The sequence below is a fragment of the Chaetodon auriga genome, chromosome 5, assembly GCF_051107435.1.
Source record: "Chaetodon auriga isolate fChaAug3 chromosome 5, fChaAug3.hap1, whole genome shotgun sequence".
In the NCBI taxonomy this organism is placed as follows: Eukaryota; Metazoa; Chordata; class Actinopteri; order Chaetodontiformes; family Chaetodontidae; genus Chaetodon; species Chaetodon auriga.
In genome coordinates this window covers 3,567,074-3,790,668 of record NC_135078.1, presented here as the reverse complement: position 1 = coordinate 3,790,668, position 223,595 = coordinate 3,567,074, and the positions used below count along the sequence as shown (strand labels likewise).

General features: G+C 40.4%; 5 protein-coding genes across 9 annotated transcripts; 2 read left to right on the top strand and 3 right to left on the bottom strand.

Annotated features, from left to right (window-relative positions):
- The first annotated feature begins 10,809 nt into the window (after positions 1-10,809).
- npdc1b (neural proliferation, differentiation and control, 1b) lies at positions 10,810-38,835 on the top strand. Its single transcript, XM_076730807.1, has 9 exons — positions 10,810-11,181; positions 23,868-24,035; positions 28,504-28,593; positions 28,682-28,876; positions 30,644-30,710; positions 31,854-31,935; positions 32,397-32,476; positions 32,604-32,703; positions 34,001-38,835. The coding sequence occupies exons 1-9, from the start codon at positions 11,112-11,114 to the stop codon at positions 34,070-34,072; spliced, it is 924 nt and encodes a 307-aa protein (XP_076586922.1). The 5' UTR covers positions 10,810-11,111; the 3' UTR covers positions 34,073-38,835.
- Positions 38,836-41,328: 2,493 nt separating this feature from the next.
- On the bottom strand, positions 41,329-43,896 carry LOC143320829 (alpha-(1,3)-fucosyltransferase 7). Of its 2 annotated transcripts, none has more exons than XM_076730806.1 (2): positions 43,797-43,896; positions 41,329-42,746 (listed from the first exon to the last, which is right to left on the bottom strand). In XM_076730806.1, the coding sequence occupies exon 2, from the start codon at positions 42,706-42,708 to the stop codon at positions 41,647-41,649; it is 1,062 nt and encodes a 353-aa protein (XP_076586921.1). In that variant the 5' UTR covers positions 42,709-42,746; positions 43,797-43,896; the 3' UTR covers positions 41,329-41,646. The 2 variants fall into 2 exon arrangements, with proteins under 2 accessions (XP_076586921.1, XP_076586920.1); XM_076730805.1 differs by having other exon boundaries at positions 41,329-42,800; positions 43,797-43,816.
- Positions 43,897-49,103: 5,207 nt separating this feature from the next.
- Positions 49,104-86,088, bottom strand: niban2b (niban apoptosis regulator 2b). Its single transcript, XM_076729888.1, has 14 exons — positions 85,867-86,088; positions 74,713-74,843; positions 72,689-72,817; positions 72,490-72,595; positions 71,112-71,279; positions 61,612-61,727; positions 59,460-59,564; positions 58,784-58,946; positions 57,423-57,610; positions 57,111-57,266; positions 53,892-54,005; positions 52,453-52,560; positions 52,024-52,135; positions 49,104-50,845 (listed from the first exon to the last, which is right to left on the bottom strand). The coding sequence occupies exons 1-14, from the start codon at positions 85,919-85,921 to the stop codon at positions 49,947-49,949; spliced, it is 2,550 nt and encodes an 849-aa protein (XP_076586003.1). The 5' UTR covers positions 85,922-86,088; the 3' UTR covers positions 49,104-49,946.
- Positions 86,089-88,267: 2,179 nt separating this feature from the next.
- On the top strand, positions 88,268-115,489 carry stxbp1b (syntaxin binding protein 1b). 3 transcript variants are annotated; one of them, XM_076731231.1, is made up of 20 exons: positions 88,268-88,364; positions 95,200-95,249; positions 95,396-95,477; positions 99,341-99,417; positions 99,727-99,805; positions 100,709-100,812; positions 101,650-101,798; positions 102,035-102,119; positions 102,966-103,096; positions 103,409-103,516; positions 103,735-103,795; positions 104,523-104,588; positions 104,837-104,917; positions 105,528-105,666; positions 105,951-106,060; positions 107,020-107,121; positions 109,394-109,479; positions 109,677-109,831; positions 110,596-110,716; positions 114,466-115,489. In XM_076731231.1, exons 1-19 carry the CDS (start codon positions 88,328-88,330, stop codon positions 110,700-110,702), a joined length of 1,809 nt encoding a protein of 602 aa, XP_076587346.1. In that variant the 5' UTR covers positions 88,268-88,327; the 3' UTR covers positions 110,703-110,716; positions 114,466-115,489. The 3 variants fall into 3 exon arrangements, with proteins under 3 accessions (XP_076587346.1, XP_076587347.1, XP_076587348.1); XM_076731232.1 differs by having other exon boundaries at positions 110,596-110,728; XM_076731233.1 differs by lacking the exon at positions 110,596-110,716.
- A 9,851-nt stretch (positions 115,490-125,340) lies between these two features.
- whrnb (whirlin b) lies at positions 125,341-216,775 on the bottom strand. 2 transcript variants are annotated; one of them, XM_076730969.1, is made up of 12 exons: positions 215,521-216,775; positions 182,422-182,598; positions 175,667-175,792; positions 161,046-161,320; positions 159,244-159,280; positions 145,071-145,256; positions 143,013-143,204; positions 139,338-139,412; positions 136,406-137,099; positions 135,153-135,328; positions 130,820-130,948; positions 125,341-126,710 (listed from the first exon to the last, which is right to left on the bottom strand). In XM_076730969.1, the coding sequence occupies exons 1-12, from the start codon at positions 216,229-216,231 to the stop codon at positions 126,534-126,536; spliced, it is 2,955 nt and encodes a 984-aa protein (XP_076587084.1). In that variant the 5' UTR covers positions 216,232-216,775; the 3' UTR covers positions 125,341-126,533. The 2 variants fall into 2 exon arrangements, with proteins under 2 accessions (XP_076587084.1, XP_076587085.1); XM_076730970.1 differs by lacking the exon at positions 139,338-139,412 and having other exon boundaries at positions 126,397-126,710.
- Positions 216,776-223,595: the final 6,820 nt, after the last annotated feature.

The window sequence follows — 223,595 nt, the reverse complement described above, 5'->3', positions numbered from 1 at the left end:
CTGACTGTGGGAAGAGTTTTGAAAAGGTATTGGGAAATACCTGAAGGCAACTGCAAGAAGCTGTTAAGCCACAACAGAACAGTTAAGCCTAAACAGAAGAATATACTATATACATATTTCATACACATACTCTGAACTCAGTTCTTTGTTGCAGCTTTGAGATGTAATTATCACTCATTACTATGTGGCCAAAAGCATGTGGGAAGGCATGTCTTTACACAACGTGTTGCCAAATTAATGCTAGTCAACTTGTGTTTGGCCCTCTCCTGTTATCACATGACAAGGCCTCTGTGCACAAGCCAACTCCATAAAGAAGTGGAAGAGCTTAACTGACCTGCAAGAGCCATGATGTCAACCCCAGCCTACACCTGCAGAATGAACTAGAACTCTGAGCCAGACTTTATCACCCAACATCAGTGTTGGACTTCACTAATGCTCCTGTACCTGAATGGAAGCAAATCCCTGCAGCCAGGTTCCAACATGTGGTGGACAGACTGAAACCAGAAGAGTAAGTAGGGTTTTAAGGACAGAAACTAAATATATAAATAGATAAATAATTGAAGGGTTGTGTAGTCTGATAATCTAAAAATGTTTGGCGTAATGGAGGAGAGCAGCCTGAAGTAAGTTAAATTTAAGTTGGATAGTCATTTTGCTGGTAGTGTAGAATTGAGAACCAGTAAGGTAACCAGCTCACAAGCCACTGATGTGCAATATCAGCTATCATAAGATAAGATAAGATAAGATAAGATAAGATAAGATGAGATAAGATAAGACTTTATGGATCCCACACTAGGGAAATTCAGTTATTATAGCCAGCAAGTATTACGAAAAGCAAACACAGTGGCACAAAAGGGTCAAGATAAATAAAGTGCACAGGAAACAGAATAGAAAAACAACTATGTATGTGTACATTATGTACAAATTATCCCACTGCCATAAAAAGTACTATTACCAATATTCTTATGTGAAACTACTAACGTTGAATCACACTTGAGAAATACTTGGTCTATGTATATTCACAATATATACAGTTTATAAAAATACTGTTGCCAGCATGAATAATAAATAGTGTTATTGCACTGTCGAGAGAAATATGCAACTTAGAAATTGCACCAGATGAGATGGATATTTGAACATGTATTAGCATTGAAACAGTAGTGCAAAACGAAAGTGGGTTTATGATGTAGAATTGTGAAAGACAAAGACAGCTACATTGCATGATGCTGGAGTGAAACAGTCTGACAGCTGTTGATGAAGGACCTGCAGTAGCGTTCTTTCTTGCACACTGGATGCAGCAGTAAAGGGCAAACCAGGTCTGTGGATTTATTAGTGCTGTCAAAATTAATGTGTTCATTTTTAAATTAATTTGAAATACTTAACGTACTAAAAGATTAACACAATTAATGCATTACTGTCTTTCAGAGGCTGCAGCAGGCTGAGTTTTGAAGCTGGAGCATATGAAACTAAATGACCTGAGGCACCCATTAGTAACCATGCCGTGCTAGCTTGTCAGGAAGGGGCCTAAATTTTGGCAAGGGAAAATCTGAATATTTCCTTGCTCTCTTTATCATATTTCCATGGACTATGGTGGGTTGTTGAAAATGAATTGGTATTTTGAACATGGAACACATTTATCGTTTTTAATTAGAGCTGCACTGGGCGGTGCCATCTTGATTTGGGCAAAAGCAGTAGATTGAAGTTCTACCACCAATCAGGGCAGAGTCCATCCCCTGACTTTGGATGGAAGTTGACAAATTTACTTATTTCACTGCAGCAAGTTACACTAAGGATAAAAAAAAAAACAGTATAAGTAAGCAAATACAATTATTAATAAATAAATAAATGTATGTAGAAATGACTGAATAAATTTAATTTTACATTTAAATATCTAATGTATGGAATTTAATTTATGATTCATTTATGGTGACAATTAAGAATGAAATTACAAAAGTAGTTATTTAGTCTAGTATTTAAGCATTTTGTTATGTAACTATATCTTTATTTAGCTTTGAATTATATCATTATTTTTTAAGAGAGAGAGAGAGAGAAAGAGAGAGAGAGAGAGAGTGGAGAGTAGAGAGCAGCACATAAATGATCGTGGTTTGGAAAAAAACATGATCAACAAAGGGTGCATTTTACTCAAGACTGCTGGAGCTTGGCTCTGCTTGATCCTGCTCTGTCTGCTGTACTCGTCAGCAACTCATTTAGTCTAAACTCTGTGCTGTTCTTGTGGTCTTTGTTAACATTTTCTGATTGTAGACTGTTACTGTGGCGTCAGGAGACACCACTGCAGTTCCAGCCTTTTCTTTTTCTTTTTTTTTCTAAATTTCAACCAGTGGTAGTAATAACTTGTACCATGTCAGATAACTATCAGCTAGTCTATTCTTTTATTCTTGGAATATAGCCTACATTTTACATTTTGCTTTAAGTGTATGCAATGTGTCTCTGGCCTACATTGAGTCAATTAAATGTCATGAGAATTAGTATTACTATTCATGATTTAGGTATAAGGCTCATGTCATGGGAACACCTCAATAATACGTTTAAAACTGCTATCATATTGTCATATAATCTGCTGTTTCCTGGATTCCACTGGAGCCAATCCCAGCTGACACTGGTGAGAGGCAGGATACACCCTGGACAGGTCAGTAGAAGTAACCATGTGTTCAGTGTCTGTCACATGTGGACAGGAGGAGCCCTGCAACCCATAATGTGACTCACTCTCCTGATCCAAGGCCAGCTGAGTGTGGCAGACAGGCACAGCTAACACTAGGCAGTTAGCAAGTCAAGTCACTTGGCCTTCATCAGCTGTCAAAATTTTTGTTTTTAAGGACTTTTCTTCAAAGAGCTAAAGTAGAGTCATGTCTTTCTTGTAATGTCTCATTACTTTTTTCAGACTAAACTCTTTAACACATTTCCACCACTCAGTTTATTTGACTGATGTTTCCTTTAATAGACCCAATGAAACTCCACAGAAACACATTTTCAAATCTGATTTTGGGGTTTGTACCCAGCCAATTATAATTAACTGGTTTTAATTAATGATGGATCTGCTATTTCTGTGTAGCATATTTGTTGTGAATATAAATTTTAGAATAAAAGCTTCATATTTTGGGGATGCCTTTTTAACATCTGGCCAGGGACAACAGGTTAGCCATCAATGCAATCTGTTTTTTCTGTTGATCAATGAGGATTGTCCCTGTCAAATTAAGCAAATGAATTAAATAAAGAAAGAAAGAAAGAAAGAAAGAAAGAAAGAAAGAAAGAAAGAACATTTTCCTGCGGAAAAAACAAAAAAAAAACAAAAAACAACAACCTCCCTTAGTTGTTACTCTCTCTCTTGACCACTGCCTGGACATAAATATGCTTATCAAATGATTCTGTCCTAACAAGTAAGTCAATACTTTATTGAGCTTTGTCTCAATTCTTTATAACGTTTGTTGCATAGGCATTTAGTATGCAAACTCTTACAACAGAAATGTTTTGGCAAAACAGAATTATGATCTATCACAGAACATTGATGTAACTTTATCTTCCTCCAGTGTGAGTGTGTATCACTGCCCATGGTTAGGCTGGAGTGCAGATTGGCAATGCCGGCTGGGAGCTTTACTGCCTGGACCCCAGGATGAGTCTGTTGTTTATCGAATCCAGTTTTGAAGAAATCGTGCCCACTTACATGTGATGAAAGCCTCAACAGCTTCATTCCCATGGAAACTATACTCATGTGGATCACTCCTCCTCTGGAGCTGTAACGGGAAACATTTGAGTTCTAGCATAGAGATTCTATTATGTGTAGCTCTGCTTGTGTCTGTTCTTCTTTCAGTTGGTCTGTAAAGCAAACAACCTGTGGTAGTGCTCATACAGCAGATTATGAGCTGTAGTTTCCAGTAAACGTACAGACCTCTTGGGCCATCGCTTTCCCTCCTGCCTGGCATGCTGAGAGCCGGTCCAGAGCCTGTCTTTAGCTGCAATAGCTGAAGAGGTTGGTGTGTTTACCAAGGATAGTACAGCTCACAATCCATTGAATCAGCACCAGCACTGACCATGGCTTCATCTCAACTTTGGTTGGAAAAATGAATGACATGCCAGGGATCCAGAGGTCGCTCTGCCAGATGGACAGATGACCAGTGACAAGACTGTTGGAGGAGGGGACAATTCTCTCAACATATTCTTCATTTAATGGCCCTTCTGTGTGAAGTTTGCATGTTCTTCCCGTGCATGCGTGGGTTCTCTCCGGGCACTCCAGCTTCCTCCCAGAGACCAAAAACGTGCTCATTAGGTTGATTGGTGACTCTAAATTGTCCTTAGGTGTGAGTATGAGTGTGAATGGTTGTCTGTCTCTATATGTTGTCCTGCAATCGACTGGCGACCGGTTCAGGGTGTACCCCGCCTCTCGCCTATTGACAGCTGGGATAGGCTCCAGCCCCCCCGCAAGCCCAAAAGGGATAGTCAGGTATAGAAAATGAATGAATGAATGTTCTTCATTTAGTTTGGAGCTGGAAACATGTCTCTTGAGATGTGCACTGGACTCAGTGCCAGCTGTCCTACCTTGCTATACCATTGCCAAAGAGATCATTGGCCTATAGTGTTGGACAGCATTGGCAAACAGCTGGGTAAATTGCACTTGTACGTGTGTTGCACAATAGCGTAATTGAGTGTTTTAGGATTCTGAAACAGTGCACATGTTCTGTGTATCATGTCTGACTCAGTTTACCTTCATGCAGCTAGAGGGCACCAAAGCATTATCCATAGAAACTGTGGAGGTGTGCAGGATCTTATTTTTGGTGTTCACAGAAAAAATAAGATGTTAAGATGTTTACATCCAGCAGTGGTGGATGGTGCAGAGGCCAGAACCACCCCTGCTGAGGACGAGGAGCCTGCTCTGGAGGAGGACACCATGCCTATCAGAGAAAGAGCATCTGCTGTCATTACTCCTCCACCTGCTCCTCTGTGCTCCAGTGCTGGACCTCCTGCCCACACTGCCATCCACAATGGCTTGAACAGTTGTCTGTATAAAGCAGATGAACAACCAGCACACAGCCCAGAGACAGACTCTGCTGTGGTTTCTGCTGATGTGATCCCCAATGCTGAACCTCCTGCCATTACTGCTGCTAGCAGGTCTCAACAATCAATCAGGTTGGACCAGTGCAGCAGACATTAGCGGACATGTACAAATAGGAAGTGTAAGTTGCATTTATTGTATGTTACAGTACAGTAAAGGCTCGGTCTTCCTTAAAACGGACCTTGTAATTCATGTCATTGTCAGAGAGATATCAAAAGTCTGATTTCAAAACATTTATGCTACACATACACAAACAGCCAGATGTGAAATAACAGCCAAAACAACAGTGGAGTTTTCAAACAGATACCAATATTGATATTTGAGAGTATGTACAACAATGATAGATTGGCTGATATATATAGAATTATTTTTACATACATACAGAACTTCAAAAAAAAGGACACAATTCATTTTTTAGAGAATTGTGACCATGTCTACTGAGAATGACATTTTTGATTGCAAAAACACTCTCTGGAGGACAAACTATGTAACAGTTTTGTCTGTTACTACGTCCAGAGTCACTACATCCAGTCATTCAGTACACTGTTGATACTGTACAGCAGGCAACAGGATCCACTATCAAATAAAAAGAAATGATGAAATGAAAATGTATCTGTGGTGTCACTGTTAGAGGCAGTGGCAAATGTCCTTCACACTCATGGTCATTACGGCTTCAGCAGAAAAATCCATTTTAACATTCATCAATGATGCAGCCTGTGAAGGAATAGAAAGCTGTCTTCGTCCTCGCTGTCAGAACTTTTCAAACTCAATGCTGTTCCCTCTCACACCAGGTACCAGTTTTCACACCAGCACGCTGCTCACTCCATAAAGATGTGCTGTCATGTCTGGATGAAGGCATACAGAACATTAATGAAAGAGTCTAATGTGAAGAATGGCGACTGCCATCCCTTTAACAAACAAAGGAAGCCACTGATTCCATGCTTGGAATGGGCATTTCTTGATCTCAGTGAAATGACAAGTCAGAACATGGTTAGCTTAGCTTAGCATAAAGTCTGGAAGGAGGAGGAAACAGCTCACCTGATACCAACTGGGTGCAGTGACTGTGTGCGGCTTGTCATCACAGTGAGAATGTAAGATTTGGTACCATCACATTGGTACATAAGGAACCAGCTGCACAGATTTGCTGGGTGGATAGATACATGGTTGTTCACCAAGAACTAATCCCAGCACGTAACTCCCTCCCAGACCCGGAATAGTTGTATCAACATTAGACAAACTAGAAATGACATGTTTATCAGACAGTTCCCCCCTCTTCCAGTTTGTATGCTAAGGTAGGCTAACAAAGTTACATGACTTCTGCTCTGTACTTAACAGACAAGGTATCAACCCTCTCATCTTGCTCTCAGAAAGCAAATGAATAAGCCTCTTTTCCAAAATGTTGAACTGTTCCTTTAAATGCAGAAGTAGAATAACAGGGGAGGCAGCAGTAGTAGATGTCCTTGAAAATGTCTCAAGTATTTCAGAATATTTTATTCTTGATGATTAAAGTTACACAGGGTCGTATTTCTGAGTCAAAATTAAAGTATTCTACCAGCCAGATTCTAGTCATTTTGGTTCACGATAAGCTTTCGGTACAAATCCCCGTACCAATGTGTCACTTGGGAGAATACATCCATGACAGTTTATGATCAGCAGCTGAATTTAATGGGAGTGAAGTTTTTGAATTCATGCTCAAAAGCTCATTTATATATTCACTTATTTCCTCCAACTAACTTTGAGGTACTCCTGAGCCGTCCTGATGTGCTGCTCAAACATGGCCATGGACCCTTTGGAGTTTGAACACAAAGACAGAGGCTGAAAGACCACAGACAGGTCAGTGATTAAGACATTGTTCCAGAACAGGTTTCAAAAAGCCACATTTAAGACAACGTCAAGAACTGGATGACAGTAATAATGTAAAAAGCTATTGGTAGAAAAAACAAAAAACAAAAGTGCAGTTCTGTGTCTGTGTCTGTTGTATATGTGTATGCATCTCTGCATGCATCTTGCTACTCCCCTGTGGGGAAATACCACTCAGTATTGTGTTGGGGAGGATGCACTCCAGCTGTGATCATGCTCTACAGCAGACCAAAACAAAGTGCTCTACTGACCCATTTATCATTTCATTGCAAGTTACAAAAAATAAATAACTGAAAAACAAAATCTTAATAATAGACAGTCAAAAAACTATTAATATTATTATTAACAATAGTAAAGCACACAAATACAAACATTTTCTACTTATCTGTAACTAAGGTAGGTCATGGGAATGGAGTGGTCTTAACTGATGGTAGTCAAAGACACACATATGCACATCTGTCATTGTCACTGGAAAAGAGCTCCTGCAGCACTGTAATGCCCCTTAGTGGTACAATGTGGTCAGTGCAACATCACTCAAAACTTTGACTGTGTGTGTGTGTGTGTGTGTGTGTGTGTGTGTGTGTGTGTGTTTGTGTGTGTGTGTGTGTGTGTGTGTGTGTGTGTGTGTCTGCTGCCTGCAGACAGCAAGAAGGATTCATGAAAACACTTTCTCTGCATGCAACATACAGTGACTTCCCAACCCACCACACTAAGTACTGTTCTTGAAGGTGACAGAAACAATCATGCATCAGCATAGGCTGCATAGCTGCAGTTACCTGTGCTTGTGGCTGAAGAGTGGTGAGGGAGCTTGAGTGATTTGTCACAGCCTGTGAAGTACTGGAAAATCCAAATACACCAACCAGCATTTTTAAAAAGAGCTCATTATAGTATGAAAGGAAACTGTATCAAAATGTACTGGCATTAACAAACCATTACCACCTTAAAGGAATGGTTCAACATTTGGAGAAACATGGTTAGTGAGAGATGAGAGTATTAGTTAAACTCTCATGTCGGTGTGTACAGACCTGAGCAAGTACGTCCAGCAGCAACTACAGTATATGAACATGAAGGAAGCTGAACTTCCAAATATGCTTCATCGACTGGTTAATTACAGAAGAGACTACGCCCAAAACCTGATGTAATTTTAATGGTTTGTTGATGCCAATCTTCATGAATGTATTTGGATTTTCCAGTACTTCACAGGCTGTGATGAAGTCAAAGTTTTGAGTGATGTTGCACTGACCACATTGTACCACTAAGGGGCATTACAGTGCAACCTACCAGTGTTTGTATCTGTGCAGGTGTGTGTGCTTTCTGCTGCAGGAGCTCTTTTCCAGTGACAATGACAGATGTGCATATGTGTGACCACCAGCAGTTTAGACCACTGCATTCCCACGACCGACCTGAAACTGCATCCGCAGTTACAGAAAAGTAGAAATATGTTTGTATTTGTGTGCTTTACTATTGTTAATAGTAATTGTACAGTTTTTTTTTGACTGTCTTTTATTGAGATTTATTTATTTATTTTTTGTAACTTGCAATAAAATGATAAATGGGTCAGTAGAGCACTTTGTTTTGGTCTGCTTTAAAGCATGATCACAGCTGGAGTGCATCCTCCCCAGTATGGTACTGTGAGTCGTATGTCACTGCAGTGGAGTAACAAGATGCATGCAGAGACACATACACATATACAATAGTATTTATGCAGACACATGCATGGCATGCATACAACATAACTAAGTGAAAGAAATACAAATATGAATTAATTGTAGTTTTGCCCTTTTTTCTACCAATAGCTTTTTACATTATTACTGTCATCCAGTTCTTGACGTTATCTTAAATGTGGCTTTTTGAAACCTGTTCTGGAACAATGTCTTAATCACTGAGCTGTCTGTGGTCTTTCAGCCTCTGTCTTTGTGTTCAAACTCCAAAGGGTCCATGGCCGTGTTTGAGCAGCACATCAGGACGGCTCAGGAGTACCTCAAAGTTAGTTGGAGGAAATAAGTGAATATATAAATGAGCTTTTGAGCATGAATTGAAAAACTTCACTCCCATTAAATTCAGCTGCTGATCATAAACTGTCATGGATGTATTCTCCCAAGTGACACATTGTTTATGTTTTGATCAGTTCCTCATTTTAAAGTTAATTAAAACATAGTGATCACACAGTAATTATCCTCACTGTAGTACTACAGAAGAAGATGGCTCTATTTCATCATGTTTCTGTTTGTCATTTATGATACGTGAGATGCAGTTACAATCTGGACTAGTAAATTTCATAATCAGGTTTCTCTTGGATAGCTCTTTGTGACACCAGAGAAGATGAATAAACACATGTCAGGTTCGGTAAATGCTGCTTATTGTGCTGTCAGTCAGAATAACTGGAATCTGGCTGGTAGAATAATTTACCTTTAATTAGAAATATGACCCTGTGCAGCTTTAATGGTGATTAAATCATCATTAAAAGATACTGAAATACACTTTTTGCTTTTGCTGGTCAGTTCCGTGCCACATATCCCATAATGCCTTGAAAGTGAATGGGGTGAACTTTGCGTCAGGTCATGCTTCATTCACTGGGTCTGTAACATGATATCAGAATGAAATTGACCTGAATCCTTTGCAAAGTTTGATGTGACTGAACTTTGACATGCAAAATTGTGAGACTCTCCAATGTCCAGCCAGTCTGAGACAAGGGATGGGTTTGAGCTTTCACTGAGCAAATACTGCTCCTTTACTTTCTCATTTTAAAAATGTACAGCAAAATAATGCAAACAGCAGAAAAGAGGGGATGCTGATGGTCTGTAGTGAGTACAAAGACAGTGACAGAGCTTAATCACAGTAAAATGTTGGATAAAATGCTATATAACTGATGTGAGTTGTGATGTCGTGAGTTTCATAATCCATCCATCCATGCATCCATTTTCTGCTCCTTATCTGCAGCCTTGTTATGGTGGCAGCAGGCTAAGCAAGGTAGTCCTGAGGTGTTCCTAAACCAGATGAGATACATAATCTCTTCAGCATGTTTTGGGTTTTCCACCAGTTGGATAAACTAAGAAAATCTCCAAACGAAGGCACTCAGGAGGCATCCTGATTAGAAGCCTGAAACACCTCAACTGGTTCTTTTTGACGCAAAGGAGCAGCTCTACTCTGAGCACCCTCCAGATGTCTGAGCTCCTTACACTATCTTTAAGGGTGAGCATAGCCCTTGTAGGGTCTCCCAAGGCAAACTTGTTTCAGGGGAGAGGTCAGATTAAGAGCAATGAATCAGCAGAGAAAGAGCTTCAGTACCTTACCTGCAACAAGGGCCCAGGGCCCCCTTGTGGAGCAAGACCAGGATGGAAGCTCAAGGATGAGTGCCTGAAATCAAGCCTTGATCTGGGGCCCAGTTGGGCACAGTCTGAAAGAACAACACTGGGTCACTGCAGTGTGGGTGCATCCACAGGGATAAGCACTGGGTTCCGGTTCGTTGTCAGCTGGATGGCAGGCAAAGGTTGGGACCTAAGTGTGCTGACCTCTGGCATCGCGGACTGGTTCTAGGAAGTTTACAACCCTACCCACATTACTTTCTGCCTCAGCCCCACCTTATTAAAGACATAAAATATTTCAATGTCTGAATTGTTATGTGTTACTGTCAAACCCTGTGATTGCCACAGATATATCCTAAACCCAACGCAAAACTAGCATCACAGAACTGACTGTATGGAGGAAGACACTCAGGGCCTGGTTTATGTCTATCTTTGCTTTTTACTACGCAGTGGTGTTGTTTTAAACGTGGGTGTCTGTGATCATAAGCAGCACCTGAAGGCACCACGCAGGGAGCGCAGCGTGTTGACGTCACAGACTTACGCGCCTGTGCTACAGCTCAGCAGAGGAGAGCATAATCATCCAGTCATCGGTGTGCATCCATGTTGCAAGTCCGCGGTGGAGAACAGACACCCTGCGGCAAAGACACAGGAGGCTCCGGATGATCGCTCCCGCTGCCTGCATCGTCTCCTAAACTCTTTTGGTTTCCTGACTGTTGTCGTTATTTATTTCGTTTGTCTGAGTCCTCTCCTCCCTGAGCACCGGGGGATGGGGGAATGAGCAGCACCGACTCCCCTCCGCCGCTGCCGCCTCCTCCTCTTCCTCCTCCTGCGCCTCCTTCAGTCGGTCTCCGTGTCCCCTGTCAGTCGTCGGAGCTGTGGCCAGGATGCGGGCCCCGCTGCTCGGCCAGGCTGCGGTGTTTGCGGCCCTGCTGGCGCTGAGCACCTGCTTGACAGGTAAGGAGCCGCAGCCACCTGCTGTCATTCATACTCAGGCTGCTGCTGTAAAGCTGTAAAGGACCATCGTGCATCACCCCTTACCCTAACATGCATGGTGCCCACTCCTCAGATGATGATGATGATGTCTCTGTGTCCAGTGAGGAGTCTACAGTGACCTTAGGCACTCATTCAGCTTCTGTGATGTGGCTCTATTCTGTATATTTCACTATTCCCTGAGGGGCCTTCAGAGTTCATGGCACTAATAATTGACCTAGACTAATTTATTGATGTTTATTATTTCTCATTTCTTCTTTGGTTGGAGTCTTCAGTGTATTTCAGTGGTTAGTCTGTTAATGGCACTCAGCACAGTCAGTGTGTGATGACCTTATCATGCCTGGTTGTGTTTTTGGATCTGCTTTGTTATGTGTACTATAATTGTGTGATATTTATGTAGAAAGTTGTTTTGTAGCCATGTTTGTAATGGCTGTATCCCAAATTGTTACACACAATAGAGCTGAAATGATTAAGTAGTTAATGTAGTCCTCAATCAACAGAAAGTTATGACAAAACCAGTGATTTTAATCACCATCATTCATTTCATCTGAGATGAATTGAAACTGAAGTTGAAATTGAGTCTATTCTGTTTTTTGTGATCCTCACACTGCTTGTTTTACTTGTTAGTTTTCTACTGATTGCTTAATCAGTGAATCATTCTAATGCTGACTGAACTGATATGAAAGCAATCATGACTTATATTAGTCATGTATGCCACATGTAAATGTACATTATAAGACATAGACAGCTAACTGTGACTATGTGAGGATGAGTTGAATTAAGCTGATTCGATTTTTTGAATAAGTTGCTTTTAGACACGTTTTCAGGCTGAAGCTGTAGCGCCTGCGTGTCAGTGTAGTCATGACCAGTAGGCACAGATTGGTGCCACGGTGGCTCCAGGCTTTCCCATGCAGTGACGTGCGCCTGGGAGACCACGCAGTGCAAATGATATTAGGCTGTGAGGTGGGAAATGGATGATTCAGTGACAGAGAAATGGATGGAACACAATGTTTTCAGGGCGTGTCAGTGGATGTGCTGGTGTCATAGCCTGAGTTATCATAGCAGAGTTGGCTGTGGTCTGCTTGTTCTCAGAAACACATTCCCGCTGTCAGAGCTGAAGAGCTCTCCCTCATTGGCCTGGACAACCATTTAACATCACACAGTTTATTCTGAGGTGTACACAAACCGCACCGTTATTTTATTTGGCATGAGAACAGCTGTAGGACCATCACATCATGATGCAAACACTCACACTTCTTGTGTCACTAGCATCATGTCACGCTACTGTACGTCTCTACCACTGAAATACGGATCATTACATTCTTTAGCACAGGGTGACACATCCTGGTTATTACTTTGACAGGCAGGAGGCCACAATGCAATTCCTGCACAGAGTCTGCTGGAAGAAAAGGAGAAGAAGTTTGCATAGACCTTGATATGTGAGCAATCAGTCACCCCCAACGGAAATCAGACAGTACATTTCATGTGTACCCCGTCCAGAGTCCATTTTGCTTGTCCAACACTGTGGTTACGCAGTTTTTTCTAAGTTACCAACTCCAACTAGCGAAAGCCAGGTCCAAGGACATTATGTCCCAGTCCACATGAATTTACACATGATAATAATAAACTCCAGGACTTATTTACATTTCTTTTCTTTATTAATTAAAATTAGTAATCAGAATGAACAGTATATGAAATGTGGCTTAAGCTCCAGAAAAAAAAATATTTTTTGTCAAACTGCTGTTTCCAAAATCAGATTAAATCAATAATTTCCCAAATTAGGATCAATAAAGAAGCAGTCTAAGATCTTCAAGCTGAGTTACAATCTTTTAATCAAGTCTATTAATTAACCGTTTTCTCAAGTCATGATTTAAAGGATACTTTGAAACAAACGACAGTTCAAATTCTATGAAGTATGAAAGTAACATTTTCCATTCTTGAGAGGAAAGTAAGTTGTTGCGTGACGAAATAATGAAATAAACCAATGAAAAAGATCAGTCTTTTCTGTAAAAGTTGAACTTAAATGTAAGCGTTATTTATTTAGAACTGCTGTCATACAGATTCTTGGATAAATTGTGGTTTAATTTGCAGAAAATGAGTTCATCTAAATAATCCACAGCAGCTTTCAGTGTATCTGTGATCAAAAACAAACAGCCACGACTCCCGGATGATGACTGATATTCGATAAAACCAGCTTGACCTCAGATTCCCCATCACTGTGACTCATTTCTGCTCTCTGAGCTGGACATTAACACCTGCGAGTGTGTCACGGTGAGCCGTCCCACAGTGCCACAGTGCAGCTCATGAATGTGTTTTTAATAGTTTTCACACAGCAGTGGATCTCTATGCCAACCCCCTCCATAGGGATGGTGCTTTGATTGGGCAGGTATACGACATCAGCGCATGTTGGCTGAATATATTCACAATGAGTGGTTCCAAAAATAACCTGGCTGCTTGGTCTCTAATGAGGTACCCACAGTCAACTGGTGGCTCATGAGGGACTTGGGTCCATATGTAAAAGCTACACTGACCAGCAAGCACAGTCTCCAAGATGAGTCTGGAGCGTTAGTCAGGCTTTTTTAAAATCAGCTCATTGGGTTTGCGAGGTGGAGGTCTGGGCCTCTGGCTTGGCCGTGGTCCCTGATGAGCTGAAATCATGCTTCCACTCGGCTATTAAACCCCATATAACCTGATTAGGGCCCGTGTTGTGTAAAGGAGGCCACTGCTGCTGTTGACTCAGTCTCCTGGACAGTCTGTACTGCTGCTCTGCATGGGCTCAAAAAGATAAGAACGCTCTGCTTATCAAAAGGCCTTTCACAGGATGGCTTGTGTCTGAGAAACAAAAAGAATTGAATAACCATGTTTTGAAGTGAAAACTTTAACATTTACAGGTTATGTGTTGACAAGCCTGACAGCGTGTTCAGCGCCTCGGTTGTGTTAGTGTGAACTTGCTGGAGATTTGGCAGAATCAGCTGTCAAAGCAGCAGTAAGCTTTTAGACTAACACTCAGATTTACATTTGGAAAAGGTCCTCAGCTCTTTATTCACCGCACTGCCAACGTAGCTCAGTGGTAATGTCCACTTGTCTGTCTGTCACGAGCAGGTTTGCATTTGTGTTTTTGAATGAAATGTCTTGGCGTTACAGGTACTACAGGCATCAGAGGCAATTTTAATTTAGAGATAGATACATTTCAGTGGATTGTCTGTGTGAGTTAAGGGCTTTTAACGGAGTAAAACCCCTGAAAACTTACCAAATATTATGAAAGCTGTCACTGAATTTTCACCTTCATTGACAAACTAGGGTGCTTTGCTCATTGGCCTTTATGCTTTGGTACATTAAAAATACATCATATATTACAACACATTTATTTATACATTATTTATCATAAATCCCACTCTGTAATTATCATCATCATCATCATCATCATCATCATCATCATTATTATTGGTAATACATATGGAATTTTAGTGTAAAAAGATAAGCGATTCAGTTTCATAGCGTGTGATGGCGAGCATGTGACCTCACATGGCAGTTTGATATTTAGGCTCTTTGCTGATTGTAGGTTTTGTGCAGTGGAGGACAGATGGTTTATGTCTCTCTCTGTCTGACTTCTGAGCTGCAGCTGCTCTGAGCTTCACACACTGTGCAGTATGTGAAGCTCAGAGCAGCATTATCAGCACACCTCTACCGAGCAGTGTGACTCTCACTCTCACTTTGCACATCTCACCTATTAGCAGTGATCCTCTGTTGCCCCGTGAGGTCACCCATAAACCGCCTGTGACTGACAGTAAGCCTCACACAGCTCTGCACTCAGACATGGCTGTGTGTCAAGCTGTCTGTCCATCTGTCCATCTGGCAGGGACAACACAGGAGCCATGACCTCAATGGCCAGGGGAGCACACTGAGGTCCTCATTGAAGGCTAATGTGGCAGCATCGAATATGCTTTTAATCACATGTTTACACGAGGGACTTATTATGGATCCCGCTGCTTTTCTTTGGAAGAAACGTGCGTTTGACTGGTTCCCTTTGTTGGTGAACTGATAATCGTGAAAAATGTGAAAAAATGTTAAGTTTCCCATTTAAAACACAGTCACCTTGTAGCTGAAGCGTTCCTTGTTTTTAGCCATGCTAGCAGCATGGCTGTAGAGACGGCAGCGTGGATCTGTCAGTCTGTTGGTCTGCCACTTTGGTTCACTTGATGGACTGCCATTAAAGTTTGTACAGACATTCATAGTCCTCAGAGAATGAATCTTACTTTTGCTCTGGTGTTTTCAGGCATCAGTTCAATCAAATATGACTCACTGTACATCTGCACAGTTCATTTAGTTGTCTCATTATTTTCTCTTGTGAGCCCTCTGAGCAGTCATTGGTGCTTTCTCATGTCTATGCAGAGATCCAAGTTTGGTTCATCTCTGCAGAACTGACTGTACAAATGATGCACAGGGCCTCTCAGGGCCCAGTCATCCTGTCGTTTTGTTTCATTTTTGTTGCTTTTTTAACTCAACATGTTAGCCGTGGCTCAGGTAGCAGAACAGGACGTCCATTATTCATAGAGCTGGAGTTGGTGTTTATGCTGGTGTTTATGTGTCCTTGAGCACAAGGACGCTGCACATCAGATTGCTCCTGATGAGCAGGCAAGTGCCCTGCTTGCAAGTGTGTCTGGTACAATCAATGCAGTTCCATTCTCCATTTAGCAGCAACTTTCTATATCATGTTTTATTATTTTTTTTATAGGAAAAATGTATCCAGATAAAAGTACAGTTATTTAGAATATATTTAGACATTCCAATTATTATAGGATCATTGTTTTTTGAGAAAAACTTTGCCCATTAGTGGCTCAGGACAGAATATGGCAGACTGTCATATCCACTGGAAAGGGATTTTGCTTTCAGGATGGATTAGCCAGATGTTAATACTGTTTTTTTTTCTTTTTTTTTTCTCACCAATAGAGCACTGAAATGACATTCACACAGTTCATTCCTTGTCAGTCTATCTCATTTATTTGAGTTATGTTTTCCTGCATTTCTTACTGTGATGCCGTATTAACAAATGCCAACATAAAAGCTGAATATCATAAATTGCTTAGATTGCTTAAATTAGCTTTAAAAACAACGAGTGATGAGCTGAAACAATGTCCATAATGTTTCTGTGTGTGCATGACTAATGTTAAAAAGTTAATGGCTGCATTATATAGAACTTTAATCCGTCAGTTGTATTTTGGGGTTCACAGTCTTGACCTCTGGTACACTTGGACAGGAGGAATGGGGAGTCAAACCATCAACACTGCGATCAATGGACGAGCCACTCTGCCCTCTGAGTGTTAGGTGTAGGGTTGGACCGTGCGACAGTATGAATGTGTAGAGATTTGGAGTTATCCCTTTGTGCAGTGGTGCCCAATGTTTTTACACTTCACATCTACTTTTATGTTTTTCAGCATCAAAGGATCAAGATTAAATCCCAGTCTCTGTCCCATGAGGAGCTGCATAAAGCTGCAACGTGTTTTCATTTTCAGAGAAGAGAGTGATGACTATAATGGGATCTTTGGCGTAGGGAGCAGCGCGCTAGTTTCTCATAATCAGGGATGTTGTAGCTGATTGCAATCCTCAGGCACACGGATGGGGGTCGTCTGTCATGGTGAGGTGAACTTGGCACCGAATGTGATTGATCTGCAACCAAACAGATCTTTTTTTGTCTAATTGTGTTTATTGATGAAATATATGATGGGGATGCCAGTGACTTCCTCCCTGGCTCGATCTGCTCTGTGCATCTTGATGCGGCTTCCATGAAGTGTGGAGAGGCGTTTTTGGGATGCTTCTGTAATGTGATGCAGCACTTCTTCTAGTAGAGTCACAAGCATTGTCTGGAATGGTTGTGATCAGCTCCAGTGCTCACACTGCATCCAGAATGCGACGCAGCTGTGCCTGGTGGAATGTGCAGGTTAGGGTTTCTGGATCTGTGAAGAGCAAGACAACAGCTGCACCATTGGTATTTTGTTTACAAGGAATTGAGAGTGGACATGTTAAATGAACATTTTCAAACATTCTTTTATGTCACATTGTTGTAATGAAGCTGATGTGTAACTGTGCAATATCTTAATTACTCAAAATAGAAGCTGACGCCTGGTTGCCAGCCTGGCAGCCACTTTTAAAAGTTAGTGTTGAGCCCTGATTGCATAAACCATGATAGAAGCCATGTCCCCTTGCCCACCCCTGTTTAGGTTTGCATATGCTGTTTTAGGAGTTGTACAGTTTGGGTTGAAGCTTAAACTGTGATTTTAAAATAATTCTTTCCTGGGAGTAAACCACTCTTTCTCTATGTTTCCCATTAGTTTTTACCGTGAATGAAATTTCAATTTTCAAGAGAGAGCTGCAGCTTATTAACCATACAAATATGTTTATTTGATTTTCTTATTATACTCTTTCATATTCATTATATCATGTATGTAAATTGTAAATTGTGTGAAATTATGCCGTGCATGGCAGTTGCAGTGTGCTATAAAGTAATCATATGCATTGCAGCTGCACTCTGCAGCCTCTGTATGAGTGTCAGCAGTGTCGGGCTGTGAGAACATACCCAGCATCAAAGCTTCCCCACTGTCTGACATTTCCATCTCAGCGAAGCAGCCTCTGCATTCAGAAACTGCCGAATTTCACTTCACCTCAGCCCAGCAGACAAATGGACGAACGTTTGGATTATACTTTTACATTCAGATGGCTGAGACTCCACCCAGATCAGGACAGGTTTGAAATTATTGTAATGCCTAAAACACTTAATAAGTTCAGTAGACAATAATGATGATTCATAAAAATACACTTCATCACAACATCCACTGACATCCAGGACCCTGTTATTTAAAAGAAAAAGACAGAGTGACTTAGATACAATCCTGTAATGGTCATTGATCAAAGTGTTCTAACTAATGCTACAATAAGGTTTCTATCTCTGCATCTGAATTTACTCGTAGCCATCTATTTTAAGACCACTTCCTTTCAGCCACGGATGGATGGAGCTGCTTAATTTCACAGGATGTGAATCAGAAATAGAACACAGTATTACTTGAATTTCTGGGGTAATAATTGTGTATGGACTCATCCACACTTAGTGCAAGTCAGAGGTGTCTCACCTTAAGGTGATACTGACCCGTCTGGCACCAACAGTCTTTATCTTGCAGGTTAGAAATTTGTCTTCATGTTGAAAGGCATTGGAAAAAATATCTTCTGATGGTCAAACATACACAAACAGCAAGCCAGGAAAAATGAAAAGTTTTTCTGTTTAGAATTCCAAATAAATAAATAAATAAATAAAATTCTGATCCAGCCTTTTTTAGTTACAGTGACTACATTTTTCCAAAGTTTGAGGTCCTCATGTGTCAGACCTAGAAAGCAACAGAAAAACTTCCATGAAAATGGCAAAAAGTGTGGATGGCATTGATGCAGCTGTGCATGTTGTTGTTAAAGCTGCAGTAGGTAACTTGTATAAAAGTAATTTTTGTCATATTTGCTAAAACTGTCCCTATGCCCAGACAGCAGTACATGAAACATGTAATCTGTGAAAAAAAACGGCTCCATTGGTCCCACCTACTGCTCCTACTGCCATTTGCAAGAATCCACCGTGCCCGACACAAAACAACCAATCAGAACCAGAGGAGCGTCTGAGGGAGTGTCTGACATCTGTCAATCACTACTCACACACGCTGAGAACCGCCCCCTCCCTCCACTCATGCTGCCGGCTGCCACTCAGTCAAACAGCTCTGTGAGCGTTATCAGGAGGCTAGTGAGAGCTACGGTGGAGCAACAGCCACCCGCAAAGGAGAAACTGCCCATACCACCGCAACAACAACAACAACAACAACAACAACAACAACAACATATACGGCTAAGACAACAAATATCCAGAAAGCTAATATGGTGATTGTTACAGTAACACTCCGCAGTGCGTACAGTATGCTAGCCACTGTGGCTGGGCAGAGTTAGCTTGTTTCCGATGCTAAGGCTAACGTTACTGGTTGTCACGGCAGCCGCGCAGGCGCCGCAGGGAGGAGGGGCTTGGAGGCAGGGCATGAGTGCAGCGGAGAGGGAGGGGGAGTGACGTGGAACTTGTGTTGGTTCAAATTTTCTGCTCTCTTCTCCATCTTACCTACTGCAGCTTTACGTTTACATACAGAAATAGCAGCTCTTACATTTGTGTATTTCTTCACTCAGTGTGAAAAACGTTGCTCCATACAAACTCTATGGCAGCTTCTGTGCTGACTAAAATTGATGCCGGCTGGACAAATATTCAGTGCTGATTGGTTGGTATATTTTTGTGCTTGTCACAATGAGTGACGTCATGTTTGGTATTTGTTAAATTCTTAACATGAACATATTGATTAGTGCAGCTTTAGAATCAAGAAAGAAAGCTTTTAACAAATTGTTTCATGTGAAGATGTGTTCAAATCCAGGTTTCTACTTATGTATCATTCCAATATTCAGATGTAATGTAATACTGGGTGTTTCTAAACACCGTTCCCGCCTGCAGTGCTGCCCATCTGAGCTGGCAGGAGTCAAATACAGGAGAGTCAGACATGGAATATATGCAACAGTAGTGGCCTTAAAAAGCCTGCATCTGCCAAACCCTATTCACAACCTCTGAGGACGTGACATTCAGTACAGCCTTGAGATGAAGGGAAAGAGAAAAGAGAGCATGAACATATTTCCTTTTCTCTGACCAAACACAGGACATGGGGTTGCTAGGATACTGTGACTTTAGAAGAAAGTGCATTTGACACTGTGGGAATGACACTGGTGCTCAGAGACTCTGCCGATAGTATGAAACGCCTAACATAACACATGCTCTGATGCACTTAACAGCCGTTTTCAGATTGTCTTAATGAAGCTGCTCTGCAGTCGGTTTTATCTGACTGTGGATTTGTTCAGAGCAGCGCAGTTTCCACAGTCACTGTTCAGTTTGTGCAACAGGTACACACAGAACTGACTTTTGATTATTCATGTTGGCTTATTGACATTTAAACAGTACAGGATTTTCTATTGTGTATGCTCTATGTGGCATTAAACAGTAAAAAAGGTCTAGATTTTTTGGATTATTATCAAGTTATTGTTTAGATTCTAGCATCTCCACACCCTGTTTTCACCCCCACCATATTAGTTTTCTCATGATGGAGTGTCTTGCAAATGCTACTTGTGCATTTCACTATCTTGGATGTCACTTGTGCTTACATGTCTGCAGTAGATGGATACAGAGTGTTCTTTCATTATGCTCACTGAGGTGTTATCTTAAGCCTTTAGACAGCTATATGTTTCAGCTTTTTTGTCTTTGAATTTGGTTCTGGAAATGAACTGACTGCATGCAGCAACTTCATCTTAGGCACACAGTATCAATGTGGTCTATACTGTGGCTGAGAGAAACAGAGGAGCATATTATCCCAGTGCATTCTACTCTCCATCATCCAGCTGTAAAGCTTTGCATAGATTAGCCACTGCTGTTGTAGTCTCCGCGGGCAGGCCATTGTATGTGTGAATGAGGTGTACATTTGATAGCTGCTTCAGCCGTGGCATTAGTCATAGTGCAGCAACATATGCTGTTGCAAAGTAGTAAGTAATAAAAAGTATTAAATATTTCAGAAAGGCTCATTTCATTGAGCAAAAGCATATGTGTCACATCTTAAAAAATGTCTGTAAATAGCTGTGAATGTTGGGAACTGTTGCGCTCTGCAAATGAGATGCTGTTTTGGAAGCGTGTTATGCTGCGCAGAAGTGATAAAGTCTCAATAATTCCATAGAAATTTTCACCTAATCTGCTCTCAGTTTAGAGTTTAGAATTCCAGTTTCATTGACACTCAGTCCCTGCCTTTTTTCTGCTTGACACACCAGACTGAGACAAACCGTCCATCCTTGACTTGTGCATCTGTGCGGTGACTCACTGCCTGATGATGTCACATTCCTCAGTTGCCATGGCAGTTGTCATGGCAACCGCTGGCTAGGTTCCTGTAGTGGAGACAAGAGCGATTCTGACGAAGAAGCTAAAGGGGTTAATATTGATAGCTGGGTCTAATTATTTTCCATGTGGCATAGGGAAGGCTTCCAGAGGCTCTGCAGGATGAAGAGGCCAGCTTTATTCTTATCTGCTGCACACTGGGGTTGGGCTTAGATGTCTTGAGGTAATGAAGAAAACGCTGTGAGAAGTAAATGCATGCACTGTCACACCAAAACAACAAGTGCAATAGATACTCCCTGTGGGGAAGCATATGCAGCAGTGTGATTCTCAGTGAGTGTATTGTAGGGGTGTAGCGGATGATAAACCCAACTAACGCCATTTTATTCACCTGTTTTTCACTGCTTTCATAAGTATACATCAAAGTATTGAAGTTATATAAAAAGGATGAGAATGTTATGGTGTATGATGCATGTTTCTAGTTGTTTGCTCTCTGATGATTTCTGATTTAAAGTATAATTACCACTGCATTTCATGATGACAATGATCTTTATTGTATAGCGCCATATAAAAGTAAAAATTAAACATTTAAACAAAAAAAAACAGTCTAACCAAACAGTTTAAAATTTAAAACGCCGAGTGGTTAAAAAAAAACTTCAGTAAGTATTTAAGTATAATTCCAAAATTACAATAGTTAATAGCAAGATTTGACTTCAGATTTCAGTTTACTTAAATATGCTTATCTGCTTTTTTCAGAGAGTTAGACGAGATGTTATTGAATAATGTCTGTATGTATGCTAACGTGACATTAACCCACAGTCTTGCATGCAAAACAACACAGCATTCACAGTTAAATAGATGGCTAGTTTGGTCAACTGGAACATTTCCCTACTAAGGGCCTCGAGCAGAAAACCTCGAGCAGAACCAGGCTGTGGGTAGGCGGACATCTGCCTCAACCAGTTGGGTTTAGAGAGAGACAGAGAGAGATGCACAGCAACAACACTAATAGCAATAATAGAATGTTGACTAATAATAATCATAATAATAATAGGATGAATAGTAATAACAGTGGCGGTGAGCATTAAGCAGAAACGTGGCAGGAGGCGCAACTATCATCCACAATCCAGGCACAGCCACAATCCAAGGACGGTGAGAAGGTACAAGGACTCCAGGGGAGATGCCAAGTTAGTGACATGCATTAAAGAATGTGTACAGATGGAGGGGGGGAGGAGGAGAGAGGAGCTCAGTGTATCATGGGAAGTGCCCTGATAGTCTAAGCCTATAACAGCATAAACAGGGGCTGGTCCAAGGCAAGCCTGAGCCAGCCCTCACTGTGAGATTTATCAATAAGGAAAATTTTAAGCCTACTCTTAAACATAGAGATGGGATCTGCTCCCCATACTGAAACTGAACGATGGTTCCACAGGAGAGGAGCTTGATAGAAGTTGCATGTTGGGTATTCATGAAGAGGCCATCCATAGTTTCAGTATGTAATGCCTCTCCATCCTTCTCTGTCTTATTGCTGATAGTTTTTATCCTGTAACGCTCAATGACCTGACTCAACAGTTGGAGTAAAGAAGGCATTCAACTCAATATGAAAGTGCTAAACCACATACTTCATGCACTGCTGCCTTGAGCCTTGAGTGTCCCTTTCTTTACCGTTTTCTCTCCTGTATCCTTCCTGGTGGTTGTCTTAGTCCTGCATTCACCCTCCACAACATCTTTGCCCACAAATACACTGCCTGGCCTCCACCCGTAACAAAACAAAATCACAGCAGCAGCCCAGATGAGGTCAGGCTGCCAACTCTCATCTGTCCTCAAGTTACAGGGACATTTTCAAAGCTGACATTTTCCTTGTGACATGTTGTAATAAAGCTTGGCTGTCGTCTCTGACCTTCAAATACACCATTTTTGTTGAGATTTGAGTAGACTGCTTTGACTTTTGTGTCACTCCGGAGTAAGATTTCTAGGTTTGTGGTGAAATGAATGCTGTGGTTTTTGATACAGCTGTGACGTGCTTAGTTAAAGATACTGCAGCTGTAATTGTTGATCAAGATATGACACAAACACCCACTCTGCTTTATAAAAATGAAACATAAAAATGCAGTCTGTGACTTTTCTGCATCAACATTATTTACATCAAGTAAGTACATTAATTGCTGAGCCCTTATCCACAAAGATCAATAGTTGACACTGAAAGCTAAATTAGAAATTGGATGCCTGATGATTGATGAAAACAAAATGTAAAAAATGTGACCATGTTCTTTACACATTGCCGCAGTATACAGGAAATTTACTATCAAAATGAATGTAATTCACAGGAAGATGACACACAGTCGGTGTGTGTTTGTGTTGAATTGAATTCAATAGTTGTACTTCTGCTTATGTTAATTGTTACACTTTTATTGTCTGACAACATAAGATAGTGGTAGTAATTAGTAGTAATAAGCTTTGGACTTTGTGCCAAGCAGAGCTAGCTGGATGTTTCCTATGGTGGTAGTGATCTTATTATCTAACTCTCTGTAAGAAAGATAAATAGTGCATTCCCAAATGTCAATTAGGGAGAAAAAAACAACAGAAAATGTTTTGTGAAATTACAAAACCAAGATCACAAAATTCTGAATTGTTTGCTTGACAATGACAAAATATGAAAGTAAAACATGTGAGCAGTTTCATTTCAGGACAGCATGAACAGTGCTTCTGTGTTGTGCCTCCACAGGATCTCATCTGTGCCCTCGGAGTTTAGACTGTGCCCGGGCCGGACGACACTTCTGCCAGCCAGGCAGCTCACACTGTGGCCCTTGCCTGCACCCTCTGGTGGAGAACTCCCATGGCCGCTGTGTGGTCAAGAGGAGGCATGCTCCTCACTCTGCTCAGTCCAATAAAGGTTGGTGGAGCCCTGCATTGTTTGTTATAATCCAAATTACAAAACAACATAGAAAATGTCATCTGCCTCTTTTTAGATTTTGTGTTTAGAGCACAGCTGAGATAACCCTGAAGGCTATTTTCTCTGATTTACAGAGATGAACAGTAGACCCCCATGAATGTGTTCTCAGAATCAGAATCAGCTTTGCTGACCAACTGTGTTCACATATTGAAGTGGACTGTGATTGTGCCAGCTAGACTGTAACTGATCGTGTTCCTGGCCCTCAAAGGGTGACTTCAGAGACTCCCAGTGGGTAAAATGCCAGCGTACAGCTTCCATTCTACATGGTCAGCATTGTGTCATAGATAATGTTCAACGCTAATGATCCTCTTTGCTTTCGCGTCCTGCTCTGCCACTGGAGTTGAGAAGTGATAATGAGCAAGTGAGTGTGGGAGGTATCAGGGGCAGAGCTGCTTTGTCCAAAACATGGACATTTTCTGGAAAATTCAGCAACAATACCCCAAAATGAACAGTTGCAGACTACAGCAACTGGCTGCTGGTACCTGCACATGACTGCAGCTCATCTAGAATACAGCCTGACCGGCCTTCAACATACACAAGTTCTCATATGAGCGTATGGCTCAGGTCCATCGTACATTCAGGTCATGGTCAATGTATTCATTCCAGCCCATGTACTATACTGCTCTACTGCCACCCTTTGCTGCCCTGATTCCACAATGGTGAAAGCGCTCCCCATGAACACCAGGACAGCAGAAACGTTACATCTTCTGTGTTTCATTGGGGCTAAATATTGACCCTCAATACTTTTTTTGTATAGACTGAGATGTTTGTGTAGTACATCAAATGTCTTGTCAGAATCATTGTAGTTCACTGATTATTTGATCACATAGTGCCAAATTTCAACACTGATTTTGCCTGTTTTAGTAGGTTTTTGCCACTGCTTTGGCTTTGGCTGCTTTTGTGACATTAAAAAAAGGTTTTATGGAACACAAGTATGGTAACCAAAAAGTGTTGTTTTGGTTGCAGATATTAAGGTATAGCACAGATGCGACTAATGTAAATCTGATTAGGTAGTTAGTTTATTGTATTTTATTTTACTTGCCACATAGAGGCAGTGGAGCTGCTGTTGCTGGGAACAGGTTTATGAGAGTGCAGTGAGACTGAAAAGTGAAACCAAAATAATGTGCTAGAAGAGCCAAGAGGGACTGCTGAGTTGGGGATAATTCTCTGTGGGTTTTTCACCACAAGAGGCCTGTTTTGCATTACACAGTTTCAATTGATCCATTTTTAATCTTAAAAATGTTAAGATTAACAAACCTCTTTCAGAGAGGCTACATCATCATAAAAAAATATTTCATAAGATAGTGGTTATTAAAATGCATGGGATATACTTGCTATGAAGAATGTATAGAATGTGTCTTTTTGAAGTGTTTTTCCATTAAGTGCTGTCATATTTTTGCAACTACATTTGTTTGTTATCAAAAGTGTGATAAAAGAAGTGCATCTTTAGCCTACATTCAGCCAATTACATGTCATTCAACAAAAAACAATAATAATTATATTATTGATAATACTTTAGGTATGGCTCAGGTTTTGGCAACAGCTCAATAAGTTTCAAAAAGGGGGAAAGAACTGGTGGTGCATGCATCTGTCTGACGCTGTGGGTCTGACTGCTGCATTTGGAACTGTGGGGCCTCTCAGCTCTGCAGATTGATGATATTGAGAAAACTGCAATCAGCAAAACCGAAGGCCAAGCAGTCGTCCCATTCTGAACAGGCACGTTTTGAATGGGCACTGCACTAGTCTGACTATAACTGAAGAAGACTCGGTCTGTCCTCTGCATTTCTCAGCCACTGTTCATCCAATCGACTGGCCTGTGGATGCGAAGCAGTGCAGTGTTGAGCGTGAAGCAGTTTGGGTTAGTGGTTCTTGAGAAAGCTGTAAGCAGGCCAGATGGTCAGCCTGTTCCAAACAGGCACGGCTTTGAACACGCACTGCTCAAGTTCAGAAAGGCCACTGCCAAGCAGGATTTACCTGTCAGTCTCACTGACTGACTGACCGAATGACTTCTGTCCTGACTGCCCTGCTGCCAGCCGGATAACCCACTGCAGTAAAGAAGGTCACAGTGACTGTGTTCAGAGCCTGATGAGCCACAGTCATCTTCTCTTTGTTACTAGTCCACTCTCCCACCTCTCTCTGGATTCTTCTTCCTGTGTCCTCTCTTTGCTCCTCTCAGAGGGTTACTGCTCTGCTATGAAATGTTTCTAAAAGAACAGGAAAACTAATTGGATATTTTCCATACATGAAAGACTTCGGTCAACATGCAAAAAGCCAGTAACAAGTGTACAGATTATGTTGTTTAGATACAGTCGTTAGCCATATGCTTTACACTGTGTGTTGATATTGCCTGCCAGTGTCATATTGAAAATTTAAGTCAAATGAACTGCTTTAATTCCATAACTTGAATTTAATAGGCAGTTATAAACTGTTTATTAGCCTCACACTGTACCAGTATGTGGGTAAGCCAAACCTGGCCTTGAATTAAAGGAGAAGTCTGTAGATAATCTTTATTTTTCTTATTGGCTCAAACCAGAGATGTTGAAAATCTCAGAGACATGCCTGCATGGCTGCATACCGTAGTTATAATGGAGAAACTGTTTTTTTTAATTTGGGTCAGCTGACCCTGTAAAATCCACTGACCATAGTGATAGTCTGTGAGGCAGCACACACACAGTATCCTCACTTTGTTTCTCTTCTCATCTCTCTCCTCCTTGTTGCCGTAGTGATGCTTTTCATTCATGATTCTGAGGAGCACCCACCCTAACCTCCCACATTCTCTTTCTCCATGTTGCCATCAACCCACGCTTTGAGCAGCTGGGCTTGACAATAGAGCACCAAGCCACCCACCCACACACACACACACACACACACACACACACACACACACACACACACACACACACACACACACACAGTGCACGACATCTACGCATTTGCTCACTAACACCAAATAGTACTATGTATGTATGTATATGTGTGTGTATATATATATATATATATATATATGTGTGTGTGTGTGTGTGTGTGTGTGTGTGTATATATGTGTGTATATATGTGTGTGTGTGTTAAGGTGTGTTAACGTGTGTGTGTATATATGAGTATATATATATAAAACACATAGATGAAAAATATTTGACACATTTACAACCTCTGCTAACAAACACATATTCATGCGCCTGCACTACACACACACACACACACACACACACACATAGAATTCATCCACATGTGCTGCATGCATACATACACACTCCCTGCTGTTGTTTTTTACGAGACACACACCTCGCCCACCCACACATGCACACACAGCGTCGCTCTCAGCTCTCACGCCTGTGTGACTTCCTCCCACGCATCAGTGTTATGAACTGCCAGGCAGTGTGATGTTGCTCTGCAGTGCAGCACACGATCACAGGAGGTGGAATGGGCCTGAACGCTCAGTAAACTCATTAAAACAATCAAGACTGCAGTTATTTGTTATGCCACATGAGGGCGGTGTTAGCATTTTTTTCTTTTAATCCACTGCCGCATCCGTCAGTCATATCTGAATGGGCAGGACATATAATTTCCAGTAGCAGCAGACGCAAAGAGAAGAAAGGGCATTCTGAATGTCACATCTTATGTATTTAAGAATATATTTTTCAAGTCTTGGTTGGCCCTAGCATTGACTGGACTCAGACAAAAGACCTGCCTTGGACTTAATACTGTGTGATTTGAGTTCCAGAAGATTTTACTTGACTTTCAGCAAAAACTGTCTAGTCTCAAGGTTTGGGAAGGTAAAGTAAGAGGAATAAAGAAACACGATAGACATTTTCAAGCAAGTCATGTTTGAGTTGTGTGTCCAGTGCTCTGATTTATAATCTGCATTAACACTAAGTATCCCGTAGTGACGGTAACACAGACTGCAACAACTGTGCTGGTCCCAGGTTGTAGCTAGCTGCTACACCCTGTTGACTTCCACCTAAAGCTAAAAGTCAAAGTTCAGATCTTCAGATCTCCGTAACTGGCTGGATGATGTGAAAATGTATGATTTTGATGTATACAAGGGAATAACATGGTTTTACCTCAATGCTCAAGGACTAGATTTTGACCATGATGGGTGTTTGAAGGACTGCTAACGGGGTTCTAGCAGTTCTATTGCTAAATGTTACAATTAGTGTGAGTTTGTGTGTCGGCTGTGTGTGTGTGTGTGTGTGTGTGTGTGTGTGTGTGTGTGTGTGTGGCGGTTTACAATGTGCAAAATGGTGCATAAACATTCTGTTGAGATAGCAATGACAATTTTTATTTTCCATGTAGAAATAGAAACTGATAAACAGCTGGTGTGCCTTACTTTTCTGTTATGGGTTGACCGCTTGCATGATTTAGTGTTTTGTTAAAGGCAGTGACTGGTTCTGGTTTTGTGTCCCTCCAGGTAAGGTGAGCACTTACCCTGAACTGGATGAGGAGATTGATTTCCTGTCTGCCATCATCAGTGAACAGAGAACTGAGTCCAGGCTACCAGGTACTGGATAGGCCACTGATTTACCCATATATGTATTCATCACCACATCGCTGCTCACATAATGACTCGTTTAATTCCTTTATCTCAGCTCCACCCTTCCAGGACGCCTCTAAACCGAAATCTAAGCAGCTCAGTGTGCCCTCATCTACCACAGGGCAGCCCGCGAGCCAGAGCATCCAGTTCACCAGCATGGCTTCACCCACCACCACCACAAACCACACCCCTGCAATGCTCAGCGATCCCATCATCCTCCCCTACCCCTCGAATGACCACATCTTCATCAGTAAGTCCTTTAGCTATGACTTAGTTTCTTGTTTCTTTCCTCTCTCTACTTGTACTTCTTGAGCTTGAAGAAGAAACTGACCTGAGTGCTGTTGTGAGGTGGATTTGGTTTGATGGACCATATTCACAGGTAGCACATTTATTCAAAAACACAAAAAGCGGTGCTCAGGAAGTTTCCATTGTGATTTGGTGTTGTCAAGTTGGACTAAAACAGGTTCATTTCAGTTCAGTTAACATCATTATTGTCCCATAAGAGGACAATGAGGCATTAAAACACGTGTACTATAGACACAATACAGAATATAATAAGAGATTTATGTGATAAAAGCTAAGACAAGCTGTAACAGTAAGAAAAGGGCTAAAATGAAGTAAAAGGCTAAGATGATGGACCGGATCTGAAACAGACCCTGCAGAGACTCCAATAAAGCGTGATGGTGAACAAGCAGCTGCCATTGATCTCCTATTCAGCATTGTTTAAATGCTATAACGACAAAGTTACAGAAATAAATAGAGTTACAGATAGATTAGACCCTCAATGTGATTTGTCAGCTAAATATCTCAGAGCAAAGCAGCTCATGGGTGATTTTTGACACTGGTGCCCAGTTGATTCCTTTTTCACACATTTAAATTCCACATAATACATTTGACCGTTAATGTTGGTGTCTTATTTACACTGAATTTCAGCAAAGGCCTCTGCGTCAGTATCCCTTAAAGTCTGGATGTTTTAAATATTGTGCTGCACGAACTGGCCTCAAGATGAATGTAAGAATACAAAAAGTGACCAGTTGTTGTGACTAGGGAGCCAGTGGTGCAACAAAATTGTGTCATGTATAGCGCAAATCATGTGTCTAAGTACATGGGGAAGAATTCAAGGCAACGTCAGGGAGGGAGGATTTCCTATGATTTCAAAATGAGGTACTTCCAGAAATGTATTGCTGTTTTGTCAGGAAACATTAGCAAAAAGTTTCTGATGCAAGCATGCTTTTCTTTACTGCATCTATGACATGGGGAAAAAGCAGTCAGCCGCTCGGACTGGTTTGAGTTTGCTTTTCAGCATAATGTTTACCATTTTTTCATTCAGTAACATCATCCAAACAGTGACATGTGCAGGCTGGATTTAAGCCGTGATAGTTGTCTGGTAAGGTTTTTGTTTCATCCCATAAAATCAGTTCCTTAAGACATTGGCGCATACATGACCTGCAGCATTTTTTCCAACTGGGAGTAGAGATGGCAAAGATTAGTGGGGAATACCAGAATCTCATTTTCCAGTAAACAACCCGCAGAAGCAGCCAGGAGGATTCAACTTAAACTGCCCTCATTTTCAATCATGGCAATAAAGATGAGGGAAAAAACATCTTTTGAACAGCACCCATCTTGACGTGAGCATGCGTTCAACGATGTTCAGACTGCAAAACATTTGGATCAGTGTAGTAAATGACCTCCTTTGTCCTAAGAAATGTTCTGAAATCTCGGGACTGACCGCAAATTTAATATGGGCGAGCAAAGAACAAAACTAGTTCATTACTGCCAATTAGTTCTGTCTCAGTCTATGACATCAATGCTGTTTTCACTGCAGGCACTGAAAGGCCATACCAACACCCTGACACTCAGCAGCTGTTAGTTTCAGCAGCTGGTCTCTTCTGTGAGCTCTGCACTCTGCTTCAAACACATTTCCAGAGCTTTCAGTCAGGGATCATGTCTTCCTCTGACACCTACAGACCTGCACTGCGCTCTCTCCCTCTAACTGTCTGTATGTATTTATTCTCAGTCATGAGCAGCGTCTTCGTTGTAGCCGGTTCGCTGGCTTTGATCGTAGCAGGAGCCTGTTGGGTCAGGTAAGATATTTATTCCTCCCTTTCTGAACTCCTGTGTGATATGAGACTTGACTTCAAATGTCATCTCTGTCCCTTTCAGGTTTTAACGATATGACCTGTAGAATTGCTCTATTTCATGTTGAATATGGATTGAAACTAAGAATAACTTCAATTTAGGAATGCAACCAACAGTATTTTCATTGCTGATTAATCTGTTGGTTATTTTATCAATTGAAGCGATTATTTGGTGTATAAAATGTCAGAAAAATGCCTTTTGTAAACATCAGAGGCCAAAGAGACATCTTGAAGTTTTTCGTTTTGCCCAATCAGCAGTCTAAAACTCAAAAATATTCACTTTCTATCACAGAAGACAAAGAAAACAGGTAAATATTCATATTTGAGTTGAAGAATTATCTGGTTCCCGAGGTTGGAACCGGGTTATTCTTCGAATTTCTGCTTAAATTAATATCTTGTCAATCAACTAATTAATGAAGCCACCAATTGTTTCAGCTCTACTTAAGTCATAAAAATACTGATACTTATTGATGTCCACTAACAAAAACCTATGTTGTTAAATATAGTCGTATTAGGGATTTTGTGTAGAGGGTGTGCAAGCTACAAGTTTCTATCGGGTTCATTCTATTCACGTTTTCCTTCTTGAGTATGCTGGAGTCAATTTGGGAAGCTTTGGCCCCCTGATTGGACAGTTTGCCGAATTAAACATGTCTGCACAAAAAACTTCAAGCAAATTCACACTTTCAGTTACATGCGTGCAGTGTTTTCACATGCATGCGAAAGATGTTCTACCACTGCAGCCTGAGCAATTATTTGTGAACAACTAATGACTCTTATTTGCTCCCATAAAAAATAAGAACATGTTCTCAGCGTGGATGTAAGTCAGGTGAATACATGTCCCAAACCTTAATGGACAGAAAGATTTTGTAAATCATAAAAGAGAAGTTGATGTTTAAATGACCTGTTTTCTTCCTGACATGTCTTGGAAGAAAATGATTGATTTTCAATTTTGAGAATGATGTTGAGAGTTTCTAGTGTGCACCATTTTAAGAGGTCCTAATTGTCCATCTGCCGGTGGTAAATTCACAAAAACACAGCAATGCTTGTTCAGAATCCGAATCAAGTACTGTACCGTGGCTTTTTCAACAGACTGCAGAAAGGTGTACGTCTGACTCAGAAGATGGACTACCCTGTGTATGGACTGATGAGAGCCCAAACCTTTGACAGCTTGGTGAGTAGAACATGTCTATATTGTTACACTACAAGGACTTCACACACAAACACACACGCACACACACACACACAGCAGAGAGACAGTGGACAGGGTGAAGCATGTGCTTCGGCTGCATTTACACAAAATCCAGCAATGTGACACCTTGCCGCAGGGTTGTGTGGAGGTGTAGGTGTGTTTATTTGTGTTTTAGAAGGTAACCGCCATAAAACAATCAGAGAATACAGTTCAGTTTTATTTCCTTGATTCACTGCTTTCTTGGGTTAATGTTAGAACACTGTTCTCCAGCAGTTTCTTTCTGGGTAGCACCCCCCCAAAAAATAAACACACCTGTCCTTTCAGCTTGAACATGTGCAGTTCAGACACATGCTGTGAGGAGAATGTCAGCTTAACAGTGTGACTAGATCTGGATGAATCCCAATGACTTTCTCATGTCCCCTCTGCCCCTCGCTTTTCTCCAGCCTGGGGACAAGAAGCTGGCCCACAGTGCCCAAATGTACCACTACCAGCACCAGAAGCAGCAGATGCTCTCCCTGGAGAAGTGAGTCACCCTTCAAACCCAGACGCGCTCATCTTTCCTGGGCATGCGTGTGTCTCCTGCCCCTTGTCTCTATCCTATCCTCTAAATATTTTATGACTGTGTGTGTCTTTGTGTGTGACCTCTGCAGACACAGGGATGACCCAAAAGTTCCAGACTCAGGAGCGTCGACAGATGAGGAGAATGAGGACGGAGATTTCACAGTGTATGAGTGTCCTGGATTGGCACCTGTGAGTAAAGCCTGCATTATTATCTTAAAATAAAAGTTTTGCATTACTGTGTATATCATCAGGTCAGTATAATCACCCACGATGCTCAATCAGTGTCAGTAGGAAGCCCTTAAACAGATACAGCTTAATACAGCTGTAGAGGAACAGAGATGTCATTTGCGTTATTAGTTACATGTATGGACTGGGTATCTTTTGAAAGGTGCTTTATATATATATGTATTTCCCCATTCCACTACTGGATGGGGAAACCAACAACATAATTCATAAAACAACATATACATCACAAAATGTACGGCTTCCAAGTCAGCTGACAGACAGCTGGTATCAGTCCATCCTTACCCTCGCTGACAGAGCAGTCCAGCGGAGTAACGTTAAAATGCACACACAGTGTTTGAGTCATTGTGAGGACGGCCCCCTCGCGTTTCCCTCAAGAATGAAGTGATGAAGACTTTTGTGTTCGTTCTTGCAGCGAACACCAGAGCAGTTCTCATGCTTTGCTCTTAGTTTTGTGGTGGCCCTCAAAGCAGTCTGAAGTAAGATTTCCATCACATTTCCATGAAAAATAAAGTTAATCCGCTGGGGCATCCGCAGATGGTGACAGTAAATGAGGACTTTGTTGGGTCTTGCAGCCGACACTGGAGGTATCGGCTGCTTTGCTCATAACGTTTCCTTCCACGTCTTCATATTGCAACAGCAGAGAGTGAGGAGGGTGGGGCGGTCACTGAGGCAGAGGATGGTCACTGAGCTGTAGGCGGTGCTGTGTTCAGGAGCAGTGTTTTCTGTGGGAGATAATGACTCCCTTTTGTGTGGACTTTGGGCTTTGAGTAATTTTGCAGACATTTTCCATGCACAAAAAAAACTATATAAAACACCAAAGGAGAGGAGAAAACCCGAAGAGCATACCATGGCCTCTTGAACACTCTGACAGCCAGCCCACAGGCCACCCTGCCCGTCTACGTACACAACTGCTATGTTTGTTCCTCACTTGACCAATTAGGATCTCATGTCCACTGCCTACAATGAAGGAAGGAAGTGCCTCCTGCGTGTCTTTCGTGTAAAGTTCAAGCTAATTGCAGTCAGCAGACTGGTGCTTTGTATAGCCAATGAATATGTAGTTATATATGTAGCCACTTCAGTGGGTACTTTACAGTCAAATCAAATAGAGAAATTAGACAGGGTTTTTGGCAAATTGTTCAGCAATGGTAAGAATGGAAGATATTTACACAAACATTTCATTTGCGCTAATGAACGATGTTACTCACGGTCTGTTCCTGTCTGTTTTCTCTTGTCTGTTTAGACAGGGGAAATGGAGGTGAAGAACCCACTCTTTGACGACTCCACCCTTTACTTTCAGAGGTTCCACAAGTAAACCTGGACATTGAGAAGTTTCACACTCTCAAGTAGTTGAATTTGCATACATACACATACTCCACATACACTCCTGTGCTCAGTCCAGCATTTTAATTGACTGGATGAAGAGTGTAAGGTACATGGAGGAGGAAGAGGATGGGGAGTGAGGCGTTCATGGACATTTAAAGGACAGGGCTGTTTTCTTGTTTGAAGCAGGACTGAATCTGGGACCAAATTCTCCCATTCTGCAGCCATCTGTTCTTTTTTATATCATCACTCTTTCTTCCTGTTTTTGCTCACAAATTACAGTCAGCCAATATCCAAGAACTCAAAATGACCTCTGTCAGGTGGTGCAGATGCATATTGAAGATAATATTGTCTACTAAAAGAGCAGATTCCTGTACAAGGACAGCTCCGATGCCACTGAGGTACCACAAGTATTTCTATCAGTTCATTGATCGATTTTCATGAATATCCATGTTTATTAATCAGTAAATAGTCCTTAATTCATTGAGTTCTCACTGCAGGGTTTTTTTTTCATTTAAGTACTTTTTTAAAAAAATGGGATTTTAATTTTTCCTGAACATGCCTCCGTACAGCACCGTGATCTCTATCAGTATGTGTTATGTAGCCATTGTGTTCTCAGTCTAGTTCCTCTATGCATGAATTGATTATGCTGTGTTATGAAAGTCAATATGCATTCACAGTCCTTACAAGTTTCTTGTGCAAACTTGCTACTGATATATACACACAGTATACACACACACACACACACACACACACACACACACACACACACACACAGTGGTATGCAAATGTTTGGGCACCCTGGTCAAAAATTTCTATTTCTGTGAATAGTAAAAATGGTAGAAAGTGGACTGATCACCAAAGTTAAAGATGACATTTTTTTTAAATGTGAAAGAAATGTGTCATCTTAACTTTATTTTATCTCTCATTTTTTATAGTTTCAAAACAACAAATAAGGAAAAGGTCCGAAGCAAACGTTTGGGCACACTGCATGGTCAGCTTTTAGTACCACCTCTTTTGGGAAGTATCACAGCTTGCAGACATTTTTGTAGTCAGCTGACAGTCTTTTGATTCTTGTTTGCAGCATTTTTGCTATCCCCAGATTTTTGATGATGTTTCGGTCAGGGGACTGTGAGGACCACTGCAAACTCTTCAGCTTGTGCCTCTTGAGGTAGTCCATTGTGGATTTTGGATTTTGATGTGTTGAGGATCATTATCTTTATCTTGTTGTAGAAGCCATCCTGTTTTCATCATCAGCGTTTTTTTACAGACGGTGTGATGTTTGCTTCCACTCTTCCCTCTTCCAGTGACATGTTCTCCATACCACTGGCTGCAACACAAACCCAAGGCATGCCATGCTTGAGTTGGAGAGTTGTTCTTTTCATGACATTTTGCACCTTGCTTCCTGCAAACATAGGTTTGCTCATTGAGCCCCAAAAGTTCTATTTTAACTCCATCAGTCCACAGGACTTGTTTCCAGAATGAATCAGGCATTGCAAACATCTGATTTTTCTTCTGATGACTCTTCATGAAGGTCATATTTGTGCAGGTGTACAAGAGCACACCACCACGCCGGAGTCTGCTAAAGCGCCATGAAGCTCTTTTGCTGTCAAACATGGGAGAGGTTTTCTTAGTTAATTACAAACTGAGGGAACACCTACACATCACTATCCTTTTTAGCCTTCTCTGCTTGGTGGGGATGAATTATTTTAATTGTCAGGGTGCTGGGCAGCTGCGTAGAGGAGCCCATGGCTGCTGACTATTGGAACAAGGTTTAAGGAGTCAGAGGGTAAAGTTTTGAAATTTGCATCACCTGGCCGTCCCCAATGATGACAGTGAACAGTCCACAACTTGTTCACTTTGCCCTTAATAGCAAGCTGATTCAGGTCTGAGACCTTCAGAGCAACTGAGAGCTAAATTGGCCCAAACTTTTGCGTTGCGCTCCTTTCCTTTCTGTGTGTTTGTGTGTGTGTGTACATACATATCTATATCTATATCTATATCTATATTCATATAGATATCTATATGAATATACATGAATGATTTCAAAGGAATTTGAAACTACTTAGAACTCTGAAACAGAGCGAGTCCATCCTGTATATATGGTATCTGACTGCCATGGCTTGGCACCATGGTTTTGTGATCTGTAAATAGCTGCTAACCTGTACAGGAAAGAGATCTTACCTCTCACTCAGTTGGTGTGTAAAAATGCTCCGCTAGATTCCTGAGTGCAGTGTCTAATATTGAACTGTTATCTGTCTCCTTATCTTTGACTATACAGCATTTGCAGGGTTCCTACACATGTGGAAAGGATTATTGTGCATCATAATTTTTAATTGAAGTGTCATCGCGTTATAGATTAAAGGGAAAGCTGAGAGTATCTGCATATTAAAACAGAACTCCCAAACTTTCTTTAGATGGGAATAGGCAATATTTCAATCCTACCAAGTCTTCAACAGACAAAACTTACCAAATTTGCAAGGTCTATTTCAGTATAAGTAGAGGTGGGCATCATGACTTAAAATTTATTGAAACTTTTTTATTTTTATTTTTTGTGGTTGTATTAGATCACAGAATTACAAACATAAAAGGGATACTCCACTCAAAACATATTACTACCTCGTTTCACTCTGTTTGCAGTGTCAGGGAACACGGATGTGTTTATTGGCACCAAACAGGAATGGAAACGAGGTATCAGCCTACATGTGTTTTGGGAGGTGTAGCTTGCCCCATAATAAAGGTTAGTTAGTAAATTTAACGTCATTCATTCATACAGAGTTTGACAAGGGTTAGGATGAGGCATCTCAACACCATTTATAGTATATTACATAAGCAGAACAGTCAGTGTACCGCAGTGAATGTCTATCAAGTATATTGATATACAGCAGCAACACACATACTGACTCAGCACACTGCAGAGGAGGCTTTCCTGAAACAACAAAACTGTCTGAGCTTGCGTTACAGAATGAAGTGCGGAGATAATGTTATCTCTGGCTATGTGAGACTACACATAAAGCAATGTGGAAAAAACAGCTTCCCACACCCAGCCCTTCTAATCTGGTTATTTAATTGGCTTCATATGATGATTGGCTTTGTGTTGGCCCTTAAAGCAGTCCAATGCAAAAATCATTAGCGCGCACATGTAGCCTCAGAGTTTTCCAGTTGTTGTGGAGACATTTCCATCAAGTTCCACTGCGTCTCCACTTCGTCAGATGATGGGAGTAGATGAAGACATTGTCAAAAAACAAATCAGTGTCACAGAATTCACAAAAAAAATGTATACACAAGGTAAGATAACTCTTTATTAATCCCACAGTGGTGCAGTGATTCAGCAGCAAAGGGGACTGTGCAATAGTTAGAAGCATCAGTAAAAATGCAATTGAAAATACCCCGCTGGCTAGAAAAAAAATAGGTAAATGGAAGGAAAATTCCCCCAGAATGGGACATACAATTACAGGAGGTACTGCTACATTTCTGAGTAAAGTCTGGGACCTTTAAATGTCGAATCTGCCAATTTCAAAATTATATTTCCTTGAAAAACACAGATTTGTTTATACTAAGCAGATATGGCAACCCTGAGCAGAAACCAAAGCAGTGCAACTGAGTCATACATTTACTAGTTTCAAATGTAGAAGTCCAATTTAGAATTTCATTTTCAATTCTGTTTTCAAACAAAAAAGTTGAAGTCAGATTTTTACATTTTAAATTTGTCGTACATAAACCACAGATAAGTCCTTTAATTAAAATATTCATAGTGTACAGCTATGAGGAATGCACCAATCCATGTTTGTCTTTCCTGATACCAATTCTTTGGTCTGCAATGACTGAGTGAACGCAGACAATATTAGAAACATTGAATTTTTATAATCATGGTATCTGCCCATGCCCATATAGTGGATTGGACTGGTGTATCCCGAATGGATATTCTCTGCTTTTTCCTTTACTGAAGCTGCTATCCTCACCCAGCATAATAACTGCTTAGGACTGGATGTGCATAACTCCCTTTCTGTATTTTGTACAGTCATAATTCCCCACTGCATAGATCATAGATTACACTACATGCCTAGGATGGTTCTTCAGTTCCAGTGACAGATGTTTGGCAGGAAAACAGTGCAGGAACCCTTGATGTAACTGTGGCCTCTCGCTGTCCTCTCTCAGGAAAGCCGCTCTCTGTGGCTCCTCTCCTCAGCCTGCTGCCACTATCTCAGCCTCTCAGCCCTCCCACAGTGGAGGAGCAAGTTAATACTGTACTTGACCTGCACACATACACATACATGAGTGTCAATATGTAAAAAGATATATCTACAGCGAGATACCAGGGAGTGTTAACACTGGAGATCTTTTACTGTGTCGTAAAGACTGTTTTATTCAAAATCTACTGAGCTTGTGGAACAAAATGAAGGACAGTGTGTTGGTTGGAGGGATGAGGGATTACCAGAAAGATAAAATTCTCATGTTGTTTGCCTTTTTTAAACGCTACATAGCTCTGCTTTCCCTTCATCAGTGCTGAGAGCTAAACAAAAACCGAGCAGGTTGTCTTGTTTTCGTCATTCTCTCTCTGATGATGAATTGGTCTTGTGAATCTAGAGCAACTACCTAGGCTAGCTAGCTTTGATACAGACTGTTTTGAGACTACATATAATTCTATTGAGTTCTATACACAAGGAAAACTTCTTTCCCACCATGTTTAGCATGCATGTGGATATACCACAGCTGAAATGAAGGAAATAAATATTTATATAATCTGAAGTGAAACATGGTGTGTTGTGGAGTCTCTTTTTTCAGAAAATAACCACTAATCGTGTTGTTCAGAGGTCAATGGGGAACAATTCTGTCATGTTTTAAAGGCTTCATTCACCCAAAGACACATCACACTGTTGACAGGGACTATTTGGTAGAAAGAAGTTCCAAATTGGCAGCATGTTTAATAGAGAAACCCCTACTTTGACCAGCCCCTTCAGAGTGATATCTGTCAGCAGTGGAGGAAGTACTCCGATCCTTAAAGTCAATACCACAGTGGAAAAAGACTGTTACAAGTTAAAATCTTGCAGTCAAAATTATACTTAAAGCTGCAGTAGGTAAGACCGAGAAGAGAGCACTCACTCTCCCTCCCTCTCCGGGAGGGAGGGGGCGGTTCACAGCGTGTGTGAGTAGTGATTGACAGATGTCAGACACTCCCTCAGACGCTCCTCTGCTTCTGATTGGTTGTTTTGAGTCAGGCGCAGTAGATTCTTGTAATTCACAGTAGGAGCAGTAGGTGGGACCAATGCAGCTGGGTTTTTTTTTCACAGATTACATGTTTCATGTACTGCTGTCTGGGCATAGGAGCAGTTTTAGCAAATATGACAAAAAATTACTTTTATACAAATTACCTACTATAGCTTTAAGCATAGCAGAGCAAACTACCAGAATCAAACACACTCATGCTGAATGTCCCCTTTCACTGTTGTGTACTGTTACATAAATATTATTGAAATGTTATACTGGGCACTGGACATACCTCTATGTAAAGTGAAATCACTGAACAGAGGGTCAAATTACATGGTGTCAATACTGACAGAACAAGTCATAAAGACTCATAAAACTCTAAAAAAAAAAAAAGTCACCATATTGGCAGGAAAGTGGGAGTATTGCAGGACAAATGACTGCTGGCAGCCGGTCTCTGTGCCTGTTGTATTAATACAGAGTGAACATGGTGAATAGCTGTTGTTGGTTGGGTTGTCAGAACAATGAGGGACAAGTTAAGGGGAGAACATTTGAGCACACTCTTGAGATTCTGAAAGTTGACATATATGAATTACTGCCATAAAACGGGCTAGAAGCAAACAGAAGAAAACTGAAGGGACCCCACAAGCAACAGATTCATTTCAGGTAACGTCACAGAATACAGTGCTGACTATCATTAATGTTTCATTTATTTAACAGGCTTTTATTGAGGTTTTTGGTCATTTTATTATTCACTTATTTAAATAACACATTATTATTATTGTTATTATTATTATTATTATTATTATTATTATTAGGCCCTGACCAGCATTAGACCCAAATGATCTTCACAATGAATTGTACAGTCTTGTTTTTCAGAGCAGCATAATAAGCTTTTTTATGTATTTTATTGTAAAAGTAAAAAAACAAAAAACAAAAAAACAAAAAAGTAGGAATTTGGCCTCCAGATATCTGGGGAACTGGAGGAAGCCATTGCTCCAGATAAGGCAGAGCAGAGTGTATGGCTGTCAGTGTGATGTGTCACACCCAGTGCAGAGACAAAATGACAAAGCTAACTCTCATCTTGCTCGTCAACGGTCAAAGACACTCCTGAGACCCCTGGAGAGCTTTTTCTCTTCCAATATTTTTCCTAGAACTTCTCTCATTGATATCAGAAGGCCTGAGGGAGACATTTGGGTGGCACAGTAAGAGAAAAGCAGTAAAAATGCTTTTGATGTTATACTAGCCTCTGAATGCTGCGTGGAACAATATGAATAATATGAACAATATGAGTCAGAATTTAGTCAGGAAGAACTCGCATGCCATCACATTGACTCATGAGAGCAATGATGCAATAAGAAATCAGATAACAGCAGAAATTGCAGAAGCTCAGAAGCACATAAAGATGGTTCTCAGTAAGCCAGAGCAGCAAGGAAGTGAATACTCCATATTGACTTCAGACATAAAGACTGAGGCCATGAACATTTTTTTAAAGTCCAGTCTGGAGGATGGAGGGCGAACTGGCTGATGTGAAGGAACACTCTTGCAGGTCATGATAACTTGACAAGGTTTGATTAGTCAACGCAGGAAACCAGGTCAAGAACAGGAGTGAGGACTTGTGTATTGTTGTTAATTTAGTGAGTCAATAAAGAAAAAGCTCTAACCTTGCCAATGCTTATGTGAAACACAGCCACACACTCAAAGACTCACTTATTTGAACCAGCAGGGGTAGTCACTCAAGAGACTGTATTCATTGTCATGGCATACACTATACAATATATGTTTGTCATTTATCTGGTTTTACTTTTTACTGCATAATTTGATTACTGTCTCTCTGCAAAAATGTTCATAAAAACAACTGAAAGCATGTAGTTCCAGTTGTTTAAACCTAACCAAATGTTAACCATCAAATTGGAGGAGATGATCTAAGAAGTACTTTAAAACACACTGGGGCCCTGAGACAAAAGCAACCATCAAACAAGGAAAACAAAATGCCTTTTTATTAAATATTTTTTTCTTTTTTCAAGAGCAGACATTTCAGGAGAAGAATAAGGAAATACCCCTCCTTTTTTTCCATTGTCATGAAGAGAATCTCTCCTCTGTGGTTACAAGAAATGGAACATGCTTATTTATGGTTTTGCAAGCTTCTACTTCCACTTTTTCAGAAAACACACAACCAGCACAACCAACCACTTGAGATTTGTTTCTGTGGTGTGTAGTTCCTCACGGTTTACCATGAGTGTATGGCTGACTGAGGTAAGTGTACTACAACATAGAATTGTCACTGTATGGTATTCAGTTTGCATGTGGTAACCCAGCAGCAACACCTCACTGACCTGAAAGCACATAGAGATAAAAATCTTAGCTGTCAACCCAGCTCTTCAGGTCATGATAGACTCTGTGTGCTGGCAAACCGGGATACTGAACACAGATCTGACACAGCCTTTCTCTCCAGTCAGTGTAGATTTTTATTCTGTGAGTTCGGTGCCACTGGAAATACTTTTCATAGGCCTGCCTGTGTGCAGCCACATGCTTCAGATAGGCAGCCAGATCTGCTGTGCTCTTGAAATCAGCCACATGGATAAAGGAACCAGGGGGAGCCAGGGCCTCGTAGGTGGCCCTGCTTGGGCCGAGAACCACGGGCACAGCTCCTGCTTGAAAAGCGTTCCTCCAGAGCTTCTCACTGATATAGTCCTTTGCCTCAGAGTTCTCAAAAGACAGGTAAAAATTACAGTTTGCAATAGTGGGCAACAGCTTCTTCCCTGACAGGGGTCTCTTGTTCCACTTGCCATACACCTCAATGGGAATATACTTCTTGAGACTTTGGTAAACATGAGCCCGAGCCTGGTGAGGCCAGTATTTGCTGACTGCCCAGCTGACAAGGCAGGAGCGGTTTGGAACAGCCTGGAAGTCTCTCCCATCACCTCCTAACATGGTCATTCCATAAGGGATGTATATGTCAGCATCACGTCTGTAGCTCATCGTCCAGTTGAAGAGACCATTGAGCTGTGTAAGGTTTGCATTTTTGGCAGGGGGCTCCAGAGACAGCCACACCCAGTGCTGGGAGGCTGGCCGATCCTGGTGCAGGGGCAGCGAGGACAGACCTCTGCTTAGCTCCTGATGGTGGAAGACAACCACATCTGCAGTGGAGAAAGCAGATTTGTTATCAGTGAGGAAACAGCGGCTGACGTTGTACATCTCAAAGCATTTGTCTCCAGAGAGCTTGTAGGAGCGACCAAACGGCCAGTGCCACAGCAGGATGCTGATGTTTCTCTGAAAAACATCTGGATGATATTTCTGTTGATAAAACTTCTGGCCCAAGAAGCTGTGATAAAGCAAGGATAAGAGGGAGGTGAGGAGGAGGAGGAGGAGGAAGAAGAGGAAGGCTTGAGATCCAGATGTTGTCATGCTTGCCAGGTGCATTCCAGGTCAAAAGGGCACAGATCACTGGTATGGAACTCCTTAAGAGGAAGGAAGGGTAGATCAGAGATATGTTGTTTTCATCAGTGCAGGAACTGCAGAAGACAAGGTGTTAAAACAAAAACATCTTTTACTGCCGAACTCATCTGTCTTATTCTTCTCCAGACAACTGTTAGACAACATTCATCAGCTAGCTAATTTTATTATGGGTTAATTACAAGTGTTTTTATGTCTTTATATCTTTTATTGCAACTATTTGATGTCTGTGACATCTAATGTGTCACAGACATCAATAAATAAATATATAAATAAATAAATAGTAAAACACTTTAAGAAAAGTACAGTAATCACTGTGTACTTGTTGTGATATGGCCAATTTTTTGGAAAGTTCTAGAGAAATAACAGTCAATAAATGGAATATTTGTTTTTACAAAGGGAAAAAACTCAGGGAGAACATATGGTGAAATCTACACAGTGTCTTCCTCTCAGTGTTCAGAGTTTTCAGTAAGAAAAGTAAGTTCTGCCTCTGCTGGAGGTTTTCTCTGTTTAGGATTTTATCATTGCTTTTGCACTGCTCAAAAAATACATGCTAATTCTTTGGACTTCTTTGTATAAACTTTACTTCCTTAACCCCCCACACCACAACTTGAACGTTATGGGAATCATCAAATACTTCAACCAGTTGGCAGATCAGATTTTTTTTCTGACAATAGTAAAGCACAAATATATCAGTACGCTTTTGTACAAAGTCACTTTCTGATAAGCATATTCTAGTATTATTCTATATTATGTTTTTGTGTGGGTTGATGTTGAGGCAGTGTAACTGACAGAGAGAGGTTTTCTACAGATGTTTCACTCTGATGCTGGCTACACCACAAACTCAACATTATTTTAAGAACAGAACATTTTAGGAGAAAAAAATATTCAGAATAAAAACTCTCAATAAAAGACCTGATTTTTACACAGTTTCCATCACCCTGGGGACACATACAGCAGTCTGTACTCTATGAATCAGCAGTAAACACTGACACCAGCTTGGCAGGTGGATTTAAATGAAATAAAATGAGGTTGGCAGAGATGTTGGCACTTACCTGAGTGACGTGAGATCAGAATGTCTGCTGCCCGTAGAGCTTTATCCTACTCAACACATCCTAAATTATAAAGGAAATCCTGCCCCCTCAAATTTTTGACTATCTCTTGCTTGACACTTCACACACACACACACACACACACACACACACACACACACGCACACACACCCAGCCTCTCAGGGCAGGGTGTGACGGTTGATTTACAGCCTCAATCAGTGGCCAGCAGGAAGAAATAAGCGGCAACAAAAACTGCAATTCAAAAATAGTTCAATAATTTCACAGCAAGAAGTTTTTAAGGCTATTTTCATGCAAATTGACTAATGAATTAATATCAACAAGATTCACTTAACCGTCTTGGTTGGTATTTGAGGGTTTGGGCGTGTTTACGCTGGGTTAGTGTTACAGTTAGAGGTAGTAAAATCCTCGCCTGTGACCACAGTCACCAACCACTGTGCAACTCTGCGTCACACTCATTTATTTACTTGTTAAACTGCTCATGCATATGCTGTTTGCAGAATTAGCACAATGGTGGGTGGCAGTAAAAAACTTTGTTGCTGATTTTAGATTTGTAAACCACAAGCTGGTCTTCCTGTTCCTGTTCTTGCAGCTCTAGAGGAAATGGGCACAGGGTAACACAGCTCCTGTTGGCACATCATAACTGTCTCAACAAGCTGCCTCACCCTTGGCCTCCCAGTTCACATTTGGTTTTTAATGCAGAAACTGATGCAAACCTGCTCCGACTCCATGATTTACCCACTGCACTGCTTTAACTCACACTTTTTCTTTCTTTCTTTCTTTCTTTCTTTCTTTCTTTCTTTCTTTCTCTGTTTTATTTATTTATGTATTTTTTGTTAGGTGACACTCCCACAGTAAAATGTGCCAGAAGTTGGATTCATGTTAGGCCCTGCAATGGGCAGGCTGTGCCATCATAAATCTACTCAGGCCCATGCAACACCATAAATTTCACCTAATGTTCTTTATCTGCTTTTCACCATACTTTCATCCATGCAAATATAACCAGCGTGATCCGACCACATTCTGTCTGCTCAGGCTCAGCAGCAGTGTCTGTCCGAACTGGCTGATGGCTGTCTCATGTGGACGCCATGACCCACTCTTGTCCAAACGCAACACCATACTATCACTGAACACAAGTGCTCTGAGCTGTGACCTTTATTTTTTGTGTCACACTGTCGAAACTGGTATTTTCCTGGGGCGCACTGAGCGTACTTCCTCGCCTGTACCCATTTGTCATCTTGGTTACTTTGCTATGCGCCCCAGTGGGAGGAAAGGCGCGGTAGAGGATGTGGCATTGCCAGCGCGGCGCAGTCAAGAACGCTCAGAGCAGGTCGACATCTCAGCGCACTTGTGTTCCATAATATTTTGGTAACTTATTTTGGTGAAGGCACACCTATTTAAAACTTTTTAAAAACACTCAAACGCCTTTCAGTTGCCTGTCTTTTCTTTCCTCTCATTCTCTTTACAGCCATGTGAGGGCAGCTGGTACTGCATGTGTTCCATCTGCAGTCTCTAACTGGAGCGACGTTGCTCAACGTCAAACCACAGCAACGCACGGCGGATCCGCTGGTTACATGTTTGCTCAACCAGCATCGGACTGTTGCAAAATAACACAGACATGTCCGCGCTTCCGAGAACATCAAACATGTCGTTTTGATGAATTATTCTGCAATTGTTGTTCATCGAGGCAGACGGACGCATTGAAAAGTGATGACACAGTCATCTGACAAATCGTAGCGTTAGATGAAAACTTCTCTGCCCACTAATAACTCCACCCGGGAACGGCTTCAGCAGTTGGTGTCTCCAGACACAACAGCGGGTATATGAGGCACTGACTGCGCGCGTCACCTCCTTTTTAATGAGTGTCGCCTGGAGCTCCGCAATTTGGATGACAATTCAGGTAGACGCGTTGTTGTGATGAGGAACATGGTGTCACAGAGATTCTTTGGGGCAAAAGTAATACCGGAGTTCCTAGAAACTAAAGTGTCATTTTAAAAATGCCAGGATCGTTACCAGGATCGCAATATGAAAATTAAACAGGCAAATATTTATATATATTATATTTATATGTATTATATATTATAAGTGAAACGGTCAAATGTAACTGAATTAAACTTGCTAAATAAACAAAAGGCAATGTATTATCTTTATATTTATTGAACTGCAGATGGATGTTGCACAATCATTAACAAATTGTACAACAGATTAACAATTTCTACAACGAGAACAACTGCAACTGTCCCGATTTCCCATCAATAAAGTACTCTGACTCTGATTGTATGGACATAAAATAATAATAATAAAATAATAAAACCACAACCACTGAGAGACAGCCATTAAACATTTCACACCTGTAAATTTGTAAAGAAAAATTACTAAAAATAGAAAAATAAACTTTATGGTTATCAATTAACTCTTTCCTTAATTATGCAAATGTATGAATATATTGACATTGAAACACACATTGAAACACATTGAAACACTTCATAAACATGTAACCAACACATGTAACCAACACTTCATATGTCTCTTGCTCGTCCACATCCTCTCGCAACACTCTCACAGTGATTAGTTTGTGGGAAAAAAAAAAAACCCTGCAATGCGTTATCACCCCTGCTGCGAAGGGTATCAGGGGTGATAATGGTGGTAAGGGATTTCACTGATGATGGTGTTCAGTGATTTTTCACAAACAAATAGCTGTGAAAGTTGTGAGTGGATGAGCAGGACACATGAGAATTGGTTTGATGTCAATATATTTTTGTTTTGTTTACTCTTTACAGCTTTATAGACTGGAAATGTTCAACGGCTATCACTCTGTATAATGTCAGTCATTTAACATTTCTAAGTTGAAAAAGTTATTGAAGCTTGAAATGGATCATGTTGCACTTCTACGACGGTCCCTAACTACGCCCGCACTGACAGTTGCGTAGGACAGGTGGTCCGTTCTTTACGCTGCCGTCTGCATCGTTACCTTTAGTGATTTGGAATTGATCAAAACTGTGAAACGTCTGTCAAAATAAACTCTCCAACAGGTAACAGCCAAAGAATATCAAATATTACACTAACTTCGGTCATTCTCCTGACCGGATGTTTTCGGCCTGATCCTCTTGTCTCAAAGTGACCCAGGCGAGCCTTAAATACACCTAAAGCGCGCTTGGCACGCTCCCGACGTATGAGCACCATAAGGAAGTCTTGGAATGATCGATGAGAAGGCCTCAGGCCCACAAATGTCAGAGAGAGTATGCTTAGCATTATTACTTTACTGAGGGAATGAAGTTGGTGCCCTCCCAACTAAAGAGTCAGAGATTAATCAAAGTCAGTGGATTTATCCTCTGGAGAGCATGAAGGTCAGTACTAACTGTCACTGCAATCCATGAAGGAGCTGTTGTGGATCAAAGTGGTGGATGGACAGACCAACACTGCCATCTACAGAGCCACAGCACTAGCATGACTAAAAATCTAGACTCAAATTGTGAAACATTCTGGACGACTCTGTCATAAACATAGGAATGGGGCCTCGGTTGTCAGTTGATACATTTAGTTTTTTTTGTAGAATGGATACACTTTTGCTGCATATGAAGGGAAAATTTAACTCGGTTGTGGGGAAATAGTCTATAGCACTAATCAGAATTATTACATGAACCACTTTAAGTATTTGTCCAGTGATATCATGTCATTAGTGTAATAATACTAAGAAAGCATTTCTCTCATGTCACGTGGCTCTGACAGGCAGGGACACATCTCAACAGTCCCTTGCATTCCTTTCACAGCACTGGGGAAGTAAGTCCCATCTTGGAAATAGTTCTGGTGACCTTGCCTGATGCAGGAGTGACATGAGGAGTTTTGAAGTGTGTTTCCATAATGTTCAGGCTACAAACTAAATGAGAGTAAACAGACCCACAATGTACAAATAAATAAGTTCTTCTTTTTAATAATACATACTTTTAAATATATAGTAATATTAGGACATATGTACATTCATAAAAACTAAAATCTGGAATTAAATCTGTTTAATTTTAAGATATCTTTGTGCTGACTGAGCTCTGGCATCTTTCTGCAGACTTGACACATTACCAAGCAACAGCTGTCCTGGGTTGCCATCCAGTGGCAGAATGACCACTTCACACTCCCTGACGAAGGCTCCCAGCCGAAACGCGTTGGAGCACTTTTAACCTCTTCAGCCATGTAATTTAATAAAGGCTTTTTAATACTTTTTCTAAAATCAAGATGAGTGCCTTGGTATTTTTTCCTTTTGTTTCCCAACTTTTTAATTCAGTTACATGTCATATTAAAGCTAGATATTTAATATCTAACTTTAATCTAATGCGTTGTCCCCACCTCTTCCTGTCCACATAGCAAAGTGTCCCTGGGCAAGACACTGATCCCCAAATTACTCCTGATGGTCAGGCCAGCACCCCGCGCGGTGGGTCGCTGCTATTGCTGTGCTTTGGATAAAAGTGTTATATGAATGTGGTCTTTTACCATTCATAAACTAAGCCAATTTAATAGAAATATTTTTTTTCTCTTAAGTCTTTTCAATAATCTCACCAGAAAATCCTATTTTAATTAAGATTCACACACTGCATAAAAAAAAAATTTAAAAAAAATGGAAGAATAAAGAAGTTTTTTTTACTACAAGAATGCTCGGGTCTGAAATGGCACAAAAACGTGACCATATTTTCACAGATTTTTTCGTTTTCTTATTTGGCACAGAACTGCTCAGGTTGTGTTTACAGGTAAAAGCTCCCAGTTGTTTACTTAAAACTTCTACAACATGCAGAATAAATCTGTACACAGAGACACACTGATAATCATTACTTAAAAAAATCATATTTATATGCGCTTCTGTTAGCATTCTTCCAAAACATAATTTAGGATCAGTATAGTTACCTATGAAGACACATTACTGACATGTTTAAAAGAAAAATATCAGTGAAAACACATGATGATTGATACTCAGTTTACTGTTTCAGACAGCAAGAGATATGTTTATTAAATTTACCAGAATGGAATCATGGTAGACATTTGGACATGTGTAAGTAACTTTGCTATTTCCATTCCATTTAGGTACCACTTCAGCCCAAACCACTGAACCAGCATACACACCACACCATAACCTCTGCACTGGTACAGCTACATGGAATGCAGCCATTATAGTTAACAATATCAGATGATATACCAACAATCCCTCGTTCAGTAACTACAAAGACCACGACCAAGACAAACTGATAATAATTAATCAATAATGATTTATTATCAATTACAGTCATTTGTATCACACAAGAGTAAAATAAATCTAAAAGTACACAGCTCAAAAAAGAGAATGAAAATAATAAATAAAATAGGTGTGGAGAGATCAGCTGAAGCACCGATCAAGTGATATAAAATTATGTAAAATGACAGTTTGGTATTTCACTGGTCCATACAAGTATTTATACACAATATACACAAACGTTCTTTATGAAAGGATGAACTCATAAAATAGTGTTATTCCCAGCAAGAAAAAGAAATCGTCAAGTCTTGAGACATCAGTGTGTACAATTAAAGAATTCTAATGTTTGAGACAGGAAAAAAAAAAATAAAAAATCACCTTAGAGACTTAAGAGTATTTTCTGTTGGCCAATTTGGTCCAATAATAAACAAGTGAGTTTCCAATAGCACAAACTGCATTTACACCAACAAAACGTCATAAATAAATCCAATTGCAGAAGTTTATTGACGGCCACACAGTAGTTAAAGAAGAGAGATTTGAGAGCTAAATCAACTGACATGCATTTCACCAAAGGCACCTCAACTTGTCACATGTTTATAACACACCACCTTCATACCAGGTGAAAAGAAAACAAGGCGTGGAACTGTGTGCACATGTCTGTCAGATGTAAAGTTGTGAAAATAATATAGAAAAAACAATGTTTAAAAAATGCCGACAGCACCTGAGCCCTGCTCAGAGAAGATGGTCTGCTGAATGATTCTGAGGCCTGAAACTGGAGTGGAAGCTGCTGAAAAGTGATGTGGGTAAAACAGCAGCACGAAGGCTCTTTTAATCTTTGTCAAAAAAACAACAACAAAACAAAGACAAAACAAACAAACAAAAGGCAGGATTGAGTTTAGGTCAAACAGATGGAAATCATTTCATCACTGCTCACTGCTCTCAGAGTCACTGGTTTTGGTCTCTGCTTCTGGTGCTGCAGCAACGCTCTCCTCCCTCACCTCAGGGTGCTCCTCTGTGGGCTGTGGGGTCACTGTGCTGGAGGCCTCCTCCTGCTCTGCCTCCGCCCCTTCACTGATGGGAGACTGGAAGCCGCTGTCATCATGTGGAGGTGGGGGGAAGTCAGGTGTGGCCTCTGGGGGGCTCTCTGGAGCCACGTCTGTAGCTGCAGATGGGATTTCCTCAGAAGAAGGTGGTGGTGGCAGCACCTCCTCTGACACCTCCTGGTTGCAGAGTGGTTGTTTTTCCATCGTCGGCTGGCTGTCCTCTTCCCTACCCTTCTCCTCTGAGTCTGGAGCACTTTGTGTAGCAGTTTCCACCTTCAAAGGGACCTCCTCTTTACCCTGCTCCTCTGCTTTGGCTTCCTCCTCCTTTGAGACAGAACCATTTGACAGGTCTCGAGGGTTCTCTAATGCTTTGGGACTTGCAGATCCATTCTGCTCCGGAGAAGCTTTACCATCTGGGTTTTCATGCCCATCCCTGTCCTCCTCCTCATCCTCTTCCTCTCCATTCTCCTCTGGGATGTCGTTGACGCTGGGTACCTCTAGACATGACTCACCGGGCAGGACTGGTGAGCCTTCCACCTGAATCATGGACACGACTTGCTTCATCCTCCTCCTCTTATAGGACTCCCCACCTTGACCTTCAGCGTCACCCTCAGCATCCTCCCCTGTACCATCCGCCTCCTCCTGGGCTCCTCCGTACTCCCCGGCCCAGTCGATGGAGGGGTTTTCTCCCAGTAGGTGCAGGCTGGGGTCGCTGTTGCTCAGGACAATGCTGTCCCTGTACAGGTTGTGCCTCCTCTGGACTGCTGCCTCCTTCACAGCTGCAGACAGACAGTAGAGGTTAGAATGCGCTTTGACACAATGAGCAATCAAGAAAACTAATTAATCAGATCTCAGTCTCAGTCATAAAGGTTTGAACTTTTGCTTATAAACTCAGTAACTACTGCAGCGATATAACAACTGCATATTATTGGAAATTCTTATTCAGGAATACTCCTTTGAGATGTACCATCTTGTTTTCAGGGGGATCCAATTCCATATAAAGACAATTAGACAAAATATTTAACAAATACTGAAATGACAGCAAGGTAATTAAACAATATCAAATGTGACAACAACGACATAAAAGAATAAATATCAAATATTAAGTAAATAAGGAAATGATACTCCAAGCAGAGCATGAAATTGGATTATTCATTCATAAGTTCTGATTCCAAACAATTTGGGACGCTGTGTAAAAAATAAACAAAATGTGATCATTTTTTTGATGTATAATCAATCCAAAATTGCACAAAGACAATATATTTAATTCTTTACCTCATCAACTTCATTGATTTTGCCAATATATGCTTTCACAAAGAGGTTCACCACTTTGTGAAACACATGATTGTATAAAGGATAGTACTGTGTGGGCTCAGGAGCACTCAGTAAAACTGAAATGCATACATTTAATAATAAAATAATAAACTGCAGCCAGTGTTGCTGTCTTCTGGTGATGGGAGAGGCCAAATTAAGTGTTTCATTCATAGTAAAAGAAAAAACCTCCATTACAATCTACATTGAGAGAAGGAAGATTTGTTTTGGATGCATCCTGATATACAACATCAGCAAATATCCAATATTGGTAAAACGAGTTATAACACAAGCTTCTTTCTAATAGTAAATAACAAACTGATAAACAGTAATACCACGATTTATTTTCATTAAAATAAATATGCCATTTAAATGAGCCATTTCCTGGTTCTTTGTTGAACACTGAAAAAAAGACAATCATACTACCTGTGTAACTATTGTGTGCAGTATTTATGAGTACTCCTTCCATTTACACTGTAGTTAACACCAAATGACCTAGTTCAATTTAGGAGGTACACTCCAGCCAATCTGCAAACAATCCTTTTCATACAGTGAGATTCTCCATTTGGCAGAGACGCATCCTTATCTATAATGAACAACGCCTGTATAGAAACAGAGAGGATGAATAACAGTGTAGAACACTGACCCATCATGATGTCCTTCATGACAGAGTTCAGCACCACCTCCTCAAAGATGTTCCCCACCAGGATGAAACGAGAAAAGTCCTCAAAGATGAGCTCCTGGAAGCGTGGCAGCTCCTGATGTTCATGAAACAACAGTCAAAACCTTTCAACATCTCAATTCAACATCTCTTTACTCCTTTCTAAACATCCGCATTTCAGGATGTGACTTGTCTCACTCATGGAGTGAGTCATGGTTTAGTGACGGTGAAAGTTCCCAAAAGTACTGTGACAGTATTGTATGTAGACAAGTACATAAAATACTTAAACATAATTGCCAACCCATTTTGTGGATTTACCTCATGACTTGCAAAGGTTGGGACACACAAATGAATGGATATACAGTATTCCCATCAATGTGGCAGGTGTTTGGTGAAGAACGCTCTGAGACTCACCGAGGCACAGGAAGGGCTGAGCTGCTTCAGCATGTAGGGGATGAAGATCTGGAGGAGAGCCTCGCGAAAGAAGCGCTTCCTCACTGTGCTGCTGTCATAGTCAAATTTCTGAAAACAAGAAACAATGAAAAAAGAAAAATCAAGAAAAAGCATTTCAAGACTTGTGATAGTGAGGATGGGGTCTCTCATTCCCACTCTGCACCCCGGACAGTGTGAGCACTGTGTCATGCTTTATGGCACAACGTTACACTCCACCATCTACTGTAAGTCACTGACTTTGACTTTGTTTTCTGGAGAAAACATTTGCTGGTTTTCCCTCTCATGTCCTCCGGCTGCTCTGACTCACTTCTCCTGATGGACAGATCGCTCTACTTGTTGCTAAAGTAACTGCTAACTGATATTAACTGTAGCTGTGCAGCTAGCGGACTCAGTCCAGATCAGAGTGGGAGCTCACAGCACATGGAGTGTTGTTGTTCACACCGCTTGCATGGCAGCTTTGGACCACCAGGAGAAGGTTTCCAGACGTCCCAAATTACAAGCAGGTGTCCTGAATCCCAAATCGTGTCCTGTTTGTCTGAAAAATTAGACTAAAGCTGAGTTTTGATTAATTTGCCCTAATAAAACCTCAAACACTGATTGTTGTGAAATGTTATTTTGGTGCTGCTCTTCTGTTCTGGCTCTCCATCATTTACAGCAGTGATTGCCAAGCATTTTTTTTTTATTATTAAAAGTCTGTTGCCTAATGAATTAAGGCTGTTGTAGTTTTTTCTTAATAGTGTACAATGCAGACAGCCACAGACATGGAGTGATCCGACATACGCAACAGGCAGACAGATGTGATAGGCTGATGAAACAAAATAAAAAAAGAATTTTATATAAATGATAGACCCCAGTCCATCACTGGCTCCACCTCAACCAACTACAGCAGTAAAATGCTACATGTGCATTCATGCATCAGAATGAACAATCTACTAATCAGAGCTAAAATAGTGAGTCAATCAATCAATCAATTAGGTGATCACCAGAAAAACAGGCAACTGGGCAACTATTTTAATAATCTATTAATTGCTTAAGTTCCTTAGCAATCCAAAATATCAAACATTTGTTAGTTCCAGCTCCTCAGCTGTGACAATTTTCTGCTTTTCCATTTCGTATGTGACAATAAACTGCAGGACTTTTAATTGGACATTTTTGAGGGAACAACATAGTGGAAAAAAAATACACAGAATTGAGACATTCAAATAAAATTGCAGAGGATAAATATAGAGCACTGTACAGCAAATAAGAAGTGATTTCATTTTAATTTCAATTGTATTGTCAAATGAAATCTTCCTGCTCCCTTCCCACGTGTTTTTGGGGTTTAGAGTGATGATCTACGAGTCTGCTGTGTGTGTGTGTGTGTGTGTGTGTGTGTGCTTGTGTGTGTGTGAGGGTCTTACCTTAATGACTCTGTCCTGGCAGCGCTGGATGGTCTTACAGAGCTCCTCTGTACCCTGAGACTCCAGACTCTGGTGAAGGATCTGCTCAAACGTATACACTGCATTGTCCATTTGCTGTGGACATACAGAAGGATGCAAACGTGTTATTGAGACAGTGTTAAAATACATCAGTAAGTTTTATCATATATAAGTAATATTATAGTTCGTAGCTCAAACTGTGTAACCTAACTGGTTATTAACTGACTGGTGTTTGTGAGAATGTCTGGTGAAATATTCATGCATTCAAAGTTTAAAATATAATAATAGACTGCCCCAGTCCGGCTGTCTCTGTCCCACGATGTGCAACCTGTACTCAAACTTCTGCTTCATTCACTGTTCTCCTGAGCTACAGAATCACCACTGGGGGGCGCTCATGTTCCTACAGTCCTACTGTGTTTGCAGCTGTTGGCAAAAACTGAACTGTGTCCAACCCCTCCACAAACTCTGAGCAAAAGGAAGCTACAGCGTCACCGTCCCATGTTTCGAGAATCAAATGACTTGGAGACGAATGAAATTATCTCACATCACTGGAAATTCTTCTTCTGTTCCAAGATACACCAGCATACAGTACTTCAAACACATAGATTCTGAAAAAACGCCCTCATTAGAGTTGGACTCAAAGAAGTTCAAAGATCGTTAGACCACACAGTGAGTAGGAGGCATGTCTGTTAGAGCAGGAGACTGTGAACATGTTCTTTTTGAGTTCACACAAGGACTGTAAATGTGTTCAAATCCACCAAACTTCTGCAGCATCACCACGTTTGATAATAACAGAAACAAAACTCAAATATTGACTTCATTATCTCTAGGATTTGATCCACGCATTGGTCAACCACAGTCATCTGCTGCTGAATCACCAAGTTCTCTGTAAGATCCTGATTCCACGAAACCAGAAATCCAGAACATAACATGCTTCTTGTGGTGAGAATTCTTCAATAGTGGAACCTTTTGGTACTAACTTAAAGAGGGCAATTAAATTACCTCTGGTACTGTAATCATATTAGATCATGCATGTCTGAATAATCTAGCTGTAAAGATACAATTTCTGACAGAATTTGAAAGTAGCATCTGTTCAGCACAATTACAACACTGTTTCATGTCAGAATAACACGGCCATGAGTACGTTAAAGTGTACAACGTAGAACTTAAGCACAGGCTTTACAGCTTGAATATATGTACTGCAGTTTTTAATCACTACTTGAACTCTGAAGGACCTTGAGTTAAAGTGTAGCCACCCCCACCCTCACTGGCCCCCGAACCCCACTGAGGAGGTCATGATAAGTGATTTCTCCATGGGGGGGTCTGAATGAAAGAATGCCTGCCTCTTGGATCTCTTCCCTGAGACTGAGTTCTTGTGCAAGTCTGGACACATGGGAGATTAATGCAATTATTTCAAGGCCCTGGGCTTTACAGAAGAAGAATCACTGGGGGGTTGGTTTGCATGTCTTTTGATTCTTGTGGACTGTCTTATTCTTCACTGTCTCAACATCCCGATTTTACTTGTATCTGCACAAGAAACAAAATAATACTACAAAAAAATGTATGAAAAAAAAAGGCTTTTCTCAGGCCAAGACAGTAAAACCTTTTTTAAAGGGTTGGTTCAACTAAATCACCAAAAAAAAAAAACAAAAAACACTTCAGTGGTATCTGTCCATGTAGACCGTGGTTGCATTTGTCTGCACTGACCCCAACACAATGGTGGTCAAAGGAATTTAGTTTGTAGTATCTCAGCATTGAAACACAAAAACAACAAAACATCAACACTTTCCAGAAACAGTGTTATTAGTTATAATCCACTGAACACGAAAAGGGACTATTTCTTTGGCAGAACAGTTCCACTGAAAACTGTTGAGTGACAAATAAACTTGACTAAACAAGAGAAGAAAAACACTATGAATAGTCATGTTTGGCAGTGAATAATGACTGTACGCGTACAAATCAGCAAGTGTTTAGACCAGCCACAACAGACAAGAACACTCTGATTCTGAAGAACTGCAGTCAAAACAGTGGTGACACACACCCCAAGACTGCCCGGAGGGCAGCCTCTGGCATTGGTTCACATCTCAGATTGTTGCAAAATGAAACTCAATTCCTGTTTTGTCTTATTGGAATGGCTTAGAGGAGCTTAACAGACATTTACTCTGCACCACATTCACACAGTCAGACAGGTGGCTTCTGAGCAGTTGGGTTAACTGGCTTGCTCAAAGGCCCCGCAGCAGAAGCAGATACATGCAGATATTAAATGGGAATATCTTGGTGAAATCTGCGAGGTGAAAGTGTATAACAGATCAGAGTATAACAGGATAACTCCAGTTTTACCAAAACTTGGCCCTGTCCCCTGTTGTGACTGTTTGTTTAGCTCTCTGTCCTCACACAGCACATATGATAAGGGGGACAGATTTACTTTTGAAGTTCTTAGTAAAGCCAACAACAGCAGGTAAGTAGGCTGTGAATTTGGCCTCCAGCTGACCTTTAATGTTTCTAGCAGTGTCATATGAAATAGAGAAACCTGCATGTACATTTCATTGCTACATACATGATATTATGGTAATTCTGTAATGACAGGTCCCGGTTAAAAGGTCAACCGCCTCACCAGTTTACAACCCATGAATACATAGATGTCTGTTTTACTGTTTGTGTTTTCATGTGTTTCATTCTTCCATGAGAAAATAATTTCAGGATGTGAGATGTGAGTTTGTGAGACAAACAGCTGACTGTGTAATTTCAGGTAAACTTACTAAACTAATACAGAGCAGGACAGAACCACTTAAGTCACACCCTGCACTCTGATATGATGGTGACTAGCCTCCAGGATTCTCTGGGTGATTAAACACGACAGAGTTTACTCTTACTACTGTCCCATGCACCGTTGTAGCATGTGTAGAAACCTGACGCTTTAGGATTTCTGTGCTGTTACTATTGCTCAGGTATTATTAGACTATCGCTGTTCAGAGAAGGAGTTCAGCCAATCTCAGCTATTAACTTGGTGAGAACATGTTATCATAACTGATTGAAATGATGGACAAAAGTATGTAAATAAAATAATAATAAATGTTTTAATACTAGAAACTGTAAATGTAGACATACACAGTTTCCACTTTATAACCCTTTACTGTAAACTAGACTAAACCCAGTCATAGAAGCAAAGTGAGGTAGGGAGTTGCAGTGTTAGCGCCTCACCTCTCTCATGAGAATCTGGGCCCTCTGGACGAACACTGAGGGGCTGGAGACATCAAACCTCTGCTGCAGACCCTCCAGACTCAGCTGCTCCACCTTCTCATAACAGATCTGCATCTTCACTGGATGAAAGGCCAGCATGGAGATCTTTTCCATGTGCTGAGGAGAGGGGGCAGAGATGGTGGGTGGGTGGGTTATTCGTACAAAGTATATTTTGTTTATTCTACTTCTGTTTCACAAACCATTCTGGACTATTGAATGGTTTTGATTTCATAATTACAGCTTATCCGTAGCCTCCTCCTGTAACCTCCTCACCTGTGCCACGGCCTCCTTGGTGCCCTCATTCAGGGTGTTCTTGCTCATGTCAACCAGCTCTCTGAAGAACACGTCACGGACCTCAGAGAAGCCGCGACTGGTCGGCTCCATCAGGGCGTCCAGGATGGAACTGATGTAGGGCTGGATGCTCACCTTCAGCAGCTTCTCGGCCTTGTGGAGAACCACCTCTGTGGGGAGGAACACAAGAAAGGGGAGATGTAGATAAACATGTAAGGTCATCGTTTCAGGCAATTCTCTGTCATTGTTGAGTCACTTTGAAAATGCTGGTACTTAAGGCAAGACAACTGAGGAAGACTTCCAAATGAAATGTTGAATACATAAGCAGTAAAATGGCATATAAAATGCACCGCAGCCACATTACATATGTGGTAATTTAGCTCTTGACTGGAGAACACTATGATTTCAAGTATGGACCATAATATTACAAAATATAAATCGTATAGGTCAGATTATACATCAGATATTATTATACAATTTGAAAATAGCACTTTTAGTTTATGTGTTGCAGTGCTGTATTTGGTGGCAAATCCCTCTCTTGGCTTTGATGTAACTTAAATGGTATTTCCTTTATCTTCTCATTCTGCTGCTACTGTTTACTAGTCTCATGGAATCCTTCCACACTGTCATTGCAACACAGAAGCAGCCGAAATTTCCCTCCATGCATAAACAGTGTGAAGAATGCTGATTGGCTGACTTGTCTCCACAATGATGGGAAGCTGTCAGACTACTAGTAAACACTTGCACAAATGTAGAAAATGTAGGCTCAATGGCTCACAGGCAATTGTAAGAGAAGTCTGTGTGCAAATGTTCCTCCACTGAGTGTTTACCAGTAGATGAGCCTTCTGCAGCACAGGCATTATTTGCTAGAATTTGCAGTGGTATCCCAAAATGATAGGAGATAACTAATTGATGCAGTATGTTCTCAGAAGATATTTTTTACAAGAACATAGCGGAACAGGAAAATATCAGTATGCAGCAGTATGCACAGTTCTTCATGAAAGGCTTATCAAAATGTAAGCCACTCTATGGAGTCTGAAGAGTGCCACTGGAATCTTTTTTTAAATTTCTAACTGTATTTAATAATATGATCCATTTAAAGATGCAAGTGTAAATTGGCTAATTCATTTAAGCAATGAACTCAATGTAAAACTCAATTAATAAAATGTCCTTGTTGTGACATTAAATTCTGAACTAATGTGTTATCACTATGATGGCACCCTCCATGTGCTTCCTCAGACCATCATAGAATGGTTAAAAAAAAATGATAAAAGAGGGACTGAAGAAAAGGGTCGGCAAATGACAGTATTTCTGTAGATAATCATGGCCGCTCTCTTGCTAACCTTTGATCTTGTTGGTGACGTGCTCCTTGGAGGTGATGATCTGGTCCATGTCTGTTCGTATGGAGGCTTCTAGAGACGAGCGGGCCGACTCACACTTCTGCAACACCGCCTCATACTGGGCCTGGCACTGGCCCTGCACCAGGCTGTACACTGCATCACTAATCTACACACACAGGAAACACACGTTTGAAGGTAGAACCTCCTGTTCTTCTCAGCTGCTCAGGTTAAATGAACCACACTTAGACCTCTGCACGACTTGGACTTTATGTTTTCAGAGGGACATTATATCCATCATCCCTGCTGTCTCTGCAGGCCACAACGTGGCAGAAAGAACAACTGGTACCACCACTGGTGGGCAAAATTCAATATTAGGCATCAGCATATCGGTGATGTTCTCTTATATCAGTGATGACCCAGTTATTTGATTAAAAGCATACAGCTGAACACACATGTATGCATGACTGTTTTTCACTATTATGAATAGTATTACTTTCTGTCCAGTGACCTAAATCTCCCATGAAGACTAAAAATACATTGGTAATTTAATCTAACAGGATTCATAATTTCATATTTTTTGGCATCAACATGAGTAACAATTTGAAATATAAAGCATCAGCTGCTGAGGGTTTGAATTAAAAATACACATTAATGGAATGTGTGTGGAGTGGTTTCTCACCAGCATCCAGTTCCTCTGCCTCTCCTGTAGTTTGCCTTTGAGACGGGGGGAGATAAGCTCCCTCAGCACAGGGAGGAGGCCCTCCATCACAAGGTTAGAGATGATCTACAAGGATAACAAGACACACAACACAATCGTCTCACTCAGCACACATGGACAATCAACTACATATAACCAGACTGGATTTTTCCAGTCAGTAGCTGGAGCACCATGGCTCATAGATGAGTTTATCTCTGACCTCTTTCTAAGCTTCAGTCTAATGCTACTTCTCCCAAAAAATAATGAATTCAAATGCAGCAGAACCAGACACATCTGTTATATTCCATGCATTCCTCTTCCTCGTCAAAACCTGGCACGTAGTCACCCACAATGCAACTCATCTGCCAAGAGTTTGGTCTGGGGATTCATGTGTGTTATGCTAATAGCAGCTAATATAACCTTGAGGTTCTAGCCTGCAGCAGAAATGAGGAGTGGGCTTCAGAAGTCTGGCAGGCTCAGTTCTTACCAGCTCCACACCCCATTTTTTTCATTTCAAACTTGTTGTCTTCAGTCTCAACTGACATGGACTCAAACGGAATCACTGAGGCAGTTTAGCAGACTCTGCACGCCTCCCTCTGGAGCCATAAAAAGTTTCATACAACTTTTTTTCACAAATGCAGTAGTACTCCACAACACCTGGAGACAGACTTTGAGGTGTTACATTGGCACAGTTCCCCCATAAAGTTTTTATGTGTACGTTTTGGTTATGGTGGTGGAGTGCCCTGTAAAACTATTGCGCAATATGACAACCTACACAGGTTTTGCTAAATATGTTTTTGTGAAGTACTATATAAATAAAGGTATATATGCATATTTCATGTGCAGCATGCAGAAAGCCCCTTTTAATTAATGAAAATCTAGAATTTTTAACTTGTACTCCTGCTGATTCTTTCAAAAACTACATAAACAGAGGTAATATGCATTGGCCAATTACAAGACTGTCCTTTGGCAGCTCTAAAAGAAAAGTGGAGACAGCACTTGATTTTACCTCAGAGACTTTTGGGAAAGAGTAGCATCACTTCAAGTTGAAAGTGTGGGCTTTCTTTCTAACAGCTAACTGCTGCCTTCTGACATGTACAGACCTCTATATGGTCAGACGGACATTGACCACAGTGGATCCAATCCCATGCTTCATCTAAACTTGATACTAGCGCTGAAAGCACTGGATTGGATATCAGAAAAAATAAATAGCCTGAACTTCAACTCTCTCCTAAAAGAAACAGTTTTGTGTAAGTTATTGTGCTGGATGAGCCACTTCCCATGGTTGAAAACATGATATGTACTAGGGGTGGGGTAGGTGGTTAAAATAAATACCTCAATACCACCATATGCATAGTCATATAATACAGGGATACTGGAAACTTAGAACCCAATTCTAAAACAATTTGTAATGTGAATGTGTTGACCACAGATTTCATTAAGTAACAACACTATCCTATGGCTGAACTGTATCACAGCCTTATGGACTCAGAAAAATATTTCAATATGTTCACATATTGACTATATTACAATTTCAATGTATTGCCTGACTGTGGCGTAACCACATGTATCCACATCTGGCCAATTGATGATTTTCTGATTATGTGCTCATAAAAACATTCATTACATCACATGCTGACTCATAAAAAGAAGCTATTTGACCACAGTGAATGACTGGAAAACACTCAAAAGTCACTTGACTAACCGTGGGAAAGGAATTTTAGGGTGGGAAATTCATACCAGCCAGTAGCCACTAAATACTTAGGTGTTTGACCTTTAAACTATTGACTATTTAAAGAGATGACCTTTAAGTGCATTAAATGAATGAAAAGGTCTTAAGTGAAAACATTTAGCAGACAGTAAATAGTCTCTTCATGTTTGAATGCACACAAAAAAATCAGGCTACTGAGAGTAATCAGGTTAAGGCAGGAATTTGGAGAATGTGTTTACGTGTGCTGATATAACCTGATTAATGCCCAGGTTCACATGAAGCAGGTCAGGAGGCAGATTTCTGCTTTACCTTCTACAATATTTTAGCAATGATACATTAAATGATGTAATTCCAGCATGAGAAGAAAAGGCAGAGCTCAAGAGACAAGAGGACAGTGATAGACGTTAGTACTGCCATGCTCACCTGTGATGGTACACCACACATCATCTCCCAGGTGCCATAGTGCCCTTGAGCTTGGCGGTAGAGTCGTACTGCATCAGTAAAGGCTGGTGTTTGGACTTTATTCTCCTCTGACAAACCTAGGATGGGAAGATTTGTTAGCAGGTAGCATTTAAACACACTATTGATCTGGCAGAAAAAAAGCATGGAAGTAGCCAAAAAAGTGAAAATGAATAAGCAGCCATTAAATAAAGTGAATAAGAAATAATGCTGTGATGTCAACAGTCAACTGTGATATTACGATGGAAAAACAAACTCCTAGTAAAAAAAAGGAAGAGGAACGTAGAGATGCAAGCTAGAGCCAGAATAATACAGTGTTGCAGGCAAATGCCAGAGCCAATATTTCTGCATTTTTTTCTGATTTAGACAAAAGTCTTGAAACAAAAACAATGTTGAATTGTGGATTACAGTCAATTCACAATGTGTGCTTAAACTTAAATTTCCTTAAACTTGCATTAATGGATTTTTTTTGGCCACTTGGGGGCAGGGGATAAAGCTGTAAACACTGACAGAACATTGACATTAGCTCTAATTGGATCTCCACCAACTCTAGACACATATCTGTCTCTTCACCAGCAGTTGTGAACTGTGTCTGTCTGTTGTTTGGTGCTGGGCAGGTGTATAGTGGGATCATCAGAGCTCTTTCACTGAAAAGAGCAACCTGCAGTTACCTGAAATGATGTTGATGAGAGCACTGAGAGTGAACCTAAACAGTAAACCTGAAGGCCGTAAAACCAAAACAAATGTGTTGAAGAAGGCAAAAAAAGCTTAGTAAAGCTGAGTAGAACGGCAGAGTTGATCATTCTCTGTAGGTCTGTCATTACAAGGACTCCTTCAACATTACATTCAGTCATTTTTTTTTTAAATTATTAGCAGGTGGGCTACATTTTCTCAGATGGTAGTGTTCATGAGATTAGTTACCTCCCCTTTAATGTCTCACCTTTTTCCACAACTGTCACACTGTCATTCATATTTCAACATAACTTGATGATTAATTGTGTTGCATTGTTCCCATAGTCTACATTCTTTGTGTCCTAGTGTCTGTCACTGAAGCAACATGCCTACAACTAAGCAGATTTTGAATATTTTCTTTTTAGCTTCAATACCTGCTATTCACAGCTTGAATACAAAGAGCATATTCATCTTTATTTAGAGAGAGAGACAGTGTGTGTGCATGTGCTGTTTTAGCTTGACTGGCAGTAGTCAATACTAGAGTCAAATGGTCTGTGTCAAAGATGGAGCCTCTCGAAAAAGTGTAACTTTTCAACATTCCTCAAGTTGTCTGGCATCTGAAGGAAATGAAAATCTGCTCAAAACCAGAAGAGCCTGATAACACAGGGTGCTGAAATGCTGTTCAGCCTTATTGGACAGTGCGTGAGAACTCTCAGCTACGACAATACTGTGCCGGGGGAGGGCAGTGACAGGACCTGAGTTTCTTGCAGTAGCAGGGACAGGAAGATGGGGTTATTATTTTGACCTAGCCTCTGCTTATGAAGGAATTTCAAGATAAACTAAAAATTGGGATTTCTGTCTTCTTCCATCTTAACGACCAACAAAAGACATCAGTCACATCTTCTAGATTAGCTGATGCTTCTTTCAAGAGTGACTCAGGCTTATGTCAAACTACTGTTCAATGCAGCTCATACCAAATGACTGGCCTTAACAAAATCATAGTGATATCTGAATATATGGATTGGAGGAAAAAATGGATTTCTGACAGACCTAAATGTCATGTTACCTTCTACTTCCTAGACAAAACCAGTAAATTTAAATGAGAGAAGACCTTCGCTTTTGATGAGCTGGAGCCTGTGAATGATTGAAATTGTAGCTTGATGAATGATCAAAATGATTAAAGGATTATCAAAATTTGTTAATAGGTTGAGTCACATCGCTCTTTTGCTGTGCTGCGAACTGCAGATGGAGAGCCAGAAGTGATTTTCAGCACAGGAAGCACTAAAACATATGCTCAAAATGCCTAAGTTTTGCGTCGTTTACGGTTGCTCAGATTAATCAAGCCAAGAAACCACAGGGAGCTTTTATTGAGTTCCAAATGTTGTTGTTCATAAGATTGAAAAATGCAAGAGATTGACAAAAAATGCTGGAAAAAAACGGCTTGTTAACTGCCTGCGGTCAGGAGGATCCGAGTTAGCTAATGGTGGAAATAATGTAATAATAATAATATAGTAATAAATAATGTTAGTGATTGTCTATGGCGATACATTTAAAGCAATAGCTACAAGCAACATGACAAACACTTGTTAAATCAGTCTTAACGGTTTCACATAAGACAGGTACCCTATCTTGTTTCGCGACGATCCATGTCTTTGTGGCGTTTCACTGTACCTTTGCAAGCGGTTAACCTAGCAAACAACCGTAACGTAAACAATGTTCAGCGTCATGGTGCTGAAAGATTGCTGATTGGTTAATGCACAAGATGAAAAAACCTACGCACCCTAGCAAAAACAAAACGACAGTCATCCAGTAGCACTTTGGTACCAAGGTCCAAGACCTCCATGCTTTTGTCTGTTTTCATTTGTTTTCTAAAGTAGAATGACATCTGAACGAGCAGGTTGTTCTTATATCTGCGGCCTCAATAACAGCAAATCTTTCAGTTCAGCCGCTCCTCTTCATAATATAAGGGTCACATCCAACATGTGTTCTGATTTTATGTTTGTAGCTTTCTCTCATAATTTCATCTAAACTAGCCCTGCGAGAACTTTCCATCATCTCCATTGCAGTATTCACCTCTGGCCCTCTGTCTGAATTTGACATCATGTGACTTCAAATATCGTAATGCTTAACTGTGGCTAATTTTCGCCACAGTTAAGCTAGACCTGCACTACACCATTATAACCTGACAGAACTCTCTGTGTGAAGAAGAATGGCTTGTTGACCCTGGGTGAGGCCAGTGCACCAACACCTTAACTTTTTAACAGAGCTACTAAAAAGTCAGTGCAGGTCTCTGTGTGGCACACAGAGCAACATATGGAGTCATTCAGCCACTCAAACGGCATGCAGCTGGTCTGTGTCATGGCTCAGGCATGTTAACTATTGCTGCCATTTCCTCTTTCAGGTTCCTCACAGCCCCAGTTATTACAACTCACACAGGTTTCCAATCAATTATTTGCAATGCTGTTAGATCACAGAGTGATCATGTTTATAAGACATGAAGAGAAACACACCGAAATAAACAGAAAGAGAAACAGTCAGAGCTAGACAGACTATAGGAGTTAAAAGAAATTAAATACTAATAAAAAGAAGACCTGGACACAGTGAACTTTAAACAATGTCCTTTTGTTAAGCCACAAACCTCTCGCTGCCTCCGGCACTGCCATCAAATCTCTCAATTAACAAGATATACATGTCACTGTGTTACACTGAGTGGTACATCAGACGAAGTGCATTGCTGACTCATAGCCATAGCTGTGTAACAGTTTGTGTAAACTGCACACTGATTCATGGCATGAACATGACAAAGTCTTGTTACAAACTGTCAGAGTACTAAGCTGCTCTGGAGAGCAACTGTGATGGCTCTAAAATTCAATGCATAAGTTTCAGTGAACAGGGGGAAAAACAAGCAGAGGCCTGGGGAGTTGTATGTCACTGCGCCATTAAGACTCAAATCCAATTTCCCTGACATTAACAATATTGCCACAGTTTCAGTTTGGGCACTCAACATTAGGCTCACCAATTCAGTATCCGACCAAATGTGAAATGTGGCCACAATCTCCCTTTCTTTCCCCAAATTACGGCGTTGAATAATGACCAGAAAAGTGTTTCTGCAGAACTTTATGATGTCACACTGAAGTTAACCTGTGAGCTTTTGGATCTAAAATGTCATCACATGATCATTTTATCCTATTAGACATTTGTATGATTTTTTTTTTTTTTAGAATTAGTGAAAGTGAAAGTGAATTCTTGAGTTATGGCCAAAAACATGTTCAGAGGTCACAGTGGCCTTTGACCACCAAAATCTAATCACTTCATAATTGAGTCATAAGTGGACATTTGTTTCTCATGTAATGAAATTCCCTCAAGGTGTTCTTAAGATATTGCGTTCTTGAAAATGGGACAACAGACAAACAGATGGATGGACAACCTGGAAACGTAATGCCTCCAGCCATGGTTGTCTGTGCCAAACAAACAAACAAAAAAGAGGCTGGCTGTCTAGGGATTACTGCTATTGGTCAGGTTCTTTTGTTTCAGCACATATAAGAACCACTTTCTTGCTGTCTGAAGAAAGATGATGACAGTCGCGTGCCAATAACAGGTCTCTTGATATATACCAAAGTCTCCCCTGTGGGTGCAGCAGTGCATTTGACAGCTCTGGGAAAGTTATGCTGGAGATCATCTGCTGCTTCTTTTCAGGTTCTAAAACAAAGTTCTTGTGCAACATATTTGTAGCAAGCGGCTCATCTGTCATCAGTCTTTATTTGACAAATGTGTTTGAAGGTGGATTGTATTAGGGACAGGCCTTTATTTCTAACTCCCTCTCTTAAAAGTACATTTGGTCAAATTTCATTATCAACTCTGTTAACTGTTAAATGTTTGTTGCTGCATTTTGCTGTTAACACTTCCTAGCCCCACTTAAAAACCCTCTAGCATTTCAGTGGACAGAGTCCCATCATTTCTTAACAAGGCTTTTATTGTGAAAAATCTGTACAATTGGTAAGATTCCATCATGGTACTTCACAACTACTGCCATCTTGTGGATCTTTTACATTACTACTACAGTTCTGCTGAGACATTAACACACATACACCTGCAGTGACTGAAATCGGACAATAACACTTATGATGACAAATCCAGAACAACAAATTGTTGAAAATAACAATTACATTCCTAAATTTATTGAATGAAAGCAATGGAAATGCACATTATGCATAGTTGGCATACACATACACCAGGCACCAGGAGTTTGTCCAAACTTGTTTTTTATCCTGCTCTATGTTTGGGACGGACCTTTATTTGTTCATGGCTATGTGAACCCCAGATTTTATGTGACTTGAAAAAGACCTTTACAGGTCCGGTGTGTAGGATTTTGTGGAATACAGGGGTGAGGGTTGCACATTGCAACCAAGTGAATATCTGCTCTACTCTCTCTTTCCAAGCGTGTAGGAGAACTGGTGAACCAGTGTTAGATTTGTCTCTTCTGGGCTAAACTAGAACATGGCAGTAGAACATGCCAACAAGGCAACAAAAACAACTCTACTTATTTCCAGATGATTACACACTAATGAAAAGATACTTCTGAACATTGTATTCCTTTTCTGTTGACACAGATTGCTTTAACTTTTTCACGCTTACACAATTATTAGTTGGCAACTAATCGTCAGCTAACATTTCATGATTGTGACAGCCTTGTGGTCAGAAGGTACCACATTAAAAGGAGACAACTATTCTACTACAGCTAGTGACAAGTTCACTGCTGAGTCACACCCCAGTTGGTGAGTGAGGAAGAAACCCTGTGAAATCTTTCATTTTACATGGCTTATGCTGGCTTTAGTAGAAGATAACTGTCAAGTCCTGCATGTGTTTTTTGTCACTTAACACCAGCCTTATATTGCTTTACAATGTAAGGCACACAAGTTCTGAAGAAGACTGTCCACCATGCATATTTTCAACCCTGTTAGCTGTAACCACTTTTATGAAAACCTGAGTGACTTTAATGCCCAGATCATGTGAAATGGCTACACAGGACTGTGATTTGTAGTGTGACTGTTCTCTATCGAGGATTCTATATTGTATACAGGTGCCTTGAATGTTGGATCTGTAAACTTCCTGAATCACAGTCTCTTATTTTAGGAAACAGAACAGAATGCCACTTATGCAGCTCAACTGGCTTTGTCTGTATGTACCTCACATAAACACCTTGCTTTGCTGCAAAGCTGTACCTGGTATTAAACACGCCGTGTTAATTTATTCACACATACCACACACAGTCCCAAACACCTATTTGTCCAGTTCTGTTTCCACCCTACAATCACTACAAACTGTGTGTCTGAGAATGTAAGTGCAGGTCTGGTGGATAAACTATAGCACCTGTCAGTTAATGAAGCCTCTGCTACAGTAAACAGCAGAGGTGAAGTTAGAACAAAGCTCCTGTTATAAGTGACAGGTTCCTCCTGGGTCCTACCTCTTGCACTGTGCTCAATTTGAGCTGAGCGCCATGGCAACCTGGTAAATATGTCGTGGCGTGACGCCATGATGCTACTCTTATTTCCAGTTTCAGTCCTGTGCCAGTTTTACATTTACCTCTGATTGTGACACCTACAGATACAGGTAAGAACTCAAAGGCTAGATGAAACATGCCAAAACCAAATTTAGAAAATATCTTTCTCTACTTTGCAGCAGTTAGGTCACTTGTAAACCAACTAAATCATTATATCAGACATTGAACTTCATTTTCAGATTTTGAGTTAGTAGCTAGCCAGCATTAGCCTGCTGCAGACATACAGCAAACCACAGTGGAAGAGGAGAAATGAGGATCCTAAAGGTCGCTCTGTTTGCTTGCTTCCTTCAGTGTTGACTACACCTTTAGAACCACTTCATCTTTCAGCAGCCTGTCAAATACCAACAAGGCTATGTCTGATATCTTGCTCATCACTTACTATGCTTTCATTGAGTCTAACTGACTGCTGGACAGGAGTTTTACAATGTGGATGTTGGTGGTGGGATGATCTAAAATGATGGCACTGTGTTTCCACCCAGCATTACTTAACTGTGCTCCTTTCACTTTTATATCCTCACTTTAGTCATACTGTGATGTTAAATTATTTTTCTGAGAATTCACATCAACTCTAAGCTAATGTCTAAGCTAATGCTTGCTTTTAACCAATGTGTAGCCTAGAAGCTGCATTATGAATGTCTTTGTTCACTGCTTTTGTATTTTGTGTGCAGCTCAAGTATTAAAATATTCAGTATATTAACAAGGTAGTTTGCAAAGAATTAATCAACTCTGGTTGACACTGGAATATCTTCAATGAAAATGTCAGACTTTCGACAACATAGCATACCCCCAACCACCAACCACCTTGGGTGGTGCCATGGTGGTGACTGTTAACTATATTTTCATTGCTGAGATCACTGCAGAAAAACCAGCACTGGTGACAAACTCCATTAGCTTCAATTTAAAACTTTTCGCTGTTGTTGAGTTTTGTTTGGAGGCTGCTGCTGGCTTTACTTCACGATCAATTATGCTGCCACCACTGCTTATGGACTTCATTGCAACCAATGTGCCAAAGGAATGCAGGATGCATGGGGTAGCCATCCAGCACATGTGAATGCATGTAGTAGTTAAAAGCAATTATAAAAGGGCTGTGGAAACCAGCTATGACCTCTGATGGAGACAGTTATGTACAATGGGCTCCAACTCAGTTGAAGGATGACTGCAGAGGGTGTTCTCACTTTCTAACCATATTTGGGCAACACACTCAGCTCATCAGTTCTGATGCAAGATATTGAGTGCAAACAAAAGTGCATCCAAAATATTGCTTTCAGGAATGTATCCCAAAATACATGGCTGTTGGAGAGGGCCTGGATAAAATACTGGAATTGAGATGCTCCACAGAAAAAAGCAAACAATCCACATTTAAATAGGGTAGGTATGAAAAGTGGAAAGTTAAAAAAAAAAAAAAAATACAAGACAACCGATCATCTAACAACCACACACAAGCTGGGTTGGGTATATGGTCATGTGGCTAATCATTGTCCTGGACTGGCAGAGAGGAGTGTCTGTCCAATAGGGAACATGTGGAACACAGGAGAAGGGGGTGATACTTAAATTTGTACAGAAGAGGCCTTAACTCAGAATATGCGTATTTGATGTGGCAGAGTTTAAAAATACTTTCATACATACAGGAAGAGTAAGAAGAGCAACAAGCATCATGAAAAATACATCATAAAAGCCACAACAAAACCACATCAATGAGAGATATTTAAGAACCATGATAAAAACTCATGACGGTCCTCATTCATGCCCCCTCAAAATAAACTGAAATGCTTCTCTCTTTTTCCTGTGAAAACTGATAATACCACCTCTTTGGCTGGATTTAATCACTTCTATAAAAAAAATAGATGAAAACTGCAATGAAACAATGATGTTGCTTTTCATTCAAATGTCTTGTAACAGGACTGGCAATCATTCCTCTTACTGGAGCTCCTTTGTGCACTGACAGGCTCTTTAAGGGAATGTCATGCTTCACCTATATGTACATGTGTCACCACATGGACACTAAATCATATAGGCAATATTTTTGTTTAACACACAGTAAAGTCCTTAACGTTAATGTTGTTTCCATTGGTAGGGTGGTTAAAAGACTTATGGTTTTTGGTCCACACTCAAAGTTGCCTTGAAGAGGTTTAGTTATTAGCTTACTGTTCTGAACTTCAGAATGCTGACATGCTCAACCCTGTTCCTTATGTTTCGTCCTCCTTTAAAAGTTACCATAGGAAGATATTTAAAGGTTTCTTGAAGGGATGGGTCATTTTGAAGAAATTTGAAGTTTTAAAATGATGTCCGTGTTCTTAGTTTTAAGGATGAATGTAGTGCAGTAAATAATATGTGGCTTTGGTTTGGAGGATTTTCATTTCAGTGTGAGAGTTTCAGTGGTTTAGCCACTGACACACATTGGTCTAACAATTAAGTTGTTTAATGTGCTGCAAGTGTTGCTTGAGTTTTGACCTCTTTAGAGTTTGTTCTTTCTACATTAACCTTGGAAGTAGGTGAAGTTGTGCCAGAATCCCCTACTCTGAAAAAGCATATAAAAACATCAAGAAATTGCACTGAATAAAAGTGAAACAATCCTGGGGAGTCCAAGGGAATTGTTGCATCAGCAGGTATTTCATCAATTGAGATAAAATTAAAGGTTTCTAGAGGAGCTTGGAAAGGTGGTACTTGCACTTCCATGAAGCACTTTCCAGAGCTCTAACCAACACGAAAAATCTGCTGTGCTAAAAACAGAACAATGAAGGAACTGATGCAGAATGAAAACGTACATTCTCTCACTGCAATCTCCATTTTTCCTCAAAATGTCTCTGCAGCAAATAAGACAAGTGAACAGAGAGCAAATTGCCCAAAATCTTTAAGTCACAGAAGTTCAGTCTCATAGAGGCCACTTGTGGGGAGGCTTTCATCCCTTGAGCTTGCAACCCTGGGCAGCCACAGACTAGATCAAAGAACTCAAGTCCATATTTATCCCATAAACCTGCCCCTGAGCATCAGAGTATCTTTATTTGTTTTAACAAATTACAACATTGTTTACCTTTTCATTTAAGAAAGTGTTACATATCAGTAAAACTTTCTGCTAATTGGGAGCATTAGTATAATGACCAATATAAGAAGATAGACTGCCACTAGTTATGTAAACTCCTGAGATCATGGTGTTTAGTCATTTTGTGTCCATCAGTGCATTTGTAAGCATGTGTGATGCAGGAATTTGTGCTGATCATTAGTTGGCACTCACCATCATTAGTGTGTCTGACACAGTCCTGGAGGACAGCGTGCCACTTCTGCTGTTCTTTCTCTGTCACCACACAGAAGTAGTAGTGACGAGCGTAAGGGTGCCAGAGGATCAGAGGGAACTGGGTAGCACACTTTAGGAAGGGTGAACTTCCCGACTTGGCTTTCACACCTGGAAAAAATTAACACAACCTAAAAATGCTGAGCAATTATTTTGAACTTTCTACATGACTGCTGAAACACAAAGCATATTACAGCTCCTCTAATGAATGCAGAATGTCTTTACATGCATTTGAAGAGGTTAATGTAATGTCTTCAGCATTATTAATGCATGTTGTGCAGTCAAGCATTAATCAAACACATGATTTCAAACAGTCGAGCTCCATTAATTCACAGTATGTCAGGGTACTTCTGTTCTATGGATATAAAATGATGCAAAACACATCTTCAATTTTCAATTTAGATATGTGACCACTGTGACATTTTTAATGAAAATGCTTAAAACATTTAAAACTATTAAAATTAAAACCTCTTTAAACGACACACAATGTTCTGCCAGCAGTAAATGTGCAAACTAGCATAGCAAACCCCATCAGCCACATGATTCTGGCCCTGCATGTCATGGCAGCCCTTCAAGAGTCTCCTTAAGGTTTCCATTTGATGAGGTGCAGCAATAAAAAGGCTTAAGTGATGCCAATAATAATCTGACAAAAAAAAAAATCATACTACAGGCATCCCTTGTCCTATTCTATTTACCTGATTGCGTGCTTTTCCACTGCTTAAGACTTCCACCTAAGCCTAATTGATTTACACAAAGAACACTCAGGTAGTTTAACTCAGCAGCCTGCTTAGTAGCCTCTGGCAGGTTCAAACACAACTTATTTGCTCTCATGTTTAAAGGATTAAACATGACATTCAGATGAGCAGCAGCCTTGCTGTGGGCCCCTCTGCCCTACAAACACTACAGTTCTAGTCCACTTTCCATCAATCATTCCTCCCAATGTTTCGAGTCACCCTAAACTCCCAAACTCAAACTTCTTGAGATCTTCCTTCTAACAAATGAATATTACACAGTATACACACACACACACACACAGATGAATCAGGATTAGACTGGCGATCAGCAGAAAGGCTCCAGATGTGAGAACTTTAACTTAATAATCTCATCATGATTAAACGTAATTATTACAATCGTGGATTTTCAGTGAATTGTAGTGCCCCGTAGTTAATTGATGATATGATCAGAAGCTTTTCCACGAGTACAACAATTATTATTACATTTTTTAAAGAGACCCCTGGCCATGGAAAAGGTGAACCTGCATAAAATTATCAGCAAGAATTTGTTGCAGCTTGAGGTTGCCCCCTCCCACCCTCCTCCTCACCAGGCAGGCTGTTGCTGATCAGATCCAGGTATTGCTCAATAGATGTCAGCACTTTGTACCCAGCACAGTTGATGGTTCCTTTGGGATTGAGGTGTCTGTCATGGGACTGGTAGTGGAGACAGAGAGTTAACATGTTAAACAGCGCCTCAAACCAGCATCATCTGAAATGGATTGTACAGCCAATTTTATTTCTGCTCACCGCTTTGTTGTCATAATAGTTGATGTTGTAGGAGTCTGGAACAAAGAGGAAGCGGTTTCTCCATTTCTTGTTCTCCTCCAGGTACTGAAAGAGTGATCCAGAGAAGATGGATTTGTTCTCCAGAGGAATCTGTGGGTGAAAACACATTTCAAGTTGAACCTTTCACATCACAAAGGCAGTACAATGCACAAGCAGGTTTAAGAGTGTTTTAATTGCTAGAGGAGCAGGGAAAAAGCCAGCCTATGTTTACTTTTAATAAAAACACACATCTAAAATGAGTCCATAAGCGGCTGTGGCTTAATTCCAAGACCCCCAGTTAGCATTGTTTTCCCAAAGAGCCAACTGCATTCCTCACTACACTCTTTAACAAGGCCATTATCAGACTCCAGACACAACTTGTGTGTGTAAGTGTCTGTGTGCTAGGTGTGACTGTAAAAAGCAGACAAAGTTATATACATGCATGACACACTTTAATGCTGAATTCCCAAGACCACAAGATCACATGAGATCATGTGAGCCGAGAAGCTATCTGACCAGGTTTCAAGTAATGCGTTTGCAGCCAAACCACAGTTGTCCAGACAAATCAGCATCTTATGAGGAACTACTGACAGCCACGAGCGTGGTTTATGTGTTATGACAGTGAGGGAAGCAACTTCATTTGAAAACAACAACGGAGGCCCCTAAACACGTTAGCGTAAATGCAGCTATAGCATCAGTTATAACAGAGCTGGAGAGTTTTTCGTCATTGAAAGAAGAGCACTGAACTGTTTTCGCTCTTCTCCCAGCTGGTTTCTACAAGAGTCCTACATCGTCACATGGTTCGTAGGTACTGTAGCATAAATGCTCTATGTGCATGATGCATAACTGCTAACTGATTCATCATTGATTCCATAGTTTTAAGCAGTAAAGAAATAAGTGATTTGATGAAAAGTTAAAAATCTGATGTGATCAAACTGATTTGTCCCACACAGCAAAGGACTATGCTGATGTATAACATGTAGAGAGGCCGCTAATGCATTAGTTCGCTCTTTATATTTTCATGTTTGTGTTCTGGAACTAACGTTTGCTGTTTGTGTACCACTATGGTGAAATTCATTGAGGGACTGTACACAATTCAGCATGAGCAAATGTCTCACAAGGCTATGTTGCATTCAAAGTTCTACTCATTGATGTCTGAAGTCAAAGAGACTTTTGAAAGACTTTCAAGGACTCAAGACCCTCTTTCATGACAAGTGGCCAACAAGGTATTTTGTTCTTATCTGGATTGCCTTTTGTTTCATGCTCACACTCGGTGGCACTTCGTATTTTCATTTGTTTTCATGCTATGTACTGTAAAATCTGCTGATGTATTTTGTACTGTTTATTCCCAAATATAGTTGTCATGGTGTGACTAATGTGGTGATGCATCAGAGAAAGGAGACGTGCTCAAGCAAAAAATCCATTTAAAAAAAATGTTATTTGTTTAATTAAATTTTATTTTCAGATACAATTTTGGCTTCCAACCATTGTGAAAACAGGATAATCTAGCTAAAACGACTATTGTGCTGAATTCTGTTTCGCAATGATGCTCTTGTTTTGTCTTGTATCAGAAATCCAGCACACCCCTTTCCTTTACAGCGATGTGCTTCTGTCCCTCCCTAAAACCTCAAAGCCACTTGAAGCCAGGCTGTGGCATGTTCAGTTCAGCTCCATCCAATACAGAAACAGAGTCTTTGGTTAACAAGAAAGGGAAAACCAATTCAGCTGTTAGACATGAAGATAGTATCACATGGTGCGCAGGTGCACACAGCAAGCGCAGGTACACACACAACACTGAGCTTTTGCTGGGAGGGCAGGCAGGGACAGTTGTTAGGCATTGTTTATTCATTTGAATAATGAAGCGAAATTACTGCCTAGCTATTAAAAAAAAAAAAAGACTTACTTAGAACTTACATGTTCTACTTTTCCTGGAAGAACAGGCCTCACATACAGTTGTGTGTGGACTCTATGCTCAGGGTCATGCAGAGTGATGGAGCATATTTTACCTTACGGTGCAGTAGCTGGGGTTGAGGGCCACCTCCTCCTTCTATGTCAAAGCGAACTTTGTTAAAGAGGGCCACTGCATACTGCTGCTCATACAGATGTCCAAACTCCCCCATCACCTCCCTGGTCCGAACTGAAACACACAAAACACACACACACACACTGTAAGGAAATATTCTACATTGCAGTTTTAGGCATTTTTCATATTTACACAATGACTCCGCAATGACTGTGATGCTTATTGTGTTTCACATTGTCTTTGAAACAATGAGCACAATGAGCATTTAGCTTCAGGGTCTGCTAACACAGAGCCGACATGTCAGTGTTCATTTTAATCTGGCTCTTATCAATCAATTCAGGAAAGATCAACAATTACAGTGACTCAAAAAATGAGAATATTTCCACAGTTCAGGAAAATGTTTCACAGATCTGACCAATGCATATGGTCCAAATGTATTGTGTTAACGCTTGAATATGAAATTCACACACACACACTGATGTAGACAGTGAAATCAGTGGCGTATGTCAAAGCCATCTGACCTTAAAGCCAAGAGAAATTCATGTGGGAAAATGTTAAGCTGAAAGTCAAACACAGACTTCAGAGGGTAAAGAATGGCAGTTCACACTGCTGTTTTTGTGCTTCATCAGTGAGTCCACATCATTGCTGTTTGCTTGGAGCTCTGGTTGGCCTTCACATATCTAACCTCTTACACTCTACATTTGTAAAAGGAAGATTTGCACTGCTGAGCCTTTGTGTGGCCACAGATATAGTAAATGATGAAGGTACATGTTATGGCTACTGTAGGTGAATCCCATTCAATTGATCTGCCCTGACCCACATGTGTGTCCTTTAATATTATCTGCTTGAATGGCATAACTCTTAAAAAGAGACTATGTTACTTTTGGTTAACAGCAGCCACTGCTATTATCAAATAAAGAAAAAAAAATACATGGTAACTTGTACAATTTTACTTTTACATAAAGAAGGCTGACATCAAACTTTGTCAGGCAATTTAGTTATGTTTGACAACCACACCTTTGCATAAGCAGACACAGCATTCGTGACTGGTAAGTCACAAGTCTGGGACAAGAGTCACGGCATACCCCTTCTGTATTTGCTTCCCTTTAGGAGGTTTTCTTTTAACTACTGTGTAAAAAAAAGGCTTTAAAAAATGTGTCACAGAACCTTGCATGATTTTGATTGCAATAAAATGGTTCTGTTAACATGAAGGTCATAAGATATGAAGCATTCAGTACAGCCCAAGAACACTGGTCCGAGGGCTCCATTGTACTGCCACAACTTATTATTTTTTTTTTTTTTAATGTTGACGTGAATCGCATTTTTGAAAGGCTTAAGATGTCCCAAAACTCTCGAAACTTTGCATCAGAAGCTGTTAAAAATTCTAGATTTTATGGTTCTTACAGTTGGATATGTTAAAATTGCTCAATGAAGACCTTAAGCCTTAAGACCTTGCTAACTCCTTATTGTGAAACTTGTGAGTTTTCATTGACCGGTGTTGCACTGGTAGCACGTGAATTATGATATTTTGCCATGAAACAGGAAGTAACAGGAATAAGCCAGGAACGCTTGAAAACTCACAAAACCTGACATACATACAGAATTGGTGCAAATTGATACCTGATATGGGTCCCACAATTTATTAGTACCCCCTACAAAATTTTAACAAAATAGCCATTGTGGTACATTTCAGACACATGTTCACATCTACATGTACAAAATTCAGTAGGGACATGTATCATGTTCAGACTGAAGAAAGCCCCCTGAAGCCATACCCTAAACCCAAAAGGAAATCAGTGATTTTGAATTTACTGTGCAATTTTTGTACAGGTTTTACCATTTCCAGATGTCCTTAAACAAAGTTCTCCTACAGAGTTAAACAGATAAACTTCAAATTAGGTTGGGTTAGGTTGGTTAGTTGGGAGATGTATAAACTGTTTGATTCGACCAGCTCTGCACTATGGTGATGAAATGCATCTGGGTTGATGCAGGATGTATATTAAGCGGCCTTTTAAAGGCGTTGGGAAGGTAGCCTTGCAGCATTATGAGTGAGTCTAGATATGATAAGGGAAATGCCTCAGAAAATGTGTCATTTTGCTCTATCAACAACTGTTCCATTAGGAGTTCTGACATGTGACGCGAGTCACTGCTGGACAGAATTGGTCTCACTTGATGAATACATTTGAAATGTGTCTGACAACATTGTTTGAAGTGTGATGATTAAGGCAAACTACGTTGAATAAACATCCCGGTAACCAAAGAAAGTGAACTACTTCTCTCAGGCATTCTGTTGGCACAAATCAGACATCACATGCTCTGCCCCCTACCACAAAAAATGCATCACACTTCATGACAGGACATCACCAGAGGTGTTATGAGACAGACACATTTCAATCAGTAGCAAAATAGTATTCATGTTCAACACCAAGCCCGACTCTAGAGAATGTTATCTATTATCAACAGTAAATTCCATTGCAACAGTGATTTTGAGTACTGTACCTCTCAAACATAAGTGCACTTTTATTCACTTCCACCTTTTAGGTGGGAGGGGCTGGGGCACTGCAGGGTGAGTGCATCATGGGTGGCAGACCAGAAAACAGAGTCAGTGCTGACTCATGAAATACCCACAGCACACAGAAACAATGCAATCATTTGTACGTGTTTGACACTCATCTTAGTCACACAGCACTAAGCTCCATATGATCATGACTACCCATGAGAAAGGCTGTGTGAACTTACTCCTCCCTCAGATTTAAAGGTGCAGTGTGCAAGAATTGGCCACCTGTCAAAGCTCACTCTAAACAAATGGAGGGCAGCATGCCACCAGAGCAACTGCTTACTGCTGCTCACTATACACTTTGTTGTAGCTACCTTTGGCTAGAGCTACTAGCTGCCATTAGTTAATTAAGTCAGTTAACCATGCAGGTAATGGCCCTATTAACTGACTGAGTATGTCCAGACTTGGAGCTCCTGCACTCACGTAGCGTTGGTGTTTACACTGCATACAACAGAACCAGGCTCAGCAGCCTCCCAGCACACACGGTCAGACTGGGACCATGCACAGCCTCCAAGGCCGATGGAGGACAGTCTGATGACAGGGATTAGAATGCTGAGGTGATTTACAGCAACCAAAGCCAGTACTCTGACTCCAGAGATGATGAAGACACAGCAGGACAGAGAGAGGCGTGAATCAAGAGGAGCGAGAAGATGGTTGGGCATGAGCAGTGTAGATTTTCACATCTAACTCTGTGAAAAAGGGTTTATTTCTAACAATCACCAACTAGAGCTGGCACTGAACAGTGCAAAGACAACACGGTTTTGGTGAATTTGATATTGTTTGTGTTGAGTTTGAATGAAGTGTGTTTATGATGAGGCACTTCAGTTAATTTTGGTAAAAGATGTTCGGTAGAAGAGAGAAATTTGAATTTAGAAGGTGTACAGTTGTATTTTTCTGTTTAATAAGGAAAATATGGGTAAGAAAATTTCTTCTCTTGACATTTTTTGAGTTTATTTAGCTATCAGACCATCACCTCTTGAGGTACACAGTAGTATTACGAGACAGATGACTCCAGTGGACATCTCTGCAACATTATGCAGACATCTTCTTCACATTCTTTTGATAATGTTAGTTAATTTTTTTCAACATCTTAAACCAAAAATCTGGCCATATCTTTCACATTACACCTTAAAAGAACTGTTATAGTAACTTAAATTGTTTGAGTTTAAATGTAGACCCTTTGTGTCTTTATTATTGTGCAAGTCCTGTTTCAAATGCTTTTTCAGACTGTTCCCTGATGAGACTAACAGTTAATTCAGTCAACAGATATTCACACCAGTACTAATATTTGTAACAAGTACCAGCCTTTAAAAACTCATCAGCTGAACCCTGATCTTCAGTTTCATCCATCTGGCAGGACTAAAAGCAGCTGCCTCAAAGAGGCTGCTTTGAAACACACCACGGTTGACATGCTTCTTTTGGAAAAGCCACTCAGCGTAATCACATGACAACCAGACCGCATCAGACAGCTGAGGGGAATCAAAAACCCTCATTCTTTTCAAACAATTGGAGACAGGGGGAGATACACTTAAAGATTATGTTGCCCTTATTTAACTGTCCTAGTTACATTAGTAGACGCCAGCAAACTTTTCAGTATTTCCACTGACCATCTACTTCCCAACTGAGAACATTCCTGATTAAGCACATTTCATGGCCAGAAGAGAGAAGCTGCAAAAATGTGTCTGCTCACAACAGTGTGAGGATTTGTGATGACTATTTGAGTCATGTCTTTCTGGGCAGTGCTGGTTGGGTCTAATCAGGAAGCCTAAAGTTAAACCCAAACATGCAGACTCTACAAATGCAATGTGATGAATCTTAGGTTAGAAAATAGCTGGGTTTTTTTGGTAAAAGTCAAAGTTACAAGTCTGTTTACATAAAAATTCAAGGGACAGAGACACGATTCCCAAGGAGGATTTCGGTAAGATACAGCCAATCTGTGGTGCAGATTTCCTGTACTTGGGTCCGTGATGATGTCTGAATTGCAGTGGAATAGAAGTTTAGAGTAGTATGACATTGATATATTCAAGTCAAGTACAAGTACCACAAACGTTTACTTAAGTACAGCTCTTGAGTAAATGTACTTAGCCATTTTCCACCGATGCTCATGGGTAATGTAATATTCAGAGCCCAGCCTTAGCAAACTGCAGGAAAAGACACGCTTTCTCCGGGACAGAGTGGAAACAATTAAAACGGATGGCAATGACAAAACCTATTATGCTGTTAAATGACCCAGGATACTACATTGTTTCCATGTTTTGGAACATTGAAGATATCACTAAAACTCAGTGACTGAAATTTACACTGTGTCTGGGCCAACAACTTCTCCCAATTCACAGACTCAGAAAAACATGTTTCATTAAGAATATATCAGATTTAGAGGCTGTAAGAACATATCAGGGAGCTGTATGAACTGCTGCTGTGAGTCTCGCTGAGTCTTTGTTGTGTTGCAGCCAACTACCAGACTAATTGTCCAGGGGGCTCTGCAGTGCTGAGGCCAGCTATCAGCTCTAATGATGATGACTATGGTGTTGTCTTCAATCGCTGTGGTAATCTAATCCAACCAACCAACACCACATGTAATTCATTTACATGGCAGCTCATCTTAACTGATGTCAGCTCAACAGTTCCAGCACATCTTGATCATAGAAACCTGACTCAAGAGTTCAGAGACTTGTATTTAATAGACCCATAAGAGGAACCCCCCCTCCCCATTTCTCCACGGTGCCTTAACAAAAACATTCCATTGAGACAGACCCACAGTCTGACTCATAAATTTAGACTGTGTTCCCATCAGAGCTGAAGCAACAGAGCAGCGGTGATTCTTGTGCAAGGATCTGGGGCGCCAAATAAAAGCAGATTTAGTTTGGTTTAAACATGTTTACTGAGGTAATTAGAGGCAGGGCAGGAGATATGTTCAGTTTTGAACTTTTTCAGAGTTCACATCAGCCAACAGGCAAACTTTAATGCTCATCCAAGGCTTTTTCCTGGCTCACAAGAGTGGACCATCACTGCTGATCAGTATGGAATCAGTTAATTCTCTTGGAGATACTCGCATGAGCCGAACAAATAATTTGCCCTGATGCCTCTAAGTAATGACAACAGTCCTCAGAGTCAAATGAACGTAACTCTGCAGCACACAATGTACATACAATATTGATAACAGAATCAGAATCGGGTTTCCCTTTACAAGGAACTCGCCACTGTATTTTGTTGCACAACAATAAACATAGTAAGAGAAACTAAAAACAAAAAGCAAGTACTGCATATTATTAAAAAGTATGCACTTTTTGTTTTGAAAATGGAAGATGTGGGGGTGGGAGTCTGTCAGAGGGCCGTGTTGGTGCGGTCAGCTGCACCCGGGAAGAAGCTGTTTTTGTGGTGTGAGGATTTGGTCGTGCAACCTCCTGGTGGTGGAGAGAATCATGCCAGTGTTGGTTAAAAAAAAAAAAAAAAAAAAAGACTAGCAGGACCAGCCTCAGCACATCATAATGTCAAAGCTATCATCAACCTTTGCAGGAAAGCAGGAGACGTGTATGTGTGGAAATAATACTGTAAAGAAAGACCTGAATGCTCTTTTCTGTCTGGTGGAAGTAGCTCCAGTTACTCAGAGCTCGCAGAGCCTGACGGTGATCAACAAGTCCACTCAGAGCTCTGAGGAACAAACACTCCTAAAGTGCACAATGATCTGTATAAATAAGTATTCCTGTAGCCTTAATGATGTTAGTGCAGTTCAGTCAGTATGTGGTCGGTTATGCACGCGTGGAAATTGGCCTGGGTTAACTTTAGATTCCAGGCCTGAATTATTACAGCTCTGGCTCTACTGAACTTTTTTCAGCCTTATTTCGCAAATCATTTTGGTTTTCCTGCCCACAAACTCCACTCTCATTAACCTTGTTTCCAGCAGCAGCAGGCAGCTGTTTTCAGTAAAAAACAAACAAAAAAAGCAGCTCTGATAAACCCACTGTGAACAAAGAGGAGCATTTAGCTGCTGAACGGACAGAACCTTTCCTCAGGAGTGGAAACAAAAACAAAACGACAAGGGGAATGAATGTTGGGCGTCAGGTGGACAGAGACATGACTCTGAATGAATGCTCACTTTGCTTTATTCCTGTTTAATGTGTGAATAAGAATGTAAAGAAGTGTAGCTGACAGTTATGAGCTGTGCCTATAGGCCTACATAGGAGTATTAGAAAATAACAGGCGCTGTAGTCTGCACCCAAGACATCAGCCCTTTCCTGCATCTGCATTATCAACGGCAGCACATTACAGAATCAGTGCCTTCTGCTCTCACCTTTCACAGTGAAATCCCTTGACATATACACTGCTTACCAGAATGAAACTTAAATTCCCTCAGACTGTTTTGCTAAGAGGCAACTCCAAATAGCTTACATGATCAACTGTTAGCAGCACATTAGAGATATCAACTTTATAAGGTGATAATATGTCAGTGTTTTGTTCACATCTTATTGTGTGTCTCCCAAGTAGCCAAAATAAATTAATATATGATGCAGCTTCAAAGTGGGCTGGTTTTGTTCAAGCAGCCTAAAACTTGTCCACCACAACATTCAGTATTCAGGAAAAAGTCTTCACCACTGACTCGGCTGTAGCTGCAACGGCATTCAAAGACAATAACATATTGTCAAAATTCAATGGTAACTATTTTTCATGCATCGTTTTGTAATGGCCATGTGAAATCTGCCTGGGGCAACAACATTTCCTTTGCAGGACTGTTTGGCTGACGGTGCTGTCGTAGTAATGAAACCTGAATAGTACAACATATTATGATACTGGAAGCCTTAAGAATGACATATTTGTTTCCTGATCTTGGAAAGTCAGACCACTGGCTAACTCAACATGATAGTTAGAGGCTTGTTTAGTTAGCTCCAACTTGAAAGATTTGTTGAGATAGCTTTTATTTTTTGAAGTAGCAAGTTAGGTTTCATGAAGTTGACTGCTCTATAATTTATCCCTTTTTTCTGGCTTTCACTGTGTTGTAACGTCACCACAAACATTCTGTGGCTCTGCTTGTTGAGTTTTACCTCATGAGATCATTCCTGCCTTCATACCTGCTCTGTCTCCAACAAAGTGTATGTATATGTACTGTGGGGTCCCAGGAACAGGTATTTCCGCCACCTGAACCTGTTTAGAACAAGCGTCTCTGTGCCGAGCGGCGTGTGTGTTGAAGGTGAGAGCGCCACACCTCGCCAGGCCACAGAAAGCCACCCTGTTGACCACTTAACACTCCCTCCAGAGCCTGAAGATAAACCAGAGCCAGGGAAAAACACTCTGTGTTAGGATTTCCTGTTTCCTGGCCCCTCACCCACTGACCAAGCTTGCACTGCTCTGTGTATGACTACATAAAGAAACTCTGTGTGAAAGTGGGAATTAGATGTGCTTTTGTCATGTCCGTATTGAAACTCTGACTATAATAATTGGATCATATGAACTCATGCAACACTGTTTATTCTTTTGATGGATGTCTCTAAACCTTCACCCCTCATCAATAATGATTTTTCTTAATAAGAGCTATGTGTTATGAGTCAATCGATATAAAAATGTTATGTATAATTTTACAGAAATTCATTAATTTATGAAGTTTGTGGTCCCATAATAGATTTTAAAAAAAAAAAGAAAAAAAGAACAAAGACTGAAGGAAATTGTCTTCCATGTTCAAGGGGTGTTGAATTGTTGGTAAATGAATGGTTTCTCTTAACTAAATTTAAATATTTACTCATACAGCGAACTTGATCATTTGTTGTTGTGACTGTAATATTTGTTACACTATACATGTTAAAAAGAGCAATAAAAGTGGCAATACCAAAAAATTTGCTCTTTTTAGCAGCTAGTGAATATTTGACCATTTTCAGATGAAAACATTCAGAAAAATACAAAAATTAGAAGTTCCCACAGAAGCCTGTCTGGAGCGCACATGTGCACTCATGTCAGATTCCAAAGAGGAAATGAGAGGTTAGCCATGTGATCTTGGTCATTTCCACGCTCAACACACCCCCACACCCCGCCTCCCAAAGCTGACCTCATGCTGGAGGTTATGAGGGAAGTGGAACATGTTAGCTGGGTCTGTATGACTCCGCTCAGGGACTCCCACTGCTATTCTTATCAGAAATCAAGGCAAGGCTTATCTAACAGTCAGTAAGGTGTGCCACTTTCATCAGCTGGCCATAAACACCTTTATATAATGGTGCTGCAAAGCTACATATTAACAGGAAGTCATGTCCTCAATATGCATTTTATCAAAATCATCTCTTGCACACCAGGAATGACCAACGTGAGTGAATGTGTGGATATTTGTGGCGTGCTTTAATGACTAATCCAGGCACTTCCCTTGAAGGCAGCCAGGCACTGGGCTCGTCTTGGCTGCAGAGACTGTGTGGTGCTTGCTGTGCAGCTCAAGGCCTGGAGGAGGTTTCCATCCAGCCACATAGACACACATGCTTTTTCATGCATTCCTCAGATTCCACATCTGATACATGTGTGTGTGTGTGTGTGTGTGCACGCGCGCGCCTCACTCTGCATTGGCCACTCAGAGCATTAGAAAAAAAAGATGATGCTTGGCCTTTAACATAGCTTTCTCTCTCCACTTCTTCCTGAGAAGTAGTCGGCTATATGTGTCGTAAAACTTTATGAAGAAATCGAGAGTGGAATGTCAATTTAACACAGTAAAGTCGGTGGATCTGAAGGGTAAACAGGGGCCATCAGTCACATTGGGATAAAGTAATTATTTGCACAGATCATTTTGAAAGTGTTAAAATATAGAATTCTACAGTACATAGGCCTGGGCAGCAGCAGAACAACCCTTGGGGCTAACAAAAATGAGCTTTGGGCCCCTACTGACCCACCTCCCCGTTCCTCTCATTCTCTGTGCATTACATGGGGCTGGGTGTCAAGTACCAAAAGCTGACATCTAATGTCTTGCCAAATTTATTGTCTTCTTTATGTGTTCTTTGATGTAAGAGTTTCTGATTTGAATCAGCTTTTTGCCATTATAATATGATTTGATTTAGGAAAACTTATTGCATGGCTGCATGAATTAAGCATGAATGGGCTTTTTTTTTTTTTTTGGTAAACTGGAAACAAGATGAGAACAGTTTAAAGTCAAGTCAGCAGCTAAATGCAGATGGCAACAAGCTCACGAACTGAACATTTAGCATAGTAGATTCAACGATTAGCACCACACACAAAGTGCAAGTGAAGCTGATTCAAACATCATTGGTTTAGCAGGTATCTGGACAAACTGCGTGTTAGACAAACTAAAATTCTGACCTGATCCTCACCAAAGTCAGTAAGATTCATCCTCTGGGGACCATTCATTTCATGGCAGCTAATGTCCTGTTTGTTGAGCTATTTCAGTCATGATCAAATGTCATAGTATTCACAATAAAAGTATCAGCACTAGTAATGAAAAACATCAAATGACACTCCACCCCAAAAGTATAGGAAAAATACATCAGAGATTTTTTTAACATCCAAGATTCAGTTTAAAATTTCAGAAACATCAGCTGATCACAGCCTGGCTGCCCCACTAGTTCCACACTCATCAATAATATTAACAGTAGTCAGAATTACAAAGAGGTTGTTCTGACATATCTGGACCACTGCCTTTGATACCCAGTGAGGATTAGCATGCCATGATCTCTCCTGCACACACTGTACTGTACCTAATCTGCTACAGTCAACTCTGCTCAGAATCTGACTTCACTTAAAACTGAGCAGGTTCAAACAGGCCAAATAACAAGGTCAAATGCTCATTTATAAGAGCTGAGGCTGATATGGTAGCAGCTTCTATCTTTTCAGGGTTCTTACTTTGATAAGTGAAGGAATGAAAATAGTTAGAGACTGCTAATCACTGTGGCTGCCACTCACTTTTCATATTTAAGTAACACAGTTCCACAACTCAGGTTAAAACAACGCAATTTCCAGGCCAAGAAAAATTAAGAAATCCAATTTGTTCCTCACAAGAAAATCATTACTGACACAGAAAAGCTCTGAGAAAACAGCTTTGGGCCATCATGAAGGGGAGACTCTGGGACATTCCAACAATGGTTTGTACTGGGAAATAAATAAATAAATAGATAGATAGATAGATAGATAGATAGATAGATAGATAGATAGATAGATACTCACAAAACAAGTAAATGACATGAACAGGGAAATACTGAATAAATGAATCAATGTTTTGGACTGTTTCAATCATAAAAGATTGATTTTATGACTTATTCAGGATCCTTCAAAATCACCTGCAGAGGTTGGAAGGGGATTGATCACACTTCAGTCCCAGTGTTTTAAAATGCTGTCCCCTGCTCTGCTGCCTCTGAACCTCGTGTTTACTGCAACAGCAGATCGATACTGATTCCACAAGCGACCAAAGACGCCTACACAAGAAATCTTTAACGTGGAAAAAACATTAAGAACTGCCAGAGTCACACTAATATCCTGGTAAAATGATCTCATTCTCATGTAGGCTGTGTAGAACAGTTCACACAGCCCGCTGCGTAAAAACGCACATGTGCCAAAAGGCCAAAACAGCACGCAGCAAACACACCTCCACAAAACGCTCCTCACCTGTGATAATCTCCCGCTTGGCTTCATCCAGGTGACTGGAAATCACGTCCCCCATGGTGGATGAAACTCAACGTCCCAGACTGACTCTACTGCTGTGGTCTACAACTGGCGCTTGAGACAAACGCAGGAAATCCGTGCAGAGCTGTAGACTCCTCTCACCTCCTCTCCAACATGAACCTGAACTCACTGAAGTTTGAAAAGACGGGCGGTAGAAAGCACTCAGGCCGAGGAGGTATGGTCTGGAAAAAAACTTCAGCAGAGTAACAAACTGACGGCTGTTTCTCGGAGAGACACACCCTCTTTAAAATAGGAGAACTCCCACCTTCCAGCGGTGGTGCGTTCAGGTCACGTGGGGGAAAATGGCAGATACGAGCTTTCGAATCGACAATACCTCTCCACCAGGGCTCCAGCCAACCCTGAAATACCGAGGTCTTAAGTCTGAGTCAGCGACAGCAAGAGATAAATGTTTGAACTACCTGGCTTTTTCAGGAATTATTTTTTCATTTTACTGGTACTGTCAGCTACTTTCTGTCAACTTAATGTCTCAACACATAAAATTGAGACATCACTGAATCCTTCATAACTATTTATTTCTTTGGCAGAAATTTTCTATTTATTCAGTTTAAAATTACTGGATTCTAAATATGAAATACTCATGATAGGTTGCTAAAGTACTACCATGGGGTGTTTACCATGGCAATTTTCTACTTTACTACTGATTATAATGTCACCAGCAAGAAAATCCTCATAGTGAACAGTAGGACATTTCTGGCAGATAACCCAGGCCTACCTGTTGGACCATAAAATGGATTTTTAGAGGTGACTAGTTTCCAGCTGTTTTCAATAACTTGTTGGCTGGAGAGCTTAGTGTGTAGAGATGTATTTGTTTACCTAAAAAGAGGTGTTTTATCCACAGAAACAGACACAGAAATTAGAGAAACTAAATGTAGGCCTTGTCAGTTATCCAGAAGTTTCAATCAAACAGTTTAGGATGTCAGTGTAAGAAGATAAATCACTACATTTTAAAACTCTTGACTCCAGAAGGTCCTCATTTGGGACCCACTACTCATTTTTGCCCTGGACTCCCAAGTTTAAGGGTTACAGTAATCTGGCCCTGCTGCAAATTCAAACACTGTAATTCCCTTCAGCATCAGTGCATTGATACAGCCCACCAGGCTTCTCTGAAAACTCCAGATGTGTTAGCACCTAATTTCTGTGTTCTGGGTGTTTCTCCTGAAGTAATTAATCATGTTTCCGCACAGGAATCTGTGAAACTAAACATTGCTTGGAGAAACATTGTGAACACAAATTCTTTTGTCCCCTCTCATCGAGGAGCTGATGTGCTGTTTACTTCTCCTCTGCTGCCCTCTCATGGACACCAACCCAACTGTCACTTTTTCTCCACTGAAACGCACTCCTTTATGACGGGCTCCTGTCAAATCTGTGGACACCAGGCAGAAGTTTTAATTTATCACTCTGCTCTGTACCTTCCTCTCTCTTCATCAACTTCCAGCAGCTGCACCGTGGAATCATTATATATTATGTTTAAATATGAAATGGTAAATATAGATACACACACACACACACACACACACACACACACACACACACACACACAAATACTTTTATTTGTGCATCATAAAATAGCTTTTGACACAGCAAGTCAGACTTGAATAATAGACACTAAGCTTCCGGCTTTGACATGTTGTCTTCAGAATAAAAGCCTGCTGGCCTGTATTCAGCAGCAGAACTGGAGCCTCAGAAAGACACATCTAAGATCCACTGATGTAAAGCCCACCAAAATTCTTGAAAAATTGTGAACAGATACTTTAAATCTGACTCTGACTTTTGTATGTTTCTGCTGTTTGTTCAGTCTCTTGTTCAGGAAGTATTGTCTTGTCCATGAAATCTTCCTCTCAGGAGAGCTCCAGTTGTACCTGCAGAGATCTTGGGTGTTGAATGGTTTATGATAAGTGCTGACTACCTGAATGTAGTCAAGACATGGCCCAGCAGTCAGTGTATGACTCAATTTAAATGGCAACCTGTTATCATGTGACTCAAGTTCTGTAATAAGGTCATATCATGACAGTTGTGTGATGAAGACAGTGAGATTTGGCTGAAACCTCAGGAAAAGTTACAAGTTGACATCATTTTGTCAAACATGCCCAAGGTTTAAGAATGAACATACTTGTCAAAATGTTCATATCTCATTGTTGAAACACTCAACAGGTTTTTTTTTTACTCAAATAGTGTGTATTATTTGTGTGTATTTCACTTTTTACACTTTATTGAATATTATTTACTGCTTTTGCCAATGGCACTGTCCTCTATTCCAAACGGAAGGCTTTTATTTTGTAAATAATTAAACTGGGCGTGCGTTGCTTATTGTTGTAAGCTTGACATCAGTTGTAGCACCGGTCAGTTGTCTGTGGAGAGGTGGACACGCAGCAGAGGGCTCGTCATGGCACCACTTGGACTAAAAGCCATTGTTGGAGAGAGTAAGAACTCTTTATTTCATTGATAAGTTTATTTTCCTCATTGTTGATGCTAACAGAGGTCAGTGCAGCTCTTGGTCAGACTTGTTATTTTGGGACGCTCGATGCGCCAAAGACGCACAGGCGCATCTGAGCCGCACCGCTCGATACCTGCTCATTTCTCCAGGCTGTGCTGTCAGTGAGAGGAGTTATACAGATATGGAGTGGACTTGTTCGGTGATGTTCTGTTAGACTTTGAAGGAAGTTTCTATCGTTCATTGAGCCGTTATTATCGTTTGTATGAAATACAGTACAAGAGCATGGAGTCCTGGTTTGGTGCAAATCCTGCCTCGCTAATCTTTGTCTGTGCGGATTAAGTGCTTTGACATCATCCTCAGAGGAGGAGGTCCGATCCGATTGTGACTGCCTCAGTAACAAATAAATATCAATTTGTTTTAATATCACCTGTACATCAACATCAGGACACAGTAGTCCATTATTAAACCAAACATTTGTAGGCACTGTAAGAAGACCTGTCCTCGGTGCCAGGTCTGGCTAGGCCAGACTTCCAGAACTAAAGGCAAAGTGGATTTCTTCCAGCACTGTAGATATGGTAATAAGCTATTACTGATGTGTACATGGCACTGAATCATACCTTGCTTATAAAACACAAAGGTTTGCTACAGGGTTTCTTAAATTCAAAGGCATCTTTGGAAGAAACTGGCCACGTTGCCAGGTTGGTAATCCAGCCTTGCTGCAGGTGTCTGTTAGTTGAAAAAGCTGCTCCCATAGGTACAGCTTCACAAAACTTTGTAAACAAATGAATATCTGCTAAAACAAACGAGATAATGCTCATTCTGCTCGCACGTTTAACACACATTTCATTTTCAATGAATAACACATCATGAAAGCTTGAGCTAACGTAATGTGTCTTGGTGACAGCAGGTGAAGGTTCAGTCATTGAGGGCGGCCAGTCTGTCACACATTGATTACAGATGGCCTGTGGTGAAAGCATTGATATTTAAAGGGAATTAATCAGTATTTTTATATTTGCATACATGTCATGTGACAGAAGTGGCTCATAGTGACTGACTCAGAGAGTTATCGCCAACTCTGCAGTTCTCCTCAGCTATAAGGAGCATTTCAGTATCTTCCAGATCACTGTTTTGTTTTTTTTTTTGGCCATCAGTTTCACTGCTCTCAGTCTCAGCACTCTCATCATCTGTTCAAACAATATTAAACAGAGCTCAATATTCACTGTCCCCCGTAAGTCCTGATAAAAAAATGAATGTTTAGCTGCTGAACACCCCCCACAGCAAGTTGCTGACCTTGTGTGTCTGCTGTTTGGTGTGCAGGTAGTGAAGAGTTGAAAACAGCTACCTGCTGCAGTTGGAAACCATGTTGATTAGAGTGCATGAGACCGAACCAAACAGTAAAGTTGCTGGCCGCTGTAGGCCTTTTTAGAAACCCGAATACTGTCTCAAATGGTTGTTGCATATTTCCTAGAACACTGCTTAAAACATAAATGAAAATCATTTGGAAATCCTTTTCTACTTACATTCAATTCAATGTGTTTTAGGTATCAAATTCAGAATTAGTGTAATTACAAAAATAAAGTGTATCAGTTTATTACGTATCTTGTCTTTGTACTGTATTGTACTGTATTTGTTAACTATTACATTTTAAAAATATCTCTTTATTATCTTTTAAAAGAAAGAAGACAGTAAGATAAATGACAGATGAGTGAGAGCAAAGTAAAAAACATGCCTTTCATCCACTGGGAAATTGTTTGTTTCTCCCACGAGCAGGCAATTCACCATTTGGCCTCCCAAAAAACAGACATTGAGCAGGGGCTTTACATTTTTTGAAGTGGGTAAATATTCATAAATTCCACATTTTGGATTAAGCGGCACCTCTGGACCAATCATCTGACTGATCTGATCCAGCACCTTTTTCCAAACACATGATCTGTGGATGCTCACACATACAATGAAACAGAGACCCCTTGTGGTAGTTATATTTAATGCACGTGTTGAGAATATTCGGATTAAAGTGATGTAACCTTGAGTGATGTCCTGTCTGCTTAGCCATTTAAATTGTAGTAATTTGGAGTGTGTGTCTCTTGCTTAGGTTTGAGCTAAGCAGCGAGCCTTCGACTGTTCCTCCTCTGTGACGTTCTCTTTCAAATCTGATTTCCATACCTTCCAAATTCTTCGCGCTTGTTTACAAACAGATTTCATAGTAAAGACACATGTCCCTTGTCTTCGCCATGCTTTAAAGTGTCTTCTGGGGTCGACAGAGAGGAAGCTCTGAACCATTGTGTCACCTGGATTATGAAACTTAGGAGCTGAAGATATGTACTTGGTAGGAATTCCGTATTACGCTTTAAGTTCGTCAAATTGCACATATTCATTTCCATTATAAAGGTCAGACACCTTAGCTATACCTTTGATAGACCAGGGTTTAAAGTCTCAGTCTGCCTGACCAAAATTTTTCATTACCAAAAACTGATGAAAACTGAGATAACTGTTGTGTTCCACCAAAATATGGAAGGGGCCAACTATTATTGTGTTTTTCAGGAAGTGATTTTTGTTCTGTGTGATTAACATTTTCTTACCTTCTATCTGAATACATACAGAAGTTTACAGGGACTGTGATTGACTTGGATTCCATTGTGACCTTTGCTGGAGATGGTTCTTAACAATGTAAAACATACCTGCTCTGGTTTTAGAGACCCAGAAGTACCATATCAGATTTGTTAATTGTAGTCCAGCTCTGCTATTTGGTAAATACAAGAAGGAAAGTCTGGATTCAGGCTGTGTGGATATGCTGTTCCTATTTATGAGCTGCATAACTGCCTCTGAGAGGAGGTTGTAGTAATAAGCTGTGATGTTTTTTTAATAGTTTGGGTGATATTAACTCCCAGATAAGTAAATCCCAGTTTTGACACCGAAAAACAGTTAAAATTGCCTTTTGTTTTCTGCCATGAACATAATTACAAATTTTGTTATTATTTATATTCTAACCTGAAAAGATTACATTCTGTTTTTATTTATGTTTTGCACATCATCCCCAACTTTTTTGGAATCAGTATCAACACTGACTCTGGTTCACTCAAGCACACATAAAGACAGAAATTACTGTTGTCTGTTTAGGGCTTGTTGGATTTTTTTAGTACATAAACAAGCAACCCAGTAATCCAAAGATCACTGAATCCTCAGTTGTGTTTCTATGTTTGTATGGCCAAACAGTACATCTCAGAGTGTGTTGCCTCAGACGTGACATGATGATACAATCATCAGTTCTCTCACTGCTCAGGATCAGCATGCCCCTGTGCCTGCATGTAGCTTGGTGAAATAATCAAAGAACATTAAAACAACAACAACAAAACAGGATCATAGTCATTGTTGATAACAGTTTGACAGTCACATACGAATGCTCAGCAAACATTTATTCAGGTTTCAGTGCAGCCTGCTTTGTAAGACCATCTGCAGCATCCCGTCACTAACAGAGCTCTAATGAGAGGAGTCCTCTGTGGGCCTCAAGAGAACTAGAGCATACTTAATGATGCTGAACCTGATCAATGTCACACAAGGACAGATGATGATGGAACTATTATTAAAATGTACCCTGATGGAGAAATATGACAGCAAGAGGAGATTTTTTTTCATCCTTTGAACTGTCACTAAAAAAACTCACCAACACACTGGTCTGAATACAAAGGCCTAAAGCTACCATGGAGTTCAGGATCTCACTGATCCTTCAGGACCTCATTTCTCTGAAGTTATATCTGAAACCTGAAAAAATCCTAAATGAAGTTCCACAATGCAGTCTGATTATGAGTTTATCAATATATAGTATGTACCCTGTGTACGGGTGATAATGTATCTTTATATGTTTTATGTTTATATACATCTAATTTGAAAATACATTTCATAAGAAGTATAATGCTGTCTGGATTATATTTTAGCAGCAAAACAAAGAAACGTGTTTTTTTTTTTTTTTTTTGGATGAATCTTCACAATGATCACTGCAAACCTTTTTCATCTCAGAGGGAAAAAAGGAGCTGGAGCGCACTGATTGATTTGTAGTCTTTAATAGTGCAAATAGACCGATGTTTCAACACTAATCTGTCTTTATCAGAGATGTACAATCGTTACTGGACAGCTGGTTGAACAGGATTTTAAATCCACTGGATCATTAGAGTAAGTCAAACTAATAAGACAGAGTATTTGTTGGTTCAACGTGCATTTCTTTTCATCTTTTCTGTCTTTCTCTGGCAGAAATGGGCCTCCACATGACTGCAGGTTTCACAAAATAATACAGGAAAATGATTGTAGGTATCATGTGTATCAGTTTGTACGCATGTCCAAAGAACACAGCAGTGTTTGTGGCAGGCTTGGAGAGGTGACAGTAATACAGACAGTGTTTTAAATAATGTCTCATTGGACAGTGCATCCTCCTCCTCCATCATCTCTGCTTTTCCTGCAGTATGTAGCAGAGTCAACGTAGTGTTGGGCAGAGGAGAGGAGCTGGTGTCCCACGTAGTTACAGCTAGTTACTGTGATAACACATTATAAACCTGTATTAGACACATCAACAGCAGCAGCCTGTTGTTGTTTATCCCGCCTGTGAAATCTGCTTGTCAGGCGTCCCACGCTCTCATGGGCACTCCCACTTAATCCTGTTGAATAATTGGATAAACAGGACCATTCATTGATTCATACATCATTTACTGTCATGGCGAGCTTTCCTCAGACAGGCAGGCAGGTCTGGCTGACTGTGTGGAATTAGAAATGTCTGATCCACCTTCACGTAAATGTTTTGTGATAAATTCTATAAATATTTCTTGAAGCCTTTGACCAACTTTGGGGGTGAAGTCAAGTGAAATGTCACCCCGGCCATCTGTGGAAACAGGACATGTTGACTTATTTGCTTGTCTGTGTGTTTATCTTTGTGTGTTGTTTATGTGTGTGCTGTGTGTGAGCGAATGATGCTGCTTCCCTGTGACGTCACATCCGCTGACACAGAAACGGCCCAGAAATAGCGGTGGGGAGTGGTGGATGGGGTAAGAGGATTGGGAGCAGATTAGAGGCAGTGATTGCAGTGGGCCTGTCCCTCCCAGCACTGAGTCCCGTCGTGCTCAGTCCGACAGACTGGACAGAGGCTTAAACCTCCAGTGGGGGAAACTGGGACGCTGTTCATCAACACAAGTGACAGGAAGTTGTGAAGTGTTGGAATCTGTCATAAAAACATCAGGTTGATTCACACCTCAGGAACTGACTCATCCCTAATAAGTTCAGCCCTCCATTATTGATTATGTTGCAGTGGACGTGGTATTATTTCCTGCTGGGACGGTCCAGTTTCCTCGTGAGAGATCATGTTATTCATCTGTCCCTCTGTTTCCCTGCTGCTTGTGGAAAAGGATTTGCACAATCAGGTTGTCATGAGATTCTGTGCTTGTGTCATTTTTTCGCACGCGTGTTCAGTTTGACTGACAGCTCGGTGCTCGGGGGTGAGATGATTTTTGGATGTACTTTACCAACATACAGATGTTTCAGAAATATCTTTTTTTTTTTTTTTTTAGCAATACAGAGGGAACCATCCATGCTTCTAATCCTCCTGCTACATTATGTAAAGAAAATGATTAAATTTTTACAGAAACTTACAGCAATTATTCCAGCTTTCTTTGCTGTAACATCATAAAGTCAAATGATGTACTGTTCTTCTGCGCTGCACGTCCCCACAAACTAATGACTTCTTACTAACTAATACAGACAAAGTGTGTAGAGGTTGAGAGAAATGGGGAGATCAATAGCGGCTCACAGATTATTTTTCCCCTGCGGCGCCCTGGGTTAATTAGGCTGTGCTAAAGTCAAATTTACAACAGTCAGCATCAGAATCAGAATCACATTATTTGCCAAATGTATTTAAATTTACAGGACATTTTCAGTAGCTCTCACACTCTCTTATTAAATGAGAGAATTTGGAACTTCTAAGAAGACAATTCAAGGTCTTTTGGACGTGGACTCTGGACAAGAGTCTATGTTAAAATCAATCAATGATGGAACTTTTGCTTTTCTGGCACAACACCTCTGCTGTGGAAGAGCCCTCAACATTTTAAAATCTAATATCAACACCTGGTTTGCTAATAATATAATCTAAGCTCAAATGGCCACTTGCTAAAGCTTTTTGGAGTCTTCGACTCCTTGACTTTTTCAGCAAATGGAGCTGGCTCAGGTGCCCTCTCTTTCTTTCTCTCTCTGTCCTCTCTCTCCCCCTGCTCTGGTGTCCCCACTTGCTTATTCTCTCCATGCCAGCAACTGGCTCTGCTCAGGGGTCATCACACATGGGGCTTTGGTCAAATGAAGACAGTTTTATTTGTAGAGATCTTTTGAAAAACTCAGTCACAACATTACAGAAGCAATGTCAGTTATTATGCTCACTGTGTCACTGACTGCTGCTTAGTTATTTTGTTTTCTAAGTGAGAGTACAGTTTGATATGTACCTGCAGAAAGAAAATTTAATCTCTGCAGGTTATTAAACCTGGATGAAAACACAGACGATCTGCTTTATCTTGCCTCATTTGATGCAAAGAGTTTTGAAAAGAGTGGTTATCTCCACACGTGGGCAGAAATGTTTACACAAAATCAGGGTACTGCCCGTGCCATCACATCCAAATTAGCTTTAGCCAAACTAGCTCACAACAACAACCTAATGTCAAGTTTGCATTTTCATGTATTTATTTTTATTTTCATACATGTAGTACTTGTTGAAAACTGTTCGGCATGATTTTGTGAAGTCTGGGTTTTATGTTAGATCCTTATTGAACTGTAATTACATTTTTCGTTCTTTACAGAGATAATGACTGATGTCATCAAGAAAGCAAGAGAGAAAGGAAAATGGAAGGTAATGGTCTTGTTATTCCGATCTTGTTATTCTGATAAAGTTTGACATCATTCCCTGTGATCTTGACACTGAATATGAATAAAATCACTAAAGATATCAAAATAAAACCCTTTTAAAGGTCCCTGCTGCATGTGGCTGTGTTACAGGTACTGGTGGTGGACAAGCTGAGTATGAGGATGGTTTCCTCCTGCTGTAAGATGACAGACATCATGTCAGAGGGAATCACCAGTAAGTACAACAACCCTGTCATGTCATCTAACTTCAGTTGTAGTTTTGAGGTCAGTTTAATAAAATTCAGTCAGGGTAAAATTCAGTTCAGCTGAAATTACCTATACATACCTACTACACTGTGGATGATTGATTTCTAGAATGAATTCAGTTGAAATATTTATGGATATTCATGCAAGGAAAATGGAATAATAGCAGAAGCTGTGTTGAAACAGTGGGTCACATTAACTCATATAGAGTCAATTTATAATTTTTAATGTGTTTCATGTGTATTTATGAAGTTGTTTCTTTAAAGGCACACTTTGTTCACATCATTTCCAAGAGTGAGTTGTTAAGATTAATATCTCATATCTGTTTAGTGCAGAGCTGGAGTTAGGATGTGGTTAGCCTACCTAAGCATACAGAAGAAACAGCTAGTCTGGCTCATTCCAAAATGCAAAGGTACTTACCAACACCAACACGCAGAGTAATGCTTGTGATTTCGAGAGATGCTACTGGCAAGACAAACAAATGGTCAGAGAGGGTGGATGTGAAAATGGATGGCAGTAGAAAAATACAGTTATTGGTGGAGCATGTTTCTGTGTCTCTTGAGCAAGCTTATGCTTGGGGGAAAAAAGCATGACTTTGACTGATATTGCACTTCATTTAGTACTGGTATGCACACATACTCCAGTTACTCCATCCCTCTCACGCTCATCCTTCTTCTTCTTCTTCTTCTTCTTCTTCTTCTTTTATTGGTGAGTGCTGTTTGAGTGACCGACTCCTTGTCTGTTTGTGTATATATATATATATTTTCTTTTTTTCTTGGAAAAACAGGAGGGTTTGACAGGTCTGCTCCCTCACTTTTATTCTAACTATGACTTCTCCTCATCACTTGGTTTTTGTGCACAGTCTGGTTATACTTTCCGGTGACTCTAAATTCATCCACACCTTCCAACTCTTCCGTTCTCTGAAGAACACCCCTCCGACTTGTGAATTTCCAGGGGCCATGGGAGGAATTGTTATAATTCTTCTCATCTCACTCTTTCAAAGAAAGGAAAAAGCATATTTCCAAAAATTGATGAAGTTCCTTTAGAAAAAGCATATTTAGTTGGTAATAATTTGGATTGAACTAAGAGAAAATGACTTTCAGATTAAGTAAACATGTAGGTCATAGTGCTGACAATGAATCTACAAACTCAACATGCTTGCCTGACTTGTACTTAATTCATAACATTATTCTAGATCCCAAGTTTCTTCCCTGTTATATCCCTCCTGGGACAAAGTGGCAAAATTTAATTAAATGAATATGAAATATACCATACATTCTAGCTTCTATCTTGCTTCCCAAGGCAACTTTTGTTGCAAGCCCACGGATCAGGTTAATGCTTGTCTCACTGACCACTCACACCAGTGTGCTGTTCACATGGTTGCAGCACCTAACAAAATCTCACTGACTCTGCCATGGCCACTAAGCCTGGGGCTCTTTCCACAGAGCTTTCCACGGACATTGGGGATGCTATGACTGTGACTTTGTCCAGAATAATGGCATAGCAAACAATGGTGCAATGTAACATCTGGCTCCATGTCTCACCTTCCCCCCCGAAATCAGACAAGAGATACTGGATAGTCCCATATCCCCCTATGGGCTATTTGGACCACTACTCCAGAGCACCAGGGTTCATCTGCAGGAAGCAGTTGAGGAAACAGAAAGGGTAAGGAGACTCACCTTCTGGAGCAAGACCACACCTCAGTGTCAAAAACACTGAGATGCACACTCTAAGAGGAAATGCCCTTCAGCCTGTGCTGCTGCTGTACCTCTACAAGCTCCTGCTCTGGTGTCTCCTCCTCCTCCTCCTCCCCCCCTGCCGTGATATCCTCTTCTGGTGGCTGTGGCCCAACAAGCTCTGCATGGTTGCAGCAAGAGCCGGCAGCAAGTGTCCTCTTGGCCTGCCAAGCCACCTCACAAACACTGGCATCAGGGGCAATGACAGGATGCAGGGAACCTTGTCTTTAAAGAACAGTTCAGGCAGTCCACTTATGTTCCCACCCAGTCACTAATGTATCTGGGTGTGGGATTGAACTCCACCACTATGAGAGCAAGCTGTCCCTAGCCAGGCTGTATGTGGATATGGTTGTCCACCTCCTGTTGATAAGCCATGAGGCGTCAGCCTCAGCACGCCTGCCAGCCCTGATGTCAGCTAAGAGAGTGAGTGACCTATGCACGCTGTCCTTATCACTGGACTGCCTTTCTATAAGAGAGGATGGGAGTGCAGCAACTTCACAGGGAAAACCATCTCTCCATCCATGGCCAGTGCACACTTTGTCTCACACCTTGCACACACAGCACCTTCATTACAGAGGGCACTCACAAGGCGTGACTCAGCAGCAGGAGTCCAGGCACGGTCCATAAAAGCCTTATGCTCTTCTACAGCCCTCCACAGAGGGATGACAATCTGTCAATCTGTGCAGCGGCATCTTAGACCTCTCCGTGCCATTTCAACAGTTTCAGTCTGCATGATGTGTCTGAGTCCTCCCTGACTCATTCAGTTTTTAATGTGACAGAAGGCACCAGACATGTTGTCAAATCTAGCACTTCTACACGTGCCAGGAGGTCCTCTAATGCCATCATGATGTCAGTAATCTGCGACGTCCCCCTCTCTTGCAGCAACAGGTGTGTTGTGTGAAGGGAGTGTGAATTTCACTCTGTTTTTTCCACACATGGCCTGACATGACCATGACACAGCCCACACCTCCCTGTCTTAGTATGCTTCTCGCTCATGGGGTGGTGAACTGTGTGTGTTGTCTGCTTGTAGGACTTGTAACAGTGGACCATTGACTACATCAGCTTCACCCCTAACACAACAGCGACCTATATGAAATTGTTAAGATAAGATAAGATAAGATAAGATAAGATAAGATAAGATAAGATAAAACTTTATTGACCCACACTGGGGAATTTAAATTGTTACAGACAGCAAGAATACAAGAGAGACATAGAAGAAGAAGAGTATAAAAATACTATTGTCGTGAGAAAGATAGCTCAGTTTCTCAAACAAAAAACTTTTAATTGCACATGGTAGAAAAATATATAACACACTAAAAATATGTAAACGTATGTAATATTGCACAGATATTTACACAGATGTAATGGATATTAGCAAATGTTAACATAAATAACACAGCAGTGCAAACAGGTTTGTGATGTTGTGATGTGAAACAAGATCACCACGGTGCTACATTAAATGATGTTGGAGTTAAACAGTCTGACAGCTGTTGGAATGAAGGACATGTGGTAGCGTTCTCTCTTACACACTGGATGCAGCAGCCTGTTGCTGAAGGAGCTGCTTAAGCCTCCCACTGTCTCATGCAGGGGGTAAGAGGGGTTCCACTAACCTTTTCTGAAAACAAAGAATGTAAATTATTTTGTTTCATTTCAGGTCTCTTAGCAACATAAATTTGTCATTAATAAAGGAGTGTGACGCTCCAGAGAGCATATTTAAGAGACTAGAGCCCAGCCCCAAGCAACTCCTAAACTAAAGGCTGAATTACTACACCCCACAAAGCCGACATGTTTTCACATTTACATACATTACTGGCACTGATATACACAAGTATTGAGCCTACTTTTCAAAGGGCTCAACAAAGAAATTATATTTCAAAACTTGATCTGACATTTGACAGCAAGAGAGTGATTGTATTCTGAGTGTATTGCATTCTTTTGTGTTTTGAGAAATGAAAACCTTAAAACATTTGCTGGGAGTCAGTCCCTGTTCTGCATAAACACTGAGTATTCTGAGAGCAGCGATGTTCCTACAAACTTCAAGTCAGAGAACACAGCTGTTGTCTAATCAAGCTGATACATGTTTGCCTGTGCTCTCCAGTTGTAGAAGATATAACCAAGCGGCGTGAGCCCCTGCCCAGCATGGAGGCCATCTACCTGATCACACCCTCAGATGAGGTAAATGATATAGCTCCTTGTTCATACTTGTATGGTTCATTGGCTTTCTTCATTCTATAGCATTTTGCAGTTTTGTCAAGCCACTGAGAAATGCCACTTTATTGTCAATTGAATACTTCAAAATGCAGTTCCAATCTGTGTTATGGCGGCAATAAAGATTCCTTTCCTGTTCTTTGAAATGTCATGTCAGCACTCTGGATTTGTATTCAATCTTTCTTTCACAAACTTTTGGACATAGATAAAAATGATCTAAACTGTTCCCTTTCACATGCACAGTTGTAACTAGAACACTGTTCTCTGCTGTCTCAGTCTGTTGAGGGTCTGATTGATGACTTCAGAGACCCACAGTCTCCAAGGTACCGAGCAGCTCACGTCTTCTTCACCGATAGTAAGTAAATCCTTTCCACACCCACAAAATATAGGTGGAACATGTAAACTTAAATTAAATCTAGAGACTTCTAGAACATGTACGTTTTCTCCTTTGAAATATGAAAATCATGTTTGGAGAGTCTTGTGCTTAAACCACACTGAGTGTTTACAAAATGGGTGTTTATCCCACTGAAATAAAACATACGGTATAGCTTATAGCAGTGGAATAATGCTAAGGCAACAACTTGATCCCTGCAGGAAGACTACTAATTTCTAATTAGAAATTCTGCCATAGAAGTACTTATTGTTCTCTCTCACAGAGCTCCAACATAATTGTCAGAATCCACAGCTGTTTGCTTTTCTTTGTTGACAGCTGGGCACAGCTGGAGTGTGTGGCTGAGCTCTAACTGGATGAGTCGCAGGGCTAAAATTTTGGGACCCCATCAGAAATGGACAAATGGAAAACCTACAGAATTCAATAATCTAAATGTAATTTTTCAAAAAATAAACCCAATTGACCCAAGGTCGGTCAGACTTAGTCTCAGTAAACCCAGGAATTGACCCTATGCAAAATATGGTGGACCCAAACTCTAGAAACAGCATGAAGCTCCACAAATTAACAAGCACTCTTGGTGTCAAGTTTTCTTGCACTTCACAGTTAACACTCTCTGTATGCCTCAAAAAAGATTTTTCTCCTGCTGTGATTACAGTGGACCACTCAATCAGAGCCGATCATGACTCTGCTCATATCCACTTGGGCATTAGGGCATTTTCAGTCTGACATTAGGTCTTAGACTCGACAAAGTCCCTCTAGTTCCACAGAAGTGACACAGGGTGTGGAGTACTCCCTATGACTCTTGAAGTGGACGACTGTCTCTCTTAGTCAGTCACCAAGTTTGGTTTTTTTTTTCTCAATCTGCAGCGATCCCAGACTCATTGTTTGGACTGCTGACCAAGTCCCGCGCCTCCAAAGCCATGAAGGCCTTGACTGAGATCCATGTCGCCTTTCTGCCCTATGAATCTCAGGTAAAACACTGTCTAGATTGGGATTAGACCATGTCAACTACTCATAATCATCTACCTCAGATATGGTGAATGTGGTTTAGATGGATTTCAGTCAAATGTGTATATAATGAATCCTGTAGAGGAAACTGGCTCTTTCTTTTTGCTTTGAATGGAGTTTGTTTTCATGGTGAGATGTTGTGTATAGAGTATTCTTCTTCCATGACTTGAATCTTGTGTGTGAACTAGGGTTTGGGCAGTATGACAGAATGTATCTTGAAACAATAGAAATGTGTCCTTTTGAAAACTGAGCCCATAGCATGTGGCATGAGAAGCTGGACATTAAAGATGGCATTTATGAGAATTATTGAAAATATTCTGCAGCAGAATTGTCCAGGACCAATATTTGGTTGATTAAGTGGACTGGCAACTTTGAAAGAAAAGGCTATATTAAAATATAAGGATGGGGGAACCGCAGGCCCCCTGCCTGTGCTGTAGACAATATGCTCTGAAGAGCGTCTCTTCAGATGCTTGGGATTTCTGGTAAGTTCTCCCTGTAGTTCCTGTATTCAGACAAGAGAGAGAAGGGAGCGAGGAAGCTTAAAAACCTCTGTTTGGATCTGTGTTCAAGGCGTGGTCAAATCTAGTTATGAAACTTCACTGAATGCATATCTTTAAATCAAATAAAGCCATCCTTGTTTTGGAGCAATTCAGGTGAAGGTGAGGTCTCCCCACAGACAACCAGCAGCATTAATCAATTAATATGTTGGTTTGAATTGGAAGTTTAGAAATGTAAGTTGAAATTGGGTCTTATGTTGTCTCTCTGTCATGTCCTCTTTCTGGCCTGGTGTGGCCTGCCAGGTCTTCTCCCTGGATAAAGTGGATGCCTTTCAGGACTTCTACAGCCCCTTCAAGGCTGACGTGAAGAACAACATGCTGGAGCGTTGTGCTGAGCAGCTCGCCACCCTCTGTGCCACTCTCAAAGAGTACCCTGGAGTCCGATACAGAGGGTGAGACCATCAAGGGCAACCATTTCAATAGTATAGTTTTGTCGGACCACACCTTGAGTTGCATGGACATATATCTTGGGAATACCCCACCCCCCACCCCAGTACACAGTAGCTCACATGGCTGAAATGACCTTAATTAAACTGCTGAGTGAAATTGGCCTTTATTTTGAACTGATTGAATATGGAGACTGTACTTGTTAATGTAAACTCACAACTTCTTTTGTGTGTTGGTTCAGAGAGTACAAAGACTGTGCAGTTCTGGCCCAGATGCTTCAGGAGAAGCTGGACGGCTACAAGGCTGATGACCCCTCCATGGGAGAGGTAGGGGAGCAGAGCCAAATGACTACAACTGGTTAGAACCAGACACATCACTGAGGGTTCACCGTGTCAGGGCCTTTCAGATCATGGGGTTTGTCTAGTAATTCTAAAATGATAGAAAAGTGCAGGAAATACACTTTCAATGTGACAGTGTACATTTATCAGCACTCATAATGTCATATCCAGTCCATATACATACCAACACCACCCCAGCAAACCTGATGCAACAAGCAGGTTACATTGAACCATTCCTAATGGATATTTCAAGCATAAATACTCGACTGAATGTCTGTTGGTCAAACACTAAATAAATCCCATGTGCTCCATATTTTATGGGTTTTATGTGTCAACTGCATCCAAAGGATTATATGGTCCTCTACTGGTTTAGAGAATCAGAATCAGAATCAGAATCAGAAAAAGCTTTATTGCCAAGTACGCTTTTACACATGCGAGGAATTTTTTCTGGTGAAATTGGTGCATGACACATCTACTAAAATAAGAGCATAAAATATAACAATTTAAATATATATACACAAGTCTGTCTAGAGAGCCTTTCAAATGGAACAATGAACAGTCATCCAGTTAAAACTTAGGTTGTTCTCATATTTCCTAATAACTGATATTTTGCATATGTTGTGTTGTCACTCAGCAGCTGTAATGTTACGTTATATGTAAAGGATGGGAAGTAGTGTAGATACTTGAAGTGTGTGGTTAGCAAAATGATCACACTACGGTTAACTGGATTGTGTGGAATTTAGCGATATTGAATGATGAGCTGCAAGTAAAGAGAATAAAATATCAGTCCTCCACTATGTGTGCAGTGTTTTGTGTCTGTTCTGATCCCTCCAGGGTCCAGACAAGTCTCGTACCCAGCTGCTCATTCTGGATCGTGGTTTTGATCCTGTGTCACCTCTCCTGCATGAGCTCACATTGCAGGCTATGTCCTATGACCTGCTGGGTATCGACAACGACGTCTACAGGTAAAGATGCTACTGATGGAGGTCTGACAGCTGCAGGGAGTCACTGAGCTCAGTGCAACTCCCATTTTAATTTGTCTTTTTTTTTTTTTTTTTTTTTCATATTTTGTTGATGATTGCGATTGTCCCTTTGTTTAAGGGTCATATATTTTAGTGGTGGCAGGCTGGCCCTGCCTTCAGCTTCACATTGAGCCTGTGTGCCAGTTTTCCCTGGAGAAACATTTCATTCCAACTGACATATTCTTGTATTTGCTTTAACATACTCTTTTAGATGCAAACATATAGTCTGTAAATGTCTCCTGCCTTCTCTGTCAGTTTTGAGACCAGTGGGATGGGAGAGACAAGAACGAAGGAGGTAGTGCTGGATGAGGATGACGACCTGTGGCTGACTCTGAGACACAAACACATCGCTGAGGTGTCAACGTAAGTGACTTTGATTCTCTAATCGCACATACGCAGTCATGGAACGGATAAACAACCACAGGAGGAACATCCTCTGTCACAAACCTACAGCTCTGTCACAAAGCTGTCGCAGAGCGTATGTTCCTCTCCTCCTCCATAGAGACAACCCTCTCAGTTTTCAACTCATTCCTCCTGACTTTCCTCGACCTTTTCTGTCTCTGTCTCATTCATCTGCACAGGGCCGTGACTCGTTCTCTGAAAGAATTCTCTTCCAGCAAAAAGATGAACACTGGAGAAAAGGTAGAGGACACACTGACGCTCTGCTCTGGTTTCAGGATCTGTTACTGTGTTTCAGCTCTGACTGTCCTTCACACAGTCACACACTGGTGAGGGAGAGATAAAGTATCATACAGAAGTATTGTACTGTACTTTGTAAAGTAAAAGAAAACACATTTGTGAAGACACTCAATCAATAGGAAGGAAAACATTTATTGTAAAATATATTGTGTGTCTACAATCAATATGTTCAGCCAACAATGTACCAAATAACAATATGAAAACAACATGACAATGTGATGCTAGCTCTAAAAACCCACTGAACACTACCTGTTCAGCAGACAGACACAGTCAGAAACTAGATGGTTGACACAGAGCAAGATATTTCCCAGGAGTTGGTGGAGACCAAACACAGAGCTCAAAGAGAGGGAGAGTGAATTTTGGATTTGCATTCATCATGTGGATATAAACATGACGTGACATGAAGTCCAACAAAGAACTACAGTGAAATACATGACACAATCATTTAAATATACCTTTGATGTGTCATAATTACATGAAAAATGGAAGAATAGCAGTTATTTGCTTGAATGTCTTGTATCTTGTGCCTTAAAATGTTCATCATGGCAAACATTGAACCTGCTGAAGGCCATGTCTGACACACTCACAGAAATTAAGTTTCACATCAAATTGTGGTGATATGAAATCAGAAACTCATAAACCTGAATACTAATTACTGCTGATCTTTCAGACCACCATGAAGGAACTGTCTCAAATGCTGAAGAAGATGCCTCAGTATCAGAAAGAACTCAGCAAGGTAGGAGCCTAAGTGTTACTGTACATCAATACACTGTTTCAACAATCAACAAGAACAGGAAATGACACAATCTATGACATGTGATACTAAACAGGTGTTAATACTTTGGTTCAGAAATGTATTTTGCAGATTTCCTAAGGTGTTTATATGAAAACTGAAAACATGTTTCTTTTAATGTTGTTTTCATCTGATTGCATCTGATTTTCTGTGTGAAACTCACTAACAGCATCTCTCGTCTCTCACCTCAGTATTCAACCCATCTCCACCTGGCTGAGGACTGTATGAACCGCTACCAAGGCACTGTGGACAAACTCTGTCGTGTAGAACAAGTAAGTCACACAGGCACCTCTGTTATACAGTTAGATCTGTCTCTACAATGTGTAATCGTGTGGAAAGTAAGGGAACTACCTCAATGTGGCATTCCAGTGTAAGCAACCAGTGGCAGCATGGTGGGCGGCAAATATGATTCTTTGCTTTCTTTCAACAAGACTGATATCAATCCCATCTCTATGTGGTAATAGACATGATGCACATATTTTTAGTTTCAGTGAGACTTCACAGTAAACACATATAAGTTGATATCTTAAGCTCACTCACATTAACACATGGTATCACATGTTTACACAAGCAGAAAAGTAAAAATGACAGCTTCCAGTTTTAGGGTGAGTTTCATGCTGTAACTATTCTCTTGTCAATCAAGTTCATTCATCTGCATGGCCATTTGTGTAGCGTAAGTTTGTAAAAAAAAAAAAAAAAAAAAAAAAAAGGAATTTAAAATGGATAGATGAATTAAATTCAGACCAGTATTGAGAGTTTATTTTGGCTCTCCTCTACATGTGATTTCTACACAGAAGCCTCCATTGCAATGTATTGTCAAAATGGAACTTATGTGGAACTCATGTTGAGCTTTGGCCTCTTCTGTCCTCCATTGTTTTTAAGGATCTGGCAATGGGCATAGATGCAGAGGGAGAGAAGATCAAGGATCCCATGAGGCTCATTGTTCCTGTTCTGCTGGATGCCAATGTCAGTGTGTCTGACAAGATCCGCATAATCCTGCTCTACATCTTCCTTAAGAACGGTCAGATATCCACTGTCCTCTTCCTGTCATTTCAACTAATTATATGAGGATAATTCTACACTAAAAATGCAGAAAATCCCACTCAGGTCTTTTTATAGAATCTTGAATATGTAAGTATTCATATTTTGTTCTTTTGTTTCTTTAGTCCTAATCCATCCTCCAGTCTCCTCCTGCTTGTATGCATTATACCGTATTTGTAACTGTGCATGCTCTCATGCGTGTGTGTGTTGTATGAACTGAAAGTCTATGCTGCATGTATTTGTGTGTGTTTATGTGTGTGTCAGGCGTGACTGAGGAGAACCTGTGTAAGCTCCTTCAGCATGCCAACATCCCACCAGAGGACAGTGACATCATTTCCAACATGGCCCACATGGGCGTTCCCATTGTCTCTGAGGTGAGCCGTCCTGGCCCAGGACCTCAATGTCTTCTCATGAACCATATGAACCTTAATCATGAGCAGGTGCTATTCCAAATGGAAGGCTTGTTCAAGATTTATCGATCTAAAAGTTTGCTTCAAATATAGATGTTGCTGCAAAGAAGTTGTAAAACGTGGTTGCTTCACACACATCGTCAACCTGGCAGTACAGAAGGTGGATCAATCCACTTTTTGTGCATTAATGAGTATTTGGAGAAGCAGGACGGTGTATGTGGGATTTAGTGGTAATGAAAGAACATGTCACCCAGTACAGCAGTGCGACTCATTGATGTTTTTGATGACAGTGGATCTCTGTGGCTTTGATACAGACTCAAAACTTGTTAGTGGGATACATTCACTGTTGTTTTGGTCTTTTCAAGGGACAACAAAAAAAAGTCAAATATCACCAAGTATCAGTATTTTTTTAAAGTTGTATCCATTTATAAGTGGGAAACTTTACCCAACTTTGATTGTCTGTGTTGTGTCTTTCTTTCAGTGTTTAAGTTGATTAAAAATGTATCCTAAAGATAATGATTCTCTGGATTTCACACATGAAACCCACACATTCTCAAAATGGGAAACCTGCTATGGACCCTGCTAATCAACTGTATTCACATGCTCCCTAATAGTAGCCAAGCCAAACTGTGCACTGCCCACAGAAAAAAACACACTGCGGTGTGATTTTGTGGTGGGCACAGTAAACCCTTAGTGGACCCCTGTGAGCATATTTTATTAGCATGTTCCAGATGGCATTCTAACAGCAACCTGAACTTTCTCTGTCAAAGCATGGTTTGAGCCTGGATGTGTGCCTCTGACACCCATTTGTTACTAAATAACTAAAAATCAACACCCTAAAACACTGCTTAACTGTGTCAGTGACTCCATCTGTTGATGTGTAAACTGTGAGAGCACGAGGGATCACAGTCATTTCTTCACAGGGCGCCCCAAAGAAAGCCAAGAAGCCCGATCGTAAGGAGCGAATCAGTGAGCAGACCTACCAGCTCTCCAGGTGGACTCCCCTCGTAAAGGATCTCATTGAGGTACTTCTCATTTGTTACATGTCCAAGCATTTCCATACGGCATGCAGTATGACCACATGCTAATATTTGGGATTTGTGTTATCATTAACTATTACATTTTACAGTAATAACATTTTAATAGTGTAATATAACATTATTAAAACATTTCTACTGTGAGTGCTGATTCTTAAAATGTCATATTTGTGGAATCCTTTATTCATGTCAATAAGACAAACTCTTTTCTTGAAGCAAGCATAACTTCCTTGGTATTAGTGATTATTACTTATTGTACTTTGCTCTCAAACTGAAAGACTACATTTTAAAAATCATTACATATTCAATAAGATGGATGTTTGTGATGTTTATGTTCATACGTCCACCTCCTGTACATGAGTCATAAGCCCTATTGGGACAGGATTTATTTCTATATGGGAGGTTGAATGATTTCAACATTATCAGCATGCATATGAGTGTATGTGAGTACATTTTCACCCACACCCCAATAATAGTTTCAGACATAATTACCTACTGTTTTTTTTGCTGGTTCTCCTCTTATTTAAATCCAGTTCGGAGTGACGTGCTTTTACTTTGCGGTCCAAAATGTTCTTGCTAATCTGATGGATGAAGACTGCAGTTTGGGAATCAACATAATAACAGAAAAAATGAAAGCCATCAGGAGAGCTAACCTGATGCGCCAGATGGTTTGTTACACAGAACCATCTGGAAGTTGTCCTTGGAAAGTTAGCCTGTCTGTCACAAGAGCCAAAACATCTTTTCCATTGAGAGAAGCCTGTAGTGCTATTCTTTACTCTTCTTTGAGTGAAGAAATCTCTCGCTCCAGTATTGATACAACATATAACCTCTTTAGGAACATTGTTGTTGTGCTGCTCAAATCAACAACGGCTGCTGTCAACACACGCTTGTGGCTGCTGTCGTGGAATGTGAAGGCCGAATATACATTCCACAATAGGCCAGAATAAGTCAAATTCAGCTGTCCGAGAAAAGTGCTCAAAAAAGAGCTGCAGGAGTCGGGGTCCGAGAAGCAAGAATACTTTATTGTCAACAACAAAGGGGAAAAACACTCGGAGACACACAGAGTGCAACTCCGAAGAAGTTCTCCAACTTACAATGGTCAGTGCTCCGTCTTTTATACAGTTCAGCGCAAAGTCTACCCCGCCCTTGGGGCATCTTCTCTTTTTTCTAAGATTCTTCTATTTTTTACACCATTACGTTATCTTCTGGCTGCTGTTCAGCCTGGGCTTACAGGTGCTCTTTTTTTATTTTCTTTCTATTCTCTTGGATTTACACCATTAGCTTCTGATTGTCGGCGGGCTCTATTTTTTAAAAAATATTACCAAATCACAATTCATTGCCATAGTTGCATATAAAGTGTAAAGACATGTCACACAATCACATTCATCTTTAAGTGCACTTTGAGAGTACATTAAACATAGTAAAGTATATTGAATCATCCCAAACTAGCATTCATTAAAGCATAGTAAATCGTAGTGTGATTATAATACCATTCAATCTTTCATGATTATGAGAGACACTCAAACATGGATTGAATACAGTAAGGTTATATAAGGACACACAGGGTTATGTAAGGTCACAAACAACACCGGCTAAAACCGGCTGAGACCAGTTAAAACAGCTGCAAAGACACCTGCAAGGCCATGGAAAACCCCAAAGATCCATGATACAGGCGCCCTGCCCTCGTGATCTCTGCTGTACAGTATCATCCTTGCACAGTATCACCATCTTGACCTTTTATGTACCTCTTCTCCATTTTTCCATTTCCCCTGTACTTTTAAGCAATGAACTATTAAACTTCTACTACAGTATTTGCTACTATCATCTACCATTGGTTACAGTGTTTTACTCAATTCTTCACATATCTGTTGGAAAAAAATTATACTACACTGCCAGTAGTTCTGCATAGGACGCTGATTGGTCTGAATGACTGTGGTTTGGCCACAAATGCGTAACTTGAAGCTTGGATTCTTGGCTTGTGTGATCTGGTGTGATCTCATGTGATCTTGTGATCTGGCAAACCCAGCTGCCTGCTATTTCCTTTTGGTTTTGTCCTTTATTTCCACGATGGTTAGAATGTTGTCAGGAACAATGAGTTAAATCACAGACTGGCACAGTGAATCATGTAATCATTTAATCATTATTCATCTAACCCTACAACTGTCTGAACATGGCTTTAGATGGTCTTTTTGGTGAGAGAAGTGGAAGTGAGGCTGCTTCTGATGTTAGCTGAAACTGTAACTTGAATGTGTTCCTGCAGGATGCCATTGAGGACAAACTTGACCCTAAGCAGTACCCATACATTTCCCAGCGACAAGTATCTGCCAAAGCCAGCGCTCCATCCAGGTTTGTAGTCATAAAGTGCATGCTGGCCACACTGCAGGTAACACACTGCTTCAATAAATGGCTCCATCCATATTGTTTTGGTTTGTAAAGTCTTTATTAAATAAGAATCTTACAATATTGACTCAAGGGAAAAAAATCACTTTTGTTCAATGTTTGGAGAAAATGTTTATCTATATCCTTGTTTCTCCACCTTGCAGTGCTCGCTATGGTAACTGGCACAAGAACAGAGGCCCCACAGAGATAAAGACAGGGCCCAGGATCATCGTCTTTATTATTGGGGGGATGATGTACAGCGAGATGCGCTGTGTGTATGAGGTCACCCAGGCCAATGGCAAGTGGGAGGCTCTGATTGGTGAGTTCATTTGACAGAAAGAGTAAAGCTGTCTTTTCGCAAGTCCCTGAACTCTTACAGAAGTTAAATACTACATTAAGTCAAGTTGAGAACCCCTTCATATTTTGTCATACTATTAAAAATTTTTTTTTCAAATACTCAAAATGCATTATTATTATGAAGGGTTTCAACTAGTGAAGTGTTAACATCCAGTTTGTATTTAAAGGGTAATTTCTGTTTCATGTTGAACTGCCTAATTTGACATGTCAGGTTTGTCTCTAGTATTTCTCTGTGATTGAGTATTCATAACATGCTTCTTATATTCAATGACAATTGCATGTTTGATACAGCATGACTTGGTGATGTCCTACCATAGCTGGATAAAAACTGGATAAATGTTTCGGATCTTGCTGATGCGTCTGTTTTGAAATCTTCTATTTATGCTCTCTGTGCTGCTGACTCAGCAGAGCTTGACTCCTGTGAAATGGCATTAATCGCATTCTTTGTGAGAGCTGATATGTTGTTGTGACTCTCAGCGAATGGATGCAGTGTCAGGTACAGGAAGAGAGAGAACAAGTGAATCTGCAAAATCATCAGCACTTCACCTTTTTTTTTAAGCCTGTAGTCATACTCACCTCTTATCTGGCAGCATTTTGGAACTCTTCAGTTCCTGTGATTTTCTTTCTTTTTTCATTGTGACCAGTTCAAAGTGTATCTTATGTTATAAACAAGCTTTCATCCAGAATTCAGTCCTTGCTGACCTTCCAGGCCTTTGTCCCTGGTAGGTTCCACTCACATTCTCACCCCGCCTAAGTACCTAAAGGAACTCCAGCACCCTGACTTCCTGGACCCCAACGCTGCACCAGAGGAGACAGAGCCGCCTGCACAATGAAAACACGTTTGGAAGTAAATACACAAGTAAAGATGTGATTCGTGAATCCCCATGTTTCCCCATGACAACCCGCCTACCCATTGTCTTAGGTTTGAACCATTGATCCCCTCAGTATTTGTTGTCCGTGATTTTCACTGGCACTCAAATGCTGCCTTGTGAAAAACTGACCCTGGTCCTCCTATTTCATATCTTGGTATTAGCAGGAAGAATGTTCTATATGCATCAGTTACATAAAGCACAGGAAGAAAGTTTGCTGTATCTACAAGACAACTGAGTCAGTGCTCCAGAACTTCTTGCAGGGGAGCTGAATGGCTTTCTGACATTTGATTTAGGGGCACTGTGTCTGAAAAATTAAGTAATATTCCAAGACCGTGAACCCTTCACATTCACATCCAGTTCACGTTGCGATTGGCAAGGTGTCTTGGAGTCTTGGTGAAAGCAGGTGTTGACCTGGCTGTGTAGAGGACAGGACAGAGAGTGCAAATCATGACATAATGAAAAGAGATGCAAAGAGAGGCCCAAGACAGTTTTTGGGAGGTGGTTGGATGCAGTCAGATGAGGTTGTGAAGGCAGCCTTCCAGTGTGGACATTCAGAGGAGGTACTGTGGAAGCACTTTTGACTTAAGTTGGACAACATTCTGTTTGAACTAGTTATTTTCAGGCATATGAAATCCCTAAATTGCTCAAAATTTGAAAATCAGCCCCAGACCAAAATAAGAAAAAAATATTTTGTATTTTGTGTGGAATCAATTGATCTTTAAACCATTACAAACCATGTAATCATGGGTGAATTATAACACAGCGGGCATCTGGGCACAGACATATGAAAGGCAGCCCACCCCTCCTGCTTAGGAGGAAGACACCTAATCATTTGCATCTCTTTGTGATTGTTTGCCTCTCTTTGTAGTTGTTTTCATCTCTTTATGGTCATTTTGCATCTTGATCCGTTGGGCCCCTGGGTCAGCCAGTATAAAAAAATTAAATATGCTCATGTAATAGCAATAGCACTACAGCCAGTGATTTAACTGTGACATGTGCAACACTATATCCTCTTCACAGGAAAGTTGAAAAAAAGAGCCAAAAACCCACAGAATTCACTTTCACCAGATGGAGAACCCTATGGTTTTACAATGTAGGGCAGTTTCTCTGGCCTGGCTTTGATATTGCAGTATCATAGTACATAAGTCAATCAGAACATCCACTAATCTTGAGTAAAGACATTGTGTGAATTCCTAATTTAACAGAAAATATTTGTCTTACATGTTGAATGTCAAATTTGTTAGTTAAGAAAAAAAAAAAAAACCTTGCCAGTGGTGTGAGATCCAATCATTTTTTTTTTTTAACCAGTAGGATTGTTAAGAAGTTTTATCAAACCAGGGGGTTTAATTTCCCTCAAACCACAGTTCAATACAACAGCAATCCATAATTTTCATCTTTGTTGCTCAGTCTCTGAATAAAACCTTTCATTGTTATGCTTTTCTCTTTATGTATCTTCCTGTCAGACTTGTGTTGTACCTCACCTCCCTTTTCATACCCTCCAGAGCCATCGTGATCTATTCTTTGTCTTCCTTTTTTGGATCTATAGTAGCGCAGTTCCCTTTCCCAAAACAAATCTCCAGCACTTCTTTCCCTTGTGCAGCCATGACCTTACAAGAAGAAATGTCACTGTAGCTTTGTCTCAGAATGTCATGCATGCTGATTTGTTAAACTGAAAGAGATTTATCTCTCAGTCTTTATAAAGAAAGTTATTTATATGAACATTATATTACTGTCATCTTTATTATTGACCAGCCAAGACAGCAAAATGCACCATGTGTCAGGAGTGAAGAGATGTGATGTTTCTCAGGTCTGTGGTTATAGTGTTACAGGTATGTGCTGCTTGATAGGAAAAGGCTGACTGTCTGGAGGTTCTTTGTCTATAAGGCATTTTACATTAGGTCTAGTAGATGAGTTCAAACATCGACAAATTTGACCATGTTTTCCCAGTTTAAGAAGCCATATTTAGTTCCAATTTCATTTTGTAACTTAGTCCTACCTGTCTGTGTACAGGTGAGGAGAGAGAGGGTCATGTGTGAGGCAGTTGTGGCACTGATGTGCAACTCTGAGGCCGTGGTAGTTAGATTGTACCTCATATGTGTAAAATTTGATTCTGTTCCCAATGTTTATAACTTGCATTTTGAATTTGACTTGCCGATCTATTAATTTATACCTACATATTGAAACTCATGCACTACTGATAGTCTCCCTGCTTCAACAGTTTAATATCTGGGACTTTGAAAAACAACATACATACAGTTTCGCTGACATTCAGGTGGAAAGGTAGATAATTAGGTAGGTTACAAAACCTGCTCCGACTAGAGGCCATATGACAATACAATCACATGGGATCACACTGTTAGAGTTGATCAGATTGTCAGATTAGATGATTGTACACTACATGCTGGACCTCTAACCAGTCATAGCTTGCAATCTTTCATGACTTGCTTGGTTTACAAAGGTTTGTGTATACAGTGTAAATTGGGGTTTTCTGAATGAATGTAAAGTGGAAACTATTTCAAGGTCACTGTGTAGTACCTAAGTAAGCTAAACGATTCAACCACATGTGATTTAGAGTAGGTATAGAAAGCACTCAGAGAGTTCACATTTCCAACATGGCTGCACAGTCACCTTCATCATCTAAATACTTCATGGAGAGTTCAGGATTTAGATTGATTTGAACAAAACTTCGGTGACACAAATCCATCAAAATTTTGTTAAAATAATACAATGCATTGATGCAATATTGAATGTGCTGTATGCTGAATAGACCATGCCTAGGGTAAATATAAAAATATAAGCATCTGGCTATTAGTAAAAGGTAAGAACAGTTGTTCAAAGTTGAAGAAACATGCCATGTTGTAAAGAAGCCAACAGTTTATACAAATTACCTTAGCCACTTTATTTGGAGTTAGAGCTGAAAGTGAGTACAATCCCTCACAATACAGTACAGTTGGTCAAAGTTGAAACTGGAAATCAGTTTGTAACTGCAAGCCCTCAGAAACTGGCCTATTGCTCATGCTATACGGGCCCCAAAAACAGAGAATCCTCAAAAGCTTTTTGTCATATGTTCCCGATTAGCATCTTTCTTTAGAGCAGATGGGATGCCATCATGCAACATGGTATGCACTTTTCTTAATACATCCATGGTAAACTGAAATGGATGTTGAAAATAGACAGTTTGAAAAATACTTTTGCTATTTACCTGAGTGTAACTATACTTTGAATAATTTATGTGATGTCACAAAACTTATGGACCAGTAACATGAGTGACATCAGCACAAGTAAAAACACTTGTGAGGGTGTGGACCACAGGTTTACTGGGACATTAATTTCAGTTCTGTGATGGATGCAAACTCCAGTCTTCACTGCCCTTCATTTTGGGCTTGCTACATTTATAGGCCCCAAACGTTGGCACTGGATTTAAATCATGAGGTATGGAATTTCCAACGTGGATGTACTTGCAAGAGATACTGGGCTGGTTAAATCATGTCTGTTCATCTTTGTCATGTCACTGTGTTCCCTCAGCAATTAATTTGATTACTACAATCATAATATTGCTGACAGCAATGATGACCAAACCCATGGAAAAAAAGAAGGATGATTTTGGATATTAGATTGATCTAAGCTGAGCAACAAAAATAATGTCAGTAAAACACAAAACATTCCTAAAAATATCAGTAAACCTATACTAATACTTTGTCATACATCATCTTGTGTCTTTCAGGATCAACTGAAATCTTCACCCCTTCTCGCCTTCTAAAAACCCTCAAAGACTTGGAGAAAGAAGAGCAGACCAGTTAAGAAGCTCCTGTAGCTCCCTCCTCAGCCCTCATGCAGCAGTAACACCAAACTGACATCTCCCTCCTCCCCCTCTCCTCCCCCAGACACAACACACTAAATATACATTTGATCTTGTATATGACTCAGTTGCTGTTAACTCATAAACCAAATTGTGTTTTAAATGACATCATCATGTGCTGAATTTCATGACTGTGTTGATGTTGATCCGTTTATTGGAAAAGAGTGGAATTGTGTTGAATGTTGTCTATTGTATATTGTGGGATGCTTATTTGGAAAAGTAACACATGTGAATTAGTTTAGGTGACTGGAAGCGATTCAGGGACTATGGGCTATAAATGAAAACTGGTTAAAGAGTACACTGGAACAGTTATTCTACTGCTTTGCAGTTATAACACAACAACACAGTCTTTCTCATTGAATTCTTGTGGATTTGACGCATTATCTGTGTATTCACTTCTATTTTATTATCTCCCCTACCAATACACAACCTTCCTCTTCTCTTATTTTGTTGGACCATGCTAGTTTTTATGTAGTGCTTTCCATACATTGCAACCATGCTTTATTGTACAGATCATCAGATTTACAATGATGTGTTCGACCTTGGAAATGCCAACATAAAGCCACTCTGATGCTAGTTAGCTGTAGATCCAGCATTTTGAAAGAAAAAATATAAAGTATAGTTGGATTGTCTTTTGTGCATTATCTCAATAGTAAACATTGCTTTTGGCAGTGTGCTTTTCTCCTTTAGAGATTCAGTTTCCTTTTGGTTCCCTGTGTTGAATCATAATGTTGTCATTGGTTATTGTTGTACTGTGATTGTCTATGCCTAGTAATCCACTGTGTGTAAAGACAGATGTCAGTATTATGGCAAGTCTGTGCTTTTATGTCCACATCAGTGAACAATACTTGCGGCATTATGCTAATAAAGTGGCTTCCATTAAACGCTTCATTTAGTTTTCTTTAACTCTGTTCTCTCTTCGGTGAGGTCAAAATGAATATGAAAAAGTTATGAGCTCTGAAGTACAAGGTTTGAGCACACACTATACTGAAGCAAGCAACTTTTAGTGGTGGAAAAAATGACTCAAATCTTTACTCAAGTTAAAGTAAAATCAGTTTTATTATATTGCATAATCATAAATGTGCCTCAAAGGGCTTTACAGCATGTGACACCCTCTATCCTCATATACTACAAATGTAATAATGAATAGGAAAAATACTAAGAAAGCATCAAAAGTAAAGTGTCAAATGCAGGTCAGTGTTTTTAATCCACACAGTTACCAAGTCCGGACGACTAATCGGGCACAGTGTGCCTATGCTTGGTGCATAATGCTTTCACTATGCAGCAATCATCCATCCATCCATTTTCTGCTGCTTATCTAGGTCCAGATCAGGTCAGATGTCCCTCTCATCGGCCACATCTTCCAGCCCTCCTGAGGGGATGTTGAGGCTCTGGGTCTACCCTGTGGTTGGACATGCTTGGATAGCCTCCAGAGGGAGGAATCTTAATCACATCATCATCTCATCCTTCTTGTCATCATTATTATTGATTTAAAGGCAACAGGATACATGCACAATGCAGTGCAGGAATACTACAGTAAGTCAATAAGGGGGCTGCAGTTAAAATCTTTTCTTGGCTCCCATGGGTAAGTGTTACCATGATAGTAAGCAGTAACTATAGCTGTCATTTAAATACAGCGCAATATTTATCTATGAAATGTAGTGAAGTACAAGTATAAAGTCGTTGCTCATGTTCTAGTACCTCAACTACTGCATGAAACTACACTTAAACTACACAGTTTACACCAATTGTGCCTTTTGATTACATATCTGCTCATGAATACTGATTAAGTCACATTTAGCTGTGCAATGCATTTGTTTCCTTTGATATATTATGATTAAAACTTTTCATGGGATTAAACTGTATGCAGCTGTCATTCCCCATAAAGCCACTAGAGGGAGCCTTTGCCAAATGCTGGTGAAAGATGTTTGAAGCGTGGGACAAGATCATGAAAGCTTTGAAGTCAGCTGTGGTCGACTATTTTTAGTCATTTCCAACCAAAGCTGCATTGATGTTTTGATCAAAATGATTTCTCTGATGAAGGAAAAAGTGGGAACCAAAAAGCAAGGAGCTGCCTGGATGTCTAACCAGTGAAGGGTGGTGGGAGAAGTCAGTGTTCAACAACAGAAATCCTCACAGACCTGTATTCTACCAGCCCATTGAATACTATTCTTGAGGATGAAGCAGCAACAGATGAGACATTATATTTCCTTTCAGAGGTCTTGTGGGAATAAAGCACTGCTATCTATCTGGTACAAGCTCTGTTTATGCAACACTGTAGTCCGCTCAGGGCCGCAGGCAGAGAGGCACTATAAGATGTTGTGAGTCATTTTAATGCTATGGAAACCAATGTTTTCCAGAGAAAGTACAGGTCTACCTCTGCTGAGGTAGCACAGTGTGGAACACGACACAAGCTTATGCAACTAACATCTTATCAAGTACGTATGTATGGGGAATTCCACAATGCTGGAGTCTCAGTATTTGCTCCTTTTCTCTAAATCTCCCCCGACAACAAAGGTGTGTTTTCTCTTGTGAATTGCCATGTAACACATGTTTCTAACATATGAGCTTGACTGAGGTGGGAATGCAGTAAAGATACTGCAGCTTCACTGCAGAGTCAGCAGCAGTTGTTCCAGTCTAAGATTTCATAGGTGTTTGGTGTTTATCACAGTAGGGCCACTGCACTAATTGTCCTTCATAACAAGTTCTTTGGTCTTGTATTGATCTTTCAAATCTTGTTTTTTATCAGAACAAGTCAATGAATGTACCTAAAGAATGGATTCTACCTTTCCAGTATAGTCTCTGTAGAATCTGAAATAAGGTTCAATACTCTTTCAACCTCCGGATGGTAGATACCTGTGATTGTATATATGCAATGGCATGTTAGGGTCACTGCTGTGAGTAAGACAGTGGGTGATTTTCAAGAACCAAATCTTAACATTTCAAGAAAAAAGTCATAATAGGTGGAGAAAAAAGCTGAAATATTTCGTGAATTAAGTCATAGGATATCAAGAAGAGGGTTTCTTTGAAAGTACCACAAAGACACAATGGATTTCACAAGAATAGTCTTCAGAGATGAGGACATAGTGACGGTTTGGCAAAGGCATGTCTTGCTAACTTGCCCACTGCTGATAAAGAACAACGTACAGCTGCTTCCTTAAACAAATTCTCATCCAGAGAGAGTCCTAACTAGAGCTGAGAGTCAGACTGTGTCACTGTATTGGTCTGAATGGAATATTAGCATAGCACAGCAATAGAGCCCTGCACAGCAAACTATGACAGCCAGAGTCTGGATGAATTTTCATATCATTTCCACAGAGCCATAAAGCTCATTGGCATTTCTACATTCTCCAGTGCTGAGCTAATTGTCAGTGTTTTACAGTCTCTGTTAATTAGATGCTTATTGGTGAAACCAATAACTTTGCATCCACATCCCAAAAGCTGCTCTCATCTGTTTTTCCCCTAATAGTGACCCTAATATTCATAGCTGTGTTATCTAATATAATATAATCTGAGCTCAAGTCCTCGTCATCATAACATTTTCAATTTTACAACAACAGCACAAACACTTTTTTCCCAGGATTGTTTGTGGTATACCACAGGCTTAGACATCATTTCTGACCATTATTTCACAAACTCAAAATCTGACTAGATCTAAATCCATAATCTTGTTAGAGATTAGAAAAGTTAGTAAAATGCAGATTTGACATGTATGCTTTTTTAACGTAATCAGTTATTCACAACAAATATTCCTATTCTCATCCCTCACATTTTTTTTCACACAGGTGAAAAAAGAAGCACTGTAAAAACTCTGCAGTGTCAGTATTTGGCAAAGTCAGCATGCTGCTAATGGAAAATGGAATGTAAGACAGCTCGATCTCAATGAGATTGTCCTCCTCCATTAAAAGAGAGCAATAGCCCAGCGTATGTGGAGAGGGACCACTGCTACCCCTGACTGTGTTGATGAGAGGAATGCAAAAGTACTACCTTACTAATTACTCTTTCCTCACAGCTGTTACAAGGCAAATTAACTTGTTTTATTAAATCAAGTGCAACATTTACCAGCTGACAGTAGAGAGCAGGGCTGGATTAACCTGTCTGGGAGCTCTGGGCACAGAGGAGCTATTCAGCCCCCTCTTCTCTTCACCTTTGTGCATTGAGTATTCTGTCACTGTCATGTCCTGCTGTCCTCTTGAGGTGATGCTTTTCTTTGTTTCAAGTCATTCATTCGCTGTTTCCTATTTTATTTTGAAATACTGACCTCTCCTCTCGTTTCAGGGACTTCACTTCCTGCCCTTGTGTGTTTTCCCACCTGCGTGAACAGCTACACTGTATCAGACACAATGTTCACTTACATGTCTTACATAACAGATACGCTCTCTTTTAATCTATGCAGCTGTCTCCACTGGGTCTGTTCAGGCTTGTGTCATAGCTGCCTTTCAAGAATGAAATCTGTTAGTTGATCAACATATAACTTGACAACCTTTAACTGATCTTTATAACTGATTTAATATGTAAGTGGTTTGCATTTAAGTGGAGATAATTTAGGACTCAGGTCAAGCCTAAGCCTCTTATCATTTCTGTTATAATTCAGTGATGCATCTTCACACAATCAGATTTCCAGGGCCCCTGGGAGTCTGGGGCCAGCTGCTCACATTGCCCTGTTGAAAATCAAGCCCAGGTTAAGAGAAAAGTGATCAACACATCTACTCCATCATGTATGCCAGCTTTGCCTAATTCACAATTACGGGAAACACAGAAGGCAGCAGGATCAGTCAATATGAAGCAAGCGACTGCCACGTCCTGTTAGAGGTGTTAACTGACCACTGCCTTTCACTGGAGAACAAAGATCTTGGTGACCTCCCTTCACAGACATATGGTCACCTGAGGGTAGCTATGACTCTGACCCTGACTTTTTGCCTAACCAAATTTTATCAGTTTTCTGCAAATAGTTATTGTCGAGTTCCAAATACCATGGTGTCTGACTGAGTGACACTTTACATTTTGTGGACCACAAAATGGCAAGCATCTGGGAGGAGGAGCTGGGTATGCAGATTTCCATCTTGGGCACAGTGATCGAGTGGACAATTTTTCTGTTTCATTAATTCAATTCATGGTAATGCCAAGAGCTTCACAATTCATAATGCACTGGAGATTTTCACTGTGCTGCAGCTTCTCTTTGTGAAGCGTAACATGTGAATCAGCAGGGGTTTCTGTGGATCCTCTGTTCTGGGCAAACTGAAGGCTGGAGGTTTTCTGGGGTATTTTCTTGCACTTTACAACCTCACCCAGAAGCTGCACTTTCAGCTTTTCATTCAAATGCAAGAAAATATTCAGAACTAAGCTCTGTTATTTGTATTATGGTTATTGTGAATAAAATGGAGGTTATTGAAGTCAGGCGCTGTCTCATGATTCACAACTTAATTTGCTGAATTTGTTTGTGGCTTACAAAAACTGAACAATGACGACAGCTCGTACCAAACCATGCTGATAAATCACAGACAATCCACTTTTAATTTGTATTTTATTGTATTTTACATGGACTTAATGATAGCATCACTTTCTTTTCTTAAAATCTGGACAGTCCTTTAGGCTTTTTCTAGTCACACAAATTTACAGTTTAAATTTTTTGTGGATATTTTTCTTTTCGTGTTGTTAAAGGATAAGGCAGATGGTATTCTAACTGTAACCAAAAAAAAAAAAAAAAAAAGACCAAAATCAACAATGTTTTGGTCTGTCTCTCCAATTTTTCTGACTTTCCGACCCTGTCAGTGGCACTCAAGTCCCCTGGTTCCTAAAGAAGATGTAAATATTTCAAAACACCTCGCAAAAATATGCTGTTTCATTTTCAAGAAAGGCCTATAACAGCTGACTACTCTAGTTTTTAGCAAACGTTACTCAAAAAATCGTGCATTTGTTGGGGACTATTTTCAGCAGCGGATTAATCCACATTTGGTGCTCCAGTGAATATTTGGGGCAGCGGGCAGTATGTGGGACTGAATGAAAAGAAACTACAGTCTGTGTGGTCATTGGTAACAAAGGAACATGTCACCCAGTGCAACAGTGTGGTTCACTGGTGTGTGTTTAATCGCTGTTGGACAACAATGGAGCTCTGTGACACCGAGGAATAAGGCTTTGATACGCATACAATACTAAAATAGAAATAGAAAAATTTCACCCGAATTGTTATTTTTTTAAAAATGTAACAAAATAAAGAATCGACCTATCAGCCCATCAGTGGCTGACATAGTATCACTGCGCCAGTTTTTTGAACAATATTTTGTAAGAAATCCAATCTTTCTTCATCATTTTGGGGCTGTTATACCTGAACAAACATTGTGTCCAGGCTTTTTCCTGTTGCTGCATGAGTCACATGCAAGATAACAAGTAAAAAAAAAAACAAACTCTTTGTCAGTGGATTTCTTAAAGACAAATATTCAACATAACACGTACGCTTTAGTTGAATCAGATGTTTTATTGTGTCTTCAGGAAATATCTTTGGGGAATATTTGGAAGTATGTCTGTCTTTTTGCTATTTGAACAAAAAAACATTGCAAGAACCAATGCAAGTTACTTTTTCTGAGAGTTAATTTCGTGGTGAGACAGCTGTGATTGGACATGGGGAGGGAAACACACAGGAGATGTTATGTAGCAGTTACATCAGTCACAAAGGGGTTACATAACATAGGGGTTGTGTTAACCAAAATTCTCTAACCTCTCACCATTTACTGTATATACAACTCTATAAATCTATGTGCAGCCTTTTCTGTACAAGATATATAATGTTTGAACAATTTGCATTCACAAAAACATAGTCTCATTTATACAGCATTTAATTTGCACAGTATTCTCACCAACACTTCATCCTTGAATCTAGACACTTCAGTGTTGCATTACTCATACAGCTTAACACTAAGCTCCTACATTTCTCTTGTAATCGGTATTATCTCACTGTAGTGGGATTATGTAATTTGATTACAAAAATATAATATAACCATCATAAATAGAATCAGCCCAAAATACATTTTTGAAAGCATACTACTGTTTTCTCTGGATTACTTGGCTCTACGGTATTACTTTGGATCATTGTTACAGTTATGAAAAGAACAGATAAAATATGTCTCTGCCCTATGGAACAAGCAAACACTTTTGAAGTAACAGACCAAATAAAAGCCACCTATACAACTGACTGTTCAGCCATTTTCTACAGCAGAGGCTTACAACCACTCTAGTTAACAACACTGTGCTGTAGGGAACAGCATGCGTCTGGTAAATCAACTACAGTGCATTTACTTGGGTGTCCACAGCCCAGCCTGGAAATTGATCATGAAATAAATTACTACTGTAGACCATAGTGAGCAGAAACAATTGGTTGAAACACGGGTCTGGTTTTAAAGGGGCACTCCTGCGATTTAGTATTGCTCTGTCATAAGGTTGGTAACTCACAAGAGACAGATTAAAAAAAAGAATCATACATATTGCAGCAGCAGACAGCAGAGATATCCTGAGTTTTAGTTCTTAGGGATAAAGCTTAAAAACACTAGATCCTACATTTCCCATAATGCAACTGAAAGCATCTTGTTATTTCATATGGTTATTTGCCCTGCCTGGTGAACTTCGCCTCACTAATAGATGAGACATACATCACTTTTCCTGTCATCAGAACCGCCACGCCCTGTTTTGCCTGTAATAGTACAAGTGGCAAGTGGCACCAAAAAGCTGAGGCATCATACTTTGCATGTGAAACATAAAAAAAAAAAAACAGCTTACAATTTTCTTTCCTTCCACAAAGAGAAAAAGACATGAAAGGAAGAGATCTGTGGCTTCAGGCCATCTGCAGAGAGGGTGAAAATGGTAAACTGTGGGACCCAGCCAGCCAACATGAACGACACTTTATCACAGGTGAGTCAATGATGTTATTAAGTAAATAACGTGTGCTGATTGTGATTTAGATCAAAGTGGAGTCTTAGTGATGGTGTAATTAAAGTTTTTGCTGGCAAAAAATATGGCCGCATCATATCACACCAGCTTTTAGAATGGAGTTTGCTTTAACAGTCCGTCCGTTCTGAAGACTGCTGGGAGCAGAGGGTATTTTAATGTGAATAATTTTCATACGTTGAGCCTATCTATCTTCCAACAGAAAGGAACGTAGGAAGAGGGACTAAAACCAAACAGTTTTTTTTTTCACTTCTCTTAACTCATAGCAAAAGGATGTGCAATAAGCATAAACAACTGTCAAAATAGTTTTGCCACGCCTTTGTCATAAGTTTAGAGTCACATTGGACAAACTCAACCCATTCTCATTCCCAGAATGTGCAAAGCCTGGTGTGTGTCATCCAGATGAGATGGTGAAGAGTATCCTGTATGTCTGTATGAGCTGCTGAGGGGCATGATAAAGCAGCAGTATTTGATGCCCTGGGAATGAGATTAGGCTGAGAGACTACCAAACAGCAAAATAAAGTATCTTAACGACAGAAAAAGTGATACATGTCAAATACATTACCTTGATTCAGTAAGGTAGCTGTATATGTCTGGTTTGTCCATTTTGATGGTGGCAGACTGAAAGGATACATCAACACCTCTGTCTTTATTTTTTTCTATATAATGACACTAACTGATTGGTTTAGTATTATTACGCTAAACCTCAGAACTTGCATTTACTGCCAATCCAATTAGAGGAGCTTTTGCAAGGGCAAAGTACCCGAATGCGCTGCTCTCATCTACTTCAACACTTTTTTGTGGTCATAAAATGTGCAGTCTCCAAGTTCAAGCTAAAATAACCCTTACGACATCACTATGACATCATCAAGGTTATTTTCTCAGACTTCGCAAAGCTCCTACAGAGCCACAGAAAACATTATACAACTGTCTTCACAGGCTCAGTTGTACTCCTCAGGACTATTAGACTGAATTTTACGTGTAAAATCGGTGGAGTGCCCCATTAGCTGTAACTGATCCTTTCCTATCTACCACTGCAACACTGCAGACACAGTACAGAGTCATGAATCATTGTTCCACATCTACAAATCTTTGCATTCATTGTGAGTGTAATTACTGTAGCTTAAGCTCTACAGCAAATCTACAAAGCACACTGCCAAGATCTGGCCAAGGCTCAACAATTGAACATTAAAGGGGAGAAGTGAAGGTAGGATTTACTGCAGGGCTGTTAAATTATGGTAGGCTGCATTAGTTTGAGCTAGGTGGACCTAATAAACTAGCAAGTCAGTATACATTTTATATGACCGCAATGGGCACACAGCAGCTGTATCTTTTGGCTGTAAAGACAAATTACCCGTTCCCACAGTCAGTAATAATATGGCTTTCTGATTTGGTCGTACTGTCTTCTGTCTCTCTGCTTCTGTTTCTCACAGTGTGTACATACCTTATTAGTTTAAAACAGGACACTCCAATCTGATCAGTGTTTCCTGTATAGTGCATTAGCAGCTCACTAATTCATTTCTGAGTCTCAGTCCTCATCAGCATCCCACCAAGTGCAGGTTATGGATATGCCAATTCATATGGGACCTTCACTGATCTCTGTTTTGGATGTGGTTTCATATAAAGCAGGCATCCTGCACTTCAAGATATTGAAGACATTAAATAAAATATGAGTGATATGAAGTAGTATTGTAATCTCGGAAAATATGAATCTACTGTAAACTATTTCAACTATTTAATATTGTAAAAAGTTATATAGAGTCATTTCTTGTAGGGACTATAAGCAATCTACATTATATACAAACTATCATACCATTAATGTCTGTGTTATAGCTATTGAAGTAGATATGGCAATCTTACTAAAGTACTGAGGAGATGTTTAAAAATGGACATATTGAAAATGATTGTGATGGGTTAAACATATATGCTCTGAAAAAAAAAGCACCATTTTGTTCAACATCAAAGCCGCTTGTGTAAAAATCTGTGTGGACTGAGAGTTTGATGAGGTTTCCATAAGTGTTTAGTTGATTAGTGAGTAGTTGATTGAAGAATCAATTAAGTAAATCCTCTAGTGATGCCCCCTCTCGCTGTCTTGGAGGCTGGCAAACCTTATCAGGCCATTGGCTGACACGGAAGGGTCATCAGTTGATGAAGCTCGCCTGGCCCTGAGGCTTTAAAAGCCCATGTGTTCACTCTGCCGCTCCCTTCCTACAGCTGGCTCCCTCTCTGCATCGTTGGCTTGCACATGATTTGTGTTAATGTTAGTTTAATAAGTTACTCTTGTTTTAAGTAAACCTCTAGTTTGTGACCCTCTTCATAAATTCTTCTTTTAAGGCAAACTAATGGGACATGCTGTAATTTTTGCCAATTAATTTTGCCACGATATGCTGGTTGAGATACGGGAGTTATGGGTTTTCATTCACGATATATTAGGGTAATTATGTCAAACATGAGTCAAACGATATTTGCAAGAATGTTTGTTCTAACTTGCCTGGAAAATCTAACTGGTGTTCTGTCAGATGTCAGACTTTCACAGTAATCTTCTGTTTTAATGAAACCTCTAATGAGCAGAGCCAGACAGCCAGTTATGTTGTCTAATTAATGTTTGACCACAGCTAAATGAAAAAGTGAGCACTGACAAAAGGAAATCTTTCACATTATGAAATCTTAAATTCTTTGCAACTGAAAACATACATAGTAGTTTATTGGTCAGGCAGATTTTTTAAGATTTTCTTAGCCATTCATCTCTCTTAGCTAGTAAGCAAACCTTTGGAACTTTGACCCCCAGTTTGATATTTTTTTGCTTGCTGGTTTTCTCTCAAACTTGTTTTTTACATCTTGGCCTCTATCCATCATTTTTAGCAGTAAAGATAAAGTCATAGTCAACAATTTAAATGCTAACAGATATCAACACATCAGAATGTGGTGGCATCGCTAAGATGTGCGACAGGTCAAGAAACACAAGCTGTGAAATTAGTCAACAGGTTGTATGCAAATCAGCTCATCTACAGTTAGTTAGAGATGAGTTACTACTTCATTTGGAGGAAAAATGTTGAGTGACCACACCTGAAATTGCAGCAATAATTCCTCATTGCGCTGGAAAATATTTGTGCGTATAAAAACAGCCAGTAAGGTATCTCTAAACCCAGAGGTGGGTCTGTAATCTGTGACGGATGTTTGCAGCATAGTTTTGGTGGTAGTAATGGTGCTCATTCTTTAGTCTCCCATATAATGCTGACTGACTTGGAGGTGTGTTCACAGTCTGATCTTCCAAACATAGCGGTGTGCACATCTGTGTCCCAGCGCAATGAGGGATTTTTACTGTTGTTTTGAATGTCTTTACTTTGGATTGACCTCCAAATTAAATAGTAGCTATTCTGTTTGAACGACTTGCTTGTTTTCAACATGTCTGATTATATTTCTTGTCTTTTTTGACTTATTGTCCAGAGATCACAGTATTTAACTTGGGGAGTACAATGATATTGTTGGCTGAAGTGAAAACTATAAGAATTCTCACAAATTATCCTTTAAATGTGCCTCCATAGAAGCTCTGCCTCCCAAGATATTGTCTAAAGAATAAAAAAACACAAGACACTTGAGGAGTAACTTTGCTGACTGTAATATTATTGGCTCTTTTTAATATTATTTGGTGTGGCAACCACTCTATCAGTACCAAATGTCCAGTGGGTGAAGCACAAAATAACATTCTGAGTTTGAAAACTAATGAAACAGAATTAACTAATGACACAAATGCAAATGACATTTGACCCAGGTATGACTTTTATGGAAAATCAATATCTTTTCTAAATTCAAATTGTGCATATCTCTGTAGAGTGCAGTCAACAAATACCCGGCACATCTTTCCACTAATCTTTCCCTGAAATTAAAATGAGGGCCATGATTATAGGGCAACATGGTGGAGTTCATGTGGTTCCCCCAAAGCAGTCAAACAGTGTCTTCACAAACCAAGCTGCATAAAGTGCAAAGTCCTCATACTAGAGTCCTGGCTCAAACACCAGGAAGTCAATGTGGTCCTTCTCTTTGGTCTTGAAGGCCTCAGCGATGATCCGGGCGGCATCCTTGTGCTCCCGACCTCTTAAGGAAATGCCGTTGACCTCCAGGATGACCTGACCCACCTTCAGCTGGCCACAGTTATGAGCTGAGCCTCCCTTCTGTCAGCAGGGACATTAAGGGGAGGAAGCAGGGAAAGCAGACAGTAATTTTACATAATTAGAAAGATTACTTCATTCAGTGACAGATGAGTGATTAGTCAGTATTTAACATTATACAATTTTTCTTTTTTTGGAATTCTATGATTTTTTTAGAGCCAATTTTCTTATTTCTCTTGGCGTTGTAAGAGGAGACATTAAAATAACATTTCACTCATTGTGTGGGTCATAAAATACACAGAACTTATCACTTAAGAGCTAAATTATTGAATACGTTCAAGAAAATTATGTATCTATTTTATATGGGATGGTTTTGTGCTGCTGGATGCTGAACTCCTGGCTTCAGCATCTTTATACAGGCCCCTGGGCCTGCTTGTTGAATGCTGCTCTACTCTGTTGTTTTGTGATTTTGTGAGGCCTGCTTGATTAAGCCCTTTGTTGTATCACTTGCATGTTTTTCATGTAAAGATTTTGTCCTCTGTTTCATTCACAATCATTCACCTTCTTTCACTTTTTGTGAAAAAAAAAAACAATTGTCATAAAGCTGGATACATAGATAAATGCTGGAGACTGGATACATGTTGATAAGCTCTGTAAAATGTAAATAAAAACAGGATGCAATCCTTTGCAAGCATACTGTGTTCACCTTAAACAGTGTTCCTGATCCCATGTAGTCATATCCTGCATACAATCATGTGTTCACGAAGTGGCGAACACAAAGTGGTGTTCGTGGAGCATTCCACAACTTTCCCAGTTAGCAAATTATCACAATCTGTTAAATTTATCTCTTACACAACATTTTTTGAATTGGGATTGTGTGCCACAAAGAATTAAGGCAGTTCTGAGGACAAAAAGAGGTCGAATCTGGTACTAGCAGGGCGTACCTAATAAAGTGGCCAGTATTGTATATTACAATTTTTCAAATGGCATTGTGTAATGTAAAAGGTGTTGCTTGTTGTTTAAAACTCACAGAGAATCATGATCAACTCTGCAGTTCCCCTGAGCTCGATTGAGCTTTTCAGCATGTTTGAGCTGACCATTGTTTTGGTTTCACTGCCCTGCAGATTCCGTTTTCTTCAGCCTCATTTTAAGTGAAAAAGCAATTATAAACTCACCATACACTACGTGCCAGGCAGACAGACTACTAGCTGCTGAAGAAAGTCAGCTAAAGAGATGGATATTTTACTAAAGACTTGGTGGAGACCAAGTGGAGTTCCACGGAGAGTGAATAGAGAACTCATATTTAGCAGGTGGATACAAATATGGCAGTAAATGAATGCTCATGTTGGTCTGCTAATGGTAATGCTGCATGTGTAGATAATTACTAACACATTCAAAATAGAAACTTTATGAGGTGATAAGATGCCGATGTTGTATTTTAAGCTTGCACCACTGCCTCCAAGTGGCCAGTGCAAATCAATGACTGCAGCTTTAAAATACTGGAATTGTCAGTACAATTCACAGTTCGCAGGCCTTCCTACTTGAAAAGGACGTTTTCTTCCATTCCTGCACTTTAGCTGAATAAAGAAAATCATCTACTTTAAGCAGTGAGCTGCTTTCATACTTGACATTTAGAAAAACTGGTCAGCTGTTGAAGAAAGTCAAGGATCTGAGTCAATGACTGAGATGACTCATTTGCTACTAGAGTCAGTAGAGTCATGTTACATGACCGTTTGCTCTTCTTCTACTGGGCAGTCTACAGAGCGATTGGGCTAATTCATCCTTCCATTCACTGATCCTCTCTCCATAAATGGGACAACTGCCAAAACTGCCCAATTCAATTTCATCCTAAGCACTAAATATGTTTATTTATTGTGGCATTCAATTACAAAGTGGCAGTTGAAAGTATCATTGTGGGACATACAGGTCAATAATAATGAATTTTTATTCTGTAGACTGGCCAAGAAAATCAGAGTTGGGTAATGAATCAGACGCACTCTTAACTGCTTCAACGACTATCTCTAATATGCACATGAGCAAGGCATTAAGCCCAAGCTGCTTCAATGCAGCAGTTCCTAGTGGTCCAAAGGACAAGGCTGAGGTGATAAAGAGCGCCTCCCTTCTGCAAAGGCTATAACATTATTAGCATTAAAGGGTTTAGAGCATCCCAGCAGGCAACATCAGTGTTTTCAGTTACAAAAGTTCAGTCATAACCAATACTTGAAATTTCAGACATATTTCAACGGAATGAAAAGAAAAGTAAGATTGATCAGCTCTTAAAGAGTCAAGGATCTGAGATGTGATGAATACTTTGTAAGACAGTCATTTGTCAGGATCTCTGTATGTGTGTGACTGTAAGAAACTGGAGCAAATTCTGATGCTGAACACACTTGATTTCCAAATATAGCCATTATTTTCTACTGCCAGCTACACACTGACAAATTTCTGGTCACGCATCAAACTACCTGTCAACGCTGAGGATGTTTCAGAAGGTGCCAAGAGGCAGACATGACTGACCAGCTGTTCAAGCCAGCCTAATTACACACCATAACAATGCTGTTAAGTAAGAATGCAAATACTGAGCTTGAATAAGCTCAGAATTTTAGTTACTGAAACATTAAAGTTGCAGTAGGCAACATTATTTCATTAGCACTTTGGTTGAAATAACCAATTATAATCATTGCATTTCACTAACAATATTTAATGGAGGGGTTCCTTGTGACAGCCTTCCTCTTTGTATTTAGTTTTTTTAAGTGGCTTAAAGCAGAAGTCAATACTTCACCAAGCATTTAGCATCAAACATTTACCACAGATAAACCTTGCTTTGCCACTTCCTTAGGTATATGCAAATAAGCTTAAAATGAAGAGATCTGATTGATTGTCTGTCCATTAGTATGTAACAAACCCAAATTTCCGACAGAACTGTCAGTGGCTGAGTTGCTTTATGAGCAGAATAGGCGCCAGCCTTTGACAACGAAGGACAATAAAAAGGACAATATATTTGGTTCTGCTGCATAGATTTGATAATGTCCATGGTTAGTCTGACAATAATATAGGAGTGCAATGCTAAAATGATGACGTACTACTTTTAATTCACAGACATCAAACCACAAAAAAATTTAAATTTCTCCCTTGTAAGTACAGATTATTATTGTCATTATTATTGTTATTTTTATTTTAAATAAAGCACCAAACATGTGATTTACAGAACAGGTCTATTTAAAAATGCAATTTAAATTGTGTAGCACTGTGTGCATACTGTAAGAGTTGTAGCCTCCAAGCCACTGCAAGTGAAATCTCTTGTAGGCCAACTTTTTCAATTTCTCTGTCAACCTAGCTGAGTTTAAAAAAGACTAAAAAGAAATAAATCAATTAGATGAAGTCACACACTTTTAGTCTCTTCAACACCAACAGTGATTTCAATGACTGTGTGCAACCATTCAGAACAGAGCAAAGTGAACTCTATTAGATTACAGCCCCTTGATATGATAGGAATATAATTGGCTAAATGAGCAGGTATTCCTGTGCAATGTCACGCTGATTATAGGGGACGTGTTTGACAAGCCACTAAATGACTGTGAGGGTCATCATCATACTGACTGACATTCAATGTCATCCACTGTCCTGAGATTCACAGTGGAGGGTGAAAGGAGTCATTGTTATGGAAATTGCTGCATAGTCACGAAAGCTCCTCAAGGATGCCCTGCTCATAAAAGAGAGGGAGGGCTGGGTGCTGCTGAGGTGACCGAGGCTATAACTCATTCAGTGATTAGCTGATGTTATCGCCTCTCTCCCTCATCCCATATAAAACACGGCTGTTATGGAAATATACTGCGTTGCTTTCTTTGTACTTTGTTGGACTTAACAAAATGTGAAAGGTGTCAGAGAGAAATATCAACAAGAGGACTTGTATTGCAGATTGCTTTAGAACGCTGTCTGTGCAAAACAAATGCAAGCTAATAATCAGATGCTGAAGGAAGACAGAGTTTCTATTAGAGCAGAAAGGGAAATGTTATTTCACCGGAGTGAATGTTTTCTCTGAGTAATATTCAATTCAAGCCACGTACAGTAATTTGTAAAAAAAAAAAAAAAAAAAAAGACACTGAACATTGGCACAAAAACAATGGCTTCAAACCACAAATCAGCCAAACTCTGTTGTATTGTTGTCTCACCTGAATCGTGACTATGCGTGGCAAAGGTTGGCGTGTGTTGGCCCCCCCTTCGATAGCAATGCCAAGGGTGTTGGCATTTTTCACCACTCGTACCAGCGTTGCACTAGGCACTGGGACCGGTGAGCCAGTCTGCTGGGACATAATGTGAAAAGAGATCAGGTATAAGAGCAATTGAGAGCAAGGTTGAACTTTATATTGTCACCACTGCAACATTTTTGGAGATTTAGATCAGACGCACAAACTACCTGTAATCATTTTTTGTAACCTTCTGTATCCAACAGCCCAACAAGCAAGCCCATCACAAAACTGCTTCAGTCAACTTACATGTGTATAAGTGTGTGCAACACCATTGATGCATTTCGTACAAATTGACAAAAATGGTGCGCTGTTATCCCCATTTGGACAATTCATTGTGCGTCACCCCTGTCTGTGACAGCCGGCTTTCCAGCCTGCCTCTGAGAGTCCCTGTCACAGTCCTGTCTACTTTTGTTGTTTTCTGGGTTTTTGTTGTCTCCTTGTACTGTGTTTCCCTCCTGTGCTGTTCCCCATCCTGATTTTCCCTCCACATATTCTCTTTGCATCTGCCCTGCATCAGCCTCTTTAGTTCTGCTCTGTTCTCTTGTTTCATTCACCTCATTTCCCTCACCTGAGCTTCTCCACCCATCTCTCCACCTGAGTCCTCATCAGTTTAGCTTGTATTTTAGTCCAGTTTTCAGTTTGGTGTTAGCCAAGTTGTCTGCTTTGTTTGTCTTGGTTTTGTTATTTTCAATAAAGAGATCAGCATTTCATCCTGTTTGCCTTCCTTCTCCTACATTTGGGTTCAATGGCTCCACTCTTGTTGTGAGAGAACAACTGGACCAGAAATGGACCCAGTGATAGTTCTGGAGGAGTCGAGACCCACTATAAATAATTTCTCTTTTATTTGAAAAGTACAATTGACATTAAGGATATGCTGAGGGACACAACTACTTTTGAAGTAGCAATCTACTCTAAGCCCTGAGTTTTAAAAGCTCCAGGCATGGATGAACTGTTATCTGAGACTGATAATCTTAGAAAGACCATACATGCCATTCTGGATACCTCAAGTGGCTCCCATGCTGGGCTTAGCATGGAAGCTTGCAAGCTAGCTCCCAGCCGACACTCTGGTTGATTAGGGTTGGGTTTATGAGTCTGCATCCTTCCTGTCCTGGGCCAACCTCCCGGACTGCTAACAACCAGCCAGACTCTCTCTGGGCAGCTAACCTCCTGCCAGCTCCAGCTCATGAATTGGCTAGGCACTGGTCTGCAAGCCTCCAGCCAGTTTCTGTTCCTGACATGGCTAGCTTTCTGGCTGATTCCACCTCCAAACATTCCTGGGATTCTTCTTTCTGGGAGGCCTGGCTAGCTATCAAGATGGTCCCCCCACCATAACACTTCCTGTCTGTTGTTCAGCTCCCTGGTCTCTTTTCTGCTGGACTTTGCTCTAGAGCTAGAGAGCCTCCAGACTGCTAGATTCCAGCCAGCTGTAGAGATCCTGCTGCCTGCACCTTAGCAGTCCCACTGCCTTGGTCAACATCCCTCAAGTCCCTTAGTCGACCACTGCCAAGTCTCCTCCTGATGCAGCCGAAATTCCTCCTGTTCCTTGCTCCCATTTGGCCAGGCCAATACCCACTCCTAGTTCACAGTCAGTGGAAAATGTCACAGTAGGGAGGATTATGCTGCAATGTTTTGCAATTAGCTACAAGCATGGATTAGCTGGCAGAAGAGGAAGAGTCGACAGGAGAATGAGAGGCATATATTATGAGTTGTGGAAGACTGCTGAGAAGAGGGAAAACTGAGAGGGGTAGACTCAGATGAGATTAGTGCTATTATAATTGATCATGTAATAAACCATAGTGAATCAGTGAGAGGCTGGTCTGAGCATGCAGCCAAATCTACAAAACTCAATATCTTAGCATCAACTGTCTGAAGTTTCCAACAAACCAATAGGTAAGATTTGTGTTCTACAAGAGCATCTGACTGAATTGCAGTTGTACTGTAAATTGAGCATTTGTGTTTAATTGCTTTTGTCTGTGTGCTTTAGAATCCAAAAGTTACCTCCCACTTGGGAGAAAAGAAAAAAGAAAATTCAATCAGCATGACAGTCCTACACTGTGCCCTTTGAAGGAACTCTGATTTGGTGAAGATGCTCAGATAGCAATACATGCAGGTAAGGTGACACAGTACTATACAGGTTTTTGAGTTGGTTGGTTTGGCAAGGTATAATGTGAACTCAATGTTTCCTCCTGGATTTATTTTAGAGAGTCATGGAGCTTGAAGACAGGCCAACACCGTACATATTCATCTTGTGGATGATACTGGCTTCAAATGGGCCAAAGCACACTTGCGAGGAGGAAATGTAATTGGAAACAGCAGCAATGTATATCCTGGACCAGAGGGGTGCTTCTATCAGTTTTTTGTTCACTGACTCAAATGCAAAATGACAATAAAGAAATAAAGCCTATTGATGCATATTCCTGCATTTCTGATTGATCTGTGACTTTACTGTAAGATAGCACAAGCCATGCAGTAAATAAGAAAAAAGAGAGAAAAAACCTAATACAAGGAAGAGTCATTGAAACTGCAGAGGGAAAGGTAGAGGCTGGGGAGGGCAGATTTAACAGTTTTTAATATAAAACCTACCAGCACTGTCTTGATGCATGTCAACTCTTCAGGAAAGCAGCAATTTTATCACATTTGCTTCCCAGATTGACATATCAGGATCAGTACTCCGTCATCTGTCTGCAGGTGTCTTGTATGCTACAGCATAAAATGATGCCACGCTGCCATGCAGTTAGTGTTTGAACTAAAAGGATGGAGTTTCACTGGAGTGTGGCAGAGAGAAGTGGCTGACACTTGCTGCCTCCCAAATCTATACCACATACTAATTATATACAGTATATACTACATACAAGTGTCATAATATACAATTTTAAGTTAGTATAAAAAAGATGTGCATAGTCCATGTCCATTGACTGTCACTGTGACAGCAGCTGACACAACTGGTGTGTGTATTTTCTCAGTTTCTTCATCTCAGGTTAAAGTGGAATACTTAATTTACATTTTAAAATGATAAAACTCTTCTCTCAATCAAGCAATCAAAACTCACCTGCCTACACAGTAGCACCAGGGTTTCAACCAGTATTCGTCATATCGTCTGTCTTGCTGCGTGGTAACGACCAGAGTTCAAGAAAAGCCCTAAGTGCCTTTGTCAGTATTTCCTCGTCTTGTCTGCTACCTGCCTTCCTGACTTGTGTTTCCCTGTATGTGCTCAGCCGTCTCATCCTCACCTGCTGTCGCCCATGCCCTGCCGGTCTGCTCTCACTGAAGAACTTGGTTAAGTCTGTCTGCTGTCACGAAGAATCTGGACCTGTCTCCGCTCGCCTTCAGTCACATTGGATTCTGCCTCGTCTCATACCCTGCCTCATATTCATTAAATGGTTAAGCTGTCATCTGCTTCCTGTCTCATCGGTCTGAGACCGGTGTTTTGGGTCCCTTGAACTCTGCTAAAAACATAACAGTACCATGCATCTCTTTTATAAACTGCCTGTGTTGAGTGTTGAGTTGAGTATCTTTTTATTTCTCATTGTCCCCCGTATGCTCCAATTGGAAGGAACAAGATTATCCTAAATGACTTCTAAACTGATTTGCACTGGAAGTATTTAAATTAAAAAAAAAAAAAGTTTTCTCAATGGGTTCAATTTATTTTACAAATTTCCACTTCATTTTTTCCTCCTGTAAGACCATAAAGGTTTTAGCTCTGTGGTTTGGTGGCTAACAAGACAATTTAGGTCTCTAGATTAAATCCACAGATCCTGATTTATGAAAATCTCTTATTACAATTCCATGACAAAAGAAATAGTTTATATTCTTGTCAAATTCTTCACATCTTGTCTTCTGTTAATCTAATTTCCCCACAACACAATCTTCTCCTCGTATGCAAATGAGTTGAGATGAGAGTATATTTCATTTTACTCTTGTTTTTTTTCTTCATCTGTTCATTTGATTGGTCTGCTGCCATACAGTCATGTGCTCAAATGCTACATCATTATGAGACAGCAAATAATCTGCTGCTGCGTAATTAATCACATTGTATCTGCAGTGCTTTTACTTGTCTCTGATAAGTTGTGCTGTAATGTGTGCTTGCTAACTTAATTCTGTAAAAGTAATGAAAGCAACTGAAGTAGTGATGCAGAGATCTGAAACCATAGTAAGCCACCTTGGGACAGGATAATCTGGATTAGTTAACTATGAGCAACATGGTGAATCTAATGACTTGTTGAAGTGGTTATGTTTGACAAAACAAAACCCTCACTTGTCTGGTGGCCCCTGGAGGAAGTGCATGAGCCCCTGGCTGTTCCAGATGGCCCTGCTGGTTCTTGCTGGGTCGAGGGCTGCCATCCTTACTGAGGCCTCCTGCCTCAGCTATATCCACACCGCTGTCCTCACTCAGAGTCTGGCCACTGTCTGACAGCTGGGACAGGGTGGCCCCTGGATGGGACAATATGAAATTAGTGCACAAAGAACCAACACATACTACACCAGGAGTATTGTCTGTTCTTGGATAGTGGCCTTTATTTACCCCAGTATAGAAAGAAACTTTATTCAAGACAGGCTTTTATCTAACATTTATTGTAAACAAACATTTTATCACATTTCAATATTATTTCATTACATTTTAGTATGACCTCTATCTCCATATTTACCTCTTGCCTGTCAGTATTGTACAATATACAAGTAGTTACACTACTGGATTTCTGGATTTCTTTGGTATTGTGTGTATTGATTTAAGTACTTGCATAATTACTTTACAAGATATTGCAATGTATTTATTGTGTATAGCTTCTTTATTGTCTATTCAATGTCTTATTTTATTTTTGCTTATTTCATTCAGAACTTCACCTGATCTCGTACCTTCAAGCCTGTCTCTGTGCAGTCTTATCATATTTTGTCTAATCTAAGCCCACACACTTTACTGTTCTCACTCACTCTAGACTACTGGTCTGATGTCTGTTTCAAACAAAATGTACAAGAGCAAATCGTTTTTGGAAAGTTGTCCACAGAATAATAGGCAACACATAATCCAACAAAGCATCTATCCTGATACTCTATAAATTACAGAGTTAGAGTGCACAGAGAATTCAGAGATCAATAACAACTAGCCTTCCTTGGGTTGATGTGTTTGAGTCAAAGTTCAGTTTAGTTCAAAGTTCAATTTTGTTGAACTTTGATCAAAGAAAATTGGCAGAAAATTTGTGTATTAAGCGCCACACTGGCTTGTGCAGCTGCTCTGTCTATTTGAAACAACTGGCTTACTCAACACAATGTCGCACTTGCGCTTTTGGTTTGAAAACTCTGTGGTCTGTTACCATGTAACCACCAATTCAAACTGTGGACCTGTGCTTCATGTCATCTCCAACACTTTCCCCATGTAAATACATTAAACGTCAAAGTGCCTCTCCATGTTTTCTGGGACTGAAGGGGGCTGTTATTATTTAATGCTTTGAGACTTTAAATATGGGTTGTTTTTTTGAGAGTTTACAGCAGCATAGCCACAGACTTGTGTACCTCTTTGCTGTGGTCTGGAATCTGCAGACAGCCGGTTCATGTCTGTTATGATGACTTTCTGGGCGAGAGCAGGTGAGCAGGGCCGGTCAGGACTACAGGGTGGAGCAGCAGGTGTGATGACTGAGGGGCAGGGGGAGGGGCATGGCGAGGGACGGGGTGATGGATGAGGGGATGGCATGGGAGATGCTGCTTTGGAAGAGGATGCAGACTTTGACAAGATGGCGGACTTCTCATAGGAGCTGGATCTGGAAGAGAGCTTGACAGACGCCTCTGGCTTAGCAGAGCTGGACGAGTCACGATGGTGCAGGAAGCCTGGGCAGGTGTGGTGTCCTGAACTGGGCCGGCTGTGGTGAGCAGAGTGGTGGTGGAAGTGATGAGCAAAGTGAGGGTGGTTGTGCTGTTCGGAGTCAGAGAGCTGGAGGGAACTCTGACAGCTGTGATGGAGTGCATTGAGGGAAGTGTGGTGGCCAGAGACTGGTGAGGGCTGGTGGATGGCGGGGAGGGATTTGAGCGACTTGTGGAGGCAGTCCTGGAGCAGCCGGGTGGGGCCAGTGAAGAGCAGATTGGAGCCAGGCTGCACCAGCCGTGCTGAAGGCTTCCAGTTAAGGTCCTTCTCCCTCGACAGCCTGCTCTGAGCCTGTAGAGGAGCAGCCCTGAAGGGTGGAGGAGATTCACCTGAAGCCTGCATTTCATCCTGCCAATGAAAAGAAGTATACATGAAACCCACTCTCTGAGCGCAATAGAGCAGTAAGAAAATGAAAAAAGCCATTGATTTATAATCCATAACAATTCAGCCCTAGATGATTTGGTGACACAGTGGTGACTGATTTCCTTTTCTCTGAGAATCAGAAAATCAATCCTGACCCTTTCAGTATTTACAGGAAGTTCAAAATGTTCAGTTTGTAGCTTGCTGATGGAGACAAAACTATGGAAAACTAATAGTAACACACATCAATACACACATCCATGAATTTGGACTTTGAGGCCTAAAGATGATGATGGTTAGTCTTTTTGTCCCCTTGGCTTCACAATGGTTCAGAGCACTTGTAATGGTTTTCAGGCCTGTGACCTCTTGTTGAGTGCTACTATGAAATTACATTTTCTGACTCTACAAACCAAATGTTTTGGAAATTAGAGATGAATATTCAAGGTAGCACCAGAGAATGAATTCTTTTTTGTGAATTTTTTTTTGTTAACCCCCCTTCCCCTTCTTATTCCCCTCCATATGCAGTGAGTAAAAATAAAAACACAGAAAAATAAGAGACAAACAAAATCATTTGTACATTGCAGGCAGGTAACAATATAAAGAAACTCTATATCCCTCCCAGCCTCCCACCATCCCTATGGCAACTCCCCATGGACCTCCCACCCAGGATTTCTCCCCCCAGTAAAAATAAGAACAGAAAAAAATCAAGGTTGGCCGCGCTGCACCCTCTCTTTAACTGCGCTGTGTGCCATCTCCCAGGCCCGCAGAGTTTTATGGCTGGCCCCATGTATACGTGCCACTAAACACTCCATCAAAACAATTTCAAGAAATGAGTTGGCACAATGCTGCCAATCCAAGGAATGCGGCGGTTGCCATCTGAGGGTCAACATCTTCTTGGCCGCAGTGAGGCCAGCCCATAGAATGCTCCTATGTTGCAGGGACAAGTTTAGAGAAAAATCGCCGTCAAGCAGAAGCAAGGCCGTGAAGACTGGGATCCTCACCCTAGAATGTCACTCAAAGTGAGAGACGCTTTCTTCCAGAATTTGATCATGCCCGGGCACTGCCAAAAAACATGCATGAATGTACCCTGGGTATTAAGTGGGCAAAGACCGCAATTTGAAGATGTGATGATCTTCATAGAATAACGCCTTCTGGGGGTGAGGTACAACCTATGAACATATTTATAGTGTATCAATTGATGGTTGGGGTTTTTGGATGTATCCTTAAGATTTTTCCACACTGTGTCCCAGCAAATCTCTCTTTCATTTAAGTCTACTGGTAAAGATTTAGGACAACCAGAAATAAATTTGTAAAGTTTAGAAACCAACCCCCGTGTGGGTCCAGAGAATGAATTCTAATCTTTCTGGTGACTGTCCCTGACCCTGAACTTTCTTCTAGCAAACTCATCACCTGTACACACACAAAAAAAATCTACCTCTGCATTCAGCATTAAGGATCGTAATGAGATTCACTAAGCACATTTATGCTCCCTAGAGAATGAACTCTGGGGAGCATACTCTGAAATTCTGGACACTCCATGAGCTTTCATCTATTGCCTCCCTCTGGCTAAAATGTTATGATTGCAATTAAATATCGAATGAATTTATGGTCAGATTGCCATGAAATGTGCTGAGGGGATAAACTCATGATTTTAATGACTTTATGGCTTTTCTAGGCTTCAGATTTTAGCCCCAGTGCTGTGTTTATAATCATGCTCTTTCTTGTTGTGGGATGTAATGAACATTATACACTGTTTATTCCAACTTTATGAGCAAGTTGGAATAAAATATTTTTGCCTCTTTTCATGAAATGATTGTGACAATGTGATTTATTCTTGACAGATAAAGTGTATATCTTCATAATGTACATAATGATTACATTACATAATGTAATCATTGCACCTGGTCAAAAGTGATGACTGATGCATTTAAATAGAAATAAACAGAGGATTGTGTGTGAAAACAAAATTATTCCAACTTTATGGGCAATAATTTCAATGGAACTCCTAATAAGGCTTTCACCTTTAAATCTTATATTGTTAATCTAATCTGTCCACTGGAACTATGGGAGCACTGTTGAGTAATGCATTATCTCCAGTTTTAGACCAAATCTGAAGCCTTAAGTATGGCGTGTTAAAGTTGGACAATCATGGAAACCCATTCACAGACCAAACAGTTATCTCTGCATATGCATCTTTTTATGGAAGATGAAGCAAATGACACATACCAGTGCCATGCTCTGTAAGGCATTAGTGTTCTCCTCTTGGTCCTTTTCTGTCCAACCACCAACCGTGCCATCAGTCTGAAAGGAACAGTATGAAGCATTGTAGTACTGCAGGGTGAACTCTGTAATAAAAAGTTTGTGTGGTTTCCTTTAACCTACTTAATGCAGATAGCAGATGGATGGGATTTGCCCCACAGGACAACATAATGAGTGCAAGAAAGTTTAGATAGTTAGAACAAAGTGTTTTTTTTTCTGTAACAGCTGAATCATTTGAGGCTGCAGGCTCTATAGTTTCATTACGACAGAGCAATGGTTTTCAAAGTGGGCTTCAGGGACCCCCAGGAGACCTTTAAGGGGGTCCAGATCAAGAATATCTTCATTTCATCAGTTTAGTTCAGTATAAATTTGCCCAAGACTATGTTATAAGAGTGTTGTATGAAAATGACTACTGTGATTCAGTAAAATAAACTGATCAGTTCAACCCATGAAAGATGGAAACACAGTTATTATTTATTTTTGCCCGCGAAACCTTTTCCTTTTCTTTTTAGCTTCTGTGTTTGAGACTGAATGAAATCACTGAATGAGCGACACATATACAGACTGCTGTCTGCCATGTTGCTTGTCACCTGTGAGTCTTGAGGCATGATTTCTTTGTTTTAGTCTTTTTCACAGAAGCCATTTTAACATGTCACAGGAGGACAAACACAGGTGTAAATAATAAAATGAATGATGGTTGAATTCTATTTAGCTGCGTCAGGTTCAGGCTGTCACACTGCCCTGGCTTACTGAATAAAACAGAGCTATTGTTAATGTTATTAGTAACACCTAAGCTTTTTCTACAACGACAAGTCAAAATGTCTGCTGGGAAATTGAATGTGAAGTTGACTCAGACTTATTTTCAATTAGGCAGATAATAAGCAATCCTAAACTTGCCAGTGAAATTAAAAAAAAAAAAAAATAGACATTCCAATTGGAATTATATCCTGATTGTGGCTCATTTGTTATGAAAGTGAAAAGGAAATATCCTTTTTCATTGTCATTTTTAGAATGGCAGAATTCTCTTTGGCCTCTTTTGACAACATCAAAAACACTGGCCAAGCTGAAACACGCCACTCAGAGGACCCCAGTGCACCATTCTGGTTTCTGGCAAGGGTGCAGTTTTTAAAAAAAAATCATTTAAACAATTACAACCCTGGATTATAAGATATTATCCAACAGGATTGTTTTTTTTCCTTATCTTCTATCTGTTTTTAAGCTTCAGTATAAAGCGCTCTAACTCATGCACATCTCCAAATACCCCCTCCCCCATCGCTTGGCACCGGAGTATGCCAAGAGATGGGCAATTACAGCTACTGGCTATTCTAAATGGCGATCTTACAGTTAACCTGTATAGAAATATCTATCTAATGAGACAATGGGGTGTCATAACATGCTGTTGCTACAGTGAATCTTACTGTTTCTTGCTGAGTAACTAAGTGACTGTCAATTAAATGCAATTAGCTTTTTATCGAGGGGTTGTTATTTCACAACCACAATAATGACTGTGCCAGCACAGGCAATTACACAGACACATGGTGTGCTGTGGCAGGCACTGCCACCAGCAAGCTTTTAATGGCGGCATCAAGCAGCTAACCACGACAAGAGAAATACACCAAAAACCAAAGAGTCTGGTCACCAGTTTAGGCACTGGACCAGAATCATGAAGCAGAGGAAAATAAGCCATGCTTTGTTGAAGCTAACACCAAACAGTGTTGACACATCACATTGATCTGTCGTGTCTTCTAGGGGCCAGATCGCTGGAGGAAGTGGATCAGAAGCAGACTGTCACCTGGCAGAATGAGGGCTCTGGGTTGATGCGGCCCACAGTGAAACATCAATACTACATAGTCGCTGGCCTGCCACAAAGATGAGCTGCTCTATGTCAAAGAGTGATGCTTGGAAGCCGATACTGAAGGAAAGGGAAAATGATATGTGTCTCTGAAGACAGATAAAATAATGCAGCGCAAAATAAGAGCAAGGTTGACAGAGTGAGAATAGAACAGAGCCGCTGTGCCCTCGTCTACACACGTATCATTCCACAAAATGAACAGATAAATCTCAATATTTGCTCAGAAATTTTTGATATACTGTCATTAAGTATCAATATGTTTTACACATATGAGCACTCTACATGGATTTACCCACACTAAGCCTGTTTACACTTTTGGCTGACCAGAGTCACTATCCTCTGACCATTCCAGTGCTTATCAGACAAATGACAGTCAGATGACTGATAATTGTAAGCTTAACTTTAAAAGTCTATGGAAACATCAGAGTTATCCCAGTGGTAAAGTAGCAGAGTGCTTGCAGAGAGAGCACTGATCACACCAGGGATGACACTGAGACAGGTTACTACATGCCCAGATGACCTGGCCAGTCTTACCCATCTTGTCTGAATGCATTTTCAAGAGGGAATTATTTTGATACCTTGACGAAATAGCAGAAATCAAAACAATTCATTTTTGCCTGAAAAAACGTTAGTGGTGACACTGTAACAGCTGTATGATTAAAATTAGAATATATGACTGGTAAATGCAAAGTAGCTGCTGAGATACTTGCCTACTCCATACTCACAAGTCAGGTCCCAAAGTACATTAATAAAATGGTGGGACATGAAAACTTTGTGGTATATTTTTAGATTTTTGTGCAGACAGGGAGTACATTCTCCATTTTTCAGGTGTATGTCAACCATACAAGGTGTAGATTATATGCCAGTCTTATGAAAACTGCAGGCATGTTATAGGTATGACTGTCGACTAGATTTGATGTGTGATTGACAACCCAATATATGTGATTTTTGAGTATGAAGGCTGAAGGGTCGGTTGGAAACTAATAATAGAGAATTCTCCAAAACGGATCAAGAGGTGTTACCCTGGAGAGACCCCACAATGGTGGGAGTTAACCAGGTGATATGAGGCGATACTTTCTGATTCAGTTTCAGTGCTGTGTTCATGAACCAGCCTCGACTTTGCGGTATTTCATTGAAGCCTAAGAATTGCCTGTCTTTGCGCCTTACGTCATTTGTGAGCTTTTCTTTGAAGAAGATTCACTGAAGATTCCCATCTGAAGAGATTTTACCACAACACCTTCCAGGCAGGAAGGCCTTGGTCTAAATGTGGACTTTGAATTGGGCCTTGATGATGTTTCATAAGTCCGCAAGAACACAAAATCTGACCTTATTTTTTGAACAGCTTTGTTGGGCTGCAATTGTATATTCAATGAGGTCTATTTCAGATGGACAACAGACGTCTTTTATCCAGTCACATCAGTCCACAATCAAGAGATGCAGTCTATTTGGATAATTGCTAATGAAATTAACACGCAGCACTTTGTGCCAGCCAGTTGGCATAACTTGAAAATTAAATTAGGTGTGTAGTAAATAATTTTAAATCAATATTAGATGATTTGGTAAGCTGCCATGTAATGAGAAGGTGGTTGTTAGTAAAAAAAAAATAGCCTTTTACAAAGTTGAAAATCCAGCATAGGAGTTGCCCTGTCAGTTCTTATCTTGCTCTGTTACCTCTAATGTATGTGATATGCACTTTTGAATCAGGTCACATTAAAGTGGCAAAGTGGAACAAGTCAAGAAAATATTTCAATGCATGTCACACTTTCAGGTAAAATGGATAACAGATCTACCGTAGAAGGGACGGTGTGTCCTGCATTATGGATCACAGGGGCTGCATGGTTGCAGTGGGCCTGTGGATGCATCACTCCCAGGCCTCCACGCCAGGCCTGATGAGCCTCCCTCTCGCGGTGCAACACCAGCCTGTCATACAACTCCAGATCCTGGGGAGCTACCAGACTCCTCACCTCAGACAACATGGACAACTGGAGAGAAGGAGAAGAGACAAAACTGGGATAAGAACATGCATGAGAGAAAAAGCAGAACGTTGTAGGCTGTTATTAAGTTACTATGTGTAGGAATTGTATTATTTTTATGTGATTACAGCATCTTTCAAACTTTTTAAATCCTACACACTGTTACTTTGGATATAGAATGCTCATGAGATGTAATTAGCAAAGAGCAAGGTCATGTTGGGTTTTAATATAAATAAAACAACTGAAATTATATACATAGAAAAAGAGAAAATCTGATTTTTGGTCATTTGAAGTTTTTTTTATTATTATTTGTTCAATGGAACTGCTGATACTACATGCAATTTCCAATAAAGGGCAGTTGCATTGAAAAATAATTACAACACTGAGAATTTTCACCTGTTCTATAAAATCCAGCTTTTAAAGGTGAACAGGACACCACATAACTGGTCTACACAAAGACACAATGGATCCTAATTTCCATTTCAAAATGGCCCCATATAATACAGTAAATTACTTTCCTGATGATTTTGTTGTTTTTGTATTGCGTTGAACTTATAATAGCCTCCGGGAACAGTTAAATACATCCTTGAAATTGTAGTTAAGTGTACCTTTGTTCTAAAATTTTAAGTTCTTAACTGGAGTTCCAGGTATTCACACAGAAAAGTTAAGGTACCATCTGGTTCTAAACTGATTTGATTTCACAGTTCCTTAATGTAGCCACATGTCTTGTTGCCAGTCTCTTTGGGAATTAGTGTTGGGGAGGGAAATGTTGTTATGACTGGAACATTTTCATGTCAATGTACCTGCTCATTGGTAGGAGAAAGTATAAAAATATGAGAACAGAATATTACGACTCATTCCCTTTTTAAAGAATTATGTAGGGTGTGCATAAAAACATCCCAGGTGTTATCTGTCATGTCTTCCTCCTGTCTTCAACTGCTACACCCAGGAAGTGGAAAAGGATTTCTAGATGACTCCGGGATCAAGAAAGGGTCTAAAATATTTTTTTAAATTACGGTTAGAATCTTGAAAAAAGAAATGGTCCAAATGTCTTTGAATGTGCTATCATGCAAATAGAAATGCTGAAAATGATGCTTACTCACTGACTTCATAATCACCAGGTAGCTTCATTATTGACTAATGATGTTCAGTTGTCAGGGTCAGAATTCATGTAAATGTATTATTTATCATTCCATACACATAGTTGGACTTTGTTGTTTCTTTCATTTTCAACTGTTTTTCACAATGGTGGGCATCAGTATGCCTGCAAGTGTTTCTTAACACAACTGCCTCACAAACAGAAGGATGGATGACCTTGCATGCCTCTTATGATGCCTGTTAGCTTGATTAAAAGGTTTTCACTGGAAGATTTTTAAGATCTAGTATGGATATAAGGAGCTCTTAAGGTGCTTTGTTTTGGGCTCATATCGGGTCATTTAATGGCTGTATAAGAATACTGACTTTTTATTGATCTGATGCTTTCTTCTCTTTCTCTGTTATATGAAATTTTACAAGAAAATACAGCAAAATCAATCAGATACATAATAGAACTGATTAGAGGGTTTATAGAGGGTGCTTTATTAAAAAGTGCTAGCAAACTCTTTTTGTACAAAATTCCCTAGCCAAGTTCCAAACATCTTACAGGCTGTTCACATCTCTGGATAGGTGAGAAAGAGAAAAAAGAAATTTGGTCTGAATATCAAGTTTTATATCGACATTTTCACGTACATTCAAGCTTTTTATTTTTATGAGCTATGTTATGAACATTTTCTCACAAGCTCCAAGAGATCCAATTACAAGTGGTCACTCAAGATGCAAGTGGAGATGCACTCTACTGCGTGTGAACAGGGCCACAGAGACCAGCTGTACAGTCACCTTTGCATGTGTGTTGAAGAGCTCAAACAGAGCCATGGCCAATGGCTCCACTCCTATGTGACCCTCCTGGTACTCCTGCAGGTAGTAAGCCATGGTCTGCCTCTCTGGCTCTGTCAACAGCATGTAGGCCTGCTGCTCCAGAGACACCTGGGCACCTGGTGGGCCCACACTTCTGTATCCTGCCGGCTGGATGGACATATTGGTTGATGCATGAGGAAAGATAAATGGTAAAAAGAAGAGAGAAGAATTAGGGTTAGAGACAGAGAGGATAAGAAAAGTTATCTAACTCTACAAGCCCAGTAGCAAGCAAACAGAAAGTCTTCAGTTGTGTGCAGACCTTCCATCCTCCCTTCCCATCCTGTACACACAGGGCAATGGCTGAGCTTATCTCACTCAGGGAAAAGGCGCCACTTCAAAGCTGCAGGGCGAGTCAGTCAGAATATGTTTGCCTTTAAGACTCAATCATTTTTATCTTCATAAGCAGCTCGACTTGGAAACAGCTCTTCTCACGGTTGGTAGATTGAGTGAGTTTCAGCGAGGTCCCGTGGTTTTACTCCGACTGTGAAAACCTTTGTATGGAATAAAGAGAATAAATAGGAACCTGCAAGCAGGGAAAAGCTGCTGGGAAAGATTTTTCTCTCCCGCAAAGTTATAGCTGTGAATGGGGAAAAACAAATAAATAGTTCATTAGATGGTGGAAATGGAACATTAAAAAGCCTCTGCATGATACTCTTCAATGTTGAGACTTACACAGCTCCATGATGATGATGCTCAAGGAAAACACAACATAATAAATGAGACTGCAAAAGGCCATTGATGAGAAAGCAATATGTATAACTGAAAGCTGGGACGCTTAGAGGTAGCATGAGAGAGAGAGAGAGAGAGAGAGAGAGAGAGAGCAAGGACAGAAACAGATGAAGACAATGCAGGGATGAAGAGCAGTTCTTAATGTAATTTGTTGGAAGTCTGTAGATTGAATTAGACCTTGACCTCCGTCTGTCAAGTTACAGGCTTTAATTGATGTGTACTGACATGATACAGAAGGAAATTAATCACTTCAAAGCTCAGGGTTAGAGGGAATAAAGACTTTGACGATCCACTCTGAGCTATGAAGCTCTAGTGAAAGTTCAGTCAGGAAGATGATTCCTTTGCACGCTTAGGCCTGTAGCTTATCTCTCATCCTCCTGCACTCACTCCTCTCACACATGCTCACTCATCATTTCTTTGCTGTCCATGTCTGGGGCTGTTAATTGAGATATCAGCTGTTCTCATCAGCTGGTCACATCTGTCCAATAGCAGAGTGTCACACCTTCACCGTTAGCCTATAATCTTGTTGTCTTTCTTAAATCTGATTCTCTCTCTGCCTCCATCCTTTCATGCTGCTGTTATGTGCACCCCTCCACCTCCACATCACTGCCAAGTCTTTGCAGATCTTCAGCTTCATCATTCATCATCAGTCAAGAGGGTCATTAGCCACCACCACCACCAGTGGGGGGGCACGCATGCTCAGGGCGATGCCCCTCGATTACATGATCTCCCTGTGGAGTCTAAGTACCAAAGACTTTCTGACAAGACTTAATCATCACACATCATCTGTCATAATAAACAATTATCTTTCCTTCATTCACTTGTCTCTCCTGATTGAAATGCTTGTGTCGTACTGGGGGCTCGTACCTGTGGTTAAATTGAATCAAGTTAAGTCAGCTGAATGAAATGTGATTCCTCAAGACAACAACAAGGCAGTGTACCCAAATTCTTTTTTGAAGGCCATTGCATCACCATCTATTGCAAAAATGCATGGGTGTAAAAAGCATGTAGTCTGTGTTTAAACATGAAGGGGCTTCTCTGCAGATCAAAAAACAAATTGCAGTTGTAGTCAAAGTAGCAAGGAGGAGGTAGAAGATAATCTGAGAAAATTCCACAATCTGCAGTCCAGATTGCCTGTCTTCATTCTGTTTGATGTCCTATTAGTGACTTTCATGTGAGTAATAATCAACTGTATCAAGTTAGCCTAACTGATGTTACAATCAAAACTTCCCAGGGTCAATATTAATCAACAGACAGAGGGACAGACACAGACTAATGGCTGAAAGTCACTAATAGAAACAATAAGTTGCTCATGATTGTTGCCATTAAAATAATGGTAGGAACATGTAAAACTTCTGTAACAAATGTCAGAGTGAAACAGAATATCCAGGCAAAGAGTCATTGCCAGAGGGAACAAATCTTTCAGAGGTTTGATTGGTTTGCAAAACGATCAGACTGTAAATCTCTAGGGAATGCAGAGTGATGCAGAGAGAGAGAACTGTTGGCCTCCACCCACACCTCCCTCACCTGTGGAGGATGGAGAAATTGATGCCTTAGACTTTAACCACATGCTTTACAAATGTAAACTAAATGGTTCCCAACTGATTTCCAAACAACAACCTCTGAGCCATGGTATTGACATGCAGTGGTGGAGTGGTATTCAGAGTCTTTACTTATGCTCGAGGGCCTTGGCCTCTTATTTTCAGTGTACAAGTCCACCCATCCAGGAATCTGGCCCTCCCAGGAGAAACCAGCATTATTATTGTTATTATCAAACACATATATATGTTACCACTAAACTAGCAACTGCAGCAGGGAGAAGTGCAGCCACCAGCATGCCATCTCTCCCACCACCTCCTCTCCCCTCTCCTACACCACCTCTCCTGCATCTGTTCACAGCCTTTCTTCCAGTCCTTGCTTGCTGAGTAGTGTTTTCCTTGTTGACAATTTAGGGTTCATGCATCATTTAATGTTTACAGTAAAAGGCTGTGAGAACTATTTTGCCCTTTGAAATGTGTAAGCATATCACAGCCCCAGAAAGCTAATTTATTTCCACTTGCTTATGAGAAGGACCTGACCAAGAAATGCAAGACTAAGTGGAAAGACTGTTAAGTAAGGAGATTCTATTCATCTGGGAGATGCAGACTGCGGCTTTATTAGGCCCCACCTGAGCCATCAAAGTGTAGTAAGTAGGCCATAATAATATTAGTTGTATCTTTTTTGCGTAAGTTGTTTCCGAGTCCAAGTTGTTGTTGACGACTGGAGCAACCTAAGAGGGTTGATTAAAAATATTAAAACTACGCTGTAGTTTTATTTTGTTTGTAGACATCCTGGATTGAAAATGTTTCTAATAAAAGTATGTAAGTACAAAGAGGAAAAGGTTCTAAAATGATTTGATTTCACATTATAAGTAAAAGTACTTGATGCAGAAAAATGTCCCCTATAACTAAACCCTTACACAGTATATTATATCATTGCATTATTACTGATGCATTGATGTCATGGAGTCAGACCTGGCAGAGAAGCTCACCAGCGAGCGTCTGGTGGCTGGGCCTTGACTCACAGGGCTCAGCTGGTCACAGCCTGAAAGAACTACACGGAGACTGGCAAAGGTGGGGACGCGGGTGGGTGGTCCGCTGGCATTACAGACTGGTTCTTGAGATGTTCTAGAGAGGATACAGGTTCTTTACAAGCTGGGAAGACACGGTATGATTTTGTTAATCTTGTACCTTGAACCTGTTAACTCACACTACATGTACTATTTTTGTCTGGTCAGACCATACAACTTCTATTTTTACACTGTTGACTGTTTTTTGTGCAGGGCGGCTGTGGCTCAGGAGGTGGAGCGGACGTCCACCGATCAGAAGGCTGGTGGTTTGATCCCTGGCCGTGGCAGTTCACATGCCAAAGTATCCTTGTGCAAGATACTGAACCCCACATTCATATGAGTACGTCGCTTTGAATAAAAGCATCTGCCAAATGACTAATTGTAATTGGTTTTTTTTTTTTCAGTTTGAACAGTTGTGAGAAGGCTGTTTACACTTTGCATAAATATGGAACCCAACGACTGGCCTCACATTGTACAATAGTACATATTGGACAGCATCTTTGTACAATTGTAATAGAGTGGAGAAGGGAAAGAGAAGAATATGTTACAGAATAAACAATGATCTCTCTGTTTTGTTTCTCAGTCGAGATTACAACATGACCATCTGATCCCAGCACTGTGCAGGAGAACAGATCTAATTAGCACTGCTATGTTAACAGCGGTCAATGTTTGTCAGACTGCCATGGAAGAAAGCATATCTTTCCAACTCTAGCAGTCCTTAATGATGTATGATTTATTGTTAAAACTTGTCAGATATTTGCTAAAATGCAGGTGCAAGGTCACCACAAGCAACAGATGTTCACCCACACAATGCATTACAATCCAACTTGCAGCACAGACAGGAAGTTAAAAAGGACAAGTAAGAGCACTTTTCGTTACTAAAACTCATAAAGCACTTCCTGTGTTGGCATGGAACTTAATGTAATTGTGATGTGCAGAATTGTCCAATATAAGATATTCCTTTATTAGTCCCACAGTGGGGAAATATGGGTGTAATCATGGCCCCATGATTAAGCATTTGAGCTAATGACTGATGCTGTTGTTTTTCTTGGGATCAGTCTTGCTGAATTTGAGTTTAAACAGCATATTCCAAGGCAAGATTGCTTGACATTCAGAGGTGTTGTGACTGTTGTGTTTTCAGCACTTTTCCTTTCATTGTTCTAATCATATAAACCCTGGATCATCTGAAGGAGGTGAAAGAGGACCAATAAAATGTTAATGCACTGCACCTGCAGTCCGCATAAAGCAGAAGCAATAGATATATATCCAAATAAAAATTCACAGAGAAAATAAAGGCAAAACAACTAGAAGGCAGGCAGAAGGATAATAAATTACTCCTGAGAGCAGGGGTTGAGACATAGAGAGGCCCCATGAGGCAATTCATAAATACAAAAAAAGCAGCTCAGAAATCCCCCCAAATTCTCCAGACAGCAATTCCTTCTTTCAGTGATAAAAGAAAACAACATAAAATAGTAGACTAACACATCCTTCCGAGTGGTCCCTGAGTGCAACATGTACTTAGCAGGTTAATGTCATCTCACTGCATCATGGCGACTGTCAGGAAAACAAATGCAGATACAGTGTCAAGCCTACCGAGAGAAATGGGCAAATGATTTTTTGTTGAAGTAAAAAAGCCAGTGTGCCAACGTTAATTTATGGGAACGCGCTTGCAGTGATGAAAAACATCTCCATTGTCATTACAGCTCTGAAACATGCTTAACCAGATCAGCTGTATGACCAAACGTGCTTCAGCATAGTTTGGGTGCCAAACAAGTCACATTCTGACATAACAGTGTTATGCAGGCAAGTTTTGTGGTGAGCAAGCTAATAGTTTAGAAGCTGAAAGCTCATATAGAAGGAGAATTTATGAGGGAGTTGCTTTTTGTAGCTGCTGCTAGCACTGATAAAACTGATAAACCAGCTGCAAGTATCATCATCATCATCATCACTACCATATTACATCAGACACCTCGCCAAAGAGAAGCAGTTCTAGCATTTGCATTAGAGGTCAGCGTGATGTATGTGTTCACCAAATTAATATGGTCCTTGATAAGGAAAAGGTTCCCCACCTCTGCCCTAGAGAGCTGACCACATAAAAAACTGTTTTGTTGTGAGGGAAAGAAAAATCTTATGAAATTTCCATGACGTCTGGGTTAAATTAATCTAAAAAACATCCTTGACACCATGTGGATACAAAATAAATCAACAACAGCAACAGGTCTTACAAAACAGATAATCAAAGAAATACAGTGTTTAACTTTCACTTTCACAATTAAAGGCAGCAAACAACAGCAGAGCATGACTTCTGCCTTTATTTTGGGGCAGTAAAGGGTTTGCAGTTTAAATAGCCATAGAGTATAAAGCACATCAAACTACATCTGCGCCCAAAGTCCCCCCATCTGCATTTTCAGCAGATGCTGGCAGATGAGCCTCCAGATTGGGTCACTGAAAATATTGCATCTCATGAGAATCCAGCCAGAAAAGCCTTTATGTGAACAAACTAGACTCGTTCCCAAAACTGGAATGTTGTTGAAAGCACTGATGCTTCGGAGGTTTAGTTTTTGTTTTTTAACTGAAATGTTTTTAACTGAACACTTCTTACATTACATTTTGCAGTCATGCAAATCTTGGAAATCTAAACTGTGATTTTCCTGTTGTCAGCTGCAGTATTACATAATTTTCTTCAGGTTTAAGAAATGAAAATGTCTGAAAAGACATAAACCTTTTATCACAATATTTTAAGAGCAACTGTTGTTGCTGCAACTTTGTGTTTTTGTATTTTTTCTTCTTTTATACCAGCAATGTAAATAATACAAAAGGCTGTGTATTTTTATTTCAGACTAGGCAGTCACACACAACATGGTACAACAGACAATGAAGATGTCAGCTTGAAGGTATGTTACTGACATTTCAAAAGTAGTTTGACAATATAGTCTTATTAGGTAGATGTACTTGATAGAATTTCCTTAGAGCAAACTGGGCGCAGACTAGTAAACATATGATTCTTTGGTTAAATGAAAAAAAAATGGCTCACAATGTGTATAAAATCTGTGCAGCCCCAAAAGTCATCTTATTACCAAATTAATAATCAGTAGGAAACTACAATCCAAGGCCAGTTTTTCTGCCACTCATTTGTTTTGCCAAATGCATTTTGGTTGCCAGGAGTGGATACTGCAGGAAAACAAATGACATACACTGACAGCAAGGCTCATTTATCAATAGGTCAAAGCAGGCAACTGCCCCAGGGCTGCAGCCCCCAGGTGTTCAGAAAAAAAGTGCCCCCTTGGATGCCTCAGGGTAGAAAAACCATGAGTGCCCTCTAAGGAAGCTCCATGAGCAAGAAAACATGGTGAGGAAAATGTGATACAGTGCAATACAGGCTGTCCTACTCAACAAAGGTAGTCAGTATTTAATAGTTATACTTTAAATCATTAATGGTAATTTGGAGACAATGGTCAGGGGGTAAGGGCAGGGTGGGGCCATTCTTGGGCCATTCTAACATCATCTAGGCGATGGTTGAGAGTTACTGGAGGGTGTCCTCAGCATGAACATTTTGTGTTGTCAGTAAACAGTTTGCAGCTACATGGGGCAGCAGTAGCTCAGTCTGTATGGACTTGGCTAGGGGACCGGAGTTCATGGTACCAGTTCACAACCTCTAACCACTCAGGGTGCTCTGCTATGTGGCAGACCCATTGTTCTGACATCTCTCTACATAAATTGCATGTGTACCTGTTTGTGTGTAAAAATGACTAATAGAGTGAAAAAATTAATTTCCCAGAGGGACATATTAAATAATTTGTATTATAAATGTTTCCTTTTTAATTTGATTTATTGATTAATCATATGAACATATTATTTAGGAAATAGGTTGGTGTGTGTATTGTAAGTGTATGTGCATAGGTCTGTGTGTGTGTGTGTGTGTGTGTGTGAGAGAGAGAGAGAGCAAGAGAGAGAGAGACAGAGAGAGAGAGAGAGACTGTGTAACTTAAAGTCTCTCAGATGTCCTCTAAATTATGACGTGTCAGCAGTCATGTGCTTACCAATCACATCCGCAGAGCTGGGCCCTAATTAATTTACAGCACGCTGCCTTTACTAACAAGCTGCTTTTAGATAACTACCCTCATTCAAGTCACTATGATAAAAGCGCTGAATGCTACATGTCTTGTCCCTCAGCTCCCACTCGGCTTTCAGAGCAGCATCCTTTACACACTGCTCGTAATTCATTAATGGTTACCCAGTGGCTGTTTAAATGCTTGTTGGACATGCATTAAATCAACATGGCCACCCATCCGATCTTAAATTACAAAACTCATTAGGCCTCGACTGCTTGGGGCTTAGAAATTGGAACTGTTTCTGAAGAATAGCTGCTTAATTATAGCAGAGCCTTAATACAGACTGTGTTGGTGCACATATTAGCATGTAGCTCAGCTGTTTACAATGTCAATGTAGATCATTTTACAAAGGAAACAATGGGAGGGAGGTGCGGAAGTGAGCAACACAGGACATAATAAATAGTCTTGATCATTACCATAACTGTTACATGAGAGTGTTTTATATTGACTGACGTGGTGTCAAAATTATGTAACAATTATGTAACTGTGTAAAACACAAAGGGTTAAAAATCCACAGTAATAGGGGCAGTATTTTCTTCCCAGGAAGGCAAAGACATGACCCGCCCTTCTCTGCCTCTGATTGACGTACTCTGATATTCTTACCCTAACCTTAACCAGTCTCACTCCTCATGCTTAAATCCAACCGACCCAACCAACAAAGAGGTAAGTGAAGTACGGCAGTAAGTGCTAGATGTGCACCAAAAGCAGGTTAAACAGCATACACTAATCAGACACTGACAAGGTCACACACTGGGGGGAAAGGACCTCCTGCTGAACGCGAAAAGAAGAGTAAAGACGCAATCTAATTTTGTTAAGCATGAACAGTAGCAGCATATACTTTATAAGTTCTATATAAGTTTGTAGAGGTGAGCAAGAGAGGCCCTGCTCACTGAATCCTGTCCAGAGAAAGAGTGGAACTCCTGAACTGCTGAGTCACAGTAGAAATAAATGAATGGCATGCTGTGAACAGATAATGCTAAGTCAGTTAGTCAATGTGACAAGACCTGGAGGTAACAAAATATGCATTACGTGATGAGCAATGCAGTTAGTTGAGTTTAGCACAAACCAAAAGCTTTGAAAAAGCTTCAAAATGTTTCTTTGTTTCTGGTTAAGCTACTTAAGTGTTTTACGCTGAAGCAAAATCTTAAGTATGCTTTCTTGAATTTTCATTTCATTGGTGTGGTGAATTTTTCAGTATCTCTTAGAGCTCAAGGCACTGCAACTTAAGAAAACACGTCTTCAAACATTTTCATCAATTTGACAACACAAGTGCATTTAGAAAACACAAATGAGCAATAGTACAAACGTATTCATCATCCATATTTGACTTGTGCAACTCAGTGTTCTTTTTTATGCAACAGTATTTCTCAAGTGCAATTCAACATATGGCAGATTACTAATAAAAATGGAAATAGTCTTTTTTATAATCTGGACATAATGAACATATATATAGCTGTTTTTTTTTTTAATTTTTCATACTGTATCCTTTTTATCATTGATCCTCCTATGCCAATGTTTTTGCCTGCATTTAATACTTTGCTGGCTGTAACAACAATCCAAAAAGTTTTATCTTATCTTAAATCCACAAAATGGCAAGAGGTGTTTCCAGACAGGTCATACTAAAGTCATGTCCATTTATCATCCATTCAGTCAATGATTTCATTCAAGCAGGTACTTGGGTGAGTTCCATAAGATGTTTGGTACCATACAGAGCGCAGTCTTAAATGACAAAATCTTCTTTGCTGTCCTCCTAATCCTTCGCTTCAGCTTCCTGCAAGGCAGATGATGAAGATGCACCCCCGAGTCCCTGGTTGAACCTCCAATGAGCTGTTCCCATCCACAGGTCAACAGCTGGCTTTGGGTCAAATGTCTCTGTTTTTATCTTGGACAGACGAGATCTGTACTTGGTCATTCATTTTGTTGAGACGTTTGAATCCCCTGTTCAAAGACTGTCAGAGGCAATTCAACCACCTTGTTGATGTTGGAGTAATGAAGTCATACACAGACAATGCTGCCAAGCCTTCCTGCTTGCTTTCAGTGTATCTATTCTCTCACAGAGGAGTTCTGTCACATTGCAAGGTGGGCTCATATTTCTGAAGAATAGTGCACATCATTGTGTTGCCAAAACGCTGCAGGGAGCAGGGCTTGCATTTCCTGAGGCCAAGTTGAAGGATATAAAACTAAAAGATGATCACATGACTTGAGGGAGTTGTATCTGATTTCAAACTCAGTGTCAAGCATGTTGGCAAGAACACACTGAAAATGCTCTCTGCAGATATGCGGCAGGTCACAGTTATTACTCGTAGCAAGTTGCATTTGAGTGGCTGGCAAAAGTGTTTCATGCTTCAATGTAGACCATCTGATATTGTGAAACTTTGAGAGTTTCAAAAAGGAGATTCCATTCTCTTCACATTACTTCCTCAGCAGTATTTTTTGCAAAACAATCTCATGCATGCTCTGTATGCAAAGATGCGTTTTGAAATGACTGACTGTGGCCAAGGTCGCCTTAATGCACAGGCTTACCTGGGCTGAAGCCCAGGGGCCCATGGACTTTAGGGGCCTATCATTTTTGGGACAAAATTAGCATAAAAAGTCGGTAAATTCGGCGGACGGGACAGGGCCTACAAAACTTCTCAGCCCAGGGGCCTAACAGTAGGTTAAGGCTGTGACTGTGGCACATGTGTACCTACATACCAGCTATGTGCATCCCTGTATATATTGTAACACTGGGTATAAGTTCGTAGGCACTTGTCTTGCACTCCAAAAATACAGTTTTTCCACAAGATATTAGGACTTCAAACATAACTTTAATTTTTGGGCCTTGGTGATTTTGAGAATGATTGTTTTGTTGATGTCATGGTTTGAAGATTAAAATAAGTACTTGATTTCTTGATTGACAGGTGGCTCAGCCTGTCATAGTTCCCCGTGGTGGTTGCTGCATGCTTGCCTTATTTTAGCTCTATCAATTAGACTAGATGAGAAAATGCTTTTCCCTGCCTCAGCAAGTCAGTGTGTGGATGAACTTCACCTTGAATGATTCCTGTGGAAGTGTAGGGTGTAAAACACTGACTGGGCTCAGCAGCCGCCAGAGTTTAAATTGCTGAATGTTAAGCAGGTTGTAAAAAAAGGATCATTCCCTGCATGAATCAAGGCTAGAAAAGATGTCGATGACAGGTGCACTCAGGAGACAAGGCAAGATCACAGAGTCTGGTCCCGTCTTCCAGATTCTCAGCAAAAGATAATAAATTAAAAAAATAATAAAGATTATAGCAAATAAAACAATATTATCATCGTAATAAAAAGCATTTTTCCTTTTTATATGTATGTCCCACATGGCTATCACAACTGTGTTGTTAAGAATACTCCACCAATTTAGCAAGTCTCAAATAGTCAGACACTCAATGGACAAGTTTCTAAAACAGAAACAAAACTGAAACAGCTGATTTGCAGATGCCATCTTTATTTCACACATTCTTCTTCCTTCTTCCATAACTTGACACCTACATATTATTACTATGCAACTCAATTTGTCAGGGTGTTGACAAGAGTCATGTGGTTAAAGTCTCCTGGGATCACCATAAAGGCTTTGGGGTATTATGTGTGGTGCTTGGTTGTGAGTGGATGATGTCACAAGTCTGTATCATATCAGCCAAGCATGGAATGAAAACAGCCACAACAATAAAATGTGAACTATCTATCATATGTAATTATTATTATTGGCTTTCAGGTTTTAGGGCTAACCAGACAGTCATTTATATATACTGTCTACCAATATCTACATACGGTATATGAGAAATAATATAAAATATTATTATGTTTTAATATTATATTATATTAAATATAAACAGCTTGACTAGGGTGGCAGGATATTGGAAATCTATATAAAAAAAAACTTTTCCCTGCAATATATTGCAATATTGATGTGGCCGTGCATAGTAGCTCATCAGAATACATGTGCAGCAGCTCTTTTAGAGGTTACAGGAGGCAGGTCTGAATTTACTTGTGTGAACTTCCTGCACTTTAGAAACGATGGGACATTATGAGAGTGTTGGGTATGTGTGGATTCTACAGGAGATTGATACCCAACTTTGCTGTGGCCGCTGAACCATTGACGTCCTTCCAGAAGAAAGATGCCAAGTTTCTTTGGACAGAAGCCAGTGAGCGTTACTTTCGAAGGGAGAAAGCCATACTGGCATGTGAACCTGTGTGGCTTCCACCCAGTTTTGCTGATCTTTCAAGCTTGTAGTGGGTACCTGTGATATTGGAGTCAGGCATTACTCTTGCAAGTACATGCAGCTGAGCTAGAATGACCAGTATTTCTTTAAGACGCATAAACAACATCATAAGGTTTATTCAACCATCAAGACAGAAGCTTTGGATATTGTCTTGGCAGTGAAGCATTTTGAAGTGTATGTGTCTCACTCAGGTCAAGAAGTTATGGCGAATTTGGACCACAATCCACTTGCTTTCGTTACAAAGTTTAAAATGTCAAACCCCAGATTGTTCAGGTGGGCTTTAGTTTCACAGCCATACAGTACAGCACATGGCAGGAAAGGTTAGCGTTAGCGCTATGAGTAAGAGGACCCTTCCTGAGTATCCATCTTTTCAGTTTGTGGTTTAGTTTGCACACTATTTTTTCTTTTTGTTTTTTCTCTCTATTGGGGCAAGTATGTTATAATGATGTCTTATAAAAGTAGGCATGATTTAGGATGGCTGAGAGGAAGCGGGGTCATACGGATGTCACACTTGGGGGGTGATGGTTCTGACTCACTGAGCTGCCAGGACTTTTCACCTATGGCAAAGAGATTTTGGACATGTGATGAGAAGGACGTCGAGGGCAAGACATTATGGTTACAAAAAGAGACAGAGAAAACAGAATTTGTTTCACCCACCACCATGAACTGTGTATATACACCTTTTCACTGAATATCCACATCAAAAAGCAGGCTGGCTGACTGCATGAATGGAGGGGCTCCTGTGGGATGTCGAGAGAGATTGTCCGGTCCAAGTGAGCTGGTCACAGAAAGTGGGAACTGTGGAAGTAAGCTAACCATGCATACACAACCCTCAGATAGGAAAGCTTACATTCACCCAGGGATGGTTCGGTCACATTTTCATATTTAATACAACACGTAAGGAGAGACACTAGGTTGCAGGCTTGCGAGCCTTTGATTTATCACAAGCCTAGGTTAGTGTAGCAGTGTAACAACCACCATAATGCACTTGGCAAAGTTTCTGCAAGCTGTTGCATTCCTAGTGTTTGACCTCGTTTTTCATCTAGCTATGTGAGTGCCTGCCCTGGAGAGACAGAAAGAAGGGGAATTTAATGTTCTCATGAACAACAAATGGTGCAACTTCAGATATACTGTATTACTGTCAAGGAACATGTCACACCTTAGTATCTTTATGGCAGTCTGTGGAAATTTTAACCACGTGACTCTTGCAAACACCCTGACAAACTTCACACAGTTTGTGGAGTGCCCCACCAGAGAAAATGAAATACTGGATTTACTGTATGGTAATGTAAAAGATGCCCCTGGGTGTCCTAACTTCAATAGCACTGAACCTGAAGCAGTCCCATTTCCAATGCTCGGAATAATTACAAAGAAAAAACAAAGGCATAGCTCGAGTAACATGGCCATCATGGTGTCGTTTGTTCCTGAATAGTGAACTCCTGCTGGGGGTAAAGTTAGATTTAGGGTTAGGCAAGTATTTGGTATGTAATGTCCCCAAAAATGATGGAAACATGACTGCATGTGCATGTGTGTGCTCTTGTACAGTTATCTTTGTGAGAACCAATTTGAGTTTTTGACCTTGGGAATGAGAACATTTTTAGAAAGGGAGGATATTTTGGCCAGTCAGATCTTCAAAGGACTGTTTGAAGGTTCTGATTTGGTTTCAAGGGTTAGGTTATAATTAGGTTTACCTTAGGAATAGGATTAGGGTTGAGGTTAGGAATTTAGTTCTAATGCTTAATGTTAGGGTGAGCAGCCAGGGATGCTTTATGTTCTAGGAATTTTGTTAGGTCTGTCCATCTCTATAAGTTACTAATCATTGAGTCCTTATAATACAAAATCCCATCATGATGAGATCATTTCATCAGTTTTAGTTGCTGAATGAACCCTAAAACAAGTTTTAGGAAATTATTCCTCTCAAAAGGTACAACAATACATAGTATCTATGTCTACTTCGGATGGATTATTTCACCAAAGAACAGTCATCGGAGTCAAAAACACCCTGTCCACTCTCACCAATGATCTTCAGCTGGCTTCATTTTGGTCTTTTGGCAAGTAAATTATGGAATTAACAATAATTACACCTACCAAAACCTGCTGTCTGCCGAGTTTTTGTCACCAAAACATTAAGAGTTTGCATTGCAGTTTTCATTCTTTGCTTTTGGGGAGGACACCAGGTCAATCCCCGTAAAAAGCCAAAGTCACAAGGTATTACTGTTAAAGTCAAGATCAAGTGCAGTGTCATCAGATAAATGACTTGAGTCAGACTCTAGTCGCACCTTTTGCTCAGGTGTCAGAAAGAGTTTCAGCATGCTTGAGCGCGGCATCTGTCAGTCAAGCCAGTACCGTACATGAAATTTAAAGAGTGTTAAAAAAAACAGAGGCCAGTAATGCATGGCTGCTATTCTTACCTTCCCTAAGACAGGTGTAGCTCTGGCTGAGGATGGTCTGCAACAAAGAAGACAACAATGCATTGCATATTTAAGAAACAAATAATTTCCAGTTATATTCACCCTAAAACAAGTGGAATTGAGAGTAACACATAAAAGCATCAACATAAATGCCTGAATGCCTCATCAATTCTTGTGCATGTAAACATTGAAAAAACAACAACATCACTGCCTAGGCTAGCCCAGCCTGAGGCGGGACCAAGGCATTGTGATTTTAATGAAGTGTGGATCTGAGAGCCACCTTGTATGATTTCCAAGGCAGCAGCAGGCAGAGAAATTTATACCCCCCAAATTCTCAATCAGGGCCAGGTCCATTACGGCCAGAGCCAGATGGATGAGGGAGAGAGGCGGAGAGAGAGGAGTCTCCACACATCGCTTTGCTGTCAGACACAATGGAGCTGTCAAACACAATCCTCCTCTGCAGGGAAAGGTTTTCATGTCCTGGACCTCCCAAATAGACCCACTCTCAGTAATGCAGCTACCAATGGATGAGATTTTCTACCATATGGCAAAGTTTCTGTTGTTAGTGAATTAGTTTTAAATAATCTGAATGAACAAATTGCTTGATGATTTTCTCTCCACGTTTACATATAAAATCAGGTGTTACCATTTTCCCCTGCCACAGATTTCAAATGATTGATTGATATGGCAACCCGAATAATCATGGAGTGGTAATATATACCCTAAAATGTTTTAGCAGACCTTCAGACTAGTCTGATTAAAATGAATGATTTTACCAGACAGAGTTTCCTATACCAACACACTTTAGAACAAAGATGAAAGTTAAAAATCTCAGTAACCACTGCCTGGTTTATACTTAATGCAAGGACTTAACAGGAGTCCTGTAGTAGATCCTGTTGGTTTAGATTATAGTTCACTGCTGCATTTCACTTGTTCATGGCACCTTTACAACACTATAAAGATATATTTTACACAACCAGAACAAATTGTGCTTCAATTACTGTATATTCCCCTTAGTAACTTAATTTCCATCCTTTTCTTAGTGACGTGCAGCCATGACTGTGGGCTACACAAGCACTTATAGAACTGGAGTTACATCCAGGTAACTTCTATATCTACAACTGACTTGTGATGAGTGTTACTGAAAACAGAAGATGACGGGAGATGAAAACTCTCTTCAGTTTGCTTCATGTTGTCTTTACTTTATCAATGTCACGCAGCACATGCATCCCAAGCTGACCAATCACGGTCCTTGTGGACTACAGGTGATACCTTTGCCGTTGCCCCGATGTGTCACATTTTTTACGAGGCACATATGAGCTTTGGTGTAGCCTAAAGCATAGTTTTTGTAACCTCTTACTAATCTATCAGATGAGAAGCAAGAATTCAGTTTTAAGATTCTTGTGGCAGTGAAGGACACGCCAATGCACAAAGCTACTGATTCTGTCAGTAACACTGATGATCAAGTATACTCAGCTCAGCTGGAGGATTTCAAGTTAAGTTTGTTCATAAACTGAACACCTCTAATTTAATGCAAGTATACATTTTTACTTAAAGTGTGTTAAATTACTGTAAGGTGCTTTCCTCAACTACCTTAATAGTTAACAATTTGTGGAAACAATTTTTTTTCCTGTGGAAAAAAAACTGTATTTGAACCAGGTCTGTAAACCATATGGGTAAACAAAGATGCACAGCTCTGTTATTAATTACAATAATAGCAGTGTCTTTGCTCCAATAGCACTGACATTTCTAGCATTCATTTTGTTAGGCAAACAGTCATTCTAAGTCAATAATACACTCACCTTGAAGTGCAGGTACTGGAACTGACACTAGCATGGATGCCAGCATTGACACTGGGGTCGGTGACAGAACTTGGGTTAGCTGTAGCATTGGTCTCAGCTATGGCCTGACTGCAGATCCATTTGGTCTCATCCACCACTGTACGTGCATGAGGCAGACGACCCACATCCCTCACCTTCATCAGCAGGTGGCGTCCTGTTTTGAGTATGTGAACTGCCTCATCATGGGAGATGGTGACAAAGCTCTGGCTGTTCACTTCCAGGATCTGGTCACCCACCTGCAACAGACCAGCCTGATTAAAAAGAACTCATCTTCCTCATGTAGAGCAACTGTAGACAGATACCAACAAATAAATATTATCCATGTTTTATCCAAATGTCTTAGAAAAAGTCACACAAGGCCTATAATGATGCATGGTGTTAACACTGCATCAGTATAAATTGCCTTGACTCGTTGTTAGGTGTATTGTTGGAGGCCCTCCTGCGGGGTGGGCTCTTTAACCTGGTGGTTTATTTTTAATGGAAAAACATTAGATGTGCGCTCTGATTGTAGAATAACATACTGTACCTTCCTTTAAGAAACTGCAGGACATGTGTTACTGCCAAAACATCCAAAAGACAGTGTGGCCATTTACAGGTGGACTTTGCACCACCATTGGTACAGGACACAGACCAACTCAAGTTTGGCTTGTTTTTGATCTTAAGTCAAATAATTTGTCTACATCAGAAGAGGCCATGCAGGGCTACCACTGAAGCAGCAGTCTGCATGCCTGTTAGTCTGAGGCTGGAAGGAGAAGATGAAACATATCCTGTATTCACCATTACCTCATGATAATTAGAAGGTAGTGATTGTTTGGAAGTTTAGTGCTAAAGGGAAACCACATGTATGTCTAGTTGTAAAGCAACTCTTGCTTAAGAAACATTTCTTTTCTAAACACTGTCCACAGACCTCACTGTCAGCACTTTTTATACAGACTTTTTCTTTGGTAGAAGGCTCTTCATTTGAAAATGCACAGTGAGGTCAATTAAAACCAAATACCTGGAACTGGAACCTGGTTTATTTTATTATCAAGTCAACAAAATCATGGAAAAATCCAGGCCAACAATAAGTGAAGGTCCACAACTATCACAGCAACACCACACAGAGATAAACACGCATATGCTCAATGAATACTGTATCTCTGTCTTCGCTCTGAGGTTATGTATGCACCACTATGCGTGCCATGCATCCCAATCCCTGATTCAGACAGTATTTTTTTCATTGTCACAACCTCAGGCCACAGATTTAATACCAAACAAGGAGTGTGAAATCCAAGGTCGTCCCAACTTTCCCAATTTGTTCAGTTGTTTGTTGGTTGCCACACACTAATACATCCACATACATTAACACTAATGCTGCACTGAAGCCGATTATGTTCCTCTAGACAGACAGACAATAGGTGAAGTCCTAGCTTTTCTCAACATAGTGCGTCAAAGGAAAATATCACAGACAAGAGAAGACAATGTCATGAACGTTATTCACCAAAAGACCGCAAGACAGAAAAACCATTCAGTGGTCACTACTGTAAGACTCAATACTCATGTGTGTCATAATCAGTGTTGCTCTTTCATTTCATCTATTATACCTGGGTCTTATTATGAGATACGATCTTTTTTGGTCATGTATAAGTAGACGGTGGTCTAATGCCAAATAGTTTTGAAAAATGTAGTGCAGTACAGTGGAGGCTAAAATCAACTGAAATGAATGGTTTGGAGCAAGATTTCTACTACTATCAACTCTGCCCAGAGGGTGGTGACAAGGGAAAGAAGTGGAGTAAAACAGAGTTGAATGAATATGATTTATGTAGGAAAAATAAAAAAACAAGAGTTTGTGGATGCTATTGTGCTGAACTTTCTTTCACTAAAATTCACCTTTGATCCTTTTTTTTTGGTTGCTTCTCTATGGGGATGTAGGGCATGAACTTTTCTCAGCTTCTGAAGGAGGCATGCCTGAAAGATTAGCATGTAGCAAGCACCAAAGAGCTTGTCAGATTGTCAAACACCATCCGAAATTCTCTCCCTACTTAGCTTTAGGCAAAGTGGGAGGACACCGACCATTTTTTAACTTTCCAAAGCCATTGAGCCAGCAACCTTCACACGGTGACTGGTAGCCAATTCTGTGGATGTGAGAAAGTAGGTAAGTTTAAATTTCTCACTAAGGCTCTCTTTTATCGTTCTTCACAAAAATGCTTGTGCCATGATTTTTGCCCAACCTTTGAGCGTGGCCTTTTGGAAAAGAATCAACATTTTTGCACATTTAGATGATACTTCATACAAACTAGCTCCTTTTTTGGCATACTGAATCATTGAGCTCCACTACTGATAAGGCTCTAAGGTAAGGATAATTTTGAAAAAGAGGTTTGCACCATTTTTGGTTGGCTAATTCAGAATTGGCTATATTGGCCAAGTATGTGTGCACATACAAGGAATTTGACACCAGCTGAAACACTACCCTCAATGTACACTGAACAAAAATATAAACGCAACACTTTTGTTTTTGCTCCCATTTTCATGAGCTGAACTCAAAGATCTAAAACATTTTCTATGTACACAAAAAAAAACATTTTTCTCAAATATTATTCACAAAACTGTCTAAATCTGTGTTAGTGAGCACTTCTCCTTTGCCGAAATAATCCACCCCACCTCACAGGTGTGGCATATCAAGATGCTGATTAGGCAGCATGATTATTGCACAGGTGTGACTTAGGCTGGCCACAATAAAAGGCCACTCTGGGGGGGGGGGTCAGAAAAACAGTCAGTATCTGGTGTGACCACCATTTGCCTCATGCAGTGCAACACATCTCCTTCGCATAGAGTTGATCAGGTTGTTGATTGTGGCCTGTGGAATGTTGGTCCACTCCTCTTCAATGGTTGTGCGAAGTTGCTGGATACTGGCAGGAACTGGAACACGCTGTCGTATGTGCCAATCCAGAGCATCCCAAACATGCTCAATGGGTGACATGTCCGGGGAGTATGCTGGCCATGCAAGAACTGGGATGTTTTCAGCTTCCAGGAATTGTGTACAGACCCTTGCAACATGGGGCCGTGTATTATCATGCTGCAACATGCGGTGATGGTCGTGGATGAATGGCACAACAATGGGCCTCAGGATCTCGTCACAGTATCTCTGTACATTCAAAATATCATCAATAAAATGCACCTGTGTTCACTGTCCATGACATACACCTGTCCATACCATAACCCCACCGCCACCATGGGACACTCAATCCACAACGTTGTCATCAGCAAACCGCTCATTTAGACAGATTTGTGAACAATATTTGAGAGAAATGTGTACATAGAAAATGTTTTAGATCTTTGAATTCAGCTAATGAAAAATGGGAGCAAAAACAAAAGTGTTGCGTTTATATTTTTGTTCAGTATATGTACTTGCATAGGAAAAGGACAAAACCAACCAAACAAAGACTGAACAATATTGGAGATTAAAACAATGTAGCATTCAACTTCCACAACGTTGGGGAATTCACAGGAGGCAGATTAAAGAAGAATGGTCCAAATCAAAGCTGCAGAGGCTGAGATATCCTGACTTTAAGTCTCAAGTTTTTGCCAAGCTCTAAAACTGGATCCTACATGTCCCATTATGTAACCAATGCTATCTCTCTGTAAAACACACCCCGCCTGGGTTATTTCTTAGGCTAGGTTATTTTCTTAGGCTTAACAAAGCTCCTCCACAGTCACAGAAGACATTATACAACTGTGTTCACAGACTGAGTAGAACTCCTCAAGACTAATTAAAGTGGCCTTTACTGTGTGTGTAAAATTGATCCATTTAATTCGGACTGGATGCTCCATGGAACAATGCAGGGAATATTTTTCTGCCAACACAGAGATACTTTTTTGTTAATAATGGTGATAAGCTATTACTGGGGGTCTTATATGAATAGAGTTCATGGCTTACCTAATTTATATTCAGGCCTGCATCACTATTGGTGACCTCCTTGTTCATCTGGTATATAATACTGTTTTTAAGTACTGTGAAGGTGATAAATTTGAAGATACAATAATCCTACCTCCCTGACGCATTTTAGCCAAATGAGATAAAACCTGATCTAGCACTGGAGTTGTCTTGTATCTGTTCGTGGTCAATAGAGTTTATGTTAGACATATTAAACATATAATTGGCCCTGTTAATTAAGACTGGGATACAGAAGGATGCAGGAAAACACCAGGGAGTGCTGAAAGCAGCAAAAAACAGCTTCCTCTGTATTACAGCAGGACAAGTAAGAGCCAGAAATTAGTTATTGACGTCTTTCCTTCTCACCACCCTGCACAACCATGATTATGTGAAGTAGATGCAGCTGCAATGAAATTCAATAACTGAGCCCTCTGAGGATGAGAGAAACCTTGATTTACATATTTTCATCACAAACAGGGACATACATATAAAACACTGGCTACAAGGGCTTGAGACATTGGGTGTTTACCCTCCTTGGTTGAAATTAGTTTCTGTACAAAGAACATCATAAACTATGTAACTACTATTTCACTTAAAATGATATTGAATAGATGCATGCTAAGAAATAGCAAACACAACTCTTTGCCACTCTCAATTGACATTCATGACCAGGCCAATATATTATCCCCTCCAACTTCCACTCTCACCGTCTCCCTGCTGTAATGATTTACAAGTTTCATTGATCATTCATGATGAAGTGTGAAATAAAGTGTGTGTGTGTGTGTGTGCGTGTGTGTGTGTGTGTGTGTGTGTGTGCACGCGCGCACAGGGTGTTGGAGGTGCAATGTGTTTGTCCTTTCCTCAGAGAGAGGGTAAACACCTATTTTCAGCTGCAGTTTGCTGGCCTGCGGAGACCTCCTCATGGTTTCAGACAGAAGAGGGTGGCTGTCAATGACACAGGGACCATCCAACATGAGGTGTTAAAGGAACACACCACGGTCAGTCCCATTTTTGGGACACTCTTTGCCCCCCTAACCACCACCACCACTTTATCCCAGTATAGGGTCTGAGCTGTGCACCACACAAACATTAATAAACCTGCTATAATTCAACAGTATTGAGTGTAGACAACCTGCGCTGTCAGTGTTCAGAGCCCAATACACAATGACTGCAGTCACAGATGTAAAAGAATAAAATAGCACAAATTACACTACACGTGTAAGAATAAGTTTTGGGTCATCTTAACATGCTTATAGTGCGAGTAAAAGCTGAAAGGTGAAAGGTGAAAAACACACCTGAAACGCCTTAAGAGAGGAAGGTAGAAGTGGCTTGACATTATATTACTGCAGTGGAGTTTGCAAATCCAGCAGTCAGTGTTTCAATTCAATTTACCCATTCTTGACCAAGTACTTTTAGTTGCCTAACCAACCTTAAACATGTGGATGACAGATGAGGAAATCTCATATGAATGATTTTTTAAACTCATGCATTGTTGACAAAGTACCTGTTTCATCTTTCAGGTGTAAGGACTTCTTGCCAAATCCCAACATTTCCTCCTAATTCACTGATAATGTGAACAAAACAGTGCTTGATGTCTGCACACCACCTGAAGCTCAGTCTCATCAAGATCAAGCTGCTCTTCCTTCCAGTAATGACATCTCACATCCATGCCCTCTCCATTAACACTGACAGCTTTGTGGTGTCTTCAGCTCCGACTGCAAGGAACCTGAGTTTGGACACTGGATGCCCAGCTGTCCTTCTCTGAAAGCATCACTGCAACAACACACTCCTGTACATTCATGCTCCACAGTATGAGGAAGATACGTATTTTTCCTCAATCCAGGAGGCGGCGCAGGTTGTGCTCCAGGCTCTTGTCCTCTCATGCCTGCAGCTCGCTCCTGGCTGGTGTTACTGCATGTGCCATCTGACCTCTGTAGCTCATTCAAAATGCAGCAGCCTGACTGGCCTTCAGACTCTACACATCTTCCATTGCAGACTGAAAACTCATTTGTTCAGACTGCACCTTGGCCAGTGAAGACAGAAAACCTTTTTCTATCTCTTACTTTTACTAAATGTAGTTCTTCAAGAAGTTCAGTATATTTCATGCAATTGAATATTACTTTGTAAAACTGATTGGCTTTTTTGATTTGTGGTGCCTTAACTCCCTCACTTATGTAAGTGTGAAGCTAAGTGCTCACTTCATATTCATTACTGTAATGTTACTGTTAGCCAGTTACATTTTTAAAAGACAGCAAATAGCTTTACCTTTATTCACAATTATTCCATCTATGGTACTTAGATCAAAGGTTCACATAAAATTTATGTGGTGGAATGTAAGACATTTGCTCAAGAAATGTACATGTTCCGTTATGGGTTGAGAAAATTCTCAAAATGAAAGTTGACTTTTTAGAGATACATGGTTCTCACAGGACAATGAAGCTGCAAACACATGATGATCTGATGCAGTATGTTGCATTGGTGTAGATGGAACTACCAATCATAATAAAAAAAACACTTAAAATTTGCTCACCCATAAACAACTACTGCAATAAAATTAAATGTAAGCATAGCACAAAATTCTGGACCCAGTTCAAAGGCATTTTCTGTAGGCCCACCCAGCATCCACAGCTATTTATTCTAGTATCTTAGGGCCCTCCCCCTACGGGCATGTTTGACTTTGAATGAAAAGTGGTATCCGTATAACAAAACCAGGGAGTGTATGTTTAAAGCTGTACAAATAAATGCATGTATTTGTAATTGTAAAAGTTGGAACGCTGTGTGAAAACAAATACAAAACAGTAATAATTTATAGTACAGAGACAATATATTTAATGTTTTACCTCATCATCTTTATTGATTTTTGTAAATATTATCTGAATTTTATGGAGCCCCTAAGGGGACATGTGGAAGAAAAAAATTTGATGGGTGAAAAAAAGAAAAACGATGAACCTTGAACGATGAATCTCGCAAAGGTTCAACCTTTTTTCTGATGCAGCAACATGTTTCAAAGTTTGCAGCATCCCACAGGTAAACAGGTTCATTGCTAACAGGTGATAGTATCATGATTGGGTATGAAAGGAAAGGCTCAGTCGTTCACAAGCAAGGATGGAGCGAGGTTCACCACTTTGTGAACACATGATTGTGTCAAGGATACTACATGGGCTCAGGAACACAGCAACAAACATAGTTCATTTGCAAATGATTGCATTCTGTTTTCCTTTACATTTATTTTACACAACATACAATTCTGCAGTTCCCATCTTCTCTGCAGAGCTCTCAAGCTGTCTGTGAAGATGTTCACCCTATCCATGTAATAAGATGAAAATATGTCAGTGATTTCAGTTTGTTCTGCTGCCCCTTACAGGCCAAAAACATGTATTAATGCACATTTATGTAATACGTGTTCTTTGCATTCCTATTATTTGGGCCATTGCTGTTTAATTTATACTATGTGTTGACAAATTGAGGCTGAAATTAATGAGACTGCTGAACTGATGAAGCCACTGTTAAAGATTAGCTTGAAAATCATGTCTTACTGTGTTTTCATTGGGAGCTCTTATGTATTTTTATAGAACAAACAAGATAATGTACTCAAATATGTAAATATCCAAAAAGAGCAACAGAGGAACCCAAAGATGCTTACATTTGTAATTCTGCTTGTTTGATGGTTGAGTTGCTGAAAGCAGCTGCTCTGCTGACTTCCTGCCTACCTCTGGCCATATATACGATGCAGTGACACACCCTGTTATCAGAGTCTTTTTATATCATACAACCACATCATGTTCCCCTCAGAACACTGGCTCAACATGAGTGTATTGTGTGTGAAAATATCATGGGACATGTGTTAGCTCCAATTTATCAAAGTTTGATATACTGACAGACTGTAGCCCACTCCTGAACAAAGGCCCACAAATATTGGCTCATATATCTGTCTAATCTCACACCAGCAGTGTCAGTTCTTCCTGCTCTTATGCTCTATGGAAAGCCACTCGGCTCTGCTGCCTGCCAAAGACACATTCCAGTGCATTGGACATGACTTGACCCCCGGCAAGAGAGTGGCTGACACTCGTTAAAGATCAAGTCATAGCATGAGATAGCCTACTGGGATGGAGTTCACACACACACACACACACACACACACACACACACACACACACACAAACAGAGTCATGTTTCCTTCATTTCTGGGGACACATAGACTTATGTCTCATTTCCTGGAGACAACCTAACCATAACCAGACAGACTACTTGCATGACCCTAACCTTAACTTAAACCTTACCCTAACCTTATGCCCAGTCTTCACCCTAAAATTTAATGATTTACATCGTGGCGACTTGTGTTTTGTTCCCATCAGGAAGCCCAGTCCCCACAGTATGACTGTGTAAACAGATTTATGTCCCCACAACATGAGTAATACATGGCCACACACCCACACATATACACACATACACACACGCAAAGAGAGGGAGAGAGAGAGAGAGAGAGAGAGAGAGAGGGAGAGGGAGAGAGACTGAGAAAAAGTTAGGTCATGAATAAAGGAGATCTGTCCCAGGAGGCAGAATTCAAACCCAACATTTGAATATAATAGTAAAAAAGAGAATATTTTTTGGCTTTTTTATCCAAACCAGTTTGTGCATTAGAATTCAACAACAGAGACAGTGAATTATATTTTCTCATCTTCATATTTCTAGTCTGGTGCCAAAGCATCCTTTCCAAGGTTAGAAAACAGCCTCTAATTGAATGGATTTAGAGCAGATTTATATCACATTCTAATGAATATGGCTGAGCGTTTCACTCTCTTAAAGTAATGAATGGACAACACCAAGTGTCACTGTATTGCACAAATATAAATGAGTAATATGACTTTCAGCCGGGCCTATTCATACAGAACTGCAATGATGGATCTACTAGTTTCCCAGTAATGCTGAGATCAAGAATATTTAACATCACAATTTCAAACTGCGTACTATGGTACTCTGCTGCTTTCAACTTTATAAAAGCAAAACTATAAATCTAAACAAGGCATTTCATCTCAGCCATCAGACGCTCTCTGTGAGAACTTTGCAGACCACTTCAGAACTAAAATCAAGGACATCAGATGCAGCCTTTTATCCCAACAAGTTTTAACTTTTAATACACCTAACCTGCTGTCTTTGACCGAGGAAACACTGGAGAGTTTTGCCCTGGTTGATGCGAGGACACTTGGTCGAGTTTTCTCCCAAGTAAACCCAACAACCTGCCTTTTAGATCCAATTCCCACTTCACTTTTAAAATCATTTTATGGATTCTTTGAGGAACAGTTTTTAAACATTATGAATTGCTCTCTTCAGACGGGTGTCTTCCCCACCGCTTTTAAAACAGCTGTGGTAAAGCCCCTTCTGAAGAAGAGCACTTTAGACCCCAACGTTTTTAACAATTACCGACCTGTATCCAACTTACCCTTTTTAAGTAAAATTTTAGAAAAACTGGTTTTTAACCAAGTCACTGACTTTTTAAACAGAAACAACATTTTAGAGAGACATCAGTCTGGTTTTAGGATAAACCACAGTACCGAGACAGCACTTTTAAAGATTTTAAATGACATCAGGTGGAACTTAGATAACAAGAAACTCACAGTCTTGGTTCTACTGGATCTAAGCGCTGCCTTTGATACAGTAGACCATCACATTTTATTAAATAGACTCACACACCTGGTCGGCCTCTCTGGCACTGTTTTCAACTGGTTCCACTCTTATCTCACAGACCGATGTTTTTATGTAAGTATGGATACTTGTTCCTCAGGAACCCATGAAATTAGGTGTGGGGTTCCCCAAGGCTCAATTTTAGGTCCAATTCTTTTTAATCTTTATATGCTTCCTCTTGGAGACGTCATTAGGAGACACGGCATCAGTTTCCATAGCTATGCTGATGACACACAGCTGTACATTGCCGTGTCTCCTGATGATACAGGGCCAATTGATGCCCTTTTTAACTGCATTTTAGATATCAAGTCATGGATGGCAGGGAATTTCCTACAGCTCAACCAGGACCAAACAGAGGTTTTAGTTATAGGTCCTGAAGGCCAGAGAGAGAAACTTTTACCAAAACTACAAGATTTTAAACCAACCCAATCTGTAAAAAACCTGGGCGTGATTTTTGACTCTGAGCTGACTTTTATCCCACATATCAAAAATATAACAAAGATAGGCTTTTATCATCTTAAGAACATAGCCAGAGTCCGCCCGTTTCTCTCTCAGGCCAGCACAGAGGTGCTAATGCATGCTTTTATTTCCTGTCGTTTAGATTACTGTAATGCCCTGCTCTCTGGTCTTCCTAAAAAGAGTATTTCATACCTCCAATTGCTGCAAAACTCAGCCGCACGCGTGCTGACAAAGACCAGAGGGCGGGCCCACATTACACCAGTTTTACAGTCGCTGCATTGGCTCCCTGTCCGCTTCAGGATCGATTTTAAGGTTCTTTTACTAGTTTTTAAATGTCTTAACGGGCTTGCGCCCTCTTATTTATCTGATCTGCTTTTACCATATCAACCCTCGCGGACCCTGAGGTCCTCCGACACCGGCCTTTTATCCATACCAAAAGCCAGAACAAAAACACATGGTGAGGCAGCATTTAGCTACTATGCCCCACGCCTGTGGAACAGCCTGCCGGAGGGCCTCAGGACTGCAGAGACTGTTGACATTTTTAAAAAAAGGTTAAAGACACACCTTTTTAATCAGGCTTTTAACTGACTTCAAATTCTTCTTATGTTTTTATCATTTATCTTATGTTGATGTCTTTTATTCTGACGTCCTACATTTTGCATTATTTTACCCTATTTTATCTACTTTACTTATTATCTTATGAAATCCTCTTCTTCTAACTGTTTAATTTATTGTTTATTTTTATTTTTATTTTTATTTTTATTTATTTATTTATTTATTTATTTTATTTTATTTTATTTTATTTTATTTTATTTTATTTTACTTTTTTACTTATTCATTTATTTTTTGTTTTAATTCCAGTGTTTCCTCTGGGGGGTCCTCCACACTGAGAGTTGTGTCTGGTCTGCTCTGGGGGTTCTGTCCTCGGGCCCCATCGGCCCGGCTGGTGGGGGGGCTCCCTACCTTGGTGTGGGGACTCACCAGTATGTCAGGGTCGGTGGGGCCCGGGTGCTGGTACCCCTGTGCTCATAGCCCGTGATGACTCCTCTCGGTGTGGACGGCCCCAAAGGTGGCATTCTCCTCATTCCTCAGTGCCTTGCATGTCTCATTACTCCTGCTACTGTCTGTGGTGAGAATGTGTGTGTGTGTGTGTGTGTGTGTGTGTGTGTGTGTGTGTGTGTGTGTGTATGTTTGTTTCTGTGTGTGTGTATGCACGTGGTTGAGGGTGTGTGTTAGTACACATGGGGGTGGGAGGGTTGGGTTTTTTATGTTGTTCTGTTTTTATTTATATTGTTTTAACTCTTGTAAAGCACTTTGTGTTGCACCATGTATGAAAAGTGCTATATAAATAAAGTTTGATTTGATTTGATTTGATCTGGCATTCTGGCCTAAAATGAACCAAGTGGAAAAAATATGTCCAGTATGGTAAAGTTATATTGTATTCACAATGTTAACGTGTGTTTCAAGACCTTCCTTAAAACAGGAACTTTATACTAGTCTGGCTACTAGTCTTTACCCTTTTGGCCCAGAGGTAGTGCTCCATGACATGGATTGTCCAGAAATGAAAGAGATAATACCCTTAGATTTTGATGCATTTGCTGTAGGAATTTTAACCCAACAGTGTCACTATACAAAAGGACATGAGGACAGGGGATTCACCAAAAACATCTGCAAGGGGCCATGAATTTCCACACCATTTTCTTTGGTGTCTAGCCAGTGCAGCATTGGCTGATTGACTTACGTGTTCCAACATGTTACGTGGTGGGTAAAACGTTGGTCACCAGGGGGGAGATGCCATGACCCATACAAATATGGACGACAGTGCAAACTTTTGGACAGTCTCTGCTCAAAAAACGGTTCATTGGTAACAGGTGAAAGTATCATGATTGGTATGAAAGGAGCATCCTGGAAAGGCTCAGTCATTCACAAAAAAGGGTGGAGCGAGGTGTGAACAGATGAACGTGTGAAGGGGTTTACTACATGGACTCAGGAACACTTGGTAAAACTGTCAGTAAAAACAGTTTGCTTGTGAATGACTGCATTCTGTTTTTATTTTCATTTTACACACTGTTCCAACATTTTTTAAGTCTGGGTTGTAGAAGATCCATTTTTAAAACGAAACTTTGATTGCAAATGAAATGGAGAAGAGCACTATGTAGTGCAAAATAAATGTGTTATCTTTGAAAACATTAACCTGAAAGTTATTTTCACTCCTTTCACTTCCATCACTCCTGAGGGCATGAATTGATTACTGATTGATTACTCTTAATAGTGGGATAAGTGGTATCAAACGGATGTATTTGAATGAAAAATGCCTGACATTTGCCTCGTGATTATCACCTGCTGCAGTGTCTACTCAAACCTCAATCTTTATTACTGCCACAATGCTGGTAGACAAGGAGGCAGGGATGGATGTAAACAGGAGAAGAGAGATGGTTTTCCAGGAAATGACACACAGCCTCTTTCTCCACATGCTGCTCCCGCTCTAATGGCAGGATCACTCAATCTGATGCACCCGGACCACACACACACATACACACACACGCATTCACACACACACACACACACACACACACACACACACACACACACACACAGTAAAAACAGACAGCAGTTCTTGTTCATAAACAACAAATGGCTGCAGACTAGCAGTGAATGGAGGCACATCTGCGAGACTTTGAGAGGTGAACAGAAGACATCCACTATACTTCTTTTAATATGCGTCTCCTCTCTTTCACCCTCTCTGCTCTCTCCTTTTTTCCTTAATTTCAGATTTTCTGTCATAGCATGTCAAAGCTCCAGTTTTTCAGCATGACCAGCCAATCCTCCCTGACAAAAAAGGTGCCTCTTCATCTCTCTCTGTTAAAGAAACTGTGAAATGTCACACTCCATCTTTCAAGGGACAACGTTTGAATTTTTAGAATGCCTTTCAAGTTCTGTTTTTTTAATCTCCTTTCTCTCACTGTAAGTCTATTTTTCCAAGGTGTCCCAATTGGTTTGGACTAGTACAGAATCAAACCATAATAAATAAATAAAATTTGATGTTTTATTTTTATCCCCAAGTAGGACACAGTGTGATATTATCATGAAAGCCATATTGAGGATTCAGCTATATTGTTTACAGGTAGGAAACACTGGCGTCTGTTCTTCTTGCCTCAGGCAGGTTGAAAAATAGCACAGAGTGAGAGTGGCCTGCTTATTGAGGCAGAAAGCTGACCTGAAAGCACACAGCAGAGATTTAGCATGGCCAATAAAGCATTTTTGCAGGCCTGTCGTGGCAGCGAAGTCAGCCGCCTGACTGAGGCTCTAAAGCAGGTAGCAGATGTTAGCAACATTAACAGGTTTAGTAGTCTAATAGGGAGCAGGTGGCAGGAATGCTAACAGGTTCATCAGAATCAGGTAACAGATGTTAGCGATGACATCTGACACAGTGTTGAAAATCCTCACGTCAACAGCTCATTTAATCCATGACTAAGAGCTAAAAGACCATCCCGGAGTTTGTTTCAGGGTGTTCAGCCACAAATCACATGTACTTTACATTGCTGCTGACCTTTTAGATAGAATTTGAGATGTTTTTGAAAATGTGTTTTTGCATTCCATTTCCACTTCGTACAAAAACCAACGGAAAACGTGTGGATGTTTTATCACAGTGACAATCATGGCTGCTTTCATTTGTCAAATTTCATGTACTGCAATTGTGGCGATGCAGTGCAGTTTCCAAATCGAAACAAACAGCAAACCAAATCAAAACAAAACGGTTGTTTAGAAAGAAGGAAAACTGCATCAAAGCATAAAACACTATATTATGTTTGGAAAGTAGATAGTATAGTTGACAACAGTCAAAAATATTGCTTTAGTTCTTGAAGATTTCTCTTTAAAAAATGGAAAGTAAAACAGTATGATGAGACTATTTCAGTCATCTTCACTGTACATCAGCTGCTTTGTGCAAAATGGAATGAATGTAACTGCATTGTGTAGGTGGACTGACCTGTCACTCAGAAGCTTTAGTTTTCACCCATGCTTGACTTAAGTTTATCAGACCGACACTTTGTTATTGCATTGGGCTCTGAGCGCTGCCAAAACGTGGATGACCTACACTCAATACTGTTCCTGAATGCATCCTGTGTAAACACAGAGGACTGACGCTGCTGCTCTGCTGACATGCTGCTTATGTTTATGCCCGTTTACACAAACTGTGCATTCTACCTTTTCTAAATGTAATAGAGTAGAAAAATACAGAAATAAAGGAAGCATTCTACAGTGTCGCAAGTCCATGGGAAGTATTGATCAGAATTAGTCCGATGCACTTGCCATGGGATAATATTAATAGTTTAGTAGGACTCAAACGTAGGAATCAAACATGGTGGAGACGATAATGATTTCAGTGAAACCTAGAATCATGATAGATAACATCAGGCAATGATCCTTTGCAACCATCTAAAAGAGGTCAATTCTCATTATATTGAACATGTTGAACACGTTTTGTGGTGTAATGGCAATTCTATCAAGACAGCTTGGGTTGTGGTACCTTTAGTGCACCAGCGTCTGCAGCAGATCCAGGGTCAACTCCAGTGATGTAGATCCCCAGTCCATACTCAGCACCACCCCTGATCATTAGGCCAAGAGAGCGACCATCGTCCATATTCAGGTTTACCTGTATGGAAAACATCACATTCAGTGTGTTGTCAATAAACCAAATTATTCAATGTGTAAACGGTGGAAGAGCATGATGCATGCAGTTACACACTCACAGGAGGTCATACTTTGGTCTCCCAGTGTGGACTAGAGTGAAGTGCAGCAGGGTGTGTCAGTAATGGCCAATCAGTGAACTTGCATATTAAAGCTTTCACAAGCGTCACTGTTCACTAGCTTTAACATGCAAAGAATGTATGTCAAAACGCCTTTCAAAGCCATTTTATATAGAGATATTGTTCAGTTTCACTTTGATATGAATCCCTTTAGCAAAGGTTTTTCTGGTGTTAAAAAAAACATTCTTGCCTTGTGGATATCATTAACACCAAGATTAGCTATGGCAAAGCATATATTTTTTCTGACAAAACACACTCAAAATGTATTGAAAGCTGTTGGCTTTGGCTGTATGGCTGTTGGCTGTTGGCTGAGTGGAACTGCAAGGCTTTATCAGTGCATGCAGAAAATATTTTTGTTGCTGTTAATATTTGAGTTACTTTATGATAATTTGCTTGAGGAGCAGCTGAATGGTGTGTGCTACTTGGCAGTACACTGGTAAATGATGCTGCAGGCTTTGAGCAGCTGTACAGCATCTAAACTCGTATATTTGCTCATCTCCCTATCAAAATATTTAATTGCTACAAATATATGAACCAGACCTCATCACATAAGTATGGTGAGGCACCTCATTTAAAATGTAGATATTTATCACTATATAGTACTGATAAAGTACCATACGCCATGTAGGAAGTCAAGCACCAGTCAATCTATGTTCCAACCCTCACCGTGAGAAAGACATCTGGGCTACCTTGCTTAACCTGATTCCACCATATCGTTCACCTGGATAAATGGGTACAGGTTGGCGGATAATTCTGATAATTAGTTGAGGCGCTTTATCTACATATTGTGTGTTATGTGTGGATATTCTGCAACTCATGATACATAAGGATGTTAGTTTCCTCATGGGAGAGGCTTTTATGGCAGAACCACTCTTGAGTGTTCTCTGCCACCAGCAAATTGTGAGAGTGCTGCGGCACAGAGTGCACTGCCTTTAATGGGAAGGAGAAGAAGTGATTGGATTGGTCATGATTGAAGCCAGGGCCATCACACCTCCTACTCCAACACTGGTTTCAAACTACATCACAGAAGCACAGCTTACGACTGCCTCAAAATTACCAACACCATGTGCTCCATACACTCACACTGTGCACCTTTGATCATGTTCCACTGATTGCTACTCATTCCATGCTTACAGGAAAATTCTCTTTCCAGTATGTCATGTAAATTAAGTAGACGTGAATAATACAACATTCAGGACAAGAGGACAGTTGACTAAGGACAACTAATATGTGGACCAGAATACTGGAGGACAATTTGCATTCATCAGCCGAGAAGCTGGGCATGGGGTGCACTTGGACTTCCCAACATGACAATGATCCAAAACACAAGGCCAAGTTGACCCTTCAGTGGCTACAGAGGAGTGGCCATCACAGTCTCCTGACCTCAATATTATTAACAACTTTGGTAAAATTTCAAATGTGCAGTTCAAACAGACAGCCCAAGAATTTATTAGACCTGAAGGTTTTTTGCTGAGTAAAATGGGAAGCTTATCACCTGGGAACATAAAGGGCCTCAATCACAACTATCACAAAATACTGAGAGCCATAATTGATGCTAATGGGGGCAATACACAGTTTTAAGAACTAAGGGTATGCACAGGAACAGAGAAAATCTTAAGATTTTCTGTATTGCTTAATGATTCTCAGTTCCGTGATGCCTTATGCTTTAATTTGAATTCCATTAAAAATAAAAGCTAATCACTCATCCTACCGTTGTTTACATGCTTGTCTGTTCTTCTAGCGTCCTTAGCTTAGCAAAATCCCAGGTGAATCTCATGATTCAAACAAATGTTTCTAACAGATTCTCACCACACAGCAATATGCCAGCTGAAAAAGCAACTCTGATTATTGCCAGAAAAACATGAAGTTAGTGACACCAGCAACCAGACTTGTTCCTGGGGCCACAGTGGGAAACCTTGAAATAAATTTGAAACTTGTTTAGCAACATGTCATCATTCCACCGCTGCCAATCACGGTGGTGTCCAGCAAATAATGTGGGCTTTGTAGATAATTGGCAGACTTCCTGGGGAAGACCTGGTCTAATTAGGAGAGACAGCGTCCATCCCACTTTGGAAGGAGCTGCTCTCATTCTCAGAAATTTGACTGAGTATATTAGTGAACTAAAACCATGAGTTGAGACCAGGAGGCAAAGCTGCAGTTCTACATGTCTCTCTGTGCTTACATTAGAGCAGTTAACCACCCAAAACCCCATAAAGATTGTGTCTGCCCCCGCCACATTAAATTAATTACATCAAAAGACAACAGAAGAGGAGATATCCATAAAAACCTAATAAAGATAGCACCACCACTGCAAGAGTACAAGACAGGAGAATGAAATGTGGATTATAATATGGATTTATTTGTATTATTGAAACCTGTGCTGTCATGAAAAGTATGTTATTATGTATGAAACTGATCCCATCAGTCATTCTAATACTCACATTCCTCGAGCCACTGGCCACTATGGCCTTGCTCTGGCATATGGCATTAAAATTGAACATTTAATATTGTCTTCACAGAATCCTCTTTTATTTAATAACCTGAATTTCTATTACTAGACTACACACCATTAGGCAAAAATTCCTACATTAGATGTCCACCTGATAGCACTGTAGTTAAATTTAAGGAAGTGATTCCATCAGCATTGAATTTAATGCCATGTGTCAATATAACAGAGGATCTATGCTTCTTTCAGTTCCTCCCAAACTGATCTTCTTGTTCATAGAGCTGCAGGCTCCCTGTGTATGATGCTCAACTATATTGCCCCTTTAAAAACCAAAGATACTAAAACAAAGGAAATTAGTACCATGGTGCACCCAAACCTACAAATTAAGGCAAACATGCTGAAAACTTGAAAGGAAATGATATTCCTCCAGGGAACCTAGAATTCCATTTAGCCTTGCAAGATAATCTGAAAACTTGTAGGGAAGTTTCTTTTCAGCACTGTAGTCAGGCTGACAGAGAGTCATAACTCTATCGAGCCATGTATTCTTATAGCCCTCAGTAGTAAAGATTTCCGGTTATTAGAGACAAAATTTAGCACTTCATTAACTCAACTGGAACTGAGTTATCTTCAAACATGGGAACCTTAGAAGCTGTTGTAAAACCTGATATACTGTATATTTAGACTGCTTTTCTCCCATCGACCTTTACCAACTAACATCAACAATTTCATCCTCTAAGACAGGCTGATGGTACCTGTCTCTTAGACCTTATCCCAACTAGGATGCTTAAAGAGCATCCAATTACAGAGACTGGAGCACTTAATTGGCATTAAAGGAACCTCGCTAAGCTGGTTTAAGTACTACTTATCAGATCGATTCCAGTTTGTACACATAAATAATGATTCCTCCATACCAAAGTTAGTCGCAGAGGTCCACAAGATTTTGTGCTTGGGTCAATTCTATTCACCCTATATATACTTACTTTAGGCAAAATTATGAGGAAACACAGATTTTCATTGCTATGCAGATTATACCCAGTTATATTTATTAACTAACCCATGATCTCTCTGTTTAAAGGAGGCTTTTTCCTCACTACCATCACCAAGCGAAATTGTTGGGTCTCTGTGCATTAACGACCTGTGACCTGCTGACAGTGTCCTGAGACAACTTTTGTTGTGATTTGCTGCTATGTGAATAAAACTGAATCAAATTGAATTGAACTGTTGAAAATTTCTTCAAACTAGAGGTGAAATTTGACTGAAAGATACAGATAGGAATTTAACAAATGTCAAATTCTCGATTTACACAAAAAGCCTCCATAAGCACAAAGTGTTCCATGCTGAGATAGGAGCATTTAACTCTAACTATATTTCTCACACAGGAGAACAGTTCAATAGATACGATGCATAAAACAGAGAGCTGGCATATTGTAGATTCACTGGCATATATATCTGGCACATTAACTGACATAAAGATTTATGTGTTCTCCAAAAAGGAGCCAACAAATCACGGGTCCCTACCGTACAGAAAGGCTATTTTGCCTCAGTAGTAATAACAGCTTCTCAGGCCTCTGTCCAGAAACTCCACTCTTCATCTTTTAATTAGTTATCCTCCAGGTCATCCAGGCTCATGTTAATACGAGCCAATATAAGCATTTTTTTTTAATGTATCCTGTTGCTCTTGCGCTTTAATACAGTGGGCAGAAATCAGCTCTTGAGCAGATTTTTGACAGATCAGCTGTCAATTGCGCCCCATTCAAATCTGCAGAGCTGCTTTCAGAGGCAGCACTAGCTGCTTGGAGCTGCTTATGCAGCAGTTCTAACTATGGAGCAGCAGTTAAATGTTCGGATGCATCCTGCAGTGGCAGTGGGAACATCAATTTCCAGTCCCTCCCTTCCCCTTTCAGCAGAAGACTGTCTAGAGGCAATTCAACCCTTGTTTCAGCAACTTAAAACAACACTGGTCTGCCTCAGTGAATTACTGATCTGAGGAGACTCAAAGATAGTGTCTAATTGCTGATCTAATTACAATGAAGAGTAAACTGAAATCAATCTCTGTTGAACTGATCCGATTTTCCCGATTTAGTTCATGAATGGAACTCTGCATGAACAATGCCGAACCTTATTAATAAAAACTAACTTTCGAGTTCTGAAAACTCTCTGACCCAAATTCAGTACTTCCACTGTCACCCTGTAGAAACAAAATTAATTAAAACACATTTGTAAAAATCGGAGTCACAAAGTCATCAGAAGGCTCTTGATAATGATGGTCATTAATTAGACTTCAGAAACAAAGCTCCAAGAAGCTGCTAATAATATAATTACATAATACTTTTACACCAGATGAAACAGAAAGTTCATTTACAAAATATGCTATTTAGATATTTTTGATTTATTGTTTCATATTTCTAAAACATAAAATGGAATATAAGCGTTTTGTCAAACAAGAACTGTACTGGCTCTTACAAAAAACACAATATATTTGAGGCCCTACAAGACTTGGTCTTTTTGAAATGAATTCCTCATGTCATTGTTCTACTGGACATTTAGTAGACAAACTAGTGGACAGCAATACATCAAATGTCTGAATCCCTTTCATTTTTGTGGGTGTTTTCATTTTAGTTTAGTGCAGACATGGCTGCCATGAGGGCAGAGGCCTCCTGTTATTCTTATACTGTATGATGATGATGGCCCTGCCAGCTTTGCTTATGATGTGTTTGACTTTGTAGTTTAGAAGGCAATCTTTGCAAGCTAGCTCAGACAGTAAACTGAAGTCAGCAGCTATACTAAAATGACAGTACACTCACTGCAACATATTGTATATCCAACACACCCTTTTAATCATGGTCGTGCACTCAGGCCATCACTGCTTTGCTCACTCTTTTGATGCTGTTCATATAGTATTTTAAAGTCCCACCACTACTCCAGCATCCAACCTTTTGGTGCTGAATCCACTTACCCCATTTGGATTTTTCATTGTCACTCCCCAGTTCATGCTGGGCTGAGCTTGGTGTTTCCTTGTGGGGGTTTATGAGGTCAGAGCCTAGACACCACTACCAACTTTGCACATATTCTGCATTCACCTAAAGATGTATTCAATGTGAGTTGGCTGACTGAAACCTTGTCTCTCAGAAATGATGTTTATATCCTACAAGTTAAAAAGACTCTGACTTGAAGCAGAAAACAGGATGTGTTTATTCACACAGTGCTTTTGTTACTTAAGCCTAAGCACTGGGGATGCTAACCCTGATCCGGGGTGTCCACCAGTACAGCCACCATCCACCATAACCACCTCCTTACAGCTTGAATGTTGAGAAGAAATGCAACATGTTCTCCATTGGAATAAAGATGTCAGAGAACATAATGCAGGCAGCAGTTATGTTTCTTGTAAAATGTATTTGCCAAAACAAGTTAGTAATATACACTATGAACACTCTTAAGATTCAAACAGGCTGGTTTACTACAGTTCTATCACATTTATAACACAAACAGAAGATTGACAATACATTTCAATCTGTGTTGTTTTGTAAGAAGACTTATTTTCAGGAAGCATTTGTCAGAGGTCATTGTGTAATAGTGAATGATTTATCCAATCAGAAAGCATGGAACAGGTGTATTTTTCTGGTGACTCAGTTTGAGTAAATCTTCTCATGGGGAGCAGCCAGAGTCACAGGCTTGTGGTGGGTGACTGTTGTAGGATGAGTCTGTCTTCCAAAATGTCACAACACCAAAGGTCACGATGACTATCCTCAGAGAGCCATACTCCAGTCCTGAACTGACTGCTGTCTGACATGAGCGGGAGGACAATTACAAAAGCCTCAGTGCTGAATCCGACAGATGCAACAGTATCTTTGCATTCAGGGAGTACTGCCTTCAAAGTCTGCATCTCACATGTTTTATTCATTTTGAATCATACCATGCGTCACATCTATTTTACCTGCCTTATACACTGGACCTTTTTTTTCTTGTATCATCACACACACACACACACACACACACACACACACATTCATATACACACATTGTTCTTACCGTCCTCTCTTCCATGATGTGTCCTTGCCTCTGGTTGGCCTCCTGGCTGTCAGGCGGCGGGGAGACACTCCGGCCCTGAGGGTCCACCCAGCTGTATACATGGTTGGTGATGTATCCTCCAGGGATCCGACCCATAGAGCACACTGACATGGCCAGCTTTTTGCATCCCTTCAGGACCTGCATTAGTAGAGGAGGGTCAGGCTGTGAAAGTGCTCCATACAGCAGACCTCATGACCCCACACAGCAATTCTTTCACTATTACGTTAAGGCCAAATAAACTCAACAAAACCAATAAATATACTCTTTTATGGCACAGACTTGTGGCCTTGTCCATAAGGACAGAAATGATGGCTCTGTGTGCTGGTATAATTCCTTGAAACGTTGGTTGCCAGAAATGCAGACATCATTTACACAGTTTCACTGATTTGTACAAGAAATGTTTCTTCTTTTAAACATATTCAGCTGATTTATATGATAAAATTAGTATCAATATTTCAGCTTTTTGTTTTGAATATTTGCAATGTGGGTCAGCAAATCAGTTTTTTTTTTTTTTTTTTCTAAATTCTAAATGAGTTATGTTCTAACCATATACAAACTAAAAATGTATGATCCAGGCTTTAATATCTCTGTAACAACAACTTAACCCCCCTGAAAATCCTTCTGTTGACCTCCAGTCATTTAACATTGTATCTTTCTGCAGCGATTTACAAATGTGCTCCTGGGTGTGTCAGTATGTCTTGCCATTATTGCTGACTGTGGTTACAACTGAAAGAGAGCATAGTGATTCTGTGTGGGGTCAGAGATGCAACAACACATTTCCAGAGACAAATTAGGACTTTTTCCAACAGTGGAATTCTGATACCTTCCAGAAAACCCTACAACAAAACTGACCTTGATTTTTTTTTTTTTTTTTTTTCCAGAACCTCACATTGTGTTCAGTGAGATTAAAATTTTTTCTCTCTTCAGTATCTGTGCATGGCAGTATGGTTAAGGTTAGGAAAAGACCATTGCTACAGTTAAAAGACAGCAAGCATTAGCTGTTCAGTCTCACTCATGACAGTCAGTGGCACTAAGCACCCATCCACCACTCTGACCTCCACACCCTCACTTTCCCCTTAACAATATCAAGGTCTTTCCTGCACTGGTACAAAACAACCCTGTTACTGTCTCCTAACCCTAGGAGACAGTAACATTCATATTGGACAACTTTGCAAAACCTGGTGCTGGATGAGTAGCTGGTCAATATTATCAGGCTGACTTTCCCAATGTGCATCAGCATTGGGAGTGGTTGACTTTGATGAACTCTGGTTTGACTTAGAGAGAGTCTCTGTTTACCTATAGTTGCCTTTTTTTGAGAAGCCAACAACCTCCATGATTTGTTTCCTTTTTGGACCAACCACAAAATAAGGTAGGACTTGTGCTTGGACAAGCTGCTGATGCTGACACTAGGTAAGCCCCAAACAACCCACTGCCTGCCAGCCTTTCTTTTCTTTCCTTCAGTCATTACTATATCCTTTCACACCCACACACAAGCTTGATGTTAGAGAGTGACCATAACCTAGACACTAATAAAGAATGATTGGCAGTCATTGTCAGAACACTGAATCCAATCCCAACTTTTTAAAATTCTCCCTTTCTACAATTTGTGTCCAACGAATTTACAGTATGGTTATGGTTAGGTAACTAAAACACACATGTTAGCCAGAAATCAGGGTTACAGCATGACAGTCAGACATGCTACATGCTACATGCTACATGCCCATCCATCACTGGTTGCCACTGAACATTGGCTTTGAACATAAATGGAATCATTCAATATGAACATAATTTGAAGGATAGTGGGCTGGTCCAGCCTGAGACACAAACAAAATCTCCACCCACAATCCTCTTCCACCAGCTCTTCTCCAGCAGATTTGACTATTTTTTCCTCTTTTTCCACGTATCGGTTTTATAACAAACAGAGAAACAATGTCCTCTTGCCTGTTGGTGCAGAAAGATTGAGTTGAACCTTTGCCTGGTGTTGAATCACTGGAACCTTTCATCATTTCTCCTTGAGTGATTTCATGTTCCTTTCAGCTCTGCTATTTAAACCACTGAAACTCCCTTGCCTCATGCATCTGCTGTCAGATCATTTAGTTGTTTTATGAGAGAGGGACAGAATTAGCGGAGGCTTTGAGGCCACAGCGCTGACTATCACTGTGACTCACACAGACGTTGGCACAGACACTGCAAAGACACCAGGATACACAGAGAGAGAGGGTCAAAGTCAGGTCTTGGTGGAAGTGATTCCTCTCGATCCTTATTTGGTCAATGAAATCGAGGATGAAATATATTGGTGAAAATTGATGGCCTTTTTCCCATGACAAAAATGGGGCTGAAACTAAATGAAAGTAACCTTTGAAATCAATGATGAAATGACTAAAATCTTCATCAATGTGTAAAAACTCAATAATATGATAATGGGAGAATGGACATATGAATTAAAAACTAAAATGAATCAAAAACAGGTGCCTGATTTACATTATGTTTATTATGTCTCATCCAGCAGTGATAAACCATACACTTTTCTTTGTTTCCCACATATTTTAGAACAACATGGCTTAAAAACAAAGGTTCTGGAGAATATATCTTTGCACTATTTTTAGTCAGTGTGATGTTTATCTAATAGCCAGAGCTGAAATTTCCATCATGTCTACATCAACACGAACACAAAAGCACTTTCTGAAACATGAAAGCTGCTTGCTTTTTGCTGTTTTTCTGTCCCTATTTTATTTCACTGTCCATTTTGTTTCTGTTCATTCCTGCTCTTTTTTTGACACTGTGGGCCAATGCAATGAGTGATCATGTTAGGGCACAGAGACTTGCTAAGGGACACTTCAACATGAAACATGGCTGCTGCAGCAGGGGTCAGAGTGGAGACAGTTCTGCTGCAGGATGGTCCCTGTAGATATTACATTTTCTAGTCTTTTTCTCTGAAACTGTCTGTCCTGGGGGTTTCTTTGTCCCACAAGCCAACAAAATAATCTTGGATAACTCACGTAATCCAGGCCAGATTTTAACAGTGTCTGGAGTCATTTTGTGTTTTGTGTGATTTATGATGTCTCTTTTATCACTGTTTTTCTCTCTGCTGAATGACAGAGATGTGCATTACCACTGCCCTGATCACTGATCCTGAAACCCTGGACGAGACTTCAGACCACAACCACATGTATTTCCAGCAATCCTGGCTCTCTGTACAGAGTGAAACTGAACTTCTGGGTTTGTTGTAATTTGTTGACACAGGGATGTCAATATAATATATTATGCTTAAATATTTGTTTCCACTAGCCCAACCATTTCCCACAAACCCAAGATCATTGTGGGTTAAATGTCACTGAGGCCTGGTTGGTGGCTTTCAACTGCAACACCATACCAAAGATAAAGGACCCCTTCTTGGTTTTGTTACACTTCTATGAGCAAGTGCTGTAAAATGCTTGTTCATCTCACAATGCGGATGGGTAACCCCAGGAGCATGTTTTGATTTTCAGAGAGGCAGATTAGTCCTCAGTGAAAGTTAATATTACAATACACGTGCTGTTGCAACAGCAGCTTACCCACACAGAACTATACAATAGAAGAGACTGTTTTCTATTATAATACTCATATGTTTTAATAAATGCCCAGACTGAACTTTTCTACAAAATATTTGCTGTCCATGTATTTCAATGGGTTCCCTGCAAATTTTGAGCATTTAGCATCTCTCAGCTCATTGTTTTGGTTTAACAACTTCATGGCTTTGGTTCAGTCTCAGTGCTCTCATCAGCCTTATTTCCAGCAGCAAAAGCACTGATAAACCCACTACAATCTACACTACACATCCAGCACCAGACAGCAGACACAAAATTTTAGCAACAAGCTGTTGAACACAGTGCAGAATTTCACAGCTAAAAGGGAAGTGAATACTGGACTTACACGCATCAGACACATGGTCCTTAACAATTTTATAAGCTGATAATATGTCAATGTGTTTAGAACTTGTTCTGCTGCACCCAAGTGGCAACGCAGCTTTGACTGGGTGATTTCGTAGCCTATACCAAAAAACATGTTGGACACAGAACCTAAACTCTCTGTCTCTGGTGTCAAAGCCCTGTATTTGATAAATCCAGCCACCTTAACCTCCTCCCTATGACTTCTGTGCAGTATGAGAAGGTCACACTTCCTAGATTGGAATATGTTAAACTTAATCTAGGCCACATTACATTTCCTTCAAAATCCATCCATCCATTTTCTATACCAACTATCCCTTTCGGGGGGGCTGGAGCCTATCCCAGCTTCCCAGCTGTCAACGGGCGAGAGGTGGGGTACACCCTAAACCGGTTGCCAGTTGATTGCAGGCAACATATAGAGACAGACAACCATTCACGCTCACACTCACACCTAAGGACCAGTTAACCTAATTAGTATGTTTTTGGTCTGTGGGAGGAAACCGGAGTGCCTGGAGAGAACCCACGCATGCAGGGGAAGAACATGCAAACTTCACACAGAAAGGCCCTGCCCGACCTGGGGATCGAACCAGCATGAGGCACCAGTGCTGAGAGGCACGCGCACTACCTGCTGCGCCACCGTGCCACCCTCCTTCAAAATCTATTTGGCAAAACAAATTACACAAATAAATGTATTTTGTGTGAATCACTTTTCGGAACATTTTGTGCCATTTCTGTTCATTCTCTGTCATTATCAGTACTTCTTCTTCAGTCGAGTTTGTCCTTCAAATAAAGGACTCAGGTTTAACCCCAATCTGCCCATGCTGAAGTGTCCTTGAGCAAAGAACTGCAAAGGCTCAAGGGCAGCTGTTCTGTTGCTGACTATGACCCTTTGGCCTCCACATGGAGGATGATTAAAAGTAGAGACAATTTCCCTCAGGGATCAATAAAGAAGTACATTATTCATAATATTTCTTCCCTCCTGTCTACCACAATTTATCTAATTACTGATTACAGAGTATTTTATGTGAGAAGCCTGTCCTCTGCTTTGCTCTTCACCCTCCCAATGGTTTAGTGATGTGAGGTTTATGGATGGCTGTCCCTGTAGTGTTGATGGATGTTCAGTGTGTATCTCAGCACTGCAACTACGATGTGTCATTCCAGCAGTGGCATGGCCATAAATCTGCACCTACTGAGCTTCTTTGTCATTGCCAAAGTAGCAGACGCGCCCAAGGACTGTGTGTGACTGAGCTGAGATGCCCCGCCACACACGTGTTCCTACTTATGAACACCATCACATCCAGACACACTGGAGAGATTTTAATGCTGTGTACTGTTCTAAGAGGCTGCATGGCACATGTGCCTCGTGTCTACACAGATGCACAGCAGCTGAGCATCAGATCCCCCAGAGCCGTGCAGATGATAAATGGTTGATGATGATGATGATGATGGTGATGAGGTGAAAAAACAACCATGGAGAAGTCTGAAGACAGACAGGAGGTCTTCACCTGCACTCTGGCAAGTTATATTTAGCAAAATGAGCTAAGCCTCCTCCTCCTTGGTTGCTATTCTCATGGCAGTGTTTGTTTTATTCAAGTGCTTCATTGTGCTGGTGAACTTCAATTTGATCCAAAGACTCTCTCCCTCACCCCGACAGGAAGACTTTGGAAGAGAACACATTAAACACTTTTGAAGTTGAACTGGCGGCATTCTAAAGTCACACTTTGACTCTCATCCAATAGTCCAATAGTGCACATATTGTACTATTTCCTGTTCAAATAACACAATAAAGACAAAATACTACTGGTACGTAGTATGGAAGGACACACAAACTGACTGGTTTTGTTTCGGCTAGAGCTGGGAGGAGTATGTGGCATCAAACAAGGGTGACTATGATAGGCTGAGACAACTGTCAATAAAAACATTAATGACCCATAACATTTTTATAAGCCTCAGCATCTCTTCCTTGCAATAATGTTCATGCCACTAGAGACAAATATTACAGGGAATTACCACGTCGTTTCAGTAAAGAAGCTGAGGGTTTCCCAGTTACTTCAGTACTGTCACAGTTAAACCATGGAGGTTGGGGTTGGCAAGGTGTGAAATCAGCCTGGTATTCGAGGCAACACTCTTGCCATACAAAAGTAAACCCTAAAAGCTGCATTTATCTGTATGATTAACAATGACTCAAGTCATTATGTGTAATATAAAATGTAAAGATGTTGCTGCCTTGTTTTGGTTCATACTCAGCACTCTCCTCAAACTTGTTTCCAGCAGCAGCATGCAGCTATTTTCAATTAAAAAGCTCTGATAACCCCAACGTACAGCACCTGCCCAGCAGCATATAGCAGACAGACACAGTGAGTGACAAGCTGCCGTCCATAGTGGAGCATTCACCTGCTGAAGAGCCACCTATTTTCTCAGGAGTTAATTTAGACCAAAACAGAGCTAAAAGGACAGGGAATGGTGGACTTGCATTCATCAGGTGGACACAAACATGACTCCATATAAATATAAGTTTTGTTTTGTACCTGCTGGATGTGTAAGTAACTTCACTAGACAGCTGCAGTGCTCTGCTCATGTTAAAGATTATGAATATGATCATGAATGGCCATGTAATTTTGAAATACGGCTATAACCACAGTTCTTGTCAGGTAGAGGGAAAGGCTGAATAGCAAAGAATTAAGTTATAATAAAAATATCCAAAATATAATATCTAATATCTAAAATATATATATTTGTAAATATTTAAAATAAATAAAATATATTTCCCTTAACATCTTTCAGTTTGCCGCTTAACTAATGTGCATTTCGAATATGTATGGTGCTTTGGCTCTAACTATGAGATTAATGCCAGAAATTAGATCAATTCTGCCTCGACAGCAGCTTTGCTTACAAAAAATGTTTCACACACTGAAACAGGTGCACAAATGAATCTTCCTTGCTCACGGTGCAATAATGTGACAGCAGAGCAGAAAATGAACAGGGATGGAGACCTAAACGCAGCTATTTAACCAGCAGTCTTTTAACAGCTCCATCATTTGTGTCCTTGTCAGGTGTGAGGCTGTGCACTGTTCATTAACCCCACTCCAGCTACAATAACCTGCCCTGCACTGTCCCCTTACCAGACATGATGAATTGGCTTGCTGCATTGTTGGCTGAGCCCAAGGCTGAAGTTTGTGCAAGCTTTGACGGGTTATAATTCACCCTGCCAGCCTTTTCAATAACACTAGCTGTATATCAACGCACTCTCCCAGAAAACAGGTTTGACTTCAGCCTGTCGGACCAGCCTGGGCCAGTCTTGTTAACCAATACTGAGGCAGACGCTGTCTAATAAAGTTAGAAGATTTGTTCTAAATTGAAATCTCCACCTTGTGAAAATGTGAAACCTACTTTAAAACCAATCAATGAGACACAATAGAAACTGATTGTCCTTTTTAAAAGAGAGCTGGCCAATAACTTTTGGTTGACAAAATCACAGCGGTGTCAGAGACTTAATATTATTTTGTAAAATTCATGGTAGTTGGGAATAAGGGAATGATTTTCAGTCCAAATATTGAATTCTCCTTTAGCTGCAGAGGGGTTGTCACTTGCAAATGAGGGAAAAAGTTCTGAGAGCAGAGCTAGATGTCTCACTGCAAAGTGTCCATTTTATTCTACATCTGAAACAAAGCAGCTGGGAAATGTGGGCAGGGAAAGTAAGTGAGTAATATTTTCCAGGTCCCTAAACCACCACTGCTGAGGGGCCCTTGAACATTGTGAAGCTGCTCAGTGAACAAAAGCAGACGACTGTGTTCATACTTGATGCTCACAGTCCCTAACAATAGGTAGTGGTCATACTGGTCAGCTGCCAGGAGAGAATAAATTGTGAATTTTTATTTTTCAATTGAATCCTGTTTTCTCACACTGAAACATACTGCAGAGATGAGATTGCTCCCGACTATGTTTCGCACAGAGAGATTCATACTTGCTTTTATGTCTTGATTGCGGCAAAGCCTTTTTTTTTACTCCCCTTAACCATCAGGCAGTGGCTCGGCTCCAGGCTGTCAGAATGCTGCAGCAAAGCATTTTTACCAGGGCTCCAGAGAAAGAACCATACTCTCTCCTACTGGCATCGTCACATACATCATTCATTCATTATTTCATGATAATCTGTAAGGCTTGTCAAGAATCAGGTGTAAGATATATCCAACACGGTATATAAAGAGCTCTGATATTTCACATGGCCGGTGCTGGGGGGTAACTAGTTACATATGAAAGCCTCACATACTTAACATTCATTCTGTTGCTTTGCATTCTTCGGTCGTGCGTGAATGTCTTCCTGTGGCATATTTCTGGACGCTGTGGATCAGCAAAGCAAATTTGAGTGTGACACCATCAAGAGTCGGATGGCTTACAAGGAGCTGTCTGTGTCTATACAGGCTCCATTCACTGGGCAGCATGCGCTCAAATTTTGAACATGGATTTTGATTGGTTCTCTTGTGTCAGCTTGCACCACTTCTTCTCTGCCAATTAAATCAATGCACATTGCTCTTGGCAACCTGAGTCTGCCATGTCTGCGACCAGCCACCCACATCAAGGCAGGTGGCCATGTCATTGGAAAGGAAAGCCATTCAGCACTGGAAAAATATCTTCCTTGTGAAAGCTAACATTCTCTGACATTAACATTACTGTACAAAGCTGTAAAACATGTTTACCAGCCATGAAAATGCTGTCAACATCAGAATGCTCGATGTCCCAGCTGAGGAAACATCTACAAGTTAATGTAACTGCAAGACATAATTCAGCTCTATGTTTTGCTTGGTGCTCATCCAGTAGGCTACATATTTACATTTAATCTCATTCATGACAATTTAATTTTCAGCTTTATTGCCCAGTTTAAAACATTTGTTAGAAAATCAATCAAAAACCCATCAACTATAATAAGTCACATTACGTTGATGACATAGTTAAAATAGTTAAAATATTACTTATTAGAGTTTTTGACAGTGTAACTTGTCATTTCTAACCTATTACATTTCAAAAGTAACCTTCCCAACACTGCACATGGGCCACAGCATTAAGTGGACAATCAGTTATCTGCCATTTTGGAAATCAATTTCTCCAAATGAAACATGTCAGGTGGACTGGTGAGTGAATGAATCTCACAGTGTGTCTGACATCGAATGTTACCTGACTCAGCTGAAGAGCTGCTGGCGCTGACTCTACAAGGCCTCTTACTGCAATGCCTGCACTCAGTTCTGAGCCTCTCAAATCCACAGGGAGAAACAATGCAATCCCAGCAGATGGTTCGAGTACACTAAGTAGACTGTTGGCACGCTCAGCGCCTCCAGCCTAAAGTCACTGCAGTCCCACAAACACCATTTAAACAGAGGGTGAAAGGGACAGAGGAATACATTCCTGCACACAAATCTTATGAAAGTCACTTTTGTCATTTGTTCATAATATACTGTATAATTTTTGCTTAGAAGAGGGAGGGGCCGATGGTGGGCCAGTAGATCCTTTCCACAGCAGACGTTTTGACTTGTCGAAGCAGGAAAAGCATATTAGTAAGATTATAATGACTGCATTCCATTTAGGTGAGTCAGTCCCAGGGCTATGGTCATGTGCATGTTCACTTAGTGACATGGCATGCTTGGACACTTAATGGAATGGAGCCATCTGTAATGTAATTTACACCAGTACTTTTCCTGCTTTGACATCAAATGTCTGCCATGGAAGGTTCTATAATCTATAGGTAAATTCATGCAACCACTCCATCGACCTGTCTCATAAATTCAGTGAAATTTAATACACATTTCCAAAATCTCCTGAACACATTCACTCTGCTCAGGACATGTTGCATGTTCTGAGCTGGTAACCTCTGGTAACCTCCCCTGTTTCCTGTCTGTGTTCATCACTGTCCAATTAAAAAATGATGCTATTGTAAGTAATTTGAGGATTTGCTGAATTGTCCAATATCAATGTTCTGACAACATGTTTGAAGGTATTTTATTTTAATTCTTTTCTTTGCTGCATCGTTTTATTAAGTTAAAACAGTGGAACTAAACTTGTTTTAAACTTGAGAACTCTGCTGTTGACATTTTTTAGCATTGCAAGAAATTCCATAAAATTACATAGAATTTAATTAGTATAAAGACTTTGCATATAGACTGTATGAGTTAACTTTGATAATACAACTCCAAAAGAAAACTATGAATTATTCTCACAGCTCTGGCCAAGTTTCTGATAAGAGTGTACTCACCAAAGTAATTGCTGACAAATTGGCAACATTGTTTCAGAAAAAAACTGCAATGGCTCAAGAAAAACAGCAGCCAGATGATCAGACCAGTAATAAACAAATTTCCAGATTGGAACAGAAAACCAATTTGAATTCTTTTTTTCTTTTTTCTTAAAATTATTATTCAGATTGTCTCCTGTAAATATCATTTTACAGACCCACTTCCTTTTTAGTTTAAACTGAAGAAAAGTGGTTAGGATCATCCAGATAAGCTGTTTGCTTTCAACCTGTCTGAAGGTGCTCATTTCATTGATAAAAACTCACCAAGAAAACAAAACTAAAACATAGGTTGATAAATGAAAACTTTATCAAAATCTCTATTTTCGCTGGAAAAAAAAGAGAAGAGATGAATATCAGGGGTTTTTTTCTAGTGCAGTAGTTTCACGTCCTGTGCCACACGTGCACTATCAGGACTACAGCAGCAGCACATAGTGAGCACAGCCAGGATGCAGAGTAACTTACATCAACTATTTCACATTAAGCAAGTTAAAGTTAGCAATAACAAAGGAATTAAGTGATATTTGAGCTCATTTTCATTACACGGTATATACTACAGGGAAATAATGTGGCCATAAAATAGCTGTTTGAATCCCACAACCCTGAAGTATTTAGGCTCACCACAGTTGTCATTGAAGAAAACTTACACTAAAATAGTTACTGATAAGATAGATAAGACCAAAATGGCCAGACTTTCAGCCAACTAAAACGTCACTGAGAAAAACAGGATGAGGTAGAATAAATATGATAAAAACTAACACACATTTGACTTTGACATTGGATTGAAACTAAGACTAATTAAAAACTAGCTGCCAAACTTAACACTACTGTCTGATTGTCTGACTGTTTTTATGTCTTTCTCCACAGTCTTACTTTGGTGAGTATAATGTTAAGGTCACTGATAGAACCAATGACCAGAAGAACCAAAACAAAGTTTTCCTCTGAGTACACTTTACACACCACCCAGGCATGAATTATGCACTGCGTGTCTGTCCTTTTGTCCTAGCTGCATTGCATGGGAAATGCATAACAATATCCTTACTTTAAATTGGTGAATCTATGAATGACATGTTTTGAACTGATTTTTGAGAAATAGAATTTCTGTTCATTTCTATTTTAAAAAATTTTTGCCAAAGCAATACTACTTCCTACATGTACAGTATATGCAGGATTTATGGGTGCTGTTCAGCAGGATATTTTAGTGCAGCTTTCTGCTGCAAACTGGGTCTGGTCTACGCCTCTGCCCTGACTATATGTGTGATGGATGATCCTCATCCAACAGCTCTCCCAGATATGTCCCCATTAAAGTGGCACAACAGCTTTTTGATGGGATGTGAAAAGTTCTCCATTTTGTGTGACAGCTCAGTTGGTTCTGTCTGGAGAGGTATGAACAGGGATGATGGAAACCTGCTGTGACAGATGAACAGTCTTAAAGAGGAAATAATTGTAGATGGTGCAAATGTTTGCTTTACCCTCTCAGAGCATGGTGTTGAATGTGCAGCAGCCATACAGACCTCTCTGACTGTTCACAGGTCTGTCTAAGCAATGCAACATAGGACTTCTTATCAATATAAATGAGCTCAGTAGCAGAGAAGGTTAATGAAGTGTTTGGAGGTTTGAAAACCACAAAACCATCTGAGACAATCTGAGTTTGGAAGATGAATTACACGTTCCACTTGCTCCCACAGTCCTCAGGCACCACGGACTTCCAAGCTTTGTGAAATGAGCAGGAACACTGAAATGCAAATGACTAATTAACAGAAATCATATGAACCTTACAGTCAGTCACTATTAAGTATGTGCTGCCTTGAATTACAGACTGGAACATACTGATCTTGCCTGTTTGTCACATGACTAAGAGTTTGGTTTGGTAAATTTAAGTCAGACAAGGTGTATTTCATTTGTGTTGTTTGACCTCATTGGAAGTCAAATGTTTTTATAGCTGTTCCGAACTTTATCCTTTGACTTTTAATTAAAGTGCCAGAGAACAAGTTGCACATTTTCTGTGACAATGAGACTGCAAGACACACATCATGGCCAATGTAATTAGAACAGTAAACGTAAAAGCTCCTTTCATGAACTAGATTTCTGTTGTGTAAAAATCTGGAGCTCTCAGCTGTTAGAGACCCAAAGGCTTCGATACACTTCCAACGAAGTACTTCATATAAAGTGATTTCTTTGTCACCTCAAAAGGCAAAGCTAGTTCTCAATGGCCCCACTTGAAGGTGGGTGAAAAGTCTGTCACATTTAGACAATGAAGGGATAGTGTTGAAATTGTTTGTACACACAAAAAGTGACACAAGTAGTAGTGTGAAACATAAAAGAGAGAGTTTAAGGTAGAAGATCAAATCCTCCTTCCTTTATCACCTACAGCTGGCAAAATCGCTGTGTAAAGTGGGTGTTACTGTTGGATTGTTGGTTTCAGAAAGTTACTAAAATTGTCGAATACAGCTCACCCAAGCCCAGCTTTGGAAAGGTGTCTCTACAACAGCTTATTTCACTCTGGCACAGGCAAGAGAGGAAAGAAAGTAATAAAATGGACATTTATTGCTATGGTATTGTCATGGATTATTGCTTAAAAGATAGCACAGTGGTTATTATCAGAGAGGAGAAGACTATTACATAACCGCTTTAGCACCACTGATGTGATTTTACAAGGCAGTGGCAAATGCAGCAATTAAGAGAAAAACATAATGGTGCTAACTATGTGCTGACCCACTATCAATCATTATTACGATCCATTATCAGTCCACAGGCCACGCAAAGTGTTTACTTCAATTCATTCCCAAGATGGGGCCTTGAACCAACAATTAAATTTGGTTTTCCATTCATTAACTCCGACAGCACATGGCCCAATTACAGCCCTGATAAAATTTTAAAGTATCAGGCTACTCAACAGAAAAAAGAGCGACCCAGATAAACTCGAAGGAGCAATGGTAGTCTGCAACTAGAGCTTCACTAACAAATGACAGACAGGAAATGCAGCATGACAAAGAAAGTCTCCGCAGGCAGGTCCATTGACTTTATTCAGCATTGTATCACAACAGTGAATTAGAGGTTGAGGCAGAAGTAGCTGCTTTCTATTCTGGGCCCAGCGTTTCTGCAGGCTCAGAGCCATCCGGAGCTAGAGAGAGCCAAAGATCAGCACCATAACCGGCAGAGACAAGTGACACTCAAGTGTGATTTGGGCTATATATACATCCCCACGGTGCTCGAGCTGGAATGGAGTGGGTGGAAGAGGAGCTCTCAGCGGGTCTTGCGTGGGGCAGGATGAGGTGGGTGGATGAAGAGAGGGAGTGAGGGAATCGTTGCTATGATGAAGGTGGTGGATGGGTTTATTTTTATGCTGGAGGACAGGTGATGCGCGGGACAAGAGGCCAGTGCAGACGTCAGCACTGGTCACTCAGTCTGCAGGGGCCTCTCTGAGGGCCCTTCAGAGTGACTGAATCGCTACTTCAGCCTCTAAGCATCACTTATGCAGAAGTCACGGGCAGTTTATTCTCTGCTCTGTCTGGAGATGAACGTATGGTCCAAAATAGTCCAAATCATCTCGAGTGACGCTTGTCTCTCCAGCTTACGATGCTGATCTTTGTCTCACAATAACCTGGAGTCAAAAAACAGCCCACATGAAACCAGCTTCTTCTGACTCATGCTGCGCTGATGTCATGTCAGGCTTACGGGAAAGATATATATAGCATGTCTTCAAGTGGTAATCACAACCAGAACATGTAGACGTTTCCTTTAAACTTTGACCCTGAAGTATGAAAACACAGGCAGCAAATAATTCACCAAAAAGATTTTCAGTTGTATGCCAATGATACGGTCATACAGTATACCTACTTTTGTTGATAAGTAATCAGTAATGTGATTACATGTAACAAATATATCAGCATATCTTTTAAATGTAACTCGCCCAGCACTGGTGGTCAACTGGTGAATGTGATCAAAATGAATAAAAAAAATACTGTTATACTGTAGCAAAGACATCCGTTCCTCAGCTGGTGGTAATATACAGACATGAACCACTATTGCAGTATAATGTGACCTTGTTACATGACCCATCATCTGCTATTTTTTCAAGACACACTTTGATCAAATTTGGCTGGTTTTGGAGTGTTGTTTTTTAATCCAGTCGAGTTTGTTAGATTTGTTCATTAATTAAATGTATTAGATGTATGCACATAAACATTATACTAAGATAACTGCAAGCCGCTCATAATCACACAGATGCACATTGTGCTGAAAACATGTGTTGTTGTGTTTCCAGCACTGTTCTCTCTCTCAGCCTCCCTCTTTCAGCTATCATGAAAGTACGTGTGACTCACACAGTGACGTGTCCCATGGTGCATGGGCTTCGTATAATAACGTGGTGTGTGTGTGTGTGTGTGTGTGTGTGTGTGTGTACAGGAGCAAATCATGTATTGTGCCATGTATTGTGCAAGAGCACATAGAGAGCAAACAGTGTGCAGAGTAACACGTGCTCTGGCAGCCGACAGCTGTAAACTGTCTGACGGTCACCAAGCTGACTTTTACATGTAGAGATAAACATAGGTTATCTACTTGTGCATGCGTGTGTCAGTGTTTTCATACATTTGTATACCTCCCTTTGGGTTCCAAAGCCGCCATACTTTTGTTTCATTTTTACGTTCTGCTGAGTTTGCTTATTTGTTTGTGTGTGTGTGTACGTTTGTGTGTGTGTGTGTGTGTGTGTGTGTGTGTGTGCGCGCGCGAGCGTGTGTGTGCATGTGTGTAAGTGGAGGAAGTATATTGTCTCAAATTGACTGTCACAGCAAATCTCCCATTCCAGCAGCTTTCATTTACTTGTTCATCTATCACAGTTACTGCATCTGATTGCTCTCTCTCTCTCTCTCTCTCTCTCTCTCTCTCTCTCTCTCTCTCTCTCTCTCTCTCTCTCTCTTTCGATCTTTCTCTCCTTCAAACAAAGACACAAAGCTGCATATATACATATATGTGCCACATGGTAAATATTCTTCTCTGTAAACTTGTGAGGTGTTAGGCTAATTCCTGTCAACTGAAACTTGGCTCTGATTGTTGGGGTCCGTTACCATAATCATTTCAATTGATCATGGACACAAGTAGTTATGAATCAGAATCATCCTTAAACTTGTTCTCCAACACAGCCTCAATCAGTGTTAATCTGGTTTTGATCCGTGTGCAAATGATTCTGACAGTATTCTGTTCTCCATCCTCGCTTGTGAACGACTGAGCCTTTCCAGGATGCTCCTTTCATACCCAATCATGATACTATCACCTGTTACCAATCAACCTGTTTACCTGTGGAATGATCCAAACAGGTGTTTTTGGAGCATTCCACATCTTTCCCAGTCTTTAGTTGCTGCTGTCCCAACTTGTTTGAAACATGTTGCTGCATCAAATTCAGAATAAGCAGATATTTACAAAAATCAATGAAGCTGATGAGGCCAAACATTAAATATATTGTCTTTGTGCTGTTTTCAATTGAGTTTACATTAAAAGGATTAACAAATGATCACAGTCTGTTTTACTCATGTTTTCCACAGCGTCCCAACATTTTTGCAGTTGGGGCTATACAAATGCATGCAAATAGACAATCACCGGAGATACACAAACAAAGACACACACTTGCACATACACAGAATGCACACATCAACGATCTCTCTCTCGATTGCACTGACACCCAGTGTTGTGACAGCTGTTCTGCTCTATGATCTACTGTAGCTACTGTAAGCGTCAGGCTGCTCCTCCACATCAGGGAGCTGATTCCCATCGGCCTCTCCCACACACTGACGCCTGTTATCTAGGAGCACTTTGAAAAATGGAGAGCTGCGCTGTAAGACACTTAACAACAGCAGTACCCAGCAGTGGAGTTTTGATAGGGCACCAAGGGAGCCAAGCAGTCAACAAGGTTTGTTCGAATAACAAGCGGTCACATTATGTTGGCCTTATCAAACTGACAGCAAAGGAGAACTTCACCTACTGAAATGCTTCCTCTTCCGGCATGGAGCAATCTGAGGGAGAGATGCTTTTTTTGGAGCTTGTCAAGAGCCTGATGTGGTAGTGGAGTCATTTGGTTGTGATTATGTAATGTTATTTCTCCACACACAAGTGGAATGAAACAGTCATTGTTTAAAAATAAATTCAAACGGCGGCCAAAGTTAGACATACTGAACACTGCTGTGAAATATGCTTGATTCTGCAGGCTGAAAACAGGCACAGAATATGCTTCTTTACTAAAGTATAGTCTGACTAAGACTTGACCTATAAACACTTCTGAAGGCTTATACTATTTTCCAAATGCAGACAATTTTTCAATTATTTTTTAACAATAAAGGTTTAAGTTCCACTGAGTTTAGAAGTTTCTTTTAATGAGTCGGTCTGGAGTGGTGGACTGACTGACCAGCAAACAGCACCATCACGCAAACCACACCGTCAGAATGGGTAACAAGCATCTGAAACAGCATTTTCACCATCATCTGACACTGCAATATCTTATCTAAAGCTGTAAATGCAACTGTTTTTGTGTTTTGTGTTGTGTTTTAGCTCTTTATGAGGCAGGGTGACTTACCACTACTGTTTAATGTCGGGAAAATCTTCATGATATGGTTACAATTACATAAAAAACCTAATTTACAACACAGACATTAACAATTAAGAGAGTGATTCAAGTCCTGCCATTTGGGGGCAGCGGAAACAAATTGTGGACAACACTTGTAACCTGTTAAGTCAACATGATGAACTTCCTTCGTTACGCATCCAGTAGTTAAAGAGTAACATGATCATTCATCTGGAGTTGTGTTTGTATCCAACCGATAAAAGTCAGTTCTCTCTCCTTTTAGCTCTATCTTTGGTCTCTACCAACCCCTGAAGGAAGTATCTGGCTCTATGTTTACCAGCTAGTCTCCTACGCCATTTGTTTGTCTGATGTTTGCGGCTGAGCAGGTAGTGTACGATGGGTTTTTCAAGCCTTTTCTCTGGAAAAAGCAACTACACAGTGAGAGCAGTCAACCAAAACGGGTGTTGTTAGCCGGACAGCTAAACAATGAGCTGAAAATCATGATGAAGCTCCATGAAGCCGAGGGGAGCTCCAGATTCAGGCGATAGTTCTCTGTTGGTTCATCACAATGATCAACTCCTTTCACATTGTCACATTGTCAATTACAGCTGCTTTAAAGATAATATAGTTTTAAGTCGGCCTGTACTGGACTTCCTCTGCAGCTATGCTCAGGCAGAGAGGGACCGTCATTAGACTTCATGTGGATGACAATAACTGCATGATATCAGTTATTTCATGAAAAGTCATAATTCCCCTGTTTCCACTCCCCCAGTATTTCTTACAAAATGCCCCCACATCTCTACGTCTCAAGGACAGCATCCAGGAGGCGTCTGCCTACTCGTCAAAGCTATGGGGAGACATTTAATGAGGATGAAATCCCAGAAACATCACTACTACTGGATGTCTGCCAGACAACCTGATTACCACAACAGGATTACCATGACACAACAACAGCCATTAGGCACAGCTGTTCTGTTCTATTGTACCTGTGCCAAAGCAGTTCTGCTCTGACAAACTTCAATTCAAAATGATGACAACAAATCCCACAAGACCATGCATGTGCTGTAAGGGTGGAGTGACGCGGTCCACAAAGCACTGAAGGAAAGATTCCCGGCAGATTTCACAGCAAGAATCAAACATGTTAAAAATAAAGTGCAGTTGATACCGACAGGTTAGCATAATGCATCACTGACTCTGTGTTATGTACTGTGAAGTAACTATCTTACTATACATCAATGTCTCTGAAATGTACTGAACACAAAAATTCCATGTTCATTTACGACTTACAACACCGTGCATCTTAATACAGTAATATAATTAATATAATGCTGAGTTGGCCATGTGAAGAATAAAAACACTATATATGAACACTGTAGCATTGTATCCATTAAATCAGGCTTTTGTTAACCAAACATGGCAACTAGGGGTGGGCGATACTGCAAAAAGTGATTGTGACCTGATACTGAATAGTACCAGGTGACAATTATCAACATTCTCACTTATAATTGTTTTATCATTAAAAAGCAGCTAATGCACAATGCAATCAGAGGGCAGCCATGTGCCATGAATCATGAGCTAAATGCATCATTAATGTGGTGGTCTCAAATGTGCACCAGCCTTTGCCACTTTAATCTAAATTAAAATCTCTGCTGTTCTCCTGCTATAATCTATAATGCCCTTTTATTTACTTTTTTTTTTTTTTTTTTGAATTGGAGCAACTTACAACTTATTACTGCACTGTAACTGTCATTTGCATTTCATTTCATGTTTGTATCTTATTTCATTTCATCTAATTTTTAAAATCTTAATTGATTTCATTCAGGTTTTTACTGCTTATTGTTTTTAAGTGTCATTCTAATAATGCTTTCCTTTGCCGATATAAAATACATTGAAGTTGCCTTGACTGAAGAGGCCTCTACATTTTCAGTCTACTGAATTTTTTTTCCAAATTAAAGAAATTTGGTTTTACTATTCTGTGAATTCTTTAGTCTCATGTTAAAACACAGGACCATTTTTCATTGGTAATAAATGAGTAATTCTTTGAACTAATGAGGTGATTGTTGCACACACACACACACACACACACACACACACACACACACACACACACACACACCAGGAGCAGCAGACAAGCAGAGAGCACTGAAAAAGAGAGATTCATAGGACATATTTTCTCTTTTCTTTTACATACTTAGTAGCAGTACTATCAGTGCTCAAGGTGTTGATCTGCTCACCCCTGCAGGCAAACCCATGTCAAGACTCTGGGAAGCACTGCACCAGGACCACACCTGGGCACAATTTGTTGAAACCACACTTTGTTGTTTTTTCATGTTCAGTTAAAATAATAGACATATGGAAGCTTTAGAAGTGTTTCAGTCGTTATGCTAACATAGGCTGACCCTGTCGAGCTTTGTAGTTAATACACAGACATGAGTTTGATATTCATTCAAGCGTCTCACTCTTGGATAGAAAGAAAACACTATACAATTTTCCAAAATTTGAACTTTAAACTATGAATGTTTTTTTTTTGTTTTTTTGGGGTTTTTTTTACAGTATACAGTATAGTTGTGATAAAAGTTCTACACTAATAGAAATCATTTTTATTTCAAGTATGTGAATAAAGCCCAACTTCAGACCAATCAAATTGCTCCTTGGTCCTTTAAGTCTGTTTCCCTAAACACCCAAACAGTTATATTTCCTTTCCATTTATATGTTTTCTGGCTTACGTCTGAATTCTCTCTGTCTATATGAAGTCTATCTGCACTACCTCCAGTACACCTTCTCCATACACTTCACTCATTATTTACGACTCGGCTTCAGCTGGACACACGCAGAGAGCCTTGGCTTGGAGAATTGCAGAAATAAATAGAGTCAGATCGATACTGACTGCAGAGCAAACATCACTGAAACCCCCCACAAACATCTCTTCACATTTTAAGTTTCATGTGGCGAGGCAGATTTTGTTGATACACATTCCTCTGTGGACGGTCTCTGACATTAATATTCTGTCAGAGTTTCTAAACAGGATACACAACTATCACCAGGGAAAGAGTGAAGGCTGGATGTGAGAGACAGGAAGAGGTCTGAGAGGTGAACAAGAGGAGTTTACACGAGTGTGGCAAGTCGAGACAAGGTGACAGCCCAGACAAAGGGAAACAGAGCGTACAGTGACAGACGGGTAACAAAGCCTCAGACAGATCTGTGACCACGCTGACCACGGTGAGAGCAACACTGAGGTAAAGTCAAATACTGCAGCAAACAATTCAATGAAGACTGAAGGCCACAAAAAACTGGGTGGTCGCACGTGTCTTATCAAAAAATGCTAGCTGTGAATGGCTATACTCAAAAGTGGGGGTAAAAGCCGACTGTCCTCACTTCCTTGATTGCTCTCTAAGAATTCTTTGTGGTTTCAACCATACAAATGGGGATAACAGTTATGGTCTTGCACTTGGCTGTTACATGAAAAATGGAAAAATTAGTTGCATGAAAAATGAAAAATAGATTGGTGGAGCAGTTCAAACCCTGCCCACTTTTCACCTCCACCTTCCTGGCCAATTGCTGCATGAATTGGGTATGATTGTTAGATTTTCTGTTGGAAAGTTACAAAGTTTTCCTTCATTTACTTACCAGACAGACGTTTCAGAATAGACTTTTAGGGCCAACATTTGTAAGAAAGTGCCATTGAGCTAAGGTCTGTTGTCAACTGAGTCTGCAGTTGCAATCTGTGAGTATTCATTACTCAGTCAACTCCTGGACTGATCCTGGTACTGCCCTCCACACACACTCTGTGAGTGAAGTTCAGTCAGTGCAGTTCAGTGCTGGGATTTGTACAAGATCATCAAACAGAAAAGAACTGATAATTTGGTGATTTGGATTTCAAAATATTTACTCTGGGTGCAGTTCAGGTCTACCTGAGACACACAGAAGATATAAAACATACAGTACCAGTCAAATGTTTGGACACACCTGCTGATTCAAAGGTTTTTCTTATTTTCATCGCTGTAATTTAATACTGAAGACATTAAATCGATAAAAGAACAAATGTAGTAAACACAAAGTGTTACACCAACACTTTTAGATTTATCAAAGAAGCCACAGTTTACTTTAATGCCATTTTTTAACACATTCAAAACAAACCTCCAGGCTGAGTGAGGGCTATTCGACCAAGAAGGAGAGTGATGGAGTGCTGCGTCACATGACCTGACCTCCACAATCACCTGACCTGAACCTAGCAGAGACAGTTTGGGATGAGTTGGACCACAGAGTGAAGGAAAAGCAGGCAACAAGTGCTCAGCATATACAGGAACTCCTTCAGCATTCCAGGTCACTTCCTCCTGAAGCTGAAGGCCAACAGTGTGTAAAGCTGTCATCAAAGTGAAGGGAGCGACTTTGAAGGACCTACAATATTTAGCTTTGCTCGCACTTTTTTTGGTCACCACATAATTCCACACAGTGTGTGTTCTTTCATAGTTTTAATGTCTTCAGTATTGATCTATAATGTAGAAAAGAGTTCAAACACAGAAAAACCATTGAATGAGAAGCTGTGTTCAAACCTTTGACAAGCACCATATAATAATCTTTATGGTGATTATTAATACATTAAGAGGCAACATGTTCATGGCAAACGAAAATGCATCAACCTGATTCTAGTTCTACATTTTCTTCCCTCACCACATACTTACTCACTGACTCCTGTCATTTCAGATCTTCCACTCCCTCCATGCCCTGCAGGAACCTCTGCATTCACACCATTTCCCATCACCTGACCTCCTCCACCCACCTGTACACCTCTTCCTACTTCTCCAGTATCCTTGCATTCCGAGTCATTCAACACTAGGTCATCTTACACGTTTTCAACTGAGCAGCCCTGCCATCATCTCTGCCTGTCTGCTTTTGGGGCTTTTGCCTCTTTGACTGATCCCTAACTGGGGATTTTGTCTTTCTTACAAAACCATGTAATACTGAGCTGTTACAGGAAAGCAGATGAAGTGATGCAATCAGGCAAATGAAAGAAGCACAAAATACACATGAACTGCCAAGAACAATAGAACCAAACTCTCACTCTCACTCTCAGATAAACTCAGTTCTGAGGATCTAGACCTCAGACCCAAATTCATGGCTCCATTTTCAATGACTTTATTTTTGGAATTTCATTGAAAATAATGCTCTTCTATGTGTCTATTGGCCACAGATTTTTTTATTGTTGGTGCAGGGGTTGAAAACAGAATAGCATTATATGTATGTTTTTGATATTGTTTCTCTTTCCACTGCAGCTGCATGGTCATTTTAAAGTGCACAGTGCTGCTGCCAGTGTTCTTTGTGAGGGTTGGTTCAAGTTACCATTGGGAGCATTTCAGATCACGCACCTCTTTAATAAAACTCCTCAGTCCCTGCCAGCCATCATCTCCTCTTATGTCGCCTTCATTCCCCAGGACCATAAAACAAACCCTCATAACTCTTCCACTCCTGTGTCTGTGCCTTGCATTTGGGTCCACCTAACAACTACTCTACTAACACACATATTTACAGAAATTGAAATTGATGAGGTCAAACATTAAAGATATTATTTTTGTGTTTTCATCAAGTATATGTCAAAAAATGTAATTAGAGAATTTCTTACTTATTAATATTCATAACTGAGGACTTGATTCTTACCAGCATTTCTTCCTGCATTATTACCAAATAGAGAGGATAAACACCAGCCAAAGGGCTCACGCTGGAAATCCAAAGGTTGTTCTTGTTATTGATTTTTAACAGATACATAAAGCTTTAGTAAAACACATATCAGCTATTCATTAGTTACGACTTATAAACCCTTTATAAAAGTTGACTTATTAGAAATTGGTACAGAATCATTCAGTGTGCATGGCTAGATATAAGTAAGATTAAAGGGACTTTAAAGGGCTAACATTATCTGATGCTGCATAGTTGCACAGCAATATAATTCATTGGAGATGGGATTGAGATATATATATATATATATATATATATATATATATATATATATATATATATATATATATATATATATATACACACACACACACACACACACACACACACACACACACACACACAATCTATAGAAATGTGTACAGAAATTGTACCTATGTTGGTGCACATTAAGGTAATAACACAAGAAGGTCAAAGTAGCTTTCCTCTTAAACTCTGTGTTGCCGGCTTGTATTCTGTCTTGTGCATCTATCAGTCAGCTCCATAAAACACGACTAAGACACAGGATCTCACTTTAATGGATTCTGATGCAAACCTCATTCCAGAAAAGGGTTAGTTTATCAACTTAAATAGTAAGAAAGTGTCTGCTTATTCTGAATTTGATACAGTAACATGTTTCAAACACGTTGGGACAGGAGCAACTAAAGACTGGGAAAGATGTGGAATGCTCCAAAAACACCTGTTTGGAACATTCCACAGGTAAACAGGTTGATTGGTAACAGGTGATAGTATCATGATTGGGAATGAAAGGAGCATCCTGGAAAGGCTCAGTCGTTCACAAGACAGGTTCACCACTTTGTGAACACCTGAGTGTATGAGGGATATTAATACATGGACTCAGGAACACTTTGGAAAACTGCTGTTGGTAAACACAGTTTGTTTGCAAATGATTGCATTCTGTTTTACATTGTTACATTTTACACAGCGGTCCAACTTATTTAACATTCTTGTTCACTTCACTATCAACATATCACATTCCTGTGTACGGTGTGCACTGTTTCTGATTATCCCTCTTACGTCACTTTGCTACTGTGTTTTCTTCCAAGGATTTATATTAAATTTGGCTCTTTGTGAGGGCTGTAGATAAAGGTCTGTGCCCTCATCCATGCTGGCGTATAAATAGCATCAAGTTTGAAGGTCTGTTTACTCCTGAGCTTTGAGGGAGCTCCTGGCTGTTGTGATTCTTCCTGAATGGATGGAGGAGGAGGAGGAGGAGGAGGAGGAGGAAGATGAGGAAGAGGAGGATAAAGAATGAGTTTTTCACCAAATCAGGTCTATTCTGCGTACACTAAAAGACTACACATTTACATATGGGTGGGAAAAATGTGGGCTTTTACAAGACAGAGAGGGTCTAATTGAAAGATGGCAGCATGTTGCATTTTGGTTGGTGAAGGGTCCAGGATTTTTGGAGCTTGACCCATACTCGTGACAGTCAGTATATCCTGCTAACATGCTCACAGTAACAATGTCAACATTCTGATGTTTAGCTTGGTTAATGGTTACCACATTCACCACCTTAAATTGGCATGTTAGTGTGCTAATTAACATTTGATAATTAGCACTAAACACAAAAGACACACAAGGCTGACGGGAATGACATTAGATTTATTATCACCCTATAACAAGTATTGGAAATATTTAAATGTTTGCCTGATAATGGCCCTGGATGAAAAATTAAGGACTCATCAAAGTTATTCCAATACAGCCTAACGCAGTCTAAACCAAACCATTTGTCATGGTAATCCATCCAACACATTTCCATCCATTGAACCTGCTATCATCAACCTGTTATTGTCTATTTAGTCATTATTAGTTTCTGATTTTTTAAAAGGTTGATTTACATCAGTAATATTAGAATATACAGCAGCAAAGCCTGCTTATATTTTTAACTATGATCACCTTGTAATGTTTATTGTAAGTTTTATGCTTAAAAATACTCTAAAAAGAAAGAAGTCAGTGTGTAGAATTTTCTCTCTCAGATACATGTAATGATCATACAGATTAATGTTACCTTTGTCATTTTGTCCTGGTGGATGGGTCTAAACACCACAATATCTATTAGTCCGGCCGCCATTGACATGCATAAGAAGGTAGTCAGAGCATGATTTAAAAGGTAGAGTTTTACGCCAATCCAAGCTGTACAAGTGGTCCAACTGAGCCACCTCACATCGTCTATGGAAAAAATGAATAGGACATTTACTGCAGGAACCAGAGGCAGAAAAAGGTGAATTTTGCTTTCAAACAATGCCTGTCTAATCTCAGCATTCTAATACCTTGAAGATATTCTAGTAAGTTACTTATAATAATGTCTAACTCAGGGCAAGTCAGTCCATTAATTTCCCACAAGTATTTCTCCACAACACTTCTTGCAGAATTGCTGGACTAAATCTAGATTAAATACAGTTACCTTCACAAATGAGGTCCTCTGTGTATGCAGCTACCATCCTGGCCTTTACCACCCTGCTGGTAAACAGCTTTGAAGTCACGCTTAAGACGAGGTGAACCGCCTTTGTGCAGCGGGCCTTAAATGTTAGCAGCTTCATTAAAAGCTGTAATGAATTACTCAGCTCTTGATGAGAATGGGGATGTGGACCTGGAGTATGCAGGGTCTTTAAAAAAAGGTTCAGCCGACAGACAGCTCAAATACATGTGGCAAGTAAAACATTAATGTCTTGGATGATAAAACAGTACTTCATGGGGGATATTTTTAAATGCAGCAACAACAACTGAGGAACATGTTTATTCTGCTGCCTTGAGACCTTTGCCTCATCTATTCTGTTAAGTATTTTCCTCCTACATGCTTTTCCCTGTCTCACATCATATTTCTGTTGCATCAAGCACAAGAATCAGAAGTCATATAAATGTGGACATTCAGGAATGCAGCATGACGAGAGGAGATGGCAGGAGGTTTTCTGCTTTATGTCCTTTCATCTTAAATTAAAGCAATAGCTGGCACTCCGTGTGGTGACATTACTGGATCTGTCAATCACAGCCATACCACACCAGACAAACCAAAGCAAGATGCTTTCACTGCCATGACAGCAGCCATGGTCCTGTTTTGCCCATTCACTACCAGGCCACCAGATACCCTCACACATTTCACCGCATGACTCCTGTATCCACCTGCTCACCTGTGCCCTATTTTCCCATTTACCTTATCAGTATTCATACCGGCCCGTCTCCACCTGCTCCTTGCCAGATTGCCAATGCTGCTCAACTATGTTGTTTTGGACTAGCTGCCGTTGCCTGTTTCACTCAACAGTTTCTATCTGTTCATCTGGCTACATTTGAATCTTCCTTTCCCTTGTTGCTTTGTGCACACAAACTTGACATTTACCACAGCTTAGCTTTACATCATTTTGCCTGAAAGTTGGTACTCTAATGTGGGTATAATTTGTAGATTTAGATTTATGCCTCTTTTCCACTGGCCTGGTGTGGCACACTGAAGCTGTAGTGCTTCATGAATGTATGCATTTCCACCATTTCATGTTTTCTAGAAGTCTGATGACACTGATTTAGGCCCATAAAAATAACATTAATTTGGTAACAAAGTGAATGTGAAAATTTTAAACAATAATCGGCTAATTAGTCACTAAGTCTGTTTCTAATGCCATTTGTATTTTCAAAAAAAAAAACTTTTTTTGCACTATTTGAACACAGATTTTATGTGCAAAATGTGCATAACTGTGATAGCATGGTCTGGGAGTGAGTCCAAATAGTTGCTTCTGTTAATGCAAAGTATGTCATTGTTTGCAGCATGCCTTAAATGTTAGCAGTTTCATTAAAAGCTGTAATGAATTGCTGTAATGAGAGCGGAAATGTGGACCTGCAACAAGGGGAGAGCCCTGGCCTTCAGCTGGAGCTGGAAATATCAGCTGTGTTCCCATCCCTCTGAATATTAATGGAGTCTAATAATGAAACAGCACACTTCCCAGGGGAACTACAATTACAGATAAGCAGTAAGCATAGATTCTTTTATTTGCAACAAAGCTGGGAAATATTGTTTTCATTTGTTAACAGAGAAGAAGAAAGAGGTGGTTTTATTGAATGCATGTACTGAATCAGGTGGTTTACTGTCTTCCTGTTGCCATTTCATATAAAGTGACATTGTAAAAAACAATGTACCTTAAAGGAATAGTTCCACATTTTCAGAAATAAGTATTTGCTTTTTTTCTGAAAGTAAGATGAGAATAGCCATATCAGTGTTGTGCCTGTGTTAAGTATGGAGCAGGAATCAGGATGTGGTTAGCCTAGCTTAGCACAAAGACCAGAAGCAGGGGGAAAGAGGTAACCTGGCTCCCTCCAAAGTTCAGAATCACTCAACATCTTATTATTAAATTAAAAAAAAAAAAAAAAACAGTTTGAAGTTGCAAGGTCAGCTACAGCCTGTAATTATTTCTTGGAGACCCATAGCTGAACACAGTGACGTTTCAGTCTTTTCATCACAGTGACGTTGCCAAGTGTGGTACTTACAGAGATCAACACCTGTGCTCATCTAGTATATCTGGCAACTCCCTGACAAAGACTAGTCTAGGTTGAATGAACAAGCCACCACTACTGTGTTGACATATCACTTAACAATTACTAAACCTATGAAGTAATGCTGTAGTGTGGAAAAAAAGGTTCACTTTTTAAGCACTTTTGTCAAGTTTTGCCGAGACACATGTCTCTATGAGATTGTGTAGAACTAGCTATAATGGATGTGTAGTCACTGAAATTCTGTTGAACAAAATATATAAACTTATATAAACTTGACGTCAAATCTTCAACATAAGTTAGCTCCTCGGCCAGAGAAGGACCAAGAAGGTCATCTGCAACCCACACTAGACGCTATCCTTTAACAGAGACAGGCCTTACAACCTCTCTACTATATATGACTGCCTGTTAAGACATGAACAAAATCCCATAGTTACGCAAAAAGAATCTCTATGACAACTGAGCAAACTCCATCCACCGAGAAAGCCCACAAGTTTTTCCTGAAATCTTCTGAAATACCAAGTAAGTGAACCCTTTTTTTTTTCCAAAAAGCCCTTTTCAAGGTCAAGAATGGCAGGAATGACACCTCAAGCTTAAATAATTCACATTTTGTATCTTTTTTTTAAAAAAAACATTCTGTACTCAAGGAGAAATATTTTACACCGATTTGTGGTTTTAGGAGTTACGTGCTGGAACTACTTGAGAAACAACAGTTTACTCACCTGCCCAGCACGTCTCCAGCTATACACCCATCCACCATCTGATTTATGGGCTGCACTCTGTAGCCACACAGCCGTTACTGCGGTGGCATGTTGTGCTGAATGTAATTTTACAGACAGTGAAAGCTGGCAGTTGCTTCATTCAGTGGATCAAGGAATGTGAAAGCAGTCCCCAAAAAACTGCTGTGAAATTGGTTATTGTAAGGCCAAAGAAAACTAACATTACTGTAGCACAATTTGTTCATCCTCCACAATATGGAAGTGAAAGTGCTGTGTGGTAATTAAGCCCTACAGCCCACATTTCAGAATTTGCAAGCTTCTTATAATAAATCAACAAACTTTCATTCCATGATTCCCTGTACTGTGAACAAATTAAGTCAAATTAAATACATCATCATAATGTTAACCATGGAGGGTATGTGTGTTTAGACAGAGCGGGAAGACTTCTGAAGATTAATTAAAATGAAAATGATTTTCAAGGCACAAACACAGCAGCTGTTAACAGCGCAGGCTAAATAGGGTTAAACACATTGAAGAGTTTTTAGATGTTACACTTGTAAATTTTGTTTCAACAACATTGTGTAGCAAGTTCTGGAGAAACTCCTGAAGATGTCTCGTGTTGGTTAAAAAGCAGACTCTTTACATAAATCACAGAGTTACTGTGAGGGTTTCCAGGTAAAATGGTAACACTTGTTTATTTTCACTAAAAGCTGGGTTAGTCTATAGCTGGCATGGTTGATGAGCATTTTGGTTGGTGTTGGCTTTTGGTGTCTGCACATAAATGGTACCAAAGCTGGAAACCTTCCTGTGATGACAAGAAGATGCACACTGCACCGACTCATGTCCCTAAAACCACAAATTGGCTTTTTCATGTTCCACTTTAGATATAGAATAAACACACAAACTACACATTAATCAGTGAGCTCTAGTGGTGAGGATAAGGAGATTTTTAGATTTTGGACAGTGCCAGGCTGACTTTTCCCCCTGCTTCCTGTCCTTATGCTAAGCTAAGCTAACCATATCCTGACTGCAGCTCTGTACATTAACACACAGGTACTGATAGATTGATATCCATCTTTTCAAATCATTCTCAGAAACAAAGAGAACAGGCATATCATGTTCAATCTTTACTTAACCAAAAGATCTCTGCACTGCCTAACCTTCTATTAAAGTCTGTGTTCAAAAACAAAAACCTGGCAGCTGTTCTGGAACTGTCGGTGTTGACAGCAAAACCAAACAGCAACTCTGTCTATATGTCACAAAAATCCAGGATTGCCTGTTTGTCTGATGGGGCGAACAAAATAAGATGCAACTCATCTTTAGTGCTGTCAGGGAAAAGCTGTTCATCTTCTTTTTCCCCTCATGCTGGACTGATTCAATAAAGTCTTGTATAGGCAGGTGAAAAAGCCTCTTTATTTGCTCTTAAATAAGACGTTGCCCAAGGCCTGAGCCATTCAGACTCAAGCAAAAGTGTTGTTTCTGTTAGGAAATTGCTGTAGGTAGAGTGTATTAGAGTCTGACTCAGTTAGAAAGCTTGCAAGGTCATAAAAAAAAAAGTTCAGCAGACAGTCCAAACGCATGCAGCAAATAAAACATTAATGTCTAGGATGATAAAACAGTACATCATTAGAGATATTTTTAAACGCAGCAACAACAACTGAGGAACATGTTTATTCTGCTGCCTTGAGACCTTTGCCTCATCTATTCTGTTAAGTATTTTCCTCCTACATGCTTTTCCCTGTCTCACATCATATTTCTGTTGCATCAAGCACAAGAATCAAGGCCATATAAATGTGGACATTCAGGAATGAAGCATGATGAGAGGAGATGGCAGGTTTTCTGAATAATGTGTTTATCCTTTGTCCGTCTCTCCATCCAGGTGTTTATTTTAGTTCAGATTTCTGCTCTGGGCATTTATGCAAATTGATGCATATGTAATAAATAACATCTCATTTGCATTCAAAACTACAATTTAAGAAACCTTGTAATATGAAAAATAACTCTCATAATGTAAGCAATCAGCTGGGGAAGTTTCATGGTGATATCTAGAAGTTAACATTTGTACCCTATTCACCTATAGTGTCTCTAAATTAAAATAATGGCTGGCACTCTGTGTGATTAAATTATAGGATCTGTCAATCACAGCCATACCACTCCAGACAAACCATAGCCAGACGCTTTAACAACGGATGCCTCAGTCCTGTTTTGCATATTCTCTACCAGTCCACCAGATACCATCAGCCTTTTCCACTTCTCCCAGTTACCTGACAGTCACATCCACCTGTGTCTCATTCTCCCATTTGCCACCAGCCCATCTCCACCTGAACCTAAACCTGAAAACTTATCTGTATCTGCTTACCTGCCTGTCCACCTGTACCTTTCACCTGCCCTATTCCTGTTTACCTGTGAATTCTCCACCACTTTGTTTTGAACTAGCTGCCGGTGCTCGTAAGCTTTAAGGTCAAAACAATCACACCTCAATCAGTGGAAAGAAAAGAAATGTTACAGTCACCTCATTGCATCACACAAACGTGATGTTTTCATCTGTCACTGTCCCTCATTTCTGTAGTGGAGTGGAAGCTTCAGTGGATATTTATGTCATATGCTTCATGTATGTCTTGATGTATTCACTAAGTCTGTTTCCCTGCTCTTCTCCACCTATTGCTTTCCAGTATCTTAAAAAAGTGGCTTGTGAGGCAGAGAGTAGGTCCTGTATGTTTGTATAACACACTGCTGCTGTTCCACAGAAGCACACTGAGTCCAGAGAAGTTTTGGAGTTTTATTAACACATCAGCTACTACAGCGGCTTTACATGCGTACATATGATGACGACTGTGTATCGAAGCAAACAAAAGAACACAAGCGGTCAACAAAAATTACGGCTACCTAAACTCACCTCTCTCCTCCCAGTGCAGGTGAAGCAGCCTCTAATATAACCTACGGGCTGTCAACTAGCCCACGTGACCCAAACTCTGCGTATCACCACGGCAACAAGACAAAACTAATTGAACGCAGAATAATCAATTAGCAAAGCTATATATGGCTCCTGCACCACCTCAACTGAGTGTAAAAAGTGTTTTCTGATATGTCAGGTTTAATTGTGCACAAATTGGAAATGTGCATAACAACTGGCAGATGGAAATACACTTTGTATAGTCTGGTGTAGAGGTGAAGCACAAAGTTTTGGACCCTGTATATAGACATTCTCTATCTCCCCACATTCACAGCCATTCATTCTAGTATCTTTGTATAGTCAGTCCCCTTTTCCACCCTAGTCCTGTATCCTGGCTGAGGCCAAGCAGTAAGCCTTCCTTAATGCAAAGCATGCAATAGTTCAAACTCACATTCTTGTGATTCTAAACTTGCTATGTTCAACTGAGGAGTCCAAACATTCAAGAACTGGAGGACATGGTACAATCAATTTGCAGCTGGGACCACTGTCAAGTATACTTAAAATATGGCACAGCATAGTGCTTCTGTTCATCTTCATTTCTCAGTGTGGTGAGATCTGGACGTATAAAGAGAAGCTCACAGAGGCAGTGCTATTCCACTAACAGTGCTAACTATCCACTAAAAACATAAAAGTTAACCTCACATCCAGCCAAAACCAACTTGGCAGCAACAGATGTTAGATTTCTTATGAACATTCATTCATTCATCTTCTTTACCCGCGCATCCCATTTCGGGGTTCCCAGCTAGCAACGGGCAAGAGGCGGGGTACACCCTGAACCGGTCGCCAGCCGATCGCAGGGCTACATACACAGACACACAGACAGACAACTCACACACTCACACTCACACCTACGGACAATTTAGAGACCAATTAACCTAACGAGCATGTTTTTGGTCTGTGGGAGGAAGCCGGAGTGCCCGGAGAGAACCCACGCATGCACGGGAAGAACATGCAAACTTCACACACAGAAAGGCCCTGCCCGACCCCCAGTTCGAACCAGCAACCTTCTTGCTGTGAGGCACGCGCACTACCTGCTGCACCACCGTGCCGCTCTTATGAACATCTAAAATGAATATGATACAGAAAATACATTTATCTTACAAAAGAAATTACATGTTATTTTTAAAACACTGAGGACATGTCAGTGCCACTGGTAAATTACCAAGGAGCTGCAGACATGACAGTTCTCTTCCAGAGCTTGATCGTGGACAGTAATCTAGAGAACAGTCATGCTCTTTGAGTTGCTCCTCACATCTCCAATTGCAGCAAATTATCAGACATTTCAATCCATCAATCTATTCAAAATCTGAACTGTTAAAGCTAAATTTGATGACACCATGACAGAATGCAGGTGGTTGTCTACAAACACGCGCACACACACACATCAGCTTCTAAAATATTCCTTATCTGATGGGTTTTGAGATAAACCTCATTGTGAGAGCACAGGCATTGACAGAGGCCGACAAAATGAAAGAATTTGCAAACAGATATATCTCCACTTATCTACTTGTGGACTGCTGCTGTTCGCCTGCAATTATTTCACGTCCTGCCCCAGAGTACCCTGCCACTTCTGGTCTGACTTGGTAACAGAGTTCACTACTTTCAAGCTTTTGTTAATGCAAACAACAAATAATGGAGGTCCAGCCTCAGTCACTGAGGGTGAGGCGGAGATGAGCCAGCCATTATAAACACAGATATCTCAATACCTGGACAAACCAAAACTATCTGCAGGACTAGAAACCACGGGAGGTTAAATGTTGTTTGAGTAAACTGACCCCTTAATTACATGTCTGACCATCTAACACACAATTAATGAGAAATTCTATTAAAGAATGTAGAATACTGACTTTAATATATGTCTCTGTATCATCTGCTACCTGCACATGCAGTGAAGTTAATTCAAATTCATGAACAAATGAAACATGTTGTTCCCTGAGAATAATTCTCACCAAGGACTCCTGGTGTCTGTGACATGAAGAAGTTCAGAAAAACTGCTGTAAAGCATTTGCTGTTGTTTTCCTCTTTTTAAAAAGAGAAAAGGGCCTTCATTCCATCTGCCTCTGAACATTTGAGTTCATCTTGGCTCCCTGTGCCAGCGGCACAGAGCATTAAGTCCCAGTCAAGTGGTGTAGAAGAATTAATAAAAAGGAAGTAGCAGCTCTCAACGGGACCCGAGGGCCCGCAGAGGAAGCAGCAGTCACAAACTACAGTTGTTTTGTAGGGCAGCTCTGCATGGCCCACTGCTTCTGTAATGCATGTTCTCCCTGCCTGCAGCATACAGTGTTTACATCTGGAACACACACACATTAACAGGCCCACACACACTGTTAGTGGATTCCTTTTCTCCTGGAGATTAACCTGAAGTTGTTATAGAGGGAATTCTGACTATCAAACTCACGCACGCGCACGCCTGCAGAAGCGCCTACCTTGACCGCATCGATGTGAGTGACATTGTCAAACATCAAGTCGTTCACGGTCACTATCTGGTCCCCGACCCTCAGTCCTTCTCTCTCTGCCGAAGAGCCCGGCTCCACTAGGGACACATATATCCCCACGCCGTGCTCCGACCCCCCGCGGATGCTGAAACCCAGACCCTCGTGGCTCCTGGAGCGCGTCAGGGTGACCTGGCGCACTTCTCCGCATGAACTCTCGAAGAACGGCTGGGCCATGGACGCTGACAGCTCGGCGGCGGCCATGAAACCGTCCGGGCAGCCCGACGTGACGGGCTGCTCATGGATGGAGCTGACATATTTCTGCAGGGTCGGGTCGCCCTCGTCTCCAAAGCCCTCCGCGCTGCCGTTGCTGGGGAGCAGGTCTGTCTTCAGGTACAGTCCCTCGGACGTGTACTGGTCGAACAGCAGCTGGTCGGACCTCGGGATGACCAGGCGCAGCATGGGCAGCAGCTGTCGTTTGCCGGGCGTGTTGAGAATCACTTTGAGAGTTTGGACCAGGTCGAAGACGTTGCGCTTGGCGTGGTACACATTGAGACAGTGGATGAACTGCTCTCTCTCCAAGTCGCTGAGCAGCAGATTGAGAGCGTTGTGGAGCCGCCGGACGTTCGCCGAGAGCGCACGGCCGCCCGAGCCGGTCGAGTTCACCGATGTGTTGAGGGAAACGCGCTCCAGATCAGCGCTCATCCTACAACATAACGGGGAATCAGTGCATCATACAGACCGGAGGACGGATCGGGCATTTGTTAAAGCGCTCTTCAAGTCTATCCTCCCGTTTGAAAGCAAAACGTGAAGCAGCTCTCTGCGCATCGGGCAACTTCAACAGGTGACCGGGACGCGTTGTGTCAGCTCCAAACAAACCGTTTCTTCAGCGGGCGCTCCCATTCTTCTGGTGCTGAACAAAACACAAATGTTCTTTGAGTCCTGCTGTCTTTTTGTGTCGTGCACAACAAAATCTTTAGCGCTGCCTTCACCGGGACGAGCGTCGGTGATTCGAATAGTGTCCGGTGTAGGCTGATATCTGAAGCCCGGCGGATTAAAATCCGTGGAACACTTTTTTTTATCAATATAAATCATAAAATGGTACCTAATAATAACAAACGACCTTCTCCATATTTATCCTGTGCACAGAACAAACTCCAGAGTCTGTTCTACGACGCAGCCTTCCTTGCGCGCAACTGCCAGAGAGCGCTCAATTGAATGCTCAGACCCTCTGTGTATAGGAAATGACGCAGGTGTGTGTGTGTGTGTGTGTGTGTGTGTGTGTGTGTGTGTGTGTGTGTGTGTATGTGTGTGTGTGTGTGTTGCTTGGAAACTGACAACACTACTAACCCTTATTTAAATGATTATTTTTGGCAAGGCATCAGCTGATGTCATACATTGTTGAGTGAATGCAGGAGCAGCACGAGTTTAAACTTCAAATAAACTGCCAAAAGGCCAGAATTCACACTTTAGGACACAATTTCTTGGACAAAAGCGAGTGAATACCTGCTTGGGACAATTGTAATTTTTTCTGGCCAGTTTGAAAGCGTATGAACAAACTGTTTGTCAGATGTTAGTTGGTTCATGAGGATGCAGAAGACAGTAGGTGGTTGCCTGTCAGCCTTTAAGCTGATCATGCTGCATTATAGCAAATGCCTCCCTGAGTCTCCTTGTCATAACTAGAGCCTAAGGCTATTTTTAAACATCTATTTCTAGGAGCCCAGAGTTGTCTTCCTCCTCATGACAGTTACGATCTCCCTCTGTCTGGCCCATTCATATGAGAGTCCCAGGAAACATTTCTACCACACCAGGGTGCTGCTGAGGAGATGGGGCTTCTGACTCACCCCCTGCCACACACACACACACACACACACACACACACACACACACACACACACACACTCATAAATAGGTGCTTTGTCAATGCAGTTGAACACCAAAATCACACAATTTACTGTATTTCTCATCTTGTCAACATGCCCCCCTTGGGGCTCCTGTAAAGTGATCCCATCCACAGTTGTCCATTTGCTGGTTGACTATGGTGGAGTTTTTTTTAAATGTGATTTTATTGTGAGCAAATGCTCAGGCTGAGAGATGAGATTTGTACTTGGTCTTTTTTACGCTGACATGTGTGAATCCCCTCTCACATGCTGCACTGCTCAAAGACAGTGTCAGAGAAAAGTTACCACCTTGCTGATGTTGGAGTAACAGTCTGGATTGCTTTTATTTCTTATCTGGACCAAGTTACACAAAAAGGAAGCTGCTTCCTCCATTCTCTCACACTGGCATCTCAGTCTTAACTCCCCACACTCTACATTATCTGTGTTCCTCCCTCACATCAATATGCACCTCCAACATGTGGGTGAGTGGACTTTTCAGCTTGACTAGTTTGTTTGTTTGCAATAACTTGTGCTGCATTTGTGTGCTCCTTCCTCTTTACGTGTTTCTCAAACAATGGATGGATCTTTGAGCATGTAAAAAACACAGTCTTTTATTTGCTGGATGTCAATAGGGACAATACATTTTGTGCCGGTGCACTCATTGTTGGCTTTGAGTCACAGCATATCTTGGAGTCATTTTTTTAGAGAGAGGTCTTTTCTTCTGCTCGAGTTCAGTTTGACATTTCTTTGTAGCTGTTGCATCTCCCAGTGGCTTACTTCACTGGGTCAAATGTGTCGACGCACTCTGCCTCCTAAGACACAGCTCTCGGCAAATTCAAAGTGCTGTACATGGGCCTATTGGATTAAAGTGTTAAAAAAGTAAACATAGCATGAAACATTATGTCTAATTTAAAATATTACAAACATTTTTAAAAGAAATCGTAAATTCATAAACAGTCCTGCTTGTTAGTCACAGGTGTACAGTGTGTGCAAGACGGATAATGATGGTGGCTTAAAGCCACTTGGAGGCAGTGTAACACACCACAGGAGATGCTGTTGGAGATGAGGTTGATGAGAGTACTGAGACTGAACCAAAACAATGACCTGAAAGATACTAAAATAGAAGCTGAGAGAAAATGTAGCTTTGGTGATCATTTTCCATGGGTTTGTCATCGCAAATGCATTACAGAAATTCATTTTTCCATTTGGTCAGCCCAAAGGTTCAGGCAGAAACAGTGGAAAACATTGAAGTTTTTAACTGTATAAAAGTTAGGGTAAATATTGGCAATGAAACGCAGCTTCTCACCAGAAGGTTTGCTTGATAAAAGACAGTCTCAGGTGTATCTTGGTCCAGTCATAAATACTGATAAATAGGCAAACAGTAGTAATTTGTGACACACTGGAAGCCAGTGCAGAGACTGAATTGGTGTCATGTGTTCAGTTTTCTGTCTTTGTCAGGACTTTGTCACTGTACGACAAACCAACCTGCTGGAAAGACAGTCGAGGAGGCTTCTCTCTAACATTTGATTGTAGATATATATTTAATTGACAGAATGCATTGGTATTGATGTGACTTAGTTTTTGCTTTTCAAAGACTCTCAGCCTTTCTTCTTTTTTGCCAAAGAAAAGTAAGTAAATTGTAAATACATGGAGATTTATCATAGAGATTTATCCAATAGTTATCAGAAACACAATGTCAGCCTTATTATGGTGATAGATAGAAATTCAGGGGATCACTGAAGTCAGTGGAATTCACCTCTGGAGACCATGAATCTTTATCAGTCCAGAGGTTGTTGCGATATTATAACTCTGGACCAAAGTGGTTGACTGACAGACCCACAGACATTATGTGTGGTGTGTGCGTGTATGTGTGTTTATTTCTAACAGAAAGTAAATTTCTCCCTCAAACATCTACGCATTGTCCCATTTCTGCATATTAAAGGAGCAGTGGGAGTGTATTATTTTTGTTATGCAGTATGCATGAGTATGCAGGCATTACAATATAAATTACCATCTTGTCAGTGGGGAGGGGAGGCACATTAATGCCTATTAAATAGCAGAGGGTGGTTACAGTGTTAAAGATTACATGTGTTACCTCTGTGTGTGTGTGTGTGTGTGTGTGTGTGTGTGTGTGTGTGTGTGTGTGTGTGTGTGTCTCTCTCTCTCTCTCTCTCTCTCTCTCTCTCTCTCTCTGTCTCTCGCTCTCTCTCTGTCTGATTCTTTCTCTCTTCCTCTGCTTTCCTCTGTCACCCACGCAAAAACTGCTTGTGCACAAACTTCACTGAGGGATCATTTTATAGAGTAGTCTCTGTACATCCCCATTTGTTTGTTTTTGTTGCTGTTATGATCAACTTTTAATTGCAATATAGGTACAGTACATAAGGCAAAGCAAGGTACAGTACCTTTCAACAACAAGGCAAGTTCCAGAAGACATAAAAAGGCATTAAGAAAAGAAACAAGCCAGAAGTAAAGACATAAAAAGGTGACATAAAAAGACATTAAAAATAAATTAGAAGATACAGATAAGCTAAAATATAACAATTTCACAGAATAAAAATTGGCGGTGTTAGACATCAGCAACTGAAGCTGAGCACTGACTTTTGATACAATCTTTGGTTCCAAAAATATTTTTTCCAGTTTTGGCACATCCAATCATTGATTTGTTTAACACACCTTTAAACCACAGAAACCTGGTGATACCATTATCTATATCTATATCTATATATCTTGATATATCTATTTATCTTTATATCTATATCTATATATATGTGCGTGTGTGTTTCATGTGCATAATCATGGTGAGACATTTTATTCTTGTCTATAATCTGAGTTAGTAGGAGCATGTAGCTGTTGACCAGAATAGGCTCAGTAATGGAGCTTTGGGTAACCTCACATGTCATTTTTATATGCTCAGATGTGTATTCACAAATTAATAATAAAGTAGGTCTTATTCTTCAAAGAGGATTCACATCATTTTAGCACTGTGCCACGAAGTCCAGGTTAGTTTTGCAGTCTGTCTAGTAATATGCTGAGGCCAACCATGTCAAGAGGGTGTTATGATGTTGAAAATCAATCTTTTCAGTGATTTTAATTTAAAATGGGTGGTTTGATATCAGTCCATCATTACTCATTAGTGAGATGTCGACATTATTCTTTTAAGAGTGACTCAAAATTGCAGTTTTCAGGACCTGTGGGAAACAACCAAAGTAAAAGTGTTGAGTATTTGTAGAAGATCTGATGGCATGCAGTCAAAAACATTTCCTGTAGGCAGAACATCAAGGCAGCAGGTTGAGGATTTCAGATGTTGCACAATTTCTTTCAAGGTTTCATAGCTGATGAATAAAATTGTGTCATGCTCATTGAATTGGTTTTAAGTGGACTCAATACAGAACTAATGCTTGAAATGGAGGTACAGACAGAGGTCTTATTTTCTGAATTTTGTCACTGAAAAAGGAGGCAAATTCATTATATCTCTTGATGGATAGAATGTCAAAGGCTACTGACACATAAGGGTTTGTCATCCTGGCCATTCTTAGTGTTTTGGGCAACGATGTCAGAGAAGAGGGGCTGCCAAATTAAAAGTCCAAAAATTCAAAATGCAAAGTCCCTCTTCATAGAGAGGTCATAATGAAACTGAAGAGTTGTTACATAACAAAACAAAACCGGCGACACAGATAGCTGGACATCCTCTCAAAGATGTATGTGTATATGCACTACATAGTCAAAAGTATGTGGACACCTGAACGTTACACCCACATGTGATAGTGGAAAATGTCGTTCCAAATGCCAGATTCCAAACATTTACCAGATGTTGGGACTTGGCTGCAGGGATTATCTCCCATTCAGCCAAAAGAGGCAAACTGCTGAGGTCCAACATTGATGTTGGGTCCTAAGGTCCAGCTGGCAGCTGGAATTCAGTGCTTTCTGAATTGTTATTCAGTTAATTGTAGGTCATTTTGTATTTAATAGTTTCAGTCAAGTCTGGGAGTCAGCCAATGACGTAGTTGGCTCTTCCCTGTTTACTTTATGCTACAATGCGTTATTTATTATAGAATTCAATGAGAATTCTTAGGTTGTCCTGTTTCAGATCAGTTAATACAGTATGTTTGAGAGATTTTACAATGTGTTACATGATTGGTATAATTTGTGACTAAATTAATCCAGAAATTCCTGATCATATCAACAGACTGAACAGTTTGTATTCCAGTGATCACAGGAAAGAGCTGAAGAGGGAGATATGCAGATTGGCATGCGTGTCATGTAGTGTACTGTCTGTGTGTCGTGCACTGAAAGTAAAAGAGGTGAAAACTTAATATACTGGCATATTCTGAGACTTGGTGAGTTAGAGTGGGTGAGCTCCAGTCAATGGTCAGCTCACCAATATAACATCCCTACAATTTGCAGAGCTCCCAGTAGGGTTGAGAAATATGTATACCATGAAACAATGTACTGTAAATTTGTCTATTGTCAGACACTTTACCAAGTACACCACAATATACAGTATTACAGTAAAAGACTGTATCTATATCACACACATGGCCCAAATAGCAACTTTTACATGTATCATTATTAATAAGAACGTCACTAATAATGTCCTTAAAAAGTCATCCTTTGAGCTTTTAACACAAATCTTCAGACTAAAAGCCTCAGTCCTGTAATTCTTTGAAGGTATTACTTTTATAGTCGCTTTACTAACATTCGTGGATGTTCAAATCCACTAAACAGCTGGAGTGATATTTATCATATGCACTGGGATAAGACAGAACAAGGGCAGGCAGATTTGTCTGCATCCAGTTCTCACTAAATACACATTCTGCTCTCTCTCAGCTCCTCTGAGCTCTGCAGATTCCAATTCATCCACTGACTACCTTGAACTTTTAGAAGCCCACGTAACAAATGCCCACCTTTATAAACAAACCTCCCAGAGCAGTGGATCCTCTTATTCCTAAAGAGATAGTTAAATCAAACAGAGCCATGCTAGAGTACAGGGTTTAATTTGGACTTAAATTAAGTGGAGTGGGTGAATGAGGTTTATCTTGAGACAACATTAATCCACTCCCTCTGAGTTTTAACTCTCATCAGCTCTGCAGCAGAGCCGCCTGTCTGTCTCCTTATCAAACAGTTCACATGACTCGATTTAGAAAACAAAGTCCAGGAAACATGCGGCTGTCTCCTGGGAGAGAGATGGAAAGTGTTCTGAACATTGCTGTATAATAAAGGCAGTACAATTACTTCAGAGCACGAATGAACAAATCAGTATTGTGTTTGTGCCAAACTCTGCATTATAACATTGAATTATTGTAATGATACTGTGTGTAGTGTCTCACAGTAACCGTGGAAGCAGAAAACTCATTGGAAATTCAATTGAATTGTAGACCTTGATAGAAGAAAAACATTCAGACCAAATTGAGTCACACATTGCAGCAGAAGAGAAAAACAGGCATATCTTTAAAGTCTTGCTTTTTAATGTAACACTAATCTTTTTTTCAGCATAAGCAATGACTCAAGTGACTACGTAGAAATTCACTGACTGCAGCTATAAAAAGGGAGTCCAGGGATGTCCATAATGTTTTTAGCCACTGGCTTCAGGGATGGTTATGTAAGTGATGGTCATTCCACTGTGGTCCAGAAAATATCTCAACCACTGTTGCATGGACTGCCATGAAATTTTAAACAGAGATTCATTGTCCTCAGGCGATGAATTGTACTGACTTCGGTGAATCTCTGACTTCCCCTCCAGTGCCATCATTACGTTAACATTTATCAATCACTTTATTTGTCCCTAAAGGCCAATTGTTTGAGGAGCAGTGAAGCACAAAACACAAGATTAAAAAATAAAACATGAAGAAAAATAAGAATTTAGATCCCAAATATGAGCTCATGACATCTTTTGCTCACAGCCAAGTTGAGACATGGCACGGATTACTGTATGTCAGAGTTTTTGTACTTTGTGTTTCATGCTAAATACCAAATGTAAAGTAGGAAGTGGTAGCATTTAGTTCAAAGCACTTCTGTGTCTCACAGAGGTGTAAACATAGTTGTAGACTTTAACTCTTCTCTAAATCAGATATTAGACAATGTTAGGAAGATTCAGTTTTAACATTACCAAATGAAAGCTTTTCCTTTTGAATTGACATTTTATTGAGGATGGAGGATATAATGACATTACATCCTCACCCTGTGATATCT

What these genes read in the sequence shown, in the direction of transcription:
- npdc1b (XM_076730807.1), top strand. Translation starts at nt 11,112, where the DNA reads ATGCGGGCCCCGCTGCTCGGCCAGGCTGCGGTGTTTGCGGCCCTGCTG. An exon ending in GCAGGAGCCTGTTGGGTCAG is followed by an intron (nt 30,711 to 31,853) that starts GTAAGATATTTA and finishes CTTTTTCAACAG; the next exon opens with ACTGCAGAAAGGTGTACGTC. An exon ending in AGTGTCCTGGATTGGCACCT is followed by an intron (nt 32,704 to 34,000) that starts GTGAGTAAAGCC and finishes TTGTCTGTTTAG; the next exon opens with ACAGGGGAAATGGAGGTGAA.
- LOC143320829 (XM_076730806.1), bottom strand. Translation starts at nt 42,708, where the DNA reads ATGCACCTGGCAAGCATGACAACATCTGGATCTCAAGCCTTCCTCTTC.
- niban2b (XM_076729888.1), bottom strand. Translation starts at nt 85,921, where the DNA reads ATGGGGGACGTGATTTCCAGTCACCTGGATGAAGCCAAGCGGGAGATT. An exon ending in GGCAGAGGAACTGGATGCTG is followed by an intron (nt 58,947 to 59,459) that starts GTGAGAAACCAC and finishes CTGTGTGTGTAG; the next exon opens with ATTAGTGATGCAGTGTACAG. An exon ending in CATGAAGGACATCATGATGG is followed by an intron (nt 50,846 to 52,023) that starts GTCAGTGTTCTA and finishes GTCTGTCTGCAG; the next exon opens with CTGTGAAGGAGGCAGCAGTC.
- stxbp1b (XM_076731231.1), top strand. Translation starts at nt 88,328, where the DNA reads ATGGCACCACTTGGACTAAAAGCCATTGTTGGAGAGA. An exon ending in ATCAGAAAGAACTCAGCAAG is followed by an intron (nt 104,589 to 104,836) that starts GTAGGAGCCTAA and finishes CTCTCACCTCAG; the next exon opens with TATTCAACCCATCTCCACCT. An exon ending in TCGTAAAGGATCTCATTGAG is followed by an intron (nt 107,122 to 109,393) that starts GTACTTCTCATT and finishes GTGTTCCTGCAG; the next exon opens with GATGCCATTGAGGACAAACT.
- whrnb (XM_076730969.1), bottom strand. Translation starts at nt 216,231, where the DNA reads ATGAGCGCTGATCTGGAGCGCGTTTCCCTCAACACATCGGTGAACTCG. An exon ending in CTCACATCGATGCGGTCAAG is followed by an intron (nt 182,599 to 215,520) that starts GTAGGCGCTTCT and finishes CTACTAATGCAG; the next exon opens with GTCCTGAAGGGATGCAAAAA. An exon ending in CCTTACAGAGCATGGCACTG is followed by an intron (nt 137,100 to 139,337) that starts GTATGTGTCATT and finishes TTTCATTGGCAG; the next exon opens with GATGAAATGCAGGCTTCAGG.